The sequence below is a fragment of the Hippocampus zosterae genome, chromosome 7, assembly GCF_025434085.1.
Source record: "Hippocampus zosterae strain Florida chromosome 7, ASM2543408v3, whole genome shotgun sequence".
In the NCBI taxonomy this organism is placed as follows: Eukaryota; Metazoa; Chordata; class Actinopteri; order Syngnathiformes; family Syngnathidae; genus Hippocampus; species Hippocampus zosterae.
The window spans coordinates 7,661,769-7,947,185 of NC_067457.1; the positions used below are offsets into that span (position 1 = coordinate 7,661,769).

A 285,417-nucleotide genomic window follows, 5' to 3' on the forward strand; every position below is an offset into this window, starting at 1 on the left:
GATCTGGGCTGTCATTGTTGGGTTCCTGCTCATTGATGACGTGTCGCCATTTACATTTGAAAAAGTCGTTTCTTGAAAATATATGTCTGGTTATTCAGTTGAGTGTGCCGTACTCTCCATACTGACCCTCGGCTGTCAAATATTCGCTGCTTTATGTGCTATGATTTTCGCTGTCACTTTCCCACTGGTCCGTGTCTTTGGATGATGTAGCGAGAGGTCTCTGTTGGATTGCGCTGAAACTCAGGCCAGCAAAAAAAAAAAAAAAAAAGTGAAAGAACCTTTCTATCTATGTTTCTATGTGGATATACAGTTACTGGTAAAAACAAAACAAAAAAAAACATTCAAGAAATGGGAATTGTAAATGCTTTTTTAAAAATGATTTTTTTAAATGTGGAATTTCAGAGCGCTATGATTAAATGTCATCTCATCACTCTGTCTCGATAAAGGTTTAATGAACCCTAAAATGACACATCGCAATTTCAATTCAATTTGCCTCACCTATTTATGCCGTGCTTCGAGTTAACGATGCTATCAACTGATTTGTGTTTTGAATGTTTCAATCTGAAGTCACATTTTCATTTTCAAGATTCATCCGTTTTAATTAAAGGCTACGTTGAAGTCTGCGCTAAAGAAATGCGGTAATCTTCCTTTGGTGTGGTTGATTTTTTTTTTTTTTTTTTTTGTCCGTGTCTGCCAGTCTGCATTAGCACATGCGCACGCTTGGCAGGAATTGCCAACATCCCCCTACAAGTCTGTCAGTAGGTGGTTTAGCAGGCCTGTGACAACACAAAACAACTGCTTCTTCCCCCTCCTCCTTTTTTTTCCCCACAGTCAGAGAATTAGACAATGACACTGACATATTTAGTTTAATTTTTTTTCAGCAGTTGAGAATGAGGTTTTCGCCATTAATCAAAGCATGATCAGATTTGTATTTCATAACTCTGTTATGTAAAAAAAAAGACATTGTCACTGTTCAACCCACATACGTCTTTTTTCCAGAGCATGGCATAAATGCATGTGCGTCTAGAATATTGTACTGTAATTATTCTGAGTGAATCCGGCCTTTATGAAGATTTGAAAAAAAAAGATGCATTGTAATCTTCCGGAGTTGAATCATGGTGGGGAATATTTATTGCTTTCGATTCGCACTCATGTGCAAAATGATGAGTGCATAAAATCAGCTTGCTTGCGGCTTTTATGTACAGCCAATAAGGAGCGCATATCATCTTGTAGCATGCATATAAATGAGTCCAACACCTTAAAACGCATTTATTTGGGTGCTCCGCGAATCTATGTGTCAAACCCGTAACTGCACCGAATTTAGAACTTGATTACGCCGCCAAGCGTAAATGTGCACCTCATCCATTCGTTTGGTCTCATAGAGAAGATTGTTTTTTTTTCTGAACTTGTAATTAAAACATAATCATGCTTTCTAGTGACATTCGTTCATTCATTCATTCATCTTCCGAGCCGCTTGATCCTCACTAGGGTTGCGGGGGGTGCTGGAGCCTATCCCAGCCGTCTTCGGGCAGTAGGCGGGGGACACCCTGAATGAGAAAAGCTATTATGCTTTGACTGTCTGCGGCAGCGTGTTTAACTCTTTCATGCTGCGATAATGATAACATGATGAGTTGCCGACTGTAGTAACCGAAGTCCCTGAAAGGGTTAAAAGTTGTTTATAAAACTGTTTGAATGCCATTATGAGCCATTCAGAGCTCCAGACAGACACAAAAGATAACTAATAGGCCCCGCCCATTCAGTCCTGTACTACGATGAGTTGAAACACAACAACCAATCCTGCATTGGTTGTTGTGTAACATGCAGAAAAGTGGTGAAGATTGCATGACTGTCTCTGTCCTATGTGTTGTCTTGTGTTATTTTTGTTATTTTGACTTCAAAATGGCGCCGCGAGAGTGGCTGCCTTTCCAGCAGCTCCTATTCTTTTGTTGTTCTACTTCTTCCTTTCATAACTTTGCTGGTGTGAATCTGGAATTTCTCCATTGCGAGACTAATAAAGGTTTTCTTAATCTTAATTAAGCATCTCCAGTTGGTCCAGAATGCTGCTGCTCCTCTCCTCTTGAAGTCTACAGAAAGCACTTATCTGGACTAGAGAATGCCGACTGCATGGAGCCAGCTGGAGACGCAGAAGATTATACAGTATCTTCAATTCAGAAAATGGTCACTCTCTTCCAGTAGTAAAAAGTCATCACTCACAAGTGTGTCGCAGACCTGCGATCAATAAGAATCCCAATACGGACCAACACATCACGCTGCTCCCTCAGCACTGCAACAGGTTTAATATTAGACTTCTCTCAGAGAGATAAGGGACTTTGAAACGAGACGTACCCATTGAGAATGACTAATCTAATCGGAGTTTGTGTGTGTGTGTGTGTGTGTGTGTGTGTGTGAACAAGAGCAAGCGAGATTTGCATTATCAGAGTATTCAAGCATTCCAATCTAAAAAGGCTTTCGCCAGCCTAAAATTATGTTGGTGCACATTGCCATGGCGACAGATGTGCGTGTGTGTGTGTGTGTGTGTTTGCGTGCGCATGAGAAGTAGTTATTATCCACGTTATTATCCATAGTTAAATTATCCACGCCTTTCTGCATCTGTACATTCCTAAACAAACTCTCTTGTGTCACTGGCGATCGATGAACTGTATTCTGTACGTCTTCAGCGACGTAATGACCGTGTGGTACATCAAAATCAGAACTATCTTTTCAGTCTGGACACAAAGGGTGAATCAACAAATCAATTTTGGGTTTTTTTGGGGGGGGTGAGGGTATTTCAATTATCGGACTTTTGTAATTTGACCATTTGCTGCATATATGTACCGTCTCTCCAACCTCTTGGCTGCGGTGGCATGTAACTTCGTGTTGGATCGAACAAATATAGAGTATATTCATAATTCATAATTGGACAAATACAACAAAAGAGTCTGTGTGCGCGTGAGGTCAGCCGGTCTTTTTGTCCCTCATTAAAACTAGTGCCGTCACGGTCGTCTTTGCTTCTGTGTCCTTTCTTGCGTTTTCTTTAACTCGCAATGTTTACACAGTCACTTATGTTCTTGTCTGTGTAGATAATGTCAAGACAGATGCTGTCTAGACAGCAGAAAGCTTGAGAGTGGTTATCGGTCGTTCAGTGACAACAAACGAGAACTGTTGGAGCAGTGAAAATTGCCGTCTGTCTTTCAAAGGAGAAAAAAAAAAACGACACAAAAAACAGCACTTAATGTTACCTGAAGACTGTATCATTCCCACAGTTTGAGAATTCACTTTGACATAATGCACTTCAGAATCATCCTTAGTGATCCATGTCAAGTTAAGAAAAAGAACCGATCCCAAAACCAAACGTGAGATGGCCACTTTACTCCTCAAATGATACCAAAAAAATCCTGCTCCTACTCACTCGGAGCTCAAGCGTTTACCACCAGACTGCTGACAAAAGCTAGACTGGTTTCCCCAGAAAATACTGTCGAGTCACTGATCGATCCAAATTTTTGAAAATGCCGATACCAGATCACTATCGATACCGTAGTTTCAGCTTAATCCGTGTATGCGATGCCGCAGTTTTGTCAAACAGGTGACGTACTTCAGAATCAGAATCAGAATCATCTGACTTGCTACTTCTGTCTCACACCCATGCAGGCAAATTGCCCCAACCAATCGTTGGTAAGCCATTTCAGAGTAATATGTTTGAAACGATTAAAGGGCCGTTATGATTTAAACCATATAAAGAAGTCAGCAGTTGATTCAACTATTTTTTTTCAGTTATTATCATGAGGGGTTTGGTCACAAGAAAATAATCTTAGAATATATCTCTTATTTATTTCATATGAGAATAAAACATTTTGGTAGACATTTTAGAAAGGATCATGTGAGGTGACATGTTTGAGCTGCTTTCGCTGGGTCACATAAAATGATGCGGCAGGCCAGATCTGGCCCCCGGGCCTCAGGTTTGAAACAGAGTAGTGTTTTGGGATGATCGTGTATTTATGGTTTGAGATTAATCTAACCAATTATACCCATTTTGAGGAGGGTGTCAATGACTTTAATTTTTTTTAATTTTTATTGTCCATTTGAAGATTTTTGAAGACTTTTCTGGTGGTGTTCTTAACTCCAACAAAAAGTGGGTGTTGAATATGCATCACAGGTCTCAGGGTGGCAACAGTTGAGAAGCACTGTACTTGACCTTTGGTAATATTCAAAATGAACAGAACCCCATCTTTGTTTCTGTTTTCTGAATATTCAGTGCAAATTTGAGGAAGATTGGTGAGCGCTGCTGTCCAACACTGACAAGAAACCTCCGTAGACCGAGGCCAAATCCTATTATGTTCTCCCGTAGCTTCTCGGGGACTCCAACTACTAAACTCGAAGACATACTATCGTATTCGAACTACAGAAATGGCCAGAGAATAACTTTCTGCAATTGTCGTGACGATGAGGATTCCGAACGAGGTTCATGCCCGGGAGCGGTTTAGAAGAAAGACGAGCGCATTCTCCAAATGAGACCCAAATATCACATAAGCCTGTTGTGATGGCTCTTGTTGCAATCTCTAACGCCTCATTTCAAATCACACCAACGATCCGGTTCTATATTAAGGTCGAGCATATGGAGGCAGCGGGAGTAGAATGAGGTCCCTCATTATCAGTGGATCTGACTGCACTTTTACCCCGACTCCTGGCAAAGCTCATTAAAAGTGGCCAACAATGAAAGCTTGTTCCGCCCCCCTCCGTTACACCAAACCAGTACTCGCAGATTCCACTGTCAGAGTTCCTCCTCGCGTGTTGCTCCAGTTACAACGCAAGCTCACTCTCCCACTTACAGGGGCCACATACTCATCTCCTGATATCGGTGTATATCGATAGTATATTTGTATTTTATATACCGTACGGTGCATGACGTGGCATGACATCTGTCATTCACCATACACAAACTGGCACTTGAATACACTCGGGCTGCATGATATTGCAACCTACGAGATTGTTGTAGAATATTGCATTATCGGTATTCGAGGGACAGCGGTTACTACAGTGGACAGCTTGTCATGTTATAAGTTTACAGTGTGCATGAAAGGGTTAGCTTTTTGCTAAATAAATCACATTTTTTATTGCTGAATGATTTTATTTTCATGCAGCAAAATAAGCAGGCTGGGTGTATTCTTAGCTTATTAATTGGACTAACCTTTATATTATTGTATGTATGCATGTTATTTTGTATTCGTAATTCCACTATACTGTTTAAATCAGGGTTTTTTTCCAAATAAATTTTTGCCACGTTTTAGTTACCGTTTCCCTTGAAGGGCCGTTATGATGGAAACCATATGAAGAAGTCAAGAATAACACTTTATTCAACTTTTATTAAAGTGATTGTCATGAGGGGGTTGGCAACAAGAAAATGCTTACGATATGTATTTTATTTATTACATGTGAGGATTTTACATTTTGGCGCAGATTTTAGCAAGCATCATGGAAGTTGATTTGCTTTTGCGGTCCACATAAAGCGATGTGATGGGCCAGATCTGGCCCCCAGGCTTTGAGTTGGACACCAGTGGTTTAAATCAAGCTGAGTTGAGTTTATAGTGTTTGCCTATTGAATGGCGATGTGCGTTCAACCACAACATCTAACAGTCAGGGTGCATGTGGTCTGCTTGGCATTTTACAAAGCCATTCACTAAATGTTCTTGTTCTCGTAATTCTTATTGAGGCTGGTTATTCATTTAAAAAAAAAAGCCAAAGAAAAAGTCATCATGTTGAGCCTTTGATGTCTGCTGAACTGAGGTCTCATGCTGCAGGCTTAGCAGGATCTGGAACCTCTCGCTACTTCGCTGCACTGATCCGATGACAATTCAGCGAGGTGAGGTTCATGCCTGGTGAGGGACTGACTTTCGAATCCAATTTCCACATGTGTGAGTGTGGCAGCCTGACATTGAAAACTGCAGGGTGGAAAAAAATAACATCAGCATTCTTCTCGTATTTGGCCATGAGGACCATTACATTGCCTGCAGTGATGAGATGTCTTTATTTATTCAGTATGCTACTCATTAAATTACGAAGTGGTGAGCATAAAAAAAAAAAAAGAATTTTAATTAGCCAGCCCTTACGGGTGGACAGTACCAGGCGGTTTGAAGCAGATATTTAAATTATGACGAAGGTCTTTTGTTTATTTATTTATTTGAATTCAGATCACATTTCAATTACCATTTTTACGGAGCGACGTAGCCTACGTCATTTCTTCCGCGTTTGGATTTTATTTGGAGCAAAATCTTACAATCAATAGGAGCAGGATAGAACGGGAACCTGCAATGTGGTTATTTATTTTGTGTGATTATTATTATTTTTTTTTAGCTGCAGTTTGATGCAATTTTCAGTGCATCAAAATATGTGTCAAATCTGACAAACAATAGGTAAAAAAAACAAAAAAACAAATGATGCATCGAAGTTTATTACATGCTATATGTATGTATGTATATCTATCTATCCATCTATCCATCCATCCATCCATCCATCCATATAAAATTATAATTTTCTGTGGTTGACCGGTTAGTACGTTGGGCTCGCAGTGCAGATGTACAGGGTTCGAATCCAGCGGCCCCATCCTCGCTGTGTGCCTGCGTGGGTTTTCTCCGGGTACTCCAGTTTCCTCCCACATTCTAAAACCACGAATGGCAAGTTAATGGCACACTCTAAATCGTATCAAGGTGTGAGCTCAGATGGTTGTTCATGTATGTGTGCCCTGCGATTAGTTTGCAACCAGTTCAGGGTCCAAAGACAGTTGGGGTTGGCTCTAGCACGCCCCGCGACCATTGTCAGGATAAGCGGATCAGAAAATGGATGGATGAAGCCAATTTGGTGTTTGCCGGAGGTTGGTGCATGTTATTTACGTTGTAATTGCCTCCATCCAGCCTCAGCCCATATTGATTAGGCACAGTGATCCACATTGTAGTGGAGTCAAAGCAGACAGCTGGAGACACTGTTGAGCAAAAAAAAAGAAAAAAAAAACATCAAACCCCCCACCACCACCCAGCCGCTCCCGGAAAGTAGGATATGATGCAAATAGAAAGGACTTAAATATTTTACAAATGGGGTCAAATACTGTCCCATTTAGACATTTGACCAAGCTAAAAATACCCTAGATGCCATTCCTGAAATTTGACGACTTTTCCTCAAGTGAACCATAACACACAGAAATTAAAATGTTTTTGAAAAGTAATTATTTTGTGCATATTATGAGTCAAATTACACCCTTGTCTAGTAAAATGGATTTTAAGCTGATTGGTGTGTGTGAACTCAAGCAAAAATGTGAGAATGGTGTAAACGGCAAAATTGTGCCATCGGTGTGTGTACATTTTCAATGCGACAATGTTCCAGAACTGTCTGTCTTGACACATTTGCACATCTTTCCCAAAAAACATGCCCATGTTTGTCATTGATGGGTCATGGAGGAGCAATCTTGAAAAGAGCATAAGAATCAATCGCAGAATGCCTTCACGCACGCCATTTTGAACGGATTAAACCTTCTTCCGCATCTATCGGTTAAGGCTCCGCAACGGTGTAGTTGATCTTTTTAGCATCCACTAAAAACTTCAATTTAGAGCATGAAAGATAAACAGACAGGCAAAAATTCACGCAAAACTTTTGAAGTGATTCACCATTTGGACCATTCACAATGCCTGACAAAAAAAAAAAAGATTTGTCACATCCAAAAAGTGTGATGAGAGAGAAGCATCAGCCAATTGTTACGGTGTGCAGCAATGACCCAGAAGCAAGAAAATGCAGAATTGAAAGGAGTTTTGTCATGCATGACACAGCATGACTCCTTCTTGTGACTGCGTGATGGTTTAGTTAATTTAGCAGACGCGTTGCTTCTGTTAGTCGATCAGCTTGGGGCAAATATCAAATTTGCCCTTGATTTTGCATGCGCTAACCTAGATTCTTTATTAATATAGGATGGAAAATGATCATTTTGGGATGGTTAATGAGAGATGAAAGAGACCTTATCTTCAGTTTCTATTTCTCATGAACGCGCAAACTTCCATGTTTGTTTGTATTTACATTTGAAGAGTTTAAGCAGAGCGATATTCCCCGGGCGTCCCTCTTCCATCTCTTCTCCCCTAATCTCCGCCGACTCCCAAGTGAGATAACGGAACTTACCGACATTTAAATATCCCGACTCCTCGCCTAGAATATCAATTAGCCTCCGAGACGATGCTCGTAACTTTTCTCCCTATCGTCGCTCTCCCGCTGCGCTCGTCGCTCCTGCGCCCCGAATGTGTCACACTTCATGCGACCCGCGTTTTTCCCCGAGTTAAAGACCCGAAGGCGAGCCATTATCGTTTTCCAGGCACATGCGCACCTCAAATCAGATGACCGACGCCTTGCCTTTTGAATGTGTATATTAAGATGGTAATCTTTCAGTCTCCAAGATCCTCGCCGCTCGCGCGTGGAAAAATAAGTTGAGCGGCATGCCGAGAGTTGAATTTCTAGGTGAAAATGTTGAGAAATTTTCCTTTTTGCTTTGAGGAACAAGCAGTCTGGAAAGGGTTGCATCAATCTGCATACATCAGCGAATGTAACCACGAGCTCGCCGCAATAAAGCCAATCGTCCTCTTTGTCAAGACGCTCTGTCAACTCACCGTTCTCTGGCCTGGCAAGAATGTAAAATTATTACATTATTCATTCTATTTATTATGGTGTCGATTGAACCGCGATGGAGCCACATTGTGTTTTTCATCTTCCGCACACTGAGACGCTCTCACATATGCTAATTCCAAAGAAACACTTAGACGGTTATTCTTCCCCTGATAGATTTATGCAGTCAATTCAAACACAGTGGGAATTAGTGAAGCCCCTGCAGCAAATCATTTCACAACTTAGCAAAAATGAGTCCAATATATGAAATTCCACTTCGCGACTCCAGAATCTTTGGACTTGGTTTCGAGCTTCGGAAGAGCCGTAGAGAGAGCAGAAAGAGGCAAAATGAAGGCCAATCGAATGCGAAAGAGACAAAGCAGTCGCAGCGGTGATGAGAGAGGTGATTACTATGCCGCCTGAAGATATGCGGCATACGGTCGGCAATGGAGCAACTTCTCTTGGATGAAAATGACAGATATGTTTGGAATGTACAGTGGCGCTGTCACTGGCAAATTTGCATGCCCCAGCAGTTAAAGTCATCCCGGGTCATCCTTTGCCGTGTTATGCAGAGGAGCACGTTAGCCCCAAAAGAATCTCATTGCGAATGAGACTGGCCTGTGCAAAATCTTTGTTTTTAAAAAAATATATATGACACGTTTTATCGCCGTGGCAGACATTTGGAGATGGCGGCATGAAATATTTTCTTATTCTTGGTCATAGCAGAAGATAATTGAGAAGCGCCACCCTCAGGCTAGGCTATTTCCTGGCAGCCTGAAACGTAGTGCGCTCTGAGATTTTGTTTGTATTCACCGGTGCCAATATTTTCCTAGCCCATCATGTTTTTCCACATTCTGTCAAGGCCTTCTTTCGGATAAAGCGTGGACGTCAGGCAGTTTCGGGGCATGTTTGTGGCCCCACAGTGTTCAATCAAGCAACCCTGCTTGAACCGGCTCCAGAGTCGGTCGGCAACAGCGCTGGAGTGGAAAGGGACGGCATGTTTGATAACATGAGTTTTCTGTCAATAAATTAATAACTATGACATCCCTGATACCAAAACATTGCAAAACAGCCTGTTATTCGCATCCGCGCTGCATAGTGTGCTCCCATTGCCAGAAAATTCTCTCCCTCCGTCTCAGACTCTCGGAGTCCCCCCCCCCCCCCCCCCCACCCTCCTTCTCTCCCGCTTCTGCTTTCTCACGTTAAGTGTGAGGTGGTGCAGGGAAATACCATCCTTGATCCCACTCTGGACCAAGTTTTGATAGGCCATATTACATATTCTCTTAAGTTTACAGGTTTAGTCATCCAAGCCCAGTTGAACTCCTGTTTTCTCATCTGCAACGCCCTGGCAAGCGTTTTGACCGATTGAAAATCTGGCCAGGCATCAACAGTAATCACAGTCATGTATTGCCCACGGTGGCCCGGAACTGGACTGCCGCTGCCGACGGGACCTTAGCGTCAATTTAGCCGCGGAACACGTTGTGCTTGAGGGGACCGGGGACCCTCTCCAGATTCCAGCTCATCCGCGACTCTGTAAATGAAACGGTCAGGTGTCCCGTTACGTTTGTCCACTTTGCGTCCGCTTTTATTTCATATGTGAGTTATGCTGCGGTTGGGAATCTCCCTCGGTATGTTTATTTTTGATGAGCTTGCTTCCAGCTGAAGCTTCCCCATGCTGCAGTCAACCGGCATCCATACAAGGCAGACACGGACAGAATAACAAAACGTGAACTCAAATCTTTTTCGTTTCATACAATTCGCCATCCAGCCCCTGTGTTTTTTTTTGTTGTTGTCCCATCCTTCCTTCCTCTTCTCGCATTCTTTTTCACTCCTTACCAAGTCACCGCTCTCTCATCCATCCATCCGTCCTCCCCTCCCTCGCCCTTCTATCTACAGTAGTTGCCTTGGTAACAATACAAAGAGATTTTCTCCACAGCGCTGTCACCGTGGCAACGGTTGGCTTTCCTCCAGGCGTTTTTTTTATTTTTTTGGGGGGGGATGTGCACCGCCTTTCGGTCCACTCCAGCCTGCTGCTGGTGGCCGCTGTGCGGTCAAGGCCGCGGATGCCACTCTTAAGTACAACTGCTTCAGAAAAGATTCAGACACTCCAACGTGATGTCCATCGTTGTCGAAGAGTATCTTAACTTAAAATGCTCCATTGCTTCGTTTCAAGCCTTCGGCTGCAGCGGTTATCAAAGAATCAACTGGCATGCTTTGATCAATTGTTTTCTTTTGCTATTTCACCCTGCACAAACCAATTGAAAATCACGGATGCAATTTAAGGAGAAAAAAAACTGCTTGCAGTCAAAAGTGCGCGTTGACTGTTGTTTTTCATCTTCCCACGCGTACTGGTGATTTTTGATCTGCTTTAGTAAAAGCAGACCGTTTTAAGTCCCATTTTTCCGTCTTAGTTGATGGTTTAAAACATCACGTCACACATAAACTCTTTAAGTTGTCATTTTAAATTGACCTCGGTAAACACGTTGGGAAAATGTAAATTATTTTCAATAACATGTCACATCATCATAAGAGAAAATAAATATATACAGTATATAATACCAGCAAATATTGATTGGTGTCAAAATCAAGGCCCGGGGGCCAGATCTGGCCCGTCACACCATTTTATATGGCCCGCGAAAGCAAATCAAGCATTTCAAGTTCAATGATGCTTGCTAAAGTCTGAACCAAATGTTCAAATTGTCATATGTAATTCACAATAACAGTCATTATTCTTGCCGTCTGGTTTTAAAGCTAGTTATTCATCAATTTGTTGTAATAAGTGGATGGGATTAACAAAATTCGTAACGGCCCTCCAAGGAAAACCGTAACTACAATGTGGCTCGGGACAAAAACGAGTTTGACACTCCTCATCTTGATGATGATTTGGAGATTTAAAAAAAAAAAGGGGCGGGGGGTCTGAGACCCCATCAAGAGCTCTCGTAATTGCTTGCCACACCCTTGCTGGTGCAACACTGATACTGGGGAAAGATCACAGCGGCAACATGGGATGTGACATTTTCATTGATGATGACAGCGTGTGAAATCCACTCCAGCAGTGGGATTGTATTTTGCATTTTGATAGGATTTTCTGGGAGCCAAAGGCCAAAATTGGGCACAGGTCCATTGTTTACACACGTAAAATTATAGTTTTGTCTCCAGTATTGGGTGATCTTTGCTTCATAGAAAATCTCTGTTCGAAAACAAAATATCAGCAAGAAGAGATGCCATTACTCTGGAATATGCAATTTTTACTTCAGAAACGGAAGCATTCATATAAAAAAAATTATATTCATAGCCGATGCTGTTCCACTCCAGCCCCTTAGGTGGTGCTACTTTTTTAATCTTTTTTTGGGGGGCTTAGTAAATATAATTCAGTAGCTTCTGTGTAATACTGCACAATCTGAGAAAATGGAGACGAGATCTGTTGCCTCTTCATGTTGGAATCAAATGAAAGATGGGTTTAAAATAAATCAGCTGGAGGATTCAAGTGAGCATCCCCCCCCCCCCCCCCCCCCATTTCTTGGTGAGAGTACGAAAGCCTAATTTCACCAAGATAATGTGTTTTTGCTCCTGTTTGTGACCATTTTTGACACTGCACGAGTCCAAAGTCACATTGACTTTTCAACCGTGAAATACTTCCTCTTCCTCAAGGAATGTTTTCTCCTCTGTCTCATCAAGTGACCTTTTCCACTGATTTGCCTGGTTACTCAGCAGCAGGTGGTCGACTGTCGACCGACCACAGATTATGAAGGCCATGTTATTTGGATCGAGAGGCAGTGCTGACTGTAATGTTTATCAACGTCCCATTGTTCCTTTCCCGATATTTTGCTTTTCGCTACGTTAGGTTGAACGTTGTGAGTTAGCACATTTGTTCCACTGCATTTATGTCGTTTCGATCCATTGCGACAGAATGAATTGATAAATATGAGACTTAACATCAGTTGTGTTCACTACTGTTTTGACAGCTGGTATATGAGTGTTTACGTTTACCGTAGTGTAGCGTGTATGTATGTGTGTGTGTGTGTGTGTGCACGTGTGTGCGGTCCTTTTAAATTAGTTTGGCCCGTTAGTGATCTGTTTCCTGTTCGAGAGGACGAAGGGAGACCTGCTGATGAACCATCTGGCATCCAGGTGGATCTCAGCCTTGGTTTCTCTGTTTGCATGTGTGTGTTTATCCATCTGTTATGAAGTTAGTCTTCACTCTTGCCCCCGAGGCAGCTTCCCGACCCCTGAAGGCAACACACTTATCTCCCCTCATACAGATGACCCTGTTCAGCGGGAAGTAACAAATCTCTCTTTTGTCATTGGCCATCACTTGTGTCCCAGCACGGGTCCCCAACCTCTGGGCCGTGGCCACAGAGAAAGCAGCTCATATATGTCCATTTTTAGAATGGTCTGGCAAATCCACAGAGATTTTTTTTCTGGGTAATTTTTTTTGGGGGGGGGGGTGGCAATTGGATTTGGGCATGACTGTCCAGTAGTCGATTGGTTAGCGCGTCAGCCTCACAGTGCAGAGGTGCAGGGTTTGATTCTGACTCCGGCTTTTCTGTGTGGAGTATGCATGTTCTCCCCGCATCTACTGTATCTATCTACTGTATCCTATATATTTATTTAATGCTGCTTGTTCTCAATAGTGTCAGAGCTTACAGTGGCTGAGGGGTGTGGACCACCATGGACTGGCCGTCAACGAATCCTCGTTTTTAGGTTTAAAATTTCAATACAGTGTAAGAAAACGGAGCATTGTTTTGCTTCAATATTAGATTTTGCACATGACTTTTTCTCACTCTAGATAAAAAGTACCTTCAATGTTTCATTCACTTTTTTTTCTTATAACTCTGAGAGCCTTCTTTGTGTGTGTGCCTGTTTTTCCTTGTCTAATTTGAAATCAGCAAATTCCTCTTTCAGCAATGGCCTGATTTTCAGTGACTGTTCTTTAAAAAAATGGTTTTCCATTTTATGACATTCGTTATAGTACAGTTAACTTACCCTTATTCTGTAGACATCTTGACTCATATTGCTTTTCTCATCTTTTATCCATTCGTGTGTAAGTCCCATTTCAGTATTAAATAGTTGTTTGCGCAAGATTTGGGATCCAAAACGGCAACGTGGGCTGTAACACAAATGAGCAGAACTTGCAAATAAAACTAAATTGCTCTGTGGAATAAATAAAAGTGCGATCCAAACAGGATGAGGAATAAGACCGTATATTCCGACTTTTAGAAATAAGCGCTCCTTTGGATGTGCGGTTCAAACAAACTGTGGTATGAGACGACAAAGTGTGTCCCCGCGTCACTGTGAAGGTTTCCCTCTTGGCTGTACATCACTTTTCCTTCACAGATAAGAAGCGTCTGACTCCTCCTCGTCTGGAGCTACTACGGAAATGGTTCATTTTTGCAAATCCTGATATGGGGGCTCTGGGCCATGAAAATATCACGTGGTGTGTGTGTGTGTGAGAAGTCGGGTGCCATCTCACTTTAAAATTCATGTGCGGCGCTGTTAAATGTAATTCCTCAGCAGTCATGGAAATATTTTGCTGTTTTACGATTGCAGGATGAAATGATTAACTTGGAGGAGGAGGGGCATGCCACACATACACACATCGTCGGTCCACAATATTACAACCACTTGCACAAGCTCATGAGATGTCGGACAAGTGATGTTGGCGAGATGTCACAACTCTATCGGCTCTAAAGATGTCAGTTATGAAAACGTGAACCCAAAGTAGATTATCAGGCGATATACCGTATTGGCCCGAATATAAGACGGCCCTGATTATAAGACAACCTCCTCTTTTTCAAGACTCAAGTTTGAAAAAAAGACTTTTCGAACACCAAATAAATTTTTTATACAGAAAATAATTACAGTACAGACACAAATGACTATAACAATATATTTGAAAGGAAAAAGTATGTTATTTTGCCTCATTCAAATCTTAATATCTGAACATTTAAATATGTAAGCTCAAGTGCAATCACATTCGTAAATGAATGGCTTCTCGTTTTTGAAATGTAAATGACATAACTTCTCCTCAGCTGCCGGTTAACCTGGCCGATCTTCGACCCACGTTTCTCCATTTTCTGTAATCCGCTCTTATTTTCTTCTCTTTTCTTTCTTAGAAAGCTTTGTGTCGATTTCAGTCTTGTGTATTATTTCCTCATTGCCAAAAGTACCGGCAATGTGAGTAAATGGCATCAATGCACAATGTGCAAATGCATGTGTCCATGGTGATACTTTTCTTGGCCCTGAAGGTACAATTGGAGTACAGTTAAAAGATCGCTTTTAGTACGGTATTTTCTTCCTCTCTCTCTCTCTCTCTCTCCTCTCTTTTTCTTTTTTTTTAATACCTTGCACGGTTCACTTCAAGGTAAGAGTAAAACAATTTATAACCAAAACAGTGGCTGCAATTCAGCATGCCGGGGATGTTCTCGGTTAGGTTCAAAGATAGTTCAACTCTCGCTGGCTTTTGGATTTTCTCGCATGGCGCAAAGCAACTCGAAAAAAAATGTGAGAGAGGAGCTGCACTTCAAGTATTGGTACACATCCAATGTCGTATTCAACGTTTTGCTCTGTCGTGTCCAATTTAGAAGGGCATTGCGCAATATATTTGTCAAAGGCTGTACCTGAATTAAATACAACAAGATTTGCAAATATAATGACAGATTCACCTCAAGATATTCTACTAATCGTTATGTAATTACTTTGAGGAAGAGTCCCGTGACAATGCAGAAAATTGGAAGGATCTAAAGGGGAGTACACGCACGCAAACCGATAATCAGGCCTAATCCACTCCTGCCTGTCGTTTTCCGCTGCGAGTCAGAACTCCTTCAAAACATGTTCGATATTTCTGATCAAAGCGAATCCTCGTGTAATCAACACCAAGGTTGGCAGAGACATGAACTTGGGAATTGCGACATGAAACGGAATGAGTGCCAATTAGGAATCGCACCATTGCCTCGCGCAGACAGAGCCGCAACTGGTTGTGTTGAGTGTTCGTATAGATCCAGTTACCGACCAATTAGATTTACATTCGGCCAAAGGCCAAGTTTTAATTAATTACTTCGGTTACTTTCAAAAATAAACATTCAAATAAGATGTGCATAAATACATTTGTATATGTGATGGGCCGTGTTGGTGTGATGCAGTGCAGTTCGTCTGCACTCCAGAAAAAGTGTTTTGTTTTCCTGATTCGGCTCTATTTCTGTGAATCAGATAAATCTCGTGCGACATAAGTGCAGTCCGCTCAGACCAGTTGTGAGTAAATTTGCAGACAAGCGCATGCCAGCAAAATTTGAGAGAGGGAGGGCTGCGCTGCTGTGAGAGTGGTGACGGCCAAATTCAATCATGGCCAATCGAAACTGCTGCACTCATCGTCTTTGAATGCAGCGTGCTAGTCGCGCATTCGATTCTCGACATGGCAAGTTGGAGACGCCCCCCTGCCCCCCCACCCATGTCTCTGGTGAAGGTGTAAAGGCAAAGAAACAAACTTCTCTTTCTCCTTTCTTCTTTCTACATACATTCTTGCTGCTGGAGGCTGTAAATTTCCCCAGTGTGGGACGAATAAAGGATATCTTATCTTATTTATCTTAAATAGGCAAATAGAAATGATTTTTGAAGAAGTCATCTTTTTATTGCCACGTAAGAAAGTCGGATATAGAACAATAATAATATATTGTTAGATGACAAATCAACAACAAAAAGAACCAAAAATATCCCCTCAAACCCAAACAAAGGAAAACAAAACAAACAAACAAACAAATAAAAAAAGTTCATTCTTAGCAACACTATGGTAATATATTTTGTGACTAAACACCTGCTATGTCTTTTTCTAACAATAGTCGAGTTGTACCAAAATACATCTTTCTCATAACTTCATTTCACAGAATTCAAAGTCAGTAAATGGTAAGAGGACAACAGGGCATCACGGTGCGTATTCGAAGCTACTGTGCAAACAATAGCGGGAGATGGGCTTCTACCATAGAAAATATGCTCGACTAGCCACGTGGAAATGCAGTTTCAAGGGCATTTGTATTCATATACACATATGCATAAATACCACAAAATGTCTGGACATAAAAAATATATATATCAAATTGAATCTTGTATATCTTTGTTTCGAGTACAAGGTGAGCACGCAAAATGAGCCAATCACTTTGTTCTTGGGGAAAAAAAAAAAGATTAGCTTGCTAGTGGATCGTAATCGTCCCACAAATAGCTTATCGATTCCGCTGCAGTCAAGGGAAATCCCTCGTCTCTGGAAAAGGCAGTGGGGGTGGGGGGGTCAATAACTGGTGGGGTTTTTTTTTTGGGAGGGCGGGCAGCTCTACTGCATATACTCACAGAAATTAAACGTAGGATTTTTGTTAGCCGACAATCTGTGTGAAGAACATCGCAGGAGCAAACCCCGCCCCCCCCCCCACAAAATCTTTAGTTATTTTTTTTTTTTTGTCGTGTGCTAAAGCTAAAAGTGAAAACAATTCGCATACTGTACAGACGGATGCTATACAAATTTGTAAACATTGTTGAGAGCTCGCCCCCGCGCACCTCCCCTCCACCTGATGTTATGGGGGTGGGGAAGTATTTCATTTTTGATCATAAAATAAGATCTGCTTACTAACGTTGTTTGAGCCCTTAGGAGTCACCACTGTCCAGACTTTATAATTTGCTTTCTATCATAAAACTGCTGCTGTTTTTTTTTTTTTTTTTAATGGGTGATTATGTGAGCGGGGATGAGAGAGGGGGGTTCCTCTTCACTTGGAAATGAATATATACAGACTACAAACAAGTTGAATTACAAAGGAATAAGGGGAATAAGAGTAAAGGAATAAAGCAAAATCTAAAATAAATATGGAAACGTTGCTATTCTGAAGTGTCAGAATTTTATGATAAAACTGATTTGAATTCAGATTTGAAATTTGTGAGAGCAAATCCAATTATCGTGAATTACAATAAATTGTGAAATTATAATATGAGGTGAAAAAAAAGGAATATCCAAAAAAATTATGAGATTCTATGAGAGGAAATAATCACAACGTTACAACAATGAAGCATTATTATTTCTTTGAAAAAATAAGACGATTTTCATGACGTTTACTTTTCACTCGGATAATTTTCGCTACGTTTTTGTGTTCAGCGTGGTCCTTACACTTTTTTTTTTTCAATAACGTCTATGATTGATGGTGCTGCATTGGTGCACCTCACGCATGTCAACAGTCATGCCAGATTCTCAAATTTCCTTCTGGAGCCGAGTGTCTTTGCACCTTCAGCAATATCAATTATTCAACGCTTCCTCCCTATGGAGGGAGGAGTTGACACCGTGTCCCTTTTTCAGTCTTGTGTTGCCGCCGTGGAGTTGCGGCACGGCCTCTTGTCAGTATGAACGTTTTGGTGGTTCAAGATCACAATGAGAGCTCCGACCCGCCACCCCCCCTCACCCCCAAACACAAAGTTTCCCTTTCTACTGGACAAATTGAAGATCCATAGTGTGGATGTTTCGCACTGTGGGTTTTCTCCTGCTCCACACAGAAACAAAGCTCGTTTCAGCGTGACGTGTCTGATGGGAATTGTGTTTTATGTATTTTAAGAAGATTTTAAGAAGAAAGTTGTACTGCAAGAGCGTTTTTTTTTTTTTTTTGGTAATCTCTGAATAAATCCTGCCCCAACACCGAGTGACACGGCCAAACGCAACTCAACTGAACAAATCAAGAAATAAATGCAGTCGCATGCAGCTTGTTTGTTCTTTGTCTCATCATGATTGACCGCCCGCCCGTTTGCAGTGACAGTGATGGTTAATACCGACTACTCCTGGTAAGCAGATTGCGTCGTAAACCTGTGTCCTTTCATGCCTGTTTTTTTTTTGTCTGACCGACTGTCTGTTTTTCCAAAATCCCCCCTGAACCTTTTCATCTGTAGCTATGACCCTCTGAACTGTGACACGTCAGCGCAAACAATTCCAGCCGTCAATTGTTTTCTTTTTTTTCTTCTTTTTTTCTTCTTCTCATAGTAAAAGATGTATTCTTTTATTTATTTATGTTTCAATCATTTGCTTCCACCGCTCTTCCCGCTTCACTCATACTCAAGTGGCCGCTTCTGCCAAACTGAATGAGCTTTCACGGTGAAGCAACGGAAGTTGGCAAGCGGATACATATTTCCACATTTCTGGCGAGCCGGATTAGGTTTGGTCACATCAAAAACAAACATTGGCCTTCTGTTATGTTATTTCTCACAAAATCCTGAAGAGAAAAATCTGAGACGCTACAGAAAATGAGATGAAAATGACTCCTGTTAGTCAAAGGTAGGAGATTGCCAGCTGTAAAAGTCTCATGTGGATTTTGTAAACTGTTACACAAAGGTTTGGGCTTGTGCTAATTTTGACATTTGAGTGTTCTGCTTTTGTGCGCATGTGTGATAAATATCCAAACTTGTCATGTATTATAGTAAACCATGCACGACCAGCACACCTATAATTTTAAAGTTAGTGTGTTATAGTTGAAGTGTTTTGATTACGGGGTCGAGATGATATTGGTGGATATTGAAAGCAAATAGGGCTCCATCATTCCCCCCAAAAAATGCAAATGGCTAAGAGAGGCACTCAAATGATCTAACCTATTTTTTTCTTCCAGTCATGGTTTTTATTTTTGTGTTTGGGTCAAATAACCCAGATAGGATCCCCTGAATGATCCTATCCAAGTAGAATGTAAAGTTTTATGTGGAGTACAAGTGACGAAATCAAACTGAGTTTTCTCAATCATTCCACAAAATAAATTTAAAATAACCCCCAACTATTTCCTGACTAATTATCTTGACTTTTTGTCCAGCTAAAGTATGGAGTTAGGAATATTTTATTTTGAAAGGGAGTGTTATAGTATCTCTTGAAATCGTTCAGAGGATACTGCAAAATTATGTCCAGTCCGAGTTTAGTGAAGGCCTCATTCTGACCACTTTGAATAAACTTGGTACTACATTCCACTTGAGATTTAATTCAATATGTAACAAAGATATACAGATCACATAAGCAAACAAACGAAACAAAGCAGTAAAGGAGTTCTAAAAGCCAAATGACTGACATTTCTACAGTATGCTCGCTGTTGACCCCGGTCTTATACCTTCATGTGTTTGTGAATACTTGTATCTGCACTTAAGTGTGATTATGGAAGAAAGATGCTGCAGCAGCATCCAAATAACTGCTTTGACTGTCCCACCTCTGGGCTAGCCGTCCGCATGCAGATGAGGGCTGAACGGCAACCTACTCCGTGAACCCAACGTGATCTGAGCTGGAGCTTTGTTTGAGAAGGGTGACCTTCAGCTGTGAAGCTTACGAAGAGGCTTCTAAATGGCCTCAATACAAAACCTGCTCTGAATACAGTCCAAAGCCCACAGCCCTTTCTCACGTCAGTTCTGAACCCGTCGAGAGATTCTCGTGGTGAGACACTGGAATGTTGTTGAATTCAACCGTGTTTGTGTAACAGACATTGTGACACTCGTAACTTGGCAACGGTCCGAGCGCCGTCATTGGATCCCTTATATTGCTTCCTTGGCAGGATTCCGTTTACTGCGCAAGGCTTGTTTAGCAAGTTGTAAGATCCAACTTGAAAGATACGCTTCATTGTTACTGTTACGGTTGCTGATGTCACCAACTTAACCACTTAACGTTTGACAGACATCAGCCGTCCATTCAGAGATCTCGGGAATGGACTCTTTATATGGAAAAAGTGACCGACCGGACGTGATGTCACTATCTCATCACAAACGTGTAGAAATCTTTTACCAGAACCAACAACCTTTAGCTTCATTACACAAACAAACAGACCCGCAGCTTTTGGCCAACTCTGGTGTCGGTGTCTCTTCTTGGAAATTACTTTCACATGCATTCTTTACACTTGGTTCTCATATCCTTGCTCACACAGTCACTTCTGTCTTGCTGTTGGTCACAAAGTAGGGCTGTGTGGGGAGGAAATGTTGGCTGTGGCTGTGGCCTCTGGTACCGTGGAGCTGGTTGGGCTCCAGCACCGTACACTGAGGCCTCTTGTGCCCGTAGGTCTTCCTTCGGCCCACTGTCTCTGTCCCATCCCAGCCCCTTAACCCCATACCCACTGGATGCCCAGACGAGATGGTATTAGAACTGTACCCCAACGGTCGACCCATTGTTGCAAAGCTGGATCCGATGGGGGTCTCGGCGACCCTGGATATTCCGAGGGATGTGCCCCCTGGCATAGTACCCCCCATGTGTGCCAAGGAGGTAGTCCCCAGTCCTAGAGGCTTGCTACTGTGGCTGTGAAGGTGAGTGAGGGCACTGTGGGAGCCGTGGGTGACGTGGCCGTGGTTGCTCTTAGGTTTCTGGCCATTTGGCTTTAACGACGTGACTCCAACGCTGCGTCGGTCTGTTGGGAGGGTTGACACGGAGGAGATTCTGGGCATCTCGGTAACATAGGTTGCCACCGGCTCTGGGGTCAGTGGCCCCAATGAGGTCATCTGAGTCATGGAAGTCATCGGGGCAAGGGAGGTCATGGGCGTCATTGCAGTCATGGGTGTCATTGATGTCATAGTAGTCATGGAGGTTATATGGTTCATGGAGTGGGAAGCCATGGGGTTCGAAGCAATCTGGTTGGTGGTCATCGATGACATGCTGGCCATGGACGGTCGGGAATTGCCCATGGGTTGGAGCGGAAGACCGCCTTTTGTCGATAGCTCCACCATCAGCTTGCGCTTGTTGTACAGATCACCATTGTATTTGGCGGCTGTCGGGAGATGGAGACAAAACAATCGGACAAATTAGGGATACTCTCTTACTCCATCAAAAGTTGAAAAGTTTTTAAAATTTATTTTATTGTATGAATTTTAATTCAGTTAATTGTACACAGCACAAAACAGTTTGTAAAATAGTCATTCATTCGCAGCACCATATATCCTAATTAGTCGCTAATATAGCTTGGTGCCATGTTTACTGAACAAGTCACTAGTTAACCTTCACATCTGTAAACTAGACTACACACACTCACACACACACACACACACACACACACACACACACACTGCTATGCCAAATAGAATACAGTAGCCGTCAATTCTGATAGAATGAAACCATATTGCTTCTACCCAATAGTATGAAGTTGCTGGATGATCTTTTGATGGCAATGAAATACACGTTGGAGAACGAGTGGATCAGGAGCTGCCGCAGACATGGTTGCTCATTGGCGAGCAACATACACAGGGCAACCCTCAAATTAATTTGTGCTGCTTTGTGTGCATGATCAAAAATGTGTTGTTTTGGTCTGAAGTCTCAGCGGTTTAATTTCCCAATGCTGGCATACTCCCCTCGCGTTTGAGAGAAAATGCGCCACAAGCATCAGCAGGGCTTAGAGTGGAAGCACAGATCCTTCCTCGGGCAGATCAACTGAGCTTCCACCTTCTGGCGTGTTAAAAATGCTCGGCACGGCGTTGGTTTTTAATGCCACCTGTAAGACGTGTCCAATTTCTAACTGTAAAGCACTCCTCATCCCGGAAGGTCTCTGTACATACTGTATGTATCTGCCTTAAGTATGCTCTTTGCGGACAGTGTGCACCTTGTTTGTTGGTTCAGGTCGGGCCCTTGAAGATTTTTGCAATGCATTATGGCATTGTTTTTCTTTGTGTCCTCCTCATTGTCAAATGTCTTAATGTTTTCCGGCTAGTAAGTATACATACACATAATACATCTTGTCGGCCCCATCGTGGACTTACCACATTGCCATAAAAGTTAAATATAGTTCCAGTATATTTCTCCAAACTAAACAAATGAGTCTAGCCACACACAAATCCAAGGCCCTAGCCAATATTTGAACACAGAACGTTTGACCGTTAAACAGACAGGCTTCGAGGTTTCAATAAAATGAATTTTAGGATCGTCCCAACATTTTTTTAATATATATTTCGGGGTGAAGAACAATGCACAATGAGGTATTTTTGCACAGACAAGAAAATATCATCACACGGCACAGGAAGCTTTGCTCTCATTTACCACCGTAGTTATTGCGTCTCGCTGAAAATGTTCGCTATAATTTTCACTTTGCTATTCTTTACAGTATTTGCAATGGACTCATAACGAGTGCATTCTGACTTTGGGTTAAATTGCGACCATAGGAAGTGTGTGGCAACCAGGTGGCTATTACATTTTAGTTTATTTCCACGTAAAAGCTGCATCTGTGCAAGTTCACTTTTGCTAACAATACAAGAGAGGGCTTTTTTTCGCTCTTAATTTTTGCCAGTAAATAATGCATGAGTCTTACTGAGAACAATCGTGTGAACGCAGAAGGCGGGCAAGTACAAAGTAGAAGTCATAAAGTTTTTGGCGCCGATCCAAATGAGGATTAAGTCTGTTTCGGTATTATGAGTTAGCGCGTCTTATCAGTATGAAATGTTTTCTATCGCATCCACGTTCGCAAGTGCAGTCATTACTCTTCCGCCCTTGTTGCCTCCGTACCCTTGGAGATAAAGTTAACCCACTCGGCGAGTTTGCACGACGACTGCAGCTATAAATCGACTTTATCACGGTGAGAGTAGAGAAGAGACAAGCGAGCGGCCCTGTGAAGCGATGGAGAGGTTAGCGGGTGAGAATCGGGAAATGGGGCTGGGGGCAGTGTCTCACTCTCACCCGCTGAGACGCTGCTCGAACGGCTGCCCGTAGGGGGATCAAACTTGCTCAGGCGACAGGTGAATCAATTGGGCAGCAGTCAGCGCAACGGTGCACACATCCAGGGGTGTACATGACAGGAAACAGAATATGTCGCCGTTACGCACAGCGGGTACTACATGCCTCTGTCCATAAAAGGTCAGTGTCGTGCTGAGACTCAAAAAAATATGCATTAGGGAGGGGCAAAAAAAAAAAAAAAAAGAAAATAACCCCACTGTAGACATAAGCGTTGATCATTTGAAAAATGACAGCTGCAAGCAGCGATAAATGGTTATTCGCACCACCGCTTTCATGGCCAATTCCCCAAAATGATCATCCAACTCGTATGCCATGCTCGGCCAAATGGAGAAAACATTTGGCAATGTTGCGCCATCCATTTGTAAAGGATACCTGCTTCGGATTGGCACTCGTTTTGGATGAGCTGTGGAATGAGCCCGAACGGCCGATTTCCTGTTCGGTTCTCACCATGGATCCTGTTTACGAGTCCTGTCACGATAGAATTACACATCTACCGGTAATTTTTTTTATTTATTTTTTTTGTCAAACTGGCTGTTATTCTGAGCTGACTTTCCAATTGGTAAAAGTGTACCGCTGCAAAACATTGTATCCTTATTAAATCTGAAGAAAGGAAAGAAATATAGGTCAACTTACGACAAAAAAAACTTTAAAAACACGTTCCCCACTGGAATCACACCGCACACTCTCGTACAGCCTGCCCTACTATTTCAGAAGGCCTTCTTCCTAGAAACATGTGCAGTTGACCTGGTTTTTATTTTCTTTTTTTGAGGGGGGGGGGGATTTTTGTCCGGATTTCACTCTTCACGTTCTAAATAAATATTTTGAATTTGCTGACTGGCATTACAAGTTATCCGATAATTTAACATGGTGTCATCTGGTTTGCAATGCAACCCATGGTCGTCATAGTCTCTCACTAGGTCCCCTTTAAAAACAAAAAACAAAAAAACAAAAAAACCACACGTCTGTCAATCACCAAGCATAGCTTTACTGTCGTGACATCTTCTCATGCTGTTGCATAAACTAGTTCCTTGTGCACCATTTGTAACCTCGGGGACATCCTGTAATATTTTGTCTTGCTCTTGTTTGTTGGAATTGTTTCCCCTCATGTAGTCATGTGTGTGTTAATTATCATCCTATCAAGAACCCTCCACATCGAGAGGAGCCAGATGAGGTGGCTTGGGCATCTGATTCGGATGCCTCCTGAACGCCTCCCTGGTGAGGTGTTCCGGGCATGTCCCACCGGGAGGAGACCCCGAGGAAGACCCAGGACACGCTGGAGAGACTATGTCACCCAGCTGGCCTGGGAACGCCTCGGGATCCCCCGGGGAGAGCTGGAAGAAGTAGCTAGGGAGAGGGAAGTCTGGGCTTCCCTGCTAAAGCTGTTGCCCCCGCGACCCGGCCCCGGATAAGCGGTAGAAGATGGATGGATGGATGGATGGATGGATGGATGGATGGATGGATGGATCAAGAACCCTCTGAGATCCTGCCCTTTTGAATATCGGGCTTGGGCCATGGAACAGCGATGGCTTTCTTGTCGTCGAGTAATTAGCCCCACAGGAAGCATTAGTGGACATTATATCTGGAGAGAGGAAAAAAAAAAAGACTTCCATTTGTGACACTATGTTAATCCTATTTTGATTAGGAAAACGCCAAGGAGAATTGTAGCGCATCTGGACTAAACAAATGCTCATACGTTTAATTACAGCCGATTCGCTCTATGGAGAATGTAAAAAAAAAAATAATAATAATCTGACATTGCACTACGAGTCGGTGTGTAAGGCTTGATGGGCTTGAAGGCAGCCGGTCGAGCGAATGCATCAAGATTTGAAACTACATAATTGGTGATTAGTACTGGCAGGGGGCACCTTACTCGATCAAGCCAGTTACCTTTTGTAGTTCAGTGTGTGTGTGTGTGTGTGTGTGTGTGTGCGCGCCTGTGCCTGTGTGTTTTTTACTAAGCCTGATGCTGTTCAGGATTCAATGAAACAGCCTTATATAGATACACAGGGGGAGGAAGTGAGATGACTATTGATTGACAAGAGTGTTGCTGAGAAGCTGTACAACTGGCGAAATGGCAGAAACAATTCAAGAAATTTTGAGTGTTTTGCTGGGGGGGGGGGTGATCTTAAAAATTGATGCTTTTCTTGAGGAGAGAACAAGCATTGACAATACCAGAGGTAAATAAGAGTCCGTCATTTCGCTCAACCAGTGACATCTCGTAGATGTCTCGTAGAAACAGACATGAACCACTATAAGGAAGCAAGGCTGGAGATTAGCTGCCTGATGATTCTTCAAGCGGTGATACGGATCATGATGGATTGAAGGGTGGGTTCGGCAGTGGATTGGAGATGGTGGGGGTAACGGAAAAGGGTGGGGGGGAGAAAGAGAGAAAGAGAAAAGCAGGGGAAGAAAGATTAGGTAAGAGAAGATTCAAGGGGAAAGGGTGCGATGCAGATGATAAAGCTAATATACTGAAAAGGAGACGAAGGAATGGTGGGTGGTAAAGGGCAGTTGGGAAAGGTGAGAGGAAATGAAAGTTACAAGGAGAGAGTAATAATGCAGTGGGAGGGGCTCGAATTTGCAGGACTGTTTGCTTTTACGCTTTTACAGAGTGCTTGACGGAGCAGTTAACATAAAACAACAAAATAATACGACAGAACTCGTAACATAAGACCACTATTTCCGCATACGCCTTGTTGTTTGAAGCAGTAAGCTAAATAGGAAAAGTCACATCACACAAGTGGCAAATCTAAGGCCATATTGTCAAACAAACTCAAATCGAGTACATTTTGCTCACTCCAACCAGTTCCAAAAGTGTCAGATAATACATTGTAAGACATCATTATTTCTAATGGAACAACGGCTCAGGCTTCTTAATGCTACTTAAAGCCATTGCCTCACTTTCAAGATAAGTGAGCGATTAGAATAAGAATAAGGCTGAAAAGCGGTCAAACCAGGTGAGGGGATGAGAGTGGGAGAAAAGGTGAGAGAGAGCGAGACGGAGCAGTCGGTGGAAGGTGGGGAAAGTCGGAAAGATCTGAATGTCAAAAGGGATAAAAGATCTGCTTGACGGCGTATGAAAACTTCTGATTTTATCTGATCTGAATTTATGTCAGGTTGCAGTCAAACATTTGCTGTTTGAATGAATCCCCGTCAGTGGAAGGTTTCGACTGGACTTCAGTCTCACATATTCCAAATGTTTGCTTACTTGTTGATCACTATTTATTTTAAGAGTGACACTGTGTATGAGCTGAATAAAGTGTTGTTGCGCCAAGTAGCACCAACAAACTTTCAAACAAAGGCAAATTCATAACATGTGCCGGGCAAACAGAATTTGAATCCGCTATCAATTGGTATGCTGGCGTCGTGAATTTGGTGGCACGTGTGAAGCTGTCACACAGCTTGATAAACAGCCTCTTTCTGTCTTACAGCGTGTCAGCTTTGGTGCCACAATCAATAACATCTGTCATAATCTGTGCGCGAGTCTGCTACATCTTGTTCACGTTTGTTCCCCGCTCGCCCACCCCTGGCTATCGGGGTCGGGATCCCGAACCATATCGGAATCTTGATTGAAACGGTAACACGGGCATTTTTTTTTTTCAAAGACAACATCTGTCCGTTCTATCAAAGATTGCCAACCAGGGATTCAGTATGACAGATGATGATCTCGTAGCAAACATCTTGGAGGACCGTTAACACTACAGCAATGATGTTGCTTGATAAAATCAAGACAAAACAAACCTTTGGCATGATAAAAAGGAAAAAAAAAGGTGTTGCAGTGATTGTCACTCACCCACAGCCTTCAGGGAGGCATATTTGTTGAAATCCTTGTTTTGCTGCTGCATGTGTAGTTGCTGTAGCTGCTGTTGCTGCTGTTGTTGTTGTTGTTGCTGCTGCTGCTGTTGCTGTTGTTGCTGTTGCTGCTGCTGCTGATGTTCGTAGACATGAGCCAACTGGCCGAGGGCGGGATACGGGTGCTGTTGGACCACGTTTGAAACAGGCCCCATGTTGTTGATCTGAGCACCCTCTGTGGACCAAGGACACAATAATAAACATTAGCTTCGCATTAGCTTGGTACGATAGGTTGAGTGCACATCAAATGTGATTTCTTAGTCATTTGCCACAAATACATTGACAGCAGAGTGGAAATTGAAATTTCCCCTCATCACTCAAATTTGAAACGGTCAGTAATGCTTGAAAATGTGTAGAGCACGGGTGTCAAACTCAAGGCCCGGGGGCCAGATCTGGCCCGCCACATCATTTTAGGTGGCCCGCGAAAGCACATCAAACATGTCAACTTCCATGATGCGTGCTAAAATCTCAACCAAAATGTAAAATTCTCCTATGTAATAAATAAGACATATTGTAAGTATTTTCTTGTGTCCAAACCCCGTCATACAGTAACTTCAATAATAGTTGAATAAACCATTATTATTAATTTTTTTTTAAAGTGGTTTCAGTCATAACCGCCCTCCAAGGGAAACGGTAACTAAAATGTGGCCAGACGGCAAAAATGAGTTTGACACCAGTTTTTGGTGTAGAGTCTTAAATCTCAACCTAGCTTGCATGTTTTTTTGTCAGATAAGAGAAAACCCACACAGGAAGACCAGCGATTTAAATTTTGAACCTTGGAACTGCGAGGCAGCATCGCAACCACGATACTTACTGGGTTGCATTTATTTCAATTAATTATTTTCTTTTCTGGTATGCAAGTTAGCTCGGAACCATGAACTATTAATAGCAAGGAACCATCGCAGTCGAGTAATTGCCAGAATAAGTTTACGCTGCGCATGCAAATACAATTGTGCCTAGCCATGGCTTACCTCTTACAAGCGTGCTAGGAGAAGGAAAGTTTAAGATAAACACAAGCCATACCGACACTAATTGTTAAGTGGGCACAAGCACAGAAAATCATTTTTTGTATTTATTCCCCTGTTTTTCTATTTTGGGGGGGGGGTTGTTGTCTGACAGCATGCGAGCCAACAATATTGATCATCTCCGCCTTTTTCCTCCATTGTGCAAGACGACGCATTGTTGAGCCGTGAGAAAAGATCTCCAAAACACGCGCGCACACACATTCGCCCACAATATGTTGTGAGTTTCTGTTAATTATGGGAATGAAAATTCATGCTTTGATTTTTTTTTTTCTGGATGTGATTAAATATTGACACGCAGACTTAAGAACGTGTGCCATTTGGGGTGTTTTTGGGCAGGTGGGATGGGGAAGGAAGTTCAAAGCCCTACTTCTGAAGCATTTAATTGAATTTGTCATACGTTAACATGGACTGCAGCCTTGTTTGGGGTCAAGCAACTCCTTTACTTTTCACATGAGTTCAAATGGGCAGCAGTGGGCGAAACCTTTTTCTTAGCACATTATGGATTTTATCAAGCTGAAGTGCCCCTTACTAAAATTCCATACCCTATCAGAGCTCATGTGCATCTCCTTGCTTAGCCTTATTTTCAGGCTCTCCACCATCAGCTGATTTGAATCCTTGAAGGTCAACGCAATGGCAGCAAAAAAATTCAAATTGAATTCAACAAATTGAAGATTTTTTTGTTTTTTCTAAAATCTTTTACTAAATCTTTTAGTTGTGTCAACTGCACGTTTATTCTTTTTTTAATCCAAATATCACTACATGTAGATACAGTAAATGCCGCATGCATCCTACAATAGCCCCTTTTGTTATCATTTCCTTAATAAGCAATGCCATTTCTATTTAAATGTTTAAATACAGGCGGCCCGGTAGTCCAGTGGTTAGCACGTCGGCTTCACAGTGCAGAGATACCGGGTTCGATTCTAGCTCCGGCCTCCCTGTGTGGAGTTTGCATGTTCTCCCCGGGCTTGCGTGGGTTTTCTCGGGGTGCTCCGGTTTCCTCCCACATTCCAAAAAACATGCGTGGCAGGCTGATTGAACACTCTAAATTGTCCCTAGGTGCGAGTGAGAGTGGTTGTTCGTTTCTGTGTGCCCTGCGATTGGCTGGCAACCGATTCAGGGTGTCCCCCGCCTACTGCCCGAAGACAGCTGGGATAGGCTCCAGCGACCCTAGTGAGGATCAAGCGGCTCGGAAGATGAATGAATGAATGAATGTTTAAATACATCCCAGATACTGGAGAGAACAATGTAATATATATATAAATATATATATAGGATTTTTTTTCTTTAGCCATTAAATACAAAAGTCACGTAGAGCTCTGTTTTTCCATGTTAACAATGCCCTGGAAACAAGATTAAAATGGCAAAAACAGGAGCGCCGATATCATCATCATCATCATCATCTCAGTCTAGTAGCGCAAGCTCGCTTTGAGCCGAAATGTTAGTGGGTGCCTTGTGGCAGTGGACTAATTTGCATCAGGTCCAGAGCAAGCCAACATTAAGCAGGTCGCAGAGTTCAGAGCATTCCGGATAGCCTTATACCTACCATGAATAATCAGCCTGTCACAGCGAGCAGCCTAATAATCTCGTATTTTATTAGGAGCCATGTTATCTCACAGTGCCTATTTTTGTTCTCTGACCTTTTTGCTTTTTATTGTGTTGTGGACCAATTGCAATTACACAGCAGCACAAACGAAAGAGCTCCACCGTGTAAGAAACGCAAAAACATAACGAAGTCAGCCTCCTATGGCGCATGAAATGGAATACTTGGTTAATTTGCTTGAAAAATGCTCGTGTGTGGCAAGTGATCATTTGGATTTGTGCTGTTTGCTTCCACTTTATTATTCTCTCTGTCGGGCTGACAAAGGCGGTGCACAGATAACCCAAATAAAATACAAAAGTAAGGCAAATTCAGGAGTATGTCATACACTGATAGCAATTTTAGCCATGTTTAATAGCTTTGGAGGCCAACAAAACGTCTTATTTTATTCATATCATCCAAAAACGTTGACAGCAAAAAGTTTTATAAAGTCACATTTTACAGTTGTTAGAAAATATGTTGTTCCCTTTACTTTGTAAAAGTGTGGCTTGAGGGGTTGGAAGAGGAAAGACTTGTTAACCGAACCACACAGGCTGCCGACACAATTTATTTCCGCAAAAGCTTGTAGGGGACTGGCTCGTATTAAATGGTGGAGAAGGTGAATTTGTCAGTGAGGGATGAAATTCAACATACTGGTCTGAATTTGGATTACCGTGTTAGCTTTCAATTAACCAAAATTAGTAGGGCGATGCTCGTCAAACATCAGTGCTTTGGCTTTATTTTCTTTTTACGGTGCTCGGTGCGATTTACTGTCGTTGTTTTTCATTTATTGTTTGTTGTTGAACGAATTATTTTTTGCTCTTTGCAAACAGTGGGGATTGTTTTAAAGTGCACGATAAATATAGTTGAGTTGGGTCGTTCAAAGCGATCAATATTCATTTGAATCATTTGTTCCTCAGTCCAAACCGAAATAGTCACCATCATAGGAGATACCATGAACTAGTGGCATGTAAAAAAAAAATTGAAACATCACACACACAGCTTCATGTCTCATTTAAATAAAGTAATTAATAAATAAATATGCTCCGGTTTCCTCCCACATTCCAAGAACATGCGTGGCAGGCTGATTGAACACTCTAAATTGTCCCTAGGTGTGAGTGTGAGTGTGAATGGTTGTTCGTTTCTGTGTGCCCTGCGATTGGCTGGCAACCGATTCAGGGTGTCCCCCGCCTACTGCCCGAAGACAGCTGGGATAGGCTCCAGCACCCCCCGCGACCCTAGTGAGGATCAAGCGGCTCGGAAGATGAATGAATGAATGAATGAATAAATAACACTACATTCATACGGCAGCTAGAATGTAGCTTGCATGCACTGCACTCAGCACTCGTAATCCTTAGCAGCACCAAAGGTTTCATGACCCGTGTGTCATGTATGAATCAAACAAAATAGAACCAGTTGAAGAACACACACATTTTCATTTCTGCTCGGTCAGCCACACAGTTTTTTGGCGATCATCTTCAACTACTGTGGGGAAAAAGTACAGTAGGTGGCTTTCATCTTAACTCCCTGTCGTTCTTTTCGGGAACCCCCCCCCCCCACACACAATAAACGGAAGAAAAAGCAGAAATAATCCTTTGATACATGCTGAAAGGAGGTGTGCTGACAGCACATTGGATGGCAGTTTCAACTCCCAATAATTGTTTCGGTCAGCAGTATTAAGTGAAGACTTTGAGGGAAACTGAGAATAAGAATATTCACCGGAAGTTACTTGATGTGAGCCGACTGCGCGAAGGTTCCAATAGCACAGTGGTTAAAAAGTGAGATACACGAGGCTTATCTGTCGCGTAAATCAACTTCATAGGAGGGCTTCATTATAAGTGTTTGATTTTTGAGGGTCTACATATTTATGTAATATATATGTGCGCATACAGTGGAACCAATTAGCACTACAATTAGCACTGCAGTTTTCTGACCATTACTTTCCCGATCAGCCGGACGAAGATCTACTCTCGCTCTCAAGTGGATGACACTGTCTGAAACACTAAGTCAAAGGCAAACGCGAGGAAGAGCAGTATTGAGTTTTGTTGGCGGCACGGATTAGCCCCAGCGATAACCAATACAAATTTAAATTGTCCACAGGTTGGTAATGTGGGGCTAGGTGTGTTTGGCAATGTGGTCAAATGTAAATAGCTTTACAGTTACTGACAATTGTAATTTGTGATGAAATATGGACTCGACAAGTGTAAAAGTTTCTATTGTCTTTCTCAGGGCTCCGCTTTGGCAAATGGAAGCTGTTTGTCTGCCTCATTCAATCCCTTTGCGGCACATCTGGTCATCATGGTGATTAAATCTCAACTTGTAACTGGCCCAGGACAGTCACTCGCATCACAGAGTACAGGCCCTCCAAAACAGGCTGAGTGAAAATGTGCTGTATTCAACATTCGTGGGGTATTTGACCCCAAAGAAGAAAAAAAAGCTCATTCACTCCCAAAGACGTTTTTAAACGTCTTTTCAGACTTGTTCCAGAATTGGCTTGTATTGAATGAGTTAATAAGTTACATAATGGTGACAACTGGGCGTCACGATTCCTTAATTCTTCTAATATACAATAATTATATTTTTCCATCTGACTATATTTCTTTTGTGTGTCCTGGAACAGATTGTGTTTGACCTTTGCGGTTCCATGATGTTATGTTAAAGAAATGAATAGACTTGCATTCCTTCAACGTTTGTGTTGCGTCTGTAGAAGGAATATAAAGGAAATGACATTCACAAATTGGCGCAGGGACGTCAAGAGAAAGCACAGGCACTGTATAGACTATATGTAGGAGGGCTTCTGCCTCATACTTGGCCTGGCTCCATTGCTACTGGCGGTACAGTGTAATTCCTCCGTTTTTTATTTATTTTTTATTCGGAACTGAAAAATTGCAAGCAGCTGACTCATCTATTATTCCCTCTCTTTCTGCACTCGGCAAATACATAAACCCTCTTCTTTTCCTCATCTGCAAAACTGCTTCTCTGTCATTACTCGAGCCTCTTCATCTCTCGGCTCTGCTCTTTTGTCATGGCAACAATATTTATTTTTTTTTCCGCGTGTAGTAGTTCGCATTGTCGTGCAGTCACCCACGCCCACATATCAACAGGCAGGGAGGCAGGCAAGCTGGCCCGGACTGTACTGAGAAATTCATTGTTATGCAACCTATGTTCGTTGGGTTGCCAGTTAGTCCGTTCATCCCCCCTCCAGCTCGGCTTTACATACTTGCATGTTACCTCTCAGCCTATTGTAGCTTCAATTCTGCCAAGCTTTGTCAGACATTGTCCAAAAAAAAGTTGAACTGAGATGCCGCTCTTGTTTTGGTCGAAAAGCAATTTTACGAGTCATCTCACTGAGCAGAATATTTTGAGGGTGAATAGATGTTGACACAAAAGTCTGCACAGACGATGAAAAGCTGTGTAAATAGTGACTTTTGTACAATTGTCCTCACCTGCTGCTTGTCGTGAAGACAGCACTGTAAGTAAACGGCTTGTTGACCCTGAGTTTCTTTTTCCTTTTCTTTCTCTAAAGCGAATCCAAATCATTCAGTTCGGGTTGCGGGGTTCACGGTGTATGCCCTTGTGCTGAGGAGTGTGTGTGTGTGGTTCCTTCTGCATCTTTCGTCACACTTAAACAGTAAGCAGGTTATGTGAGAGCCTGAGAAAGGAGAGAGTCAAGTAGCTCTTATTCGGCCCGCTGTCTGGTTATCTGTTCAGTACACGAGATGCCTTGCATCTTTCTGTCTCTTGCTCTAGTGGACCTCATCCTTTTGCTCCATATCTTGCCTCTGCAGCATGAGGACGTTTCAGATCACATAAGAGTGAAGCGAGGCCTCCCTATAAGACACTCGCAGGATTTTTCCATGCGTGGCTATTTGCTAGTAGAGGGAAAAATAGTTTTTGATTCCTTGTGATAAAAATAAGATGCTGAAATGGGGCCATTTGAATTTTTTGGGGGGGGAGCGGTCACAGCGGTGATCTCAATCTCCTGCACGGACTCCATCGAGTCAGTTTCTACTTCCATCATGTCAAAGACTCCTCTTGTGTGCTGCATTGAAATGGAATGAGTGAAGATGCTTTCATTACATACAAAGCTAGTTGGCTGTGTTCACGCCCACAACGGCGCAAACCGCCTGTTTGTGAAGGCTACGCATCTGCGTCAAACGTGGATACCGATGTTTTGTGCACAAATGAGTGCACATGTACGGTTCGTAAATGAGGGCCATTGTGAGCATGGTCCTCTATCAGGGGCAACATCAGTGACCTAGCTAACAAAATTTCCGCTAACAGACCCCAAAATTCTGTTGAAAGTTTTCCAAAAAGATAGTATAGCTATGTCTATGTGTACAGTGATTTTATTCCTGCCATGTATAATGTTATTTAGTATCACAGCCAACCACTTTCTGAATAGTCTGGAGCGTGATATTTTTTTTCCCATCTCGGAATGATGCAAGATGGTTTTACAAGGCAATACACAAAAATGAAAAATTGTCGTATTCGTTTGTAACTGATGTATCTAAGTTACAATCTTGGTGTGTGTGGCTCATATGAAGTTCCTGTCGACAACTCGGGTTTGCCTCATACAGTTTAGGATCCTCTTATGAGAGCCATTCAACAATCTTTTGCTGACTGACCGGATAGAGGCGTTGGACGCTCAATTTCAGTCAAATTATCATTATGACTACCCCACTTTTGATGAAAGGAGTTTACTTTCTAGTGACAAAAATGAATTCAGAGACCTAATTTGAGAAGCAAATCGAACTTTCAGAATGATCTTCTTATATCAAAGGCATGTCATTGGCACAAGCTTTCATTTGTGCCCAGAAGCAACGCCTTGAGAACTTGAGGGTACAGGGGCCCCCTGAATAATTCATGAGATGCAACTCAGCCCAAGGCCCGCTGTTCTTAAATTCATTGGACAACACTGTCTGTTCCACGGAACATGCCAGATTCTGCACCTAATATACGGGCCTATTTTTCAAACACTGCTCATCTCATTATCATCACCATATGTCACTCGCTTTGGCTTCGCTCATTAACGCGCCACTGTGCTCCAATTTAAGGAAATGCAAAATGAGATACATTGAAATGTGCTTTTTCAGGAGCCAACGACACCACGTCTTTGACTAATCCTCCTGAGTCTGCCATTAAACACACAGGACTGAGATGAGAGGAGAAGGAATCTTGAAAAGTCTGTCATGGGAAATGTCTTGGCGACGTGACAACAGAGAGAGTGGCTGTTAAACACCTAATTGTTCTTTCCTGAGCATTTCAAAGCACAATGGCCTCAATCCTTTTGTGATTGGACCCAGATGTCCTCACGTCCTCATTTTTAAACACCATCGATTACGATTGTACCGCCCCGATTGTTTCTATTATCTTGTCACCATCCGTTGCATTGACTGGATTTTCACAGCATGTTTTTAAGCCCGGCAGCAGAATCAACAGTAAGAAAACTCCCTGACATTTATAAAACATGAAAGCGCGGTGTAAGGCAAAAAAAAAATAATCAAAAATCACTAATCGAGGTGAAAAATGTTGCGATAGGAACTTTTGCTGTCCTGTGAGACACCAACATCCCTTCAACGTAGCCTCGTATTTTTAGCATATTCCAGTTTTCCTTTTCACACAGCACACTGCAGTACCCTTTTTTTAAAAATCTGCATTCCCCCCTTCTCAAGCCACAACAGATGGGGGCAACCATTTGTAGCGACATCATCATGTGTCATTTCAACTCATCTCACACTCATGTTAATTGCAAAATGAATCCAATTTGTGGCATGCGTCGTGCTTGAGTGATAGGACGAAACCCACATGTGAAGGGCAGTCAAGCAATAAACGGGCCGAGGAAAAGTCAAGACCGGGTAAGTGTGGACTAACGGTCATTTTATATTGAAATGACATCATCGACAGCATCAAATTGAACTCATTCACTCCCAAACACGTTTTTAAACGTCTTTTTAGACTTGGTCCAGAATCGACTGGTACTGAATGAGTTAATCAATAAAGGAATGCGCTCACGTTGATAAATAAACGGTGTGACACAAACACCATATTGGCTACGGTTGCCGTTATCGTTCTATATATTCACCCGATCTACTAAGGTGACGGCGTATATTGTTCAGAGTCAACACAGAGCACAAGAAAAAAAAAAGAAGGAACTGCGCCCTCGAACGCACGTGACAAAAGCTTCTCTTAGTCATCATGATGATGGAGCACCACTCAATGAAAGAGAACATCACAATAACATCATCGAGGTCTTTTTTGTGCGTCTCAACGATCTTCTGTCTCATTCACACAAAGAAGACTTAATTAGCTTTGAAATATTGCCCGACTTTATGTAAAAAAAAAAAAAAAAAAAGAAAGCAAAATGGGTCTCCTCCGTTCTTCTTTCCCCTCCCACATTGACAGGATGCTAACACCGCATCGTGCTGTCATTCATTAGTACCTTCGCCTAATGGATCGGTCGGGCTTCCCCATCCGATGTGATGAGTCAGCAGCGGGAGCGCTGCTGCTCCGTCAGCTGAGGATGACAGCTTGCTTGAGACAAAGCGACACAGACGAAGAGTGTCAGGTAGGAAGCAAGGCAATGGGAAGACGGCCATGATAAAAGGAGTCTGCACGGTGGGGCTGACATCTCTGACAAGACGTCAACGGTTGCGACCCACTTAGCACCGGCGGACAAGACGTGATGCTTTTTCACTTGACTGGCACTGGTGTTATTAGCACTCATAGCAAATGTGAGAAGATCATAAACGGTGGCGTGTTGCGGGACCTAATCATCGACGGTGGGGAAGCAGATGGCGGCCGTCGTGCACCGGCCATAATCATTGATTGGGGGGAAGACTGTGATCCCTGTAGGGGTGGATGAACCCTGAAATAGACCAGCCTTTCCGGAATCTCCCAAAACTCACTCTGGTGACCACACCCTTGTCTCCACTACACAAAAAGATTTTTTTCTGTTTATTTTCGATAGCGCTCGTCTTCTTTAGGGTCGCAGGTGAGCTGGACTCTATCCAAGCAGACTTTGCGGCAGAAGCCGAGGTAGACTCTGGACTGGTTGCCAGGTCATATGAATGGATGTAATAAGTTTACATTAATTAAATCGGATTTTAGTGGAATGTAGTCGGAATTGAGAAACTCTCCAAAAGCGATACAAAGACAAAGCAAATCATTTTGTCCATAGTCATAACAGTGGCTCTCGTCTCTCTTCAACTGGCACTTGTTGCCAATCCTTCAATGGATGGCACGGAGTGAGCAGCCCAGACCAGAGTTGGCCGTTCCAAGCTTTTTTTTTGTATTGTTTCATTTAGCAAAGACAAAACGCTTGCCAGTCATCCCATTCACCGGAGACTGCCGTGTTTTTGTTGCCATTTAGATTAGTTTTGTTGGCTTCTGCAGGTGTGTGTGCGCGTGTGTGTCTTGTTTGGAGCTAACCTGCGCTACATTGTGCTTACCCACACATATGTCTTGGCACTTTCAATAATATCGCATATTTCGCCTTTTGTCTCATTCCGTCTCGTTGACAGTTTGTTGTACCTGGTCGTGTTGTTCCGGTTTATCTTGTCATGCTTTTGTTTGACCTTTTTTGTCTCATGAATGTTTATCCATGTACCAAACCCATCGCATTATTAAATCATGTTTTTTTTTAACTCTCCTTCACATTGAGCAATGAGACCGAGTCCTACCTCTCGTATTGATCTGAACTTAAACCAAAAATAATTTTTGATTTTTGTATCTTTATTCAAAGCACATATTCTATTCCTGAAAAAAGAAGTCACTATATCCAAGTTGTTGTTAGTTTTTTTTTCCGACGTAAACTCAACTGATTTGCTTCTTATTTAATCCGGCTGCCTCCGCGGGAACAAAGTAGACAGACTGAAGGCAGAATGCTGATAGTATTTAATTACCTGCAGCCATCCCACTGCAGTATTTTATAATCTGCTCCTCTGGCTCTGCTGAAGTGAATCTTTGTCTAGGAGCTTTAGTTTGCTGCACCTGTTCTTCACGTTGAATGCTTGGCAGGTGTGTGTATGTTGGAACTCAGCTGTGCGGGACTTTTCCCAGACTCCAAAGACAAAGATGGGGGCAGAATTCAGAGTCTCCCAAACCACACTCACAAACCGCCTGCCAAGCAAAAGCAGCAGCAGCAGTGGCGAGTGGATAAGAAAACCATTGTGCTAATTGGTGAATTTAAGTGACGACTGTTGTTTGCCATCCAAACAGCATTATATCAAACAAATTATTCCTAAACTGCAATTAACAGTTTTGGGGAACAGCGAAAAGTTAGTTTCATGCATGCAAAGCGACTATAAACTATAACAGTACTCAATAAAACACAAAACACCGCGATGCTAACAGCTCAGTGCTCTGGTCGTTAGCACGTCTGCTTCACAGTTCTGAGCTTGTATCTTTTTCTTTTCTGATGGACTTTGCCTGTTCTCCCCGTGCTTGAGTGGAATTTTAGCACTTTATAAAAAACATGCATATTCGCTTAAATCAGTGGTTTTGAATTATTTTTTTACAGAAAAGATTTAAGGTGCATCTGAAATTCAAAAATTACATTTAATCCTTAATTTAACTCTAAATATTTTTTGACTGACCATGTCAAACCATACGAATACTGAAAAATAAAATTTCATAAAATCAATAATTAATAATGCATTCAAACTAATCACCAACATCATCTCAGGAGAACAATATTTTTAAAAAAAAATTTTAACCAGCAAAACAAAAATATGTAAAAGTATTTGTGCTTATTTTTTAATCAAAGATGTCTGGATTAATGGCTACAATGAGCACGTTTTGCAATGCACAGCTTTTCGAAGCGATATACATATATATGCTACATACGCCTCTCTTATTTCTTCCCTTAGAATGCTTCCTGCGCAAACTCTGCCAATTAGAGCGCCACTGCCCCCTAATGTAGTGGAGGTGACACTGCACGTTATTTTAGGACCAAAAAATAAATTAAAAAGCATGTTCCCCTAGGTCAAACACGCCCCCCTTGACGGCGCCCCACTATTTGAGAAACACTGACTTAAATGAAGACTACTTAATGAACGTGAGTATGAATGTTTATCCACGTGCCCTGCGGTTAGCTAGCAGTCGGTCCAATCAGTCAGCTGGGCTAGGCTCTGGCTCACCCATTAACCCCCAATGAGAACAAGTGCTATTGAGTAGTCGGATTTACATGAGTCAGTGGGATGATGACATTAAACTCCTTTATCTGCGGTTTTAACCAGATTGTACATTAACCACACCACCCCAAATTTTCAAGGACATGCACTATGACTACCTTACTGCTACGTTCTGCCTCTCTCATGCCTTCTCACAATATGCTTTTCTCATATCAGCAAATGGCAGGCCCACATAGGGCTTATCTATATAAATTATTTATTTGAGTACATGTTTATCCTGCGTGGTGTATTCCTTTAATCGTTATCCTCGGTATGTATCTCGCTGCATGATTGCCTTCTTGGCCAGCTGTAAATGGAAGGTCAGTGTGCCTTTACTGCACCATTGAAGCACACAAGAGTTTATTGGCTACCTTTCCCCTGCTTCTCCCAGCTCATGAACGATGTACAATTTGGAGGAATCTTATTTCATGAACCTGACAGAGGCCCAGAGGGACTCCTCCTCACTAAGAGATACAGATTATCCCCATGATGAATACCACACTCCACTGCGCGCGCCTGTCTGTTCCGGCCGCAAACACACATCGGTGACGTTCTATTATTAGCGACGTAAACTAAACATGGCATGTATTGATGGACCTCGATGTAGTAAACGTCTTGGGCAAGACATCCAGACTCCCTTAGCGAGATGAGGCTAAAATGGAGAGCAGAGTGGCAAAAACTAGGTTACTGAAGCAAGGAAGGCTGCCTCACTTGATTTGTGGGCAGGAGAACACAAGCACTGGTAGGAGGTACAGTGGACAGTGTGTGAGTGTGCATCGTCCTGTTCCATTTGGAAATGTCTTTGTGCGAAAGACTATGACTGCAAGAGTAAACATTACAAATATTGGCACCGTCTACTTTACTCGAGTTGTTTTTGTTTTTTGGAGGGTTTTTTTTTTTACTCCTTTGTGTGGGTTAGCCCATTTGTGCAGGAGCTTAGCGCAGCTTTCTGTGTAAATACCTTTCTTTGTACCCGTTACAGAATGCTTTGTCACATAACACGTGCATTCAAATTCTTGCAAGGGAAATGGTCCTTCAGAGTGTTAATGTAAATCCTAAATACGGTACAGTTCGGTTCAGGTCGCCAACGTACGACTTGGAGTGGGACGAGCTTGATTTGCTTTTACATTTTGAAAATATATGAAGGCTTGGAGATCACCCTGTAATGGATTCATCATCTTGGGACAAATGTTATTATAGTCAATGAAAAGTAAAATTGAAAAACCATTTTTTTAACAAAATAAAATATCAACAAAAATGATTTGAAATGAGCAGAAACTACACTTATATCAAACTAATTAAAGGTATAATTATGCTGAAAATATTTTTCTTTTTCTCAATGTCGAAAGTGAGCTTTCGGAGTTGATTGTAAACATGTTTATGTTTGTATATCTATAGCTACAGAAGAGCCAAAAAGTTATTTGAACATTGTAGTATTCTCTTTATTTTACTACACAATACTTAACGACCTTTTTTCCCCTTGCACTCGACAAAAACTCCATGTATTTCAAAAATAAATAAATACATAAAACAAGATTATATTTTTAAGAAATAAGAATAAAAATTAACCACTTGTACTAAAAAAAAATTCTGTAATCAATTAAATAAAAATTAAGTATAAGGCAAATTTCACAAAGCCAGGTGGCCACCCAAAAAATGTTCTTTGTCAAAGGTTGCAAAAAAAATTTGCATTGGTGCCTTTCATGAAGCTGTTGAAAGATACTGTGGGACAAGTGGTGCTGTTAGATATTTTTCACAGAGGATAAAGAATATATGCCTGTCAGTATTTTATCGCCTGTCGGATATCTTATTATTATTATTATTATGTGATGCTGCACTGTTTGTGTTAAAGTATCCATTGCTTTAAGCGCTACAATACCATTGCGTAGATGCTATTTGTTCTTGTAAAGCAAGCAAACTTCATGGCGAAGTTGTGTGATTGTTTTAAATACACAACATGTAATTCTCTCTGTTTTATCTGTAGTTTGAATATAAACTTCAACTGGGAGCAGAATGGCAGAACTTGAAGTATCTTTTTTTGCAGAATTGTTTATTTTCTGCGACGTGAGTTCAGTTCAATGCCGCAAAACTAGTATCTAATATTTTTGCCAATGTCAAAGCCAAAAACTGGCCAAGTAAAGGCTTGCATCTGGAAAACTTGGCAAGTAGGTTCTGTAGATTGCAAAATTGAGTTCTCCATACAGTTTTGACCGACAAATTACGCACGTAAAACTGCAGTTGGGACCCGAATGTACTGTAAAGGTGCAAAATGTGACATATTGAATCCTTTTGAGCCGCTTCACAACTTTTGATGTATGAACCACACCTCAAATATGTGGATTACACTGGTTGGTACGGTTAGGATGAGGAGCCAAGAAGTCGAATTGCACAAATCAGTTATTTTGGTACCTGTCACAACCAATGGCGTTTGAAATTTGAATAATTGACCCATATGTGATGCACTACATACAGTATTTCGGCACCACAAAGAGAGTGCCACAGAAGAGTGTCAATTATGCGGTCATGGACCAATACTGAAAAGGATAAGTGGTAGAAAATGGATGCATGACAACTTAAGCCATTAGAAGCACACGAAAAAAAAATTGCCTGCACTAAGAAGCTGAACCAAGGTGTAGTGCTTGGTGGAAACTGCAACAGTTGTGTCATGGCAACAAGGAAAGCGAAACGGACAAAGATGCCCCCATCTGCTCGATGAATGCTGCAGTGCAGCGAGGCAAACGTGCAGGGGATGGCTCCTCTGCAACAAGGTGGGGGGGTTAGAGGGGAGTGGGTCACTCGGAAATCACATTTGGGTAACCCCCCCCAAACCCCTTCCATCCAACCATCCGCCCATTCATTGCCACGAGGCCTGACTGCAGTGCCAAATAAATAAATAAAATCCCTCGCAAACTAGCCTCGAGCCTTGAGCGAGAGAAGCACAGGAGGGGACGTTACACTTACGAAGAACCACAAATTGCTCTCGGTATACGAAATGTGAAATGTACTACTTGTTTCCATCTGAATGTCTCATGATAGGCCTGTTTGTTGCTTTTGCCGCTACGAACGACAGTAAACTGCATGGGGAAAAGACGTGTATAGTACTGTATTTGATATTGATTATTTTTCTTTTCATTGGCTTTCCAATATAATATCGACGCACTTTTCAGTCCAATTTTCTGTCGGAAGCTAAGCGATAACCGGCCGGGGTAACAAGATTTGCAAGTTCTCACAAGGGTATACAGAATATGCATACGATGTTGACAGTAAGATTATGCACACTTTGTTTACCACGCAAGCAATATATACAGTATAAATAATATATGTGCCCTGCGGCGCCCGTGTTGAAGACCCCCACTCCCCCCCCCCAGGAATTCTAGACCCACGCATGTCTTCCCAAATGAACGATACAAACAAAATACTAAAAACATAATTATGATATGTTTCTGGATTATGTGCTAAGTAGTAAAATCCCCCTTATTGCCATGGAAATTACATCACAGTTGCCAGGGCTCAGGTAACGACCAATCACGGCTCATCTTTGGAAAACAGGTGAGCCGTGACTGAAAATTACTTGAACACCGAGTAACTGTGAAGTCATTTTCAATCAAGAGAAAGTGGCAAAATGGCAGTCCCCTGAGATGGCTAAAAACGGGTGGATTTTGCTGCTTGACTCATGTTCCACAAACACAATATGAATCAGAATGTCAAGTTTAGACTCGTGGACAGGCACATCAAACTTTCCCTTTAACTCATTCACTCCCAAAGACGTTTTGAAACGTCTTTTGTGACTTGGTCTAGAATTGGCTGGTACTGAATGAGTTAACAACTGTCAGTTGGCTAAATAAAATGCTTCAAGCATGTATGACATAGGTCTCCAATATCAATGCGTGAGGAAGCCGGACTACCACACAAGTACAGAGAACAAACAAATTCCACACAGGAAGGCGACGGAGCCGAGATTCAAACCCCAAAGCTCAGAACTCTGACGCAGACGTGCTAACCGGGAAGCACAATTCAACTTTGTTGCTCGTTCGCCTAATTATCAACAAAATTGTCCATGTTAATGCTACGTTCTTCACAGTATCTGCGGCTGACGGCTACTTGAAAATATATAATTAATTCAATTACGATGCCACTAGCTGAAATTCCAAATCACGATCTATGCATGAAAACTTTCAGATTTTGTTTATATATCGGGCAAAACTATCAAACGGTAGTTGTGCTTTTTTTTTCCCTCAAGAGAAGAAGATAACCGTGTTGTTTTTTATTTTCGAAACGCAGCCTGAACTGGCATGAAAAGCATTCGGGTTTAGAAACCAGTAGATATTGTGGGTCAGAGGAAGCAGTCATACATAAATCAAATCTCTCGGCGCTGCACTGAATTATGTATCATTTATACCTTTAAACTGTTGATCTTAGGACAGAGCGTAGCCAGTGGAACGATGTACATGACATGAAAAGAGGACGGATGACAAAGACGGCAAAATATATTGGAATTGAAATGTAACCTCTGCTTGTTTTGGTGCGCTGATGATTCAAATCAATCCAAACATGCAGCCCAACAAGCAGGCTGGCATAGCCGAATAAAATCAAAATTTGTTGCTGGTTAGAACATGAGAGGAGGCGGGCAGAGGCTTTTTATCTTTGAGCCTGATAACTCTTCCATTGTCATAGTTTTGCTCTGTCAATCATTTTGCTTGCTTGCCTCTTCGGCGGTGAACCTGTTATGTTCACATTTGGTTTTCCTGGTTCTTTGTCGCCAGTGATTTTTTTTTTTTTGAGAAATCAATATTTCTGTTTCGTAATTTGTCTGCGTTTGTGGGATCCGCACACCATCCGGTTCGTTTCCGAATCTTGTCACCCATGGATGTGATCTACTCAGATTCAGCTCCTACTACTGCTGTTTGTGAACATTAAGTTTAAATTTTCCAAGCATATTAATATTTATTATCGAACGATTCACATTGGAGCACACCTGCTCATTTACATGTTCCCATGCGTGCGCTACGGGGCTACGAGTGGACAAAACCACTGCAAGGCGGCATCCAGATCTGCTGATTATGATGAAACAGCTGTGGCCATGTTTGGAGAGGATGCTGTGCAAACTGGGAGGAGAATGTCAAACTCTCTACATCTGAAATTGAAATGAATTACTCGACATGTTTCCCCTGTCATTAATTTTGGTGAAGACGACACGGGTGGGATGGAGGTCGGGCATGTTTGCCAAACAGTTGGGATTTTTCAAAGTTTGAATCACTACTCTGGCCTTTCTGCGGGGGGCATTTTGCATATTCTCCCCATGCTTGTGTATTCCTCCCTCCATAAACATGCACTGGGTTGGGTGCAAAGTTATAGTTAATGAAACAGCTAACATGAAAGTTTTTTTTTATTATTAACCTCAGTGACCTTGTTTTAGAAACGGACGTGAAAGCTTTGACACTCTATCAAAGCTACAAGTTTAAAAGCAAGTCGAAGTCGGATTCCAATCCAGTTTGATGCAACATGCTTCCTAATTTCATTTACAGGTCCAAGCATCAATTTCTTTTTTTTCCTCCATTCTTTGTATTCAGTTTGCTTTATCTTGAGCTGTCTGCTGTTTAAAAAAATCACCTGTTCAGCTGCCTTCTGCCAAGCCCGATAGCATAATAATGCAGTCGTGGGGGGGGGGGGGGCGTAAAGGTGGCGGAGAAGGATCAGATTATCCCTTCATTCATTCTCCAAGATTCCTGAGGGACTGTGATCCAATCGTATCCTGCTGCTGAAGTTGACAGAGACATCCAAAGGTGCATCTCCCTTGTGATGCCTTTCATGCTTCTCTAGAATTCTTGTTTCTGCGCTTAGTGCCGCACTCCCCTTTTTATTGCCTTATATTTTCCGACGCAACCATTGCCAAGGGTAACACTGTAGGCATCTGTATGCATGCAGAACTGCGATGATCTGGCTCGGTTTTTTATCATACTGATAGGGCGTTTCTAATTGACAGGATTACAACTATGTGGGAGGGGCAAAGTATTATAATGTATGATGCAACTCTGTTCTACTTTGCTGCAATGTTATACGATGCATTTGGTCATTTGGTCTTAAATCGCATTAGATGTGCAGGTGCGCGTCATGTTGTGACCAGACCAGAGAATTTTCTTCGTCATGCTCGTTGAGTCCTTCGGGTGGCTTTTGGAGAACTCCAGGCGAGTTGCCATATTCCTTTTTACTAACGAGTGGCTTTTGTCCGGCCACTTTACTATACAGGCCTTGTTGGTGGAGTGCCAAAAATATTGTTGTCCTTCTGCAAGGCTCTCCTCTCTCTGCTAAGGAGCGCTGAAGCTCTGACAGAGTGACCATCGGGTCCATGACTGAGGACCTTCGACCCCAATTGCTCAATTCAGATGGGCGGGCAGCTCAAGGAAGAGTCAGGCTGGTTCGAAACTCCTTCCATTTACGGATGACGGGAGCCGCCATGCTCATTGGAAGCTTGAAAGTAGCAGAAATGGTTGTTCTGGTGGTTCTTGCTGAAGCACTGTATAGACTGCACACTCTATAAATCAGGGGTCCCCAAACTTTTTCCTGTGAGGGCCACATAACTTTTCCCTTTTCTGATGGGGGGCCGGTGTCAGTTTCTAACAGAAAAAGTGTGACGATCGTAGGGGAGCTTAAAAAAATTTGTTTTCCAGAAATCCACACATAACCAAATAACCCTTTCCAGGTTCTTTACAGAACGTGTAACCGTGTTCGACTAATTGATCTGAGACACAACTAAAACACTGAAACATTCTAGGGTGTGTAAATAACTTTGTGACCTTGATTTCAACCCTATTTGCGTCATGGGTCATTTTGACCTGAAGACCACCTTTGTACTTTTTTTTGTACAGCTTCCATGGAAATGTGAATATAAACATTCCAATTTTTCTGCAGTTGGGGCCAATCTAAGAAAAGTCATAAAATTTCAAGTTAAAAACTGTCATTTAGGTTTTTTTTTGGGGCGTTTTTAACACAGTGACGAGTCATTTTGACCCGAGGACAACAGGAGGGTTAGAGGGCCGGGCCAAATGTGCTGACGGGCCGTATCCGGCCCGCGGGCCGTAGTTTGGGGACCAACGCTATAAATAGTGGTTCAGACTCTCAATATCAGCGACATTTGTTCCTTAGGCTCTTTGTCGTGATATTGAAGTGGATTGTGGCTGTAAGGTCCTTAAAACCGTCCTTAAAAACAGTCCTTAAAAACAATGCTTCCAAAGCAGTCTATTAAATATCCTGGTCTAAATTCCTTCTTCAGAATTTCGGCTTTTTATTGTGTTCACAGCTTGGAGAGTATACAGCTTCACTGCATTGTAAGCGTGTTGCATTTATTCAGATAACTCGTTTATTTGAGTGCAAATGAGGGGTGTGGGGTGGGGGGGGGGGGTTCATCTCGAAACAATAACACAAGGTAGAAAGCACAACTGATTTTGACGCTTGAGAGAAATAAATCCTGAGGAGGAAAAAAAACAAACCGCAGTTGGGCGAGAGCTGAAGCAAGATGAGAGCTGCAATCGCAACAATAAAAAAAGCAAAACTGCGCCATTTCGGTGAAGTGTTCCAGGTTGCTAATCTGCAGACGGGAGTTAAGATCTATCAGAACGAAAAGCCCGGCATCATGACGCATTTCCACCAGCCACATGTCCCCCTAGCCGCGGGCCAGCACCCAGCAGGGCTGGAGGTGGTGGTTGTGCTGTCCATATGTATGCAAGAGAGCAGCAGGGTGAGCTCGAGAGGGGCGCCAGCGTGGCCCCTTCCTCCTCCGGGGCTGAGCCAGGCCATACTGACGCCTGTGGGCAAGAAAGGGGGTGGGTGGCGCCTCCTCTCCAAAGACTGCGGTGCAATGAACGTGACATGCTGACAGGGGAGAAGGTTCACAAATGCGCCCTCAGCATGAGCTTTCCCAGCCTGTGAGTTTTAAAACGCTGGTGGCAACAAGCAGATCCGGGCATATCTGCTGCTTGCCCCCAGGCTGCGGGCATCTTAATTGGAGTGCATCACATTGGGGGTTGCGCCATCGGTTTAATAGGGCTATATTATGGAAAATTTACTTTTTTAATTGTTTGCATCCAAATAGTTGGGACTCCGGTGTGTCTGTACACCCATAAAGTGAGAAATGACACAACCAATTAAATGTGAGCAGCCGATTTTCTTTGAACTGCTCTGAATTGTGATATCACAGATGTCACGTCGCGTGCTCGCCAGCAGGTGGCGGGTTCTCCCGCCACCTGTTCGGCACACCTGCCCGTTATTTCGGGCTGATTACGTGCCTTTATTAGGCGACTCCGGCAGTCATCTCACTGCCGGAGAATTCCTTACCGTGCCATTGTTCGCTATTTGCTATTCTCGTCGTTCGACCATTTCTCGCTGCCCTATTGCCTTACGGCCCCAATTCTTCGCGTACTTCATATTGTCATCTAATTGTTATCTCGGTAGTTCCTCGCCCTTTATCGTTTCGCGAGCGTTTTCGGTTATCTTCCATATTCTTTCCTGGTTCTTATTTGACCAGCGCTTTCTGTTACCGTTTTCCCTGTTCGGGCTCCTTTTGTTATTTATTAAAATCCCTTTGTTCACACAAGATCTTTTCGTTGTCTGCTTCTCCGGGGATCCACCTCGTCTTTTTTTCTGTTGTGCACGAGGCGATTTCTCATCGCCTCGGGCTCAACGTGACAGAATTCTCCGGCCACCATGGATCCCGCAGACGCCGAAAAGATCTTGTCCGCTCTTGCTCGACAAGAGCGGCAAGTGAGTCAGCACCGCCAAGCCCTTACGGAACTCAACGGCGCGGTCTCCATGCTGGCTCATCGGTTCGATGATCTCGAACCTCGCCTTATTCGGGTGGAGGAACGAAGACCACCTTCCGGGCTTCGTCCTACCACCCCGGAGGCTCCCTCCTCGTACCCTCCTATGTCGAGGGAGCCCTCGCTTCCACACCCCCCTCGCTACGGGGGTGAACACGGGCAGTGTGGACACTTCCTACACAATTGCTCGCTAATATTTGACCAACAGCCGTCCGCCTACGCTACTGACGCCGCCAAGGTGGCCTATATCATGAGTCTCTTGACAGGTCCGGCGGCATCGTGGGCAATCGCGACCAGCGACGCAAAGCCGAATCTCCGCACCTCCTATCCGGATTTCGTGGCAGCCTTCCGTCGGGTGTTCCACCATCCCGTGCGGGGCAGAGAGGCGGAGGGGCGGCTGCTCGACCTGCAGCAGGGAAGGCGTTCGGTCGCTGACTACTCCATCGAGTTCCGGATCCTGGCCGCGCAGAGCGGTTACGACGATCGGGTCCTGTGTGGACTGTTTCGCCGTGGCCTGAACTCATTACTCAAGGACGAGCTGGCGACCCGCGACCACAGCACCGATTTGGAGGAGCTGATCGACCTCGCCCTCCTTATGGACAATCGCCTGAGGGAGCGAGGCCGGGAGCGTGGAGGTGATCGGTATCCGTCCCGCCGCACCACGTACCGTGAGGAACATCGTGGGTTCGGTGATCACTCCCGGGACGAGCCGATGCAGCTGGGCGGCAAGGACGGTGGTGCGGAGGAAGAAAGGCGCCCTCATCGCGACCGTGCTACAACTAGCGGCGACCAACCATCCCCCCGCGCCGCAACCAGCCATCCGGGATCGTCCTTCCACGCTCCTCCCGAGTACTGTGAGTCACGGCCCCGCGCGTCGCCCCCCGAGTCTAGGCGAGTCGATAAGCGACCAGGACATCCTAATAGACTCGAGCTCGAGGCGGAGGTATTCGGCGAGTCCCGGTCAAGACGGGTTCGGGCCCTGGTGGATTCGGGAGCCGATGATTGTTTAATGGACACTAATCTCGCGTCCGAACTGGGGTGCTTTTTAGAGGAGTTGGTTGTGGCGAAGCGGGTGCGTGATCTGGATGGGCGCCTCCTGGCGGTGGTAACGCATCGAACGGAGCCGTTAAAGCTTTCATTATCCGGGAATCATATTGAGCATCGTCGTTTTTATGTTATGCGGTCCCGGAACGCCCCGATCATCCTCGGTTTACCCTGGCTCCAGACGCATAACCCGGTGATCTCATGGGCGCGCCCCGCGATCGATAGCTGGAGCCCTTATTGTTACCAGCACTGCCTGCGGTCAGCCGTCGGGAGGCACGAACGCGTCACGCCCCCCGAGGAGATCTGCCTTGACGGAGTGCCGGAGTGCTATCGGGACCTTGGGGAGGTCTTTAGCGAGGATCGCGCGCGCTCCTTGCCCCCACACCGCCCCTACGATTGCGCGATAGACCTGCAGGCGGGCGCTCCGTTGCCAACCTCGCGTCTGTATCAGGTATCCCATCCCGAGCGTGAGGCGTTAACGGAGTATATTAACAGCTCGCTCGCTGCAGGTCTCATCAGACCATCACGCTCACCGTTAGGGGCGGGTTTCTTCTTCGTAGGGAAGAAGGATAAGTCCCTACGACCCTGCGTAGACTATCGTGGACTAAATGAAATTACAATTAAAAATAGATACCCGCTACCCTTGTTGGACTCCGCCTTCGCCCCATTGCAATCAGCCACCATCTTCTCAAAATTAGACTTACGCAGCGCGTACCACTTGGTTCGCATCCGAGAGGGCGACGAGTGGAAAACCGCGTTTAAGACCCCCCTGGGCCATTTCGAATATCTCGTCATGCCTTTTGGCCTCACAAACGCACCTGCCGTCTTCCAGAACCTCATTAATGACGTGCTCCGGGACATGATCAACATCTTCTGTTTTGTTTATCTTGACGACATTTTAATTTTTTCTCGTTCTCTGCATGAGCACCAGCAACATGTTCGGCTGGTGCTACAACGTTTGCTCGAGAACCGGCTCTTCGTCAAGGCAGAAAAGTGTGAGTTCCATGTTCCCGTCATCTCCTTCCTGGGGTTCATTATAGAACAGGGCAAGCTACGGGCGGACCCCATTAAGACGCGTGCGGTCACTGAATGGCCGGTCCCGTCCAACCGTAAGGAGCTGCAGCGCTTCTTGGGGTTCGCCAACTTCTATAGGCGTTTCATCCGTGGTTACAGCCAGATGGCGCTTCCCCTAACCCGCCTTACCTCGGTCAAAATCCCTTTTAAGTGGGACCCTGCCGCGGATGCGGCGTTCGCGCGTCTTAAGGCGGCGTTCACTAGTCCCCCGGTGTTGCAACATCCTGACCCTGACCGCCCTTTCGTCGTAGAGGTGGACGCCTCGGATTCAGGGGTGGGTGCGGTGCTGTCCCAACGCTCCCCAGTCGACCAGAAGCTGCACCCCTGCGCCTTCTTCTCCCGTCGACTCAGTGCCGCCGAGTCGAACTACGACGTGGGCAACCGGGAACTGTTGGCTGTGGTCACCGCATTGCAGGAGTGGCGGCACTGGCTCGAGGGGGCTAAGGAACCGTTTACCGTATACACAGACCATAAGAACCTCGCCTACCTCCGCTCCGCGAAGAGACTTAACGCCCGTCAGGCCCGGTGGGCCCTCTTCCTCACCAGGTTCGACTTCGTTCTCACCTACTCCCCCGGTTCCAAGAACACTAAGCCTGACGCCCTTTCCCGGCTCCACGAACCTGCGGGGAGGGACCGTTCCCCGGAGACCATCCTCCCGACCCAGTGCATAGTGGGGGCCGTCCAGTGGGAGATTGAGCAGCGGATCCTGTCCGCCCTGGTGGGGGTGCAGGTGCCGGCGGGGTGCCCAGCAGGGAAGCTGTTCGTGCCTCCTGCCCTCCGTTCGGAGGTCCTGCAGTGGGGACACGCATCCAAGGTGGCGTGTCATCCCGGGGTGAACCGGACTGTGCAGCTCGTCGCCCAGCGTTTCTGGTGGCCGGAGCTCCGCCGCGACACGACGGAGTTCGTCAAGGCCTGCACCTCCTGCGCCTGCGGCAAGTCGTCGCATCAGCCCCCGGCGGGACTGCTCCAACCGCTGCCCATTCCTCCTCGCCCGTGGTCTCACATCGCGGTGGACTTCGTCACGGGCCTACCGCCTTCCCGGGGCCGGACGGTCGTGCTCACGATCGTGGACCGCTTCTCCAAGGCCGCTCACTTTGTGCCCTTGTCCAGGTTGCCGTCGGCGCTGGAGACCGCCAACCTCCTCATCCAGCACGTCTTCCGTCTCCACGGCATTCCGGCGGACATCGTATCGGATCGGGGGCCCCAGTTTGTGTCCCGCGTCTGGAAGCGGTTCTGCCGGTCCCTCGGAGCTACGGCCAGCCTGACCTCGGGATACCACCCTCAGTCCAATGGGCAGGCTGAGCGCGCCAACCAGGATCTGGGGGCGGCCCTCCGCTGTGTCTGTCTCCACCGTCCGGCATCCTGGGCCGACCACCTGCCCTGGGTGGAATACGCCCACAACACTCTCGTCTCCTCCGCTACAGGCAGGTCGCCGTTCATGACGGCCTACGGCTACCAGCCACCGCTGTTCCCGTCCCAGGAGGGGCTGGTGGAGGTCCCTTCCGTGCAGCGCCACCTTAAGCGGGCCCATCACGTGTGGAGGGAGGCCCGGGCTGCGTTGTCCCGCACAGCGTCCCGGAACCAGCGGATCGCTGATCGTCGTCGGCGCCCGGCGCCCTCATATGCGGTGGGAGAGAAGGTGTGGCTGGCTACGAGGGATCTTCGCCTGGCCGGCTCGTCTGCCAAACTGGGGCCCCGATTCGCTGGCCCGTTCGAGGTCGAGGCCGTCATCAGCCCCGTCGCGGTCAGGCTCCGGCTGCCGGCCTCCATGAAGGTCCACCCCGTGTTCCACGTCTCCCTGCTCAAGCCTGTGTCTTCCAGCGCCTTGGCGCCCCCTCCCGCTCCGCCGCCGCCCCCGCGGGTGGTCGACGGGGACCCGGTGTACACGGTTCGTGCTATCCTGGACTCTCGGCGCAGGGGCAAGGGCTTCCAGTACCTGGTCGACTGGGAGGGCTACGGGCCGGAGGAGCGGCAATGGGTGCCTCGCTCCTGGATCCTTGACCCGTCCCTTCTGCGCGACTTCCACGCTGCTCATCCGTCCAAACCGGGTAGTCCGCCGGGAGGCGTCCGTTGAGGGGGGGGTACTGTCACGTCGCGTGCTCGCCAGCAGGTGGCGGGTTCTCCCGCCACCTGTTCGGCACACCTGCCCGTTATTTCGGGCTGATTACGTGCCTTTATTAGGCGACTCCGGCAGTCATCTCACTGCCGGAGAATTCCTTACCGTGCCATTGTTCGCTATTTGCTATTCTCGTCGTTCGACCATTTCTCGCTGCCCTATTGCCTTACGGCCCCAATTCTTCGCGTACTTCATATTGTCATCTAATTGTTATCTCGGTAGTTCCTCGCCCTTTATCGTTTCGCGAGCGTTTTCGGTTATCTTCCATATTCTTTCCTGGTTCTTATTTGACCAGCGCTTTCTGTTACCGTTTTCCCTGTTCGGGCTCCTTTTGTTATTTATTAAAATCCCTTTGTTCACACAAGATCTTTTCGTTGTCTGCTTCTCCGGGGATCCACCTCGTCTTTTTTTCTGTTGTGCACGAGGCGATTTCTCATCGCCTCGGGCTCAACGTGACAACAGATGGGCTATTTATTTATTTATGTATTTATCTATTTTCATCCATCGTACCACCATGACACGGTTAGTCCAGAATTCTCGTTTGTTTTTGATGCAGACGACAATTGATGTTTTGCATTTGGCTGATTTATCCCCAAAAAGAAAAAAAGAAGTAAAAATGCACACTTTCGCCCTCCCCTTCACTCATCACAAGTTCGATTCTTTTTGTCATTCGCGAACAGCGCTGCAACGCACCCCGGGTTGTCGCAGTGATAACGTGTCATAATACAGCAGATACAGACAGAGCATTGGAACCATTAGAATAACAGAGCTGTAATAGACGCAGATTACACAGGATTTACCACGGCACAATACAGCCATATGCTAGGGGAGCCCGTGTGTACTAACAATGCGAAAGGAGCTTCGCCTACACGGCATCATGCTCGACAGTCAGCACTATGATTGTTCACAGGAACATTTTCGTTTGAATAATAAAGCCACACATTTGCCCACATTCAACTGGGCAAACGCATCCTTGCGTCACAAAAAAATAAATAAATAAAACTCCACTCCAAGCTGTGTCTTCAGCCACGATGTTTTGGTTAATAATTGGGTTTGCGCTTGACTTACTGTGACAGAAAAGTGTCAAAATATTTGCCACTCTCATTATGTCAGAGCATTAAAAAGTGTAGCAGTTAATTGCCAACCAGTGGTGATAACCACCTGTTTCAACATACAGATGGGAATTCCTTTCAGACGATTCCATGACGGATCGGCTGCGCGGCATACAATAGATAGTCCTATGGTGCTACAATTTATGGAAATAAGGGGAAGAGATAAGGAGAGATGGATGCAATTTAGCTCTGTGCACTCGAGATTTGACTGGAGTGCACCACGGGTCACGTTCCTGGCATTTGCATGCGACGGGCGTTCGCTTGAGAAGTACTAAGCACATTAGAGTGTACATACTTGGACACATCAACACACTCCCGTACGTAATTACCTGTCAAATGCTACGTAAGATGTGACTTTCTTACAGTAAATAACATAATTAATATTCATACTGAAAGAATGGGGATGGTGGAAGCCACGAGCGACTGGTGGTTTTCCTTTTTTTTTTTTTTTTTTTTTTCCACGACACGAGGTCAGCAGCGTATCTGAAGTTCCCCCATCGTTCTCATTCATCATGAAGTGGCTTCATAATATCGACTGACAAACGAATTCAACTCGATTCTGTGAATGGTCCTTTTACGGACGTGACACTCCGGTCACGCGATTGAGCAACAATTGCGCAGCTGCACGAGTTCTTCATTTAAACCTGCACGAGGTTAAAACAACGATGTAAATGAGATAAATCAATAAATCAATTGTATCAAACAGAGGAATTCCTCTTTCTATGGTGATGCTTATCTCATTCACTCCCAAAGACGTTTTGAAACGTCTTTTCAGACTTGGTCTAGAATTGGCTGGTACCGAATGAGTTATTTGGGTCATTCAACCAAATTTGTGCCATTTGTGTCCCACAATTACATGAAAATACATTTTACATACAAGTGTCCTGCACGTTGCTATGTCTTGTGTTTAAAGTTAACATCGGTATCGGCAAACAATTCAAACCAAAGAATCGGACTTGGCGCCTCACAAACGTTGCCTTAGGTCGATAACATGTCAAACTTTTATCTGTATGGTAACATTGCATTCAGGGGGTTCATGTTTGACCTGATAAATTACGCTGACGTTCACTCAAATCAACCGAACTAGACTTTCAGGGTGAGATGACTGCAAGCCTCGATCTTCACGTAAAAACAGTTCAAATCCACTCCTCTACCAGACTCCTATTATTTCTCATCATTTGCTCAAACTACAATTCCTTCTCATTTCACAAGTTCCCGTCACAGTCTCATTGCGTCGGCGGCTTCTTGTCCACGCTCCCTCTGTGCCTAAATTGAGTGGATTTTTGTCAAGATGATGGCTGTGCGGCACCTTGGTCCTCATAAACAGGCATCTAATGGGGTCTTGGGGATGCTGAGGGGCCTCACATTTAGATAATTAGGCAGGGAGAGGGTGCGGGAAAGAGGCCCTGGAGAAAAAGACGAGGCACTGCTGAACAGTGTGACGCACTGCCTTGTTACGTTGTGTCTTGCTTTTGCCTGGTACTCTTCTTAAAAGGTAATTTATCTTATAACTTTGTCGATTTATTTTATTTTTTTGTCAGGTAGTCGCACACAATAAAATCACTTGGATCCAGGTCCAATCAGACCATACATCAAGTCATGTACTGTATAGTGTGATTGAGTAAATTCAACACCCCCACTTCTTTTTTTTGCATCGGAATCATTGAGTCTCTGTCATAAATCGTTTTATCTATTTGTTAGAAGTCAGTCCTGCACCTTTGCACTAACAGTGGGGCTAATTTGCATATTAACGACCCCAACACCAGGTTTCTTGACCGACGACCCTGTCTGGAAACACTATAATTAATTAATTATAAGCCAAAGAGTAAGCAGAGCAGAGTAAGCATTTTTTTATTCATTCATTCATTCATCTTCCGAGCCACTTGATCCTCACTAGGGTCACGGTGGGTGCTGGAGCCTATCCCAGCTGTCTTCGGGCAGTAGGCTGGGGACACCCTGAATCGGTTGCCAGCCAATCGCAGGGCACACAGAAACGAACAACCATTCACACTCACACTCACACTCACACCTAGAGACAATTTAGAGTGTTTAATCAGCCTGCCACGCATGTTTTTGGAATGTGGGAGGAAACCGGAGCACCCGGAGAAAACCCACACAGGCCCGGGGAGAACATGCAAACTCCACACAGGGAGGCCGGAGCTGGAATCGAACCCGGTACCTCTGCACTGTGAAGCCGACGTGCTATTTATTTATTTATTTATTTATTTATTTTTCCTTTGATGCGAAGTTCAAGTTTCTTGAAACTGCCACGTAATTAATTAGTCTGTGAAACTGTCAACATGCTGGGATCTATATTGGGTTTGGTGATGCGTCCATGTGCCACATAGGCGCAGCGTGGTGTATAAAATTCTTGATCTTTGGGGTGTTTTGATGGAAGCACTGTTCTGAATTGTAAAAAAAATAATAATTTTGACTGAACCCTTTCAGTTTATCATGTTATCAGGTTACGGGGTGCATGAAAGGATTACTAGTGTACTTTGGTTGCTTATAGTTTTTCCTTGCTATTTTTTGAAGCTGAGCTTCAAGCAGACAGCGCGACAGTGCAGGCACATCATAGATAGCGTGGTCCTGCGGAGTTATGTTCCTTTTCACAGTCTCTCTTCGCCTCTGTATTTTCAGCCTACCCTGTGAGTCGGATCTGTAACTGAGGCGCTCGCTTCCGCTCTGACACTCTGCAATCTGATGCGAAGCAGTGAAGGCTCCAGTGACAGCGGGGACACAAAGGTCAGCTTCCTTTTTTTTCCTTTTTTTTTTTTTTTTTTTTTAAATAGGGAACACCAAGCTTCTTTTTGATAGGTCCGCTCGGTGCATGAAAAGAAAAAGGTAGCACACGCCATAAAAGTGCTCAGACGCAAGGCGCAGATGAAATATTTTGCAGACGAGGCCTTTTTTTTCTTCACGCCTGTGAAATCTCACAAGCAATTACCTATTAAAATGTTATCTTTCCCTCCCCCTCCCCATCTCGGAATGTTTAGGAAAAGATTATAACTGCTGGGGGAAGATAATTAAGACCGCAAATGGGGGAAATTGTATTTTGAATACAGTGCAGCGTGTGCATGCGGCGATCTCTTTTGTCTTATTAAAGCTAACTGCGCACCTGAAGCTCTAATGTGAGCGCCCCGATCTCAGATACATCACTGTCAATATTGATTCGAGTGCGGGAAAATCGCTGCGATGATTCATTCATACTAATGTACAATTAACCTGTTAATTAAATCCGACTGGGATGCATTGCTGTCTTAACCGCTCACCGTAAAGCGCATTTGCAGTAGTATATTGCGCCTGTACGGTTATGCTCATAAGTTGACATCCCTGAGGGGAATGTAAACATATCAACATTGTGCAAGATTTCACTGTGGCCCATGAGGTGTCGATTTTTGACGCTTTTCTTGGACACGTTCTAGCAGTAACTTTTTCGGCGGTTGGGCCAATATTCCCCCCCCCCCACCCCCACCCGTTTTTCAAAAGCATGCATGTTAGCATCATCAAAGACTGAAATTGTTTATGGGTGCCGCAAGATCTCAGTTATTTCTTACCCATGACAATTTGACATTTCGATATGGATTTCAGCAAGAATCATGACAGCTGACACACATGATTTGCTCCCGCGGGCCGAATAAAGTCACATGGGGGGGCTGGATCTGGCCTCCGGGCCTTGACTTTAACACCTGTGCTTTAGAGGTTCCACTATACTGGCGTTTCACTTGGAGATGAGATCTGATGATTGTTTTGAGTGCAAATAGACCATTTGAAATGTATCCTCTATTGAGTTGAAATTTCCCAAAGGAGGGGGGCCAGCGGGGGTCCTGTGCATTCACACCTAAGTCCTCAATTGTAAAAGGAAAAAGCCTTCACAGAGCTTCAGAGATGGCTGCTGCCACCAGTGTGGGTGTTTGCCACTAAGATCTTTTTTACTCCACATATTATGCTGTTCCCCTCTCCCCCATTCCCACTTCCGCTCTCTCCCCGAGCCCCCCCCCCATCTTTTTTTTTTGTCTCTTCAGCTCTTTGACGCTGAAAATGAAGCGCTGCAGGATTTTGAGCCTTTGAGGATTCCAACCGACGTTATTGGGTATTGAGACAAAGTCAGGCAGCCAGTCCGTCCAGCTGGGGATATCAAAACAAGAAACTTGTTCATTTTCAGAAGGCTGCCAGAGCCCCCGCAAAATGCGCAAGAGTGCCCGAAATCACAAATACCTCCGGCCATTGCTCGTACTGATGAATATTGTGCATCTCCCTTTTTCTTGTTAACATGTAATCGTAGTTAAAAGTAATCACAGAACCAGCCAAAGCATGATTGTTAGCAGTTCTGAGTCCCCATTGACGAATGAATGAATGATCATCAGAGATCTATTCACAGAAAGAAAAAGAAATTGCATTCGTTGACTGACGTGCACAAAAGGAATTACTTCCCCGAACGAGGACGGCAGCGAGTTGCCAGAGCAGGTCCATTGATGTCAGTAATCAGGTAATCATGCCATAAGCTTTGATCAATATATGCGCTCAGAATAGATTTTACAGCACAAACTTGTGCTATATGGGGAACAAATCCCCTTTGTGCAGCGCAGGCGAGCGGCCCATTTAACCTTAGCACTTATCTTTACATTGCAATTACCAACCCTCCATTATCCTCTTCCCTTCTCTTTGCATTCACGCTGACACCGTCGTGCCCCTTTTCAGTCTATGCATCATCTTATCATCATTTGAAACAAGAAAATATGTGTCTATATCCGGCAAAATCCATACCTAATTCCTCTCCAAGCCAGCTTCCTCTCTCTGCCCCCGTAATGAATAGTCACTCATGCCAACGGAAGATGCCCTGAACCAATCCGGCTGCCTGTCTTCTACGGAGGCTTCTTTTTTTTTTTTTCCTGATCACAGAGGTTAATAACAGTCCACATGATTACCCACAAGCTCGAGGATTAGAGTGTTCATAGAGTGTCGATTCCGCACTCCAAATAGTAATCGCCATTTCACAGTATCGTCCACTCAGGTGATAGGCCATTCCACTATCTCAGCTCCCACTGTGAGGACCAAAAATAAAAAAAAATAAAAAAAGATGCCCACTCGCAAAGAGCAAAAGACCGCCAGTGTATTTGTTCATTTATTTAGGGTCGTTTCATAGCAACGATTTAACTAATAGCAACCGATTTTTTTTTTGGTAATTTTTTTTTATTTTTGGGCCCAAGCGATGTACACTACTGTCCTTACCAAGTTATTTTTTGGAATGCCTATTTTGATACAGCCATTTCTTACACTGAAAAGAACATGATGTTTAAAAAAATGTTCATTTTAATATAGCTGTTTGAAATAAAAAATAAGGACACAATTAACTCATTCATTCCCAAAGACGTTTTTAAACGTCTTTTCAGACTTGGCTGGTACTGAACGAGTTAATGATACTGACAGCAGTCGGTGCTCGGACAAGCCCCTAAAAGAACTGTGATGGCTTGTAGAACATTAAGGAAATGTAACAGCAAGACATAATGAACACTAATCGTATCACTAAGTGGAAGTTGTCGGGCGAACATGAAGAATTGTTGTAAGTTGCTGTTTTAATGACTTCCAGCTACTTTGAAGTCGTTGGACTGCTGCATACTAATAGTGCATCATCAAATCCGTTCATATTTGCGTGTTCATTTTGTTTGATCTCGGATGTTAAAACACAATGAGGCTCGGTGGAATAGTAGCCCGTGGGATATGCCCCCCCCCCAAAAAATGGATGGCGTTCAGATGCTCTATGTGAACAACCACCCTTGAAACTCCCAGCCGGTACACCGTTTCCCCCTCTCAGAGCCGCACACCCACTTTCCTTATTCCAATGACATCATGTGGTTTTAATGCATAATGTGATCAGTACAAAAATAAATCCAACAAGTATGCGGTAGATAGAAACGCGCAGTGGGGGTTAAAAAAGCATCACATGAGCGCGTTTCACCATCAAAACATTCACATTCAAGGCTGCACTAAATGAGACCCCCTTTAGCCCCCCAACAAACTTACGAAGGTTCGCACCCCTGGAAACATAGTGCTTGGAATGCATGCCAAGGGTCTCCTCTCCCCGGAACGGCTCACCTGGGCACCCGCCTTGCAGCACACTGGCCACCGCCCTGTTGGAAGGATATTTTTAAAAAAATGTGATAGAACCATGCAGCATTATTTCAGCTTTTCGTGCACGTTCATTTCGGTGTCTGGTCATCCTATTTGTTATTAATGAGCGTTTGGATTCATACTTTTATATACGGTAGCACTTGCTTAGTACAGGATGTGTTCAAATCCCCCCATGGATGTGTTTTTATGTGTGTAATTTGATTATTCGGCTGAAATTGCACGAGGCCTATACGAAATAGCATCTTTCTACGCGATTGACACAACTACTTAGTTCAAATTCATTCCCCCCCCCCCCCCCCCCCCCCCTCCAACACATCGCACATGCTACGGTTAAGCTCCAATGAGAGCATTGGCGGAAATGGAGCGCGATGCTAAGACTCGGGTGAAAGAAACCGCCCCCGCCTGTTGACAGGAGCGTGGCTCACGTAATGTTATGCCACAGCGCGGTTGATGCATCAAGCTTGGGAGAAAGGAAACAGTTTTGTTTGGGATTTTGTGTGCAAAAAGGGCCACTGATTTCACGTAGATTAATTAAAATTAGCAAGTTTGAACAAAAAAAAGGGGGGGCGTTTTATTTTTGGCCACTACGAGAAGGAATTAGCATTCAACAATTACCTGGACATGTTCTCTCTCTGTGGACGATGCGCCTTTTCAAGACCCAATTTGGTGAAAATTCCCACGAGCGCCATAATAGCCACAACTCCACATATGATGTAAACAATTAAGTTCGTCTTGTCTTTGGCGCTGTCGTGCATCTTGTTCATTTTTTTATACGGGGTCTGGCCGGTTTTCATCCACAATGGGGTGTCGTAGTTTTTACAGGTGCTCTGATCCAGTCGAGAATGTTTGTAGGAGCAGCAAAAGCGGAAGCCACAGGTGCCGCAGCAGTATAAATAATTGCCCGTTTTGCAAATAAACGGAGGGTCCCACTGTCCCATCACGTCGTAGTAGCCTCGACATTTGTCCTCCGTGTGGGGGGTCTCCTCGGATACGATCTCCTCCTCGGTGGAGCCGTTGGAGGTGGCGATCATCACGAAGCCCCCGAGCAAACCCGGCTCCCCGTCCGCCTTACACACCAGAGCGGTAACTTTGAGCAGCAAGAAGCCGAGGAGAAAGGAATCGCCTCTCATGATCGTTTACCTCCTCCGTTCAACTTCAAGCTGAAACGCCGAGACTCGAAGACGGGAGGCGGTCATGAAACAGTCCAGAAACATACAACCAAACAGCAACGCGCCTTCGTCCGAGCTGATGAACATCTTAACTAACATCATCTATAAAGCACGCGAGATTCAAAAAGCACAGGTTGCTCAGTGTGTGTGTTCTCAGTAAGATGCTTTTTTTTTTTTTAATCAGCCCCTCCTCCCGAAGTGCGCTGCTGCGCTTTACGCATCCATCGGCGCGCTCTTACGCACCACTGAGAAGGAGAGCGCAGTGAGAAATGCGGTGGGAGAGCCTGGTGCGCTAAAGAGAGGACGAGGAAAACAAGGGGGGAGGGAGGGGGAGAAAGAAAGAGAGAGAGAGAGAGAGGGAGAGAGATGGAGTCAACGTTATCAATACAACTTTACTGTCAAATGTGCAGTATGTGCAACATATAACGCAGATGAAGTTTCTTCCCTCTCAAAAGACAAAATTATGATTATTATGAAATCATGTGAGTAAAAAAAAAGAAGACATCGACAATCCACTTTACTATATGTTGGGTCTTGAGACAAGGAATGCTTTGAGAGTTCTGTTTTTTTTTCCCAGCAAATTTTAATCTTAGATGGCTACAAGTATCCCTAAACGTATTTTTGACGCCAAATTCAAAAATGGCATGACTGGTTTTTAAAGCACATCATATTTTGGAGATATTTTCAAGTTTTGTTTTGAAATTTGACATGTATTATAATCAGAATTGTTCATGTACTAGCGAAATAAGGGCAGAATCAGGGCAACAAAAAAAATAATTCTAGAACGGTTTATTTGTATCGCTGATTGAAAAAAAAATAGGACAAAATTGTTCAACAGCAATAAGTAATAATAAGAATTGTTTTGTAGCTTATACGACTTAACTCATTCACTAACCAGCAAATTCTGGACCAAGTCTGAAAAGACGTATAAAAACGTCATTGGGAGGGAATGACTTTTGTTTTGAAATTTAACATGTATTCTAATCAGAATTGTTCATGTACTAGCGAAATAAGGGCAGAATCAGGGCAACAAAAAAATTCTAGAACGGTTTATTTGTGTCGCTGATTGAAAAAAAAATAGGACAAAATTGTTGAACAGCAATAAGTAATAATAAGAATTGTTTTGTAGCTCATATGACTTAACTCATTCACTAACCAGCAAATTCTGGACCAAGTCTGAAAAGACGTATAAAAACGTCTTTGGGAGGGAATGAGTTAAGTGCAATGTATGAAAATGGGTAAAGACCGCCCTTGTATGGCCAGTTCACATTTCTCAACTCGGCTCATTTGTTCTTTTCCTTTAGGGGAGAAAATCTGTTTGGAAAAAAGTTGAGACAAAATCTTCAATGGAAGCCTTTGGGAACCCAGTTTTGTGCAGGGTCAAACCGTCGCCATGATAACACCTTGAATAACAATCAGGATGATGATTTAGCATTTGATCAAATTCGTGTTTCTTCTAAAATGCAACTTAAGTGATTACATGGTTAAAGTCGACACTCACAAGTTCCCATGCACGCACATACACAAGAGTAAAAAAAAAACAACTTATAGCAAGCTTCAGAGGACCAAGAATGTGCCCAAATACAGCACAATACCGCATGGTCCCAAAATACTTCAGAGTTTCTGCAAAAATAAATCAAAGCACTTTATTCCTTAAACTCATCTGAAGTCGGCAGATGATGCAAAGGTTTCACTTCATTAGACGTCATCAGACATTTTTCCTGAGTTGAGCGGCCATGTTGCAACCGCAAAAGTGAGCTGGTAGTTGAATATCGACGGTCTTGTGTATGTCACAATCACGTCAAATTCAAATCCACTCATTTTGCAGACTTTTGCATTTCAAAGTCTCTTACAAGCAAACAAACTTGTCGCTCTGATGACCACTCCAGATGACAGACAGAAGAGAACGTGGTCTTTATTGCTGGAATCAGAAATCACACAGGCATGATCACATTTACCACTTTCTCTTAGCTACCATTAAAAAAAAACACTGAAATGTGTTCAAACAGAGTAGGGCACACTTGTCGGCGACGTCTGAGGTAGTCTTTGCGCTCTGTCGAACTGGTCCAGCCTTTGCGTGGCACAGTGATCTCATAACTCTGCAACTGCAGCCTGTGAAGGGTGCAGACCCTGAATTGAGACATGGCAACAGAGACAGACAACCGTTCACACTCTCAGTGAGTGGGAACTGCACTCACACCGCCCGCACAAAATTCGGGCAAGTGAACCATGACACCATCAGAGACTTGCCACTGCATCTATTTTAATCTTCAACAGGCAAGGACCCAAAGTTGGTCACTTCAGCAAATAAACGGACCATGCCCATAATTGATCACCGCTTGTCCGGAGTGTTGCCCGCATCCATCACGTGGAGTTAAAATATTAGAAGTATAGCTTTATTCAACTTTAGATGGTATCTAAAAGTCTCAGGATAGTAGATTGGTCAACACATGGGGGGCAGTGTATTTTTGTGTATATGTCAGGGCTATAATAGTGCTGGATTTATCATTGCAGCTCGCTCTTATTTAGACTTCACTTTTAGTTTTTTTTTTTGTTCATTATGCATTACCGCTGTGAAAAATCAAATAAAAAATCATCTATGCTGCATGTCATACATAAAGCATATTTGACAATAAAGATGACCTTGGAGTTGAAAGTGAAAGTGAGCGCGCTCGGGCTCCTAGATGACCCTGGACAAAATGATCAGTACAGAAAATGTATTGCTAGATGGATCAGGCAAGCCATTTTTTTGGATCCCCTGATTTCGAACAAGCTCTCTCCATGGTGCTGAAACTCCCTAATCTCTGTCCAAAGTGCTTGCATTTCAAACGTCGAGTGGACAAGATTCAATTCGTCCATCCATCCATTCATGATCCGAGCCACTTAATTATTACAGTGTTAGTGTTCGTCAACTGTACAGTCTGTCCTTCATAAACGCACAGTATGCAGGAAGTTGCACATGTACCAAATACCAGATGGCCATTACCATCACTTGCACAAACGATTGAGAGCTAAGGATATAAATTCTCTTCCTGCAAAGGGAATAATGATTATGATTATAAAACAGAAACTCTTGCGATTGAATAGAACCAATAAAATCTACGTTGTGTAATGAAATGAAAGTAAAGCTGCAAGTGAAGGCCACACAGCTGACAAAACAGGCATTGTAATCGATCACCGATAGTCACCCAGGTTAGCTTCAGCCCCAGCCGGACAACCACCGTGACAGGAGGCTGGCTTGGCAAATAACACCGGATTGGAACAATTCTAAAATCAAATGGCTGGGGCGGAGGAGATCTTTCTCCGGGCAAAACATCGGACATTCACTGGACTCAGTGAAGGTACTCTGTTTACGTTAGCAATCTTAGCACCGGTTACGAAACTTGGAGGCTAACGATTTAGCTCTCGTTCCATTATACTGAGTTGAGGTCGCCTGTTGCGTAAAACACTAACTATCGTCGAACTTCCAATAGAGTAATTTATCATTCGACGGGTGTTTTGTGTTTAATCTTACTTTTTATATATTTCAAACTGAGACGTGACTCGCAACTGTTATGAGAAAAAGGAACTGAAACTGAAATGTTTCAGTGCAGCCATTCTTAAATTTAAAAAATGGGACAATCAAACGGAATATCTATCAAAGCTGTCCAAACTACTTGTATGTTAATTCAGACATACAATTTCAGTTTCGGAACTTGCTGGTAGAAGGACGTGCAAAGTAATCTCAAGAATTTACCAATGCTGAAGTTTTGTGCTTCAATCTCAAATGAAGATGATATTCATTTTCGAGTTCAGCGTCTGCCATATGGGACGATTCTGAACGATTTGAAGATGTGTACAGCTTATCAAGTGAGCTTTACAGTCGCCTCGGAGTCTCTCTGTGTGTGTGTGTGTGTGTTTTAATCTTCCTCTTTGTCGGTAAAATATAGTTCATATATCCGACTACAGAGAGAGCCATTGTTCTATAAATTGCGCCCGGAGCAACAAAAGGCTTGCAAGATTAATTTGAGATCCCCATGCAGCTCTATAAAAGAAATGTGCTCACATGTAGAGCGCAAAAGCTTCTGCATATGCTTCTCTGTATGATTTGAATACGCTGCTGTGTGAAGGGAAGCAAATGTAGACTCCATTGTCTTGAAATGTTTTAAAATTAAAATTGGGCTTGTGGTGCAAAATGTTTACTACGATGATAGTTATATGAGGAAACCTACATACAATGCAAACTTCATAACTTTAAGGATGACTTTGTGCCTTAACAGAGAGAGAGTGCATTTTTCCCCACAATCAAAATCTGAATATGTTTCGAAACCGCTTTTGTCAACAGCACCCGAAGGATCAGGAATGATGGCACCCTTTACATAGCCAATTTAAAAATTGTTCTGGATTTTCGCCTACTCAGTTTCACACTTGGTTGGTGGGCAGGCACTTTGATGACTCAACTATTGAACACAAAGCTATAAAAAAGGCAACTTTCCATACCGTAATACAGTACTGCATGTCCTCTTTAAGTACAAGTTCTTCTGTTCACATGTTCATATTTTTCAACCCCAAACAAAGATAAAAGAAAATTGTGCGCCCACTGGCTCGAATGACCTCTAATGAGCAATGAAATATTTGGGGTTACACTGACATTTTTTTCCATGACATGATGGTCATCAAAATGTGTTTTCACTTCAGTTTCTAAAATGTCAATTGCACGAAAGGGGAAGGAGGTGCCTTTGTTAGGCTTGTTCTTGTCCGTTTCCTCCAGAAGCTAGACAGACTTTTGTCACTTGGTCGTATTCCATCAAATTCCTCCAAATTTGACTGAATTATCACTGTTTTATTCAGAAGTGAGATACATGGAGAGCATGTTAAACGAAAAGGACAGTCTAGGACCCCTAATGAGTGAGGGGATCTGTTCAGCATGCAGATGCTTCACAGTGGCAGCAGTCTGTCGCTCCAGGTACATGACATGAAATGAAATGAATGAAGGAAGGAGAGAGTCGTTCTGGACACGCTCACGTTTACCTGCAGCTTTTGTGTCTGCATGCTAGAATATAGTGTGCAATGTTTTGTGGAAGTGGTATTAAATCATTCTCACAGTTGCCTTATAGGAAATTCAAGCATTTATTTATTGTAGTTTTAACCAGAAGCCTTGAATAACAAATTAAAAAAAAAGATTATTAGGTTTTGCGTTTAATTTGTTTTGCTCCCAAAACATGTCTTCATTTTTATTTCATTGACATTTTTTTCCTTTGTAGATATCGAGCATGAGTGGATGGGCCCATTCTACTTCATCCAGGCTGCAGACCCCCAGCTTGGCCTGATGAAGGCATGGCGAGAGGGCGACTGCAAAGGTGGAGGAGATGAATGGACTGAGGAAGTTGAGCTCACCAAACAAGCGGTGGAAGCCATGAACCAGTTGCGTCCTCGGCCAAGGTTTATGGTGCTGTGCGGTGACTTGGTCCATGCCATGCCAGGTAAAAACAGCCCCTTCAGGATATACCCAACCTGCTTTAGGGTTGGAAGATTAACTCATGAGTTAACTCATTCATGAGTTAATGAGAATTGAAATCCTGTGTTTGATTTTGGCATCTCTCCCATCTTTAAAATGTGATAATTGAAGAAATACGTTGAATGTGTAGGACGGTGCACCGTGTTTTAAAGTTCCCAATTTTGTGAAAGTACCCTGAATGCACCATGTTGCTTGTACAAATAAGCGTGTAGCGCATCTAATTCTGTCGCCCCTTCACGGGCTTTAACCCTGGAGAACCCACGGGGTCAAATTTGGCCCCTATAAATTCTGCTACTCAAAAGCTACCCTTAAATCCCAAAGGGTCCAATTTGGCCCTAATCCTAAATTAGGAATAAAGCATTAAATATTTGGAAAAACATATCTTTTGGTGTTCAGTGAACATATAGCAGTCATGTAATGTAAAATTCATAATTTTCCAAAGAAGAAAATGATTCTTGGGTTCTCTAGGGTTAAGCAGTTTAATGGCACAAGAAGAGAACACCACCACTTGTTACAACTGTCAACAAAGTTGAGATTGATTAATTTGAATCTTAAAAAAAATAACGACATTGTCGTTGTGGAGTGTTGTGTGTGTAAAGTTGAGTAAAAAAAATAATTGATTCCATTTTGGAATGAAGCTATGAAATAAAATGTGGAAAAACTGAACCGCTGTGAATACTTTCCAGAAGTGCTGCAGGGGATTGATAGTTAAAAAAAAACACAAAAAAAACTTTATTTATAGTTTGAACAGTGAATATGCCACAAACTGATACAAAAACAGTTAATCATTTCAAGATCATCTGACAATACTATTTTGGAACCGCCCCCATCTCCCAAAAAAAAAAGCCGATTAACCGTTTAAATGCCAGCCGTTTTCCAAAAAGAAAACTTCTTGAGTGCCAGTTAATTTTGCATATCCTGACTGGTCTTTGGAGGGTCACAGAATATTGTTTCACAACTATGTAAACATAGACACGGCCGAATTAAAGATTACTCTTCATTACACACACAAAGAAAAAAAAAGTTCCTACTTTGTATGTCAATCGGAATATGTCGCCTCTGTAGATTGGACATGTGAGGATTCTAAAGATACTCGAAGAATACATCCTCATATTAACAGCAATACGCCGAGGCGAAAAATCCTTCAAGGTGGATGTGAAGACGTCTGGATAGTAAAAAAGTGATGCTAGTATCAATAGAGTAGCTGGCAATTACTGGTCTCATTTTGGACGACTTGATGTCAACTCGCAGATGCCAGCGGTGTAAATTTAAATTCTGGGTAGTCCTTTAGTCTGAGCAAACGATCCTCAAGCGGCCCCAAGAGCATCATCCGGGAACTCCGGCGGCCACACTAAACGCAGCACCTATTTCATAGCGCTTGAAATGACTCCGCCAAATTGCCCAGAGCGGTTAACTATTTCAAAACACAAGCTGTGCTTTCACTGATCTGCTTTCCCATTTTGTCATTTTTTTTTGTTTCATGTGTTTTGTGTTGTCGGCCTGCTTGACATCAAGCGGTTTCCAAAATAATAAGGTCAACCGGTTAATTTGAAATTCTGTCAAGTCTTTCATACCAGTAATGGTAACAAGCAGGGCTGTTTCGAGGAGAAATTGTTTTGCGGAGAGTGATAGCCTCTTGGGCCTTATTAAAAGATAAGCCATACATATATGCACTCTTATGTACAGTATTAGTGCATGGATTCGTGTTATTGCGAGGCTCTCTCGCTTGCATTGTTCCGATGAAATTAACTGATCTGTGTTTAGGCGACGCGATGGTTCAGTGATGTGAGATATTCCATGCCAGAGAAGGTTCCAGCCTGAGCCTGCTCTGTTTCCCCAGCCAGTCTGTAAACAACATCCTCCCTCATGACAGCAGCTGATATTTATCTATGAAAAAGCACAGCCCTCCCGGCTATCCTCTGGAAGCTTTGGTTTCTATTCTGAATAAGATTTCGTATTATTTTGTATCCAGCTGAACATTCAATTTGTCATGAGACTGTCTATATCATAAATGTTCCACTACAGTAATTCCTCGTTTATCGCGGTTAATGGGGACCAAAACCACCCGCGATAAACGAAAATCCGCGAAGTAGCGACCAATTAACTTATACAGGTAAAAAAAAAAAGTTTTTAAAAAAAAGTTTGCAAACAGTCCGAGAATCTGCAAAAGAACAGCGAGTCACATAGAGCAAACATACAGTACTGTACTACATGTATATGAAAAAAAAACTGTTGTTGTTGTTTTAATTTTTTTTTTTTTTTTTTTAATGAATGTTAGAAAAAATCCGCGATGCACAGAATCCGCGATAAACGAACCACGAAATAGCGAGGGATCACTGTAATAAGGTAAGCTCAAATTCGGCCGTTTACCAGGTGTCCAATTTGATGATCAAACCGAGCCAAGAAGCTGCTTCAAACCACCGTCAACCGTCTTTTTCCACCCTGCTAAAGTCATTAAAAAAATATATAATAGGTTTAGGAACTGTGTGTTCGACAAACAACAACAACAACAAAAAGCCACAAGCTATCCACCACTGCAAACCTCCTTTGCATAATAATGAGAGCCCAAGCACAAGGTGCCTATCTGGCCCTGAGTCGTGGACACAAAAAATAAGTCGAGAGGCGAATCCGTCTGTCTCTCTCACCCTCTCTGCATGTACTGTCATTTCTTTTATTTTGACCTGAAAGTTAGGCAATCTATTCGCATTTTAATATCCTATATACATGAAATCGTTCGTCAACTGCTCATAGTCCCTCAGCATTATACGAGTACCGTATTTTCCGGATTATAAATGGCGGTTTTGTTTGTTTTTTTTTTCCATAGTTTGGCTGGGGGGTGCGACTTCTACTCGACTTCTACTCTGGAGCGACTTTTGTGTAAAATGATTAACACATCATATCATTTCACGTTATTTTCACATTAAACCACAAGAGGATGCTCTATGCCTGAGTTGATACTTTCCCCATTGGCGGATTAATACCAACTAACAATGACTTTGACATACAAAATTTCCCCACAAAATGCGACTTATACTCCAGTGCGTTTTATGGGTTTTTTTCTTCTGTGTTATGCATTTTATGGGTGGTGCAATTTATACTCAGGGGCGACTTGTAGTCCAGGAAATATGGCAGTTCCAAACAGTATAATAGCAGGAGGTTTTTATTGTTGATGGCTGTCTGACCGTGCTTTAGTTCCCCTGAAACTATTTGCATTGCAGACTGAATGGGTGGTGGCCAGGGGACGCGAGCTGTCAGCCACCGTTGTGACTGCCGCTTGCCTTTCTGGTGACAGGAAATTGGCAACTGTATTCCTGTTCTCACATATTTCCCTCTGTATATCTCCTTTGGCTCAATCTGACATCTTCACTTCTGTCTTCAATCTTGAGTAAACAGCTGCTAGCTCATCCCTTATTTTGACGTCTGTCATTTAATGGCAGAAACATTCCTTTGGGATACCCTGCTTCTCATCTGTCTTTTCTGTGTATCCAAAGGATCGAGTGGAGGCCATGTGATGACGTCCTCTCTCCAATGTTATTGACCCAACCGAAATTAGAATGTCACTTGTGCAATTAGACTGTTAACGCAAATGAAAAAAAACAAGGTGGTAGTGACACAGACCAGTTTCTGAATTCTGCAGTGTCCGCTGTATCATCTACAAGGCAGTGGTGCAAGGAACTCATTCACTCCCAAAGACGTTTTTAAAAGTCTTTTCAGACTTGGTCTAGAATTGGCTGGTCTAACATTTGAAGAGGTCCGCTTGCAAGGGACATTTCAGGGTAAAGGTTCAGACCTTGAGGTCTATTCTCTATCCCAGCTGACTTGGGGCAAGAGACCAGCTATACACTGGACCGGTACAGTGGGGAGAAGCATCTGAGTGTTGTCGCAGGGCATGTGTGGAAAGCTCATGAAAGTGAAGTACTGATTACCTTGGGTCCTCTCGTTTAAACTGAAATTGTATCGAATGAATGCAGTTGAAGGAAGATATTATGCATCCTCCAAAAGTGCTGAGACGGAATGTCACACGAGTGCAGTACAATAGAAAGTCTTTATAAATCTCGCAATGTGGAAATTCTGTATTTCAGTGTCAAGTCTGGGTCTGTTTAATTGAACACAAAACACTTTCTCAATTTCTCAACTTTTCACTTCCTGTATGTGTTTGAGATGGGTCAGAACCTTTAAATAGTGAAGGTCTTAAAGGCTTTGAGACTTTGGGTTGGTTTTAGGGAAGTGGCTGTTGCATGTTATCTAATTGGATCATCCCAAACGGTTTGCAAGCGAGCTGAGCCGCTACTCCCGCTTTCAAACTGATTAAAAGAATCCATGTACAGATTTAAGAGCTCAGGTTTAAGTAGATTTGAGAGAGTGGAAGGAAACTATGGTTCATGTAACATTAATATAATCATCAAATCGAAACGCTTCGGCTTAATTCGCATCCAAGCTGCTACCTCGGTTGTTCTCCTCCTTCCACTGCAAGGATAGCTGCGAGAAACAGCCTGACCCTAACTTTTGTCTTCCGAACTGTGAAAGGAACTCATTATGACTGCTTGTATCTGTGTATTTGATTATTATTTTTTTTATGTCTTCAAAGCGCCATGGGTGAAGATGGGAATGTTGATCGACTGGTAGATCAAAAGCACAGATCCCTCTTCATCCTTACAGTCCAGTGAAGCCTTTGCATTACTGCTGATAATACAAGTTTGATCCTGCTCCCTCGGTTCTCACATCAACTTGACGCCACTCGCAAAAACTCACACTCGGAAGACTTTTTTTTTTTTTGCTTTCACAACATGCTGTATGCTATTGACAGCTCAAGATGAATTTTGGATGGCACCTAGTCGGCTTTTTTATATTGTGTTGAGAAACATTTCTCATGCCGACCTGTTAGCGCTGATTGTGGTGTTAGACCCAATGGCAGCGAAACCTCAAAAATGAATCTAAAATTGGAAAAATATAGAATTCCCCCAACATTTTACGCAATCTAAAAAAAGTCAGAGGTCAGAAAACTTATTCATTAAGTCACGAGGACATCAGCGGATCTCGTGAGACTGGTGCTAACTCAAGAGGCATATACCTGATGTTACGTGAAGTAACATCTATATTTTAGAATATCTTGGAGGTCCTTTGGACCTGGACAGTTATCTCCAAAGTATCTGTTGTTGTTGTTCAACCTGCCTGCCAGGTGAATCAGGGTGTCTCAAATTTAGATTAATGGACTCCTGAATGAGGGTGAATCATAGCTGGTCACGTTAATTCACTGCTGTACTTGAGGTAGACAGCCGGAGGTGTGAGGAAACAGAAGGCACTGCAGCTTCTTAAAAAAAACCCATCTGGCGTGCGGATTTAATGGATGTCGATTCACTTTCGCTGTCCCAGAGAACCTTCAGAGTAGCTTGATATCACCGTCGAAAGCCAGCACTGCTTCACGCTTAGTGTACTTCTTAGCACACCGTTAAAAAACAAACAAACACCTGTTGGATGGGAAAAAAAAACACAACTGAGCTGCTCTTTTTGAGAAATTGACACTGTCAATCAAAAACTACCGTATTTTCCGCACTATAAGGCACTTCGGAGTATAAGGCGCACCTTCAATGAATGGCCTATTAAAAAAAAACAACAACATATAAGGCGCAGAGAACAGACGCTACAATAGTGGCTGCCGTTGCATTGTGCATCCACTAGATAGAGCTATGCTAAAGGGAATACAATACAGCCTTTTTTTTTAATAGAGCCCTATCTGCGGTTGCATTATATCCACTAGATGGAGCTATGCTCAAGGGAATACAATACAATACAGCTTTATTTCCATAGAGCCTTCACAACCGCTGCAGCTGCAACGAAGCGCTTTCCAGAACATTGAAAATTCTACTTCCATTGATCTTTTATTGATCCATAAATGAGGTGCACTGGATTATAAGGCACACTGTCGACTTTTGAGAAAATGGAATGCTTTTAGGTGCACCTTTTTGTGCGGAAACTACGGTATAGACCAGGGATGTCAAACTCAATTTTGTTGCGGGCCACATTGTATTTGGGGTGTACCTTGGAGGGCCGTTATGAATTTTAGGAAACCATCTAAATGTTTAATACCCTCTAAATCAGTGGTCACCAACATGGTGCCCGCGGGCACCAGGTAGCCCGTGAAGACCACTTGAGTAGCCCGCCAGTGCCTGGACATTGTGATTTGCTAGTAGAAATTATGATTTAAAAATGCAAACATTGGCAGTACTGTGAGACATTTCGAAACACGATCAAAGTCTGACAATTTAAATCATCAAGTATTAAAAATAACACATCCTCATATTATTGAAGGTATTTTGGACAAATATGTTATTTCAGACGTGTATCAATTTGGTAGCCCTTCACACAATCGGTACACATGAAGTTGCTCTCACCCTCAAAAATGTTGGTGACACCTGCTCTAAATAGTACATACACAGCACACAACAAATTGATGAATAACTATTTTTAAAATCAGAAGTCAAAAATAATTACTGTTATTGTGGATTACATATCACAATTTCAAATTTTGATTACAGACTTTAACAAGTATCACGGAACTTGACATGCTTGGTTTGCATTCGCGGGCCGCATAAAATGATGTGGCGGGCCGGATCTGGCCCCCAGGCCGTGACTTTGACACCTGTGCTGTAGACAATATCTTGGATCACTTTCTAAAGAAGGAATTCAACTCTTAAAGGTAAACACTGAGAAGAGCAAACGTGGACGGCGCTATGTCTGGATGTGAGGAAGATGCCAATAATTACAGGTTGCATTGGAAAAATATTATTTTCCTGTGTAGTCAATACATCACCATGGTATGCTGACTCAAAGTGAATATGTTGATTTGCTCTGCTTAAAATCCAAATGTGTGTCACGGTGTGGTTATTACGGAGCTAACAGGTGCAACACTCGCCTCAGCGTTTCGAGTGATAGCTCCCGCATTTTACCCTATCTGCCACTGCCGCTTCATGAGTGTGACTGCCTCTGCTCTCTGGCTGGAATTATATAGCAGTGGCTAGATTATGTGATGGCGAAATGATAAATCCGCAAAGTTAGGATGTGAGTCGGTCTGTCAGCGAGACAGAAAACCAACCTGAGAGGATTTGGTACGAGACCCATGGCTGGCATCCTCAACTCTTAATTTGAAGAAGCAGAAATTTTGAACTCATAACATCACTTCATCTTGTTTTACAAACGACCCATTTGCTCAACAGTGAGATTTCCGAGCCCAATTTTTGAGGAGTCTTTTCATGGCCACAGATGGCTCAGCTCTTCTTCTCATGCCGCGTAAACACCATTGGCTCTGCGTCACATAGTGCAGGTAAATTCATTATTTTGCTCGAAATTAGCCATCAGTATGGAGCCAAAGAAAGGGAAAATATAGATACTGCTAGCCAAAAACATCCACCACATCCTACAGTGCAATATAGATGGTTCTTGTCCACATCCAGCTCAGCTTGAAGATCTTGATTTCCTTCCGCACCCCACATGCGCCATCTGGCCCAGCGATCATTATAGGTCACAGTGGAACCAAACACAAACAAACCCTATCATCTGCAAAGAGCGCAGTTGCAGCCCTCCAACTAAAAACCCTCCAGCGTTTTTTTTTAATGGATTCCCAGCGAATTGCCTGCATTGAGCACTTTGGCCCCCTTCAGCCCTGCCATCATCATCATCCCTCCAGAATTTCTGTGCTCATGTAACTGCAACCATGACATCATCTACGTTCACAAATGTATACACTCGTTGAGCACCAAGTCTCAATATTTTTTTGCATGGAGGACTCATCGTTCTGCATCTTTATGTGGGTACTCACATTCACACAATCTGTTAGTTTGATTGAAGACTCTTAATGATCCATAGGTAGGAATGTATCTATTTTCCGCACTATAAGGCGGAAGGCATTCAATTTTCTCAAAATCCGACAGTGCGTCTTATAACGCGGCACGCCTTATACACGGATCAATATTCTGATTTCTTGGATGTAGTATTTAAATGTTTTGTAAAGCGCTTTGTTACAGCTGCCAGAGTTGTGAAAGCCCTCTGTAAATAAAGCTGGATTGTATTGTATTGTATTGTATTCCCTTTAGTATAGCTCCATCTAGTTGATGCATAGCGCAACCACACCCACCTTTGTTACTTCTTGACTATGCACCTTATAATGCGGTGCGCCGCATATATGAAAAGAGAAAAAAAATAGGAAGTCTTTGAAGTTGGGTCTTATACTCCGAAGCGCCTTATAGTGCGGAAAATACGGTAGCTGGACAATAGTAAGTCCACTACATACAAGGCCCGTTCTCACAAAGCTATAACTCTTTTTTTTTCTTCTTTTTCTTAAGTCTTATGGCGACCTAAATAAATGGATGCATTTTGTTAATCATTCAAGAAAATGTGTAAAACACACCGTCTTTTTCAACGCTCACAAAAAAACAACCAAAAAAAGAAACCCTGCACTCTGCTCAGCTCAGAAAACCTATTATAGACCTCTCCACCCCACGGCAGACCTTGTGCTGTTATACATATTAAGTTTTAATGCATAGAAATTGGATTTTATGGGGTAATGTGGGTAGCTCACAAAAAAGAAGTCTAGATCTCTTTCCAAGGTTCACTTTTAGTGGAGTGCATTAAGTTGGAGTAAAACATAGCCTTGTCTGTCTTGATAAAGACACTGACCAAACACCAAGCTACAAACTCCATTCAGTCCAGGTTTACCAAGGTTACCGTGGAAATCTTTCATGAAAATGAATCACGCCACGTTTGGCTTTAGCAACCACGGTGACGTATCATCGCGTTGTGCAGGCCAGTTAATCAATCCTGAAGCCTCCATCCCTAGCGTCAAATAGTTCTTTCCCCGCGAGTCAACTCTTATACTGGGAAGGTTTTTTTTTAGAATGTTGTCACGTTTGTCGTTCACACAAGCCATTTATTTCATATGCAGGAGCCCCTTTCAGGGAGGATCAAGAGCGAGATCTCAAGACGGCATTGAAGGGGACGGACCCTTCTATCCCACTCGTGTTCGTCAGTGGCAACCATGACCTCGGAAACACTCCTACCCCCAGAACAGTTGAGCAGTACTGCAGGGAATGGGGTGATGACTATTTCAGCTTCTGGGTAAGCAATTGCAACTCATATCATTTTAGTCAGCATATTTTGTACAGGTGCGGTCAAAATGATTTCACACCCATTTTTTTTTTAAATTGCATGTTTCATTTAAAAAACTGACCACTTGCAAATTACTGATGGTGAGTTATGTTAGGGATTGTCTATTTTGTTCCAACTCGATTTTGGAAATGTAAATTTCAAATGGATGTTGAATAATTTCGGCGGAATTTATTTTTGATACAGTACATCGACAGTGAATCCTGAGGTTGTCATAGTTCTAATTTGATCTACTCAATGTACTGTTTTTTTTAAGACCACACTGCGCTTTATCATGTCGCATCTATGCCACTATCACCAGTTCCTGATTTTAGATTATAATTTGTGCTATTTTTGTCGCCTTTGGGGTTAATGAAGGCTTCATTTCGGTTTGACACTCAGTGGAAATTGTTAATTGTGCTTGCGCGGAAAAGTAATGAGCTGTCTGCACTTGTACCTCTCCACTGTTGCGCTATCAAAATGCAGATTAGCCGACATCATCAACGTGACATTTAAATGTCTATCAATTTGTTCGTCCGTTGCTCGCCGGCGATTCGAACTGATGGTTCTAAGGTGATTGAATGAGCGGTTTTTGAGAAAAATGAAACGCGGGAAAAAATGGATAGCGCACGTTTGGAATTGGAATTTGGTGTTTTGGTTTGCGCTGCGCAACAAAATGTGGAAACGTCTGGCAGCGTTTTAGACTACCGGTATTTGATATTTTCTGGTGTTAAAATGTTTTTTCAATGGATCTAATCATTTAATTGACTGTTCGGAACTGGGTTAAAAAAGTTTTGGGTTTGTCATCATAATTCATTCATTGTGACTTTTTTTTCTAAACTGTTACTTTTAATTAGTTTTTACTGCAAGTTTATTCGTTATAAAAATTCTGATAGTGTTTCATTTTAATGCCGTTTTTAATTAGTTTTGGTATTAGTTTTATTTTATTTTAACAGATGGACTATTTGTTCCGTGCCAAAAGGTCACAAAGTATTGTGGACGAAAGGATAGTCGACTGACTCCAATTCTCAAACTGTTCGACCTTCCTTCTTTCATCCAGATGGACAGCAATGTCGAAATAACTACCATAAAATGAAATAAATGAATAAAAAGATGAAAATGATTTTTTTTTGCTTTAATTATTGGTAGGTTTAGTTAGTTTTATATACATAAGAAAAAAATTCGGCTTTAGCTTGAGTTGTTTCATGACTTTTTGTAAACTACATTAACCTTGGTGATCAATTGACTTCTCGCGTCTTGTGGAAAAGAGGTGGCGTTGATTCAGTCCGCCCGCAGCCACAAAAGTTTAAGAGCAGGAATAAATGAAGCTTTGCTGTGAACACTGGGTGAATCATTTTATTGTTTCTGTTGTCTCAGGTGGGCGGAGTCCTCTTCCTAGTTCTGAACTCCCAGTTGTTCTACGACGCTTCGGCCTGCCCTCAGTTGAAGGAGGCTCAAGAAACGTGGCTGGATGAGCAGCTGAACAAAGTCTCATCTCCCACAGTAAAATCGCACCAGCCGCCGCTTATTCATTGCGACCGAATAAAATTGACAATAGAATCACCATAAGTTTGTCTCCCCCCCCGTTCAGGCACCCAAACACATCGTAGTGTTCCAGCACATTCCCTTGTACATAAAGAAGCCCGATGAGGAAGATGACTACTTTAACCTCCAGAAGGAAGTCAGACAAAACCTGATGGACCGATTTAAGAGAGCTGGTAGGACTTTTTCCTTTATCTCGAACTCTGCTCATGGTCATTAGGGCTGAGTTATAAATCATTTTTATTAATTTTTTGAGTTGGTCAGGATGATTTTTTTAATGTAAATTTAAGTACATTTTTTAAAATTGTGTTTGTTTATTTATTTATTTTGTGGCTATCGTAGTTCAAAGCGCATGTCCACCGACGTGCTTTGCTAATGGCACGTCTGCGGACAAAAGGAGCTACATGACAAATCAATGTCAAGTAGCTCCTTGGCAAGTTGGTTGTAATGTTCAACGACTTACCGTAATATCCGCACTAAAAGGTGCACCGAAAAACCTTAACGAGTCAATGTTATAACTTGCTGTTGGTTCAGTGACCTGTGTCGCTGCTTTATTAAATAAGTTTTACTGATATCTGATCGTTCTGTATGTGTTTCCTTGAGCAGAGCTCCATCTAGTGGATGCATTGTAAATTGCGTCTTATAAAGCGGTGCGCCCAATGTAAGAAAAAAAATTACAAAATAGGCCATTCATTGAAGGTGCACCTCATAATCCAGTGCACCCTTTAGTGTGGAAAATACGGTAGTATATATCTAATATATATATATTTTAAACCAATGCAGTGGATCTGGGTGCCTTTTTGTGGTGAAACAGTTTTGCCGTGCAAATGCAAAGTCAGTGTTTCTCAGTTTGATTTTCGGGGCCATATTGCGCCTGGCCTCTCACGGTGTCGTCAGGAAACTTCATTGAGAATGATTTTATCGTTTTGTTCTTTAGCTTCCAGGTGCCTGCTAAAATTACGCAGCTAAGTCTTCCTGTAAACCACTGCTTCATTCAGTAAAAAAAAAAAAATATATATATATATATATACTTTAAAGATGATTTTAGACATCTATATGGTGGTTTAAAATTTGTCTTAATACTTTGTAGCGTTTTAGCTTTGTCAGCCCATCATATCTAAACTGTAACGTACTTAAGATTCCTTGCTCAGAGGAATCATACACAGCTTAAACCATACAAGAGGATTATTTCAGTACGGCCACAATTGATTTAAATAATGGCTTTCTAATAGTCATTCCTCCTTCAAATTCTTTTTTTTTTGAACTTATAACACTCAAGGACAGCAAGTCCCTGACGTGGCACACATACACACACTTGCTCGTCACACAATTGGGCCAATTTGACACGGCTGATTGACAGGGGCCTCTTATACAGACACACGCACTTTCTCAATCATTCATCAAGGTGACTGTTGGAAAGAGTATTAATGAAATTACCCATCCATTATGTCCGCATGTATTTAACCATGTTACCCCATTTTGGTTGGATGACTCCTCTCTCTCGCATTACATCTCTTTCGAACAAACTGTCGTTTACGATTCAAAAGGCAACAGTCATTTGCATCCGCAAAAACACTGGCAATGACTGTCAATGCACCGCAGATGTTAAATGCGTCTTTTGTCATGCACACCGATCCTGACAGCAGTTGTACATTCATACTGCATGCAGGGCATATACTGTCGGACATGTAATACTTCGCCGCAGTACTTATCGTGATAAATAATGATTACTGTACAAGTATGCACATATACTTACAGTCGCCGTAAATGGGCAAGTATGCATTTTCTATCTGTGTTTTAGGGGAGAAATGGATGTTTTTGCATCTTTTGTTTACTCACATCCTCTGATTGTTTTCTGTCGTGGCACCGCGAGGTTAAGTGAAATATTTGATTGGATTTATTGTTGTGACATCCGGTAAACACCATCACATATTCCTGAAGATAAATGATAATAGCTTTTGTGCAATTGCTGCGCAAAAGTAATCAAGTCCCATCGGCACTTTACTGCACCGTATGTGTGATGTTGACATGTTAGTGTGCTGACACACAAAAAAACAAAAACAAAAACAAACAAAAAACACCGCGGTGGCAGTCATAGCAAGCAGTTCTTGGCAGCAGGCAACGCTCGCTTCATGGCGCATCACTGCCACCGGCTGTTGTTCTCCTTCCACTGCAAGGAAACCAATGTGGGTTGATGGTGACTGGCGATTGTCTCGTGAGGTGCCGCCATTTAGCGGATGAGGACGCAGAGTTTGATCGTATCATGAGACCATAATGTGATGATTAGGACTCTTTTTGCAGTCATGGGCAGTATCTCAAAAGAGATCAGGACTATCTAACTCAACGTAAACAACTCTATAACAATCTAAAGAATAAAATCTTCAGGACGGATCTAAATTAGCTCATTCACTCCCAAAGACGGTTTTAAACGTCTTTTCAGACTTGGTGTAGAATTGGCTGGTACTGAATGAGTTAGAAGTCTTCCTGTAAAAGTTCAAATCCTTCATGCAGCAAATAGTTCCCAGAAAACCGAATGATCAATCTGTATTTTTAATTAATCTCTGTTATCTCTCCTAAGATCCCTCAATGAAGAATCAAAACAAAAATCGATCTCTCTTTGTGTCGCAAGTTGTTCATATTTCCATGCTTGATGAATTTTTTGGGGGCGAATCTATATATTTGATCTCGGCAACCACAGCCGCACATCGAAAGACTGCACAGCACCAATTAGTCTTTGTCTGGCTCGTCGGAAGTGAGCGCTTACACCATGGGACCGTTGACTGCATTCCAGCTCATTTTAATGATACACCGCTTCTGCGTTATCACCCCCTGTTGGGCTCGTAAAGCATCGCGCAGTCCCTTTTCTTAATTGCACAAGCACCTACTGGGGGAGAGGGCGACGTAATTTGTATGATATTAAATTTGGCTTTTCCTTTTGCGGCGCTTCATGGCCATGTGCTCCTTTGTAAACTTTGAATCATTCCAGACGGATCGGACGGTTACGTCTTGAAAGTGTGAGGTTAGAGTTGGCGTCAACCGCCAATTTTGTTGTGTCGGCGTCATTCCTGACTTGATCGAATGACCCCAAAGGAAGCGTTCCTTTGTTCCATAGGGCGCTTTCGATGCTGCTGCATCGCTATCGCACCTGTAATCATTGTAAATAAGGCTCCCCCAGGCTTTACTGTTGTTCCACTAAAACCTCTCAGTGCAACGCGTGCAGTTTTAGCCGTGTGCGGTTTTGTTGCCGCAAGCAGAAGTAGTAGGACGTGCGCAAAAGTTTACTGTCATATTTGTCGAGTAGGTTTGATCCACTTCTCTTTGATGAGTACTGAAACCCCCGTGGCTGGGGAGCAACGCGTCTTTTTCAAGAGGCAAATTGAGTAGCGGGAATCCCACTAGTGCTCTCAGCCGCTCATCTCGCCGTACAGTAGAGTAGACGGAGGAGTGTAATTAGATTTCTATGCCCTCCACTACCCCACCTTTCACTTCCTCCTCTGAGAGTTTCGACTCCTCCTCAGGAATATTTCCATCATCCGAAGCAAGGGCAACGTGGTTTCGATACAAAAAGACTGACAAGACGAGTAAAACCGGAACAAGGGCGCGGGGCAACTCAGTCGTCGGGATTCCCAAATATAACTCGTGGCTATAGAGCAGGACGTATCTTAGCCAATTAGTGGCCAAGATAAGGCATGTTCTGTTCTGCCCGCGTCTGTTTCGCTTCCTTTGTCGCTCATTCTTTTCTCACTGGGTGTCGTTATCAGCGCGGGTCTCGCACTTTTCAAAAGGGGATGGCACATTTATCACCCAGCAGGGATTTGATAAGAGGCCACAGCTAAGCCTTTAACCCCATTGTTTTAATGATGAGGCTGAACAATGTTTTTTTTTTTGCCATAGAGTATCTCGGAGCGCATCAATTCGCGTGCCCTCATGCTTCTAGCAACAGTTGAGATTAGCGATGATGAAGCCCTGAGCCTGTGGGCCAATAAATGAAATGGCTGTCCGATTAAATTGCTGTCCCTTTACCTGACATCATTTTGAAAATGTGTCTAAAAGTGGATCCAATTAGCGTTCCCACTGCAAATATCGAACAGCTCAAATTGTTAATGGGAAAACGAAGGACGTGGTTGCGCTAGAAGACCATGTGCCACTCAATTTCGTGCCCTCGATACATTTAGAAGTCAATGGTAGATCATAATGCGCTACATATACTCAGTTCCGTTGACGAAAGTTGATGAATTGTACTTGTCGGAATATTTCCACTGCCGCATACTTCATAGTACTTACTTTGGAAGAAATGCTGCTTTTGGAATGGCTCACGTGTGCCGTCTGTTTATTTGACAGAATGGACCAATTAGCACATTTTCCACATTATGAGGCACACCTAAAAGCATTCAATTTTCTCAAAAGCGACTTTTAATCCGATACACCTTTTGTATGGATCAATAGTCTCATTTCTTGGATGTAGTATTTTAAATGTTCTGTGACAGCTGCAGCGGTTGTGAAAGCATTCTATAAATAAAGCTGTATTGTATACCCTTTAGTGTAACTCCATCTAGTGGATGTATAACGCAACTACAGTCACAATTGTAGCTTCTATACCAGGGGTGCCCAAACTTTTAGGATCGAAGATCTACTTTTCGATCAACTAACCTCACGGGATCTACCCTTACCGGCGCGCGCACGCACACACACACACACAAATTTAAGATTTACCTGCTTTATTTTATTTTTTAAATATATTTTTTTGTGAAAATGAGACTGATTACTGTGCAGTGTATATTAACACAACAAATATATTACTAACATGTACAAAGACACACAAATGGTTGTTTGGTTTTTTTCTTCTCGACACTCCTCGGATCTACTGGTACCGGTAGATCAGGATCTTCCTAATGGGCACCCCTGTTCTATACTATGCGCCCTATAATGCGGTGCGCCCGATCTATGAAAACGGTATTAAAATAGGCGGTTCATTGAAACTGCGCCTTGTAGTGCGGAAAATACGGTAAGTGACAAAACCGGGTGCAATTTTTGTTAGGCAGCATTTTTTATTTACTGAATGTATAAGTATTAAAATAACTTGGAATCTAACTTACTTTTTAAAGCAAATAATCAGTAAAGTAATAAAGTTACTTTTTTTTCAGAGTCAATGTGGCAACATGTGCACCAGTTACTGAGGATTTTTTTTTTAATGAATCCTCAATAAAGAAAATTATAAATTAGCTACGGTAATAGTTTTAATTAATAACGTTACATTTTATTATGTGCCCAGGGTAAGTGAAGTGTAATTTTGCATAAATTAATGAATCAATTCAAATCATAGTTATCAGGTGCCGGTATGATTTTATGAATGTTGTTAGTTATGCCTTTTTAAGAGTCCCACAACATCCATTTTGTAGAAGAAAAAAAAAAACTTGGATCACTTAGTAAATTGAGGAGCATTCATGACCATATTCCAAATGGCCCAAAGGTATCTACACCATACAGACTTTTTTTGTGGGTGTTTTGTGTGTAACCGGAGGACATACAGTCGGGAACGGACGCTCGGTGCTGACTGATGGGCGGCGGTGATTTATGGCAGGCTGCGGCTGGAAGATGCCTCGGCGCCGCGACATCATTTTGCATCCCTCTGTCATGCAAATAACAAAACAGCATTTCAGATTTCTAATCATTGCACCGCACTTTGATGACAATGGCTCCTTCGTAGGAGGAGGGCAGCGCTATGGCTTTTTCTGTAATAACTCACAAGGCGGCTTGTTTGGTTGTGTGAAACTCAGCGCGCAATTAGCAAATCCCATTTTGTCGCTGGCAAATCAGTGACCATCAGATGAAAGGGAGAGGCATTAAATAGGAAGTATCAAACATAATTAGATGCATGAAGGTTGTTTCTTTTGTGTTTGCGTGCGTCTTCCTTTAATCTCGCCTCTCATTTGGAAGCCATTGTCAGAGAGGAAAGAGTGTTTCCGATTGTTAAAACTCATTCAGTCTGTAAAGACGTTTAAAAACGTCTTTGGGAGCGAATGAGTTAAACAGACTCAGCAATTGTGCTATACAATCAACCTGACACGTAACAACAGTCATTGGGAAAAGTACATTTTAATATTTGAAATGTAGTTTGCGCTCATTTATGTGAAATGTCTCAACCATCTGAGAATTCGATGTGGCTGCATGTAGTTCCCTCCTCTCTCCCTTCGCTTTCTGTATGTTTTCGGTATTCTGGCTGCTTACTCTGGACTTTTTTTTCCTTCTTCTACGCCCCTGAATGCACTAACACCCCCAAACCCACCCCCGCGCGAGTTAAAGCAAAGGCCACTCACCACGTAGGAGTCGTTATCATCAAAGAAAAAAATAAAGCACAAAAGACGCGGGACTGTTTTGTGGCTTACAGGTAAATATGATTTCCACAGAGACCCAGACAAGATGAGGAATTCTTAACACAGCATGTGCATGCTTTCATTCGGGTAGCTCAGTAAGAAAAAAAAATGTTCCGGATACACATACTTGCATCGTCGCCCTGTAGCAAGAACCATACACAGGGTACGGTTTTATGGCGTATTTCATATCACTTAATTGTTTTTTGGGGGAGGGGTTTCATGGTATCGTCAGTTAACAAGAGCAATTTTTAACTGACTGCACCGCAGGGCGGTTTCATAGGAGTGCACAAAAATCGCCGTATGCCGTTTATGCTGGGGCGGAGTAAAATGAGTTGTTTCATATTGTCTCTTTGTCAAATCAAGGTTAGTTTCCGCGAAGGGGGCCGGCCGTCATTAACCTCGAGGCAGCGGCAACCTACAGCAAAGCCTCAAAGGCCGCCCGTTGTGCGACTTGCAATCCTGCCGTGGATGAAAGCAGCCTATGTAGCTTTTTCAGAGTGACTGCAAATTCCAGAGCACTCATCAACTCAATGATAAAAAGTGAAGTGGAAAGTCGACTCGAAACGAAAATGATGTCTTTGGCCCAGGTTGCATGAACACAAGCCCGCTCTCGACTGAGTGCCATTCTAGTTTTGAATTAGCTTTTGTTATGCTTGCTAGGGCTGAGCAGTTTTACCTCCCTCCTGACGATAGAAATATTATGTGCAGTGCAAATCAAATAATGTAAATCAAATCCCTGCGGTGCCTCGTGTCCTGTATAAAGTCTACCTTGAATTGTGTGCGCCTTCGTGCGATGGTTTGAAGATGATTTGTCAGCAGAAAACATCGATACATGCGCACGCTTACACACACCCACAAGCTTTCTTTGTTGGCATGATGAACCCGAGAGTCGTTTGCAGTTTCGCGCGACTTCCGGGTGACATGAATGGCATATGAAGAAATTTGAGACTGACAACAATAAGAAAATGGGAGATTTCGCTGAACCGCACTTTATCATATGGGGGCTAATTAAAACATTCATTCATTCATTCATCTTCCGTACCGCTTGATCCTCACTAGGGTCGCGGGGGTGCCTATCCCAGCCGTCTCCGGGCAGTAGGCGGGGGACACCCTGAATCGGTTGCCATCTAATCGCAGGGCACACATAGACGAACAACCATCCACGCACACACTCACCCCTAGGGACAATTTTCAGAGTGTTCAATCAGCCTTCCACGCATGTTTTTGGAATGTGGGAGGAAACTGGAGCACCCGGAGAAAACCCACGCAGGCCCGGGGAGAACATGCAAATTCCACACAGGGAGGCCGGAGCTGGAATCGAACCCGATACCTCTGCACTGTGAAGCCGACGCGCTAACCACTGGACTACCGGGCCGCCTAATTAAAACTTTTTTTTTTTAAACAACACTTGTTTGTGAACTATAAAACAATGTTGGAGTATGCAGAACCTAGCATTCCGGATGCTTTGACTATTTGCAATATTTATACTTCATAATATTCTCTGGAGTGTAGTTTGAACATTTGACTGGTAAATTGTGAACCTAGGTTTGACTGTCTCATTCTCAACGGCACTTTGAAACCGTAATTCGTGCCTTTGTCACATCTTGGCTGGATTACCGCCATGCGGGTCAGACAATCCTCCATTAAGCGTCTCCAGTTGCTCCAAAATGCTGCTGCTCACCTCTTGACTGGTACTCGTAAGAGGGAGCACATAATTCTTACTCTGGCATCCTTTCACTGGCTACGCATTGTTTTTTTAATCTTTTCTGTTGCTGGTACCTTTTTTTTTGGAATGACCTCCTGCTGAGCATTTGGCAAGGCCCCTCATTGCCCACGTTTAAAACTCATTTTTATTATTTGGCTTTTGACTCAGCATGAGACTTAATTTTTAGTTGGACCGTTTTCGTGCTTTCTACTGTCTCCAGTTCTTTTATTATTTACTGATAGATGGATTATTTTTGCTCCGTGTACAGCACTTGGTATACAGCGGTGGTTCTTTTAAAGTGCTCAACAAATACAGTCGAGTTTTCTCAATACAGGCTTTGTTGTTGGTACGTTGTGGCTGATTCAGTATTTTAATGGTCCATCATCTGCGCTTCGTCTGGCAAGATTCATATAAATTAGGTCACCTTTATATTCGGGGCTGTTTGATTATGCAGAGTGGCGGACATGATGATTCAGAGCAATTTCATCATGCTGATGCGAGAGTGTCAGCAGTCGTTGCACAAGGGGGAGATCCCTGGTCTTTATTTTCGGGACAGGTCATGCAGTAGACTGACAGGTGGTCCTCATTTTTGGCTTTTTTTTTTTGGTGTTATCATTTCATATGTAGATTTTCAATCAAGTTGTTTTGAAACCCGTTTATCTCATTTCTACAACACGTGTCCTCATTCGGGTAGTGGGTGAACGAACGGATCCTTGATTTAATGAAAATCCACATTGACCACTCCGGGCAATTTAGTCTTTGAATGAAACTCGAATTTCAGAAGCAAGAGCAGACACGCTATGTGCCAGTATTTTTTATTCGTTTCATTTATTTTTGCGAAAAATAATTCGATGTGTTCGTTTGGGGCAAATCCGAGCTCACCAAATTCATTCTTGTCTTGAAAGCACTTTAGACAGCAATCATTCCTTTTCAGTATTCATAAAATGTACGTACTTGTCCCTGCAGAACACCAGGGGGAAAAAAAAATTATACACAAAAAAAAAATGTGAGCCCTTTGTTCAAAGTAGTTTGTTGCACACATAATTTCGCGCGGTCAGTGATTACACCGCGGTGACACGGCGCCGCCGCTGCAGGGTCTGAGCCAACCTGCGTGGCTCCGATGAGAATGTTGTTTGTAATTGAAAATAAATTGAACGCCAACCCCCCACGCCCCCGCCCCCCTGCCTAATGCGTGTCTCTGTTTTGTTAGAATATTTAAGTGGCAGCACTGGGCGATCTGTTCGTTTGTAACTTTCTTCCCCTCCCTCCCGCTTTCTTTTCTTTTAGTAGTGATTAATAATTGCGCCCAATGCTGAGAGAGCTTCAAGTCAACATCACTAACCAAAGTAATAAAGCAGCAGGGTGTCGTTTTAAGCACACTTTGTACTTCGAAGTGAGCTATTTCAATCTCCACAATGTAGCATTGAGTCACCCAGCGTTGGCTTATTTTGGGCAGTTGTGCTCTGAGGTGTTAATATTTTTTTTTCAATCCCCCCCCCACTGTCATTTGGATGGCTCGCGGACATCAAGGTCGGACGTGATTTTAATCAAACAGCACTGTGAAAACCTAGACCTGTTTCCACCTTTCTCGCTCCAGGGGTGAAGGCGGTCTTCTCCGGCCACTATCATCGGAATGCAGGCGGATGCCACGGCGGCCTCGATATGGTCGTGAGTTCGGCCATCGGCTGCCAGCTAGGCGAGGACGCCCACGGCGTCAGGGTGGTGGTGGTGACGGCCGACCGCGTGGTCCATCGATATCACAGCCTGGAGCGGATGCGAACGGGGGGGATGGATGAGGATCTCCAGAAGCTCCTGCAGTCATGATGGTCTACCAAGTCTCTTCATTTTTTTTTCTCTAATGAAATGCAAGAACATGAATCTTACCCTATTCACAGTTTCATTCTATTGCAGCTGAATGTCTAATGCAATTTAATTCAGGACTTGGGGTCATTTTCCGATTTGCTCGGATTTAGAAGATTTGGTAATAATAATCATTTCAATGATAAAACTGTCATGATTATCCAGGCATCCATTTGCAAAATACGCTTATCCTCACGAGGGTTGCGGGCATGCTGGAGCCCACCCCAGATATCTTTGGGCAGTAGGCGGGGGTACACAGAGAAACACTTGTACACACCAAATTTAATGCATTACTAGTTTTGAAATCAGTCAACTGCAAGAGTCAATTATTGTTCAAATGAGTGTAAGCAGGGTAACAAAATTGCTGCAAAATATCATTTATTATACATGACAATTTGACATTCGATACAGATTTTAGCAAGGATCATGCAAATTGACACATGATTTTCTTTTGGAGGGCCACAATAAATGACGTGGTGGGCCGGATCTGGCCCCTGGGCCTTAACTTTGACACCTGTGATTTAGAGTGTTCCATTAACCTGCCGTGCATTTTCTTGGAATTCTGGGAGAAAACCCACGCAGGCACAAGGAGAGCATGCAAACTCCACACAGCAAGTAAAAATATCGCGATGACCCGCCCGGGATTGAACTACCAACCTCTGTGTCTGGAAACTTCAAACAAGTAAATTGTACACAGTGAAAACAACAGTTTGACAGCCATTTTTTTTTCTTTGCAGGGATTTTTTTTTTGTTCAGTATGAACACGTTACAACATAAACACACACATTGAACAATGTTTTGGCAATGTGAAGTGCAGCTACAATGAACATGGTTGCGCAGCTTTTGAAGCGAAGCTCTTGATGTCAATCATTTTCATGCGCAAAGCCAATTTGAAAGTCACGTGAATGTCAACCAATGCGACTGAGGTGACATTCCAAAGAAATAGAATTATCGTTGCAATGATGCCCCCTAGGGGTTAAGAACGGGATTGAGATGTTTTTTTTTTAATTGTGCACGATTATTAAGATGTAAGAAAACCTTTATTAGTCTCGCAATGGAGAAATTCCAGATTCACCGCAGCAAAGTTATGAAAGGAAGAAGTAGAACAACAAAAAAATAGGAGCTGCTGGAAAGGCAGCCACTCTGAAGTCAAAATAACAAAAATAACACAAGACAACACATAGGACAGAGACAGTCGTGCAATCTTCACCACTTTTCTGCATACACTTGATAACTTGAGATGCTATTACACATGATTCAAATGTTTAGCACGTATATAATACTCATATATGCTTGAAGAGTGATCGTACAAAAAGCAGGAACCATTTGATTTCATCCTTTCTTTTTTAATCTTCTCTATTGGGAACAAAAAAAAGTAAGCTTTCTTCTTTTCCAGTCCCCATGAAGGATTTAGAAGAGTTTGTTTGTTTCCCACTGATCTGTACTAATCTTTCACGTCTTCTTCCCGCATTCTGAGCAAATAATCCCTCCCAAATTCATTTGTTTTCCCACGGTGAGGATTACATTTCTTATATTTTAGGGCAAGATTGGGAAAACAGACTCAAATTTGACACTTTGCACCTCACCTCTCCACTTTGTATATTCACTTTTTCAGGGGCCGCCGTTACTACAGTGGACAGTTTTAAACTTTGAACAGTTTTTAACTGTCCACTGTAGTAACCGTTGATCATGCTATCAGGTTACGGGTGCATGAAAGTGTGAAAAGAATCAAATTTTGGTTGATCGAAACACTTCGTTTAGCTCGCGCGTCATATGACGCTCGCGGAGTCAAAGCTGAAATCCATCTTGCCGCGTTGAAGTCCCACCGGATACGACTGTGCTGAAACAAAACAAAAACAAAAAATGCGCTTTTTGTTTGTGAGACCCAAATATTTCGCTTCAATTATGCGTGCGGAAGGGCTCACGCAATCACCCAGACGTGCTGCGATAGTTGTCATGGCAACCTTTTCAAGCAACACATCGTGTGTGTCTTGGAGAAACAACCAGAAAAGAGTGTACTTTGCCTTATTTGTGTCCAGCCACTGTCAGCTTTGTTTGGTGATATTTTTTCCATCAGCATCACTCTGACCTGATTTCAAAACTGATGCTTTCTGTCTCTTCCCTTCCAAAAATGTCAGCAGGTGAAGGGGGGGCATAATAAGCATGACGTGTGGAAGACTATCTCCTTCATTTCTAGCCTTATATACTTTCCTCATAGCCAAGCATAAATGGCTTCACCCGGTGTCGCAGTGGCTGCCACGCATTTGAAAACGTCTAATTGTAACAAATGACCATACAACACCCTGTGACCTGATCTGTGATATTTTTATAATAAATGTTTATTTTAATGTGATTGCTGCTGCGCACAGTCATTTTATGCACAACATACCGTATTTAGAAATTGTTCAACAATGATACTCACTTAGTTTTAGAATCTCATTTGTACCTGTTGCCAGAAAGCGAAGCATGGAGAGTCTCTGTTGCTGAAATGCAAGGGATGGAGTCAGTGAATGAAGCAATCCATCATTGCCAACAGCTTGTCAAAATATCGACTCTTCTTATTCTCGACTGTTCCCTCGCGTTTGTGGCTTTTACCTTGACAACCGCACCATGTTTTTGTGGTTCATTAAATAATCGCTTGCAGCACATCTGTAGAGGTGCCCCGTCTCACGCTTGGTTTTCAGACAGTAGTCGCCAACTGTAATTTGATTCCTTATTACTAGTAGAGCTTGGAAAAATGTTCAGACGAATTTATTTTTTGCTCAGTATGTTGACTTCGACATTGGCCTGAAGAAAGACACCTCACATGCATTTCTTTATGCATTTTATGAAAATGGCTTCAAGCTCAAAGAACACAACTCTTCGGTCCGAATGCAATGTTTGATAGGATCATCCAAACCATCCAATCAGTTTTTATTTATTTATTTATTTAATTTTTCAGTATTCTTGTCACAATTTATCTGTGGCCTTTCCAGAACACGCAAGCATGGCTGGCTCTGATAGCTTCGCCTCCTCGATTCTGTTCCCCAAATGGTTGGCCACCATGACAACGTGTCCATGTTCTCCCAAGTCACTTTATCCATTTATTTTGTAGCTTTTTCCAGACAGACACAAAAGTCCACTTGGAGCGGATGCACTTGAAGTCCAAACAATACGTATCGTGCAAGATCGATGCTAATCCTGAGATTTAAATGAAACGTTGAAATCGATGGTGCTATAAAAGACGCCCCGCCAAAAATGTTGCTTTTATGTCTTCAAAATAATATTAAGGCCAAATGTTCTTTTTCTTTTGTGACTGCCAGTTAAATGGCCTCAAAAACAAACAAAAAAACCCCAGCTGCTTTTGGTACATGCTCATAATAAGCCACTTGGCCTTTGCTCTCCGTGCCAGTCGATCGGAATACGCTTTCTGTGGCTGATGAGAGCTAGAAGGTGTTTATCGATCCCGTTGCCGTGTTTCCTGCCGCTCCAACACAGACGAACATCCAGTCTAGGCACCTTTATCAGCAATTCACTGAAGGAAAACAACATAGGGGAGCTTTTAGCTGCTGCCAGAGTGTATAAGTGCGACCCCCCTGTCCACCCCCCTCTCACAAGAGTGCACAATTCAAGTGAGGCGAGCGAACTGGAGGGCAAAGGACGCTTTTTTGAAGGCTTATGTGAGCCCACCAAATCATCAGGGGACAAACCCCAAGTGTTTGGTTTTCTTCATGAAAGCCAGAGACATGGTTCTTGTGATGTGAATCAAGCGCAAACGGAGTGCCGGATATTCTCGGCTCCGTGCGGCTGATCCGAGCTTTCGGGGCCAAGTATTCATACGAGGCTCATCACTTTTTCCATCAAAGGCTGTTTGATTCCATGTGTCGTGACGCTCCTTTTGTTTGAATAGAGAGTCGATTTCACAACACAAATCTTCTGCTGAAGCTTGGGGAAGGGCGACAATCCCTTTAAAAGATCTACCTGTGGTCTAAATGATTTACGGTTAATTTGAGGGGATTGTGCCGCAAATCATTTTCTATACTTTTAACGCCTTCTCACTGACAGTAAATCTCTGTGGTGTTTATGTAAGTCCTTGTGCTTCTCCTTGCAATTCGTTTGCTTCAAAAAGAATGGTGTGCTTGATTCACGTCACTGACAAACAGAGCGATGGCTTGATCTGGCAATCCTATCTTTTCATTTTATCATCGTTCAGGATTCAGCCCTCCGATTTCTACATATGCAACACTGAATATAAACATCTTTCAAAAGTCAACGTAGGAATGCAAATCAAATAAAACTGATGTTTTTTGAAATGACCATTTTAATTTGTTTGACTGTCTGCTGCATGTGCCTCATGAACAGATCTGCTCCACAAAATGCCAAGTGTAGTTTGACGAAATGCCGTCTTTGTGGCATTTTCACTATATTCGGCGGCACTTGATTTGAGTCGCACCCCCCTTTGCTCATCGCCGCGGCAACGAACGCCAGACTCCGCTAGCCTTAACGTGCTAATCACTGCCCTTAAGATATTCATTCCAATACAAAAGGAATTTCCGAACAATTGAGAAAATGAATACGACAAGCATGGGCGCACATAATCACGCTCGGTTGGCCCCTTGTACTGCCGCTGAGTCATTTATCCACGCGGGTGTTGAATGCAAGATGGACATCCAAATGATCAGGGTGGCAGCGGGCCTGCTGACAGTGGGGAGCCATCTTGGCCTCACCTCCATCAATGTGCCCTCTGGGCTTGCGGCCAGCTGGACGGACTCGGGACAAGTGGTGGGAAATCAGTTCCAAAGTGGCATGTTAAGCGTTTTGATGATGGGGTGGGGTTTGTGGGGGTCAATTATTCAAAGGATTTGGTGCAGCTGTACTTGCGTAAGCCTAGAAAATACAATCCTTTGTCAAATTGCCAACTAAATTAGAGTTTAACATCCCATAGTTAATTTCTGGAAGAAGACATCTGGCCAGAGCTTGATTTAAGTACATACTCTCGAGGAAATTAAAAAAAAAGAAAGAAAAACACAAGAAATGCACTCGTTAATTTGAAATGATGCCTCAAGATTCCCCTCGTTTCTTTACGGCCATGCTTGCATTCCTGCGACATGTTGACATCCAATTTTAATCCGTTTTTGTAATTAGCCAGGCACCACCAAAAATAGAGGCAGAGTGGTTTAAAGAGGGAAAATCCAATCAAACATGCTTCTTATGCCACAGTCGCTGATGGAGTGGACGCTGAGCGCATAGAAACAATTACCCTTTTTCACACACACACACACACACACACACACTGTCAAGTATACACAAACATGCAATCGGAGCACGTACTCGATCAGACACACACACACACACACACGCGTGCTGACATCACAATGCTAATTAATGCACATATCTTTTCCCACACAGGACGTCCTCGGCTTTCATCCCACCCTCAATTAGATTGAACCCCCAACTGTGCTGTTAGTGTTTTGGATTAGGCGGAATTATGAAGGAATTCAAGCGTTTGAAATCCTGCCTTGCCTTTGACCTACTGCATCAAGCGTTTGACAGCTATCTGGCTTTAAGAGGAAGAAATGTGGGTTTGGGTACCTTTGTGCACAGGGGTTTGTGTTTATACATGCGCGTGTCGTTGCTAAACCATTCTTTTCGACATGCAGTTACGATGTGACGTCGCGACCTTACGTCCCACTCCTGAACTCCTTTTCTTTTTCAACTCCACTGAGCGTAATATGGGTCAAACCAAGAGCAAAAGATTCTTCAAATACTTCTTTGGCACAACCTTTTCAAAACTGACAGCAAAGAACTTGAGCGTGATTAATCACATGAAACAAAGATGAAATTTGATTTGTCTTTGTTGTGATTAAGGCACGAGTACAATAAAAAAAAATTAAGCGAATTTTGTGCGGTTTGTTTTGATGTGAACGTCAGACTTGCGATACAAAAGGGAATGCGTTGGATATGCTTTCAGTACCTCCCAAAAAAGATTTTTAAAAAAAACTTGGTATCACTGCGATTGGCTGGCAACCGATTCAGGGTGTCCCCCGCCTACTGCCCGAAGACAGCTGGGATAGGCTCCAGCACCCCCCGCGACCCTAGTGAGGATCAAGCGGCTCGGAAGATGAATGAATGAATGAACTTGGTATCACGGATAGCTTTCACTGTCCGGTCTTGTAGTCTTCGGAATGGAGATACCAGCAAATAACCACTAGAGGGAGCCTCGCTATCATCAATTGACCGAATGACCTGGCATTCGTTTTTATTGAAACAGAGTTTTTTGACAGTCTTTCGCTGTTCCTGTCAGTGTCACATGACCCTTAAGTTCGATTGCTGCGGTGTCAAGTCATGAGGAGACCAACGGGATGTCAATGTGACACTTTTGTCCACAGGCGTGACCGATGTGCAACTCTCTCCTCAAGACTTAAGTCTTTTAAAAGTTTTCCACTGTAGTGACCACGACGCATGAAAGGCTTTTTGAGAGTTGAGGATCGACTTACTCATAAAAGGCAAAGACTCCCATTGAAGTTGAACAGTTTATTGTACAGAAGAGCAACCGCTACAATTGAAAAGCATTTTTACCAGTCAATGTCTGTCTCACTGGGACAAAAACTATAAGTGCCACGTACTCTCCAACCTTATTATCACACTCATCTAGCCAAATTTTGAAATGACATTGAAGCGTGCCAAGTTAATAATATACGCACACGCACACACACGCGTGAAGGTAGCTAGTGTGAGAAAAAGGGCATTCCCGTTGATTGCACGCAACAACACTGCTTCCTACTGGGCTAAGAAGGGATCTCAAAGTCATGATAAATCCACACCACATAAAAAACACGTGAACATTGCTAATGGATTTGGGGACCTGAAACACGCGTGAAAATGACATATTTGTGGATATTATCAACACATATTTTTTATAATTTATTTCATCGTTTGTGAAATTCACAAATGTGTTTTCGGAAAACAAGTGAAAACAAAAATCACGGATTCATTCGTGTGAATAGTTTTGAGACAAATCTATGCCCAAATGTGGACAAACTGTGGACATCCGCAGTTTGACCACATCCGCCGTGGTGTGGAAAACATACAAAACAACATTCAAGTCAAACGCTTTCCTTGAGTGACTTTTGATTGACAGGCTCCTTGTGGGCGTGCTCGCTCATCGGCCAACTCGATTGATAGTTTTTTAGATTACTTCCAGTGACCTAATGAGTAACAATTCACAAATTTGAGGACTAGCGTGTCGTTATTATGCTCTTAAATTGTCTACATAAATACATTTGCAGATAAAAGACAGTCAGTTTAAAATGTTAAAATTCCTCACTGAAAACACAGGTTGTATTCAGCGGAAAAACTTGCCCATTGAACCAGATGTAGTACCGTTCATCCTCTTCTTGTTGGATTCGCATACCTGTCAATTTTTCGGAGCGCCAACCTGTATAAACTACCAAAAAATCCCTATAAAGAGCAAAAAAGGACGAATAAAGGATATCTTATCTTATAAGATACCAAAGCATTTTATATGTCAAAATAACGGCAGACCCCCCCCCCACCCACCCACGAAATTGTCAATATTTATTGTAGATCTCCATAATACAATGTCTGGTTAATGTCTAATCATCATTCTACCTGGTGGCTTTACTGTGTTCAGAGTTGTATTCCTGCGTTACTTTTTTCATCAACTCCAAATTATTTGGAGTTAGTGGAAAAAAACCCCGGAAATTTTCAGAATCCGTATGATTTGTGCGATACGGCCATATACGTAAGATTCACCACAAAATCCGTATGAATTATGGCTAAACCGTATGAGTTGACAGGTATGGATTCGATCTCCTCGGTACATATCGCCCCCAACGGTCCAAGAAGCCACAAAGGCATTTGGCAAGTAATCAATCAAATTTACAATATTGGCCACGTATGCAAAAACACAAAAGGAATTCTCTTTCGCAGTTACAACCCCTCCAGAGGAACATTAAACATAACAACAATGACTAACATGGAGTGGAAAACTTGGTGGTTCACCACCATCTTAGATTTTATTCTCTGATATCTTCGATGTGAAAATTAAAACATTAGCTACTGACGTTATTTACATGAGATGAACAAAGGAATCCAGAAAGTTGTTTTTTCCCCCGGTGGACTGTACTTGTAAAGTTGAGAGTCACTTCAGTCGAAGGTTTGTCATTCTTATTCTGCATCATCACACCAGTAGACGGCGCCCTTACTTTCCGTTCAGACCTTTTGCTGTGTTGGCTTTTTTTTGTTTTAAGCGTCATGTGACCGGAAGTAAAGCGTCAACACTAGTTTGCGGTCGATTTTGACAATGCTTCTCCCCGCTCTTAGCTGACATTGGAAAACGAAATCGGGTTTATCGTTTCCCCTTGACAATGGCGGGCCCTCTGCTGGAGTTTGAGACTGAAATGTTTCTGAGCCTGTTCAGCTGTGACGGGCTACTCGTGGTGGCGGAGGGGATGGGAATAGACCGCATCCTGATGCAGTTCATGCGGGTGTACTCGGAACAAGGCAGCCTGGTTCTACTACTTAACACTACCACACCCGAGCAGGTATTATATATTATAAAATATATAACAATACCCGTTGTGATACCTTTTGCACCTACGATTTTTATTTTTTCAGAAAATGTTGTAGTTCCAATTTTGCAGTGTCTTGCATCGTGTCCACACGATACAACCTATAAAACCCGACAAAACAGCAAAAGGTGTTCCCAGACCTTTGCTATAACATTGCGGAGTGATTACTCCCCGTTTCATCCATCATTTCTGTTTTTTTCAGACTTTATAAATCTCCAATGATCCAAATCCTTGGTTGACTTAATACTGACAAATTAAAGACTAGATACAAAGTACAGATATTTTGTGGGGAGTAAAGTAAAACAAAAATCACCAGAAAAATAAATACACATATAAAATACAATTACAGTACTTGAAAAATTTCAAGTTTAGCAACAAAGTACTATTAACCAACAAACTATTTGTACTTTGTATCTTCTGACCGCTGTCAAACGCGATGTATTTTCACATTTTAGGAGTATTTCACGGAGCAGTTGCGGGTGGACGGTGTGACCCACTTGCCCAGGACGGTGACCGGTGAGTTCCAAGGCACCGAGCGGTACAACGTGTACACCGAGGGAGGGGTGCTGTTTGTCACCAGCAGGATCCTCGTGGTCGACTTTCTTACCGACCGCATACCTGCCCATCTTATAACAGGTGGGTTTACTTACTTTTGAGGCAAGTGGCTTCGCTACAAGTGTCAGCAGTGGAATGTAATTAGATGTTCTCTTTCCGATATCTCTTGTCAGGCATCCTGGTGTACCGTGCTCACAAAATAATCCAATCGTGTCAGGAAGCGTTCATCCTGCGACTTTTCCGACAGAAGAACAAGACCGGCTTCATTAAAGCCTTCACGGACAAACCCGCAGCCTTTTCCTCAGGTTTTTGCCAGGTGGAGCGTGTGATGAGGAACCTCTTTGTCAAGAAACTCTACCTTTGGCCCAGGTGAGTAGCTTATCCGACCTCACAATCATCTGCCTCTGAAGTCAGACAAAATTTCAGAAGGCGAATTTAGGTTATGCGGGACACATGTCACATCTCAGAAATGTAATCTTATTTGATTTTTGAAAATCGTTTGCTCTCTATGCTTCACTCAACAGGTTCCAAGCGTCAGTAAACACAGCCCTAGACAGACACAAGCCCGATGTGGTGGAGCTCCATGTGTCACTGACGCCTTTCATGAGGGCCATCCAGAGTTCTATCCTGGACATCATGGGCGCCTGTCTGAAGGAGCTGAAACGTTACAATCCCACCTTGGAGGTGGAGGATCTCTCGTTGGAGAACACACTTAGCAATGCCTTCGATAAGGTGGATACAATCTTTTTCACTTTTGGACAATGTCAATTCACCATCCATCAATCATCTGATGCCAAAGTGTATTTTTCCTGTTCTGCTTTGTCATCCAGACCATCCGCCATTACCTTGACCCCTTGTGGCACCAGCTGGGATCAAAGACCAAAGCGCTGGTCCAGGACCTGAAGGCTCTGAGGGTTCTGCTGCTCTACCTGACCCAATACGACTGTGTCACATTCCTCAATCTGCTCGAGTCCCTCCGCTCCAGCCAAAAGAACTTCGGCTCCAACTCAGGTGACATGCTGGCCTCGTGTGTGCTGTGATTAACGGCAGCCGTAAATGTAATTTCCATGCAGTATTCAATCACTGGCCCATTAGTGGCGGATCATAAATCACTTTTTTTCCCCGTTTTTTAGTAGCAATGATATTAATAATCGTTCACTTCAGGCTGGCTCTTCTTGGACTCCACTACGTCCATGTTTGTGAACGCCAGGTCCAGAGTCTACCACATCCCGGAAAATAAGAAGAAACTTAAAGCAGGGGTCGAAGGAGAGAAAAAACAGATTCCCTCCGTCTCAGGTGACATTGAAGAGAGCTCTGAAAATTCGAATGGATGACAGTTGGGTCTTAATTGATATGATGGCCTGTGTGTGTGTGTGTTTGTGTGTGTGTGTGTGTGTGTGCGTGTGTGCGCTTGTGTGTGTGTGTTTGTTTCAGAGGTGAAGCGAGTACTGGTGCTGGAGAAGAGCCCAAAGTGGGAGGCTCTGACTGAGGTCCTGCAGGAGATTGAGAAGGAGAACAAGAACTCTCAGCATGAACCAGGTTCGAATTGTCATCCTGACGAACGTTTAACCAAATGTACGATACAATTTCCGGGGCAGCACAGTGGACTTCCTACCCACCCATTAAGTGTGTCATTAAACAAGGAACTCAATATTTATCGACCTATTCATAAAAATGTGTCTTTGAGCTAGCTATTCTGGACTCCCAGTTTTGGGTGAATTCAGCGTGAATCTTGCAGCATTTGCAGTCTTGACGAAGCGGATGAACATCTCCTGCCTGGAAGGAAATCTCTGATCCTCCAGAAGTGTTTACTAAAAGTCACTAGATTAGTTCCTCATCGCTGGGGGAAAAAAAAAGACTTGGAACCTCAAAATGCATATGTCTGCATGAAAACATCGATGGCGGGAACCGCTTTATTCTAACAGTGTACATACAGGACTTTGTATTTTAATCTATCGAATCGCATTATCACGCGACTCCAAATTGCTTCATTTTATCCGGATCTTCAGGTCGCGTGCTGATCTGCGCCAGCGATGACAGGACGTGCGCTCAACTGCAGCAGTACATCCGGCATGGCGCAGAGTGGCTCCTGAACAGACTGTACGCCCGCACCATCGGCAAACAACACCAGTTCGCCGCCTCTGCTATTGAGTGGGCGAAACCTAAAAAGGACAAGGGTCTCCTCAAAGGCGGGTCCAAGGGAAAAGGCCGCGGGAAAGCGAAAGAGATGAAAAAAAAGACAACCAAGGCGAAAAGCGGATCCCCTCTGACCCTGACTCAGATGGTCGGCAAAGAGCAGACTTTTGAAACGGCGGTCATGGGCAGCAGTGAGGATGAGGATGACTTTGTCGACGAAGACAAGATGGCGGAGGAAGACGCTCTGAACCTGGATTTGTCGTCTGACGCTTACTATGCGGTTCTGAAGGAGCCCCTGATGGTCATTCACCCCCTGAGGGGCTGTACGGACCCTCACAGCCTTACGCGGGTCCTCCACGAAGTGGAGCCCACGTTTGTGGTGCTTTATGACGCTGAAGTCAGCTTCGTGCGACAGCTGGAAATCTACAAAGCCTGTCGACCCGGCAAGCCGCTCAGGTGCGTCTGCAGCTTATTACCGCTTCCAAGGAAGGCATGTTCATTTTTTTGTTGTTTTTTTTTTTTACGTGCAACATTCATGTTTACGGTTATCATTGTATCCAGGGCAAGACCTCTTATTTTTCTTTCAGTCAATATTCAAAATGCTCTCTTATGTTTGTATTTATGGCCATAATCTATACCAGGGGTGAGCAATTATTTTCCCGGGGGGCGGGGGGGGCAAATGAGAAGCAGAAAATATTGTGGCGGGCCGAGCCAAAAGTTAGAAATAGAAATAAAAGATAAAGACACATTGTCTTTGTATGCCAGTAATAATGTAACATTCTCCTCCACTATCACACTCGGCACCGGTTCTCCTCAAGGATGTGTACTGAGCCCATTTTATTTGTTTCAAAAGTGATCAATGCTTTTCTCATGGTTTTTCTCGCCTCGATAGGGTGTACTTCCTCATCTATGGCGGCTCAACTGAGGAGCAGAAATACCTGACCGGGCTGTCGAAGGAGAAGAAAGCCTTTGAGCATCTCATTAGGTCCGAATCGTCTCACTGGCGTGAACGAGCATTCACGTTCGGTTGATTTGCATTTGGCGAATTTGGTGTAAAATAGCCAACTGGTTGTTTTGTGACTGTGCAGGGAAAAGGCGACTATGGTCATCCCAGAGGAGAGGGAGGGCCGAGAAGACACCAATTTGGACCTTGTTAGAAATTTAGAGCCCGCTAATGCCACCACCAACACTCGCAAAGCTGGCAAGTTTTATTTTGGTTTACATTTGAGTCCAAGTTGACACAACAACAGCCGAGTAATTTCGGTAACAATGTTCTGACAGTGGGCTGGAAAAACGGTCATGGTTTCTGATGGTATTTGACTCATCCGATTTGTGTCCGTTTTAGGAGGCCAAGAGCAGCCCGAAGAGCCCTCGCGAGTCATCGTCGATATGCGTGAGTTCCGCAGTGAGCTCCCCTCTCTGCTCCACCGCCGTGGCCTCGACATCGAGCCCGTCACTTTGGAAGTCGGCGACTACATCCTGACGCCGGATATTTGTGTGGAGCGCAAGAGTGTCAGCGATCTGATTGGCTCGTTGCAGAGCGGTCGCCTCTACACCCAGTGCCTCGCTATGAACCGCTATTACAGGAAACCCGTTTTGCTCATCGAGTTTGACCCGGCGAAGCCTTTTTCACTCATGGCCCGCTCCGACTTCCGCCGCGAGATCTCGTGCAACGACGTTTCTTCCAAACTCACCTTGCTCACGTTGCATTTCCCGCGTCTCCGCATCCTCTGGTGCCCCTCGCCACACTCCACGGGCGAGCTTTTTCTGGAGCTGAAGAAAGGTAGAAAAGAACCGGACGCCGCAGCGGCTCAAGCGGTCACGGCCGAATCGGAGACCGTGGCCGAATCGACAGAGCTCTACAATGCCGGGCCGTACGACTTCTTGCTCAAGATGCCGGGAGTAAACACGAAAAACTTTCGAGCTCTCATAAGAAATGCTGACAGCTTAGCAGATCTCGCCAAACTGAGCCAGGACAAGCTCACAAAAATACTCGAGAATGCCCACAATGCCAAATTGCTCTATGAGTTTTTGCACAATGTTGCAGATGTTCAAGCTCCAGCACAGAGAAGCAAATAAGATCAATATAGATTTTTTTTTAAACTAGATTTTTCAAAAAATAATGGAAAGTATTGTTGTGCGATTTTATTGAATAAACCGAAGTATTGAGCTGTTGAATACATTTTAAAGCTCTTGAAAACCATGGAAAAAATAAATATAGATATTTTTGGTAACATTAGCTCTGTTTCATCTTTTATTGTAAAATAATCTTGTACGAAATTTACCGTCGAGAGCAAAATACTTGTGTGTTTTGTATTTCCATCCATCTCTTTACAGCTTATCCTCATTCGGAAGAGCTGGCGCCGATCGCAGCTGACTTTGAGGAAGGCAGACCCTGGGCCCGTGTTACCTGAAGTAAGCAACTGTCTCTTTTTATTTAATGCAACGACAGAGTAAATGCAAATGAGCTGGTTCGGTTTTCATTCTTTATTTACACGCGAGTCAGCAGTCACTACTGTATTACGTAACACGACAACACTGCCGTTGTCACTTGGAGACGAAAGTGAGATACTGTACTGTATTCCGAACGTATGTCCAGTGTCGGTGTTGACCAGCAAGGGAAACGTTGGCGACGCCCCACGACTACCGACGACCTCCTGCTCTTGCGACCACGCCCACCTCCCCACCCCCTTCCCGTCCGGCTGCGTCATGACGTCACCCTGCATCAGCACCCACGGAGCAGTCGCAGCCATTTTACTCGGCCAAATAAACTTCAGTCTCATTGCCGGAGGGCAGCAAAACATCACAGAGGACAAGCCTCTTGTCACCAACGAATCTATCACCATGACCGCCAAGTCGGATACTTCGGACTTTCTGGTGTTGCCCATTTGGTAAGTTCCGTTCACCATGGCGGCGTCTTGTTTTTAGCATGTTAGCTCGTTGGAACGCTAGCCCAAAAATGCAAAGCGAGCGAGACACGCTCATCGAGAAAGCCACGTAACTATTGCAAGGGTTTACACCTTAAAAGCGTTGATGCACAGTGAGAATCGGCCGTTGTTTTTCTCATCAGTGTTAAAAACGACGAAACAACGGAGGAGTGTTTATAGTGTTTGATACTATGGGGAACTCACCTGTCAGATTGAAAGTGTCTGCTGCGCCCCACACCCACCGGCCTTCTCCTCCACTAAAACATCGTGACCAAAGGAATGTCATTCACAATATCACACGAATATCATGAAGTTATTGCCATTAGTCTACTTAGGAGTTCATATGCTTGCAACGAATCTCTTCAATTGGCTTGCGCTCACAATCTAAAAGGTCTAAAAAAAAAACACATGATGTATGCTCTGCCATCCCGCTGCCTGTCATCATATGTCGTTTGCAACGATAAATCAATTCACCCAGTATGTAAAGTTGGATAATTTCCCATGGCACACCTGGTCCCAGCTCAGTAGTTGGGAATCATGACTTTACCTCGACAAACGGCACCACTGGCCTCATTTATTCATAATACAGTATGTCATATCCAAATATGAGTCATATCATTAGGTACACCTACACTAGCTTCACGGAAAAAAAGCATATTCCTCATGATTGTGATTCGTGTTTGTGTAGTCTTTAAAACTGTTACTCCTGTAAATGGGTTGTGATCATTAATCTAGACTTGATAAAGCCCGATGTTTTGTTAACTGCTTTTGCATTGGATACCGTTAAGTGTAATATGCGCAGACCAAAAGCGATGTGGCTTGTGCTTGGAATTTTCTACAAAACATGTCATGATTACTCTACATGCCCCTAAAATCTTTGAAAACACGTATGATTTTTTACTCTATTTTTCTCTCTCACTGATTGAGTTTTTTAGGGCAAGTAACACCATTTGAAATGTCACAGTAATTTTGAGGCGTGGACTTCAGGAAAACGGCAGAATTTCTCGCCCCACGAGTTTCGAAGTATATATTTTTAACTGAAACATGTCAGCCAGTTGGAGAAGGGCTTCGCTGCATCGCAGATGAAACGGGAGAGCCGAGACGATATGTTGAGAAATCCATCATTACGAAATTAGGAAGCGACATGAAATTTGCGTTGTTGCCAGACAACAAACAGCAAACTGGTTGTGTTGGATGTTGGAAATGTCTCCCTAATCATTAAAATGACAATGAAAACAGTTAACAACCACATTGTAGTTGCCATATTGATAAGGTCGAGCCAGGCTCCTTGCTTTTGTTTTTTTCTTCTTTCTTTTTGTTTGTACTTTACAGCAGTCTGGATCCTCTTTAGAACTATTCAGAATTTCATAGTTGAGTTGTTGGTACTACTACAGACATCTGTTTGGGTTTTGTTTTCGGGGGAGAGGGGGCATGAGTCACGCTTGGTGTAATGGTTCACTTGACTAACTCCTCTGCATGTGTTCTATTCCGACTAATTGATGGTGTGAATCTAAATTTCAAAGGCTGTGCCTCGGTACATTCTCTGTGGTTGATTGCTAACCATTCCAATATGAAGTCGCACCTTCAGTTCCCTGTGACCGTGAATAGTTAAGCCCTTATGGATGGATGAAAGTGACTACAATGTGATCGAAGTCGTGCAAATGAGAGACAAAACCAAGTCTGTCTTCGCCGCATGATCTTATCACGCTCTTAATTGATCTGTAGAAGGGAAGTGATGCCTCGGCAAATCTAGACACTGAGTCATGCACGCCGTCAGGATGTAGCGGCCACGTGTTGAAAAGTGCGCATCACCTTCCACATGCGTGCGCATGGGTGGATGGCAAAGCCATCATCCCTGCCCGTGTTTTGATTCCAGCCGCCAAGTGAAGTGATGACTGAACAGAAAGTTCGTTCAAATACCTCAAATGTTGACGCCTCGATTCCCATCACTCCCCAGCATTGAGGTGGAACCTTTAATTTAGTGGCACGTTGCGTATATGCTCTGTAGCACTGGTGTCAAACTCTAAGCCAGGGGGCCAGATCTGGCCTGCTGCCTCATTCTATGTGGCCCCCCGCCGAAAGAAAATAATTTGTGTGAACTTGTTCGATCCCTGCTAAAAATGTGTGAAATTGTCATCTGTAATAAATTACATTGAGATTTTGCAATAATTTTGTTACCCCTACAAGTAATCATGCTGCGATAATGCGATTAAACATGTTTGTGTTGTGTCTGAGGGAAGACCTAACTCAAAAATGGCCCGCGACAAAAATGAGTTTGACACCCCTGCTTTATAGAGACCATAAAAGAAATATACAATAATTTTTGGAGGGGTCTTACTTTTTACCTATATGCTTTAAACACAACACCCAATGAAATAAATCAATGTACAGTATTTGAACATGCAATAAAAAATGCATAGACAACTCTCTGTATTCTAGATGTCTTCCATCCGTGAGAATCTGATATTTTAAGAGGTGGAGCCGAGTGGAGTGACACGTGACGTGGCAAACTTGGAGGAGGTTGGACAGTTGTGTGTTTGTGTCAATACCGATTTGAATACATTTTTCGACATTCACATAAAAAAGGAAAACAAAGGATAATTCGGTAATTGTGGCCCATTCAAAACAGATATTCATCCTTTTCTGGGGGTAAAATATCTACGGAAAATAATGCAAAATAATTGAACTCGCTTGTTTTGTGACAAGACTGTTCCGTTCTGTGCTGCAGGATTTGGTTCGACCAGTCTTTGAACCTATTTTGCCGAGCCAATTTGAAATGATTGACACATTGGTGCTTCTTTAGTCAACGAGTCAGCGGCAGTGTCGAAAGTTAACCAGTGATGTCATGTGAAAACAATAAAATCTTGATGACAAGTTGCAACAGATTCATTTCACGTTCCCATCGCACCAACAATTTAATCCTTGTTGACGCATTGGAATCTTTGTGATTGATGGCACCCGAACGGAGCTATCTCGAGATTCCCTCACTCCGCAAATGTGTGATGCCGATTCCCAAATGCTTCGGAATCAGGTCATGGTTTTTTTTTATTGTTGTTGTTTTTGTTTTTGTCGTTGGGCCATTCCTTAGCTACCATTTCCAGCGCGCAAAGCCAGCCAGGAAGGAAGCGGCAGCACACGTGCGAGGGAGTCTGTGAGAAAAGAGCAGGCCGCGGCGAAATGAGTCCCAACTTCCAAGTGATGACATCACCGCTCGGCTTATCTCTGGATGAAAGCAAACGTTTTTCTTGGACCAGATCGAGTCTATTTGGGGCCCTTGAACAGCAAACTCTCAGGGAATCTGGCACGGAGGGATGATCGTACTCGCGCGACGATGTGCACGTGAATTTAGTACCGGTACCTATTAATATATGATAAAATACAATCCACTATCGTTTGCAAGAGGATCTGTGATCTTATTTATAAAACATGTACAGCGTAGAGTTGGCAGACGTGAGTTTTGAACTTCTTTTTACCGCTTACTCCATCGGGTTCACTCTTTCATGCTGGCCCAATGGTTAATGTTTTATTTTCGTTGTTTACGGACCGCATGTTTAAAATGAACTTTGAATCGATGACTTCGTCCTTAGCAACAAAGTGTCATTTGCCATTTGTTTTCTTCTAACTTTCTGTTTTGGACGGAGGCCACATCACTATTACAGTTGGTGCCACGTTAGCGTTTAAACGAAGACATCTGTTAAGTGCAAGTTGTGTGTGCGCGCGGACCCACGCGCAAGCTTGCACTTGGGTTGTAATTTATCGGTGGAAATTGACGCAACCGTTGCTATTTGTAATAACGAACCCTTTCGACCTCCTCTTGTCGTCGCACCAAGACTGTGGGGTCAGTGAACTTTTTGTTCCGCGAATCATGGTAAAACAACACATGTATTTGGTTTGTTCAAAATAGATGTCCAAAACGTTGCAAAATACTGGATGGTGTTGTTTTCATTAAGGATGGAAAATTACTAGTATTGTGTTTATTTAAAAATATATACAGTATATAAATAAAAATTCCAGTCATCACTCTCATAGGTGAATGAAATCATTTTGGAGTCAGTCGATTGGATGGAATGAATTATTCATTCAATGCATCGAAAGAACAGCATGAGTTATGGGAAGTTGAGTTGCAGCCATGTTTTTGTGCAACTTCTGTGGCTAGTGTTGTTGTCCAGTATAGTTGATTTCGGTCATGTCACTCAAAACAAATGCGCATACATTTGACACTGCCTGTGTAGTTGGAATGTTTACTCTTCACCGGCATGTGTCAGTCATGACAACTATGTGTCCCTTTCTCTCTTTTGCATTCTCTCACAGAGTGAGTTTGTTTTGTGGGGGGTTTCCTCTAGCCATTTTTCCATTTCTAACACCAAAACCATGCCCCTTTCCGTTGATATTTCATAGCTGTCACTTATAGAATCAAATGTTTTAGTTAAAGTCAGTTTTTTTTTTGTTTAGTATTTTTTTTCTACGCGACCAACATGAGTCTGTGGTCAGCTGGGAATACCGCATAGAAACGTCTGCTTGGACAAAGGCATTAAACGGTAACGTAAATTTCAGTTGTGCATCTCAAATCAAATGTTTCGTAACCAAGCACATTTGCGGAAAAGCTCTTTGAGTGGTTTGTGTGTGTGTGTGTGTGTGTCCCGATCATCGATTTTGTATTCCGAGAGTCTCTTCACCCAGACGGCTGTGTGGCTCTCGTGTTCAGTTCCGTCGAGCCACAGCCTTTGTCCCAAAGCGAGCTTCCCTTTGTCATTCCCCACATCCTCGCTTCATTCAGACACCTTGAAGTGGTGGTACTCATCCTGCATTCGATTGAAGCTTCTTTCAACAGAGATATAAACACGTATATCATAAATCCTTGAACTAAGAAGGGCCATTTATATAAATCTTGAAATGCAAATCTGGTATCTGTCGTGATAAACACCTTGGAGGGGGGGGGGGTCTTCCCTCCCCCCTCCGCCCATCAGGTGTGTCACCACGGCCTGACGTTACTGACAAGGGAAAGAAGCCAAAGACTTTTAGAGTCTCCTTCTCTTCCGGTCCTCTTCTACTTGACTCATTCAGTACCAGCCAATTCTGGACCAAGTCTGAAAAGACGTTTAAAAACGTCTTTGGGAGTGAATGAGTTAAGGTAGGCACTTACAGTCATAACAGCAATAATATGCTTATTAAAAATAAAAGCGCATTAAAAATAAAAATAGAAGCTCATTAAAAATAAAAGCGCATCATTACATACTCACCGCATAAATCTTGTCATCCAGAAACACAATCTTCCATTAAGGTTGATAACTTTATACTTTGGCATGTGCGAAGTCTGTGAAACTGACACCGCAACCAAGTAAACTTTACTCTTACCATTACTTGTGTTACTTGTTGGCTGTAAATGGACAACAACCTTTTGCTGGTCCCCTTGAGGGGAAACACAATGTTATATTGAGCATGGGACAGTCTTGGTCTGAGCTGTAACCATACTTGCACAAAATGTCACTGAGGGGGCTGCATCCCAAAAAAAAAACCAAACCCAGCCATTGGGAGACTGAAGCATGGGAACCCAGCTGGCACCTCCCCAATTTCTTGTTCCAATATTCATATTTTGGTCTGTAGCAGAACATGGAACCAGCCAAATGCCAGTTACCAGGCCAAGTCATCACGCGGCTGCCAAAGTCTGTAAAAGCTCTCACTGTTGCATTTGAAGTGCACTAGTCATATTCTACAGCAGAAGCACGGTGAGGATGCTGTCATTCCAAATCTTCGAAATCCAATTTCCAGAATGAGGAGTAAAATTGCTTTTGTGTCATTTTGGTGGGTTTTTTTTCCAACTTTCACAATAGATTTACAAATACCTTTTCGTGTTTCGTTTGTTTGCCATTGGACATGTTGCTTATTTCATAATGCCATCTAGAGTAGTCATATGTTAGAGCTTGTTTGGACAATAGCTCCAAAATATGAGGTTACTCAGCACCTAAAAAATGCTACTCATGCACCTTTTAACCACCTTCGAACTGAATTTACAATACTGACACCAGACAGACCACATTTTCCGTTTGTGAAATTGATTCTTGAAACACGGCAAATTCAGGATTGTTGTTACCATTGAAAGGGGTCCAAATCTCCTACGACTCAATTTTATCAAATAGCATAGTAGTCTAAGTAACACATAATCCTTGTATTGCTTTGGCCTTGGCATAAAAACATCACACAGTGTCGCAATATTTTAGGTGATTAACGGAATCGGATTCCAAAAAACGGCAAATGCCGACCCGTGAATATGTCGGAGCTTACAGCCTTAATTTACCGTATTTTCCGCAGTATAAGGTGCTTCGGATTACAAACCGCATCTTCAGTGAATGGCCTGCTGTTTTCATGTATAGGGCGCACTGCATAATTAGGCGTATAGAATAGATGCTACTATAGTGGCTGCGGTTACATTGCGCATCCACCAGATGTAGCTATGCTAAAGGAATACAATATAACACAGCTGCAGAAAGTGTAGAAAATACCGTACTTTTTTTTTTTAGCTGACAGAAGGGGTACCAGCTATGGTCTGCTGCTGCTGCCAAGTTTTGCTTTGTTTGAGTTACTTTGTCTTTTCATCAAATTGAGAAATCAACATATCCACCCAGGTTCCGAAGCTACTCACGCAGTCTTTTTCTCTTTTTGTTGTTGTTTGGAAGCATTACCTAGCAGCAACCTTCAATTTCAATCATGAGCCCGTGTTTTGACCACCTATTTCAGTTTCTCGCTTGTATTCTCGTGGTACTTTGGGACCTACGGGAAGACTTGACAGCGTCCATGTGAACGTAACCAACAGTAACATCAAGATGGTCCCGAGGAGTAAGAGGTCTTGGAGGTCCTGGAATGGAACGATGTTTGCAAAGGCACTGCTAGATAAATAAATGGCATGCATGTTTTAAGCAAACAGGCTGTCATCTACTTATTAAGTCCCCGTTGGGAAGCTTAACCCTTTCAGGGACTGCGGTTACAACAGTGGACAGTTTATCATGTTATCAGGTTACAGCGTGCAGGAAATGGTTTGTTTTGCAACCCAAAATGTCTTATTCTTTCCCCTTATCCTTGGCTTCTCACAGGTAGCAACCCCACTTGGCCCGAAAGACGGTGACCTATCATACATACTTGCTGCTTGCCCCGGACACTCTCGGACATCCTCGATTTCTCTCCTGAAGGCAGGATGGAGCCGCAGGCTTCCCGGGAGCTTCTCGGGGCAGATGGGATGTGTTTGCTGGTGCCAAGTCCCCAGAGTGAAGCAGTGACGCATGAGATGGAGGAGTTGTCACTGCAGCCCACCCAGAATCTGCCGCCGCTCAATGAACGCAAAAACGGTGAGTTGACTAACCGACTTTGTCTACGTATGGACGGAATCATGAAGTGGGCCAATAAGTTGAAAGACTGCAGGCAAAAATTGAGAGTCGATGATGCAAAGCCCAAGCTTGCATCTCAATCAACACGTGTTTATCAAGGGAATGCAACGTTTTAATGTCGGAAAAATCTGTGTGGGAGCCGATGTCATATATGGTTGCTGAGGTCTGCAGGAGAGCTCGGTGAAATTTGGCTGTGGAAAAGTTCATGTGGAATGTCAACGGTCGTCATGGCCACTCATCATCTGGGCTTTTGTTTCCCCTCTAGTGAGAACACGCGCACTTCATACTTTCCAGCCTATTATCCATCGCGAAGCATTTGGGCAACCACAGAGCCCCTTTTAAAATATTGCCTTAAACATTAAAATTGAGATCGCATCAGTTGCACTGAGCATGCGGTTGCAGGAAGTGGGAGGGGGAGATGAGGTGCTCCTCTGAGCAGAGTACACAGTCCCTCTGGGTTTGTTTTGGCAAAGATTGAGGCCGTGTTAATTTGACTCACACACTCTTGGAGATTAAAATTAATATCTGCTTTGTTTTGTGCATTTGCTGTGCTATTTACAACCAGTCACCCTAAATAGAAAATCCCTTCACAATTCATTCGAAGGCACAACCTGCCACTTGTTATTGTTTTTGTCTGCATCAACGGCTCATCCAGCCCCGGTTGCGGCACAGCTCGTCACGTGTTTGTCGAGGTGAGGTGAGCAGGCCTTTTCATTTGAAGTGTCTGTGAATCACCCAAACCAAATGCGACCCTGCGTGCCATGCTTAATTGCAGTCACAATGGCCTATTATTTGCGGTCGAAATATCCCCTGCAGCGCATTGATGCAGGGGTCTGTATTTTTACGCAGACGCGGTTGCAAGGCAAAAGAAAAAAAAGAGAGAGAGCTTGTGTGTGTGGTTGAGAATTTCTCCATTGCGAGACTAATAAAGGATTTCTTATCGTTTCACATAAGTTAGCATGACAGTCAAGGTGACGCCAGTGTTAGCAAACTGGATCGAACACAATGATTTCAACGGGTCCCGTTCTCGCTGTAGCACACACCCCGTCGGGCTGCTCCCAACCGCTGTTGTATTCTGCTAAAAATACACGCCCTATCTATTTCTGACGTAGGGCTCCTTAGACTTCACCAAGCTGAGCAGATCAAGCTGTGCAGGAAGCGTCCCATTTAATTTTCAACTTTAGGCAGAAAAAAATCAGTTGCGGGCCTTTTTCTACTATAAGCACCAAGAAAAATGTAAGCCTATAAAAACTATAGACAGTTTTTTTTTGGATATGTATAATTTATTCTTTTTTCAAAAGCAGGAATTCACTTTGAGTGTTCCACCAAAAAGACGATATTAAAACTACATATTGTAGCGATGGTGTGACCGCACACTTCCCAGCATGCTTTGCAGCGCGCCTCGTAATAGCTCTTTATAATGCTTTGTGTGAGTGTGTCTGTGATGTCTTTGACAATTCCAGAAAAATGAATTTTCCAGATTTAGGGACTGATGGACACTATTGTCAGTTTCGTCCTACCGCCCAGGACCACAGTATCATGTTGGTTCGTGTCAGTTTGACTGCTGTCTCTTTGAGGTGTGTGGCCTTATTTTTTTATTTCCAATTATTTGTGTGTTTTATTTTCCCAGTCTTGCAGTTGAGACTTCAACAAAGACGAACTCGGGAGCAGTTGGTGGATCAGGGCATCATGCCACGTGAGTAATGGCACTTGTCAGTTGCGCATCACTCTATGGCGTATGTGTCGGCGTGGGAGCTTACCCGATACTGTCAACTCTTCTAGTTTGCGTGTTTGGTGGGGGCTCATGGTTAAGCGGAGAATGTTTAACCCAAATGTGTTTTGTTTAGCCCTGAAAAGCCCGGCTGCGTTCCATGGGCAGATTCGCAGCTTGGAGAGAGCCAGGGTATGAAAATCAATTGAGACTCACCCCCCCCCCCCCCTCCAAAAAAAAAAAAAAGAAGAAGAAGTGTATCGAGTATTTTCAAATCAGGAGTTTGTTTTCTGTTGGTGTGACTTCTCAGACTGAAAATTTTCTGAAGCATAAGATCCGCAGTCGTCCAGAGAGATCAGAACTGGTCAGGATGCACATTTTACAAGGCAAGTATAGTTTCCATTTTGTATTTATGTTTGGTAGTCTCATTCCTCACCTCCCCTTTCCATGACAAAATGTCTCCCCTGATCTCCATAAATACACATTTGATAGTAAATAGATGCCCCCCCCCCCCCTAAAATATATTTCCGCATTTTGATGGATGTATACTTGACGAGTGATGCATTATCCTCAGAGACTGGAGCCGAGCCGTCACTCCAGGCCACCCAAATGAAGCTGAAAAGAGCCCGGCTGGCGGACAACCTGAATGAGAAAATAGCCCAAAGACCCGGTCCCATGGAGCTGGTTGAGAAGAACATCTTGCCTGTGGATTCGAACCTTAAAGAGGCCATCATAGGTGAGACAGGAAATAGTGGCAAATAGCATAGGTGGGGCTAATATTTATAACATAACTCAACAGATAACTGGAACTATGCTGCTCGGTGACACTTGTCTCGTCCTGGTTTCATGTTAATAGGTCAGGTGAACTATCCCAAGGTCATGGATGAGGACAGCAGTGAAGCCTTGTCCCCGGAGCAGCCCGCCAGCCAAGAGTCTCAGAGCTCTATGCCCTCACCCGGGGACATCAAATCCCCAGAAATTCCCTCGCCGGCCCCACCTCCTTCAGGCCCCCCCGTATTGAAGGTCAGATCGATAAATAGCAATGTCGCTGTCAGACCAAAAAAGTCCCAACGTTGAAAATGAATCTGTACTTTTATCAAATTCATCAGTCCCCCCTAGCTGCCACACAATCCACTACAGACTCGATGAGGGTGGTCACTACTAATGAGCAGACTACAAGCCGCCCGGTCATTTCTCACGCTCAACCAGTCACTACAAGCACTCCCTGCAAGCCTGGCCCAACATTGGTGAAGGTAAGTATCATCAAGTTTGCTTCACCGCTTGTGTTTTGAGCTGATTCAGCACAATTTGACATTTGGGAAACCTCCCCTACCGCCCCACAGCAAAGCCAGCACAAACTGCCTTCTGAGAAGATTCGCAGTAAGAAAAGCAAAGACGCCAAGCCAAGAGTGAAAAAGCTGAAGTACCACCAGTACGTTCCACCGGACCAGAAACAGGAGCCCAGCGAGGCCCCAATGGACTCCTCCTATGCCCGACTTCTACAGCAACAACAGCTGTTCCTCCAACTGCAGATACTCAGCCAGCAACAGCAACACTACAACTATCAAACTATATTACCAGCCCCACTCAAGTATGTTTATGAAATAAGCAACAACAACAACAAAAATCACAAACACTTTGTATCACTCTGTCACGGGCTAGACTATAATCCTCCGGTTTTCATAAGTGTCAAAACTGCTCCACTTCCTTCAAAGAGTCTTTTAAGCTTTTATTTCTGCGGCAGGAATATTTATGACTGTCAGGGGATGGCTACACAGCTGCTTTTCGCATTAGTGTCTAAAAATGGAGCGATTGATGAGAAACCGGGTTCTGATTTTTTTGGGGGGAGGGGTTCAACTGCTCTCGTTTTTCTGTGTTTTATCCTATTTCAATATTTCAAATTGTAATGTTTGCTCTGATATCAATAGCTGTTATTTTTTCCATCTCCTGTAGACCGGTGGCAGAAGGCCAAAGCAGCAACGCCGGCGGTATACCGGCCTCCATTGTGGTTTCTTTACCCACTGCACCTCCACTGCCCACTATGCCCTTAGCCCGACAGAACAACTCACTATCGAGCCGCAAGCCCGGAGTCTTGCCTGCAAACCTGGAGGAGATGAAGGTACTTGGATGAATTTTGAACTGCATGAAGCGACTACCCGGGAACGCGCCACTTGGAGAGCGTGCCAAGGACATTTGAAATCCTGTTCTCGTTACAGCTGGGGCTGATATCAAAGTAAGCTGGATAAAGACAGGAAGCTGTGTAGCTACGGCGGATACTGCCGAATCTTTTTCGATTTGGTTATTGTAGGTGGCAATGGTAGATTATATAGGACACATTGGACCAGGGTTCAAATCTAGTCATGAACGGTCCACAGACAAGACACTTCTCGCTGTATGCTATTTCCCTGACTCTACTCATCCCAATTTCGGGTAAAAACACGCAGTTTGCGTGAGGAAACAGGTGTAAAACAAAATCTGTGTCAAATATCATCGCTGTGGCGTTGACGAGGAAAAACACATTTCCTGGCTGTTATATCAACTTTTTACCCTTAGAGGGTGCTAATAGACTGAAACAATCAGGAGTCGTCGCAGTACAGTACAACTGAGTTTTATTGTAGCCCGCAAATGTATGTGTGAATGGCGTAACATGAAACTTGACTGCAAAATATTTGGCTTGACCAAGATGCAGGTTAGCACCAGACTGGTTTTCAATCGCAAGACACATCCAAACACGCAACACAGTCTTCATTTAACCTTTAATGAGTGTTTTGAGAAATTGGACGCATGGATGGCTCTCATTGTTTTTCCGGGTATCGAGATTAGAAAGATGAGAAATAAATTAAGAACATCCAAAGGATGCTAATACCGTCAGCCCATTTATATTTCCCTCTTACTCCTCATGATTTCTGTTCTAGGTAGCCGAACTCAAACTGGAGCTCAAGCTGCGCGGCCTCCCCGTCTCAGGAACTAAAACCGATCTGATCGAAAGGCTGAAGCCCTTCCAAGATCTACCCAGCTCCACAGCTCCCGCCACTTGTCCCACACCCGTTCCTACCACTCTGACCGCCATCCCCATGGAGACTACCACGACCAGCCCCGCCGTTGTCCATCCACCCATGAAGGGAGCTTCTGAGAACATGAGCGCCACACCCCCAGTGTCCCCTGTCCCTACTGATCCATTCACCCTCCACCAGGATGCCGGCATGTCCGAAGTTCAACCCGAAATGCAGTTGGCGTATTCTGGCTCAAGAGGGCCCGGATCCTCGCCTCTCTCTGATTTGAGAGTACCTGAGAAGGACAGGAGGCTTCATGAGAAGCAGCGACAGATTGAAGAGTTGATGAGGAAGCTTGAGCAGGAGCAGAAGTTGGTGGAGGAGCTCAAGATGCAGCTGGAGGTAGAGAAGAGAAGTCAGAGCAGCTGTACCACCAACGTTCCATCACTAGCTTCCAAGCTCACCACTGTTTCATGTTCAATTAGCCCCGTTTCAACAATCCTGAACGCCAACGCTGTAAAACCAGAGAAAACGGTCTTGACAAACTGCTCTCCAGTTTCCTTTCCGAGCTCGATGCTGGGCTCCCAGACTCTCACATCCCCACAGCAAACTACGGTCAAATTGGAGGACGTGACTCTTTCTTCTGGAAAGCCAATTCAGCTTCAACCCCAAACTCGGCTTCTCACCCAAAACAAGGACCAAGTAAGCACTAGCCCACAGCTCCTCTACCATTCCCAGAGAAGTCCCAAACTTAAGACCCAGCCGCAGTCCCAACCTACCACCCCCAATCTGCAGCAGTTCTTCATCAGCCATCCCGCGGGGATGTCCCAGGTGCTCGGTCAACCGCAGACCTTGTTAACCACATCTGGACAGACTCCGACTCTGCTGACGACAAGTGGCCAGACTGGAACTCAGATCCTGCTCCCTGTGTCACTGCCCAACAATGCCACCGCCATCCAGCTGCCAAGCGCCACTGTCAGCCTGCAGGTAAGGCCACAATGGCCGTTTGTTTTGGAAGCCCCGATCTAATTTTGCGTTCCTTTCCTCACGAGTCACTCCAGCAAACTAAACATGTTTTTTCTCGTGATCTCAGCCTGTCCTTCAGGCTACTGTCTCAAATCCGGGCCTCGTCCAGACCTCCATTCCTCAGCCTCGGAGCACCAAAATGGAAACGTCCCCGAAGCAGCAGTTGGCCAACCACAACTCATTGCTGCAGGTTCGCCACGCCACACAACAAGATGCAAGACAAGTATTGCAGAGACATTTTTTTCTCCCTCCCATCTTGTGTCAGTTGAAATTTACAGGTCAAATTCTGCGAGACTCGAAATGCTGTTCTTAATGATACTTGCAGACTTTGACATTGCGCAATAATACGACTGACGCGGAGAAGCATCCTAGGCCTGAGATAAATCCTCAGTGTTTCCTGGGGAGCTCCCCAGACAGAAGGGCCTCTCCTCGGACTTCTCCCAACCACGTCTCGAATGGGCCACTGAATAAGGTAACTCCAGTTGTCTGACTTTTGTGCGCTCCCTGGAAGCCCTTGTTTATTATTTAAGTACCTAAACATGAAGGACCTTCATAACTTTATGGCATTAGAGGAAACCTGGCGGTTAGGATAGAGCCCTGCCCCTGGTGAATCCCCCCCCCCTCTCCCTCCCCCCAAAAAAGCCTTACAACACTGCTTTCAATGATTTCACAAAATTCAGTGGACATAGCACGGTGTCAAAATTTGTGTGTGACTCTTTGACTTGTGTCGTTTTCATTCTTAGCATTATGGGATTACGGCGATAATTCAGTTTGTTTTTCCTTTTTCAAGCCTTCCTCTCCGCAGCCGACCTTCATCCTCCAGCCTGCGTCTCTTCTTTCCCAGCCTCCCAAGACACGGGAGCCTCCTCGCTATGAGGACGCTGTCAAACAGAGCCGCAACCTGCATGTCAACAACGCGTCACAGGTTAGCCCCCCTCCACCTCCCCCTCCGTAAACAGACACACGCACACTATTCACACCATGCTTGAGAGATTAAACCACTGTCAAGCCCCCTCCTCCCCCCAAACACACAGACAAAAATAAACATACTGTATCTGTCTTTGCAGGTTGCCATGGCGACCAGTCAGCAGATGGATGACTTGTTTGACATTCTCATACAGAGTGGAGGTAAGAGGGCAGTTAGGGCGTATTCACACCAGAAAAGCCCTTTCGCCCACTTGTTTGTTTGCGACCAAAAACGGACGGACTTCTCCCCCGAATAACATGATATAACATTGCCGAAAACACACGTCCAATGTTTGTGCACTGTATTAAAAGAATTGAAATGACTCGACAAATCTAACATTGGCTGAAAACGTTTATGTTCAGAATCTCAGTCGTTAACGTGTGTGAAATGTGCGCTTGTATGCTTTGCTTCCTCACACCCTGGACTTGAGGTGCTTCCCTCCATTGAGTCAAGCGACACCCTTGCTCACAACATACGCAATTACACTTTCTAAAAAACTTTCTTTGCCGTTAACCTTTATAATCATTTTATCCAATACGGTGCTGTCCCCCCCCCCCCAAACGTAACTGGAAAATGCCATCTTGGTTCATGATGTTTTCTGCTCTCCCCTGTGCCCCATTTGACCACCCTTTAGAAATCACTCCATTCATCCAGCATGACCCTCCACTGTCTCTCAACAAGACTCACCCAGTCACAGCCAACATCACCACCCTTCCAGTCAACACCGTCCTCTCCAGGCACCCTCCCCAGATCCAGGTGGCCCCCCCTCCAACCTTGAGTCCGGCCATCGACCCCAGCCTGGCCAACCTCTGCTCGCTGGCCACCGATAACCAGCTCGAGGCCTTCCTGGAGAGGACGCTGGCCGACGCGCCGGCGGCCTCCGACCCTCGCACCCGGGGCTTGATGGAGGAGCTGCAGGCGCAGCTGATGGACCATCAGCCCTACTCGCCCATGGACACATCCGACCTGTCCTTCTGCGACCCCTCCTCTCCCCCTACCTCGCTCAATATCGGCCTCCCTGACCCGACACTAGACAACATGGAATGGCTGGACCTCACCATGCCACCGGTTCCCGGTGGGGCACTCACGCCGCTCGGGATCCCGACGGATTTCCTGGACACGCATGACCTGCAACTGCACTGGGACTGAGGAGTGAAGACGAGAAGAGCGAGGGTTGAGTAGCAAAGAGCCAACTGGAAGAAAGAGGGATGAATAGGAGAGCATTCACGAAACACAGCCACTGTACAGGCAGTGCACTGATTTGCACAGCTTTCATTGATGATGTCACTTGTATGGCGATTGGAGGGGGAGGGGTAAAGAAGGGATAACGATTGTTTGGAGCAGCAAAAAAGAGGTGGAACCAAAGGAATTCTAGTAGCAAGGACTTTTTGTATGTACAGGTTGTCCGCAATCTCCAGGCCTGGCTCATGTCCAGTGGTACTGACGGATGCTGTTCAAAAATGAGGTCGTTCTAACACAAGGAGAAGTAAAATTGGATGATACTGACCACTCCACTCCCTTCCATTACTTCAAGCTGTGGGAAGGATCAGGCCGATCCATCCCATCCTGTATGTTTGTCCATTTATCAAATGTGACTTGTTACACTGTCATGGCGCTGACGAACCGATTGAAGTGGACGCAGGACTCTATGGAGAGCCGATTGAGCTAATACCCCCCCCCCCCCAACCCCACCCCTGATAACCAGTTTAACCCTTTCATGCGCCAGGAATGACAAGCTGATAACATGATAGGCTGTCCACTGTCGTAACCGCTGCCCCTGAAATGGTTAAGGTCAATCCAGCACACCATTTTATTTATTTTTTCCCCTCCCAATAAATGATCAAAAGGCTTTCCATAAGGATGCTCCTGTGACCACGTGGGAGCTATGCACTAAAGAGGCACCTTGTCGGTCGCCTCAAAATTACGCTTCAAAACTACGCTAATGTGAACTCTACATATCACCAGTTGTCCGAAAACGATTTTACAAGACGAGATTTCTTATCGGGTCTTTTTGTTTTGAATGTATTCTGCAACGATGATGAATTAAGATTTTGTTTTTTTTTTGGGCACATAACGCCGGCAGCTTTTGTGACGAACAAATAGGGAAAGGGAACAAACAATGACACGCTTCCAGTCGGTGTGGCTGAAGATGCATCAGTGTTCAGAGACGTTGACTTCCGTATCTTAACTGTCCTGCAGTATCATTACACTTTGTGAGTGTGTGTGTGTGTGTGTGTCAGGAGTATGAATACTGTGGTATCTCTAAAGTTGACCTCAGTGATGGTGGTTGACTTCTGAATTATTTCCATTTTAAAACCACTTTCCCATTGGACACGTTAGCAATTGGATTCGCTTGTCCCTGAGTCCAAACTTAAATTATCGTGACAGGAGTGTTAAAAAAAAAAAAGACAATATATATGTTGATATATTATTAGCTTTTTCTCCTCCCACAAGCTTTTAAACGTGACAAAAAAATGATCACCTGTTCCCACATCTCACACACAGTTCTGTAAATGCAGTCAGGGACAAACCACGCTTGCTTCAACACCAAAATATTCGACCAAAATATATAATTTCCTCTGATAGCTTAATGCTAATTTAGGATCTGAAATGCCATAAATGGGCTTATGGATTAGCATTGATGTTTTGTAATTGTAAACCTTCAAACAATTGCTAGTTGAACACGCTGGGCAGCAACAGACAAGACAACATTTGTGTTCATGTGCCTAAGAGGAGATTCTCTTCACATTTCGGGCTTACAACTTTGCTGTGGGCTTTTGTAATTATTAATGTGACTTATAATTGTCCTGTTTTATTATTGTACCGTCGTCATCCCACTTTGGTCATCACCCGCACTCTTCTGTGGTGTCATTCCGCAAATGCCAAAGACAAATCAACACCTTTTTTTTTTTAATGCATAAATGCTGATCACAATTGTCAGATTCTTTTTTTTTTAACTTGAGGTTCCGCTGCACAAAACAATGAGACCGAGCTGGTCAGGAAGAACAAACGGTTGTAAAGTCGCGCCGCTGTGGCGTGTGCCAGTGAGTTGCATGCGCTTTGTGCGTCGTCTTTTCCGTCTCCCGTGTGCATGACCGTTCTCGAAGTATTGTTGCGAGAACAAAATGTGCTACCATGATCAAATCGATGAGTCAAGTAACAAAAGGCTTCCAACAACTGTTTTCTTGACTGTTTAGGGTGCAAACATGTCCTGAAACCCTGAGAGGTGCCAGCAAAGAGGGCTCTGAAACCTTGTCTGCGTCATATCTCAAATTTGAGCATCTCTTGTCCACGTTTTCACTTCACGCTTAGTTTTCAACTTAAATGCTAGAAATGGTGTATCGGGCTTGATTTATACTCCCGAATTTCGGTTTAATTTTTTTTTACTGTATATTTCCATCTCTTTCAAAAACGCATATCGGATAAGGCTGACGGATCAAAACGAATCGTGCCACTTGAGTCTTCAAATCGGAGTTTGTCATTTGTCCCAAACAGTGCAAATACATTTTATGGCCTAAGGACACAAATCAGAATGGCGTATTTCATGTCAGTACTGTAGCGGCACAGTGACGCAGTGTATGTGCACAAAAGCCAACAATACCTGAGCCAAACTCTAAACTTTCAAAACCCGTTTGTCCAACATCTGTGCACCAACAAAATATTAAGTTGTAGAGAGTTTTGTATAGATATGTAAAAGTAAGCTCTGTATTGTCAAGCCAACTTTTTCTTTTGTTTCCACATTGCTGAGTGTTAGTGTTAAATCATTTTGATATGTTTATTTTTTTTTTCTTTCTATGTTCTGTCATTTCGGATATCTGCCGCAGTCACGCAGGCGATCCGAGTGTCACTGGCCAGTTGAGGACAGCTCATACTGTAGTGATTACGGCTGCTCCTTTTCTCGATGTACTGTAATGTTAATGCAGATTTTCGTATTAACACACTCAGAATGACTTCAGATCAAAACTCTTGTCAAACCGCCCCCTCTTGTAGACTGCGAGGTTTATCGCCATGGTAAAGTTTGGAAATTTTCACGGTGTAGTGACAATATTCTGCGCGCGGGAAAATGAAGCACAAGTGAGCTTCTGGCCCTTCTGCAGCCGATCCCTTGATTGAAGCTTCCAGTCGTCCTTCTCCCATTGCCTTTTGTTGTTCGTATGCCATACGTTTTGCACATGATGTACATATTTCTATACAGTAGATGTAATGCATATTTTTATACGTGTGACATCCACGGGCTCTCTCTATTTTGTAAATACTACAAAAAAGGTTGTATGCCTTTTATGTGACAATAAAAATTTGGTGTACTACGAACGGTTCATTATCATCTCAGAGGTTGCCTTTGACTACCGGTAACTGTTTTTTGACTTAACATTGTACCGGAAATGCTTCACAAAAACAAACAAGATATCCTATTTAAAAGACAAAATAACCACCAGTCATAGAATCATGAGTCATATAACTCGAATAACATCGTCATAAAAGGAGTGACTTCGAGTTCGCACCTTGAGTCACTCATGTGTCGTTTAGATTTTACACCAGATGCTTTTCCTGATGCAATCCACCAGTCTTTAATCCGGGCTTGGTTCTGATAGTGGATGGAATCGTGTAGAGGGCTTGCCAAGAGACTGGGTTCGAGGCTGCCGTTTGCCATGATCGCAATCCAAAATCAACTTTCTGTTACTCACTCTGCAGATTGGATCATAATATTAGAAATATATTGGTCGAGCTCTCCCTCTCTTTGAGAGATTCATTGTGTGTCTCTCTCTCAGAGAGAGAGTGATCGATAGAGATAAGTCAGCTCTCAGACTGCTCTGATCTGAAATTGCTAACTGTGTCTCAAGAACAAATGGCAATGACCTGTGGGATTCCACAGGGGTCAATTCCGGATCCCCAATATTGTTCAACGTGTACATGCTTGCTTTAGGTCAGCTGAAAGGCAGCTATGAAGCGCAACCTTGTTGGCCACATTTAGAGTCATTCTGTCACTGCATTGAGTGTATTAGTGTGTTGGATAAATAACTTTCTCCAGCTAAACTCAGACAAAACTAAAATCATAGTCTGTTGGGTAACAGAGCAACAAAGAGAAAGTTTTATCAGTCACCTTGGGACTCTCAGTAAAACTTAATACCGGTAATCAAATTAGCAACCTAGCAGCAACATTCGACTGATACTTGAATATTAACAGCCACATTAAATCGACAACAGTGACCGCTCCTTTTTTACCATCTAACAACATTGCCCAAATCAAAATAATGGTTTGCAAACCTGACTTAAAAGGTAAAATAACAGTTACAGTAAAGTTTTTGTTTCATTGGAGGGTGAGCGGTGGACTTCACGCAACAAATTGTAGCATCCGCCATGTGCCTGTTCTTAGTCTTGAGTATAATTCAATATATCAGCCTTACAAGCAAGCTGATAATTGTCCTAAAACAAGACAGTGACTTCATTCATAAGTCCAGAAAGAAGTCCTAAAAGTCTTTAAAACCAACGTCGTCCTTCATACTTAAGAACAAAGTGCCCACGAGATTAGGAAAATGCATGCTTTCCTATAATTTGCTAACGACTTCCTAAAGACCGCAATGAACTAGTCAAATCCTGGTCAAGATGACTTCATCCCGATGTCCTTTCCTGTTTCCAGTGTTTTCCAAACAAACTGCTCATTTCCTCACGCCTCCTTGTGGTGGTCATTGCTAAAAATGATGCGGGTGTGTTGGAACGTGTTCAGTGAGGTTTTTATCTTCAGAACAAACCAGGCCCTCGCTTCCTAATAATTCATTGTTTGTCTGTGCCAGGGGTAAAGTTATTGCGCAAGCAGTTAACCTACTAGACCACCCACGCCAAACAATGATGGGGTCCCTAGCGCGAGCGCTCTTCAGGACCCCGTCCAAGGAGTCCAGGAAGAGGTGAGTACTCAGAAATACGGTTTGGTGCCCAAATAAACAGGCAGAACCCGTCCCGCCACCTGATGGCGGAGGAAGGCAACCCCCTCTTCCACCGGGGTGTACCTCAGCCACTGAGCCACATGGCAACAAGTATACCCACGCCTGCTCAGAACCTCCCTCTTTGGGCAACTCCAGAGCAGAACAGTGTCCACCACAGGTACCAGAGGCCCAGCAATGTGTCGTAATGAGCGTGACGATATGTCGTCAGAACTTCTGAACCTTGTACACCAGATCAGGCTCCTTCCCGGCCAGAGAAATGACATTGCACGTCCTGAGAGCCAGCTCTGCCTCCACCTAGCTCTCTGCTCACCGGACCTCTTTAGCCGCTCCCACAGGTGCGGGCCCATGGAAATTGAACTCCAAATTCATTCATCATCGGATGTCTACGAATCGTATTTTGTCTGATCGTTCACCTGGGATCTTTTCTCCATGGGTGCCCCTGCCAGGGTCACAAAGTCCCACACAACTCGGCTCCAAGGGGACACACCAACCTCCCCCTACCACGACAAGGTGATAGCTCAGGGAGGGGAGGGGTGTGTGTGTGTGGGGGGGGGGGTATTTTTATTTCTGTCTAATGTCAAAAACAATATGTCAGTGTTAACACTATCATTACATGTTCACACCTCATGAAGCCTTGTCTTGTGACCTCGTTGGGATACCTTTGTCTTTTGACGCCGTGCGACGCTTTGATGGTGACATGCTTAAAGCTTTGTGTTGCCTTGTTCCTATGGTGCTTGCGGTTTGTCGGGTCACTGTCATCATGGTGATGTCACGAACAAAGAAACTGCAGGAATCTTCCTGCTTTAGTTTGAAATTGCACATATTTCTCCACTCCCCAGATGAAAAAGCTAACGTGTGTGTTTTGTGACCACTAGATGTCATCATGGCGCACGAAAAAAGCCGCAGATGAGGCCTTAGCTGTCCTCACCTTACATGGATGACATCACCAATCCTGCAGTGGAACCACATCAATCCATCCATCATCCATTTGTCCTTGCATGTATGTATTAACCTCAATTTAGTTTCCAGTCACCGATGCTATCACGGTTCACTCGCTATGACTTTCATGCTTTTGCCGTTTTTGGATTCCAACTGACCGTGTCAATATGAGTGTGAATGGTTGTTAGCGATGGATTTGGTTCCAGCTCCCTAAAAGTGGTGCAGAAAATGGGATTGGAATATATTCTCAACCGTTTCCTCCATGCAGTTTGCTTTTGCAGTTCGACCCAGTTTCTCACTTAGGTGTGAGATATGTGCTAAGATCAAATAACGATAAAACATGCGTGTGTGCCACCTGTCGGGGTATTAGTCACACAGAGGGGCTCGAAACAACCCGTCTAACGCGCCTAATGACTTTGACTATTCAGCAGCAAATGTTCCCTCTCGGCTTGCGTTCCCTAAAAGTTAACATTTCCAAATGCATCGCAAGCTGGGAAACGTGAGTCTTGGGTATATTTCCGCAATCAAATGAGAATGCAAATACAAGGGGATGAATCTGAAATTGTAATCAAGATATTAGAATTCTCTGAAGAAACGAAGATAAAAGCCAAATGTAAACATCATCTTTGTCACGCCATTCATTGTGCGTAGGATGTAAATTGGATTGAACGCGTACGGATGGAGATGATTCGTTTTGAAATGATCAAAGTAATGCTTGTAGAATTTGCGGGTGTGGGTAAAATGTCATCTTTTAAAAGGATTGAAATTTTGGAAAAGATCTGGACTTGTAAGAGGAGACCGAGAACATCTTTTCCAAAAATGAGATGAAAGCCAAATGTAAAAACAACTGCACTGTTTACAGACTTTTAAATGTTATTAAAACTGCTGGGTCCACAGTTATATAAGTTTTGGATTTTTCTATTATAGTTTTTAATTTTGTTTAGATTTTTTTTTAATTCAGTTGGTTTTATTTCATTTTATAAATGTATAACATACATTTAATTTTAAGATAAGATAAAATATCCTTTATTCGTCCCACACTGGGGAAATTTCCAGCCTCCAGCAGCAAGAATGTATGGAGAAAGAAGAAATGCTTCATTTTCATTTTAGTTTACTAGTTTCATTATTAGAGGTTTTTATTTATTTATTTATCCATCCATCTATTTATTTATTTTTAATAAATTGGGTGTTTGTCAAGTGCAAGTGAGGGGGGTAGGAAAAAAGGTCTCCAGCTTTTGGATGATGTTGTGTAAACAAAAAATTTTTTGCATGGACTTACCGAAATACAATACCGTGATAAATTAATTCAACATGAACTCGAAAAGCTCACGTATGTTAACAAAAACGAATTATTTATCAACGTAATATGTCGCTTCAGTTACATTTTTTTTAAACATTATTTTCTATTTTATTTTGGTCACGAATATGTTTTTATCAATTTTAGTTATGTTTTTTTCTTTTTTTGCGAACATTAATATCCTTAGTTTGGACTGAGCCAATGAATTATTTTAACTGTGGAGGAAATACAGTTTAAATAAGGGTTTTGTTTTGTTTTGTTTTTTTTGTTTGTTTTTTCAGAATAATGAAAATGGATTTGTCTTGGGGAAAAAAAGGGCTCTTTATCAGAATGGATCTTGACATTTGTTCCAACAGCAATTGGATATGTCTCGAGCTTAGCCAGAATGTGTTCCTTTGTTATTGCTTCCGACTGCCATGATGTCACAGGGAGCCACCCACGGTGGAAAGGTTAACCAGATTAGGCTCCATTGCAGCTCCTGTACTTACTACTTGGTGGAAATATGACCACAATAAAGGTAATTGCAAGGAAACGGTGATTTTAAAATTGGCCTCTTTTAACACCAGGGAAAAAAAAGGCATCTATTTGGATTTAATCAAGTGGGTGGTATATTTGTGCCACGGCATCCATGAGAGTGAAGGCAACTTTTTGGACAGGCGATGCAGTTTTCTGATGACTCTTGTCCTTCACAAACTCCGCTTGATTGTTTTTTTTTTTAATTCAAATTGTGGTGTGAGTGGAGGGAGGCGGGGAGTGTTTCACTCAATACTTTTTGCTGCTTTTGTAAATCTTATGCCTCCTGCTGACTTCTTGGTCAGCTTGACCATACGAAGTCGATCCTGATCTCAATATTTTTTTTAATCTATTTAAAGGTGATCGCAAAAATCTTTCATACAGTATTCTGATTAATTTTGTGCAGCCCGGTGGACGACTTTTTAGCACATTCGCCTCTCAGTGCAGAGGTGTTGCGTTCGATGGCCTTCCTTTGTGGAGGTTCCATGTTTTTCCCGGACCTTGTGAGGATAAGTGAATCGGAAAATGGATTATGATTAATTTTGTGTTTGTGGAATATGAATTAAGCAGTGAAATCCACCCATTTTTTTTAAATCCATCTCAGGGGGTAGCCATTTTGCCCCTTGTTGTCCAATGAAAACGACATCCCAGTTGTTCAGGCTTTGGTCACAACAAATCATGGCTCTCGCATTAAAAAAAATTTGGGGGGGCGGGGAGGGTTTGGTCATGTGACATTCACAAGCTGAGCCGATCAAGTGTCAGTTGAAAGTGATCTTTCTAAAGGCATCATTTTTAATGCAGCCATTGTCGTGAATGTCAGTTGTAGTTCATTGGAGTCCATTTGGCTCTCGCAAGTCGACGTTGAAATGAAATCAAATGCAGTCGATCATCAAGGTAAACGTTTAGAGTGGGGCAATAAACTAGAAATGACACATAGCCGTGGCAACCAGATAAGCAGACAGATAATTAGCAGTTTGCTCATTTTGGAGGCCGTCGAAGCCACCAAGACGCTGTTACATAATGTCCATCCAAAGGCCTACGAAAGGAAGTGGCTCTTTGAGCCTCACGCTATCGTGAATGCGGTCGATGTAGGTCAATCCCTGATTAGCCGAGCGTACAGTAGAAGAGTAGCCGTGGATTATTTGCCCTCCATCGTGACGCCATTCGGTTGTGGCTCAGACCGGCCGTTGCGTCATTACCTGGCTTTGTGGGTTTTACTGTGTGTCCTAGTCGCAAATCGTGACATCATGCCGGCTTCAAGCTGCTTTTACACTTCACATCTAGTTAGTGATGTCATTGATTGAAAACAGGGGTCTACGTAGATGCCGGTGTGTTTGATAGGATAGTGTTGTGACTACTTCCTGTGCAGCAGCTCGCCTTTGGGAGGAACAAGAAAAGGGAATCTGATTCGCCATCATGAGCTTGCTAGAGGAAGCAATGATGTCATCAAACGGAGACTCTTTGTCTTATTTATTTTGGGATTGATTGACAGCTGTGATCATTGCGCCACTCGAGTTGCGGGAAGGGGGGGCGGTGAAAACAGGACAAGCGAGAGGATGTCGGGCACCGTGCCAGCATGCGGGATCAGCACTATGAAAGACCGCATGTGCATCACATGCGCACGTTATCTTTGCTGCACCACAAGTCACGCTCGCACATCTGTCCGCGTGGCACACTCGACTTCTTTTTTCTTTTTTTAACGGACACAAAATATCATTGTGGAAAATCCGGTAGTTGCGGAAATCGGCATTAAATGGGAATTGGGCACTTGGACCGACAATGTAAAGCCAATCTTGGGAAATGATGATGTAACTGGTAGAGGACGGAAATATGTAACTTACTTTAACTCATTCACTCCCAAAGACGGTTTTAAACGTCTTTTCAGACTTGGCCCAGAATTGGCTGGTACTGAATGAGTTAATATGGGTCAGTCGCAATCAAGTTTACAGGCCACTACAAGGCAATAAACAAACAAGCTACTGCATGGCGGGTCCAATCATGACAACGTTGTATTATACACCGGCAGGGACACTGAATTAATTTACCCCGTCACTGTTTATATATGATATGGGTGGTTGTACAATATGGATGTACACTAATGGTCTATTTCATGGGAAGTGTTCATTTCATGTCGTGTACAACCAATGTCTCCGCTCGCTCTCAAATCGCCAAAGTTCCCCCCCCCCCTGCGGGAATCATGAATGTTTTATCGTGGCTGCGGGCGTCGATCTGCCTCACAGGGAAGGGGGAGACATCAGTGCAGAAAAATGTGTTTGATGCAAAGCAGACTTGCTATAAGTGCACACTGAGTCACATCTAAGAAGTCATATTTTGGAAATGGGCCACTGTTCCACTCGGATCGAAAAGAACAGCTGCCGTCACGGACTGAGAGCGTGTGAGAATGTTTGTGGTGGCGATAGCCTGCAGTGTAACAAGCTGCTCATTTACCTGTAAAATGTCTTATCGGACGCTTTTGTGCGGCTTCACTTTTGGGAAAACCTAATTTGACGCATTCCGATCTCCCCCTTGTCAGGTGAGGGAGGTGCAGTTACTTTGGATAGGCCGAGCTGGCTGCGTTTCTGTTACTGCCCATTGAAGGGAAGCCATTTTTTATTGGGGACACAAACAATTCCAAGCCGACTGAGTGATGGTATTTAGTACAGGTCCTACCTTGAATTGAGTGATCTGATTTTGGTATTTTCAGTGTACGAGCTATCACTTGGCAGATTTTTTTGGCAGCAATCTTAACAGCAAGCAGCAGATAATGAACAATTCTTCTTCAAAAAAAAAACAACAACAAAAAACGGGCCAACTGCTTGCTTCATAGCTAAGAAAAAAAATGAGTTACACATTGTACATTAAAAAAATAGGACACACACACAAACTGCCTCTCAAACGTCTGCTAGTTCAACACATAATTGGAAATGCCATAGGCAAGAAAATACAGCTTTGCATATTGCTAATATTGCATTCATATCCCGATTCAGTGATTAAAAAAAAAAAAGAAATAGCAGCTGACAGTTTGTTTGTTTTTTGTCGTGAACCACAACTTCTAATTAAGCAAATTGTTTTGGAGCAAAAAACTTGTTCACATAAATGTCAAACTTTTATTTATTTATTTTTTCCAGCTCAAAATGTAGGCCCGACAAATCCAAATTTCATGCAACTTTTACGCAACATATATTTGACCACAAACAGTAGCAACACATTCAGATTCGACAGTACTCACATGCATACGTTCTTTATCCTCGATGAAAACCGCCCGGGACTGCAGCTGAGTGTCTACGGCGCCTTGTGTTTTTTCACCGATTGTACGTGTTACTATGTATACTGCAAAAAATAAAACATTTTGTGTTGCACTAATACGAATAACTACTTTTTTTTGTAGAGAGAGATTTTCTGAAACCAAATTTTCCCCACTTTCAATACAGCCAAAGGGTCTACATGCAACCATATTGAACATTCTTTTGGCTATTTTGGCCGCCGACCACCGGAAAAATAACAATATAAAAACAAACTCGGCCCGCCACAAAACCCTTTTATCCCTTCACAATCAGGATAATACTGCATGTAGCATTTTTCCTCCCTGTATGTATAAAAGTATATATATATATATATATATATATATATCAGCCCCCCCCCCCCCCAGAAAAAAAAACATTCGGGACACTTAATGGTCCACACAATTCTCTGCCTTTCAAGTGAAAATGGCCCATGTCCCCTCCATAGGCCGAACAGTTGCTCTTCTTTCAAAGCGTGACTTGAACCAGTTTCCGATAAAACGCCGCTATGGCAACGCACATGCTAATCTACAGTTTGCAGGCTAGCTGTCCCTCCTTGGCTTAAATCACACTGAAAACGCGCACAGCGGTTACCTCAACGGATTGTTTGGGTGCTGCTCGTTTTTTTTTTTTTTTGGGGGGTGGGGGGGGACCGCACCGATTTGGATGAGTTGGAATCATGTGACAGTACATCATTTTACTCCTACCATTCAGCTGTTTAACAGGAAATGTCACTTCCTCAGTGGGCTCTGTGTGTGTGTGTGTGTGTGTGAGTGTGTGAGACAGACCACAATTAACCTGCAACAATGGGCTGTGTGCCATTCCAGCCACTCTTGTGTCCGAGATCCTGAGTGGAACACAAAGCCGGCTTTTCTTTCTGCTGTCGCTGTTGTATCAGTGCTGCCTGACTGCATGCATTAGCACCAGCCTCAGCAAACACACACACGAGCAGTGAGAAAGTGCAGTAGCGTTGGGACTATTGCAGTCATTTTTAGCAGCCATAAACCAGACAGGCAGCATCAAGATTTGTGATGTTTATTACAATTGTGAAGTATTACAGGACACTTGCCCATTTGCAACACACAACAGAATGCTCCGTTATGTCTGTCATAATGTAAAGCTTTTTTTTTGTTTTGTTTTTTTTAATGTTGCTAAACATTTGGGAGGTTGAGTTCTGTTACAGAGCCTTGGTGGGTAAAAATAATGATGGCGTGTACTTCATGTGTAAATTCTGATCTTATTTTTCAGTGTTTGCCAGATGTTTTGCGAACTGATGATCATGTGGCCCCAAAAAAATAATGTCACAATAAATCTGCTCCTCAGCTAAGCTTCAGAAGTCAATAGTAAGGGAAGGATCACGGGACGCAATCGAAATTGACGAGGAGCCAACGTCGCCCCCGACGCCCCCGTTCTACTAGCTTGGTGAGTTCCAATTTTTTCCCAACTACTTAGAATCGCGTCTGCATGAGGAAAACCTTTTGTCGCGGTGTAACGAATAATGGATTCATTCTACAAATCGTCAATCATCAAATGAATCCTGAATTATTTTGAAAAATTGATTTATTATGTAGACCTTGTTCAATTCAAAATGAACATATTTTATATCAAATGTGTGTGTATGTATACATATATAAAAATTCATCATTCTGAGGCATTATTTGCCAACAGTTTGACCTCAGGAGGCTTTTCACAGCCTCTTCGTTAGAATGTTTCAAGTTACGAAACTTAACAGGAAAATATTGCCTCGTTACCAAAAACATTTCAAAATACGAAAGGAAAAAATAAAGTATGCTGCTACTCGCAAGTCCGGGGTTCCTGAACGCAACATACTCATAGCTGCTTTGCCATTGGCTATTACCGAGCATCATCCTGACATCACATTGGCTAAGAGGGACCTTTTCCAAATGTGTTTATGCGTGTAGATACATATGTGTGTTTGTGCAGCGTCCTCATCATTCACCAATTCGTCAGTTTTTATGCTTGATAAAACATTCGTCTGAATTTTGGGGGGCTTGGAACGGATTAGGGCATTTACATAGAAAACGCGTCTCAACTTCCAAAATGTTCAAGTTCAGAAATTTCTTGCAGAACCAATTCATTTCATAAGTAGAGGTACCACTGTGTACTCACGTGATGTCCATTCGTCTTCCTGTTTGTGTTGCCGTTGTCGACAAACGGACTTTGAATCCACAGCAACTAATAACATTGACAAATCGGCTCACGATCTCATCATCAAATTTCCATAGATGGGGGAGTGGTGTGAAAGTCAGTTTAGGACATGGAGGATTGGATTTAGCGTGCTTGTGCTAATGTGTTGGATACTTGTGGGCAGCTGGTGTTTTGTGTTTACATCTTTGAGGAGCCGACGATTCAAGGACACTTGCTTCACAGCTGAACTCGTTCCTTTTTTCTGGGATAGGGGGGACATTAAAAGCAACGTTTTTTTTAATAGGTTGACAAACAATATTTATTTAGGTTCACAAAAATGATAAGTTAATTATCAGGTAGTCCACAAATATTGTGGGAATGGTCTCATACAGTCATACAAAGTGGGGGAAGTGGACGTACATGACAAACCATTTCTGAACAGGCCAACCCAGAAAAACACTCGAGATTTAAACCAAATAAAGTTATGAAGCATGGCCAAGATGAACCGAACAGACACTTTGATCAAAAATAATACCAAGGAGTAGGAGAATATTTTTTCATTCGATCCATCATAGCCCGAATCTTGAACTTAAAAAAACTACCAGATAGATAAAATATTGTTTATCTTAAAAAAAAAAAACTAAAAATAACAAAACCAGGGCCCCAGACCCTGCATGTAATATATTGCCATAAATCAGGGTCACCCCTGAGCTGTCCCTTGTGCAAACCCACCCCCCACCCTCTCCTCCCCCTTAGGTCATCGGCGGGCCGGCAACTGATTCCACATGTCCATGTTGTAAAATTCGCATCTTGTCTTTTTGGAGTCTGGAATTTCAAATTAGCATTAGGGCCACACAAAAAAAGAAAATACGTTGTAAAATGATGAGAACACCAGGAAGAAAATTAAGAAAATGTCATCACAGTTTGACCAAATCATTTTTGTCTTATGAGAGACTTGAAAGACAACAGCCATTTTTGGGGGGCGAGAACCGTTCTTAACCTTGCGCAAGATTGAATGTTGTATTTTGAAAAAAATTAACGCACGAATAATAGTCACGTTCCAAGAATAGTTGTCTTCTTTCGAAAAACTTTTTTTGGGGGGGGATCCTTTAATTGTTCCATAAAATTGTCTTTGAATATCACAACTATCTTTTTTTTCATGACCATGCCTCAATCTCTGGGACCTTTTGATTTTTTTCGTGTGGCCCAAATATGTCGTCATATCAACCAACTGGATGTTTTTTCTCGAAATGAGATGATCCAACTTAAATTAGTGGTCATTGTTAGCTTTGGAAAGCCCACGTCATTTTGCTATTAAAGATGTTACTGATAAGTGATACAAAATGTTTACAAAGAGTCACAAAAAAAATGGAGTCGTCACATTCCCCCCTCCCCCCTACCAGTTTAGCTACTTTCGCAGAACCGCCTCCCAGATAATAAAACTATCATCGTTACAAACAATATTATATTTAACCACTCGTGATGTTTGTTTTTTTTTTTTTTTTATCTGTGTACAACTCAATCTTTAAAAGTATACAGTTGTAGACTTCGGTTGAAAAAAAAAATTGCCGTTGGGTTTGCGGATAAACGAGCATGAACCAAAAAAGTGGCTTCTGCATTTAAGGGCGGGGTCCAAAAAAAAAAAAAAAAAGCCCCGAAATTGTTACGAACATGTCCCGTGTCATCAGGGCAAACAGTTGGTTTAAGAAGAAGAATCCCTGATTGGCTAAAAGAAGTCAGGTGACCACCAGGTGAGGTAAGAGGCCCCGCCTTGACAATGGCGATGACAATATGGAGGTGTTTCCTTGAACGCATGTGTATTTGTGTGTGTGTGTGTTTACATACATTTATATAGATTTCTGCGTACGTGTCCCCGACCAGAGCTGAACTCTGGAACGAAAACGCGACGCGCACACGCATCTACCCGTGCGTGTCGCTTCAGTCACTTTTAAACACTGCATCGCAAGTTTCCTCTCGTCATGCAGCACAGACAGTTGCAGAAACACAAGACTAAGGGAACGGGGAGTTGGGGGTGGGGGGGGGGGGCATAACGCAAATAAAAAGTGTTGAGAAAGAAGGTTCTGAAAAAAAAATTACAAAATTTGCTGCCTTGAATGTCCTTGAACAAGAATCCTTGGACGCGACGATTGATTTTCATTTTTTTCCAGGTTCCGATATTTCTCTTGTCATTTTAAGTAAGAAAAACTAAAAGATTTCACATACTCTCTTATTACTATACGTGTGCGTATCTTGTTTTTTTTTCTGCTTTCGTATTTGCATTGGTTTTCTCCTTCTTGAAATTGTTCACCCAAAGTTTTTCTTGGTTTGCATCTTTCCACGTGCGTCCGTCCGTCTTGCCACATTTTATTTGTTGTTGTTTTGGAAGGGGTGGGGTGGGAAAAAAAAGAGAAAATCCTTTCCGCGCGGTAGCGGGCAGGTGGGGGCGTGGCGATTCATCTCTCCGCCTCCATTGCTACGCTCGCCTTTTGCTCGGCGCTCGCGTGGGGGTTGACGCCCGTTGGCCAGGCGGGGCAGGGCTGTGTGGGAGGCTGCCCTTGAGTCCAGAGTCCCTGCGAGGGCGGCGGCGCGTTGGGCACATTGGGTGATACTCCCCAGCCGCCGACTTGCGGGGGCGAGGTGGCCGCCGACGCCGCCATGGGGCTGCCGCTGTTGAAGCTCTCGGACGCCTTGAGCCGGGAGAACATGGTCAGGGCGTCCGGGAAGTTTGGGGGTGTCGCTGGTGTGTTGGCTGGTGTGCACATCTGAGGGCGAGGAAGGAAAACCGAGGATTAGTGCGCTTCCAAAACTGAATGTAGACATTTTTGACCATGATGAGCCGGTGTTGGGTTAGCTCACAGATCTTAACGTCGGCCCTTTAACTCATTCAGTACCAGCCAATTCTAGACCAATTCTGAAAAGACGTTTAAAAACGTCTTTGGGAGTGAATGAGTTGGAAAAAAATGACAAAATACAGTGGTACCTCTACTTACGAATGTTTCTTTATACGACATTTTAAAGTTACGAAACGCCTCAACAGGAAAATACTGCCTCATGTTACGAAATAAATTTCAAGATATAAAAGGCAAAAATACAGTATGGGGTGCAACTCGCAGCTCAGAGTTTCCTGAATGCAACATACTTCTAGCTGCTCTGCCATTGGCTACTACCGAGCATCATTCTGGCATCCCATTGGCTAAGAGGGATCTCTACCAAGTGTGTCGATGTGTGTTGATAGATAGTTTGGTGTCGATGCAGCATCCTCGTCTTTCACCCCTTTGGGCCTTGAGGCCTTAAGAGTGTTTTACGTACTGTAAATGTAAATCACCCAGAAAAAGTGTTCACCAGTCGGGCGATCGCTCACTATGCTGATGTTTGTTTGCCTTGGACATTTTCGAAGGATTGTTAAAAACAACAAAAGCAAACGTCCTTGGATCAGTTCTTTTTTACAAGACGCCAGGCAAAAACCTCTTCTGAGAGAGAACATGAACTAAAGAGGGCAAAAAATGACGAGGACACAGTTTGCAATAATCTAATTGGAACATGTATTTGTTACATATTTTGATGCATTTTTATGCTTTAGAAAACATTTGCCTGAATTTTGGGGGGGGCTTAGAACGGATTAGGGCATTTACAAAAAAAAACGCGTCTCTACTTACAACATTTTCTAGTTAAGAAATTTCTTCCGTAACCAATCAATTTCCCAAATGGATGTACCACTGTACTGACATTTCAAATCCAAATGAAAAAAAAAAATAAATGTTCCAAATTAATTCAGTATGTACTTTCTGGCCGGGTTGTCTTTTCTGTCCTCACTCCGAGCAGACACCAAAATAACCTTTTTGTTTCGTGCCAGCGGCCTTGCTTTTGTGCTGCCAGGCAACCCACCCAAAGCGCGCACACTAAACACACGCAAGTCATGCCTGTACCAAAAACAGCAACCAAGCGCCTCGAAAGCTTTTCAGCCACTCCCTCAACAAATACACACGCGCGCACGACTCCATGGCCGGCTTCCTCCCAAGTTGTTTGTGACGGAGGAAACAACAACTTGCTGTATTCCAGCGGGAGGCAAAGGTGGAGTCACATTTACGAGGTGCGCAACCAAAAGTCTTAGACAAAGCTAGCGAGTCAATCAGGCTGCAAAAAAGGGAAGTTACATTGAAGCCCCTTTTATTAAACACTTTAGACCAGCGGTCCCCAACCTTTTTTGCCCCACGGTCCGGTTTAATGTCAGACAATATTTTCAGGGAACATCCTTACAACAAAATAATATGATATGACCTGCATGAAAAGTGTGGTATTTTCGAAACATAATAATAAACACGAATAATAACACGGGGACCGTCCCATCTGTCCGTAACGCTCGCTGGTCGCTACGGTAATGTTTAAACGTGCCTTCAAAATAAGAGTGGGCTTAGTGTGTGGGGAATCTCCCGTTGAGATAAATCCGTATTTTAAGTCGGACTCCTGATGCTGTCTATTAACTCATTCACTCCCAAAGACGTTTTTCTTTTCAGACTTGTTCTAAAATTGCCTGGTACTGAATGACTTAAATGTAGCCTTCTTTTTCTTGAAAGTCGTAGGCTCCTCTTCTGTCTCCTGGCTGGGCCTTTTCCCCCCCTTCCCAAAGGCGTTTTTTTTTTCCTCGTTTTGCTAGCTCCCGGGTTTCATTTTCGCGTTGACCTATCACCTATGACCGACCTGCGTCAAGAGTGACATACTGTAGACAGATGTAACAGAAAATCCGGTAATCTTTTCAAAATAAAACCACTTTTGGATTCTGAAATGAATAAAATAGAAGTACTGGTACCAAATGGCCCACGGACCAGTACCAGCCCACAGCCCGGGGGTTGGGAACCACGGCTTTAGACCAAAGTATATAAAGGCCACAACGTTGCTGGACTCGTCCGACTACCAACAATTAGGTGTTAGAAAACAGGATTATCATTCGATGCCGCAGGCCTCGGCTTGACAAAAAAAAAAGCAGAATAACATTCAACCTTAGGAGGGATGGGTAGGTATAAAGTGAACCAGCGTGCCCCCTAAAAGTGCTTCTTGACTATTGTAGGTTCTCCGTGTGGCATGCTGTTATGTAAATCGAGTATGTCCGCGGTGCACTCCTGACAGGAAGTGCTGGCTCATGTCTTTGAGGCCGTTTTCCTGCGATGAAGCGACACCCTCGAAAGTGCTCGTGACCTTGACTCCTTTTTTTTTCTGATTGCGCAACGGTGCCGGCACCGGCTAATATCTAGATTTGTTTATCTTCACAGTGTGTCAATGGGATTCGTGTGGGCGACTGAGAATGAGGCCTTCTTTATCCTTGAATAGAAAATGAATGAAGGAGGGAGGGGGGTGGGGGGTACAACCTGACACTTGTCCTCTCAGGTTATCTGCCGAGACCTCTGACTCATCCATAAACAGATGCGGTCGCCTCGTTCAAAGCGGGACCACACAGTTGCAGTTTACACATTTAGCTTCTGGTTTTGAGACTCCAAAAAAAAAAAAAAAAAAAACGCTGAAAGGAATGACGATGAACTTTGAGGGCAGGGGAAATAAAATGAATCATTTTCTTTTCAATCTGGACTGAAGTGGCACTGAAAACAAATGTTGGGACACTTACTTGGCCGCTAGACTTCACTAAAATAGAGGAAAATACGCTCGTCGGTTAGTTACAAAAGCATCGCAGCACGTGCATGGTGTCGTATTTCACAAACGCCATTTTTACCGGAATACCGTGTTTGGACTAGAGAGGGGGCTTTTTTTCTTCATTGGAACATTCCAAATAGTCGGAGTGATCCTAATTACTTTGAAATTTTAAAAAAAAACTGACTATAGAAGCATTACTCACGGGACTGAGGTTGTGGATACTTTTTTTCCCCTTCCCATGTGCAGTTTAAAAACAATGCTCCATTTGTAGCATAAAGGTCACTTCAGTACCAGAATGTATACTGTCAACAGATCAAGGATGCCCGTTTACAAAGAGAAGTTGTTTACTCGCAGCTGTAGCAAGGAAATGGTCACCATAACTGAATTATCAATAGTCAGGACGTTATTTTTGAATTATGTGTGCCGTTGGGAGCAATCCAACGCTTGTTTTCACGACGGCCGATTGTGCTTTGTGTGTCTTTGAAGCAATAAAGATCATGGGGAGTTCAGTACACGGCAGCAACCAATCAAGGGGAGCAATTAATTCAGCCAACACCAGTGCAGCAGCCGTAAATATCGGCAGAAAAATGAATGGAGTTACCGTATTTTCTGCACTATAAAGCACTTTGGTGTTTCAGCCGCATCTTCAATGAAGTACCTATTTTAAAACTATTTTTCGAGCTAGGGTGCACAGCATTAAAAGGCGCATAGAATAGAATCGACATGGTGGCTGCAGTTGCGTTATGCATCCACTAGATGGAGCTACGCTAAAGAAATACAATACAATACAATACAATACAGCTTTTATTTACATCGAGCTTTCACTGCCGCAACAGAGCCCTTTACAGAACATTTAAAAAATACCGCGTCCAGGAAATCAGGATATTGATCCATGTAAAAGTTGCATCGAATTATTAGGCGCGCTGTCTGCTTTTGAGAAAATGGAATGGTTTTAGGTGCTTTCAGGGAGTTGTATTTTTGATTTATTTTTATTTCAAATGAGTTTGCTTGTGCATTTGCGGGTGAGAGCGCTGACCTTAGAAACTGAGCTCAAGTGACAGAAACAAAGCGGTTAATACTTAACTTGATGTTTACTACTGGCTGGCAATGAATATAAACGACCAGTTAGTCAAAAACTGATTATGATAGTTGACATATTTTTTTCCCCCAGTGATTGAAGCCATTGCTTCAAATGTTAATTCCAACTTGTAGTGAAAACGCTACTAAGTATGAGCTAAGCGGTGTCAAGGAGGAATTGAAGTTCAGAATGGTCTAGCCGTCTGCTTTTACACATGGAAAAGACCAGGGGGATAACAGAGAAAGACTTGGGAGACTGTGTTCAAAACACAGCCAACAGAGAAGCGTTACCATGGGGACGACTGTTGTGAGGAAAGAGCACAGATCTTCTGTTGACAGGACGAGGCTCTGTGGTCACAGCGGCCCCGGCGGCTCATTTTGCGAGTCAGTTTTCCGGCATGGGGAACGCGTGGCTGATGGTCAGCAGCCGCCCCAAACACGCCGGCCTGCGGTGAGCCTCGACACACCGAAACACTCCACCGTTTGTGGGTGAACGTGTGCAAACAGATCAGATGGCCGTTATTTACAGCCTCACCAAACACATTCCTGGCAAATGCCAGGAGTGTGCGAGACTGAAAGGGAGAAGTGGGGGGAAGGGGGGGGGGGGGGCAAAGGGGGGTTCTCTCATTTTACATGTTACGTTATGTTATCCTCTGTGATGCTACAGACATGGGAGTTTAAATAGATGCCGTCATATAGAAAGAGTACTGTGGAAATACTGTAGCAAGGCCTCCAAACTTCAGTAAAGACGTTGAAGCCTGGGCGCAAATGGGTCTTCCAAATGGATAATGACCAAAACATAATGCCAAACTGGTTGCAACATGGCTTAAGAATAACAAAGTCAATGTTCTGGACCACCGTAAAGCCCTTATCTCAATCCTATTAAAAAGTCAAAGGCAGACCTGAAAAGGCATGCGCGAGCAAAGTGGCCTACAAACTTGCCTCGTTTACTTGCAGGTCTGTCAGGAGGAATGGGCCACCTTGAAAGAATATCCAAAACGTTTGCCCTAAGTCCAAAACTTTTCACCCAAGTCCCGTAGTCTAAAGGAAATCTGTAGTCTAAAGGGGTTTGGCGCAAGTCTGCGACAAGTTCTACACAGATTGATTCAACAGAAGCAGACTAGCACTTTCATGACACTTTGTTTTTCCTTTCTCTCTTAACTCATTCAGTACCAGCCAATTCTGGACCAAGTCTGAAAAGACGTTTAAAAACGTCTTTGGGAGTGAATGAGTTAAATAAGAGTCCTGGATGTCCAAAAAAAATTCATGTTTGTTCCCAAAATTAGACCACCGGGTGATGCTGAAGTAACCGTCCCCTCCACTTGTCAACCATGACCTTTCACCCCTTCCACCTCAACTTCAAGCAGCTGAAATCCCTCTCACGGGCAAATATATCCGTTGATCATTAGCAAGTCCAACTCGTGTTTTTGTATGCTTCTGTCAAATGTACAGTGAAACAACATGAGGAAGACGGAAAGGCATTAGGAGGCCGCAACAGGAAGAAGATAGCAGAACTGGAACTAAATGGAGCATTTGTTGCTCTCTGCATCACGCCTTACAATGGCAAGTTAACTTCCATTGCTTGATCATACGTAAAAAATTAAAATGCTTTGGCTTGGTAAAAGACGGGCTACGGAAACTGGGCCAAAGGTCATCATGAGCGAGAGCAGCTGCAAAGAAAACACACGGTATAGACTGCCAAGAGAAGCACTATTTGTCACTGAACAGGTCTAGGGGCAATAGACGCCGCCCCCCCACCCTCCCACACCCCCAATCATTTTTGCTCTACTCCGCAAACTTAAATGTACACAGGGCAGAACAAATAGCAGGATGAGAAAACAGCTTAGGGGTTATGAACGTGATCCAGGGAAGCAGGAAAAGGATGAACTAAAACTTGTGGAGGTGAAGTGACCAGGAATAGTAAGATTAGCTAGCCTATGTTGAAATCTCATGCGACGAGCCGGCTTTCAAGCAACTGCCTCAAATGAGGAAACGTTGTAAACACTTTCAGGGTTTGAAACGATTCGCCTAGCCCCGTATTTTCAGCACAAAATCCTCCCACTAAGAAGTGCGAGTTGAAAAGCCTTTGTGCGAGTGGTTAGAGTTCTGGGAAGCTATTCTCCGGGAAACTTGCTGGGCAATATGCTGGAACGAGCAGAGCACTGCCCTCGCTAGCGCCTTCAGATGTGGCCAACTGCCTGGCATGGATACCTCTGCACATCTATGGAATTGTCATTCAGGATTCTAATGTGACCTCATTCTGCGCTATTGTCTGCAATAACCTTGATGGTGGTAGACGTACACAGCGGGCCTTAGGAAGCTCCGACCAAATACCTGCCACTGGCGTACTATTAGGCCACTTAGCTATGCACATTGGCGAAAACAGCTTCCTTTATTCGCTCCCTGTCGGAAAACACAACTCTCTTATTATATGTGACGTCTCGGCGAGTGACGACAGATGGACAGTGTTTCAGACTCACAGGAAAGAGCAGACAGTCGACGCGGTTCCATCATGATTTATGAATGGCGTATCACATCCGCGGGCGTCTGCAAGGGCGCAGGATCGAGTGCGGGTCTCGAATCCCCCAAGATGAAAAAGTTCAAATGAGAAAGGTTGTGGTTGACACACACCCAAATGCCGAGACCAAATTTTTTGGGGCAGCTACACAAACCAGGCATCCTAAGAGAGGCTTGCTCTGTCGCTGTCAAGAAACTGCACATTGACCTTAATAAAATGTGCTGCATTCACCTTCCGTGTGATGGCGGTGATAACCAGCAATTACGACACAATAAAGTTCCAGAAACGGTTTGTTCCCGGCATTTGTCACACAGTGTGGAGGTACTCATCCCCATCTAACTGGATGCAACCAAGGATTACTTCACATGTAGCACATTTGTATTATCTCAGCATCGTAGGGTGTTCTCATTGTGTTTAGTGAAGATGATGGTTCGCTTTTTTTTTCTTTGACCCATGATAAGAAAATGCGTTGCCAGTCCTGACTTGATTAACAAGAAACCACATGAGGCCCTCGTCACATTTTCTTAAAAAGCCATAACTGCGGCAGGATTAAAGTGGGCTTTGTCACTGTCAGTTTCTCGGCTGAGTCACATGATTGGGAGGTTGTTGGGGGGGGGGGGGGGGTCACATGTTCCCGGACAGCTGTGGAAGTCATCCAGCTGGGACACTTCCTCATTTCTAGTCACATCTAGATTCGCTAAGTTCATTGAGAACATGCTATCATGGAAACACTGATGATGCTGTGACATATTTTGGGAAGAACTGCTGCTTCCAAGTGCTGTTCAAAGCGGGGCTCCGTGGTCGCTGGGCTTCCACAGGAGCCGCTCTCAGCCCCTGCTTTGCTCGCTCTCGTCCTTAGTCCTGCCTTAGCTTGGACAAAGGAAATAGGATGAGCAATGAGCTACCAACCAATTTATTATTATTATTATATTTTTTATGATTTCTCTTTGCTGATACCAAAACATGAAACTAGTACCGTATTTTCCGCACGATAAGGCACTCCGGAGTATAAGGCGCACCTTCATTGAATCGCCTATTTTAAAACTATTTCATATATAGGGCGCACCGCATTATAAGGCTCATGGAATAGAAGCTACCGTAGAGGCCGAGGTTGTATTATGCACGCCACTCTAAAGGAAATACAATACAGCTTTATTTATATAGTGCGTTCACAATCACAACAGCTGTAACAAAGCGCTTTACAGAACATTTAAAATGCTACATTGAAGAAATCAGAATATTGATCCATATGTAAGGCGCATTGGATTATAAGGCGCACTGTCGGCCTTTGAGAAAATGCGCGAAAATATGGTACTGCATTCTCCACGACTGTCTTCGCATGGCTCTCCAAAATTCTCTGGCCCCGTTCTCCTCGCGCTGACTCTCTTGTTCGACGAGTGCAGGGGTGGGCAACCCGCGGCTCGTGAGCCGCATGCGGCAGCGGCTCTTTGGCTGGTTTAATGCGGCTCCCGGGCTTTCACACGACAATTGTCGAAAAGGCCTCGGCGATGGCGCTGCCATTAAAACAACAGCGCTTAATACGTAGAACGTACTACGTCAGCCTAGCACCAATCCCGTGACTTGATTGACATAGAGGGCATCCAATCAGATGACTGAACCACCACTCATGCGCAGACAACGGCGCTCAGTGCTAAGTGCTAAGCTAGTCAGTGAATTACCTGTTTTTAAGGCATGGGTGCTCAATACGTCGATCGCAATCGACCGGCTCTTAGTCTCTGACTGGTTGGCCACCCCTGGACTAGTGTATATATCTGCCATTACGACTAGTTATTCAGTTATATTTATGTACACCCGGATGGCCAAACGCTGAAACATGTTTTCTTCCCTTTACAAGCCATCGCCAGATGCCACTCACAATAATGCAAAGAAACTACAGAGATAAAATCCACCTTTTTCCTTGGCTTTGAACGCGTTTATTTTTGGGCTCCCATGTCACACTGCTGGGCCATACTTTCTGAGAAGGCATCTGAGGCCATTGTATCACATTATTTCGGTTCACAATCATGAAAGCCCTGCGGGGGAAAGCATAACGACAACGCGGCCCATAATAAGACTGACTTTGACACCCCCCGATGTGGTGTATATCCTCACCCAGGGCTGAATATAAAATGTATTGATGGGTGGATTTGTAAATAAACAAGACATGACGAAGCAAAAGTGCTGTTAGATTTTGTTGGCACAGTATCAATACCGAAAGTGAAACACTGGCTATATCAGTAAGAAAAAAAAACAACATTCTTGACAGCAAGTCTTTGCAGATGATGGTAGCTCTTGAACATGGCGTGCCCAAGCGCACACAGTCATAGTCAGGGAGAAAAAAAAATAAAGGCGATGATGGCAAGAGATTGAGCAAGTTAAATCATTTCATTCCTGGTTCTACTTGTTCAGATGTGTGTGTGTGTGCGTGTGCGTGTGTGTGTGTGTGTGCAAAGTGCGCTGGTGAAGCGGAATGTGAAGGCTATTCTATCTTTTGGTAGAATCCACATCACAAAAAAATGCATATATGACTGTATTTGAAAGGGCACATCCATTCAATTAAAAACTATAGCAGGATAGATTTTCCTTTCACTAATTCAGAACCAGGAAAATCAATATCTGACCTTCAAAGGTCCCCCCCCCTCCACTGGCTTGTCATAACAGGGAAAGGGAAAGAAAACTTAATTTGTCATAGTGAACGTGTGTCTCATACCTACTTTTGTTCTACTGGTCAAACAGCCTTAGCATTAGCATCAAGCTAAAAGCATAGGGATAGGCAGAGGAACTGATTCATCAAACATTCCTCTGACAATACGCGCGACAAATATGCTATGACCGGCTCTAATTTTCTGTTTTCACCGCCCGTTTTGAACTCTAGATTCGAGTCACCGATTCGTGCTTGCCTCCCTGGTTACATTTTTGCGACCAATCAGAGATTGGTGTCTTTTTTTTTTTTAATAAGGTATTTTGGGATCTTGCGTGCATGAAAAAGTGCTTTCGTTACTGCTATTGACAAGTTTTTGATGATTTTGTATTTTAAATTGTGATTTTATTCCTTTTACGAATATCGTGACCAATAATTGATCATTTTAGTCACAAAATAAAAAATACAAATACTTTTTACTATCAGTTCTTCATGCATGTATTTTTTAAACATTGCTATTTTTTTGTGCAGGAACACGACTGAACGAACCGTAATTGGAATTGAGGCTTGCGCGAAAGAGGTGTTTCGGCTGGTCCGCCAAAATTATGAGACCATTAAGCAGGTGAAGCAAAATTGCCGTAGCAACAACTGAGACACGATTGTCGTTATCACTCATCAGTTAACTGACTACATTTGAATCTTTTCTTTCAAGGTGACATTGCAACCTCTTTCCACTTCACCCTGTAGCCTGATCGGGTGACAAGCTGTCCACTGTAGTAGCCGCTGCCCATCAAAGGGTTAAATGCTCGTCAAACTAGCATTAGACTGTAGCGAGGGACAATTTAGACAGAGCACTGAAGCGGACTGAATTTAATCTTTATAGCGATGAAAATTGCGGCCGGAATAATCGCATGAAAGCTGGCCGCGCCACCCTACCGTACTATAAAATGTTCAACCTCAAAAGGCGTGAATGTAAAGCACAAGTGGGAAGAAAGGCGTGCATGTTGGCATAAGTCAAAAAGAGAACAAGAATTTGCGGTTACGCAAGAACGCGCCTCTAAACACAACGCCACACGCATTCGGGAGGTGTTTCCGACGTCTGCAGCGATGAGCTGCACTAGAGAATGACAAAGCGGGGAATAAAAAGCTCTTTATGGATTAAATTGAGGATTATGACACTCCTATTGAGACTAGGACGAGGGGCAGGACTTTTTTTTTTGTGATAAAAACATTATGAAGTGGCTGTAAAAATCTCAATTAAGGCAAAAGGTGCTGCCGTTACTCCAAAGTAAAACAAACCAGCAATTAGACAACCAAAGACCGAATGATTGAAATTGAACTTTAAATATAAAATACTTGTCAAATGGAATTTCGATGCTTCAAATCCTTATTGGCAACAGAATCCTCGACCCGCTTCGTGAGCCGTCCAGGAAACACGTCAACTTGTTTCGTGACGAAGACCAAAACTTCTCATAATCGCTCTTGAAGCTCTGGAACAGTAGACATGCTACTTTAACCAACCCCCCCCTCAAAAAAACCCCGTTGTGCTTCTTCCAAGCACAACGTTTTTTTAAATACAATGGACGATACACTCATCAGTAAATGAAAAAAAAATAGATAACAAACAGCACTCCGTTAATTGCATCATTGCTGTCACAAAATTACAATATATCAGATTGATGTCATCTTGATTCACCTTCCGCAATAGATATCGAAATTAGGCATGAACTGCAAAACAAAAATTAACACAAAGGACTTGCTGAAATTTGATGTACGAGCAAACTTCCAATTACGGCACCGCTTGAGTAGACAACCAGTCACATTCGTATTCACAACTAAAAACGACCGTTTAGACTTCTCTATTCCGGTAGTGGGCTCGTCGGTGCGTCAGTCATAATTCCATCATAATTTCATCCGTAAATCTGCAAAGCTGTTTCGATGTTGTCTTTGACATTTCACTTCTTAATGTAATCCCACTTGAATCTTAAATTGGACATTTGAGGTGGTAGAAGTCATTCAGCCTCGCGGCAATGACGTGATGTCACCTTTAATAGACGTCCCCATTTAAAGAGATCGAGGAGCGTTGCCTAATATCCCCGAAATATTTCTCCCTCCTACCGCCTTGCTACTCGATATGAAATTGCTACTTGAGATGAGATGATGAAATGAGCGGGAGCATGTTGACTTGCATAAACACTGCGCCACGTCACATCCGCTTTGTCTGGCCACGTCACGGATGCCTTGCGTTCACGGTAGAACACGCGTTTTGTTTTTTTGTAATCTGAACGAGGACAAAAAAAGATCGGATTTAACAAAATCCAAATTGGTCATCACACCCTCTACCGTGAGTGTAGACGAACACCCCATTTTTGGGGAATTTGGGAAAGAACCGCTGTACCAGGACAAAAGCCAATTAGAGCTGCAAGCCTGCAACCAGCGCTTAGTTAATCAATTAATCTGTTAATTCCCTTTTTAAAGTCTAATCTTTTTATAAAAAATAATTTTTAAAAAAAAGAGGGCATTGTTTTTAATGACTTGATTATAACTCAGTTCCGGATTATGCCTTGGTCCATAAAACACATTTTGATTCTCTCCTCTTTCATCTATAATTGCTTCAAACAACAAAGTGCAGGCAGGAAAAGTGGTTTAGATTGCATAACTGTCTTGTGTCGTCTTTGTGTTGTGTTGTATTATTTTATTTTATGTTAACTGTTCTATAAAGCGCTTAGTTACAGCTGCAGCTGTTGTGAAAGCGCTATATAAATAAATGTGTATTGTATAAAATAGCAGACAAAAATGTAAATCAGTTTTCCAAAGGTAAAAAGCGGATGTGCCAACCGCTCATCCACCACTGTTACGCACATGCACAATGAAAACACTCACAAGGAGCATGGAAATGACACATTGTACTTAACACGGAGTTAGGCGCCAAAAAGAGTTGGAGTTCGAGCTCACTTGGCCATGACCTTTAAAGGCGCACTTCAACACCGTAATACAATTGTATGCGCTTCACTTTTGCCTTAATTACACTTCAACATTGCCTTTAGGTATATAAAGCCAATTTTCTTCGGTCATGATTTGAATGGGACTCATAAGACAGGGAAGTGTGAGTGTTTCTGTAGCTCAGACGACTTCCACTTTCCCCCACAATGGTGTATCCCCACCCGCCCCCCAAGGTTGCCGATGTGTCATGTGAGGGGGAGTAGCAACAAGCATATGAGATGAATACAAGCACAGTGGGACGATTGAGATAGGCACTGCCCCTCTTCCAGGAAACTGTGTGTGTGTGTTTTCCGCTCCGGACTAAAACAAATTTCCTAATTTAAAAAATAAAATATATAGATATATATTTTTTAAGTGATTTAACAGTTGCTTCTTTTTTCCTCCCTGGAGGCCTTGTGTGTCGTGGCTGCGCCCGTGCGTGTGTCTGTGTGTCTGTGTGTGTGCTTACAGTATTTCTGAAAGCGCACAACATGGCCGACATGTGCTTTGTTATTGTTAGTAACACACCAACTCTCCCAGCCTGTGAGGGTCGTGATCGCCCTTCATGCAACGCGGGACACCATTCAATACTTAGGTAGATTGTTTGAACTACAAAGAAAAAAAGAAATAAGTTTCAAAGAGATATTTCACCCCAAACTCACCATTTGATGATGATGATGGCCATATGGGATATTTGTTTCTTGGAAAAAGGCACTGAGGGCAGTCTAAAAAAAGAAAAAGAAAACAAAAATTTGATTGCATTTTCTTTCTTTTGTTGTGAACGGAGAGCGAAGTAACAGCCACGGGCAAACCTGGCTTGTTTCGCAATAGGACAGGCATGCGGCAACACAAATGCATGTCCGGGTTTGCTATTCGTTGGTAGACAACAGCGTGACTGTTTATTACAGAATTGTGCACACATGAACAGCGCTGTAGTGGGAAGGATTATACAGTTTAATCTCGAGTGAAGTCTAATTGGATATACTCAGGGAGTGGGTTTCGCAATCGTGTTACATTTTTAATCGATGTCTCCAATGACTATAGAGCGTTCGATTGTTACAGTGATTTTTTTTAAAAAGCGCGTTTGGTGAAATGCAGCGGGAGGGGGGGGGGGGGTTGGCGAGCCACACGGGGCTTGCTAGCCGCACGTAGCAAACATAAACAGTCGCCGCGTGCCGACATCATTTTCTTTCCCCCCCTTACCTCGAACTGCCAATGTGCCGCCTGCAGGAGCTGCTTCGCCTGGTCTGCCGCACATCCCGCCGTCAGGACGAACTGGTTAATCATGACTTGATGTTTAAGTTCATCCATTTTCGACGAAGCCCGTGTCCTAAGTCAAAAGCAGACTTCCGACCGTGTTCCTTCGTTTCTTCACTCGAGTTGTATTCCGTCTTCTTCCCGTTCAGTCGTCCACCATTACAGCCGGCTTGCCAAACACAAATATTTACTGTAGGAGCGGTGTGGGCAGAGCCTTTGCGTGATTGACAGCACATTTTAGCCAATCAAGTACGTGCAATGCGCATGGGAAATGTAGGCGAAAACAGGAGGGTCTCGTATCACGCGTGTCTTTCACTCGTCTGTGGTCGCCGTGTTTGGATTACTCATGATATATGAAAATAAAACTTGAACGAAAAATCCGTATTTCAAACAGTAACTTAAAAACGCAGTAAAATCCACGCAGTAACTGCAAATGACTTTATCGGCGTTGTCGGTCACTGTTTGTTTTGGACTACAACCCCCACGAGGACCCGCTTTGTTTGTAAAGCACCAGGAAGGTTGACTTTTGTGAATGACGGCCACTCTCGTCCAATTCCACCACTCGCAGCGCCGCTCTCTTGCCAAATATGGTAAACAAATCCACCAACGCCAATTACATCGCTCCGAGTTAATTTAGGGACAACCGATCGCCATGCGTACAGAAAGCGGCTTTTATGTGTTACACTGTTCCCCCAGAATCTGCATGTTTGAGTTCTGTATATGTTTTCTGCACTCCCAATTGCTTTATATTGACGATAAATACAACGTCAGCAGGTACAAATGTGCATTTATGTTGAACTAATCTGGCACAAAACATCTGGGTGGTGTTCAAAGCAGGTCAGTTAAATTATGTTAACGTAGCATAAGTAATTGGAAAGAAATTGCATTCAAAGTTGTTTTTGAGCAAAGGAAAATCGGTGACGCGTGACTTGTGCAATACGACATTAACAACGTCAAGCACACCAACAACAGGATGCGGTAACTGAGCGGCATTAGGATTACGTAATTCCCGCAATATTACTTCCTTTGTTAAACTGCAGATGTTCAAAATGTGTGTACTAAGGGATTGTAGTCAGAGAAATGTCAGATTCTGATTAAAAGATTGAATTTTCGTACTAACTGCGAGATACAAAGCAACCCCACATCGTAATGATTGCACCTTTTTGACATTTTAAACGCTCTTTTATCAATGGAAGGTTTGTAGGAAGCAATACAATAAAAAAACAGGAGTTGGCAATGACGACCCCTGGCGGTCAAGTGAATATTACAATCTCTTTCATAACCTTGAGCATAAAAAGGTACAGTAAATACAAATTAGGAACATGGTTGGTTTGCGATAGAGTAACGTTCAGACGACAGCCTCGTCCTTATACATAAATCGCAACGGCCACGATACAAACAAATCAACTACCCTGTATTTACGCGGGGGCGGGGGTTGGTCATCCTTTAGTTACAATGTACACCCTGAATTCCCAAAGGCACTGTAACGTCAATACGTTTTATTGGTGTGCAAATATTCCCAATAAAAATAGTTGCAAAGCTTGAAAATTATTCATTCATTCATTCATCTTCCTAACCGCTTGATCCTCACTAGGGTCGCGGGGGGTGCTGGAGCCTATCCCAGCTGTCTCCGGGCAGTAGGCGGGGGACACCCTGAATCGGTTGCCAGCCAATCGCAGGGCACACAGAGACGAACAACCATTCGCACTCACACTCACAGCTAGGGACAATTTAGAGTGTTCAATCAGCCTGCCATGCATATTTTTGGAATGTGGGAGGAAACCGGAGCACCCGGAGAAAACCCACGCAGGCCCGGGGAGAACATGCAAACTCCACACAGGGAGGCCGGAGCTGGAATCGAACCCGGTACCTCTGCACTGTGAAGCCGACGTGCTAACCACTGGACTACCGGGCCGCCCTGCTTGAAAATTAATGACACTTTAAAATCTCCTTCATAACGGTATGCATATACGTGCCCGCCATTGCTTTCAGCCTGTGTGCTAACTGTTAAACTGTTGTATTAGTCTTCAGCACGGCGGTTAAGTCCCCAGTCAGAAGTATGTCTTGAGTTTCAAAATTCGAATTTCGGCTTGCTGTGCAAAGTTTGCATGTGTTCTTTCGTGCTTGCATTGGTTTCCTCTTGGTGGGCTTCGCCATTGCTTCCTCCCATTCCCCAAACATCCATGTTGGTTCAAGGAAGACTCTAAATTGTTCATAGTGAATGTGAGTGTGGGTGGTTGTTTGTCTGCGCTGAATCATGAATATGCTCACTTCCCTTTCCCCAAGTCAGTTGAGCTAGTCTTCAATTCACTACTAATGAGGACATGTATTAAAGAAATTTGAATGGATGTATAAGGCATGTTCAAGCCTGTGCTCATTGAATATTTTAATTGATCACTATGTTATTGTATCAAGTAATTCACTGATCCTTTTTTAAACACTGAATAAAGTTCACTGATATTTGCCATGCCGGTGTGAAGAGCCCTCATCAAGCACCTTTTTCCTTACATATAGATGCGTTGTGGCCAGTACTGTATGCATGTGTGCTCACTGCTCAGTTCCTGGTACGGGTAGACTAGAGGACAGTGAGAAGCTGGGCAACAATAGGAGCAGCTGTTCAAACATTTGCATGTCTCACCAAGCAAGGCCTTTGTTCACCGGGGACTTGAATAAACCCGGAAACACTGCTAAAATCAGGCTTCCTTGACGGGAGGCAACAGCTGGCTTGACATCCACTTCCATTCATGCACATTCTTTGAGTGTCATTGCATTGACTTGTCTACAAGTGAAAGAAAAAGTTTGTCCGGCAAATACCCCCTCAAATCCTTATGTGTTTATATTCTGGTTTGAAGAAGAGAAAACATCTTATTTTGAAGATAACTCACTCAAATACAGTACTGTGGGGGGGGGGGGGGCACGTGTTGGGTATTTGGGGTTGTGATGCAGCATATATCCGCTAGGTGGAAGTGTTTCCTTGCAAATCAGAAAGACGCGCCAGGTCACAGAATAGAGTAGAATAGAAATTGTTTAAACCCGGTTTTCAGCTTTGCATATTCCAAAAGAAATAGATAGTAACATAGAAAACGTATGTTAATAAACGTATAGGTATAAAAAGGCGATATATAGATAGGCTTTTATGCTTAAATGTTAACACTGAAGCTATAGGTTGTACATTTATCAAGATGTACACACGTGCAATAGTTAACCCACCATTGTTCCAACGTGCAACCAACTTTATTTTTTCCTTTAATTTAAACAGCATTGTAAAGTCTCGAAAGAGTTCTGTATATCACATTAGCTCATTACCGTCTCTCATAATCGCTGGTGAATGCTGTATCAGGTTTCTGTTGAGGGGCTCCTCGGTTTACGCGTTTCCCGACACAGGCGGTTACGACGTTACGAACGGAGCGAAGTGAACGACTGCTGTTGTTTGCCATCTGCGTCGGAACATGAAGTCATTTGCGGACTATTTTTCATTTGCTTAAACTTGAGCCTATACGTTTTGAATACAGACATTAATTGTAATTATGGCTTCGCAACTTTGTTGGCAAATATATGTTTTCCTTTGGTGGGGAGAGGGAGGGTGCGCTTTGCTACCTTACCAAATTGTTCCGTTTTTCAAAGTAAAATTAAAAGGTTCGTACATTTTAGCGTCTGTTTTTTTTTAATTAGAAACTAGCTATTCTACTTTTGCCACCTCAACGAACACCACCACCAGTGTAACAAAAGAACATCATTAAGTGATTCACTTCTCGTCATTCGCAGGTGGGTACCTGCCCAACTTAAACGCTCAAAATGCAGTTTGTAATCACCAGTCAGGGGTTCTTTGTATTCCTACGCGTGTTAAAGTATCTTATAGCGGGACGTGTGGCGCGCAAGAGGCACACAGGTCAAATTTCAGTTGGTTTAAAGGTGGGAGGTGAAATGGAAATAGACTTATTTGAAAAGAGGCAGAGGGAAGGAGAGAAAGGGGCAAGGCCAAGCAACCAATCAGAATTCCCTCCACTCACTTAAAGGGACGGTGGGCAGTCTTTCCCTCGGTTCTACGCGCATCTTGTTGTACTTCCTCCTCGGCATCTCGCGTCTTGGCTCGACAGCAGTTAAACAGTATTGACTCAAAAGCTCAACCAGAGTCGACATGGAAGTGATCTAAGTGGCTCCCCCCCCCCACCCCCTTTTTTTCTTTTCATTCTGGTTCTACATGCGCTGCGGGAGAGACCCAACCAAGACCTCCTCCTGCCCGATGCACTTGTTGCGCACCGACCTGATGCGCCACTTGTGTCCTTGAAGAAGCAGGACGCGCTGCAACAGGTGCACGCACTGCATCATCTTCTGCAAAAAAAAACAACTCAAAGGTAACATTACGGACTACAGTAATTGGATGATTTTACAGGAATTGGATGATCTTTAATTCGTTTTAACGAGATTTTATTTAGGTTTCAATGCTGTTGTTTGTCAATATTAATGTTTGCATCGTGCTTCTGTCCTGTGATTATATTAATGTGTTCATTTTGCATGTGGTTACTTTCAGGATAAGACGCAAGTTTAGATGTCAATCTGTTGATTATTCGGCACAAAACCAGGATGCCGGTTCTGACGAGCCCAGACGACGCAAACAAGTTTAAGGAGAAATGGTTGCCGGTGTACCCGGATGATCAGGTCATCGCATCCGACTCGCCCCCTCTTGATGATAGCCTCACCAGCCTCCACTGGCTCCAGAATTTTTCCATCGTGAGCGCCGACCCGGAGCGCCCCAGCGGGGCCGCGGCGCAGGGCTGCTGCTCCTCCTCCTCCTCCTTCCCCTCCTCCCATCAGCATCTTTTTCTCAAACGCTTTCCCAGAGGGGGCACCGACTCCCCCTCCAGTCCACCCGCCGGGGACACGGCCGCCACCGGAATGCCTCTTTACCTCGGCAGCCCGGTCACTTCCGGGAGTGACTCCACTTTGGCTCCACGCTTCTCCACTTTCGCGCATCTCGGCAGCGCGTACCAGTCGATCCCGATCCAAGCCACTCCACCGGCGGAGGTCGACTACAAGACGAACCCAAAAGTCAAACCGCCGTATTCCTACGCCTCGCTTATCTGCATGGCCATGGAGGCCAGCAAACAACCCAAAGTGACTTTATCCACCATCTACAACTGGATCACGGAGAATTTCTGCTACTACAGACACGCGGAACCCAGCTGGCAGGTAACCAAGGACAGATAGCCTACCTTCTATATTATTGATCAGTCAGATAAGCGAGTGTGTGAGCGATGGAAGAGGAATTGACTCTCGTGCCACGATCAGGCATCGTACGAATAATGTTTGTCTTTATTATGACTTGCTTCTCCATTCCAAAATATGCATGTGAGCTTAATTGAAAGCTTTTATTGACTAGTAACCTGTCGAAATTGGATTATGCCTCTTGCCCAAAGTCAGTTGCCCCAGTTTACCGACGACCCGAAGGAGGCTGAGTGCAATAGAAAATGCAATGAATGTTCTTAACTCATTCAGGACCAGCCAATTCTGGACTAGGTCTGAAAAGACGTTTAAAAACGTCTTTGGGAGTGAAGGAGTTAACTCTAGGGTCCATGCCAGTGCTCAATTGAATACAACAACCGTGATGTCTTATCCGAGATTTGTGGTGCTAGTTGGAATCACGTGACCAATATCTGTCTGTGGATGGCACCATAGCGGCCAATAGTGGCCAATTCTGGAACTGCCGATTTAAACAGCTACTCTCGATGAGGCGTTATAAGTGGACTGGACACTATTTTATTTCTGTTGATTCCTGAGTTGCTCCAGGTTTGTTAATTCGAGGTTGTAAAAAAATCAAAAATCAAATACTTGAAACTTGAAATTTCGAAATATAGCTACGATGAACCGTTAATGTTTATAATAGCGTCGATATGATCCCAAGACAGATGATTTCAGTCCTATGGGCGAAATTATCCCAGAATGGTTTGCGTTCCACCTCACTACTCTTCCACCGCAACTCAAATGTTCCTTCTCTTTCTCGCAGAACTCGATCCGCCACAACCTGTCCCTGAACAAGTGTTTCAAGAAGGTCCCCAGACAGAAAGACGAACCTGGTAAAGGAGGCTTCTGGCAGATCGATCCTCAGTATGCTGATATGTTTGTCAACGGCATCTTCAAACGTAGAAGGATGTCTGCAAACAGCTACAATAGCGCGAGTGCTCACAGACAAAACAAATTGGTTCCAAGCAGCCACAGCACCCAGAACAGCTGCCCTTATCAAAATGGCAAGGATATAGGCAGTAAGAGGAAGAACAACAGCAAGGCAATAAGTGAGACCGAGTCCCCTCTTTTGGCAACGGAGGCCCCACAAGCAGACCTCCTGAGGGGGGATTTTGACCTAACGTCCATTTTTGATGACGTCCTGAGCGGGAACTGTAGCACCTTTGAGGATTTGGACCTGAACACAGCGCTGAATTCGCTAGGCTGCGAAATGGAGGTTACCATGCAAGGGAGGCAGCAGTCGAGCGGGCTGGGGCACTGGTGCGGCGCGGGGGACCTCGTGGAACCGACCCAGCACCTGAACCACTCCCAGTCATCCTACGCCTACCTGGACATGAGTGTCGCCTCGGCCGTCGACATGGCGGAGGTGCACGCACCGCCGCAGCATCCGCAGCAGCTGGACGGACAAGATCAGCTCCTGCAGAGTCAAAATCTGCTTCAGAATTTCGATGAGGCCTCCTCGCTGTTCCAGGAGCAGCCGGAGGAGGTGGTGTCCTGGGAGGAGATCAAGGAGGAGGTGCAGGCCATTCCACTGACTCTGGATCAGAGCTTTGGCCTGTATGAGGGCTTCTTTATGGAGATGCAACCATGGGAACGGGTCGAGGCCTATCTGTGATCATTGACTTCCAGTTCCATTTCTATGCGACGGAAGCCCGATTTCCAGTCCAAGGATCAAGCTTTTATTGTCTTTGTATTCAAACACAATAACATCACACATGTTGACTTTTACTCAGCTTCCCCCCAAAGTAGGGAAAGACTAATAATCGTTTAGCAGCAATCTTGTGGTCTATCCCACAGTAGAACATGAAGCAGCTTTGATTTGAATGTTGCTAACTGATGAACCAGGGTGAAAGTTTGAATGCAGTAAAGTTTTTCAAGAAGCTGTACGGAAGGATATGAAGTGCGGTGTGTTTCATTGAACTGAAATGGACTGCAGCCATTTTTTTTTAACTACATCTGAAGACTGACTGGCAGGACCCAACCATCCAATACTCGAAAAGCACTCTGTACGACTGAGCACTGTCATAGAAGTGAGAAAACACCAGGATTCTATTTTTTTGCTACATTAGCATTCAACTGGCTTTCCTTTTATAAACTAACAATGCAGCGTAAAACATGTGAAATGCCGATGCTGTGCGATGATGAAAGATGCAGATAACTTTAAAATGTATAGTCGAAATTAGCAGTCAAGTCACCTCTGGTGTTTCTATATAATATATTCACTGCAGTATATAACAAAACAGGAACGTTCTACACTGAAAAGGGGTGCAGATGTCAAATGGATTACCTTGTTTGTCAGTCAAACATTATGCACTTTGATCGGCAGCAGCTCCAGATGTCAATATTCGTGATGTTACGATTGATTTTTTTTCCCTATTATTCAGTCAATGTTAGATGTACTGATCACAATGCAACTCTGAGGGCCTGATTTACTAAGATTCCCAAAAGAAACGGGCGTTGAATTGTCTGTTCGCTCTCACAGCTGACGTGCACTGTTGCGGGTGTGTTCTGCATGATTTGCTAAGATTGGGTTCTTGTACTAAGATTTGAATTGGTATCGTTAGCGGAAGGAGCATGACTGAGTTACAGAAAATCAATTTTGCTCTTATAATGTGGAGGAAGCCCACAATTGCGCAAAAGCAAGTTCTTTGAAATTGCATGTGTATGTATTTAGCCAAACATTAGCATTGCATCTAAAACTTGGGCCGGCACATGTAAAACCACGCTTGGAAAGCTCAGCATCAATTGTCACAGTGCACTGAAATGACCCACGCGCACAAAAATGCTGGGATCAAATGAGTTTTGGCATGACTCCTTCTTGTGACTAAGCCCAAGTCCCAACTCTTTAATCACCCAGAAGTTGCAAAATCGCATTGCTGAATTGTCGATAGGTCACGATAATTTTTGTTGGCATTTCAAAGATGTTTATGCGAGTGAAAATATTCTCCCCCGCCACCTCTCATTTTGCTTCATGCACCTTTCAGACACGCTATTTAAAGATAATCAGCCAGCGCAATTCATCTCGGGATTGAAAAAAAAATCACTAATGCGCCGATGAATCAATTTGCATTTACTCATCCAAGAAAATGCTAAATGCATTCTGTGGCCATTTACCACATTTGGCAGATGCAGTCCTGGTTGTGCCTGGTTAGTAGATCAGTTCCCATATCTGTTTGTGCGTGCAATCAATTTTTCGCCTGTTTTTGCATGCACAAAGTAGTAAATCTTTGCCGAATCGTCCTTGCAATAATGTATCTGGCAAAAAAAAAAAAGTTGTTTCCTTTGGCTGTATATAAATGTTCTCTGAATTACAGTTGCATAGACTTTGCATTTGTTGATTATATTGCGCCAAATTCTTTTGATAAAAAAAATATGCAGGTCTTTCTCTGTTGATTAATAATTCTTGTCACTGGGTGATAATTTTTCGTTACTTTTTAAAATCTTTTTCGAAATAATTTGGGGTTGTCTTCTGAATTCTTAATCACATCATTTTAAACGTAGGAGAATATTAATGCTTTTGAATTGCGATCAACAGAGTAGTAATAGAACCAACTCAAAAAAGCCAGTTTGAATTGATGTATGGTATGGATAGATTATTTTCTTCTTAAATATTCTGTTATTTCCTTTGTACTTTTTTTAAAAAAAGCTGTTTGAACATGCAACCATGCTTCGATGTATGGTGTCAATTAAAGAATGATAATTCAACAGTGCCCTCGCCATCCATTTTCTATTACAGCATCATCTTCATTTGGGTCAGAGCCTTTCCCAGATGATTTTTGGCATTGTCATTCGTTCATGTGACCCCAAAAATGCAATGATGTGAACGATATGCACCTGTAAAATGACACGCGTGCACAAAACCCAATGTTATGTGACGCCATGTTTACGGAATACACTAAGCTCTGGTGTGTGTGTGTGTGTGGGGGGGGGGATCATCTCATTTCTCTATTTGCAAATTGCTATAGGTCCTCACTCCTCTGTTCACATGCTTCACGCCTTTCACCAGAAATGTTGAAGAGACTGAGTGGAGCAAGGCGTGGTGTGGTAAAAATATTTTAGTGAAATAAGATGACGCACCCTCAGTCTCATTTCATGCAGACGTCTAGTAAAGATAGCGTCACATCTTTGATGCGCGGAACAAAGGATCCACCTGCATGACCTAATGATGTCACAAAAAATAATACACTTGATTTTGTTTCAAGTGTGATTGATTGAAAGTCACATTTCAAATGTAACTCATTCACTCCCAAATACATTTTTAAACGTCTTTTCAGACTTGGTCCAGAATTGGCTGGTACTGAATGAGTTAAAACTGTTAGTCCTTACAATGTTGCAGATGCAAGGACAATCGTGAGTAGTCTTTTGTGTGACTTGTCTCGAAAGGCACGGCTTTACTCGTGGCTGCACGGTGAGCTTGAGTCCTTTTAAATAATGCATTATTAATATCAAATTAGATTCAAACTTTATGAAGTGTGCTTCGCTATTCAGGAGACCAACTAAGCGCTTCACATTATGGTCAGTAATGATGGTAATTATCCATTTCCATTTTGTTGAGGATGACGAAGAAAGTTGAAATGGCTTTATTATTTTCTTGCCCGTCATTTTGTCTTGTGTCGATCAGGGCGACCTGTAATGGATCATTCCTGTCGGAAAAGCTCTTCCAAAGCGACCACCTCTTCCCAAGCTACATTAGATGAAAATGCGCTTTTCCACCTCAAATCTCTTTTTAATTGAAATTGTTGGCTGGCTCACAGCTCCCGGTGGCGGCAGGTCATGTGTGGAGATCTCCGGGAATGGGTGGAATAACTCGGATTCCTTGAAACTGCAACCTTGAAACAACAGTCAGATTCAAGTTCTCAGCGTGAGCGTGTGCAATGACCAGCTGATGGAGAAACCGATACTCTTGACAGCTCATTCCATGCGAGAACAACATCATGATCGAGACGAGAGGCTAAAAAAGGTCAAACGTTCACCCCCCTGCCCCCACCCTGATTTTCACCGCCTGCGTCACGTGCGGTGCCGTTTCATTACACACCCGCGATATTTGTGGAGCGCCGCAGGTTTCATTGTCTGCACCCCTGCTGATGTGTGTGCTGCCCACTGAGTGTGTGTGTGTGTGTGTGTGTGTACTCGGTGGCTGCGGGAGCCCCGTGGTGGCCCAGATAACACTATCTCTGTGGAGCCAGAGCCCTGTGGTTCTATTCACAAGGCCATTGGATGAGAGGCCGGGACTGCCCAGCACGCGGACTTTGCGAAAAAAAAAAAAGACAGAAACAAGCCGGGCCATCACTGCTTGCTTTTAATGGCTTATAACCTCCTCCCTGGTGCCCATGAGGGAGGCTGCGGACCAATCCGCGTGTGTGTGTGTGCGTGTGTGTATGTGTGTGTATTAGACACAGGTGGGAAAACGCAAAAAGAGAGCAGAAGATGGAATATGTGATCGTTTATTGCCATCATGGCACCCTCTGGGCCGAGCCTGATTAGTCTCCCATCAACAGGGTCAGCCAGCTCTGCAAAAGAAGCGCGCCTCTCAATGTGACATGTTGACAGAGACTTCAATTCCCTATTTATTGGGGATAGCCAAAGAGCTATTCAAGGGGAGGAGCAGATAAGACGCATGATGGGGGTCCCACTCTAATTAGACCCCCTTCTCGTGGGGACAAAAACAAGAAGTGCTGGTGAGAAAATGTCCAAAGTCTGTTTTATAGCCTTGGCGTGTCCTCTGAGCGCTCGTGATTACGAGCAGACATGTTAGATGGCAGATAAATGACATTTCCTAAATGGCGCGTAAACCCATAAAATCCCATGTCTTTTTCATTCGTCACAAAACGAACATTGCGGGTAACCTTAACCTCTTTGAACCAGTGGTAAATTGTCATCCAGCTCTGGTTTCCAAGCTCTCATCACATATTGATAAAGGAAAAGACTGGAATGACATTCAACAGTCGGGGCCCATCCATTCATCCCCCTCCCTGTTCTGGGAGAGGATGGGGCATTTCGCCAGGAAACACAATTTCAAAGTCTGTTTCAAAGCTTTTGTTTATGCATGTCATGCTAATGAGTGTGAGCAAGTATTGGACAAACGGATTCCATAATGTTACATTGGTTGCTCAAAATTAAGTAAAAAGATGAGGCGAATCTAACCAGTCATTTGAATTCATGCTTTTTTGATCATTGCGAATGCATTTACAAGCTCCACTGGGTAAATAATAATCATCATAATAATAATACTAATAAACTGTAATCTACAGATACAGTATACTCATTATACAACTTCCCTCAAGTTGCCTTGAGGAAATTCATGGAAATTTGATCAGCAGCAATGTCATGTTTCTGTTTTGGTATGGAGTATGATTATAAATCAAGCCCGCAATTGTCATGTCTGCCTGTTTTGTTTTGTCTTGTTTTCAGCCCCGGCTGGAGTGAAGGGCGGTTCCCTCCAGCAGGTGCACCTGTTTCGCGTTTACCAATCAAGCCGACTGCCAAACTGCTCAGTTTCTTTCTGCCATGTTTGGATTGTTGTTCTTTACCTCTCGGGACTCTCCATAGTCGCTCTCGTCATTTGAAAAATTCTAGTTTGTAAGTAATTTAAATTTTTTTTCTTAATGCTCTAGATCAGGGGTGCCCATTAGGTAGATCCTGATCTACCGGTAGATCTAAGACAGGTCACAAGTAGTTCCGAGGAGTGTCGAGGAGAAAAAAAACAACCAACCATTTGTGTGTCTTTCTACATGTTCATAATGTATATTTTTGTGTTAATGTACACTGCACCCTAATCATCTTATCAGTCTCATTTTCACCCAAAAAATATTTAAAAATAAAATAAAGCAGGTAAATCTTGAATTTACGGTGGCGCGTGATTACGTCACCGGAAGTTGTTAATTCTCAGCAGTTGCAGCTTGTGATCAGAACTGTTGCGCTCCATCTTTTATCGTCATTATTCTCATTCGGAGTTTGCTTCGTGTACAATTCACCGAGGGCACGAGCAAAGAATGGGAATCTAGGTGGGCTCAGGGAAGCACTTTAAAACGGTACGATAGTTAACAGGCTGCAAAAATGCGTCGCATGCCTCAGTCTCAGGCTGTTTCTCATCAGGTCGTGCGCGTGTGCGTGTGTGTGTGCGCGTGCGCGCGCGTGTGTGAGTGTGGGCGCGCGTGCGCGTGTGTGTGTGTGTGTGCGTGCGTGCGTGTGTGTGTGTGTGTGTGTGCATGTGTGTGTGTGTGTGGGCGCGCGTTCGTGTGTTTGTGTGCGCGCTCGCCGGTAAGGGTAGATCCCGGGAGGTTAGTTGATCGAAAAGTAGATCTTCGATCCAAAAAGTTTGAGCACCCCTGCTCTAGATCTTTGGCTTCGTGATATTGGCCTTTTGGCATTTTGTTTGTTTATTCTTAGTGTTCTCTAGTACCTTGCCTTTTGCGAGCGCTTTTGCTGACGCATTGTTTCTCCTGACCCCTTGTAAATAAGGTTTTTTGTTGTTGTTGTTGTTGTTGTCATACTTTGTCTGAGCTTGAATTTGTCAAATCCAGAATCATTATTTGGTTCAGTCCAGAACCTGCCATTAATCAGTTATTCATTTGGGTGTCTTATAATCATCTGTGTAATCTGCTGTTCCAGGTAACACATTTACTGTAATCCTCCATGTATTCTGCTTTCTGTATTTCTAATTTAATTATCATAGATGCAAAGCAGCGACTTTTTTTTTGCAATACACTTAACAATTTTTATTTTTTTGGTGCTTTTCATCTTTCAGACTTTATTCAACTCTATTTTGAAAGACTATTGCATGGCTGAATATAGTATCTACTTGTAATAAGATTATTTAGAGAAATGGTTATGCAATATTTGTGGGAAATGCATTTACGTAGTAGGATGTATTTATTTATTTTTTTTCCCACTGTTTCCTTTTAGGTTGGGTGAAATGAGGACTCGCACTCCATATCAGTTGGCGGCGGTAATGCACCGTTGAGTTGTCTGCCAACCGCCATGACGAAACCAAAATAAGGCCAAAGGAGATGAAAGGTAGGCGCTGATTCAAGTTGACTTTTTGAAACGGGGACAAAATATGCACACGCTCATGTTGACTGACAACAAGAAGCAGCTAATTGAAATGAGGAGTAGCTCTCGACAGACGAAAGGGTATAGCGTATAGAGACCTTCGAGAGTGAAGGAGAGTTCGGAATTTCAATTTCTGTGTTTCCACTTTGGCAATTAACCCAAACAAAATCCCTCCAGATTTAGTTTCAGGTTTGATGTGCAAATTTGATTCAGTCGGTGCTCAAATTGTATGCGACCCAAATGAAGTTTCATCATTGGTACATGTTTTGTGATGATGTAAATAAAAGTTTTTTGGATGCATTTTGTCTTGTATTGCTTCGAAAGCCTTTTCCATAAAATTGCCTTAAGTGTTTGTCTTGCTTCTTATGAAAATGGTCCTATGTCACTCAAGCTGTCTTTGCTATTAATGCCACTGGTGGCTGCCTAAAAAAAAAAAAATCCACAATAGCAGACAGCAAAAGAAAGTGCAGTATTTTGGAGGTCTGTCCAAATTGGTGAAAGTGACAAACTTGACATTTTCACTTCTTGTCAGTGGCAGGTGTGCCAATACATACCCCTGGAATGTTTCCAAGGAATTCCAGGGCAGTCTTGTGCTAAACCTGAGCATGTAATTCACGCATATTGCGAAATCGGCTTCCTTTGACAATGAACAGCAACCGTTGTGTTGTGCATGTGGGGTGGGGGGGGGGGGTATTGGCAAGTCTTGTGTTGGCAAGATGACGGTTGTCATGTATCATCATCATCACTGCTATACGGTGTTTTAATTTCACCATGACGCTGACGATATCATCTTTGGCTTTTGAATGGAATCAAATCACGGTTTGACATTGCTTCTCATTGGAATTCCCTTGATTTGATTTTTTTTTTAATTAGGTCTCCCGTAGGAGAAACTTGTCATTAATACAATATATTGGGATTTTTCTTGCCTCCAAAACAATTTTACATAACGCAATATGAAAAGACAGAAATCATTCAAATCCTGGGCCCCGCCCGCCCCCACTTTTAACTTTTATATAAATCATTGAAATGAATTCAATTTCAATGGTATTAATCCATTTCTACCTTGGAAATATAACATTTGAATGATCAAAAATGCTTTTTGCTGTAAAATGTTCATTATCAAGGTCAACTTTTTCAAATACCGGTTGTGTGATTAAGCATCTTTTTCTTTTATTAGTGATGTCATTTTAGCCACATTGTACTGAGCGGTCAGGACAGAGAAACACGGGAAAGGGGGGGGGCGAAGTTCGGTGTGACTTTGGAGTTGTATTTTTCCTCAGAAAATATATGTGAGAAAGTGATTAGCACGTCGCCATTCCCCGTTTGAATCTCGGGTTTGGTTTTTCTGCATAGTTTACACTTCTCCAGCGACTCTGGTCTTCACACATTAAAAAAAAACAAAACATGCACGTTAGGTTCATTGATTAGTCTAAATTGTTCTTAGGTGTGAATATGCATGATGAGTGGTTTTCTCCACAGAATTCACCCTGTGACTGGCTAACAACCAATCAAGGGTTTTATGCTGTCTCTTACCCAAAGTCAGCTGGGACAAACTCCAGATCACCTTCAACCCTAATTATGCTAAGTGCTATAGAAAATGGTTCGCTGGCTCCAATCTTAATTGAAAGGGCAGTAAAAAAAAAAAATAAAATAATTTAAGGCACATCTATGTTGTATGTGTGTGTCTGAGGGGCGTGGCCTAGTGAGTAATGTCAGGAACATGTCGGGGTTCGTCTTGTGTCTGGACGTGGCTTACTGTAGTTATTTTAATGTAAAATTCCACTTGAAAATGAAGTAGGGGTGGAGGCGGGGGTTGGGGGGGGGGGAACAACACCTTAAGAGTGTCTTCATTTACTTCCTGGCAGTTACACTTGATACAATTGTTATAAGATTAAGCCCTAAATTCCCTTTAGTTCCCAAGCATCACTTGAACTTAAAATGTACGACAACTTTCCACATCAGCAGCCCAGATTCTCGTATTTGGATACCAAGTCATCAGATTATAAAGTTTTGTGTACGTTTCAGAATATATGGGTCATTATGGCATGTTTTGGCATCCACCAATTGGCGAATGAAAGGCATTCCTGTCCCGTGTTTTTGGTCTCTGTGGTCGCTGGGAGGAGGGTTGGGGGGCGGGGGGGGGGGGGCACAGCTGCCAAACACACAGACGGAGATACAATTGCACGTTGCCTTTTGAGGTAGAACAAACCGACAAAGGCTCGTGCCCACAGCAAGTGGATGAAGCCCCACAGGGCAATGTGTCCGAAGGGTGAGAATGTCAAAAGAGAGCCAGGCCACTCCCACAGCGTCGGTATCGATGCCAGGCAGTAGAGAAAAAAAAATACTTGAGTATCTTTCAACTGGAGCCATAAGGTTCCTGGTGTGAGTTCTTAGGATTCAAGCAGGTCTAGTTTTACTGGAAAGTGGAATCTCAGAAGTCTGACATAATCTGTTCTGGGATGCTTGTTGACCTTTAATTGGTTCAGATTACGAATCCATTTTTTTCCCCATGGAAACAAGAAGATAAACTTTCCATGTGGCTGTGCCTCAAAAGTTAAGATTTTGTACTCAACGTGGATTGGATCTCATCTCCTCGCAGTTATTCATGCTTTTGCCAAGTGGAACAAAATCAAACATTTATCTTACAATACAATACAATACAATACATGCTGATTTATATAGCGCTTTCACAACAGCGGCAGCTGTAACAAAGCGCTTTACAAAACAGTTAACATAAAGTAAAATAATATAACATAAAACACGGACAGTCGTGCAGTCCTAACCACTTTTCCGTCACACGCTTTGGTGTTTGAAGCGGTTTGAGATGAAAGAGGAGAGAATCAAAGCGTCCTTTAACCAGTGGATCAGAGACGTCATGCTCAAAATGTGCACACGTCGGCTACAAGCTGTGTTTCAAAGTCAACAAGAAGCTGTAGCATCCATTGATGAAAAAAGAGATTGGTTCACTTCTCCTGTCCCATGGAAATCCATTTCAATTCCAAGCGGCGACTCACGGTTCCAAATACGCATCGGCGCTCAATAAGCCATCAGTCTGATTTCCAAACCTACCACAAGGCCACGAATGAAAGACCTGCCAAGTAAAGGATTTTTGCGAACAACTTTCAACAAAAGATGTTTGAACTAAACCGGCGAATGTGTGGGTGTGTGTGTGTGTGTGAGAGAGAGTGACAAAAATCTATCCATCCATTATGGTTGTGCAGGTGTGTATCCTTCCACCCCCATGTATTATCCAAGACCTCTTTAAGTCACTGGATTGCCACCCCCTCACCCGTCCTTCACACACACACACACACACACACACACACACTGTTCTTCCATTCTTTTCTCAATGTCTGCACACTGCTAAGGGCTCTTATTTGATTAGCTGTGATTTGCTTTGTGAAGCACTGAAGCATTTGGCTCACCAGGGGAGCTATCTACTATGCGCGTGCACACACACACACACACACACACTTGACAGCCATGTACTGTAGTCGGGTGGCTTCACCCCCACTCCGAAAAACACATAAAGACAGGATTTATGCAGGTATGGATTTATGAATTCTAATCCAGCTCTCCATTCAGATAGGCCAACCCCCAATAGTGTGTGCGCAAGACTTCACGACGGGCACGCAATGATGCGCGAGCTCATCTCATCGAGCAGTTGCTTTACCAAACCACGACTCGCAACCGCACCTGCTCGGCGGTCATGACGTGACCTCACTCTCCTATCGGGGAGTCACCTCTAATTACGCCGACACCTTATCTGCCAAGTCTTGATCATTCTAACCACGCACCTTTCAATAATGAATGTGTGTGCCGAGTGCATGAAAATGAGACCCAGACACCTCCTGATTCACTTCGGCGATTGGTGACTGTTTATTTATTATGCCATACCAAGAAAAGAGGGTCATATTTGTGCTTTAAAGTAATTTCCATTCAATTTAATAATTTCAAGACTATCTGGCCCCAACAACCCAGACACAAGGCGATGATGTCCTTAAGCAGGACACAAATGCTTTAGTAGACGCATACCTTTGACATTGACTTTGTGATTTTACAGCGTCTACTACAGTGAAATGCAGAGGTCAAATTTAGTGGGTGGTTTTTAAACTTTTTTTTATTTTTATTTTTTAATGTACATGACAAAGGCGGTCCAGTGATTCCCGCATCTCTCACAGTGCAGAGGTCATAGGTTCGATCCCGGCTCCGGCCTTCCTCTGTGGACTTTGCATGTTCTCCCTGGGCCTGCGTGGGTTTTCTCCGGGTATTCCGGTTTCCTCCCACATTCCAAAAACATGAATGGCAGGTTGATGGAACACTTTTAAATTGTCCCCAGGTGTGAGTGTGGCTGGCAACCGGTTCAGGGTGTCCCCTGCCGACTGCCCAAAGTTGGCTGGGATAGGCTCCAGTACCCACTCCGCCTCGCGGCCCTTTTGTGAGGATGAAGCAGATCGAAAAATGAACGGATGGATGAAAAATAAAGATGATTCCGTTTTATTCTCGGCAAGTAGTAGCTAGCGCTCCAGTTAGACAGACGGACACCGCTTGTCAATTTTCATTCTTGTCTGCTCTTACGTCCTTGTGATCTTGTGAAACGTCGTCAGTTGCGGCCCGAGTCTTGATCCAGTTGAAAGTGCGCATAAGCTCTTGAGGTGTAGAAACGGTGAGATGGATCAATCAATAGATACTAACGAGATAGATGGTAGATGGTAAGAAAACTACCAAACCAGCTAGCTAGCCGGGCGGATAGACACGATGTGGGGAAGAACTCAAATTACAAAGAACCAACCCCGCAAGAAAATCCAAACTCCATCCTAAAATTCAAACCCGCTGCCTCTCAACTGGAAGACAAAATCTGCTCACCATAACTTCTATTCCACCTTTTTACGCTTTCATTTTTGTTCTTGTTGAAGACTCGTACCTCCTTTTGTTCATGCGTGAATTCTCATTTCTCACCCACGCCTCCTTCTGATGACAACCAGAAATTTCTCCTCGCTTGGTTTTCTTGTTCTCACCCACACTAAGCCCTACCCAGCATCCAACCTCCCCCACAAGGGGTTAATTAAAACTGATTGGGTCTACTGAGACCACACCTGCCTCTGACAGGTAAGACATCAGTTGTGTGTGTGTGTGTGTGTGTGTGTGTGTGTGTGTGTGTGTGTGTGACTCTAAGCTGTAGGTGCTTAGCACACTCCCTTGCACGAGTGCACGCTGTGCTCCGCTGCTCACAATTCAAAGCAGTCCAATTAGAACACAATGATAGCGATCAGTTTTTATGTCTGACGCTTTAATGCATATTCCCTGTTAGGGTTTTTTTTTTGGGCGTTTCACTTTGCATTTGCATGCAATTTGTGTCTGTGGATACATATGCATTACGTGGTGAGTGTGCCGTGTCCCCGCTTGTCAGAGAGCCACTTCAGGGCCTCATGCTTGATGGCTGATTAGACTCTGCCTGCTGGAACCAATCGCCGCTTCGCCTGAGCTTCATGCCTGCCTGTCTGTCTGTCAGGCCGAGAGCCAGGAGGAGGAGGAGGAGGCACATAGTGACCTTATCTTGCAATCAACTTTACCAGTTTTGCTGTATGTGATACAAAAAAACATTTTTAAAAAATCATTACACATATCTGATGGCAAAACACGTCAGAGAACAGCAAATATATGAATGAAACTCATTTTTAAAAAAAAGTTGACCCACAGCTATGCTGTGGTTGTACGGGTGTGTTTATGCACGTGATTTCTGGCAACTGAGGTGTTTGTATGTAGATGCAAGAGCTATGTTGTGTAACAGCAGCTAGCAGGGGAGAAGTGCCACACGCACACATATGCATACATTCATACACACACACCATACACACACAGCAAGCCTGGCAAGGAGTACAGTCAAATTAGCCACTGGAGAACAAAGCGATCAGATGCCTCCGCCGGGAAAATGTGAAGGGGAAAAAACGCAATAGAAGGGTAAGAAAGAAAAAGCAAACTGAGCGTATGACCTTAAACACCTCAAGACAAAACATAATTAACAATCAATGCTGTGGCGGTAGATAAGAAACAGAAAAGAATTGTATGCGATGATGCAAGTGCATTCCAGCAATCCCATATTATTGTTTGTTGTTGAGTTCGTGTGTGTGTGTACGTTTAAATGTAAGCAGGTTCGCACGCGTTTATGTTCCTTTCAGGTTTTGGTTGTGTTTTCATTGTTTCTCTGCTAGCTGATGTGTTGGTTAGTTTTCAATTTTTACTGCGGCCGTTTTAGGCGTGTCGTAACGAACAAAATATGTGAAACGAGTCAACGTGCAACCACCTTAAAAATAATGTCAAAGTAATCGGCAATGTAACAACTGTAACACATATTTGGGCTCAAAATAATATAAAGCAAAAAGACAATTTACCAAGAAAATCAGTCCTAAATTTGGGCACTTGTAAGTTACTTCATAGCAGGGGTGTCAAACTCATTTTATGCCACAGGCAACTTTACAATTACCGTTTCCCTTGATGACGTTTTATTCAACTCCTGTATTGTTTGTGATGAGCGGTTTGGTAACAAGAAAATGCGTACAATATGTCACTGATTCATTACATATGAAAATATGAAATTTTGGTACACATTTTAGCAAGTGTCATGCAAGTTGTCATCTTTGATTTTGTTTTCATGGGCCACTTAAAATGATGAGGCGGGCCACATCTGCCCCCCGGGCCTTGAGTTTGACACCTGTGCTTTTTAGCTTTGGAGCACCTAGTCAAGAAAATGTGCCATTTTTGATGTTAGCAAAATCCAAATCTACAAATAGAGCTAATGAAAATTCAAACCACGCCTTGCTTATGCTTTTGTTCATTGTTTTCGAAGTGATATTGAAATGAAGCGATTGCTCGCCGGAGCAGTAAAATGCAAATGTGAGTCCGTTTCTTGGCGAAGGTGTCAGAAATCGGTTTAGGCCCCAGCGTTTTCCCTTTCAGATTTAAGAGTCACAATAAAAGTGAAGAAGAGAAGAGCCATTTTACTATTTCACTCCCGCGGTGCCAGTTTACGCGTTCCTGGCCAATCTCTATTGAGGGCCGGCTGATGTGGGCAGACGTAGGCTTTTGCGCCGTCCTCTCCCAACATTCCTCTGTTTGTCTACACCTCCTTTAAGGACATGTAGTCTGGCCATTGTTCATTTGTGTGCCGAGCTGGTTGGCATGGCCCGGGCAAAAAAAAAAAAAAAAAGGGCCGCGCGGGCAGAATGCTAACTCACTTTGATTGTTAAGCGTTTGCATTGCATCTGCAGCTGTACGTCTGCTGTGGGCTGTCATGCCGAAGATCACACAAGTTAAGACATTAAACTGGTGGAAACGTCCAGAAAAGGCATTCTTTTTCTGCCTCTATTGTTGTCTCGCTTTTGGAAGCCAGTAATCTACATTTAACTGTTGAAAGAAGTGGACATAAAAGGAGCAATGACAAATAAACCCTCACAAGATTGACGTCATTCGGCTTTATTAGAGAATACTGGCAGAAGTTTTGTCTCCTACTGTGAGGGGTTATGTTGCGTAAATGGTGGTTCTAATTTTACTTGGTGAGAAGCTGACTGGAGATTGCGTGTGCGCATGCTGCTTAATGTTGTTGCTGAGCAAAAAAAGTAAAATAAAAAATTATACTGATCACAAGTGCACAGTGCAATTCTCAAAGGGTAGACATGATTTTAATGATGTCATCGGGAATGTGAAATGGCTTATGGGTAACATCACAGCATTTGAGTAAGCAATATCTTTCTGCAATGCGAAGGCACCTTGGGAGGAGAGGAGTTATTTTGTTACTATTGGTAGCTTTGAGTCTGATCGAATGGCCATGACGCACGTGCTTGTGGGCAGCGGGGTGTTCCTCAAAGGTCAATCCTTTGACCCCTTTTGTTCCATCTGTACATTATATGTTACCCTTGGGTCAAATGCTTCAGAATGGCAATGTTGACTATCGTGGCTATGTCGATGATCCGCAGCTCTTTCTCGAAAAAAAACAGCAGTTCCATTAAAGTGTCATGCCACCGTCTTTCAAGCAAATAAACGAGATGTACCGTACAAGTATATATATTTCGTAAAATGATGAATGTGCGTGAAGTTCCACTCTCGCTGACCTGATTTGTCAGTTTGATGTTGGTGCTCTAAGTGCACAATATTTTTTTTGGGGGGGGGGGGGGGGGGCGATTCACAACATTTCATGTTTACCATTTCCTGTCAGCAAACAAAGGAAGAACCTGCGAGTTCCAATTCCTCAGCTCCACCCCTTCTGTACTTCCCTGTGATTAGGATCAGAGCTCATGGGTGGAGGGTGAGGGGCGTGAAATCATTTGTGGTTGTAATTATGGGCTCCCCTCTCCAAAGTAATCATGAGCTATTAAACACCATCGCTCGGCTCAGCCCCCCAACAATGCCAGTTAACATCTCTGCTCCTCCGGGAGGCTGTGAAGAAGAGGCCAACTACCCACAAACTACAATTGGCACTCAGGTGTGTGCACGCTGCATGACAATAGCGTGTGCACAGCCAGCGAGCACAAAAAAACAGTTCAGCACATCGGTGTACCCTCTGCTCGAATAATACGTACGTGCATGTGTGGAGGTTTCACGTGCTTTCTTCTTTTTTGATGTAAAGACGAAATTCAATAGCTCCAACACTGAGACAAAGGGGTTTCGGCCGTCCACTTATCTTGCAGTCGTACCACCTTAAAATTAGTTTCACTCACTCTGCTACGAGACCAGACATTCTGCGTTAAATGTTTTACCAAGTCAGAGTGCAAGGATTTCAGTGCCCTTTGTCGACATGTAGTCTTCCGATGGTTTGGGGGTTGCGTTTCAGTTTTAAATCTGGCCTTTCGGTGCATGTTCATACAGTCATTGGGCAGTCTTCATGTCAATCATTCGTACTGTACACAGCAGTAAATAGTCTTCCACGGTCTTGTGTTTCTCCCACTCGCGCTAAAATACTCAGTCATTATTTTCGGGCCAAATGTGGAAGAGATTGAATTCAGATAATTTGGGAAAATCGGAAATACGTTATCGTGGATTGAATGAGTCACAATGTATGGAAGTTGCCATTCCAATCTCATCGACTTCATAAGGCCAAGTCATCTTACCCAAGTGTGTGAAAATAACAGGTAGAGGAATTTAACACCTCTAAGAATGGAGAAATGCTAATGAAATGCTCTTTTGATCAGCGACGCGTGCCGGCGAGGCAACTTTTAAAACCTGCAAGAATGACCGTCGCACTGAGGTAGCAGGAAGTAAGCAAACAGACAAGGATGTGGAAAAGGCGGTTGAGCAAGAGGGAAGAACGAGGAGTATTCCTTGTCTTTCTTCCCTCCTCTGCTCTGTCTTTTCCCTCCCTTTTTGCCCATTCACTGATGTGTGTGTGTGTTGGTGTGGGTGTACACACTCTCTTCGACACACTTGAATCTTTTACTGATTACCTCACACACGTCACGTCTTTCTGAAGGGCTTTTAACAGTGGAGGATTATCAGGCGGACAGAAGCTTTTTTAACCCTTTGTTTGTCCTCCCCCCCACTCTAGACAGACACAACAATTGCTTTGTGTGTCCATAAACGGACACAAATAGCTATTTTGCTCACGGTAAATAGATACAGATCAAATGCAGCTTCGATGGTTGTGGTTTTGCTAATGTCTCCGTTGTTTGGAGTTGCTTTACAAATAATCCAGCTATCTATTTTCAACACCTCGGGAGTTGCTGGAGACCATCTCAGCTGACTTCGGCTTTTTTTTTGTTTTTAACTCATTCACTCCCAAAGACGTTTTTAAACGTCTTTTCAGACTTGGTCTAGACTTGGCTGGTACTGAATGATTTAAGCATCCTACTAGCTGGAAGTCGCTTTGATTGGCGCTGAATGGCATTGGCCGTGTTCATGCTCACAATCTGGAAAATGTACATGTCGGTTTAAGCGCAGTTATGAAAATACCAACCCGGGGTCTAACACGCCTCTGCGCAGATTTTAGCCCTGTCCGCTTCCCTTGAATGTGAAGAGTCAAAAATTGATTACATTGCGATTTTAATTATCCCCCACTAGAGGCAACCTTGGCTTTTTGACGACATGAAACCTTAGCTGCCATCTTGAAGGTAAGGTAACAAAGAAATGGAGCGTGCGATGATGCGTTTTGGTGTTTGTTGTCGTGATGTTGACTGCATCATTAAGCATTTATATAACGCTCCAGCTTGTCATTTTAACGAAGATGCACAACGAATGAGATTCACTTATGCAGTTTAAATCGGTGACGTTAGAATTCACTGTGCCCCCCACACCCCCACAACAGTTAATCGCAAGGCTTTTGCATTGGAATCATTTACCAAATTAATGCTGCACGTAGCAATGAGCCTTCAGCTAAGGGTCAATGCAGGTATTTTCCCGAAAGTGTCCATTTTAGGTATGTCATGATAATAATACGATGAGCTGCAATTAAAAAAAAAAAAGTGAATTGAGGTCCCTCATCCTGGTGCTTGTTCACATACGCGCCATCTCTGAGGTGGTCGGGTGCTGCCCTCTATATCCCCGCCTTGTGTTTTCCTCAGTTTTACGTGTGTGTGTGTGTCCTGCCCATCCTCTTCCATTCAAGCCTCGGTTTACCATAACAATAGCTGCCTGCCGAGAAACTCGCCCACATATAGCTCCGACCACCGCAGACCACTGCCACGGGCCCATTCACTACTGCGACCCACCCCGTCTAATAAAAGACCTGGCAGGCCGGCTCGGCATCGTACTTGTTGTGTCTGTGTCGGTTGCGCTACTTACCGAGGACGTAGAACTGTTGGGTTTATATACTGGGGGTCAACAAGGAGCGGTTTTATGCACCCATTATGTTTGAGTTTCAATCTGGGAGGACAGGAAAACGGTTTAGGACTAATTGTTTTGAGTGTGATTTGAAAGGAGGGGTAAAGGAAATGATGAATGACCATTTTATTTGAAGATCACACCTGATAGAACGCATGCACTGTTCGGCGTGTTGCTTTCGTCGCGTTTGCCCTCCACGTTTAGAACTCGACAGATGCATGATTTCTACCCCCGCTATTCGAGTCTGTATTTCTGCGAGAACGCGAACAAGCGCCGTCACTTTGAACACGAAGGCCGCTCAAATCGTTGACGCGTCACAATGTATCAGTTTGACGGTCAGAATTGAATAGCGGTAACGCCCAGGGAATGACTTATGTATTGATGTGAGTACATTGATTGGATGCTTCGAACTTAAAAATGATCTTTTCTATTCCTCCACACTTTTGAAAGGTCAAGAATGATGATATAATTTTGGAATAATATTTCGAGCCAAAACCATCCCTCATCAACAATCTGGGTCTAATGTATGAAATCACTATGAGGAAATGAAGGCTGACTAACGCAAGTTCTCCAAATAAAACTTGCTTGCTTCAATCGGTTTCTTTTACAGAGTGAAAGGTCAGTGTAAAATTTTGCGGGTGATCAATATCGCAGAAAGTTGCGGCTATCCCCTACTTGACCCAAATATTTTCATAATTTAGTTCCTCCGTGCAGGTAAATTTGGTGCACTTTACAAAGACAATACTCCAAAATGAAAACCAGTCCAGGATGGAGTCTGCCGAAATCTTCTCGGATAGGCTCCAGCTCAACAACTGACCCTGACCAAGATAAGCGGCCGGATGAAACTGAGACGAATGGCAATCAGGTTCTGAATTTGTACCCTCCTACAGATAATTGCCACCCCCACCCCCAAAAAGGCGACAAACACTACAACAAAATGTCACCCTCTTTCCCCTGGTTAATGACTGGAGATCAAACAAGTTAGCGGGGCCGATTGCAGCCTCTTTGGCATTAACCGCACATGATTGGCCTCGTCTCAAGAGCAGCTTTCTCCTAAAATCAGTCATTTTTGTTGTGGGGTATTCACAAGGTTTTGGTTTGATTGGAGAGGAGTGTGTACTTGTGTGTGTGTGTGTGTGTGTGTGTGGGTGTGTGTGCATGCCTTAGACCTTGGGAGGGCATGATCGTATACAAGTCCAAACTTGCCCCGGCGATGCCACAAAAGCCTGTCAGTAAATGAAAGATGACGGCGGCACGAAGGAGGATGTTCGCAGCCGATTCCTACAAGGGCAAACATACGCCCAAAGGGTCACACAAATGCCGTGATACGCGATCCAGCCCCAATTATTGGCTTTTTTTTGTGTTTTTTTAATGATGATTATCATTTGTCAGTCCATTAAACAGAGACGTGACGGAACAAAGAGCGAGGAGCTTATCTAGAGGAAGAGTAGCATCCAACTATTATTGACGCAGGTGACCAATGGTCAAAGGCGAGTTGAAGATAAACCCGCCGACAAGATTCAGCTTGGCGCTGATTCCGCGTGTGTGTTCCTCCTGCGTCTTATTAGATCGACAAGTTGAGTGTTTGCGGCTATCTGCTGATATGCAACCGAATTTTTTTTTTTGCCTTAATCCCTTTTAACCATATTGACAAACTGTCGCATGAGTGGTCATCTATTGGTGGCGTTGGGGTCGCATGTGGAATTTTCCGCTGGTTTCGCCCAGTTACACACAATATTGTGTCGTGTTTCTTTCGGACATTTTCTAGATGCTATCGTCAATAGAGGCTAACGCCACAGACAGCGTACATAATGTCCGTTTCACCCTCGGAAAGTCTGCCATGTGTACTTAAAGGGTCAACGCTTTCGGCGTCTTTTCAACCAGCTGGTAATCCGGCAGCAAAACTAAAGCGGTGACCTTTTGTCGGTGTGTCCTCAACTTTGTGTCACACAAGCTCGGGCAAGTCCGGGCTAGCGTTGTACAATGATTAGCCCTCCTTGTTTTATGCTGGACAACAATGGAAAGCTTCCTTGGCATCCCTGTTGACCCAACGTTGACCAGCTGGAACGTAGCGAAACCTAACGGTGTAATCAAAGTTTTCATTTCAAGACAATGGGACAATGCAAGGTGTGAGAGAGATGGGCAAGAACTCCTTGTGTGGTGTCTTATTTTTTTTTTAATACATAATACAAACTACTCATCTTTTTGGCTGAAAGTGGAAGCTTCATTTGATACGTCTAATTGCTGCTATAGTGGTACCGCTCCTGATAATAATAGAGAAACTAAACGATGGTGAAAATGACTTTCTGCTTTGCGGCTCACTCAATTTCTTACCCCCCCCCCCCCCTCCCCCCTTTATGTTCCCTCTTACCTAGAGATCATCATTGGAACATATTGTACTTGTGCATTAGTAAAAATGCATTTAATAGCGGTGAAAAAATAATTTGCACGATATTTCGAGGCAAGAATCCAAAGCGCGGCATCGCAATTTGACCTCTGATACCGTGACAACGTACGTAAGGATTGCGTCACTTCGACAGTCATACCGTTTGTCTTGAAGCTAAAACGGTTGAAAATCACACCTTGTTAAATGTTAAATAATAAATAATAATTTAACACTTGTTTAATCACATCTGTAAAATGTTGAACTCATTTAGTACCAGCCAAGTTTGAAAAGACGTTTAAAAACGTCTTTGGGAGTAAATGAGTTAAATGGCGTTTATGTGGATTAAAAAAAAAAAAAATTAACGATGCATTCATTGATTACGTAAGTCTGACAAATGTGGATATGGAAATTCTGGTCCCAATTTGTTTTTTTTTGTTCCCCTGAAGTACTTTCTATGCTTTTCTGCCTTTCTAACAGTGGGATTTTTGATTCGTTCCTTTTCTATGTGGCACATTTGTGAGACCAGAATGTCATTTGACTTAGAGAGTGTTGCAACTAATACAGAGAGCGGAGAAAAGAGACATACAGATGTACAGTAGAAGCGTTTGGGAACTGCGAAGGGGAATTCGGGGAGAGACTGATCGCTAATGAGGTCGATGTGTGTCTGTGATTGGATGCGTGTGTGGAGGAGGAGGAGAAAAGTGTGTAAAGTGAGTAAGTGGAGGCGGAGAAGGTCTTGATGATGGCTGCGGGACACATGGCATACGTTATAGGACACATCCTCTTGGCATGACAGGGAAAAGTGTGTGGGTGTGTGTGTGTGTGTTAGTAACATTTACCATGACGCCACATAGATTTTCATACAGACTTGGACCTGCAGTGTGTTTCCCTATGCATGTTATGAAGCAGGTAGAACTTCTGTTATTTTATTTATTTTTTCCATTCCTGGTGGTGTCCAGGACCATGTGGTAGCCGGGCATAGGTGGGATGTTCCGACAGGTGCATAGCAGGGCTGTTTTGCCCCTCCTCCACCCTCTCTCTCTTTCTCTCTCTCTCTCACTCACACACACACACACACACACACACACACTAGAATCAGTACCCGGGCCATCAGGTGAAGGAGGCCAATGAAAAGGGGGAGGTGTGTGTGTATGTGTGTGTGTAGACTAGCTACAATCATGACAGAGGGTCTGTCAGAGGCCACCTGTTGGCCAGCTGACAGGGTCCCATTTCAGGGTCAACTTTCAATTTTCTGTTTCTCTTGCATGAATTCTCATATGGACTCCCCCCCCCCAACATTTTAAGAAAACGAAGGGAAAATTATATTGAGGAGGGGGGGGGGGGTGCAGTGTCTCGTGGCGTCTTGTTTGATGCTGATCAATGGCTCGGAGATAGCACCCTCTTGATGTGGTATTACCATCACTATAGGAGCCGTGATGGAGCTAGAGGGTCTGCAGGTGGGGGTGGAGATGAGGATTGGGTTGGGGATGGGGGCAGCCGAGACCCCAATTGAGGACTGAGTGATGAAAGTAAGGAGCCTGTGCAGTGGACAGGAGGAGGGGATGTGACTTAGTTGAGGAGATAATTTCTCATGTCTGTGGGGGCTGAAAATGAAGTTGGGGGAGGGAGGGGGGGGTTGATTTAAACAATGTCCGTCGATAGTTTTTCTGCCGCAGGTTTACGTGTGCGAGGTTTAGTCATCTGGTGGGAGCTGCTGACGCATTTTTTTAAAATGTATTAATTTTTTTACCACTGTCCTGCCACGCTCAGCCACATCACTTGATGTGCGGCCTAAGGGGGGGCGGGGAGGGGCGTGGGGATTACTCCTGCTCTCCACTCCACTGGGAGACTTTGCAGATATACTCCTCAAACAACCACATGAAGTGAAATGTCAAACGTTTGGACAATCAATAACAGTGGCGAGACGGAAGCAAAGGTCTCCATCATTCCATTTTTTTTTATGTGCGGGCAATGGAAGAAGAAAAAAATAAATAATTTCAAGTATCGCTAATTGAGTTTGGATCCCTTAAGAGGAAATATGCGGCTTTCCTGAGCAGGATGATGATGTTGCCGATGCTTGTGATGCAAATTAGAGCTTTGTGTGTTTATGCTGCTCAGCCTCTCACTGGCACTCTTTGGCCCAAGTACACCCTTAAACAGACTCATTTACGGACAAGACTTAATGAATGCAAGCAAGTGTGTTGTGTGTGTGTGTGCGTGCGTGACCTGACAATAGCGTGTGCTCACACAAAGCCAGCGACATGACGAGCAGCGAGCACCGAGGGCACCAATGAGAGTTCAGCACATCAGTGTGCCCTCTGCTTAAATAATTCAAACCATGCATGTTGTGAATGATACATGGGACAAAGATACGTTTGGTCTTTCGTTGCCATCTAGCGGCCATGTTTTGATACTGCAGGTAGTCCAAAGAATAAGAAAATGAACAAGAAAACCTTTTTCGTCTCACAATGGAGAAATTTACAATTTACAGCAGCAAAGATGTCAAAGGAAAAAAAGTATAGGAGCTGCTGTAAAGGCATCCACTCTCGCGGCGCAATCTTGAAGTCATAAAAACAAATGGAGATGGTCCTCATGGTCATCTGCCGAGGCTCGAACCCACCACAACTCCTACAAAGAAAAAGATGGAGGGAGCATGCAGCTAATCAAGGACTTGGGAATAAAACCCACGCGCTCAAACAAGGGCCCCCCCTACACACACTCTTGTGAAGTCAACGCGACATCTCTGAATTTCCGAGCCAACCCACACTTTACCTTTTCAAGTTATTGATTGCCATCTGTCTTGGGTTTTAAAAGGTCGAACTGCATCTTTGTTTACTCCTTCCTGTTCTCTTGATTGATCTTGTTGATTTCACTTCTTCAGATCGGCATGGGTGTGATTTGCACGGTTGTTCCGCGTAGTAGGTTTGAGTTGAATATCTGACGGGGCAAGCTATCTCAAAACTTCTGCCTTTTGACCAAACTGAAAAACGTCAGGTTTCTGTCAGAGAAGGAGTAATAGAACAACATACACCATTTTTGTGGTTGTAGTTTGCAAAGGTGTCGAACTTTTAATGCTGAAACATTACACAACACGCACTCTCACGACTGCATTCATGTTTCTAACATCCGGCCCAGATGTGATCTGGAGTGTACTTAGTACCGTACCGTGTGGGCGGGGAAATAACGTAAGCTACGAATGTTTAGTTTTTCGACCTTCGAAGAAACCTAAGCACATTTCTGGAGTCATTTTGGAAAGGCGACTGAATCGACTCAATTTGACTTGACGTTATTAGTCTGTGAGCCAGTTTTGTTCACAAAATGTCATTTCCTTCCAGGTGCTGTTTGTACACACTCCTAAGCATCACCGTCCAATCAGAGGTTATGAGCCCAACGCTGCAGGCGTGTCATGTGAGCCGTGCGGATTACATCCTCTAATCTGCCCGTCATGATAAACCAACCGTAAAAAAAAAAGAGACGATGGAGTAACAAATGGATGGATGGATGTTGAACATAAGAAGAGGCGAATCCCAAGACTCAACCAAAGCAACGAGTGTCAAGTAAGTATTATCACGCTGCAATGCGTGCTTGCTTTTTTTTTTTAATCTTGTGCATTTAAGAGCACCGCTGTCGCGGTTTAAGCGAAAGGATGTGGTTGCAGGTTGTTGTTGTTACACTTTTCCATGTGAATGCACTTCTAATGACACGATGCGTTTTCCCTGTAAAATGCAAATAAAGGTAGGTAGACAAAACTGTGGAGTAATGTAGGTTGTAAAGTGACTTCTGCAAAGTGACTGTTACTTTTTTTGTAAATACGTTTTAAAATATTCATTTAGAATCAAACTAAATGTACTCTTGCAATTTACTCCTTAGAGTGTACAAGGCGATGAGGGATAACCATGAGCAATTTATTCCGCGCGGTTTAGTAACATAAGGCAAGTGGGGCACATTTGATGTACAGGACAATTGAGAGTGCTTGACTTGAAATATTAAAAGCATGACGGAGAGAGGTACAAAATATTCAGAAATTGCAACCCAAAAAAAGCATCATAAAACGTGTAAAATTATTTGAAAGCTAGCATGCAAATTGAGATTAGAACAAGAGAATGCTGCAGGGTGCCACTCAAATTTCTTCCTCCAAAACTGTCACATGATTATAGCTTATTTCAAAACTTTTATTTTGACATCTGCATACATTTTTATGCTAACTTGCCGGTGAGTGATTTAACTTCACCTTACTTGACAAATTCTTTAGTCTTCATCATAATCGTTATTCTTTTATGTCCAATTATGACAGTTTCACTTTCATTTTTCTGATAGGGCAGTTATCTAGCATACCGTTAATCTTCACCTGAAGCAGGAATACTTTTAATGCATGCTTTGTTTTCCCAGCTGTCCCCGATTGGTGGCGCTGGGTAGCATGGCCGAGCCAGGCATGAGGAAGAAGCCACCCTGGCCCGAACTGGACGTCCCAGTCATCCAGCTGACGTCTGATGACACGCCCATACAAAAGGAGGTAAATGCAAAAAGTTGGCAGCCAAGTGCTACTTTTTTTTTTCTTTTTTTTTTTTAAGACAGGGCTACGGCCTGACTAAATAAAGCTCTTCTTTAAACGTCAAAAATACAGAGGTGTGGTGCCAAGTCACTCCACTTACGAGCTTTTAAATAAAAGCACTGTCATTCCGCTAATTTTTGTTTTATTTTGCTCTGACACGCAGACTTGGTGGCAGTGAACTTAGTTCACTTCAAAATAAGCAACACATGGGCAAAGAGTGAAAAATTATTCGAAAAAAGCTGTTTGATCTCCACTCCCAGTTGAAGTTAAACGTCAAAAACCAGATAGCTAAGCCTTTCCGTTCCCTAGCTTGATGCGAACACTCCTAGAATGTTGTGGTGCCATCACCCTTTCATCAATGTCCTAAACACAAACGGTGCAGCATCACGCGTCAAGAGAAAACCGTACTCTCAATCATATATTCTTTATCCTCCGTGAAGAACAACTAATAGTAATGCAGAATTTGCAGTCTTGAAGCCAGATTTGAATGTAGACTTCTTTTACTCCTCACCCCCACCCCCTCACCCCCCACCAGGATGACTTGGCCAAGATGTACTATTGCCAAAAAGGACACCAGTTTGAGGTTGTATTTTTTTATTTAATTTTTTTCATGTACAATCAACAATGTACGTACTTACCCGGTCACTTGATGAGAACAGACATGTCGAGGGGCTTGTGGTTGCAGAGGTTTTAGGTCTGCTGTCAGGTCATCCATTTTTAAAATGCATAAAAATGTAAACTCTATCTTTAAACTTATCTCAAAGGACACCGTTGTCATTCTTTGGCAACAAAATGCCACAAGATGGCACCGAAATACTTTTAGCTTAATCGAGAATACTGTATCTGGGGAGACAAGATTACAAATGAGAGTTTCTAAAATGCTGTAGATCAAGATCGCAAATAGATTCCTTAGAGATAAGGTGAGAAGCTGGGTCATCCGGGAGGGGCTCAGATTTGAGCCGCTTCTCCTCCACATCGAGAGGAGCCAGATGAGGTGGCTCGGGCATTTGATTAGGATGCCTCCTGAATGCCTTCTTGGTGAGGTGTTCCGGGCACGTCCCACCGGCAGAAGGCCCCGGGGACAACCCAGGACACGCTGGAGAGACTATTGTTACCAAGCTGGCTTGGGAACGCCTCAGGAGAAGTGGCTGGGGAGAGGGAAGTCTGGGTTTCACTGCTAAAGCTGCTGCCCCCGTGACCCGACCCCAGATAAGCGGTAGAAAATGGATGGATGGCAAACAGAGGAGGGAAAACACAGAGGGTACTAACATTGAACAAACTACAGGTAGTAACTCTGGTAATTGTGTGTTGCAGCTACTAAAACGCCAGCGCAGTGTCAGCGTGCCAGGAGCAAACCCCCAGGTTTACCTGGCTGCCTTAGAAACATCCAAAAACTACCTCAGACCCCAGATGGAGAGAGCACCCTGCTTCACGTCATCCAAGAGGTTCGATGCACACGCATAAACAGAACCGAACAAGCTCTACTTTCCCTTTATTTTATTCACTCCTGTTCACTAATAAATTCTGCAATGTTTTTAACTCCCTATATATTTTTTTTTCATGCTGCTATTACTCCGCTCTCTCACTCTGATTCTCATTCTACCCCCCTCCCCCCCTCGCTCTTCTCTGGCAACGAGGCAGTGAGAAAAAAGTGCACTTTGAGCGAGTCAACACAATCCCCCCTAAAGGCCGACGGTGCCCCACGAGGGTGTCCGCTGTCCGAAGGCAGTCCTGCATCCCCAAAATATTGACTCGACGACGTTCGTCCATACCCAAACAGATAATCAGGTACAGAAATCTGTTGATCTCAGAAACTAAACAACTCTAAACTCTAATCTAGAATTTTTTAAACATTTATTTTAAAATAAATCTGAAAGTCTCTAGCAAATTGTTTACATTGCGGACGTGTTTGTGATTGTGCATATGCGTATATGCCCGAGTGTGTGCTTGTGTGTGTCATGTCCAGGCAAGACACGGTCCCCACCCTCCTCCTTTTCTCCTCCCTGCAAGTGTGTGTCATTCCGCTCTCTCTCTCTCGCTCTTTCTCTCCGTTTCTCTCTCCTTTTTATCTGGCCATGTTCTGGTATGTTAGCATCAAAACTCATGTTCGCACACATGTGCGCTATAAGACACTGAGACCTCATTCACAAGTGGTGGGGGGAGGGGGGGTGCCAAAGAGTGGAGGCCCATTGACTTTGACGAGGAAAAGACACGCCGGTCTTGTTTTCCCAGGAAGTTTGATTCTTTTTGGGTGAAGAGTTGGAGGCGTGCCACCCACTGACACTTTGACACACTCTTTCATGCACATTGAGACAGAAAGCTCTGTGGTCGTGCGCTGCTGACACGAGGGTCAGAGCGTTTAGGATCATTGTGGACCGAAGGAGTGCGTCCAGCTGCTTGACATCTGGAACTTCTTCATCTCATTGTTGAGGCCAGTTTTTATTTTATTTTTTTTTGGGGGGGGGGTCAAACTTTTGATTGAATGAAGATGACCGTGGATGTTGAACAGAGTCTGGACATGTGGTGATTATCCCCCCGCCACCCCTGGAAGGAAGGTAGCGCTAATCCGGATATCAGGACACCCCCCCCCCCCCCCCCTGTGGATTAGATCAGTTTGGATTCATTGGCTCTGGCTTGAAGTCGTTTTTCAGGCAGTGTGTTAGCCACGTTGGGAATGGAGGTGACATAGCTCCATATTCACTGCCCCGCTCAGGTATGAGCCGTAGTCAGGACCCTTATTGGGGCTCTGTCAACAGGTGAGTCACTTTTGGGAAGCCATTTGACGGCAATGGGGCTCGGTTTCCAAAAAAAAAGTGACAACGTAAATGTGAGTGTGAATGGTTGTCGGTCTCCAGCATATGCCGTGATTGGTGACCAATCGTGGGTGATGTCTTCCTTTCGGTCAAAATGAGCCGGGAAAGACTCAGAAAATGTTACCGTTTTTTAAAGCCATATTTTTTTCAGATATTTCAAATAAATTATATCACTTCAGTGTATTTTGTGCTCTACATTTGCAAATCATGAATGCACTTTTTTTTTAAAATAATGAAGCCTCGTGTTAATATTACTCAAGTTATTGCTAATACAGTATGTCTGCTTGTATGAGCTACAACATTTGCACAGAATGTTAAGCTAACCGCGTGACTAAAAAGTTATAAGTTCAGGGATTTTCTTTTTATTTATTTATTTTTAAGAATAGTAGCGAACTACTTTCGATATGCAAAATCGAAACGCTTTGTACCCGCTTACCTGTGCACTTGTTCTGTGTGCACCGAGCCATGTCCAACCTTTCGGGCCACTGTTCTGTTTTTTTTTTAAGAATTATTTTTTCTCTATATTTGAGTCATACATTTCACTCTTCAGAGTTGGCATGTTTCATCATGCCATGTCATGCTTGTGGCTCCCCACGGCAACGTTCAGCAATCAAATGAAAGTGAACACCAATAGTTTTAAGACGGAGTCATCGGATGTCCTTATATTTTAAACTGCCCTTTGCACGTGTGTGTGTGTGTATTCTTGTTCTGCTGCTGGTGCCAGCCCCAGCCAGAGGACATGAAAACGTGCGTCGTCCATTTTGGATAACTTGTAAGTGAATGTAACGTGTACTTGTTGATGCTTGTGTGCATACCTGCTCATCTGAACACCCACAAGCAAATTTAATCCATTCTAATAACCATTCCATTCATATACAAAGGAGTGCGTTTTGGTTTTTGGAATTAATATGCCGCATGATGGTATTCTGGATTTTTGGGGAATCCATGTGGATAAGCTTTGTCAGAACAACAAGCGCCGCGCTTTGATTTGAAAAGGCTCCTCCATCTGGCATCCTTCATGGCTGCGTGTTTATGACTGAGTGTACTTCTCTGTAAACATTTCACCGCCATGGCCTCACAGTCAAGAGATACACAGTATATTGCAATCTTTCTTTTTTTTCGTGATTAAAATCGCTTCACTAAGTCTGGCTGTGATCGATCGTCCAAAAACGGAAGCAATATTTCTGGAGGTGTCAAATGTAATGAAAAGCTGACATGGACAAGTTATCTGAGGCTAATGCTGTGAGCTCACGCTAAACTGTACATTCTCCCAAAATCAATCCAGTTTAATCCATACGCCTCGTTGGAAATCAAGTTTCTTTGAACTGACGTCTCGTTTTTCCAGAGGTACGGCAGACTGGTTCGGTGTAAGCAAAGACGGCGAGAGCAGCCAGCGATGGAGGAGGAAGAGCCTGCAGCATTGCAGTCATCTCTACGGTGGGCTAAAGGCTCAGGTGATGAGGGGCATGGAGCTGACCAGCCAAGACAACCTCTCCCTGGCCAGCACTGAGACCCCTCCACCCCTTTATCTCACGCCACACCACCCTAGTCACCATCACAATGGCATGCAGAGGGTAGGCCACGGTCCGAGCCTTTTTTTGTTTTTTTTTTTTTAATAACTGCTTCGGTTGATGGGTGTTGAAGGCACATGAGTCGGAAGCACAACAGACATCACCTTAGTTGTTATTTCAACTGCTTATTTTGAAATCTGCAATTTCCGTCATGTCATAATGATCTAAAAGCACAGAGTTTGACGAATGCGTAAACGTACGGGTTTTTAGTTGCAAGGCATAGCTCAGTCCATTTTTCGCTTTCATTTGTGAAAAATAAATTGACTTACAAGTGAGTTTTTTTTTTCCTGACCACGGGTCTTTAGAAAGTGAGTCATGAGAAGAATTATGATGACTGTCAATTTGAAATGTCAAAGCAAAGCCAAGGTTTTGCTTCAAATACTTTAGAGCCACTTAGTTTAACAGTAAAACTGAATCCGACACAGAGAATTTCACAAAAGCACTTAACTCTGGCTTAGAAATGTTCACTGCTGTAATGCTAACATGTCTTACGAAATAGCCATAGGCTAGTGAAACTGGCATCTATATTGCAGTAGTAATATTTAAAAAAGAAAAAAAAAGATAATGGAATAAAAACGGTGTAGTAGCACTTATAGCGCACAATATTCACAGGCTCTACAAAAAAAACGACCTGTTACATTGCATTATATCGGCATTTTTGTGACATTGTTCTTCATGACCAGCGCCATGTGTACCTTTTCGTATTTATTTTAAAGTTCTTGTCTTTCCTTTTAATTATCTTGGCTCTCTGAGGTCGACGGATCTCGTGGTTCCAAATACTAAAAGGAAGCCGAAAAGAGGCCTTTTCAGTGGCCGTGCCAACATTATAGAACAATGGTTGATCACAAAGTAACATTGTAATCAATATAACCTTACCTGAGTGTTGACTTGGGATATCGAAGTAAATCCATCTTGTGTGCATGCAGATTGTGGACCCCCTTGCTCGTGGTCGCGCCTTCCGTACGGTGGAAGAGGTAGATGGCTTCGGCGCGCCGCCGACTCACACCAACGCCTGCACGGCTTCGCTATGCTCCTTTTCCAGCTCCCGCTCGGCCCTCAGCATGTTGCCACGGCGACGCAAACGGGAGTCGGTTGCCGTCATGAGCCTCAAAGCTGCCTCGGCGTTGATGAAGGTGACTTGCAAAATACACTTCAGTAAAGTGAAAACTAGCATTTTTGTTTTCAAGGATAACTTACTTTAAAAAAAAGCTTTTTTTCACCATCTCAACACAGGCACAGACTCAAATGTGCGCACGCACATTGAACAAAATAATATTTGTGTGCACAGGGCCGTGCATTAGGTGAAAGCGGCGCAGGACGGTACCGCAAGCGGAGTTTCCTGCCCTCTAGTTTCTTTGAAGATGACACGCTGGACTTCCCCGATTATCTGGACACGTCTTTCTTCACTGGGGTGAGCAGTGTCCCACCCACAGACAGAAAAAAAATGCGTCCTCATTAGGAAAACTGTCAGAAAGTGAGACTTGTGTTGTGTACTTCAGGAGGGTCTACCGGATGAGCTTTCCACCTATGCGGATGAAGTTTTCGAGACGGCATCGGAGGCCGCGCACCGTCAATCGGATGAGGGCGAGCTCACCGGAAGTGCGCTGGATAGGAACGAACTGGAGAGAAGTCACCTGATGCTGTGAGTTTATTGTAAATTGTATTTTAGATTCGGACAAGGTGCAATAAGTGAGATTACAATGTCAGCTGGGAACTCTGCGTGGAATAAGAAATAGAGAAAATAGAATGTCGATGAACGGATGCCTCTCTTATTTGCAGGCCATTAGAGCGAGGATGGCGCAAAGCAAAAGACGGATCACTCGTCCAACCCAAGGCGCGCGTAAATCAAGAAGTGGTGGGTCGGCAGCGTGGGCAAAGGATCCCCTTGCCCGTCGAGAAGCTGTTCACCCGAGAGCAGAAGAGGCCTTACGGGCTCGGCATGGTCGGCCGTCTCACCAACCGAACATACCGAAAGCGCATCGACAGCTTTGTCAAGAGACAGATTGAAGACATGGACGATCACAGGTAGGAAATTTTTGTTTTCTGGAGGCTTAGGGTAGCACTCAAACTGTGTATTTGAAGTAGAAATATGGACCGTATTTTTACAACCGTACGGCGCACCGTATTGAAAGGCGTAGGGTCGGTCACGGGTGATGTTTCTGTGTTCCTGGCATTGCTGGACGCAGGCATGTTAAAAGCTAGCTTAAAAGATATGATAGCATGCGCGCAGGCGTATGTTTTTAAAAAGACAGCGGGAGTAAAACTGAGTGTGGTTGTACTTAAAGTATGATTGATGTACTCAAGTTATTTAAATTTTTAAAAAATTGATCAGTCGTCATCCTCAGCTAGGCAATGTCACAATCAAAAATGTCAGGTTCACGTCATTGTCAGAATCGGCCATTTTGACAAGAGGTTAAGTTACATATGTTTTCAAATGTAGGTCGTAAAAGTAAAAAGTTGTCAGAAAACAGGAAAGTCTCGTTACCTACTAGTATTTGTACTTCACCTCCCACCGTTGGTGTGTTTGGCTGATCTTCTCCCGCTGTTGTCATCACCAGGCCTTTCTTCAGCTACTGGATCACATTCGTCCATCTACTCGTCACCATCTTGGCTGTCAGCATCCACGGCATCGCTCCAGTGGGCTTTTCCCAACATGAAACTGTGGATTCTGTAAGTAACCCGTTGCTGCGTTCATTGTCCCCAGTATTTCATTGAGGATAAAAGAAGAAATGCCACTTTTTCAAAACACACTTTTTTTTTTTTAGGTGTTAAGGAACAAAGGTGTGTACGAAAATGTGAAATTTGTGCAACAACAAAATTTCTGGATTGGTCCAAGCTCAGTGAGTCCTTGCAATATTTTCAAACTATTAAGTAAAAGCCGGAAGGTTGAATGTTGAAAGACAAAGACGCAAAACCGCTTGGTTAAAATTAACTCAAGTTCTGTGAAATAGCTAACCTAGCGCTGTCAATGCAGAAATGTCATACTTGTGGTGGGAAAAAAAAGTATAAGTGGTAGTAGAAAGTAATCGTAGCAGTTGTGGTTTGCTGATTCCTTGATATATATTTGCATAGACAACGTTTTATTTCTTTTAATGACACATAGGCATTAATATGAAAATGAAAATCATTTTTTTGGATCTCAGAAATTATGGAGCAGCAACCAAGAACAAATGATTATTAAGAATATTACATTTTTTAAAAATTGTACAATTTACAACAGCATGCATTCAATTGTTGAAATTTATTATTATCCCCCCCCCCTCTCTCCCTGCAAGGAGAAGCTGATCCATCTGGGAGCCAAATTTTCCCCTTGCATGCGTCAAGATCGAGAGATTCACAAACTAGTGCAGGAGAAGAGGGACAAAGAGAGAGAGTCGGGCTGCTGCGTGAGGAACGATCGCTCGGGGTGTTTGCAGACTTTGCAAGAGGAATGCTCGGTCAGTTTAGAAATATCTGACTGAAAAAGTTTGTCAATATATTTACCTGTATTGACTGCTACTTCATATTGTTTCTTCGCTTCTAGACCACCTTGGCATTGTGGGTCAAGTGGCCGCAGCACCCCAGCGCTCCTTCTTTGAATGGTAAATTACGTCAATATGGTGCTGTTTGCCATCAGGATCCCAGGTAAAATTAAATTGGTGTGTATGTAATTCGATACCGCGTCATGTTTTAGCCTGGGAACAAGTCGCTGAAGTGTTTCACCCGCCCCCACCCTGGGTTATTTGCAGAATTTGTCAGGAGCCTGCCTCTATTTCGCCTCATGAGTGGCCTGAAGACATCACCAAGTGGCCGGTGAGTAAAAAAATGACTATGCAGAATCATTTACAAAAAAAAGCATTCCATCCACCAATCCATTGCCTCCTGTTCAACAGCCAAATCCAGCCAATACAGTCAATTTTTTAAACGCCCAATAAAAATATTACGACCACCTCAAATATTCATTGAAAATGTAACGGCATTTATTTCTTCAAATCGAATACGATTGCAAGCCACTGTAACATTATCCAGTTTTTTCACATTAACACTGCACTTGAATAAAAGATCAATAAGAATAATTTACACACTAGGATGACGTAAAAATTGTACCTAAATAGACCAACAGCTCTGAAAGATTAAATGCAAATGTATTGTCCTGATGATGTTAAACTCATTCACTCCCAAAGACGTTTTTAAACGTCTTTTCAGACTTGAAATGAATGAATGAGTTAAGTGAAACCGAACAGTGAGGACATATATTTTGCATACCACTCGAAGGAGCCCACGTTCCCTGACTACAATATATTTGTAATCTACTTTTGTGTGCGTGTGTGTGTGTGTGTGACCTGCAGATTTGCACGCGGTACAGTTTTGTGAACCACACCAATCTTCCCCACATAGATTGTGCCATCACAGGCCGGCCCTGCTGCATCGGAACTAAAGGGCGGTAAGGATCCAATGTCACCGAACTTTACAATTCCAGCTTGGACAAAGCTTTTTAATCTGAATTTAGGGAGGAAAAAAAATAATTGTCTGCATTATTTTTGTTTTGTTTGTTGTCTTATGTGCTGTTGTAAAAAATGGTTCTGACTTCATGAGGTCATTTTGACAGCATGCCATGCGTGGCCTGCTATCAATGTGAAGTGCATAAGGTGCAGCCGTAGTAAATATTTTAGTCTTTTGTACATTTAAAAAAAAAATCCTGCGGTTGGCGAGCGACCGCGCCAAGTCAGCTGGGCCAGGCTCCAGCACGATCGCAACCCGAGTGAGGATTAGTAATGTCAGATGGCAGGATGGATGGATATATTTCCATCTTTAGAAATATTTCTTTTTGGAAACTTGCATTTACACGTCTTGTTATTTTTGTACTGTATACAACATCAATATTCCAAATGAAATATCCTGACTAAATCACGACTATTTACATACTCTTTAATATGTGCTGTATTATGTTTTGTAGATGTGAAATCACTTCCAGAGAATACTGTGACTTCATGCACGGCTACTTCCATGAAGAAGCCACTCTCTGTTCACAGGTAGACGACACGCATGCATACACTAATATTTCTGCCAGCAGCCGGAATGTTTCTTCGAATTGCGTCTTAAAGCGGCAACGTTATTTAATTTGAACCTAAAATTACTCTTTGAATGCGTGCGCTGGCTTCCTACAGTAGTAGATTTGTGACCTTTGTTTCCATGGTAACACGAGCTCAGACAGTTTTAATTGATTATTTTATTTATATATGTGCCTGTATATATATATTTTAAATTAAAACAGATGGGTTTTGGTAATACTGTACAGCGATCCCTCGCTGCTTCGCAGTTTCAGTGCATCACAGATTTTTCAAAAGTACAGTATTCATAAAAATAAATAAACAGCGAACATGCAGCAAAAGGTCCAGCAAGTTAAATAGAGTAACATATACAGTACTGCATGTATATTTTATATTTACTGTAATTTATTTAGACACCATCCTAACTGATACATCTTATACATGTACATAGCATTAAGTAATAATTACAATAAACATTTACTTCTACATGCATTGCCTGTATATCATTAAATTTATCCTCATAAATATTATATACCGTATACTCATACACATGTACATATACATGTGGGGGAGGGGGGTGCCTGGTTTACCTACTTAGTGGATTTTCCTCTTTCACGGGGGTCTCGGTCTCCATTAACCGCGATAAGTGCGGGATCACTGTATATGTTCATTTAAAAAAATGACCACTGAGTGTCTGTGTTCTTTTATTAACCCATATGTCAGAGTTTAGGCATATTTTAGAAAGCCATTTGAGCCTTTATTGGATATCCTCGATCTCAATCTTAGGTTTCATGTGACGAGCACCCTCTTGGTCATCACTAATTGGACATATTTTTAATTAATGGCCATCAACGTAATTGGACGATTGCATGTTACTAGTGCATTAGTTTACAACTGCATTATATATGAGTAGAAGGTAGTCGTTGTCAAGAAATACGTTACTAGGATGATTTGCTGAATTGTGTCATTGTTCTCCATTGCGAGACTAATAAATGTTTTCTTATAAATGGACCTTAAGCTTGTATGGCTTTCCATATACTGTATGTACAATGCAGTATGACGTGGTTATTGCATGTCAGTCATTCTTTCTCCGCTAGGTGGCGTGCATGGATGACGTATGTGGCCTCCTGCCTTTTCTCAACCCTGAGGTCCCAGATCAGTTTTCCCGACTGTGGCTGTCCCTCTTCCTTCACGCTGGGTGACCTTCCCTCTTTATTAGTTCATCTTTTAACAAGCGTAACTCTTTGAAATAGTGTGTGAGAGACCATTTCGTCGTATCTGCGGGAGCGGATCCTGAGTTGTTTTCCCTAACAGCCCCTCATAGAGCACTCTGCTGTGTTAATTGCTGGGATGAGGATTTGAGCCAGAACGTTCGCTACAGTTAAAAATATTGCTAATTTAATTGAAACCATTTTCTAAAAAGGAGCAACCAGGGACCCAGTCGGGGGTGTCGCCACGAGTGACTCGCATATGTTTGCCAAAGTGCTGATTTTGAATGCCCTTCACTCAAGCATTTTGAAAAGTGTGCTTCAATTGCAGATTCGGTTGCCAGACAAAGTATGTGAACCCTTTGGAGTGATCTGGATTACTTGATAGATGGGTCATAAAATGTCTTCTAATCTTCATTTAAGTCACAGCAATAGAAAAAACAGTCTGCTTGAACGAATAACACACAAATATGTTCTACTGTTTTTTTGTTTTATTTTTGGCAGCCATTTTAAGTTATTAGTTTGCATCACATTTTAGTAATAACTAAATATCCTAAATTCAACGTTGCTATTTCTGAATCGTTTTTGCCATCTGTCTGCAGGATTCTTCACTGCCTGGTGTCAGCGTTGTTCCAAATGACAGTGCTTCGAGATCTGGAAAAGCTAGCTGGCTGGCTGCGGATCTCCATCATCTACATGCTTAGTGGCATCACAGGCAACCTGGCGTCGGCTATTTTTCTGCCTTACAGAGCGGAGGTACAGAACATATGTGATCGAACCCCAAAACGTGGTACAATCAGCATTAGTGATGTATACCAGCTGTCATTGGGCAGTAGGCAGGGGACACCCTGAACCGGTTGCCAGCCAATTGCAGGGCACACGTTGACAAACAAGCATTCGGGCTCGCAGTCACACTTAGGGACAATTTAAAGTGTTCCATTAACTTGTCAGGCATGTTTTTGGAATGTGGAAGGAAACATGAATACCCGGAGAAAACCCACACGGGCGCAGGGAGGCCAGAATCGAATCATGCATCATGAATCATGCTGTGAGGTGGACGTGCAAACTCGTGCTGACTAAAATGTGCAACATTAAAATACAAAATAATGTCAAACATTAGAATGAAATTTGTAGCTATGTACCTAACATCTTATTTAAACAATTTTTAAAAATTCAGTTCAGTTGTATTTAACTTAAATACCGTAAATGTGCTTTCTAGTACACCAAAAGGTAGACTACACATCTACTTAAAAATGGATCTGGGTCCAGATGATTTTTTTCTGTGTTGGCCACCTGACGAAATAAAACTGAATAAGTTCAATGCACCATTTTTTTTTTCAGCATAATATAACTATCGCTTTCGTTTAGGTCGGTCCTGCGGGCAGCCAGTTTGGCATCCTGGCGTGTCTCTTTGTGGAGCTTTTTCAGAGCTGGCAGATCCTTGAGCGACCATGGCGGGCGTTTGGAAAGCTCTTTGCCATCTCCGTATTTTTCTTCTCCTTCGGTTTGCTGCCTTGGATCGATAATTTTGCCCACGTCTGCGGTTTTGTTTCGGGATTCTTCTTATCCTTTGCCTTCTTACCATACATCAGGTCGGTTTGGCTTTTGCATTGATAGACAAACTTTCTGATAAAAATAAATCCATCAATAAATGTACATTACATTTCTCTGCCGTTTCAGTTTTGGGCGCTCAGACATGTACCGCAAGAGGGTCCAGATCTGTGTATTCCTGCTGGTTTTCGTAGCTCTGCTCTCCTCCCTGGCCGTCCTCTTCTACGTTTACCCCGTGAAGTGCGACTGGTGCGAATACCTCACTTGTATCCCCATCACGGACAAGTTCTGTGAGAAGTATGACTTGAACGCAAACCTCCTTTGACTCATGTCGGCTGCTTTGGACGCACCGCGGGTTCGTGGGGACACGGGATGTGCCGCGGCGTTTGAAATGAAGAGATTCAAGTGCAAAATCTTTGCGAGACATTTTTGTAAGGTACTGTCTCGCATGAAAAAACAAAATTCAACCCAAAGGCTTTGAAGCACTTTGTTAAAATGATATAATTAACGTAACTGTTTTAACCGATGACTCAAATATTTTTTCATTTTATTTGTACTCAGTGCTTGCTTGTCATGCGCAGTTTGAATCACGATGATCCAAAAAAAGCACGCAATTGCACAAGTATTGAAGACAGACATATATGAACATTGTAAATGATGACTTTTTGCACAGATTTTTCAATAAAAAAAGTATATTTCAGTATAGAGAACCATGTAAAATATTCTTCCGCAAAAGTAGTGAAACAAACATACCATCACCTCTCCAATGTGAAAGTGATTCAACAGCACCCCTTTGTGGCGACATTTAGTATTACAACCTCCCCCCTGACCTGAAGGGTTTTTTTTCTCCCCCAGGTTGAGGACGTAAATCCAGTTCCAGAAAGAAAAAAAAAACTCTTCCACAGGTTGGCTTAAGCCACAGGTGCCTCTACTGATTCCAGTTTCCTGGGTGATCGTACCAGTTCGCTCAAGCCAAACTGTGGCTTTTTTTTTTTTTACTCTCTGGACCTGCATTTGCTCCTGTTGATTTTTTTTACCAATTTGTCTCATTACGGGATGTCTTCTCTATTTCTAAACACTTAAAATGCCTTATCCTTCGTGCACAATTTTGTCTCACTAGGAATCTATTGACTTGAACATTAAAGGTCAAATATGAAGGTCTTAGGCTCAATGAGCACAGCTCAGCAAATATTGGCACCCGAAAGCCCTGACTCACCGCATAAACGCCGTGTGAAAATTTGATAAAGTCAATGGCTTACGAATGTGCGCTCATTAACGTCAGGTCATGAGAGCCCGGAGCAGTATCAGAGGCCGACTGTGCGTCTCACACCCATTGGTCCCCCCCCCCCCCCCCCCCCCCTGTGCAGCTTCTGCAGATAGCAAGTCCAAAAAAATTGTATCTTCAAAAACCTGCACTGCAAAAAAAAATGTTACTCAGCACTATTCCGGCATTCTGTGTCTTATGTGAGAAATTACAATACAGTATTACTGTGTGAATGGCTTCCTGTCGACACTGTCCACAGTATCTAAAAAGTCTACACACCCCTGATCAAATGCCAGGATCTTTTTTTGTTTTTTTAATGGAATGAAACAAGACCTAGAAAAATATACATTTGCTTAAAATTATACACCATTCCAAAAAATTACACCATTCATATGACCTGTTAATCATTACAACTCAACAAGACTTTTTTTGGGAGGGGTGGGGGGTGGGGTCATTCTTGTCAAAAAAAAAAAAACTGAAGTGTTGAGTGTGCACGCTGGCATCTGGGATATGACTGCATTCAGAATTAACCAAGCTTAATTGAATTGATGGTAAACGGGAGTTCGCACACGATTGCCTCTTTTTGAACGCCAAATCAAATTTTAAATGTTCTGGTAGGCTTTTTTCTGACAGTTTCGAATTTTTTTTCCCACATGTTCAACCAATTGTTTGAAAGTTTGTCCTATTTACATTTTTTGTTTGTTTTGTTTCTAACTTCCTCCAACTAGTTAATTCTTCTGAAAGCAGAGTCCCTGCCAAAGTGACCCATGAACTGGACATGAACCTTGTGGAGGGTAGAGATGCCAAACTATTAGGAAAACTCCACTCCAGCTGCAGTATTTTTGTTTTAATCACAGTATGGAAGACACGTGCAAATGATGCGCATCAGGCAGAAGATAGCGAGGAGGCATGCAGCCCACACCCAAATGTTGTTCTCTGATAACAGGCGAGGGAAAACACCCCCACTACCGCGTACTCTTTACCACTACTCCTAGTTTACTTCGGAAAGAAGGAAATAATTCTCTTGATGATATCTTTTACTTTGTGTTGTGATAAAACGGTTTATGACCTTTTTTGTTTTGTTTGATTGTTTTTTTGGGGGTGGGGAGTTTGAATCTCTTTTTGTTGTTGAGCTGTGGACCACTTTTTTTTTAAACCCCCCTCATGTGCAGTAGCTCGCAATGCTGTCTAAGAAGGAGAAAGAGCTGCTTGAAAATGTATGGGGGCAACTGACTCCTGCGGCTGAATACATTGGAGCAGATGCGCTTCTTCGGTAGGTTCAAACCTTATCCAAAATCCGAGAGCAACAAAATTTGTGTCGTACAATATTGTAAATAGAACAGTGATGATGTTGACATTGTGTGACAGTGATATGACATCATGGTTTTGGTGTGTTTTGACGCTCATGAGAATAATCAAACTCTCGTCTAGACTGACTTTTAAAAACGAAAGCCATTCTAAACTGACCTTGAAAAGCACCGAATGTTAGCTGCAAGAATTTTAGACTCTCATTCATCGTAGGCTACTAGTAACGCGGGGTTGTGAACTAGGGAACAGTTTTCCCTCACTATAGCATGTAGTTGTCCACTTGTATGCCAAAGTTGTCTTATTAACAAGGACAAAGAGTGTAGGCATCCTTGACCTTAATTTTAAGAACCCACGTCTATTGGTGCAGGAAGTGTGAGTCAATTTTCTTGAATTTAATCAAAATTCAGGCAGACTGCACTCTGCATTGATGTGCAGTGGATGTCATCGTATTCTATTCAGAAGTATGAAAATAGCGTGCATTGAAACGTCTGAATCACTGCAGAAATCAATTCAGACACACAGACACGTACGATGTGGGTGGGGGCGATCTCCAGGTGTCCGCTTCGCAGATCTATGACTATTCGAGCGAAATTTATGTCATTCATCCATGGAGGTCTGCTTGCAGTTCCTTCTAAACATACTTTGCTTTCCTCGACCTGCCGCAGGACACGCAATTTATTTCATTTATTCTCCTGCCATGTCAAGGATGAGTTGCTTTAGTCGGTGGTCAATGAAGATGGCCTTTATTTAAAATGCACCACGCCGCACCTATTTCATGGCTGTGCAAAAAAATACCAACACTTGGTCTAACCCACCCCAGCACAGATTTACACTGCGCATCCTTGAACGTTTGCCCATTGATTTTTGTGTCTCATGTGATTCTCAGAATGTTTACGGCCTTTCCCGGGAGCAAGACGTACTTTTCCCACCTAGACATCAGTCCGGGCTCCACTCACCTCTTCACCCACGGGAAGAAAATCGTTCTAGCCATAGCCGAGGGAGCCCAAAACATCAGCAGGCTGACGGAAACTCTGGCGTCGCTGCAGTTGTTGCATGCCTACCTGCTTCGGATAGACCCGTCAAACTTCAAGGTATCTGCACCAATTTGAATGCGCATGGGTTATGATGTTATAAAGATGGCCGCCATTTCACTCTAAGCGTCTGAGGGGCAGCCTGGTGGTCGACTGGGTTGCGCGTCGGCCTCACAGTGCAGAGGTGCAGGTTTCGATTCCAGCTCCTGTGTGGAGTTTGCATATTATCCCCGTGGGTTTTCTGCGGGTACTCCGGTTTCTTCCCACATTCCAAAAACATGCATGGCAGGTTCCTGGAACCCTCTAAATTGTCTTAAGGTTTGATTGTGAGCGCGAATGGTTGGTCGTCAATGTATGCAAACGGTTCAGGGTGTCCCCCGCCTACTGCCCGAAAACACCCGTGCCGCTTGTGAGGATAAGCAGTTTGGGTATGACCACAATTACCTTGAACATAAGAAAAAAAACCCTTGACTTATTTAACAATCTTTAATTTTTGTGTATTGGGTAGCTAACCTCAAAGTGTCAGTTTTGTTTAAAAAAAAAAATTAATAAACTTTAGTTTTAAAATGTTAAATCCTTGAGATAATATTGATGATTAGTCTTCCTTTCATTTAAGGCATTTAAAAAAAAAATAGTAAGCAAGTCAAGCCTGAAAATAATAAACATCATCGTAGAACATAAAATTAACCAGAGCAGTTTGGAATGAGTCGGTGAGTTTTTATTCATGATCTACGCGATGTTTTCCCTTTCTCCTGCAGCATTTCTCCCAGTGTATGCTTGTGGCCTTGGCTGTACACATGGGCGAAGACTTTACGGAGGTCTTGCACGGCGCAATGGACAAATTCTTGTCGGCTTTCGCAGCGGTGCTCGCTGAGAAATACCGATGAGACTCCACCGACTTACAGTATGCAGACCATTTCATGTACAGTATTTATGGATGTATTTGTTGTAATAAAACGTGGAAATCACACGACGTGATGTACTTGACACTCTGAAGTCGGGGTACTGTATCTCTCGAAACAGGATGAGATGGGCGGGTACACATTTTAATTATATTATCAGAAACATATATTGCAGAGTGAGCAGCGTTTATTTCGGTGCAGGGTGCAACACGCCTTCAAACGTCGCACGCGTCAAATCATTTTGAAAGACTGTTTTTGTGCTTAGGTGGTGCTGATTGTTTTTTTTTGGGGGGGGGAGGCATTTATTTGTTCAAGTGGGCGACATAGAAATGCACACTGGACTTCCTTAACTCATTCAGTCCCAGCCAATTCTGGACCAAGTCTGAAAAGACGTTTAAAAACGTCTTTGGGAGTGAATAAGTTAATTGTGTCATATATCCGATACCTTGCCTGGCATATTTTGCGGAGCACAATCATAGGTGCCCCGAAAGCCAATGACATAAATGGCATGCTTGTTTTTTTTTAAATCTAGGTATTTTCTGTCTTTTACTTTTGCTTCCGTTCAAAAACATAGCTGTACTTTCTACTCCTGATTTTGTCAAATCACAGGCAGTGTTTCAGTTTTATGCTGCTGAAATCCGGAACGATGACAGTGTTCAAATGCAGGCTGAAAACAGTTTAACATTTAGCGATGTACAGTACATGACAATCCAAGACCAATAAATACGATCTGCACCCCTCGATTTCAGTGAGTGTAATGGATTCTCTGTTTTATGAAATTATTTTACTTGCCCCATAATTCCAGCCGCTGTACTTTGAATTGCCTTGCCTACAAATGGTGCTCTACGAATAAACACGCCTTGCCTTGATGTTGCTCGTGAATCCGTTCTCTTGTGCCAGTTGAAAAAATAAATATCGCTAGCTTCCGGCGCGGAAAATAATTCTTCATCTTATCTGAAAATCATGTGCAGGAAATTTGTTTTTTTTTTTTTCCCCCCTCCAGTTGTTAAATTATTAGCTACTTGAAGTCGGTTAACAACATGAGCCAAGGTAGAAAAACGCATCATTTTGGATTGAACAATACCAATAAATATACAGGTATAAATAAATAAAATCCTTTGAATTCATTTTATATCCATTTATAATACACTAGCTGGTGCGCCGCCCTCCGGGCGGCTCATCAGCTAGTTCCTGCGGAAGGCTGGTAAGGCGGGCCTTCGGCCCACAAAAGTGTTGTTGCTTGGTTCAACTTTTTGTTCATCTTCATTGCTTATCGCGAAAATAAAGAGATGTTTAGCTCTACTAAATAACTAACAATTTTATTGCAATGCTTGTGGGTAGACAACATTTTTTCGCTAAGATGCCCGCGCGATCGTAGTGAGCCACTGCCTGAGCAGCGCAGTGGCGCGGTGAAGTAGGTACGTTTTGAAAAGGGACAGACGGAAGGACAGACCGCGTCCGGGACGACGCGCAATATATATATAGATAGATAGAAGGTACAGTGGATCATACCTCCAAAATAATCACTTTTCAGAAGACTCCCCAAACGTCATTTAATCATTAACATTGCATCATCAGTGGCCAAACAGTGGGACAGTTGAATGAAAAAAATAATTTCCCAAAATTGTCACTGGAGGTTTCAGGCCAGATGCCAGTGACACAGCGTATGAAATGAAGCTTAAACATCTCACCCAGTCGTCTTTTGCAACTCCTGAAGACATTTTGTGTCAAGCAAAAATACTTTGTTGGACGTTTTATATTTCGGTAGGTGTCACCTGCTGTAGAGCAACCGTCCTTGTGTGTGTGTGTGTGTTTTTTTCCCCTCTCTCTTTCCCCAGGGGGTCATAATTTGAAGACGTGGATGACATCAAGAAGATCATCCCGGAGGAATCCTCCCAAGAATATATCAAATCATGTTAAAGAAGGCCAAGTAAGTGAGATTTAAGGAGAGTGACTTGTATTTGGCATATGAAATTTATGTTTGGTGGCACCGGTTCTGGAATTTTTATGACACACCTTGTTGGACTAAGAATGTTGCTTTGGGTGAAACACATCGTTAAGGCTTTGGGACACTTGAAAGATATTAAAAATAACGCTTGTTTTAGGCTTATCTGTCTTCAGGGCAATTAGTTGTTCTCTTCCTCAAGATACCCAAAAGTTTTTTTTTTCAGCAGGGTTTGTGTGGACTTCATTTTCTGTTCTTTCTACTCGTTGTTCTCTTTGATAAAAGAAAAAGGGTTGATTCTCACAAGGGAAAGCATAAAAGCAAAATCACCCACCCCAAATTTGTAGAACAGACTTTATCTGTTATATTTGGGATCTAACTTGCTCATCTTGGAAGGAGGGACAAGTAAAATTCAAAATTCCATTTTTAGGGGGGCAATTCGGTATTAAAACAAATATTTCGGGGTCACTTTTACTCTCGCTACATTTTGTCTGAAGGCTACTCGGTGACAATGTGCACATTTTTATGTCCTTTTTACAATATGCGCCCCGAAACTGGCTGGCGACCAGTTCCGGGCGTAGTCCGCCTTTCATCCAAAGTCATTCATTCTGACCTTGAATGGAATAAATGTGATGGGGGGGGGGGGGGGGGGGGGGGGGGGGAGATCAGTTCCAACTCAATTTTTTTAACTCTTTCATGCCCCCTGTAACATGATAACCTTAATTCATTTTTTATTATTCTCACGCTCGGTCATTTGCTCTTCGACACTCGTTGAGCCGTGACATTAAAAAAAAAAAAACAGTTCCATCGATTTGCTTTAGTGAGTTTTTATTTCGTTTTGGAGAAGGTAAACATATGAAATCACATATGGAATCCCCATTTCGAGTGGCTGAGGTTTAGTAGTACTGCCTTCCCAGAGCGTACACAACCACGGACAAGAACTTCTGCCAGGCGGCCTGAATGTCTGGGTTGAAGCTACTTCCCATTTTGGCGGCAATGACGATGGTCAAACAGTCAGCCAGCAACTATGCAGGGAGGATACAAATAAAACAATTGAATTGAGATTTAGGATTGTGATTAAATCGTTTTTGAGGAGTTGGCAAACTGGAAAAAAAAAAGATGCTATTCTTTACCTTGAAGTTATCGGGATCCACGTGCAGCTTCTCAGAGTGCAGCTTGCTCAGCTCGGAGTAGGTTTCCTTGATGTTGTCCATGTTCTTCAGAGCCCGGTCCAGACCGTGCAGGACCTTGGCGCCGTGTTCGGCAATCTGGGGGTTGTTCTTGATGGCTTCCGCATTGTAGAGGTTGCCGAAGGCGCCAAAGTATCTCTGGGTCCAGGGGTAAACGATCAGACATCTGCAAGACCAAGGAAAAAAAAGCGATCAGTTCAAGAAAGGGGCTAGGCAATGTCGTTTAAATTACAAATACAATCGAGTCCCCGGTTGTACCTGGTCAGAGCCTTGGGGCCGTCATCCTCGTAGATCAGGCCGCTCATGATGTTGGCGATGGCAGTGCGCTCTTGGTCGGTCCACACAACCATGTTGCCGCTTGTTTTTGTTTGGTTCAGGCTTGGAGAGAAAAAGCTGAATAGAGTTGAGAGCGTCGAGGCGGTCTATTTAAATGTCTCCGGGGGTCTCCTCCCCGCCCTGAAGGAGAAGCCGCTACGATAGGCTGGAGATGGAAAGCGTCTGATAGAACCTTCGAGAACTTTCTAGATGTTTCCACACAGACTTTTTTTCAGACATAAAATGCATATTAAAAAAAAATCATTTAGACGAAATCAAAGTCATCATAAAGCTGCAGGAAAAAAACAACACATTTAAAGTGTTCTTGTCGATGTGTGGATTTGAGGACTAATAACTTATTATGACACCACTATGACCATAATTTGTTTTAGATTCCATCCGGTATCATTAAGCGCTGTAAGGCGCACTCTTTCACTTTCATTGTGGCCTAAAAAAAATCTTTTTTTTAAAAAAATGTATTTAATTTACGGGAATTAATAGGTACTCGGAAATGAATTAAGCAGAACGTCCGCACTCAATTAAACATTTTTTTTCTGTTCAAGAATGCAAGTCACTCATAGAACACATAACCCCCCCCCCAAAAAAAACTTGCAATACCATTATGAGTATCATAATCGTTTTTACATCATAAATCAACATTCATGATATTTCAACATCACAAATCTAATTTTGCATGAAACATCTCATTTACTGGGGTATTAACCATGACGGAAGCAAAATAATTTGGATCGTTCCCAAATCTGTTTTTATGTGGACGGAGTGGTCTGACGAATTTGTTCAGCTTCGATATGTTTTTGATTGATTTCCATTTGAAAACAAAAGTCTAATATTCTACATTTTATGAATGTGATCCACTTCCCATTAATGTAATCTGAAATTATAGCTTGTATTGACGTGTCGTGTCAGTGCAAACAGTTGAAAACATCAAAATAACATTTTATCCACGCAGCTTTTCTGCTCTGTTCTTCGTATCATTGCAACAATCTGACAATGTTATCTTATTTACAAAAATTGATCTGATTCTTATACAAATGGCAATTGCGTCTCCAGCCGCCTATTTCACTAAATATTCAAACTTGTCTTTGGGCTTTTCATGTTTGAGTGTTATCTCAAGGAACCACACCGGTGTTATCTTGAGGAGCGCCCTCTCCTCCGCCCACTAATCCACTGCCAAAATTCACATATGTTTTGTGACAAAGATACCACAAGGTTGTGAGCAGGATCAGTATTTTTTAACTTTTACTGCAAATTTAAAAAGTATGTGAAGCAAGAAAAACAGGGTAGAATAGAATAAGCCGTAACTAGTTTGGCAATGGGGAAATTCTGGTTTTATCGCAAACGAGAAGACCTTAACAGCACACTATACTATCTGTGTATCTGTCTTGTATTTTGTGTATTTTTTTTTTACAATTGTTCTGTTTGTTATATGAACAGAACATTTAACTGCATACCATGTGTGTCTGTGTGTGTATGTATATATATATACATATATATATATATCAGGAACAGTAGACACTGGCATTTTTACGTCCCAACTATACATGACTCAACAATTCTGTAGTCAGCCATGCCCTTCCAAAAGTATTGGAACAGTGAGGCCGATTTCTTCATTTTTAATGTATATTTAAAATATTTCGGGTGGGCCGGTAACACAGTGGTTAGTGCATCAACCTCACAGCCTTGAGGTACAGGGTTCAATTCCAGCTCTGGCCTTCCTGTGTGGAGTTTGCATACTCTTCCTGTGCCTGTGTGGTTTTTTTTTCCGGGTACTCCAGTTTCCTCTCACATTCCAGAAACATGCATGGCAGGTTAATGGAACGCTCTAAATTGTCCCCAGGTGATTTGTGGTTGCTCGTCTGCGTGCCCTGCAATTGGCCGGCGACCTGTTCAGGGTGTACCCCGCCAACTTGATGGCTGGGACAAGCTCCAGTATTTATATATAGGTAGGTAGGTATATCAGTAGGGTGTGGTTTGAGTTACAGTCAGGGGGGCAGTTAATTTACACTGTGATGCAAGATCCCCACTGCTGATTTTACATTACTGGCAACGCCATTTGATCAGTCTTGCCCCCCTGAAAACATAAATAAAATATTGACAAAAATATGTGCGATACTGTAGATACGTCCTGATATCACTGTCGATTTTTCATCCAGTGTCCACTTCAACGAAGTAGTGTATTTTTTTCCTATTGTGATGAGGGGCACCAGGTTACAACCTGCGCATTAATCCGGTCTTGTTTGCACTTCTGAATCATTCCGCAAATGTCACATGCACACTTTTGAATGAACAACTGCAATAGAGGGTAAATAGATCGAATTAAAACGAGAAAAGGGCGAAGCCAGAGGAAAGCGATGCAGTGTTTAGAGCACACTTGCGCCCTCTGCTGACCAAGTAGTGGAAACATCCAGTTCATCGTATGATCTTAAAGTCTTTCCAACACATATAAATCGGCGGTCGGCGGTATGAGGGGCGTTGACATTGGGTGCTGTCACCCTAAGCGTGACAGCTCCATAACAACCTCGATGTGAGGTTGAGCCTGGAGGTGCACACTGCCAGAGCACTCATGAGACATTTCGACAGCTCTCCGCTGAATGGAGACTCGCAAACTGACTGGCCTTTTCCTGGCCCTGCTTTTTGATATTCATATTGTACTACTGAGCAAAGCAGGGAGAAAAAAGCATTTATTCTGATGGATGCCCATGGAGATTCATCTTTGCACAAGCCAGGTACAAAGACGCTTCAAATTTCGAAAATTCCAATGTCTCAAATATCGCAATTCACCCCCCCCCCCCAATCAAAAAACACTGCAGTTTTGTGCACTTTGCACAAACTCACAAGACTTGAGCATCCCTCATTAATGACTTGCGTGATGTCCAATGTGAGCATTCGCAGCCACCGCGAGCCGCTAAATCGACTGCCGAGTTACAATCCGCTGCCCAGCCAGCATGGGTTTTTAAAGACGGACATTTTCACAAATTTAATGTTGAACTCGGCGCACAATAACGTGGGCAGGAATCTCAGCGTGAAGGGATTATTCACATTGTTTCCTATGGGAGGGAAATCGATACATTACGGAGGTCGAGCAGCAGACCGGAAAGGATTCTATCAAAGATGGCGGAATACAATTCAAGTTTTGCGATTCAGAAAAGCAAAGAGGTGGGGAGACTGCGAAGAAGCGCAACGGCAGATGCTCGATCTGAGGTCCAGCGGTACCTGACAGAGGGGAATACTATTGGAGGAACCAACACACTACTTTTCCCAACCTCTCCCACCTCTTAAGGGAGTTCCTCTGTACGGCGGCGTCATCAGTACCATGTGAGCGGGTGTTCTCCACAGTGGGGGAAATAGCATACAAGGAAAGCAACAGACTCAATTTCCAAACACCGGAGCAACGTATTTTTCTGAATAAAGATTTTTGAAGACAAAATCATTTATGTCAATTCTATGGGTCACACTGTCATCAAATCGGTCAGTTCAGTCTGTCACGTGGGTTGTCTGCAGGGACGTTGAAAGTCCAGCAGGAGTCAGGATCCACACGGTGCATCATTGGGTCAACACGCTTCATGCCACCCCAATGACCCCATATACCCATCACGATAACTAGGCACGTCGTTGGAGTTTTCCATGATCTTGCGGACAGGCGTGCGGCGCAGCGGGTGGACGAGGACGAGCGGAGGCTGTCGAAGGTGAGAAAGAAGTCGTATTTTACGCCATGTTAATCTCTTTGGGGCCGAAAGTCGAGCAATTTCCGGGGTAAGCCAAATCAGTCACCCTGGCGGGTCAACAGGTGGCGCTCGTGTGCAAAACACCGTGGAACAAGCAGCGGTAGAAGAAGGTTGGCCCGGATTGGCCGACGTGACGTCAGGCTAGCAAATGAATTAGAGTCAGGTGTGCGGGAGGGATTTAATCGAGCGCGGTGCACAGCTGCGGCAAGATGGCGACCGAGCGAGGACACGAGTGAGCACACGAGCAAATGTTTGTCGCTTGTCGTCCTTTCTCACGATGTCCTTTTGTTTGTTGCCCGATTTGCAGCGTAGGAGGTTGGACTGCCGGACGCCACGACCCGTTCGCCTTTCCCTTGATGTAGTGCATTGTGCTCTTCGTTTCTCTTGCCGCGTTTTCAACTTTTTGGGGGTTTGTTTTAAAGCTGGCCAGCTTTTTTTTTTTTTTTTTTTTTTTTTTAATTGTTGCAAATGACAAAACCGATGTCTTTGTGCTTGGGAATTGAACAATGAAAGGTTTTGGTGTGTTTGTTTGAACGTTTTCTCTCAGGTGATACGCACTTATTTCTCCGATTCATGTCTGGTTTGATTAAGTTTACTGTCTTGGTCAAAAATGTTTGGGGTTTTTTTCCCCCTTCAGCCAATATGAGGAAGCCCAATTGCATGTCTAACCCCCCACCCTCCTTTTGCAGGTTATTCACCAATTCGCTGTTCTATAAACGTGAATATTACAGATTCACGATTTGAATCGTTTTACGAATGCACATTTTCAGCCCTTTCTGCTCCAAACACAGCCCAAAGTACGTCTTTATTCGTCCACTTGCGGGCTGCGAGAGGCATCAAGATCCATGAGGCGTGAGTAAGGGAACCAACGGTTTGAGTCGTGAAACCTGCAGAACCTGAATGTTTTCCATTTTTTGTTTTTTTTGCAGTGTGAAGTCGCTATTTGGGACAGGATGCGCCAGCAAATTCATCCGCGGGCTGCCTGAAAATGCTGAACAGGAGCGGCCAGAGTATTAAGCTTTGCGGCATGCCTCGTGGGTTGTCAATGTCTGATGGGAACGGTGGCGCCGGTGCGTTTGGAACCGACGGTGGAACCCGTGTCTTTGTGGGAACTCGAGTGCTCTTTGGCAAGGCGTGTTGGAGATGGTCAGCTAGTTGTTTGTGTAGTGGCTTGTCTGGATCCAGAGCAACTTTATGGTGTTTGTCAGTTGGGATGCTGCTTTGTGGGCGACGGTGTAGGCAGGCTTGTTTTGCTGGACGAAGGAAGGGTTGAAATGTCATCAAACCCACGGCCAATGAATGCGTGAATAGCGTCAGTCTAACAATGCCCCCCCCCCCCTCTTCCAGAGCTCTGGCATGGATGTGATCTGGAAGAGGGACCACTTGCTCTCGTCGAAGGGGCTCCAAGGTGAAGGTGGCTACTGAGGCGACTTGCGTCTGCATGAAAAATGATGAGGCATGTGACCATTTTTATTCCCCCCCGCAGCGTTCCCAAACGAGAGAGGCAGAGGCCAAGGCACTGGGAGAGTGAAATGCCAAACCCACAGGGGAAAAGTATGTCGTAGTACCGCTCGGGGTGTTTGTCGCCGCCGCTCTCACTAACTCACTCATTAATGCGAATGCATGATGGGGATTTGGGACTGAGCCTGTTGCGGTCAACGCAGTCAGACTAACGACCAATTCAATTTAAAAAAAAAAAAAATGATTCAGCACCTTTGGTATTTTTGTCAATGACATGTACAAAACGATCAACTAGTTGCACAAATCTGTCGGTCGTCGGCGCAGCACGTGAACAGCGGTTGTAGCTTCCGTTCGGTCTGACGGCGGTGGCAGCAGCAGGTTTGTTGGAGACGGCGGTGGCAGCAGGGGGCTTGTTGGAGACGAAGGCGAGGAGGACTGTGGCCCGACCCTTCTCAAGCAGCGACGCGTCGGTTGGGCATTGGATTTTGGGGAGTGGGAAAACTCGGGTCTTTCCGTTTGTCTTTATTCTTGAACCAAAGTGAGAAGGGTTGTCAAATGGTCTACTTTAAGCATTGGGGAGGGTGTATGTGTAACGTGTAGAATGATTTTGAGAAGATGCCATGACTCGAATAAACGTATTGGGGGGCGCTGGTGATGTTTCTGCCTGGGGCAGTTGGGCTCTTGTACAATTTTATTTGCTGTGAATACAGTACCGTCCCCCCCACCCCGTTGTCAATCATGCTTCACGGTTTGAAGTTTGATGGTCACAATTGGTTGTTACTTTTATGATAAAAACGTGTTGCCTCATGATTCAATTGGCTGCATCTGACCAAAACAAAAAAGTACTCTTCCTGTAATGCATGCACTTGAGGCAAAATCCGCAGCTTTGTATTCCTTTTGAACTTCAAATAACTTGAGTTTCTGCGCCGATGAATGAAAATATACCTTCCACTTTAAATATTTACTCCCAGTATTTGCTGTCGGCGGGTGGCCCGGTGAAAGAGGAAGCGGTTCGTGTCTCGACCTCACGGTGCAGGGTTGCGGGCTCTGACTCCGCCTCAGGCCCCCTCGTGGCCGCGTGGATTTCCTCCGGGTACAACGCTTTCGTCCCACATCCTCCCAAATGCACGGGAGGTGAATCGAACTCTCCGAATTGTCCCGAACGCGGAATGACGCTAAGAAGAAAGTCCGTTCGTTTACACGTAGAAAAGAACGCCAGGCTAATTTTCTCATGACGTTTATTTAGGGTTAGTGTCACACGTTGTCAGAGTATTAATTGGTTAGGGTTAGTGGCACACGTGGTTAATTAGTTAGGGTTAGTGACAAGCATAGGACAAAAAACATTGGTTAGTGCGGTACAGTACAGTGAACACAAATGATTTTTCCCTTGCCAGATTCGAACCCTGGATCTCAGGTGATCGAACCCTTTCGGCCAGCGGTGACTTGCGGGTACCCGCCGCTCCTCGTACATTCATCCTCAAGAATCGCGCGTATATATATATATAAGGGCAGCTATTGGCCGAGCTTGACAGGTCTGCAAAAGGAATTGACTTTCCCAGTTGCAACTTGTCCAGAGGATCATAAACACAACGACAAAGACCAACATGATGAGACACCACCTGGTAAAGGTACCCAGAGATTTAGATTTTTTAGGTGGGACTGTACTTGGAAAGTTGAGAGCCACTTCGGTCGAAGGTTCGTCATTCCTATTAGTCACCAGTAGACGGCGCCATTGCGTTTCATTAAGACCTTGTCAACACCGTCGACGACGGGCGCGAGCCTCTTGTGAGTTTGCGGTCGAATTTGACAATGATTCTGACTGTTGTTAGCTGACATTGGAAATCGAAATCCATTAGACCATGCAAGGTCATTGAACAAACATTTCAGGTAGCTAATATTTGAGTTTCTACATACATTCTTGCTGCTGGAGGCTGTAAATTTCCCCATTGTGGGACAAATAAAGGATATCTTATAATTCATTCGCCTTCACATTGACGTTCTCTGTTTTATATGTAAAAGAGAAAGACATTAATGTCAGTCTATAGCCAAATACGACTCTGAGTCCTACCTGGTGAACTGGAGTTGGAGCCCAGGTGTTGGCACTAACCACTTTTTCCTTCACGTTGACGTTCTTTGTTATATATATGTAGAAGCGTCAGGTGTTACTGTCAGTCTATAGTTGAATTGTATCCGACTATCTGTCCCACCTGGTGGACTTAAGTTCTATAAGATAAGATAAGATATCCTTTATTCGTCCCACACCGGGCGGCTCATCAGGTAGTTCCTGCGGAAGGCTGGTAAGGTGGGCATTCGGCCCACAAAAGTGTTGTTGCTTGGTTCAACTTTTTGTTCATCTTCATTGCTTATCGCGAAAATAAAGAGATGTTTAGCTCTACTAAATAACTAACAATTTTATTGCAATGCTTGTGGGTAGACAACATTTTTTCGCTAAGATGCCCGCGCGATCGTAGTGAGCCACCGCCTGAGCGGCGCAGTGAAGTAGGTACGTTTTGAAAAGGGACAGGCGGAAGGACAGACCGCGTGCGGGACAACGCGCAATATACAGTATATATAGATACATTCTTTATTTATCTACATGTATATATAATATTTATATATTTGTGTACGGATCGTTTTGGTATAATTAAACTGAACTTGTTTGCTTTTTACCATCATTCAAATTTGTCACCATTGAACGTGCCTTTTCTTTCATTCAGCACCCACTGCCGAGACGAGGATTTGAACGTCGTCAAATCGCACCGTCGTGTCCTTTGCCACTGGGCCACGCCGGCTCCCGGCTGCTGTACACTTTTATTCTCGGCAAGTCAAAGCCAGAGCCCCGAGGCGCGGGCCGTCCGATTTTTGAGGATGTATGGAGAAGGGAGCGCAGTCGGTGGTAGGTCACCGCTGGCCGAGAGGGTTCACCGCGGGTTCGTTCACCTGAGATCCAGGGTTCGAATCTCGGCAGGGGAAATGTATTTGTATTCAATGTAATGTACCGCATTAACCATTGAATTCTGTCCGATGCTCGTTACTTTCACAGCTTAGCTGTTGCACTGAATTTTATTTTATTTTTTTGTGAGACAAATAGTTATTGAGAACAAATCATTTAACTTTGCTCATCTATCTATGCCAGCAAATAATAGTGACAGAAAAATAACAAATTCTCTCCTGTTCGATGGCAAAAAGTATTAAATTAAGTATGAATGTGAAGGTATTTTATTCAGAGGAAAAAAAAAAGTCATCTGATAATTTGATACATTTTGCCCGGGGAAACGTTGGGATGTAATCGATTGAAAAGACTTACAAGCTTACAAAATACTGCGCAGTGTCACTCACGAAATTCATTTCATTTTAGATACTTTTGCTTTTCTTTTTGGTTTCGTAGACCTGACACATTTCTTGGACATTTTGAGCAGTACACTTGCATGTTTCTTGTCAGCGGGCCTGGTTTTCTTGTGCTGTAACAAAGAGGAGCAAGAGGGAGAAAATATTTTGAAATAAAAGTCAATGTCGGAAAACTTATTTGACAAAATGTACGATTTTTGCGGTTGCGTGCAACACGGACCTGCACTTTCAGCTTTTTGCCCTTGGTCTTTATGGGGACCAGTTGGGGAATTTCCTCATCCTCGCCATCGTCGTCCTCTTCCTCCTCTACCTTCCTTTTCTTAACATTCTTTTCCTTTGCGGGGGTTTGTTTTGTGTCCTCAGGAGTTTCTTCAGCAGCGGACTCCTGAAATGCAACATGCACAAGGTGGTTGGTTACACCACTGCTTTTTTTGGGAAGACATGCGAGCTCAAATCTGTTCTCGCCTTCTCTGCCTCTGTGGCTTTGGGCTTCATGAGGTGGCTCAGGCCTGAAGTGTAGATGGGGAGGGCCACAGACCTGTCACTCTTCACGTGGATAATCTTCAGCACTGGTCCCGCCTACGCAAAAACAGCACAGGCATTTAGACAAAAGGAATGCTCGTTAAATGATGACTGAATGATACTGGGCGGCCCGGTAGTCCAGTGGTTAGCACGTCGGCTTCACAGTGCAGAGGTACCGGGTTCGATTCCAGCTCCGGCCTCCCTGTGTGGAGTTTGCATGTTCTCCCCGGGCCTGCGTGGGTTTTCTCCGGGTGCTCCGGTTTCCTCCCATATTCCAAAAACATGCGTGGGAGGCTGATTGAACACTCTAAATTGTCCCTAGGTGTGAGTGTGAGTGCGAATGGTTGTTCGTTTCTGTGTGCCCTGCGATTGGCTGGCAACCGATTCAGGGTGTCCCCCGCCTACTGCCCGAAGACGGCTGGGATAGGCTCCAGCACCCCCCGCGACCCTAGTGAGGATCAAGCGGCTCGGAAGATGAATGAACGAATGAATGAATGATACTGTCCCCCCCCCCCCCCCCAAAAAAAGGAACTCCGCTTTCGTTGATGCCATGAATGAAATTATGGCATTCATGAACAAACAATGTGGACATTGTCGCTGAATAAAACGGCTGCACTCACCATGCGTATTTTTCCCGCCACAGTTTGAACGGCTGCCTCAATGTTTTCCGTCAATTCATCAGCAGTCATGCCGCTGTGGCCCACACGCGCCATGCTGAAAAACACATCAGTGATAACGTCTGGTCCCAAAATACAAATTGTGGCCACTTTACGATTACATGCCAGCGAGGGTTGAGCTTTGCATGCATCAACGCAGTAGAGGTAGACTCCACTTTTTGGTTAGAGGCATTGAATTGGGCAAGCAAACACATTTGAAACCCACCAGCAGGAGCCCTTGTTGTTGATTTTCACACTGGTACCCTGGACCACTTTTTGGATGACTTGAGCCAGATGTTTGCTTTGCAGGTTCACAGCAAGTGGCTCCCTAGAAAACAAGGTAAAGCGGTCAGCACGTATCCTTAACCATTTCGTCCCTTGAACTGTTTTAAATTGGAGGAAAATACGGTCTGAAAAATGTTCAAATCTGACCTTTTCTTGTCATAGAAGTGTTTCCCGAGTTGGGAAGGCAGACGGCGACGAATGCGGTCATCGGCGAGAAACATGTTGAAGTTCCCCAGTAGGCGGCGTTTGGCCTCAAAAGGTTTGTACTCCGTCTTCAGGACCTTGAATGGGATTATCTGACAAAGATGGAGTGACACGGTCATTAGTGCTGGCCTCGTCTGATCCAGTATGACTTTGGCAACCGATGATGTTTACCTCAGTGACATTAGCGACTCCCCTCTCTTCCATCAATTTCTTATAAAATCTCACGGTTTGCTCCGTGGTCATTTGGGGCTCATCTCGAGTGAAAAGGCATACTTCCTCTGAGCTTGTGCGTTCGGCATGAGGCAATGGACTGATGACCAGACAACAACAGAGCACTATTAACGCTTCATTACAATGTGAGGTTTAAAAAAAGTGAGAGAAAAAACGATGGAAACTTTACAACACGCAAGCTGTGTCGTTGCATATTCATCGTGTAACGTAAAATACAACACGATTAAAAATCCACTTACATCCGAATGGTCTGCGCCTCCCTCGGGATCTTCCATAAGGTGAAGAGTATGCTGATATTTTGAGACTCGTTCTTGAAAAGTTTTTTCCCGGTCGACTTGCTTTTGAGGAATGCCTGCAGGGCTTGAACTGCCTTATTCACCTGCGGGAAAATATTATTTGGTTTCATGTGGTCAGGGAAGAATTATTCGAGGCCTGCATTGAACAAGTCAAGACTTCACTCGTGGGTTAGCTTCACATCTAACAAATACACCAAGGTACGGCGTTGCGGTCACTACTGGTCAATCCGAATGAAAAACCGATGTAAGTGTTTCAGTTTAAAAAAATAAAAACAAAGCGTTTTACCTGTGACCGGTCCAGTTCAACTCGTCGTTTGTCGTCCATGTTGCCTTCACGTGTTCCAGACACGCGCGCATGCGTACTAGTTGATCACAGACGACGTGGACTGCAACGTCACTTGGTGTAAATGAAAACTTTATTTATACGCCTTTTTTTACAGGTTTCCTTCGGTTTATGATTGAATCTAATTTGTAAGGCGGCGACATGACGCGCTCTGAGTTAGTTTTTTTTATCAATAAATTTGATTTAAAAAATATATAATTTAATTCAACGTGGAAACTGTCACGAGGAAAATTTAACAACTAACAAGATAAAAGGTCAGCATAGGATATACAGTACCTTGAATTCAGTTAAAAAAAAAACAAATTTTCACTCAAGCGTCATGATTCATTTATTTTTTCATGTGGCTTTGTTATGCAACAGTTGCATGTTTGTTCGTCCTTGATTTTTCGGAGCAGTGTGAGTGAGGCTAAACAAACTGATGGCACGGCAACATCTAACAAATAAAATGTCCAAGGGACTTCTCTCATTTTTTTTTTTAAATTGGAATTGCACTCATCGAATTTGAATTGTATGATCTTGTTGTTGGTTTTCATAGGGAACAAAATCATCCTGTATTTTTGTTTTTTCCAGACTCAGTAACACTGCATTCACCTCCGTAGTAAAAACGATTGGTATGGCCAGCTGGCAGCGTTTTCAGCCATGTACTGTCGCTACATTAGTGTTATTGCAGAGCTCTCAATATGAGAACACTGGACACTCACACTCTCTCACTGTCGATTGTTCATCATAAAAACTGATCCAGTCTTGTTATTTTCATTTGACGCAATTAATTCCCCTCTTCGCTCCGTTGTTGGAAGTTCTTCTCTTTAGCATAGTTTAGCATAAAGAAAAGAGTCGCTGTTGTGGTTGGCCCGAGCAGCAGTCCTCTTCTGGTTACAAGCAGCATTAGACAACTTGGATTTCTGTTGCATTTAGTCCTTGTCCGGCACCAGCTTCAGCACTTTTCCGATGGCGATGGTTTTGCCTGGTTGGTGGAAAAATAGGTCTCAGAAATAACAATTTGAAAAAGCACAAAGATAAACTTCCAGAGTGGCGTGTCCTTACCTTCATCACGTAGCGTGAATCGCCCCATTTGAGGAAAGTCCTTGAAAGTCTCCATGCAGATGACTCCCGCTGCCCGGAACCTGGCGATACAAACCTGGTCCTGCTTCACGAAGCGCGGACGTGTTTTACTTTTCTCTCCCGTCTTCTTGTCCACCATACAAATTAAGGCCTGCAATCAGGATGCAAATCAAACCAAGATGTTGAGAAACTCACAGGAAAACATTGTGTGTAAACAAACGGCCGATGTTCAGCTTTAGTGTCGTTTGTTGGCGTCTACTTCTTGACGTTATGGATCAACTTTGCCTTTCTCACTACTGCCACCGTCAGGCTAAACGATGCATAACAGAGGGGGCAGCACAATATGTTTTAATATGCACGGCTGTAAGTGCCCTCAATAGGTTGTTTTTTTACAGTCAGAAAACAAAATAGAATAAATATATTTTTTAAATGCTTCAGTTGGGGAGGCTGGGCTGCAACTTACTGAGATTTGCACCTCTTCGATGCAGGTATGGAGGTGAAGAACTGCATTGTAACCGGGACAAATGATTGATTTGTGCTCAATGATGACAATCTGAAATATGAGAGGAGAGATCATTTGCAATTGAAATGACAATCGTGTAGCTGATCAAATTCAAAAAGGGTTGCTGGGCAACCCATTCAGGATTTCTTCTTGCATTTTACTTCATTATGTACTGCTCGTCACCTCAAAACGATGCATGTTGGGAGTGTCATAAACCGATGTATGTCACCTGAGCGTCAAAGGTGCGGCCGGTGTGGCAAAGGTTGTCGGGGCTGCACAAGATGAAACCGGGAAGGATCTCCTCTTCCTCGATGCCCTTGAGCCTCATCTTCAGGTTCTCCCCGGGAGCTGCGTCATCAGTCTCCACCTCATCGCTTAGGAGGCTCAGTACTTCCACTATGTGCTGAAAATACATTTGTTTCCACACAAATAACATGAGACAACCTGATTTTATTCAATCCTATTTTGCCTGCACTCACATTATTATTTGGCAACTTAAAATGTTGCATGTCATATTTACAAATATCAAACATCTGACCTTGACGACCATGAATACCCATATAATGCGCAAGACAGAACGCCCCCCCCCCCGACAGAATTTCACTCTCACAGAAGTCCTTTTAGGAAACATTTTTTCCATACAATTCGACAAGAACAAAAAGACATCTCACCCTGTTTGGCATCATGACCAACTGCTGGGCTTTGCTAATGGTTCCGGATTCCAGCTTCCCGAGAATGACTGTACCCATGTCCTAAAACAATCACATGCACACAACATACAACCGTAAGACAGTTTTTCGATGATGCTCAAAACAAGTCACGTCTATGACGCAACCTTCAAACCAGAGGCCATTGACTGCTGCGCCGTTATCTATTCAACTTGGACAATGAAGATGACGACATCGCAGAGAAAAGACAATACATGTGACTACCCTAATATTTTTGGACCTGATTTTTGCTGTGCTTATTTATTTTGGGCATCAACACTCTTCTCACTTTTTTGTTACTTTGTGCTGATTCTACTTGTGCTTAGTGGACTACGTAAAGGTTGTCTCTTGTATTTGTCAATGCAAGATGTGGATCTTGATAATCATTAGTTTGGGGGAAAAAAAATCACAAAGCAGAGTCACAGTATAAATCACAGACGTCATGATTGTGCAATCAGAGGACTGAGGAATATAGCTATTATAGGAACAGCATTCACACACATAAATTCCAATCCTTTGTGTGTTTGTGCTCGCGTTTTCTTTTGGAGGAGGAAATTGTGTCATTTTTGGCCTCACCTTAACTGGAAACAATCTGACCCATGTTCAAACTTCTTTCACCAGCTCACCTTGTACTTATCTACGATGGGGAGTCTGACCGGCCCGTTGATGGATCTGGTGAAGTTTGGCAAACTATCCAAGTGGGGAATAAATGGCAAACCCCTGGTACAGAACAAAAAAAAAAAAACAAAACAAAAAAATCAAAGTGGTTCTTTCAAACACATTTCCGTTTTCCAGTGAGAGAGAAAAAAGTTTGAATAACTGCAGCCATCACGCCAACAGTCCCACTTACGTGTACCAGGGACATTCAGGTACGGGTTCCTTGAGGTTGGCACCTGTGAGTCCGGAGCAAGGCATAAAGTAGATGTCCTTTTTGGGGTTGAAGCCAACCTTCTTGAGAAATGGCACCAGCTTCTCCTTACACTCTTCATACCTGCAAGTATAGAGGAAACGTCTAAAGAGCCAGCACAAATGTTTCTTTCCGAAAGTCTCAACTGAACATCTCCACTCACATTCATACACTTCACGTCAATGAACCCAATATCGATGTTTGCACAATGTGGGAGGAACTGTGGTGCTAAGCTAACCACAAGCCCACCTCTGTATTGAGAAGTCACGAGTCAAATTTGAACGAGAGCAGCAATCGCACCCACACCACGTTCACCTATCGAGACTCCAGTTGACAGTGGGGTCGTCCATCTTGTTGACCAGGACAATGAGATGTTTGACGCCTGCCGTTTTAGCCAGCATGGCGTGCTCCCGAGTCTGTCCGCCTTTTTCAAAACCCGTCTCAAACTCGCCCTTTCTCGCCGAGATGACCTGACAAAGACCGGGAAGAAATCGGTTGTTAGAAAACAAAAAAAAACAAAAAGCATGCAAGGCGTAACAATACGCCATCTTCCAAAAGCTACCTCAATAACAGCCATGTTTACATTTCTTTTTATTTCTTCATTTCATATTTACAGGCTAAAGGTGTTTTTCACACAAATATTATTCAACTCTGACTTTACTCATGTATAAGCATAGATAGTGATTTTTGAAACTATGACACATTCTGGCTTACATACAGATATGGCTTATGTTGTTACTATAGCAACAGAGCTCCAGTGTAAATTTACGAGTGATGTACTGTTTTACTTTATAAGTGACATCACTGGGTTTCAGTAAGATATATTTTTATAAAGTTTGTGTTGGTGGGGCGGGGGGGACAAAACACAAACATATTTTACGCAGCGGTTAATACTACCATTGGCATCCTTTAAGTGTAAAAGACAAACTGACCACAGGAAGTGGACAAAGCTGCGCTAGCATCCATGCATGAAAATGTACACATCTGATAAAAACGACTTGTCAGAGTTATACCCGAACAAGTTTCTATTAAAGAAGAACTCGACTCAGGGAAGCAGCCGACGGGAGTACGATTTCCCAGAGCGAACGACGGCAGTTGTTCCGCAATCACAAAACATGACATCATTCTGTTCGGAGATTGAAGTCAACCTCACCAGGACAGCCAGATCGGCTTGTGACGCTCCTCCGATCATGTTGGGGACAAAGCTCTTGTGTCCAGGGGCATCCAGGATTGTGAAGTGTTTTTTCTCCGTCTCAAAATATGCCCTTCCCACCTCCACAGTCTTTCCTTTGTCTCGCTCCTCCTGGTTTGTGTCCAGAGCCCACGACAGGTACCTGCAGCCACGAGAATAGTCACTCAAGGTAAATTATCACCGCTGTCGTGCTGAAATCCCGTGTGTCCAAAAATACAAAATTGAATGTTTTCAAAGATGGATACTACTGGTCTGCCTGCCCCTTATCTTACCATGTGGCATAATTGTCCTATATAATAAAAGTCTGGATGTTTTTTTTCCCCTGACAGATGACACGTGAAAATTGTAACGTTAGTTACAATTTTGTGAAAACAGATCCTCGTAATGCTTTGTTGCAGAAGTGAGGTCGGTAGTTGGGAGGTAAGTCCGTATGTTCACCTCATACTTAAGGTGTTAGTCACTTAATTGTATTTATTGTGTTAGGTGTGACGCAAAGAGCTTTAAAAAGTCATTTGGGAGGATGCCTTTTACACACGCGGTGGCTTTTGTGACATACTAAAGACTTTGTTTGGCCGCGAGCTTCCCCTGAGCACAGATTGTCATCGTGAAAGCTGCTGCTAGGATTGTCTCGTTTTAATCAATGACAGGGAAATAAATCGGCAAATGTTGACCTTCTTTGCGGGTAGGGGATCAAATTAGCGATGAAGGGGAGGCTCGTTGAAATTAATGGAGGATGAGTGAGCAAAAAGACAAACAAAGGGGATGTAACAGTTGATATTTGTATAATTTAAGTACCGGTATTTGGATTTACTCCCAATATTTCACGACTCACTTGTGGAGTCATTTAAGTGAAATTTAGGCATCTGTGCTATTTGAGTTGTTTCAAAAATGTAAATACAGCATTAGTAGACTGCGTGCCAATAAAGATGTAGATGAAGTTGATCCATTAAAACACATTCATATAACAATCGGCATTAAATCAGATTTGGACACTTTGAAAATAGAACCCAAGCAGTGCTCACCATGTCTCTCTGTTTTTTTCTTTTGCTTCTCTTTCATATTTTTCCAAAGTTCGTTTTTCCACCATTCCAGTTAAATACCTAAGAGACACACACACACACACAAATATCAACTCGGAATTATCTTACATAATGTGTAATTAAATATCCTGTTGGCTACTACTGCAGGACAGACACTCAGAGAGAGAAAAACATTCAACTCCATGCTGGAATGGATAGCGTGCAGCAAGTGCGAACTGCAGTTTTGCTTTTGTACACAGGTCAAATGTGGAAGATAATTTCGCAATGTTTACTCACATGATTTGCCCACCAATAGTTGATTTTCCAGCATCTGAAGATCAAATAAAAATGATGGTTATCATATTAAACTGTGGTTTTGCAGTCATCATACACCAATGACGATGCCGCGAAGGTTACGCACCCACGTGACCAATGAAGACAACATTCACATGTTCTTTCTTGGGCGCATCTGGCGTTAAAGGCGCCACTTTAGGCATAGGGATCTCCTCCTCTTCCTCTTCCATGATCATCTCATCCTCCTGGCTGTCAGCGTAGGGCGGACAATCCCCCGTCGCGGCCGGGTCCTCCTGTCCGCCGCCGCCCCCGCCTCCGCCCGGCTCGTCGTTCAACTCCCACGTCTCGTCGTCGGCTGCCATGTCTGCCTCTGAGCTGCCGTTCTCAACTGGAGCTGTGAACAAACAAGTCACTGGCTGATTCTGGGACCAACTTTTCTCAAAACTGTTACGTTCTAGTTTTGGTTTGAAATGGAACTCTTCTGACAAACATTGTATGTGAACCATTTGCCTTGGTTCAATAAAGGGTGGGTCTAGTTAATGTAAATCCTCGATGGGCATGAGAATGTCCCCATACTTTGCCCACCTGTGATATAACCAACTGATGTTTAATCTGCTGGGTACAAATTGTCAAAAGTGAAAATCCAAAGTGAGAAACTTGGTCGTGCACCTTAAGCCAATGAAAAGTCTATGTCGGGAAGTGGAGCAGTGAGGTTGCATCATAACATTCACACAAGGCAATGTCTTGTGGTTGCCCAATGCCAGCAATCCAAATAAGGCTCACTATGTGAAACTTGAACAGAGCCCCCTGGCACTCCTGATGAGTTTGACGTTTCAAACATGACTGCGAGAAAATGGGCGCACCCCGGTACTTGACCCGCACACCTCCTGCGTTCACATCACGCGGTTTTGTAACCTGACGACAATCATATTTAGTCGTTATAGTTCATTCATTGTGCCTGCATCGCGACTGTCTGTGCCACCTCTCCATGCTGCTACCAACTGGATCAGGGGTACCTTAAAGTGGAGGAAAAACAAAACTTCTTGAAACGATTATTGATATTAATCGCATAATGCTGGCCACGTTTCAGAAAGTGTGGGAGTAATCACAGTCATGAATGAGCTGTAACCGGTGACGACACGGAGTCGACGTGTTGCAAGTGAGCCACGAGAAACGGGCTAACTCTAGCTGCGTTAGCAAGATAGTTAGCAAGTTAGGCTAAGTTACAAACTGCTTTCTAGCTTTAGTGTTACCTTACCGTCGGAAGGAGGCATTCCGGCAGCGCTGCTTTGAAGGGAGGTAGGCACGAACGCCGGGGCGTTGAGGTTGGGGACAAACGGCTTGGCGTTGACGTTGAGTGCGGCGAAGGCGCACGGGAGAGCCGCCGAGGTGGCCGGGGCCTCGGCGTCTTCTTCCAGCTCCCACGAATCCGGAGCTGTGTCTCTCGGGTCCATCTCTCCTTTTTTTAAGAGAGTTGAGCAATAACCTTTGCCGGTTGAGCTGGGAGATGTTTTGTTGTTCTACTAAAAAAACGCGGTTAGTTACGAGTAGGTTTAAACACTTGACAGCGCTGTTGGTGAACTTCCCATTGCTATGCTGCTTTGACAGGCATATGGAGCGCGCAGCTGACGAGGAGTTACGTTTAGTCGATGTAAGTCTTGTGGCTACCGCTAGAGGTCACCACCGGTCCTCTGCTGGTCGTGATGTCCGGTTTACGACGGAACTCAGCGCCGTACGGCGGTTACGTAACCCGAATGCGTATGTAGGTCGAGTCAAATTGTGTCACATTGAAGACTATCTCAGTTTTATTGTGTAAAATCATTGACAAGGTGACAGATTGAATAAATACACTGGAACATGGAACAAAATTATGAAGTAGTCGTCAAAAATAAATTTTGGAACAGCTAACTTTGCAAACGATGAAATATTTATCTGTTTGTCCAGGGGTGGGAAATTATTTTTTTGCATAGGGCCACATGAGAACCAGAAAATATTATGGAGGGCCGGATCAAAAGGGTGAACTAAGTTCGACATAATATTAATTGGATTTCTTTATTTAAAGGCAGTATTTAGCATTTTTGGCACGTTTTTCAGACTTTAAGAGTACATTATTCCATCGTATCGAACGGGATTTGCTTGATTTGGCGCTACTGCGGGCTTCCGTACCGCCTCCCCGTTACTCCCTATGCTCTGCAACTTCAAGTAACTGTGCCACCTGGCGTTGAAATGCCATTACAAACTATGCAGATTAAAATATACGGTAGCAGCGATAGCATCCACACTCCTATGAAAGAAACGCAGTGCCGGTTCAGACCTTCAGAGATTTTTTTCAGCCTGGAGAGCATCTGGGCCAGTTTCTGCCGCCTCTCTGCCAATTGACCTGGGCCTGGGAAGTAATCTCTGAACAGAGCCACGATGGTGTCAATAATCTAAAGAGCACACATATGAGAAACCTCAACTGGATGAATCACATCATGAAAATTTAAAGCCCAGCACTCATAGTTGCTCCTCACCAAAAGCTTGAAGGCCCCTCTTTCCTCATAAAATTTGGCTGCCACAAAGCCCAATAGCTCTATCTGATGTTCACCTGAAGGAAGAGCAAAAAAAGGACTCCTGTTACTATCAACAAGAGGCATCGAAAATCAGTGTACAGTATCAGAAAATCCCTTAAACGTGGGCCTTATCACTCACTAGTTCGCCTCATGCAGCAGAACCCCCAAAGTTGAGCACCACAAAAGTGGCCGATTATTTGGAGCTCAGACTGTCATGAAAGGGAGATATCTGTAAATCTATTACTTGTCCCTTGATGTGAATGTGAGGATGAATTCTTGCCTTTATGTGCCCATGGAAGGATGTAATCTTGTAATACAGACTGACATTGTTTGCAAATTTTTCCAAAATTCGATCAAAGTAATTAATTCAAATACCCATTCGTCATGGACAACATTTATATTTTGATGTATATTCTTACTCGTACAGGCTTGAGGATGTAGAACATTAAGGACGGCATCGTGGTCCATATTAAACCTCGCAGCAATGTCTCTCACTCTATTGGGGCAACTGCAATCGACATTCATTAAGGGCAATTGAAAAAAAAAAGAGAGGGAAGCAAAAAACACAAAATGTGAACAAAATTGTCAAGGCAACACCCAGCAAGCAGAGCCTCATTAAGATCTCAGAAGCTTCCAAGACATGTTTATTTCCTTTCAACAAAAATGTAATAATGTCAACACATGACTCAGACCAGCATACATATCTTACTCTTACATGCGGAGGAATGATTCAGATCATGGAAGCCATTTCAGAACACAGACAGCTTACTCGGTGTGTAACCTTTAACTGCCCCTTCCTTCACTTTAGCCCATTTTCCTCATTTCCCTTAACACTCAAGTCAGGATGAAAAACGCATTTATACATATATTAAAAAAAAAGATGGAAGCAGTGCTCCTGAAAATCAGTCTCTGCATGTTGTTGGAGGAAGGAGAGACAGTGAAACACATATGTGAAGACCTGTGTGAAGCTTAGGCCTTTTTAAAAATTTGTTTGTTGCAGCAGTTCTTTGCATTTCTGCACAGTCTCTATGTCTCCCCTTGCGGCCACAAGCCCAGCATTATTGTGACAGCACATCCAAGCTTGAAGTGGGCAACGCATGGTCCTCAGATCTTTCCCGGGGCTGAAGGCATCATGCCTGGCATCCCACCAGAGATTCCGGTGTTGGGCCCCAACAAGATCTAAGGAGAAAAATGTTACATGTTAATCGGGTACCATCCATTTCGGTTAGACTCTTAAAAAAAACATGAGGTGGTAACAACATATGGATTTTATTCATGGGTCCCCAAAATGTGGCATACTGAATTAGTTAGCAGTACTTCATTGGTGCCACCAGATGGGGTTATTTTTCTTACCAATTGTCACACGCACAATCACACCGTTTTGGGGGTGGGAGTCTGCCTTGTGCAAATGCCAGGAACCAATTTCATGACCATGACAACCGGAAGGTCGACCAAGCGAATGAATGCTCAGTTTTGCCAATTTAGCAGGTTTGCCACCATATTTAGCAACATCTCTGACAACTAGTCCAAATTAAAAGGTATGATTATGTTATTGAAGCTTTCTAGAGACTGTGAGACTTCCTCCTCGCGGTTTAGGAAGACATTGGTGTCCACACCGCAAATGAATAGAGCATGCGTAAAGCCACTGCCGGCTAACTTAACCATATACACTCCACTTCCCCATCACGCAAGTGCCCATACTGATTCCAATGTATTTTCACTCAAGGCGACAACATTTTATTATGGGGAAGAAAAGCAGATGGCTTTCACACATATTTACACATTTTCAGCTCTGGGTAACGATTAAAATAATCCCATATATTGTCATGTTTAAATGGTTGTTTGCGATGTACAAATCACCTGTCTCTGCTGCTGTAACTGCTGCTGCTCCAGCTGTAGCCGCTCTGTTTCAAACACCACAGGCAACACCAGGATCATGAAGGAAGTTGTTCCCACCCAGAGGGCCGAGCGAGAAAAACTTGAATAGAGCATGATGGAAAGCATCAGAACCCATGGCATTTGAACGTGAAAAAAAATGAACAATGATGCAAGGATAAACCCGACGACTGTCGATGGGCTTGACTACAAAAATGGAAGCAAATATACCTGTAAAACTTCTTGGCCAGTGAGACCGAACACTGTGCTGAGAACTCAGCAGCTGTGCGGACGGTGTCAGGAAACATCTCTGTCAGGCCCCACAACCTCTCTACCAGGGTCTCATCAAGCTGAAAGAAAAACACACCCAACAGAGTCACATATTACCTCACCCAAGTCTTATTTCCGTTTTATTTGATGTGTAACAAAATATCCTAAAATACTCATTAATTGGACTTCACTTGGCCCAAGAATGATTGCTGTCGATTCTTCATTCATTTAACTAAGCCTCAGACGGATAATGGCAAGTAGAAAAATTGTGTGCTCTCCCATTAGATGGCAATTAACGTGTTCATCCTCTTTCCATGACATTTTAATCGGTGGTGTGACGTAGGGTTTTTTGGTCATTAAGAAATATCGTTTATGCCTTGGTTGAGTAAAGTTTAGGAACGTAGCTTAGTCTGATTCTCAAGAAGTGAGCTAGCTACTTAGCTTGACTGCAGAGTTACTCCTGCTTTAGATCAAAACTCCAAACAAATAAATGCAACTTTGTTTCATAAATAAGTTAAACATGAAACAGAGTGATTGGGAACCCACATCATCGTCATCGTCGTCGTCGATTTCGTCCTCAGGTGGCCGGGTAGCCACCGGGCCCGCAGCCGGGGAAAGCTCCTCGATTCCGGCCATGTGTTCGCTCTTCTGTCACGCTACAAAAATGTCTCGTCGGTCAAGCAGCGCGCAATGCAACCGAGCTCGACAAACAACACAACGATGTCGATTGTTCAATAACAAATTGTAACAGCTAATGCTACAACTAATGCTAGCAAACGTGCATCTATGAGACTCTGAGGTCACCTGTGGAACGCATGCGTGTGTGCACGTCATTTTCGCTGACGTCAGCTGACAAGGTCATTTGGTACGTCGGCCAAATAAAGCAGCGCTCTCTAGCGTCTGGGTGACTTAATGCAACCACTGATGATGTTTTGAACTGACCAAAAATAACTTGTTTTCGCTAAACCAGTTCCCTTATGGAACATCGGCTGTGCATGGATCCAAAACACGTTAAAGCATTTAGCTCTATCCTGAGTGTAAACAGTACCCTGACCAAGGTACACGGTGTGAATATGTCGCATTGTACTCAATAGGAACACATTTTTAGACAAAGTATACAGTATAATAGTATCTTAGGCCGTGTCGACCCAATACGGTTACGACACTCTTTGATGTTTAACTACACGATACTCCACACTGAGAATTTAAACATGATCATTAAAGTCATGTAATACATGTTCCATTAATGTAGCCATTTCCCCTAAAATTGTTTGTTTAAAATAGATTTGTTGTTGTGTTCTTAGAACATTTGTTAAAATTAACACGATGAAAGCGTGAGTAAAAATAAAACATTATGTACTGTGCATATCTATTTTACTAAGCTTTTGTCATCATGTCATCATTTCAAACGTGGTTCTAAACTAAACAATAAAGTGTTTATTTTACCATTGCTATATTTTAGTTTATTTTAAAAATATTTTGTAATTAATATTTAAGGATCCTATTTATTATTGATGCATTAATTTTATTTCATGAATTGTTCATTTTAATTAGATTTTTTTTAACATAAAAAATATACAAATAAAATAATGCGCGTTTTTTTACTAATATTGGAAAATGTATTATTCAAAACCAATGAAAACATGAGTACAATAAAGCATTCTTGTTTTCGCATTCATTTCATTTTAAAATAAGTTAAATCAACAATATGAAATTTATCTCTCATATCCTATTTCAATATTTAGAAATAAATGTTTTTCAAATAATTACTCGCGCCAAATCAATGAACCGATTGTTTGAATTAAACTAAAAATAGAATAAAAAACGACCTTTTAGTTAATTTTAGGGGGGAAACGAATGACCTGGTTTATCTCTCTGTCTGTTTGAAAAATTTCAAAAGTTTGCAAAGCGTGGCACGACTCCTTGACATGACCAAAACGATAACAAGCTGTAAAATATGAACTTGACAAAGTTACGCAACATTTACTTAACCTCTCACACTTGTCTGATGTTGAAAGCATGTTTGACTTTTCTACGTTCACGTAAATAGCCAGTGTTTTTATTCCTGTTTTTAAGAGGGATGCAGGGATTCCTTGTTTACATCCTCGCAGAGTACGCGGAGGGGCGGACGTAACTCCGCCCTCATTCTTTGACCCTGACGTCATTGTCGCTTGTTTTTTTTCTTCTCTTTTTTTATGAATGAAAGAATCCCACCTCAGAGAGCAGCGAAGTCATTCCGGGAAAAGGCGGACTGACATTTTGTCGCTTCGAGGCAGTGGTGAAATTGTCACATTTCAGAACTACGCAGCCACTGAATAGTTTTTTTGCGAGTCGATCCCAACAAGAACTTAACCCCGGAGGAAGCGTAATCATCGGGAATTCGCTAAACAACCCAAGGACAAGTGAGTGGGCAGCTGTTTACTTTAATCTTTCGTAGCCGACACCACTGATGCTAAAGATGCTAATAGCTCGAATTACTAGCACGTTCAAAACAGCGTGGGTGATGTATATTCTCTGTCGCTAATAATAATATTAAATCGCGCTATTAGCCGAACAATTTGGATTTCGTAATGGGTGTAATTACTCGCTTCAGCATATGTAATAACATCACCGTTTTACAGTCATGCTAAAATGGATGTCGAATACATCTCCTCTGGCTGTTTACTACCCTAAACTGGCCAGCTCGTCTGCCATACAGAAGGAAGTGGAAATGAAAATATTTTCTATTGAATCGTTTATATACGAGGCATTGCTAGCGTTTTAAAATAGTGTCGCTGTTGCGTGGCGACGTTGCGTTCGCTTGTTGCTCTCGGGTTCGGTAAACTTACATGTAAAACCTAACAGCTCTCTTCTTAGGTGGTATTTTTAGCCGAGCATATGCGCGGATATCCCGTAGTCTTGTGACAAATATAGCAACGGATCACGGTCTAGTTTTGCTTGGATTGTTGACTGGTCGAGGCCGGTTTAGCTTTTAGCGGGGCGATTGGTGTATTGCTGAATCACCATGACTTTACGAAACGACAGTTTACAGTCCACACCGGCTGTTGGGACGCCTTATGCGGTTGCGGCCACTTCATGCCCCACGCTTTTCGGGAAATTCCAGCAACTGTATGCAAAATTACAGAGCGTTGCGGGTTTCATATTATAAACAGTAGTCGTTCCTTATGTTGGAAGCCCACACGTGCTCTGAGCTCGTCCACCGTTGAGGGAAATGGCCTTAAGCCGAATTGACTGAATTTCTGCCTCCAAGTAGTGTTCGCTAATGTACTTGGAATGTGGTGTAAAACGACACCAAACGCCAGCAGGTTAGTTCAGGTAAACACCAAATGAGCGACGAGATCTTTCATAAAGAAAGAAAGAAAATGAAAGTGAATAAAAGAATCAAATAAATCATTATCATACTTGCTGGAGAAAGTACAGGGTGTCCATTCAGACCTTTCACAATGTGATTCATTACAAAAGCAAACGAATAGTGTAGAATAAACCGAGACAGACACTGCCCTTGTCTCTATAAATTTCTTGTGCACTGCATGAATTATGTAGATTGGATGTCTTCTATATTTAATCCTGTAGTTTCGCAGCGTTTACATACCAAATTAGGTTTGGTGGCCTTTACTTGAGCCTTTTAGATTTCATGTCCATCCGAACCTATTGGATTGCCAGGAACACACAAATGTAATATGATTAAAAACTTATAATGATAATCGCTGAGTATATTGAATCCGTACAACAAGGTGCGTCAGAAAAGTTCAGGATATTTCAATTCCAAAACTACAACTACCGCACTCTTCAAGCCTTCTGTCCCTAATGCCCTCCTGGGGAGATCTGCCGCAGCTCCGTTCTCACGGGCCTCATGATGTCATTAACATTTTCAAAACGGACACCATTGAAGACCTCCTGTATCTTAAAAAACAAGGGGGGCTGGGGGGTCAGACACAGTGTGGGCGAGTGGGGAGATTACTGCAGCACGGTGATTTTCCTTTCTGCCAGGAACTGTCAGATGCTCGGGGCATTGTGAGCAGCCACGAGGCACAATCCCAGAATTTTTCTGACACACCTTGTTGAACAAATCTAATTGAGATACCTCATCGCGTACTTTATGAGGATCGAAGTGCTTACTGAGGTGAAATAACGGAAGGTCAACATCAAGGAAGTGTGCGCTGACAATTCTTTCACACGAAGCACACTTCCTTCTCTGCTCAACATGAGAGAGAAAAAAAATTAACCGCCTCACACAATGAAAGGTATTGTCGCCATGCCGCAGACACTGTTGTGTCGCCATGCTGCAGACACCGTTGCCACTATAGGCCTGCGTGCTTTTTCTAGCCCCGGCATAAAACCCCTCGTTAAAGTCATCGTGACAGTGACCCGACATAACCAGCAAGCCGACCCCCACCCGAAAACAACTGACCTTAAGAGGAATGTAGGAAGTCACACACGGCCTGTGTGGACTTAATGTTAGATAAGACGATAACGTTTCTAAATAGAGCTGCTCAAAGACGCCGCGAGGTTAAACAAACCCTTCTGCTAATGTAAGCATGAGTTCCATGTTACCCAAATGCCCATACTTAGTTTGAGTTTGGCTTATTCTATTTTGGTTAACGCAACAAAGTGGTAGCATTTGTCCCGTCATCATTCGGAAATATTTGTGGTGTGAAATCTGTCAAGACTGTACTAATTTTCATTTTGTTTAATAAGTCTTAAATGACTCTGTGGTTTAATGTTTGATTTCACACTTCTTATAGCGGTGCGTTGAGTTTAATTTGATCTGTCATTTTCTTCTGGAAAAAAAAACAACAGTATTGTACAATACACACTTTTTGCATCACGATTTCGTGCTGCAGTGATCACTGCAATTATGCCACAAGAGGGCAGCATAATACAGACATAAATAATTCACTTCGGAGTTTTACACCTAATTGACTCGGTAAGCTGCATTTCGTTTTGCAGAGGATAAAGAATATAGCCCGAGAATTTTTTTTATATTGTCTGTCTACATGTGTTGCCGCACCATTTGTGCTCAAATATCTGTTGCCTAAAGCGTCTTAACTTCCGCAACACTGGTGTTAGTGTCGTGAGCCAGTTTGTGTCATTTTGCATTATGCATTAGCAATTAGCATTAGACCGTTTGGGTCGCGGCTAAGCTGGAGAATTCCAGCTGACTCTGGCGTAGGAGCAGAGGAGACACCAAACTGGATACCAGCCAATCATAGTGCACAAATCGAAAAGCAAAACAATTAATCGTCACATTCACTCTTTTTAAGAGTCTTCGGGGGGGTGGGGGGGGGGGAGCTCACATGATTCCCGGACGTCAGAATGCTGAGGCAGACGTGCCAAATACTCGTGCCACCATAATGCTCTGCAAACACATGGCCCATAAAGGAATAAAGATCAGTTGGCAGAGAAGCAAGGATGTCAAGTCATCTACGATTAAACACAGCGCACTGTTGGGATTACAATATACAACCAAAATGTTTTCCTTGGAAATGTATTCATTTATTCTCAACAGTTTTGCATTTTTCTTTCTCAATCTCTTGACATATATATTTGTCAGCACACTTACGTGCTGTTGATGTCGTGTTTTGTAAGGGCTACGCAATTGTGGTGTTAAGTGCAAGAAAAAATCATTTTCATCCTGATGTTGAATTGAAACGTACCACAGCGAAATCACATTTTACTGCAGCGGCAGGCGCCAAGCGTACGCTTTTGGACAGTTGGTAGTGTGTTGACAGGAGGAAGTGTTGCTTAGGACACCTGCTTTGAGCAAGCAAAAGGCCAAAAAGCCATGGTAACTTCCCCCTTGCCGCACTAAACAGCCAACAAAGGGGCCTGTCACTTTCTCACACACACGCGCGCACACACACACACACCCTCTGATATCAAACCACGGAATTAGACAAGAGCGCGCGTGGAGGGAGGAATGAGAGCTGTGCGCCTTTCTTCTCCTTTTCTCTGACTTGCATGACCGGCGATCTTGTGAGCGGACGTAAATGTCAGGCTAGATATGAACCAAAACGGCGTGATGCTCTGACTCGCATGTGATCACTTACTTAAAAACAGAAAACAAACACAAAAAAAACCCCCTCCACTCATTCACACGCGCACACACACACATTTTTTTCTGAATGCTGTTTGTTTCTTCTCAGAGAATCTGTGCTGACTGGTTCTTGGGGGCGGGGGGGTAACCCGAGGAGAGTGGGATCATGACGACAGAAAGAAACAGCAAAGCCCTGAAGGTAACACGCGCAAGCATGAAACGGTTTGAGCGCATTCTATTTTGATTTTACCCCCCCTCCCCAACCAAATGCAAAATCAGGGATTTTGAGTAAGGCCGACCAATCTGGATTTTTTTTAAAGTCCGGTGCCGATTCAGATAATTGGCAGAAATACAATTTCGACAACCTGTTAATGGTCCGATCGATTTAAAAAGTATAGAAAGTGAATAATTTCCTTTTGCGTCAACTTCACTCTTGTACACGTCTGAATTGCGGGGAAAGCATTTGACCGTTTTCCAATATTTTGTCTTTCTTGTATTTGTTTAACTTTAAATAGAGAGAAAAATCAGATGAATGATTGAGAATTTTTTTGGGGTGGGGGTGCGCTAGGGTGTTGAATGTTAATTATCTTTGTCTAATGATGTAATGTGTTAACGTGTAAAAAAAAGGGACAATATGGGGGCAATTTTACAAAAGCTATTTATGAAACCTTACTGTTGGTGCGCACATTGCAGTGCTTTGAACTCTGGAAACTGCGAACAAAATCTCTTTTCAAAAATCAGCCGAATAAACAATAAAAACAATTGAATCCTTCAGCACAATACAGTAAAACCCGTTAGTGATGGTGATACTTTCCAGACCAGCACAATAATTGAAAAACTGCAGTAGAGACCATTTCAAAATGTTTCTACCTATTTTACAAAATACTCCCTTTAAACACATTCAAACCAATTAAAACACAACTCCATTGTAAACTTCAAATGCGGAAAAAAACCCCCAAAATATTGTGCCAAGGTCACCTTGGTTCAAGATTTGGACCCACCTAAGAGTAAGAACTATCAATCATGAAGAGTTAACACGACTAATAAACGGGTAACCAGATTATCAGTAAAGCTGTTGCAAGCGTGTTAGGAAAACAAGCCGACATTCATTATTTTTTTTTTAGTGTGTCAGGTGTGTGTGTGTTTTTTTTCACCCACTTGCATTTTCTGTCGTCATCCTTCCACTCATTCAGGTGAAGCAGGAATGTGGTGAGAACGTACCCTTCCTGTCAGACAGCGAACTCATGTCGCTGTCAGTGCGGGAGCTCAACCTGCATTTGCGGGGCATGTCCCGCGAGGAGATCCAGAAGCTGAAGCAGCGCAGACGCACCTTGAAAAACCGGGGCTATGCCGCCAGCTGCCGGGTCAAGCGAGTGTCCCAGCGCGAAGCTCTGGAACAGCAGAAGATGGAGCTCCAGAGGGAAGTGGACCGGTTGGGGGCCGAGAACGCCGGCATGAGGAAAGAGCTGGAGGGCCTGGGCGCTCGCCTGGCCGCGCTGCAGAGGTTCGCTAGGGGCCTGGAAGCCGGCGGGGGCAACCTGTTGGCCACCGCGCCGCGCCTAAACACTGCCTCTGTCATCACCATCGTCAAGAGTCCGGCGCAGGCTCCGCCGCAGAGGGACCACGAATCTCCCTAGGCTCTATAAACTTACTGATGGGTCTTGAGACATACACACACGTACGTAGACATCCGCAAACATACACAAGAACAATATTGGTAGGATGAGACAAAAAAAAAAGAAAAAACATCAGTGCTGTACCCACATGCAGGAGTTATCATGGTGCGACATCATGAAGGACCAGTCGAGCTTCTTTCTCAGTTGAAGTGCTTGCTACCTAGTAATTGGCGAACATTCACTTTTTTTTGCGTGGTTAGAATGTACAGTACTGTGCAAAAGTCTGAAGCCGATCACCCTCGCCCTTCAATGACATTCCCTACCACCAGGGGTCGCCAACCTTTTTGAAAGAGTTATTTCTTGGGTATTGATCATCACAAAGGGCTCCCAGTTTGATACGCACTTCTGAAATCTCAAATTACACCGGTCATTTTAGTCCAAGATGACTTTTTGTCTTGTAGTGTATTTTTGATGCTGATTTCAAATGTATCTTTACTTTTTTCAGGTTTTTGAAATATTTTGATATTTTGTTTTTAAGCTTGACCTAGAAATTAACGACAATTCGAGACAGAAGTACATCAATATAAAAGATTTTATTTCACAAAACAAAATTCAAAAATTAATTTTTTTACATTTTCAAACAATTTGTATAATATTCCTCGAAAATCACAATGTCCCAATCATTGGTTGGCTTTTTGGCGTCACGCAGTGACCCCTGCATGACACTCTTTTTGACAGGGTAGAATATTACAGAGGAAAGTAGTACAATGAACATACAAAAATCTGTGTTTTGGGGTTTCCATATTCCATTTTTAACTTAAAAAAAAAAATCACAGAATTGTGATTTGGCCGAAACTGGCTTTGGTGGGATACTGGCGCTGAAGTGACCTTTACTGCTATTGTGAGGCATCTATTGCGGGTGGTGTCAAATACTTGCAGATGTTCGCTATTTTACTCCTGTAAATGGAAAACGTAATTCTTTGAACCATGTTTCAATCAACCGCTAAATTACAATGCAACTAGATGGTATTGATGTTACTACTAAATCCTGCACTGCGTAGCCGACGTGCTAACCAGTCGACCGCCGTCCCGCCCAACCCCCTTTAATCCCAATTTTGACAAATGAAAATTGAAACAAGGGCATTATGGCAATGCCGAAAACAAGACTTTTCCATAGTACTGTACACCGGTCAAACTAACTGAAGCCAAGCGTTGCTGACTGTTAGCAGCTCAAGCACAATCCGACCGTCACCGGTGCTGTTTTAATGCGACCGAAAGGGCGAAGCTTCCTCCGCTTCTGCTTTTTGGGAACGTGACCAAAAATAAAACAAAAAGAAAAAAAAGCCACCAAAACTTTGCAGTTAAGCCCCCACCCTCGTGGTTCTACAAACTTCTGCATTCCAGGTTATTTTTGTTTTCTTTTACTGCTACCCTTAATGGCAAAACAGGGTCGTGGGGAGGCTTATATGTCCCGTAACATGTATTCAAAGCAGAATATATTTACAATTGTCGCTGGGTTGATTTTTTTTTTTTTGGAACTCCTGCTTGAGGATGACTCGATGTTCAGGGTTTGTACACCGACACAGTGCCTTCAGTGCGTGTGGGAGGTATCAAACCAAAACTGCTGACCGTCCATCACACTTTTTTTTTCTGTCTTAGCTATACTAGCATACGACGTACTCGCCCGATAGTTCCGACCGTGCAGTAACGATTCTACTACGCGTTTGCAGTGTGGCTCGCCCGCCGCCGGTGGGACCGGCTGAAAGCCCCCCCTCGGGCGAACGAGGACTGCTCGACTCCCCAACACACTGTTGGTCTTTTTGTTTAGCTCAAAACACGGCGACTCACTCCGCCCACATTCCTCTTTACGTGTTCTTATTTGTAATGTTTGTATGTGCCGTCAATACGCCAATGTTGAGTGACATTTATCAGAGATATATTCTATATTTTATTTGTATTTAAAAGTAGATATTTTGACAAGACAAGCTAACTGAGTGCTGTGACGTCATGTATGTTTTCAGTACTTCCATAGTTTCGGGGGGGGGGGTGGTGATATTTTCATGTCTAATTGTATTGTGTGACAACGATTCCTACTTCACGAAATGTTTAATTATTAGCGATGTAGAAATATGCTCAAAGCCATTGGACATGTTGCTGTGTGATGATTCGTGCACGTGTGTTTTTTGCCATATTTGTACTGGATTGCCATAGTGGATTCTTGGAGGGATTATTATTATTTTTTTTACTTTGGTGTGTTATTCATGTGGAAAAATGCGAAAGGCTGAGCTGAAAGAGAGAGGAAGAGAAATGAGGAAGGGAGAGATCGGGAGATGGACGAATGATGGAAAAAGAAAGTGATAAAGAAAAGATGGGGAAAACTGAGTGGTGAAGCGTGTTCACTTGAAAAACCTGCATAGAGATGAGTTAATACAATTTTATCGGCGGACGTCATGACACAATTAGATTCGTGTTGAAAAATAATTCAAATATACGAAGCTTATATTTAGTTCTATGAATATGTGTGGTTATTCCCCAAAAAAGCATTTATTATCTGTATGTCTCACCTCTTGTCAAATTGTGCTGGACGTTTTGTGATACTTGCAAAACAAAAATGGTCTTTGTATTTATTGTACTTTTTCTATTGTGAAAATTGAAGTACATCATCTATTTTATATATTAATTATAATAAATGTTGTACATATTGTACATAAAACCGTGTGGTTTTCTGGTTGCTGACCGAGAAGTGAAGGAAGAGGTTTGACGCAACGGATGTGTTGTGTGTAGATAAGGCTGGGGTTAGATGGAGGTCGGTTAAGACCGTTATTTAAATGAAAAAAAACATGTTCACTGGACACTTCTTTTGGTGCATCGACACATTTTAGTAAGGTCCACCCACATCCCTGCCAAGTCATGGAAGACTGGATTAATACATGAGGAGGATTTGAGGCCTTGTGGGATCAATCAGGGCGGCACGGTGGCATGTCGGAGGTAACCCATCGAAAACCCATGCAGGCATGGGGAGAACACGTATGTATCTTTCTGATTTCAAGAGCTGGATGAAGTGGCTGGGGGAGAAAAAATACGAGCCTTCATTGCCTAAGCTGCGACTTCTGCGACTTGACCCTGGAAAAGGGGAAGAAAATGGATTGATGAGTGTTCGTGTTCGTACCCATGTCAAATACACTTATTACCCAGTCAACATTAGTCATCATTTAAAAGAAATAGGCCGGCATTGCTCTTCTTGTAACAGATAAGTCGAAAAAAGAAAAATGCCACATGATGTCTTAAGGCCTGACCTACTGGTTTCAATTTCCTGGTGATAAACACAAAGTTTGCGGAGTGCCTCGACAGGTGAGATGAATTAACGTATCCGTGATATGACAAGAATCTGATTCAAGTGAGCTGCAGACTCCTTGTGTGGGTTTTGGGTCTATATATGGAATCTGTACGGCTCCCCCTGGTGTAAGTATGCGATATTGCACCCACCGGGAAAGTTACTGAGTCATACGGGCACTGTGCGCTAGTTTCACTTTGGTCGTAGTTTCTCCACCAAAAAAAAGTCTCTTTGGACTCTGAGTCAGCTTTCCTTTGGAAATAAGCGTGTTAATGCACAAAAGTGAACTAAATTGAACTATTGCATTCAGGACGAATGTAACGTTTCAAAGATGGAGATTTCAACGTAGGGTAACGCTCGTGGTTTGACTCATCACAGCAATCAAGACTAAACTTACACTTAATAATTTGTAGGGCACGCCGAGACATTTTAGAATCTATAAAATATTTTAAAGCAACAATCGTCTGTGGTCAGCACGTTTCTCCTTGAACTGGAATTAAATGGTAAATGGCTGCCCTCTGCTGGCCTTTCATGGTCCTGCAAAAATGTCTCAAGTACCTCCATTTTCACAGTAACTCTATTTGCAGCTTTCATGTATTATTGTATGTTTTTATATGTTCATGCTATCATTCTGATGCAACACCCCAAAAAACGCGGACTATTACAAGATAATAGACGACTGTATTTGTATCTCCAGCCGGAAGAAAACGTTTGTGAAGCCTTTGAAATGACCTGGATTTCTGGATAAACTGGCAATAACACGTGAGATGATCTTGGGCTCAGTCACAGTCATTTGTTCTTTCACCTTAACAGATAATCTCCACCGAAATTGCCTCATCCCTTTCAAATTCAAATTGTTGTTCACATATATAATAATCAAATGGTGAGGCACATACAATGTATACCGATATGTAATAATATGACTGATAACATTTATATGGTGTTCACAATCTGTGGAAACCAAAACTCCGATGCAGCCCATAATAAAAATTGGTTTGTAACCTCTGGCCAAGGCTAATAACTCCTCCAAGTGCTCATTATTGCTGTCCAATCAATTTATCGAGATTGGAGACGCTGTTTAAATCTGCCTGGCCCCAATTTAAAAATACACATCAGTTTCCAAGTTTCTATTCTCAAGGAACATTGTGAACCATACTTCATCCAAAAGAGCTCTCAGATACCTCTAGTTAAGAATCGTTAACTTCCATGCTGCTGGAATGAGTCACAAAAATCGCTCACAAAGCTTTGATGTTCATCAATCCGTGTGGTAAAAAAAGAGATTGTCAGCACTGTTGCTATTCTCCCAAGGAGTAGCCATCCGGTCAAAATGACTGTAAGGGCACAATGCGGAATGCTCAATGAGGTGAGGAAAAAAATAAAATCTGAGACTGTGAGCTGAAGACCCAGCGACACCTCTGACACATGCCAAGTAAAACATTCGACAAATGGATGCGATCGGAGGACCTCACAAAGTAAGCCGTTTTTGAATTTTTTTTTTTTAAATCCTTTGTAAAATGACCTTGTATCAAGTATCTAGTACAACTTTATTGTCAAAGATGACATTTCCTCCCAGTACCAGCCAATTCTAGACCAAGTCAGAAAAGACGTTCAAAGACGTCTTTGGGAGTGAATGAGTTCAACAGACAAGAGGAGCCGCCATAAAATGACAAAATAATACAACACATAAAACAGACAGTTGTGCCATCTTAACCACTTTTCCTCCTTTGTGTACTTCAAGTATTGCACTCTCTTCTTACAGTAATGGTGACGATGCCTTTTAAATAACTGGACACAAGGTATGAATAATTAGCTGTCCCATTTAGTACTGAGCCATGAATAAATTTGAACATACTCTATTCATGTTGCGTTTGAGTTTTCCCCAACGGCATATCAGCAAACTTTGCTTCCAGTCAAATGAGAAGGAAAAAAAATTAAAAAAAAAAACACAGCCAACCTCAAATTCAATCATTGTTCCCATTGTTGCCGCCGCGTCAAGTCAATCGGTGTCATGTTCGGGTTGACCAACGCGGGTGTGCGCTTGTGTGTTGGCTGCGGTCGGGGGATGGCCGTCTGCTAGGACACGCGAGGTGTGGAAGAAATTCTAAACCCGCGCAGGCCGCCTGCCAGCCAGTTTGTGACACCTCTGACATCCGTGTTGACTTATTCATTCTTCTGATCTTCAGCGTTATGAATTAATAATATACGGCTGACGCTCGCCACTATGTGAAGCCTCACAAATACTTTTTTTTCGGGGGGGGGGGGGGGTGTATGGGACTCGTTAGTTTATAGAGGGCAAAAAGAGTCATCCGACTTTTTATGGGTGTTGTCGCGAGCGTCACTGTTTGCCAACCAAGTGAAAGCTCTCATGTTGGATGGTATTGTTACAGTTAAAGGGAACGATTATTTTCGTTTAAATATAAGCCACACTGTCAACAAGGTGTGTCCACTTGAACATGGCAACCACCTGCTCCACATATTTCACGTAAAGATTACAACCATGTGTGCCCCCCCCCCCCCCAAAAAATAAATTCTCAACCTTGGACTTTGGCGTTTTATGCCTTTATGATCATCGATAGCATTTGGCTGCTTCCAGACATCCACTCTTGCAAAATGAGAGCACTCCTTCCTCCATTCACAAATGAACCCAGTTCGACTGGTTTCGAACTGGGGCGACCATTACTCCGATTTCACAACCTCAAAATCCCCCGCAGGAAAACAGAAGAAGGAGTGAACGGGAAATCACCATACTCGTAAATAGTAAACTGATCATCATGACGAGGATACATGGGAAGTTAAGTCACGTTGAAGGCCGTTTTGAATTTGAAGACACCAATGAGTTTTGGGTTCGCTTTCTGGTCTAAGTAACCTTAAAAATACTTTTCACCGGGCTCGGAGATTCTGCATTGGTACCACCAGGTTTTTAAGATACCAGATGATCCAGATGGCTGATGAAAAGGACAAAAAAATAATAAATCTCATAAAGCGAAGTGAAGGAAATGGGTCAAGACGTCTCCAGGAAGACGCGAAGAAAAAAAAAAGGCCAAGATAAAGGGTAGTAAACCATCCTAAAGGACTATCATTTGTGCATAGACAAATTTCAGCGCTTCCCCAGTTGACTTTTACAACTGGAAATAGCTTAAAGAAAAAAAAAACTCAAAGAAAAGGAAAAAAAATTGATGGCAGCATTTTTTGTATTCGGTGCATCGACAACAAAAGGGAGACTGAATGGAGAAAACTGATCCTTCAACAATTCAAAAGTAATCCAGGATCAAATTTGCAGCGTGAAGGCGACGTTTACAAACACCAACAAACGGTCAACCGCTGGTAAACTTTATTCCTTGAAAAATATTTGACATTTTGTTTTTCCCCCCAAAAAATTTGTACATAAAAAAATAGGAATTTGCTATTTACATAGGAAAGATGTTCTTCTGTGCGCAGCCTTTCTGCCTCGAGTCGGGCTTGTCCCTGATTAAGAAATCTTGGGGAAAAAAAACAGTAAAAAAAAAGTGACACCAGTTCTTTTTAGCTCAATGTTTTCAGTCTTTCGAACGTTTTTGAAAAGCAGCGCCCTTTCATCATTCATGGGAACCCGATCTGCGAAGAAAAGGAGAGGTATCGTCAATGGCAGTGCGCGGGACATTATATATTTCATGGCTTCAATTCAGAAATCATTTTACCCGACAAATAAGACACAACTCACTGTGAACCGTCATTTAAATAATTAGATCATTATGTTGCCCCGCCCCCCCAAAAAAATCATTTCAACTGTCACAGGTCAATGCGTTTCTTCCTCAAACTCGGTAAAGGTCACGCTTTTGCCCTGCAGACTGGTCATGGTTAATGCAATGCGTAAAAGTCATATAGAAGATGTAAATATCATGGTCAAGAACAATTGTGTGTTTTTTTTTTTTCAGTTTCACAATTCAGGTCAGGTCCGTTTCTGCGGGACAAACAAAGTTTCAAATAAAGCCTTTCATAATCTGCTCTTGCTGCAACATTTGGGTGTGGCTAATCCTGCAAAATGTCAATTTGAGGATGAGTGATTTTTTTGACCCAAACTAATTGAATGATGTCCGGTTTATGCAGAGGGGGCAGTCACAGGTTTACACTTGAATCCTCTTAAGCACAGGTGTCAAACCCAAGGCCCGGGGCCAGATCTGGCCCACCACATTATTTTGTGCGGCCCGCGAAAGCAAATCAACTTTCATGATGCTTGCTAAAATTTCAACCAAAATGTCAAATTTGCATTTGTAATTAATAAGAGTGACACTAAGTATTTTCTTGTGACCAAACTCCTTATTAGAGTAACTTAAACAGGAGGTGAATAAACAGTTATTCTTGACTTTTTTATATGCTTTCAGTCACACCCCCCCTCCAAGTGAAACTGTAATTAAAATCCCCGACAAAAATGAGTTTGACACCCCTGCTCTAAAGGCACAGATAGGATTTTTTTTTTCTTCTCCAGTAAAAGTATTTTTCTCCAAAATCTATTCCAGCATTGGTCAATTGTTTCGAGGCGGTTCCAAAGTCATGCCGGCAGACATGCAAATTTGAACTCTCCACTTCAATGCGAACACGTGGAGTCATTTCAAATGTCAGATGAATAATGAAGGAATCTGTTCTTGAGTCAAGCTCTGCGGGAAAATTCTACACAGGGAAAACACCCGAGCGAAGCAGCAAAACAAAGACATTTCATAAATAAGCCGGCGCCTTGTGTTGTCCCCCCACCCCACCGAAAAAAAAAATAAGGGAAGAAACACATTGGCATTCAGGGTGCGGTGTTTGTTCCTCTGGCTGCACCATTTCACACAGCGCATATCTCATGATCATAAGAACTCGGCGAAGGCACATTCAAATTTACTAACTGGAACTAGTGTGTGAAGCGAATGCGCACAAGGCATACTTATGAGGGAGGGGACCTGATGTTTATTTTCTTCCCTGTCTCCTTACCACCATTCATCCTGTGGATCAATAAAAAAAACAAAACAAAAAAACAAAACAAAACGCTGAGCTCCATTAAAATGTAATTGCACCTTTTTGAGCCAAAGGCTGGCTGGGTTTCCACCCGATTAAAACGTGTATGTGAAGGTGACGAGAACCAGTCCGTCTCATATATATGAATGTGGAGACAGTGTTAAAGTAATTTGAAGTTGGAAAAGTACAATTAAAAAGCCAATTTACCGTGTATGCTAGATATATATGAGATAAGATAAGATATCCTTTATTCGTCCCACACTGGGGAAATTTACAGCCTCCAGCAGCAAGAATGTATGTAGAAAGAAGAAAGAAGAAAGAGAAAAAAACAACAAACATCTTTCAATTAATGCAATATGAACACAAACTGGATAAATCGCAGTACTATTTACAATTTTCCTTCACATCATTTAATTATTATTATTATGATTGTTATTTTTTATTCATCAGCCTGACAGCAGTCGGTAGTTATCTCAGATATAAGTTATCTGGTCAGGTTCTAAGAGTAGTGGCACAACCGTGACAGGGTAGGCCAAGGGTAAAAATGGCAGCCGCTTTCCAGGGTGCATGGGCTTCGATGCAAGTGCCATTTAAATCACCGACAATAAAGCGAGTCACTTCACGATCATGTTTGGTCACAAGCGGCATAAGACTTAAATTGGCGGCAGTGACAAGAGAGGTTGAAAGCAAGGGGGCGTGTTCACGTCTTCCGTTTGGAATTGTTTGTTTGGGTCCACACATTGATGGTTTTTGCATGTCGGACATGTTTTTAAAAGGTATGCTTGGATAATTTGCAAAATGATGCGACTGTGTCGTGAGACAAAGCAGGTTCAAGAAGCGAGTTGACTCAAAAACAAAAAGTTTATATCCATAGGCTTGCTTTCATTTTAAGAGTCCTAAAATGGATGCGATCGATCAGATTAATCGCTGATGCTTTTTAAAAAATTTTTTTGTTGTTGTTGCTTTTTCATCGTTTTCAAATCCGGCAAATCAGACATTGTAACTTTTTAAAAAATATTTGACACAGCTCATAAACCATACAAGACACACTGCTGATACTCAAACAACCAGACTGCATTTCAATAGATGGTAATTTTATGACACTAAATCAGCGGTCAATGAAGTAGATTTAAAACATGTCAGGTTTTCTATTAAGTCTATCCCAAAAAAAAAAAATATTGTGTAGAGATTATTGTGGTTTTAAGCGGCCAACTGCACAGTGACAATTAACACAAGTGAGTTCCTTAGTCACTTGAGACACGAACATGGTCGACAGATTCAGTCACGAGTAACACTGATTAATAATGACTACTTTAATTAACAGTCTGACGCGGGTTTAAATTAATTAAGCCCCCCCTCCCCTAAACCTGCTGTATTGTAACCTGTATTGTACTGCAAGTCTGTTTTCATTCATTAGCAAATTTGCCAACTGAACAGCTATAAAACTGATTTTGACAGTGGATTTTTTTTCCCGCAGCATAATACAATGGCGATCTTAAATATTTTAGTGGGTCGAATTTAATATTTTACTGCGGTCGTTTTATACATCTACTAATGAGGATAAGCGTCATAGAAAATGGAAGTACACATTCTTGATTTGCCCCTGGTCATAAAATTGCAAAACACAAATCGTTTAAGAATTTACACACAGATTTAAAAAAAGAAAAGCATAAAATGCAGTCAATGTGCCTTTGAGAGGCGGGGCCCAGCATGTCTGCCTGGGTTGGCAGCTTCAGGAGTGTGCTCATAATGTTTGACGGTTCTTCTAAAGGCATTATAATCAAACCCATATGAAGAGCAAGGGGCGCAAATGTGGAAATGGCAATACTGTATTAAAAAACTTAATACACACCTTCTGCAGCCAGAGCGATTTCTCCGATTTGTTCTCCACATGGTGCAGATTGACATCAGAGTTCTTCAACGCACCCAACTCCACGTTTTTCTCATCTGGGTTGCACTCAGTCCCCGCATCAAAGCCCTTGTTGTCGTGACCGGTTGTCAATTCCCAAGTAGTCCGAGAGGGCTCATGACGAGGCGCGGTTGCGTTCATCTCTTTGCCAAAAGTCTTCTTCTCCTGCAGAGACTTCTTGGCGCTTCTGGATAGCCTCTCAGACAGCTTCCTCGCCCAATTTGTAAAAGTGATGTCCAGGGAACCTCTCCTGTGATGATCCGCGTACAATCGTACGTTGCCAGTGTACCACAATACCCACCACACCAAACTGAGGAAAATGACAAGCGAGCCCGTGTAGATGAGAAAATCTCCGTAAAATCGTCCGTCCACGTTGAGATTGCCGAAAATCCCCACCAGAAGTACAACCAGACCGGCGGCATCAAAAATGATGGCGAGGAAAAACACCGGCGCGCAGTTGCCCACGCAGGTGGCAGGCATCGCGGCGGAGGGCCAGATGCTGGCCCGTGTAACGGCACTCAACTCTTGAACGTGTTTTTCAGGAGGTACAGGTCGCTGGTTTCGCACCTGCTCTGTGTTCCGTTCACCTGCGAGCAAGCCCCGCCTTCATTTTTACGTCAGCAAGCAGCGTGCTCCGAGACCCTTTTTTCAGTGTGCTGCGTTCAGGGACATTATGTGAAATCAAACTTCAAACGATCAGCAAACACGCCTGTAAATTTGGCGTTTGTCAAATTTCCATTGTCCAATGCAGGAATGAAACAGGTAATTAGGCAGCCCCATGTACAACGTATGCTTACCAAATCTCTCATGAAAAAAAAGACGGAACAAAACCATCACAATAATGCATTGTTTTGATTTACACGATCAGAATGTAGACTAGAAGAAAAATCTGTTTACGTTATTTGTTTGCGGCGGTGTACAAACTCTCAGTCTGACATCTGACAAAACCAAGTGTTTTTGTAAAACTAGATTTTTTTTCATCTGCATATTGTACAAGTGGCATTTGTGTTGTTGTCAGAATGAAAAAAAACCCTCTTCAATTAAAATTAACAACTCAGTCAGACCTCAGTAAGTCAGAAGATATAACAAGTAAGTCATCTTCACTGTCATATTTCAAATCCAATTTATGAACCATAAATGGCCCTGCGAATTGCTCTCCATAAATATCCCTAAGTGGCCTTTTGCTTTGTGCAGTTCTTTGTTATTCAGATGCTCTCTCCCAACCCCACTGCTGAAAACTCAGTGCATCCGCATTTAGTGTATCGGGTATCCAGAAACTGGGACGTGTCAACTAAGGTAGAAAACAATCCCTTGATTGACCTGCTTTTCAAGTCAAATTTCAACTGTACCGAGGGATGTAAAAAAAGAAAATAAGTAAATGTTATGTTACTAAGATCTACTATACCATCCTGAATACGACATACAATATATTTAACACATACATACATTCAAGAAGGCGGTTGATTGGCGTGAATGTATGGCGAAAAGGTTCATTTCAACGCTTTAAGGCAACTTTCTGAAGTATTGTAACTTTGAAATGAAGAGAATGCAGATCCACTGGAAAAATAACCCGACATTAACTACTGTACATGAAAAAGGTAATTACAGAATACTGACACGCAATACATGCTGGGTCTATGTTGTGATGATTGATACATGTCGAGATTTCAGAATAACTTTACAAGTTACATCTTATTTTTCATGCAATAGACTATCTGTGTATTCTCATTTAGTCGCTAGAGGGCGCCAGTCATCTTTAAAACAGTTATATGGAGGCTGTGTTCAGAAAACAGTCTGCACTATTTCAACCACATTCACTGAAATGTTCTTTAAGATAAGATAAGATAAGATAAGATCAGATAAGATACGATAAGATATCCATTATTTGTCCCGCAATGGGGACATTTACAGTCAGAGTTCAGAAAGGAAAACACTGGGTAGAGAGAGGGAAAAAATATATTGGGATACAATCAATGAAAACATAATTCACTGAGGAGAGGGAAAGTGTTGTATTTAGATTGACAAATTTTGGATTTGGAAATCCACGAAAGTAGGACAGACAATCACGGGAGAGAAATCAAAATTAAGCAAAAATTACCTTTCGTGGTTTAGCTAGCAAGAACAAAACATTTGATGATGGATTGCAGAGGCTAATGTTCTAATTCTGCAATAACAGCCTGCAGCACACCGATTTTTATCTGATCGACCTTCTACAGACAGACCCAGTACACTGTGAAAAATATGATTTGCTATTTCCCATAAAGTACTGGGTAAATTGAAAGAAACTTCTTGATGTTCGGACTGTTCCGAAAACGCGTGGGACGGATTTATGAAGCTCCCCTTCCAAAAAAAAGTGCTAAAATTGCATGCTCACATTAACAAATTGCTATCGCTGTTATTAGACGTGTGACATGTGATCTACTAAGATCATGCCTTTAAGGGCCTGATTTTTAAGACCACAAATAACGGGCCGGGTCTGGGCCTTGGGTCTTATCCTTGAGGATTTTGGCTAGGTGTGTTCCGGTCCCCGCATGCCATTAGGGATTGCCGACTTTCAAGGTCCTTGGGGGGCTTCCTTAGCTTTGTACTTTGCTACACTGCGGAGAAGTTAGCTGAATGACTTAGCCCGATACATCAAATAAAGTTTGAGGCGATCGAATTGGAAGTGCGAGTGGAAGAGGCAAGCAAATGTCTTACTGGGTTCACAGAAAATAAATCTCAGGTGGGGGTTGGGGGGGGATGATTTTTCAAAATTTGTGACCCCCCCCCCCACCTTAAAAATAAATAAATAAATAAATAAATAAATGCATCGGTCCCCTCTGTCCCTGACACTTTTACAGCCACTCCAACAGTTCAAATCCCTTTAAATGCCGAAGCAGGTATTTTTTTTCCTTTCCGAGAGGAAGGAAAAATGAAACGGAAAGTCAAAACAACTTAATACTTTGACCGGTCCTCCTCTAAGAGTTCTGAGATAAGCGGCCACAGTTGTTACCGCACAATTTTGATTGACTAGCTTCGCTAAAGGATGTGGCTGCTTCAGGCTAATCTCCGAGTGCTCCAGGTTGAGTTGGTTTATCTTGAGCATGCAAGGGATTTCAATAATGTATGCCGATAAACCCCAAGTTATTATGGGACTCTTTCCTCTTCCTGCTATGGGTCACTTGGTATATTTCGGTCATAGCACTTTTGCCCCAAATTTTCTTATATCATAATGATCGAATTTCTGCTTTGGGTCACGTTGAAAATTCCATAAGAATGCAAACTTCAGACTGTAGATTTGATCTCAAGAAGCATTGATCAAAAAGTGCAGTGATATTATATCGAGACCTGGTCAGGGATGCATTGTGGGATCACAAAGAATATCCGCGTTTCTGGGGGATTGGACAAAGGCACAGAATCAATTAGAAAGGCCACAGTATGTTTTGCGCAACCACACTTAATCTTTACCAGAAAGCGCCGCAATCGGAGAGTGAAGTTATCTCGATCAGATCGTGCAAGTAAAGGAGCGCGGAACTGCATACTGTAAAATAATTGAGAGCTGCGAGGTAATTGAGGACATAGATCAATAATATCTGGGGGGTTGTTCTCATTACAGCGATAGCGAGACGCTTCCGGAAGTTATTGCTCAACCATGATGAATCTGAAGAGAAAAGCAGCGAGAGGAGCGAGGAGGAGAAAAGGGGGAGTAATGAGATCGAAAAAGTCGAACAAACGAGACACCCCCCCGTCTATCTCATCACAAACCCGTATCAAAACCTCTCCGTGCGGCAGGTGGTTCGGCCGCTTCACATTTCAAATAATGTCAGATCTCCGTGCTTTGAAATGAGGGGCTCATTCTAGGGGTGGTGGTGGTGGGGGGGATCGGGGGGGGGGCTGACGGCTTGCCATGCAGTGATTTCCCCGAGGATTGGGATTCCCGACACGCATGGGCGTCTGCGAGTGTTTAAACAGTCAACCCCCCCACCCAAACCGCCCATCCAACCTCACAAACTGCACCCATCTCCCTATTATTGCCGCTTCTATCCTCCCACGCTTCATTTCAGTTCCCATTGCCTGTAAGTGATGTATAAAAGGGACCGGCGCAACTTCTAAAAGCGTTTATGGAACTTGTTGGATAAGTCATTTCATTAAATGTTTACCCTGTCTTAGTAGAGGAGGGGAGAGAGAAGTGTGTGTGTGTGTGTGTGTTGGGGAATCTATTGAAACTCGGGTTTCAATTTTGAGATGCCACCCAGGGCAAAAACAGGAAGGCTGCAGTTCCTCTGATAGAGGAGCGTATTTTAAGGGAACACCGTTTTTTTTCCTCTCGATGTTATCCTTGAGGCTCTGAGAATGGAGAGTCTCTTCGTGGCAGCTAAGTCACACAGACATTTTTTCCGAGCGGATTTTTTTTTCTTCCATGATTTCGAACAACTTGCCTTCACTCACATTCCATCCCAATGAAATGTATTCCATTAGTTAGCACCCTGCAACCTGAAAAAATAAGCTGTCCAATGTCAGAACCGCTGTTCCTGAAATTCATCCGTCCATTCATTTTCCGATCTGCTTATCCTCACAAGGGTCATGGGTGAGGGGGGGTGGAGCCTACCCTTGCCGTCTCCGGGCAGTAGGCGGGGGACACCCTGAACCGGTTGCCAGCCAATCGCAGGCCACACAGAGACGATGGACAACCATCCGCGCTCACACCTAGGGAATATTTAGAGTGTTCCATCAACCTGCCACGCATGTTTTTGGAATGTGGGAGGAAACCGGAGTACCCGGAGAAAACCCACGCAGGCCTGGGGAGAACACTTATGTCTGTGAAGACTTATGCACATTAAAAAAGAGCAGGAAAATCATCCACAATGGTTGCAAAGCACCGAAGATCAAGTTGTAAGTTGGCAGAACTCCAAACTGTTTTTGATTCATGAAACACCTCTCGAAGTGCCATATAATTAAATTATACATACTTCTACAATTAATGATCTCTTCCCTGGTGAGATCATTTTAAAGGAATTTTTTAAAAACGATAAACATAAATATAACATGCATGCGGCGGCCCGGTGGTCCAGTGGTTAGCGGCGTGGTGGGCAAACTACGGCCCGCGGGCCAAATCCGACCCGTTTGTCTTTTTAATCCGGCCCGCCGAAGGTTGGTACACAATTAAGGTTTGATGTCAATGACTGCATTCATTTCATTTGGACTTGTAATGACAGGAATTTCAACGCCAGGTGGCACAGTTACTTGAAGTTGCAGAGCATTGGGAGGAAGGGGGAGACGGTACGGGAGCCCGCAGTAGCGCCAAGTCAAGCAAATCCCGTTCGATACGACGGAATAATGTACTCTTAAAGTCTGAAAAACGTGCCAAAAAATGCAAAATACTGCTGTTTAAATAAAGAAATCAATTTAATATTATGTCGTATTTAGTTCACCCTTTTGATCCGGACCTCCATAATATTTTGTGGTTCTCATGTGGCCCTATGCAAAAAATAATTGCCCACCCCTGGGTTAGCGCCTTGAAGTCAGAGTGCAGAGGTTCAATTCCAGCTCCAGCCTTCCTGTGTGGGGCTTGCATGGTCTACCCGGGCCTGCGTTGGTTTTCTCCGGGTACTCCAGTTTCCTCCCACATTCCAAAAACATGCATGGCAGGTTGAACACTCTAAATTGTCCCAAGATGTGAGTGTAAGCGCGGATGGTTGTTCGTCTATGTGTGCCCTGCGATTAGCTGGCAACCAGTTCAGGGTGTCCCCCGCCTACTGCCCGAAGACAGCTGGGATAAGCTCCAGCTCCCCCCGCGACCCTTGTGAGGATAAACGAATCAGAAAATGAATGAATGACTAACATGCATGCGAAATGCTAATTTGTCGCCACAAAATCCAAATTGGTGGCCATGCTATTTGCTGACCGAAACCCTCACGGCCCAAAATTATTTCGTTTGCAGATAATAACATGTTTCTGGCAACAAATCTCTGCCTTTTGTGCTTGTACGAGTAAGTCGAGGACATCGACAACCACGTTCTTTGCCGAGTGCCCACGACTGATTGCCGAAACGGCAGCTTGCCAAAATTGCAGTATAACTAACCCAATTGGTGCCCACAATTCAACCTTGGCCGAGGTCTGTGCTTTCCTGAGAACTATATTTTATTTTGGATTCTTTGCATGGGGGCTTCTCTCTTTGTCGTCCAGGGAGATCTGTTCTCCAATTACAGTTTTGGCTGTTATAGCTTTGAGAGTTGAAGTACGTGCTTCACTTTGAACGCAGCCGAAGAATCAGGATTGGAATGTCGTGAATGCTTATGAAAGCTCTCCCCCTCAAATGCCATTTTCCTCTCTGAGTGGATATTGTCTTCACCCTGGTCATTAAAATCAGACAGTGTGTGAAGGGGGAGGGATTAAATGGAGGGATGGATGGAGGCACAAGGGAAGGTGGCTGAAAAGAGACTTGTGTCTTATGGCCCAACTGTCCTCTGCAAGGTCGCCCACACAGCGATCGGCTCGTTTGTGAGGAGAACAGGAATGTGGCAGATGAAAAAGCATGTTATGAGGTCTATGTTACCAAAATCTAGAGGCATTTGGTTCACGATATTTTCTCTGAAGCTCTCTAAGGACAATTACATCAACAAAATCTCATGAGTGTGCACGGGAGTTCTTTTTTTGTTTGAGAGAGTCTTTTTTTTCATATAACTTTCATCTGAAACATTTGATATGTACAGTATGTCAATGTGTGTTCAAACTCAATGCTGTGTGGGCTGTCCCTGATGATAATAGAGCAGATGGCTGTCACACCCACTCTCAAATTGTCTTGCATTATTAGTGGTCTGAAAATAGGTAAGACACCCGTTCAATAATGGCTACACTTAAAGAGGTCAGCAATGCAATTTGGGGTTTGCTAGTAGCATAAAAAAATTCAGTTAAAAAAAAAGTACTCTAGACATTTAAAAAAAAAAATATATATATATATTTTAAAATATATATAAATAAAATATATAATATATAAAATATATATACCCCGCGACCCTAGTGAGGATCAAGCGGCTCGGAAGATGAATGAATGAATGAAAATATATATAATACATAATAAAATATAATATATATATAATATAAAATAATATATATAATTAAAAAAAATATATATTTTTTTTGCAGATGTGTTCGAGTATTTACGGTTTAATCTCTTTTACAGATGTGGTGGACAATAGATTGCGAACAGACCCAAACTCAACTAAAATGCTCGGTGAAAAATAATCGGAAAAAAAAAAGTGCTATGGTAATGTCCATGCAAGCATACACATTATGTTGTCATCAAATCCACCCATTAATCAGACAACTGGGAAATTAAATGTTGACACGGCACCATCAGCAACTGGTGGCTCGGTTTCTTCTTTGAGGAACCAAATGCAATCAAAATTCTTGGCAAATCAACGATATCCATTGGGTCTGACTCCAGATAAGCAATTTAATGAAGATTATGTCGCATTTTCTTTGGGGGGGGGGTCTTGCTGCCAACACAAAATAAGCTTTTTGCCAAATGTGTAACTGTTTTGAGTGTTATTTTCAATATTATGACCAAGAATGGGTAGCATAGTTGCACAAAACTTAATATGAGGCTGGTTTCATCACCCTATTCTGGTCACGTGCAAAGTATCCAGTGGAGAAGAATTGATTCTGCGAAATTAATGAGACATGGCTGTCTTGGCAATCGAGTTCCAAAGTGATTGCTCCGAGGTTTTTTCCGTAAGGTACTCATTTGAAAAATGAAATGGCTCCTTACATATAGGACAATGACCTGATTCCGAGAGCATATTTTAACAACACAATATGACCACTGCGTCGGAATATAAATCAGGCCTCCTCCAAGTCTCCACGATGCCCCCGGTTGCCTCGCCGCTATTCATTTACGTTCCCCCCCATTAGTAATCCAATTGAGCACACGGGCTTCTGCCATTGACGTACATGATCATTTCTTAATCGCGTTAAGCTTTTCAACTCAAGCTATTGTTTGTTTGACATTGTCCAGAAAAACGTGATCTTGGAGGACAAAGGAATGACACTTGGGCAAAAAAAAAGATTGATGAAGGGGAAATCAACAGCTAACTGGGTTACTTTCTACCTAAGCGTCCAATTGCGACGGGTGCTTAATTCTCATCATTCAGCAGCTGTTTCCTGCATGTTGAATGTCGGATGGGAAGTACCGTAAAAGACATTGCTCACTCGTAGGGCAGTAAGTCAATCTATTACAAGCTCCTTATGGTTGTGACAGAATGATCTCTCCCCCCACCCCCCACCGCCCCCCAAAAAGTGAACCTCTCTACCAACTGAGATAAAAATCTATAAAGTGCACAACTGCAGCTAAAGATAAGGAAGGATCTCATTCTTTTCACTTCTTTTCTACAAAGCTCACGGTATATATCCCCCCCCCCCCCCCCCATTCTACTATTAGTCGCGATTGCTCGCTTTCTTTCACTATACCGCATTGAAGGAGCACTTTTCCACTCTGTAAAAGCCCAACAGCAACAGTATCACCCTCCCGCTATCACTTTTGATGATGTCACAGCTTTAGCGGTCCAGTAATGATGAAAGATACCTCATGAAATGGTTGCTAAGCAATTCGCCATTCAGGTACCGCAACGTGATGGCTCGATCAGCCAACAATTTCGAGGAAAAAAAAAAGCAGAATACCGTGAAACATTCTTGTTTCTTCAGGTTTTGGCACGTTTGCGAAATTAGTGTACTGAAAGAATCATTGGGGCTAACTTGGATTAGCGCTGCCTGTGTAAAATACTTAAGATTGACACATTGCGGCAAAGAACAAGTATAAAAATATTAAATTATCATTAAGATATCTAAAAAAAAAATCATGTCATACATCTATGAAGGGCTACCCAGTTCAGGAAAAAAATCAATTTGAAGATACTGATCATGTTAATGATTTCTCACAATAATTATTAACAGAGGGTGGTTCCAGTGGTTAGCTCGTCAGACTTCTTTAAAAACCTTCTTCAACATTTTTTTTTTAACTCTCAGGTGGCACACTTTGAATATATGAATGGGGACAAAAAACAAATCATCTCTCCCTTAGTCATTACTACAAAAGTCACTGCGGCAAGACAAACTGCTTACTTCCTCTTCTTTTATTTACTTTTGTGGTTTTACTCACCCGGAAAGATTAAGGCCTTTCATACCTGTCTGAAATTCTTTCAGGACCGTGCAGTTGCCTCGGACTCAAAGCACTGTTTGTAGGCTGCTCGCAGTTTTGATGAAGCAACTCACACCGTTATGGGATTTTGCTCAATTTCATTTCTGACCCCAGAACAAAACAAGCTTTATTAGATTAGCGACTTATAGTAGCTGTTCGGGGAGTGCATTCCTGAACTCATCAAAGGCAGTTTTGCTAGTTTTACGACAATTCTCAGTCGTTTGTTCGCGTGGGGCACCGTTTTCAACATCAAGGAGCTATTCCGTTGCGAAAGCTACTGTCTTGATTACGAAGTGACAGTGTGACCGCTTTGACAGATGCTACATTTCCCCAGGCAGGTATAAACCTTAAATGCTTCTCTTCCGTTTGACGTTGCTGGTGCCTGGGCTAGACGGTGCCTGCGAATCAGTGGTGGAGCTCCTGTTCCCATGCCAGATGTTCAGCACAATTCTGAGGACGTGACCAGGTAGCCTACATCCCGAAGTTAACACAACAGTCGCTAGCTACCTAAACTCATTAGCGCAACATAGGCAGCATTCAGCAATACCACAAAAAGCTCCTGTTCCCATGCGAGATGTTCAGCACAATTCTGAGGACGCGACCAGGTATGCCTACATCCCGAAGTTAACACAACAGTCGCTAGCTAGCTAAACTCATTAGCGCAATATAGGCAGCATTCAGCAGACAGCAATACCGTAAAAAGCTCCTGTTCCCATGCCAGATGTTCAGCACAATTCTGAGGACGCGACCGGGTAGCCTACATCCCGAAGTTAACACAACAGTCGCTAGCTAGCTAAACTCATTAGCGCAACATAGGCAGCATTCAGCAAACAGCAATACCACAAAAAGCTCCTGTTCCCATGCCAGATGTTCAGCATTTCCATCTTTCAGATCATCAACATGAATGTTTATATCAGCCACTAAAAACAGCATTGTCAAAATCAAAACATACAATCGAATCTCTGTATTGGATTTCGGAGGTCTGTAAATCGTTACACATGTTGCTCGTTTGGAATATTGGGACTGAAGAGCAACATATTCAAAAGAGTCAAACCTCCCATCGGATATTTTCTTGCATTGACAAGACAACCAAATCTCTTCTTTTGTTTCTTTGGGGGTTTTTTTTATACTTTGCCATCCCCACAAGCATCAATAAACCCCAGACGTGTTTTCAAACCCTGCATTTTCTTTGACTCTCTCCAACACAAGCTGTATCATTACCTTCACAAAGCCACAAAAATGCAATCACTCTCTTACATCAGACGTCACCACTACAACTGAACACATGATAGTCCCACACCCCAAACAAATAAATAAAAATATTAACCATTTCAGGGACTGAGGCCAATACAGTGGAAAGCCTATCACGGTATCAGGTTACAGGTTGTCATTGTTGGTGCATGAAAGGGCTGACAGAACACTTTTAAGAGAGTTGGACTAGTCTCATATTAAATTGCATGGAAAAATATATTAAGTGTAGTTTTCATATCTGTAAACAGAAGCCTTTATCGTAAACATATAGTCAACTAAAGACAGTTTTTTTCTGGCTGTACTCCCGGAAAACTATTGATTTTCGATGTCCTATCTACGACTGGGATTTCTGTGGCACTTGCGTGCATCTATTTTGCTCCCTGGGGATCAGATAAGACAAAAGAATGAAGTGCCTGGTGGTCCGACTCATTCATTTAACCGTTGCAACACCTACGTACACCCCCCACCACGAGCTCACCAGCTCAGATTGACCACCACAAGAAAAAAAGCACACTAGATGGCGGTGTTTATTTCTTGAAGAGAGCATCTTGTGTACATAAAGCTTGAACATTTAGAGATTGATGTTTACCACACCCCATTTAATAAAAGCAAACATTATTATTTGAAATTCTGCTAAATTCTACTCTCTAACATATTGTATGTCAACAGAGATTGACCCCCCCCCCCCCCCCCAGTGGACACACATTTTCAAACAGTTTTCTTATACTTCTGAGAAAAAAAAAAATTCTGCGATGCCCATGGTAAACTCAGAGCACCAACTTTAATGGTCTACAACAATGTTGGTGGAATCAGACCGGAACTATTTTCTAATGTGTTAGTGCGAGTGTGAAATTACAGATTTGTCTGCGTTCTATGGACAGACTTCATCAAGGTAGTTAGCTTTCAACTTCACAGTTGGGATGGCCTTCTTTCATTTTTTTTTTTGATAACCTTATCTTTGTAAAGTCTATTCCCTTCAACTTAACTTCAAAAATGACACCTTGCAACATTAACAGATGCATGCAAATCACGCCGACAGTGGAAGGCTCGGCTATAGGGCGATCACAATGCTTTCCAGATTGCCGATTAGCCTTCAATTTTTACTTTTTTTTTCAGTTTAAGAGTCAAATTCAATAATGGATGAATCCGTTCCAGGGTCAAACTGCCAAAACCTGTGTTCATGTTCAAGAAATATTTCCTACTCCGCATAAATACTCAATGCAGTTAACTTCCCAGTGTGCAATCCTGTTATTCTCTTCTTTCGTTGGTCACTGAATTCACTGATGACACTTGCATGATGTCACACCGGATACATGTTTGAAATTATTTATACTACTATTTTCGGCGGCCATCCTTGCTGGTCTTTTTTTATGGGGGCGGAAAAACTTGGAGGTATTTATTCTGTTAGATATCCACACTGTTTTTCCATAACTACGGGGCTGGAATGCAGAACAGTTCGCTGAAATAGAGACCAACTAAATATTTCTTTGGCTGATCATTTTTCACGAATGGGATGGCAGACACTCTGGAAACCCAACAATTTGTACACAAGCAATTCAAGCTGAGCCTTGTGTTGGATTTTGCCCGTCAGCCAGATTTGAAGGATCATCATATATCCTGTGAGAAGTTATAAAACGCAACGCATGCCCCATTTATTGACTTCCATCAGTGGAAGCCATTGGATCACCGTCCTGATACCGATCAAAGTAAATGGATCGACTTGAGTGGCACGCATTGGGCGAGCCTAATGGGATTCTGATGTGTGAGCGTTGGTGGATGGCAGGTGGGGTTGACACGGATCCTGGGGAGACCTCATTATACTCTTCCCGCCATCCCTGGGTAAGACAGGGAGCCTCGCATCTTTACAATGTCCTTGACTCCCCTTGTCACTGCTGCCACTTAACACACATACAGACTCTTTGAGAGATTATACATTAAATTAATCGATTGGGGGAGGGGGTGGGGGGGGGGGAGCGACATTAGTCACACCGTTGTCCTCCGAGCCTGATTGGGCTTGGCCCGAAGCACAATGTGACTAAAACATAAATGCCCAAGTCCTCCAAATATATGATATCTGTTCTTTTCTTTTCCTTTGCCCGTCACGGCATTCCGTCATCATTACGTTGGCCGCTAAATTCCTGCGTTCATGAAACAATTGTCAGATGAGGTGACATTCTGCAGTGGAAAACGACAATGTTTGTCGACATCAGGAATCCATCCACCCATTATCTAAATCGCTCATACCATATGTTTTATTTAATTACAGCCAATATAACTCAAGGGGGGGACTTCAACTCAGCATATTGCTGTTTATTTTGTGTTGCACATCTCACTGAGAATAAGCTCACACACATTCAAGGAGGTCTACAAAATGAGAGGCGTGCAAACCGCACTGTATCACTTGATGGTGCCTTGCTCAAGGACACCTTAACATTGCTCTAACAACTGGATGCCAACTTCCAAGAAGAGTTATACTGTCACATAGAATCCTCCAACTGTTTTACAAACGACAGAATAGACAGTGACGAATGACACGGTTATTCATTTATTTTACTTTCCTGCCAAACAAAGTGATCGAGAATATCAAAGGGTAAGTCCCGTATTTTCCGGACTATAAATTGTTCCAGAGGATAAGTCGCACCAGCCATAATATGCATCTTCTTCTTAAGTCACATTTTTAAAATAAAAATAAAATGTCTGGTATGTTCACATAACATATTAAGTTATTCAGATAACTATAGCATAAAGAACATGCTAACAAGTTCACCAAACCACCAGTGTCACTCCAAATCCAGTGCAATCTTCACCCTCTGTGTCACTTTTAAAGAAGATGGAGGTGTAAAGTATCAACACAGGCCTAGAGCACCCTCTTGTGGTTCAATGTGAAAATAACATGTGAAATGATACGATGTGTTTAACATTCATTCATTCATTCATCTTTCTAACCGCTTGATCCTCACTAGGGTCGCGGGGGGTGCTGGAGCCTATCCCAGCTGTCTCTGGGCAGTAGGCGGGGGACACCCTGAATCGGTTGCCAGCCAATCGCAGGGCACACAGAGACGAACAACCATTAGCACTCACACTCACACCTAGGGACAATTTAGAGTGTTCAATCAGCCTGCCATGCATATTTTTGAATGTGGGAGGAAACCGGAGCCCCCGGAGAAAACCCACGCAGGCCCGGGGAGAACATGCAAACTCCACACAGGGAGGCCGGAGCTGGAATCGAACCCGGTACCTCTGCACTGTGAAGCCGACGTGTTACCACTGGACTACCGGGCCCGTGTTTAACATTTCAACCCATAAATCGCAACCCCGGCCAAACTATGAAAAAATCTGCGATTTATAATCTGGAAAAATACAGGAAGTACTTTATTTTATTTGGTGTTATTCTGGTGACACGGTGAAGCAGGTGTTTATCACATCTGTTTTATAGTCAAAAACATGCCGAATGTAACTGATATGTGTTGGAGACTGGACAGTCCCAGAATTGTTTATGTTATTTATGCATTATTTTCGCTTTTGCTTATGTAAGCAAAGTTATCGTTAATTTACGCTTTTCGGGGGCGGTCTTTGAACGCCTCTCGAGTTGAACGACAGAAGAGCAGGCACGGAGTCGGGGAGAGACGCGCCTGTATTTGTTGAGACTGTTAAAAGCATTAATAAAGTGTACATTTAAAAAACAACAACACTACAGCTCTACTTTTTTTCGGAGCTGCAACATATGTTCTTACGCCAGAAACCAGTCAAGACTGACTCAGGAGCAGCACGCTGGTTGTCGTCAAGCAGTGCACCCTTTCCGTCCTATTTTCCGTGACATAAATTGCAATGGATTCCACACCACTGTAAGAACGCTAAACACTCAATGAATTTTTGAGGGCTATTATGCACATCAACTATTAAAAAAAATATTGTGAAAGTAGCACTTTCCAAAATTGCCCTTCCCTGCCATTGACGACTGTAATAACGTCAGGTTTGGACGAGCAAATAAAGACTGACATGCACCCGCTTTGTATCTAAAACTGATGTGACAGGATGCGTTCAAATGGTTCGATTCAATTTTACAAGCGATATCTTAGCAGCCTTAAAATTCGAATAGCACAGTAAAATTTGGGAGGAGGCCATGATGAAATAAATCTCGTCAGGTATTGGGGACGGGAAAAGAAACCCATTCAGAGCCGCAGGCAGGTAGTTATCATGACAACAGTGAGGAGACGGCGCATTTCACCTTTGCCATGTTGCGCTCGGCTGACTGGCGTGGGCGTGGCATCTCATTCGGCTTTGTCTGACCTCACATCAGATCTGCTTAGACGGCTGTCACCTCATTCAGAAATGAGGCGCTGCTCTCATGCCCTCTCCGTATGGCTACAGGGTGTAATCAGCAGCAGAGTTATACGTATGAGTAATACATTCGAAAGAGGCAATGCGGCGCGGGGGTAGCAGGAGTGGTGGTGAAAAAGCTGAAGAGGACGCTATATTGTCTCGTTGAACCACAAGCTTGCCCTTCATCTAAGTACAGAACCGCAGAGTACAATTGAACCAACCTTTAAACTCGGATCTGAGGTCAGCGTTCTCTCTAACTGGCTGAGTTCAGAGGTGGCTAATGTGTGTGGTTTAAAAAAAAAAAAAACGATCTTTGACATACAATGTGATGAGCTGATGAAAAAAAATATATTGTTCTTGCTGATGAGATCCGGCTGAATGGCCGTTTGACCCATATTTGTGGGGATAGTTTGCCTACAATAACAAGATGACTAAGAAATATGCAATAAGGAATATAACTGGACGAAAAGATGACATGACACATAACATTACGATATCAAAAGTATGCAGGTTAAGAAAAAAAAGAGGTAGATACAACAAAGGTCATGTCAAATAAAATCATATTTATAGTAGCATGATATTTTTTAAGGACAAAATTCAGCTGAGTTTTACATGGAGCTCAATTTATTGGGTATATGTGAATAATTTAAAATGGAGGTGCATATGAAATATCCTCATTGGGACGCTTGACGTTTGTGTTCAACTCAAATGGTTTGAGGAAACTCAAACGCAATAACTAATAAATTAAAAATTTCAAATAATTATTTGACTTGAGTAATGCCAGCCAGCCAATTGCAGGGCACACACAGACGAACAACCAATCCGCGCTCACACTCACACAGGGGCAGGTTAGAGTGTTCCATTAATTAATAAAATGTGGGAGGAAACCGGAGTACCCGGAGAAAACCCACGCAGGCCCGGGAAGAACGTGCTAAACTCCACACACGAAAGCCGGAACGGAACCTTGCGGCTCTGCACAGTGAATATTCCGACTCAAAATGAATCAGAGCAAAACCGTAAATGTTTTTTTTTCTCACTTCTATGACGTGTAGCGAGGTACTTCAAACGCATCACGATGACAACTCTTTCCATCACCTCTCCTTCGAACTTATTATTTCCCATCTTTTCATAAATGACAAAGACAAACCACAAATTGTGTCAACAATGCTCTGGAAAGAAGAGGGATGCACAACAGCATGAAAGAGGGAGAGGGGGGTGGGGGTGGGGGTGGCAAGCCAATTACAGGCCCTGATTTACTTCCAGGCCGCTTTATAGGTGGCTTAGCTTGCTGGTCAGGTTCCAGGTAATTCAGGGGATTGCATCCATTGCCATGTACTGCGGTTATCACGGCAATACCATCTCAGCCTCCACGAAAGCCCGCAGTGAGACAGGAATATTAATAAGCAGTCATGGTGTTCAAAGTCGGAGCCTGTAGGTTCCAACATGATCCACAGTGACACCTCTTCTCCACTTGGAGCCTCCCCCCACAACCCCCATTTCATGTTTCCTATTCTGCCGGCGAGTGCGGCAAGTTGAACACAAAGACGCCCCATAGCATGTTCCTTTTTATATCCCAGGTCTCAGATGTTTCTGGATGAAATGCTTTCAGACATACAGTAGCACACTTCAGCTCAATGCACTTTTGATTAATGTGCCGGCAAGTCGAAATCACTCATGTGAGGGACTGATTTTGTTCGAAGTGCTTAATTGTTGAGAGACGGTTGAATGCTTCCCTTTTGCAAAGCGCGACGACGGAGTTCTCTTCTTTCGTTTCGAGATCGGGTGTTAAACAAAAGGTGGTCCTGTTGGGACAATCTGGAGGCCCAACTGAGCTTTTTCCCAAATCAAAAGACTATTTCTATTGTTCCATCTTGATCTTTTTCACTTGGACACCTCATTTCCCTCCCCCCCTGAGTCTTCAATCACAAGCGTTTGGGTATGGCAGCATGCAGGATGAAGCTACTTTGTGGTGGAGAAAAGTGGATGGCTAATTCAATCAAACCTATTATTCAGGAGCCGGCGCCGTGTTATCAGCAGCGCCGCAAAGGCATTTTGATGCATTGCCTTCACACGTCGTCTCACCCCCACGCCCCCCACCCACCCTGCACATGAGCAAAATTCCAAGTTGTTGCGGTTTCGGGTTCCTCTCAGTCACTCGATAATGTAGTCCGACTCATTCAATTAATCTGTTCCAGTTGTTCTGTTCAAGGAGAACCAGAAAATACAAAGTGTGGCCGTGAGCTAAAATTCGGTTAGCTGTATCAATAGTTCAGCAAAATTAAAGACATTCGGAGCCTTTTTCCCTTATTGGATTTGCATCTGTGCAAAGTGAATGACCAACATGTACATGCAGTGTTATGAAAGGTGTGACTGCGTGTGTCTTTTGTCTTCAGGTTGAACCTGATAGAGTTACACGCTAAAAAAATAAATATAATTTCCGTCAGGAATGTTCCAGCTGGACTGCACATACACTAATGATGCATTGAAGTTCCACAAGACTATTGCACCTCAGAGTCAGAATTTTAATCACTCTTCTTCCTCAAGTCGGATCGCCAATTTGGCAAGGCAGATGAATCTTGCATAGAGTTCATCACGTTTCGAAGTCTGGGAGTCACCGGAAGCATGAAACTCATATTCTATGAACTACCATATTGGCCCGAATAAAAGACAGTGTTTTTTGCTTTGAAATAAGACTGAAAAAGGGGGGTCGTCTTATATTCGGGGTCTAGACGTGATACCCATTCATGACGCTAGATGGCGCCAGATACCATTGAAGCGAATGCTGAACTTGACTCCCCAGGCCAAAGTGAACCTATTCTATTAGACGGAGCCCTAACCGTGAAATAAAAAGAAATTTTACGTATGTACTGTACGTGTTGCACAGACACACGGTCAAAGACAAACGCTCAGCGGGCTACCACTGTGTTGGCACAAAGAAATCAAGTAAAACAAATACACCCTCCACTTCCACAACTGAGACGAAATTTATCGTATTATTTTCAGAAGATCACGCCGGTCACATTGTCAGCTAGTTTTTGCTAATCCATGCCAACAATGCAGTGCCACCACTTCAAAGTGCTTCTTTGCTCTGGAATTTTGCACCGCTAGCTGCTAATTTGCCTAATTTCCCACATGATGGGTCTACATACTGTACATTCATTTAATTAATTTTCCACCATATGTCCGCTTTAAACTACAAACAAGAGTTCTAACCCGTTGGCTCCCGTGTTTGCACGGAGCCAACGCTGCGTTATCTTGACATCATTTGGCTGCACTGAGAAATTAGCAACAAATTGCTAGCCGAGTGCACTAATCACGAGTGTCATTATAACGCCACACGTTGGCACTTTAGTTTGCAATTTTGTGTCTTAAAAGCAAGGCAGACCTAAAAGTGGGAGAGGGGGCGGCATTTCTGCGGACGTAAACAACTTCATAAAAAGCCGCAGCATCTGCGTCCTCGCCATGAATTTCACGCATTTGATTGATCACAGGTGCTAAAGCCAAATGTGAGCACACAATTTTCCCTCAGCAAAAAATTCTCATCACCCACGGTGACAAAAAAAAAAAAAAAACACCCACAAATGACATGCTTGGACGTAAACAAGCCGCTACTGGGGTTTACGAGCCTTATGGCGCAGAAAGCTGACGAGCCACCTGTTCGGTTACTCACGACCTCAGTCGGTAAGTTTACAATGCCGTACAAGTAGAGATGATCCATTACTAACGCTTTCATTGGTAGACATATAATATCCAAGTGCTCCAGTGTGAAGTTGTATTTGTGGATGCTAGGCGGAGCGTTGTTTGTTGTTGGGTGCTATAACAGCAGCAGTTACGTACACTGTTTTTTTTTTTTTTTTGGTCATGATATGACCAATTTCACTCTGTACATAATTTGTTGAATGAAATGACAGAGTTGTATGTAGAGATGGCATTGAATCTAGAGTTTCACGGTGCACAGGTACTTAAAAAAACAACAAAAAAAACGATGTACTGTATATATCAAATGTCTCTCAGGCTTAGTTCACCGTCCGAAATCCAGATAGCCCTGACAATCCATTTGATACAGAATTTCAATAATGTTTGTATTCAGCCTCTCTGACTCATCACTAGCTGTATGTATGTGGTTCTTATTTTCTCACGGGTCTTTTTCTACTCTCCCCCCTTGTTCAATACGATGGACAATGTGAATAAAAACAATCAGCAGTATAAACGAGACCTTCACAATGCCACGAGTAGGAAAAGCGAGGACGCTGGACAATTACTGAACGCAATACTGTACATGAAAATTGCTTTTGTTGGTATAAATGACATACGCAATGCGAGATAAATTGCTTTCTTTCATGCCGACAATGGCACAAAATCAAATGCCAGATTTTGATTTATTTTTTTAATGTGGCAAGCTGCACGAGTCTATAAAAATACCAATACCTACTCTAGCCCGCCCCTGTGCAGATTTAGAGCGTGCCTCGAGCCAGACTTGCACTCTTTTTTGTTTTTCTTCCCATTTCAGTTGTCAAATTATTTTTGGCATGACTAAATCCAAGCCACCTACTTCCCCCTTCTCCCACCATATGTCATTCCGTCAGTGGCAGGTATTTGGGAAGAATAACTACACCCACTTCTACCGCTACAAAATGCATTGAACTAGCAATCCATGCAAAAAACAAAACGAAAAAAAAAAACGGGTGCATCTTCCCTTCAGTGTGCGTTTGGTGGACTTTGCCAGTCCGTTAGCAAATGCTAGCCTACTAGCTGGCTCGCGTGCCAGTGGGTATGTCAACCAATTCACAACCGCCTCACTCCGTGCCAGCCAGAGACTAAGCTAGCTTGCTGGCGGGTAAGCTAAGGAGCAACATGCTTATCCAATATGTCACCACCTGCACATAATAGAAACACTCGAGAGAAAGTTACCTGTTTATTAAACAACATCATATGTTATTCAGACTGCAGATTACACTACAGATATCATCTGAGCCACACACACATATATGATTGACAGATGAAGGCTGAGCGTGGTATATTTTTATCTAATTCAGGGGACGAGCCCGCAGCGTCCGACAACGAGGAAGTCCGGCGACTGTATTTTTCACAAATTTGGAGCTGTCAAGCACATACTGTATTGCATGTGCTTGGCAATTTTCTTTTTTAACTCATTCAAATTTGGCAGACGTTTTTCGCAAACACCACCCTTCTTGGTGGTGTTTAAAATCCAAGATTGATTTTTTTTACTTTTAATGGGTGCTTATCATATTAAAATGATTATATATCAAGAAAATGAAACCAAAAAAAGATAGCACTCAAAATGTTTGAAAGGCAACTGTCTGACCCTCGAAAAATGTCATTTGAAAGTGGAAAGTAGTTTCAAAACGATAACAAATGGGAGGTCGTTGAGAGTCCCTGAATATTCAATCTCAGAGGTTCCAATGTATTATCAAGGTTCACAGCCCTCCTCCTTTGGGGTTATCAACATAATAACCACCCGCTCAGTGACTGCATGCAGCTTAAACAACTGCTTGTTTTCTACAACCTCTAATTACATTGTCACTCTTCCCTTTCTCTCTCGCCTCCTTTTTGTCTGTTCTTGATTTCATTATCTACTCTCCTTTTTCTCATTGTCACTCCGGTGCAACAAAGAGCAACACAGCTCTTGTGGAGGAAAACATTTCAATTTTGTTCGGCTTGACGAAGATGCCAGGCCACACTGAAAATTGCAATGTCATTAAAAAGCTCTATTTGTACTTGTCCGGTCACTTTTTCCTCTTCCCCAGGTTGTATAATAACAACAACAACAATCACAATAATAATAATGATTTCTGCAAAATACTCATAGGGGCCACTCCATTAGGAACAGCTGCACCATTGATCGAAAGATTAAGGCGGTACATTCACTTTGCATCTCTTTCGATGTGTGTCTCTGTGAAACTCAAAGCCAAGTTGAGGAGCTGAACATTGTCGGCTGTGCATCGTCGTGTTGGCGAGAGAAGAATCTCCTCGTCTTTAAAAAGTATAAACCTTTGATGCCATTTTGATCTCGAAAAGCACCAGCACTAAGACTTTGAAGATGACACAAACTTCCAGGTTATCGCTCATTTAATGACTGATAATGATTTTCCTGTCAGACGGCATCCAAGTAGCTTGGAAACGTCTTGACAGCGGAAAGTGTTACGCTACCCGACCTTTCCATTGGAAACGCATAAATGTGTTGCCTCGCAAATAGTTCATTAGTTCACGGTTGTCCAATTCAATCTAAATCAGTTGCGGCTGACCCAAATGAATTAATGGAATCACAGATTTTTCAGTGGTTTTTAGGTCATTTAAAAAAAAATAAACATGTCTCCAGAAAAATATCAGCAACATTCTTTTCGTCATGTCTTGCAGGACGAAAATACTGTATTGGCCCGAATATAAGACTGTGTTTTTTGCATTGAAATAAGACTGAAAAAGGGGGGGTCGTCTTATATTCGGGGTCTAGACGTTATGCCCATTCACGACGCTAGATGGCACCAGATATCATTGAAGCGAATGCTGAACTTCACTCCCCAGGCCAAAGTGAACCCCTGCCATGAAGAATAAAAATAAAAATAGCGGTAGCACGAAGAAGAAAAATTAAACATTGCGATAAGAAAGAAAAGAGAAGAAAATAATAGAAGAGATAACAGAAAATGGAGAAACATAGCGACAATGTGGAGAAAAGTGGGTCGAAGATCGGCCAGGTTAACCGGCAGCTGAGGAGCAGTTATGATGTAATTTACATTTCAAAAACCAGATGTCATTCATTTACGAATGTGATTGCACTTTAGTTTAATTATTTAAATGTTCAGATATTAAGATTTGAAATCAAAGCATAATTTGGGATTTTTGACACGACACTTTTCTATTGGACTATTTTGTCTGGAAAATATGCAAATAACATCGATACAAAAACACAGGTGGAAACAAATATGCTTAGCACATGGATGTAATCCATGTCATTTATCAGATGACATGGGGAAATAATCCCTGAGCCGTATAACACTCACTTGCCATGATATCGAGGTGGAGGACCACAGCTTACTCCGATGCGGTTTCATTGCTTTGCGGTGACGACAATGTCCCATCATAATCAGTCAGCTGTGTTGCCATTGCTCAAGTTCCATCAAGCAGAAATACTCCGTGTGTCGGCAGACTATCACAGCACCATAATCAGAAGTCCTCATTGAAAGCTCAAAGTGAAAACAGAGTCAGCGTGGAGACATCAACACTGCTAAACTGCCGAATTTCAACACTAATCCTTTTCCCCGTTTAATTGAATCTATAGTTCGAGTTGTTGAGCCCCAGTGCAAGGCCCCACATCGAAGGGTCCCTCAGTAGATCAAGGAGGGCGGTCCATTTGCAATGGGGGTCCGCTATCATTTAACAGAGATTGTCTGCACTGGCTTGATAACTGGATAAATCCCTAGAATCTATTTTCATGAATCTCTGATCCTCTTGCTGGGGATTCTGGTGAAGTACTAGCCACACGAGCATGTGCGCTTCTTGCTACAGTCACCAGTGAGTAACAACAAGGATTGGTGTAATCCTGGCATTGATGTGTTGGGACTGTCCAGGGCTAAAGGGAATAGGAGCAAAAAAATAAAAAAATAAAATAAATATATATATATATATATCTACCTCTATATATAGATATAGATATATATATATAAGCTTCAAGCTTCTTGGCCTCTGGTAGAGGACCCGAGCTGAATGAGGGACGGACACCACCCGAGGTGGGGTGAGACGATGATTTTTTTATATATAGTTTACGAGCCATATTTGTATGTAGCAGTTACAAACACACACACGCACACGCTCACACGATCATTAACCCTTTCGGAGACAGCAGTTACGATAGTGGACAGTTTACCATGATATCAGGATATATAAAAGGGTGGTTACATTTTGGTGACAATGAATGTTGCCATTGTAGGACAACGGTCACGAACACAAATAAGGACTGACATTGTTTAACATTACTCAATTTGGCAGACTGCACTGCGACCTACTGGGCATTACGGCGGACCAAGTGCGTTTTTTTGTTTGTTTGATTTTTTTTTTTTGCACGCCCCTGACAATGTGTTGACTGACAATAGACTGGATTTTTGACTTGGTAAAAGTAAGGTGTCACTGAAAAACGAGTACACAATTTTGCTTCTTGATTTAACCAAGCTTTGAAATAACAAATCTCATTCATTTTTTCAACCTGGTGGGTAAAGTGACTAAATTTCCACCTCCTATGTTCAAATTTTGCCCGTGAGATTTTTTTTCATTTTCTTCATGCCGCTATTTTCATAGACAGGCGCACATCCTATCAGTGTAAAAACCGGTGCATCCACATCTTCATGCCATGCCAAATCTAGTTCATAATGTTTGGAAATTTGGTCTGCTCTGCACCTCCCTTGGTGTTCGGGAGGACCGAGTGTCTTTTTTTATTACACGCCCCCAGCGCGCCTGACAATTTGGTGACAGAAAGGAGACTACAATTTAAACCGGCTAAAAGCTGGTCTAAATCCCGGCATGGCTGGTGTCACATGATTTTGGTGGAATTGCTAACACGATGAAATGTTTTTTTTTTTTTCAAATCTCTCGCAACTTTAACCCTCTGCGCATTAGCCGAGATGCGTCAAACGAACACTATTTTTTGAGGAAATATGGGCGCAGCTTATGCAAATTAGTGCACTGTATGTACAGGCTGTCATTTAGCATAAATTATGAACCATCAATATTCGCACACAAGTGAGAATTAAATGGCCCGGTACACGTATGTCGAGAATCTGACGATTTAAATGTACATGCTCAACTTGTGCGCAGAGTACGTATATTCCTATGCGTTTGTGAGGAAATGAAAGTCAATGTGAGCAAATGGTTGTTTGCATCTATGTGCTCTTTGATTGGCTGGCAACCAGTCTAGAGTGCAGCCTGTCTTTCGCCGGAAGTGTGTGATTTAATTTCTGACATCTCCGAGAAGCCCTGACTCAAATTTGAAAATGAGAATATTTGGAAATTCTTGTTTCAGTTTGAAATGGGAAAATAGCGAGAGCATCCTAAATTTATCCTGAAGTCACGAAAGAAAAGCGGGCATTTTTAAAGAAGTGGCATACCATTTGTCATTTACAGTCCTTGCTAGTGTGAGATACAAAAAACAAACAAAAAAAAAGCGAGTGATCTTATGTAAATTGTATGAGTCAGCATTGTAGCATTGCCAAATGGTTGTCGACTTGAAGGCAAAACTTAGTTGCGGTTCACTCATTAACTTTACATGAGCACGTTAGATGAGGAATTAGAAACCATTTGCTGCTCTACAAACTGCCCAAAAAGTCACACCTCCCCACTGTCCTACCTGAGGGATTACATTTTTTTTTTTACAGCAGTGATAAATACAAGTGTTCAGATGACTCACACAAAGTCCTTTAACAGCTTTATCAGAGTGGAAAAGCAACACAACAGCTTCTCGGCGATTTAAGTGTCTCTCTAGGGCTGGTGTACTTGTTTCTTTGAGTCATTGTAACCTGAAGCAAATCTTACAGAAAAGTGCATCACATGCAATAGTGGTCCTTAAGAAATATACTTTTGTTCTCAGACAATGTCAAAAGCCATCTTGTGAATTGCTACCCTGTACAAAAAAAAAAAAGAAACAAGAAAAGATAAAGCCCTGTGGCTGCATTGGACAGAAAGAAACACTAACACCGCACTTTAGTTGGGTACACATGTACCAAATTGTTAATGTCTTCAATGAAATTTATGGGCCACCCAAACAACAATTGTGAGTCTCCTTCCTCAAATCAGATGTCTCTTGAGCACCAGTCCTGTCTTTGAGAGGCAGTATGGTGTGCATCTGGACTGCTGCCCCACCAAAGGAAAATACAAAAAGAAGAAGAAATAGTTAGGCTAACTGTTAGCCAATCTGGTATTGACATTATGATACAGAATGATGGGCTAACTCAGGGGCGTCAAACTCATTTTAGTCGCGGGCCAATTTGGAATTACGTCTTCCCTCGGAGGGCTGTTATGACTGTGAAACCACAAAATTATTACTTGTGCACAGCAAATTAATAGATTGCTAGTTTCGGAATCAATTTGTTCAACTATTGTTTGAGTGAGTGGAAACAGGGTAACAAAGGTCTTAACAAATCTCAACGTTATTTATTACACTGGACAATTCGACATTTCGGTACAGATTTTCGCAAGTTGACATGTATGATTTGCTTTCACGGACCACATAAAATTACCTGGCGGGCCAGATCTGGCCCCCGAGCCTGGAGTTTAAAACGCCTGTGGGCTAACTGTTAGATAATGGGGTATTGACATTATGATTGCAAACTTTTCTGTCGTTTGTATTGTGGTGCATGTTTTGGGAGACATTCTACAACCACTCAACAAAACTAGTTTGTCTCCATCAACAGCGGAAGCATCGGGTTCCTTCCTTATCGGCAATAATTCCGTTTTCGGGTCAAAGTCACAAAGTCAATGGATCGACCGACCTTTGCGTTGAGCACACACATGCGAATTTGCAATTGTGAATATTGACCATGTCTAACATTTACGTTTGACTTTGATCGAGAGGATGGAATCAGGGTCGCGTATCCTGCTTTAGTAGTCAGTGGAAGGGAAATCATTGACGCTATAGCAAAGTAAGGCACCATGTTATGAATATTTATTGACTGCACCGCCCATCAATGTGAAAAGAGTCATAAAGCTGCCACCTACGACCGAAGCGGATGACATAACGAAGCACGATGACAACGTACGCGTGCCTGACACATGTCGGTAAACCATCGTGTGACTCACAATACAAATTGAGCCGAGCAGCGTCGGGCCGCTGCTTCAGCATGTTTGTGACATTGAATAGATCACAGCTGTCTGAAATGACATAGACAAGATCAAGACAGGGCAAGAACTTTACTGCTCATTGTTATTATTAGGTTTTAGATCAAGCTATGTCCCATACACTGAATTATTTGCAACCCTTCTCTCAGGCAAACGATCCCCGCTTTGGATGAACAGTTATCCATATATCACAATTTATTAGGTTCCTTCACCAAGATAGGTGACACAAGTAGGAAATTTGAGGAACCATTTGAGTTTTGGGCGAGCTATTGGATCATCCCGTGCTTGTCTGGATGGTTTAGTAAAGTGGCCTATACATGTATGACCGTCAGGGGTATCACCAACATAGCTGTGCTTCCACGGAAGCGAGGGCAAAGTCACTGCCATCGTCACTAAATAGGACTGAATGAGGATGCCCATTTTTTTCTGACCTTCCTATTCCAAAATCGTGTTTATCTGCATGCCAGGAGGTGGACTTTTTTTTAACTTCTGTGCACACATACTGTTTTATAGGCTCCACAGTGGGCGTACTGAGGGATACAAAACACAATAATGGATGTCAGCAAAACTGCTTTTCAAAGCGGGTTGTCAAACAATACTGACTAACGATGTGAAAGCCGTTTTTGGTTGCAAAATGTTTACCTCCAAACATCATGTATAATATATGCAATGTATCAATATAGAAAGGGCTTATTGAACACAGAGAATGGATGTATTACAAATTGAAGTGGATGCGGAAGGCAGTTTCAACGAGCATTATCTGAAATATTTGATGTATTTTGGCAGTGCATTATGTACTGTACGGTATGTGTCATTGGTGGCACCCTGAAAATGCCAATGACAGACGATGGAGATGTGAGGAATTTCTCAAGCAAAGGTGGTGAATTGCCAGCTTATATGTACAAAGCAATATAACGCGGTGTGACTGAGACAAATAAAAGGTGTGAAAGGATGATTTTTCTGCTTGGAGCTCCTGAGGTGGTGGGTGTGTGCGCGTCGTGTTTATGTCCACCCACCCCACCATCCCACCACCACCACCACCACCAGGGTTTTTGCAGAATGCAGCCCCATGAGAAGGTCTCTTGCTTTCATTTGGAATGGGGCTCCTTCTGTGGGATTTAGATCAGAGATGGCTGCAGAGTACATGGGTTTTGTTTTTTTTAGGTTTTTTAAAGCTTTTCTGTCTTCGTCCTCCCCAGGGTTATGCTGAAAGTCAACTCCCTCCCCGAAATTTCCTCATTATCTATAGCTGACCGCATTAGCGCCGTGCTAAGCATTGAGAGCCATCTGACCTTGCTGGTGAAGGAGTTTGAAGGCAGGAGATGACATCATCAGACGAGAACATGAGTGAAGCTTTTCTTAGGGTTCTCCGGGCAAAAAGAATTATACAAAGAATAGAGAACTATAATTGGCTCACTTTAATTTGCTCACTCTGACGCGAGGCAAAAGTGCACCATGTTCATTTTAGGTTCAGTTGAAATATAAAAGTCATTCGGCTACATTGTAAAATGGTATATTACACACACGCACATTATATATATATACACATATACACACATTATATATATATATCTATATCTATATATATCTATATATATATATATATATATATATATATCTATATATATATATATATACACACACACACACAAACACACATAAGAATGACACTGTCACAGTGGGATGTTTAGCCTGTCAGGCAGTCAAATGCTAATATCAACTCAACTCATATCAGATGTCTGGAGCGAACGTTGTCAGGAGTTGTTAGTTGCGCTTAAAAAAAAAAAAAAAGCAAGTCTAATTAAAAGCAGCTAACTGCATAATTTGAAGTCTCATTCTGCCCAGTAAATTTCATTGAATTAGTTTGTTTTTGCCCGTTTTGAATTTGCCTGTTTTTACACTCAATCGGTTAGCTAGCTAACTTTAGTTTGATAGCATACAAAGTGGTCAGAGTTGCTGGCGTTCAGGCATTCACTGTTGATCAAGCCACGCCGATTTAGTCAAGGGCGATAAAAGCACAATGACAAAAACAGTCGTGATACATGTAAAATGTATTTACATTTGGAAATGGTGCGCAAACAATTGAGGAAACTGAGCTAAGTATCAATGGTGTTATTTTGCCGAGTTCACGTTACCCTTTCAGGGACAGCGGCTACTACAGCGGACAACTTACTGTATGTTATCAGGTTACAGGGTGCAGGAAAGGGTTAAAGCTAAAATGGTGTAAATTTAAGTGGGGGGGGGCTTGGGAGGGGGGTTTCAAGACAGATCACATGTTAGCAATGTCAAAAACACCCCCACAATAGGTTCTTTTTAAAAAGTAGTTCGTTTGAAAACTTAATTTTCATTCTGACACATTCCTCAGCATCGAGTTTTCTCAGTAGGCCACTCTGACATGAGTAATCTCGCACTCTAGATGGGATGCAATCTATTCTCTCCAAGGGCTCTCTGTATAATACATCTAATTGGAGAGAGACCGGAAGGGGAATTCTCTCAGTGTGTTCTCCTTCCAGTCTCTCTCCATCTGCCCCTCCCTCTCTCCCTCTCTATCAATTATGGGATGAGAAAACGCACGACCAGGAGTAACGGGGAAACAAACGTGCCATGTCGCTACCAATCTCACGTTTAATGGTGACCATAATGAATAGTCTTGAAGAGAGCATAGTGGTTTGTTATAAAGTTGCCTATTAGTTGATGAAAGCAATTGATTTTGCAGTAGGGGCAAACAATTTGGATCGAAGAGCAAAACATGATGGATCCCCTTGGAAAGGCCTGATTTCTTCTCAAAATCCTGAATTCTTCTCTCAAAAGTAAATATGTGGCAGTCGGCATGTACTGTAGGTGCCATCAGAGAATACAAGTATTTGTGTCACTGCGTCCAGATAAGATTTGATCAACTTGAATGAAGCAACAGGCGTTGGAAACGAAAGAGAATTATACAAAACCATTTGCATGGATGGAGCAAAAAAAAAAAAAAGTGTTCAAATAATTTTATTATTTCATTTATTTTTTTTATTATTATTAATTTTTTTATGTGCATGACGGTGATGTGAAGATTTAAATTCTCGTCTAATAAATGTATCAAAATGAAAAAAATATGTGTACCGCGACTACTATTACTGCTTAATTTTATTGTTATTATTATTATTATTAACAATAATCTACAAAGTTGTTGGAGCGGTTTAAAAATGAATTCCACAGGGCAAACATCTTTCCCAAGGTTTTCATTCATTTCATTGTCCTTCCTGAAATTACTTGGAGATAAAAATATGCTTCCTGTCGTTCAAAACTGATTTTAAAAAAACCCCTCAAAACTCAAAACTAAAATCCCTCTCATGAATCATTTTGCGCCAAAATATTTGCAAACTATGAGCTGTACAGATGGATCCATACATCAATACAGATCTACTTCATTCAACCCGTTGGGAAATTCTCATAGGCTGACAACATTTTGCTTTTTTTTGCACAGCTCCTGAGACACGGTTGACTTAAAGCTGTTGGTCAAATATTAAATTGCGCATGGACAATCTGCTTTCGAGATTCCACTGTATCTTGTTTGCACTTTTGGTGCGGATGTCACGAGGACTAAACCTCCAGTGAGTATCTCCAAAACCTAATCAGCCCAGATGAGCCAAGCCCGAACGCCCAGATGGTTCTCACGTATACATACTGTATATAAAGCAAAAGAATGGGCGTTTCATTGGAAGGAAGGTTTCAGCCAAGAAATGGTGCCAAATATCTCCATCTGTTCCAATTTGAGGGGTGGAGAAAGAAGAGGATAAAACTAGTTTTGGCAACGCTTCCTTGGCCTAGTAGCAGCAGGATTTGCACCTATCCACTTGATAAATCGCATGTCCTTGAAACCTCGACATCCCAAACATGGTTCTTTAAGCTTTGCCCCTCGTCTGTAGAGATGCGCCGATAGACACAAGACAGGAAACGGGCCGCTGATAACCGGTGTTGAACGCAAAAGACGTGACAAATGCAAAATCGTGAAACACAAGCTGTACCGTCGCCGGCCAATATAATCGATCGAGGAGAGCAAGATAAATGCTATCGCTTTCAACGTGCAATCGTCATATCTGAACCTTGCTTCGAGTGCTGAAATTTGTTATTTCCCTCGGCGACGATTGGAAGTTGAGAGAAAACCCGAATTTCCCTGGTGGTTGCAACTGTAGCAATGCAAATTGTACATTCCTGGATAAAAAAGTCACAATGACGCACACATTGAGGACAGACTCCCAAAGACGTGTGTGAAAATTCTCCTTATTGTTGTTTTGATTCGTCATCGAATGCAGCAAGCTGAACATTTTCACACATCTGACAGAATACATGCAAGCATATCCCGAAACTGACTGCGCGCCTCAATCAAAGCCTCTTTTGACAAATGCGGGCCTTGCTTGTTAACCAGCCGGCGACATGGCACTTTTTAAAATACAAACTCTTTTTGAGGAGATTATTCCACCAAGAGATGGAAAAAAAACGAAAAAAAAACAAAGCAATGTTGAAAAAAAATAGTCGCACCCAAGCACAAGAGAATATGCTGTTGATTTAAATATGCATGACTTTCATGCCATCATACACATTTACTGTGTTTCAAGTGTGTGTGTGTGTGTGTGTGTGTGCATCAGTGACATGCAAGAAGCAACATCCTTGCATGAAAATGTCTGTTTTCATTTGATCTGCCCGTGTTTATTTACGCTGCATGTTGCCCGCGGTGGGTTGTTAGCTCAGATTGTTGATTGCCCTCAGAGACCCGGTTGCACCATTGCATTTCTTGCTAGTTCATCAAGCACTGAGTGGCTTTGCATTAAATTCTGGCTAAATTATGCTTGCTTTCATGGGCTGGCACGAAGGATACCCTGATGTTAAACAGATCCTCGTCTCAGCAGAAGTTCCAATGTGAAGTCTGTAAAATATATTCCCAAGCTCAGCACAACCTTTTACTTGTACTGTTTGAGAAAAAAAAAATAACTCGATACAAAAGTTTGATTGAAATATGTCTTAATGCCAAATCGGCCTGATTTTTTTCACTTGTCAATACGAAAAGTTCTATAGGTTTGTACCAAAAACTCCACTGACTTGGTCAACTAACCTCACCTTGGTCTCATTAGCTAGCATCCGCTAACAAATAACACGCTGAGGCATCATCTCATTAGTCCACAATAATTCAAATTTTAATAATCATGTTCATAATTTGTCCATTTTATACTGGCCGCCTTGAATCTCGGAAAAGGGAAGAAAAAAAAGCTTAATTTTGCCTTTAAACTTTTTTTTGTGCCTCTCCTGATATTCGCTAGCAGGAGCCATGTGGGCCTCGGCTCACACTTCGAAAACCGTCGCTGTATGCCATTGTGGTGAAATAATACGAGTCACCTTGCAAAATCTCAGTTCTGTTATTGAAAGCCAAAGTGAAATAAGCAAGGCTTGCTTGCCTTTCATACGACCGGCTAAAGCTCGGATTTGTCTGCCTTTTTTCTGTTACTGTCATTGTTAAGCGGCACTGACATGGAATTGGTGTGGGAGACATAAAGTCATCCCACAAATAAGCGGCTTTTGGAGGTAAAAGAGCCATAAAGGAGCGGCACTAGCTCATCTGTTTGGACTTGGGCTCTGGAACCGGAGAGTTGTGGTACAAGGGATTATAATAAGTACGATAAAAAAATAAATACAACAACAACAAAAAAACACATTCGAAATAAAATTTTAATAATAGTGGGTGAAACAGGGCCGGCTGAAACGAGAGTTGAGTAAAGGTAAGGACTGGGGGTGTGTTGAAAGCAATGTTCAGTGTGAATTCTTTTATAATCAAATTTATTGATAATTCTTCTAAATCGTTTTCTTTCAATTTTATCATAAAACCTAAAATGACTTGAAATGTTTCCGTTTCATAAGTCAACTGTTCAAATGCTTTTGAGTTCCTGAAAATGGAAGCACTTGGCATAAAATGACTCCGATGCCAAAATGGTAAATGCAACGTTTTTGTGAAGGTTCTGAAAGGCTACACTTGCATAAACGTTATGAGCGTTTCATTTCAAATTCCTTGTGGCATAAAGGCAAAATAATGCTCTCGCTAATTGCAATTTTACATTGAAGAGACCCAAGAAGCGTCCAACCCTATTATGATACGAAGACTGATCATCGGGGCCCATCAGCCATGAATAGCTTCAGTCAATGGCCGTATTTTCCGTACTATAAGGCGCTTCGGAGTCTCAGGTGCACCTTCAATGTATGGCCTATTGTAAAACTGTCTTCATATATCGGGCGCACCGCATTATGAGGCGCATAGATTAGTAGCTGCAATAGTGGCTGCGATTGCGTCATCCATCTAGATCCATCCAACTAGATGGAGCGACGCTAAAGGGAATACAATACAATACAATACAGCGTTTATTTAAGATAGAGCTTTCACAACTGCTGCAGCTGTCACAAAGCAATTTACAGAACATTTAAAATACTAGAAATCAGAATCTTAATCCATATATAAAACGCATCAGATTATAAGGTGCTCTGTTGCCTTTTGGGTAAATTGAATGCTTTCAGGTGCGCCTTATAGTGCGGAAAATACGATACTTTCTCATTCAAATGAATTATTTTCTCTTGATTTAATGATTGTCCCGATGCAAAATGTAATCCTTGACTGTAGATGCACATTGATTCATACGTACTCCCATCTCAATTAGAAGCGGAAATGTTGATCTTATCTGTGATTTCGGGAATCCCATTTTTATTGTGGGCATGCACCGGACGCGAGCAGACGCTTTGACCTCCGAGGCCACCATACTCGGTGCAATACCATGCTATAACGATACCTCATGCTGCCGTCGGAATGTGCAATTCCACTGCTTTGTGCTCCAACTGCGTTGCTCTGACCACTTTCTATTTGATTGATCGCGTTGCTTCTCTAATGTACGGTCAAAGGGGCGCAGGGACACCGAAGCCGCATTTTTCTTACACCTGCACTAAAAGATGGAACAATAAACCCTTGAGTCCACATGACGTCAAACGTGAAATTGCCCTTCTTTGTACGCCCCCATCAAATATAACGGTTGTCAAAGCCTCGCGTTGAACACGCTCAAAATCATGCCGCCTTTTATTGGGATTTAATTGAATTTGAAAAAACTGACTTTGACCTGCTGGTGACAGGATCATAAAAGAAAAAAAAATGCGGCGTATTTTGTTCCACTGCGCAAACGTCCAGATATACTGCAGCTGGGTTAAAAGTGCAGAACTAGAACTGACCAACCCTGCCGCGTTTCTCTTGGTGTCCCTCCTGACTCCTGTCTCCTTCTAGCGCACTCAGTCGGTTTTTATGCACTGTCTGCTGGAGGCAGATTTTCTTTTCATGCCTTAATGACTGATTCATCTTGAACTCCGACTTAAGTTCAGCAGCATGGAAAAGAAAAAGTGCTTACATCAATCAACAGTATTCAAAAAGGTCTTCACAACATCTCGAGAGTTGTGCAACCACATTGCAAGAAAAAAGGAAATTCGCCACACACTGTCATTTGGCAAACACAAGCTAAAAAAAACAAAATCGAATTAGATTTGAACCCCTTCAGGTACAGCGGTTACTACAGTGGACATATTATCATGTCATCAGGTTACAGGGCGCATGAAAGGGTTAATACTTCAGATGATGTTCTCTTTGAAATTGGTGTTTCCTCAATAAGATCTCGAGCATTAAATCTACATCTCCCTTCTTTTGATAACCCCAAAAGGGAATTACTATCTGTCCATATATCGGGAACCTGAAAATGTACCGGTACTCCGCGCGGCGCTTTCAGTTGATGGAATATCTGGCCAAGCTAGCGATAGGACTACGATGAGTTATGGAAGGAAACATGCCGAGCCAACGGCAGGGGCGAGGGTTGGAAAGATGCCACCGTGGAGAATCCTTCGAGGGATTACGAAACGGCGCTTAATAAAGAATGTGGGTAATTAGTTTCGGCCTCAGCAATTGCCAATTGTTATTTATATAATTTCCAACAAGCATCATTAACAGATGCAAATTCCCCTATAATCCATATGTCCGCGTGGCAGCCAATTTGTGAGCTCCTGCTGGCAGTTCTTCCTCCTGGTTTAATCACAGAGGAGTCAAAGTTGTCAGGTACGCAGCCGAGTTGTTGGAGTACGTCCTACGACTAAATAAACTTCACATTTAATGATGAATAACTCATGTTTATGCTGACACCCCCCCCCCACCCCGCCGTAACTCCCCCCCCCCCAATTCATCCGATGTGTCTTTATACCTAATTTATCTTCTTCCCAGCCACCCTCATTTTCCCTTGTTTGAGCCGACAAAGTTTATGATGCGTGGCTGAGAGACTTTCCATTAGTTCACCTGCCTGTAGATTTTTTTTCTTCCCCTCCACTCAGCAGCGAGCGTTTGTGTTCGGGAAAGACGTGAAGGATGCTTTTCCTCAATATTGCGCAGTGCCGGCCGGGTGTGTCAACGGAATGAACGTCACAGCGTATAAACTAAATCACGCTTTTCTATAATTCGACCTCTGCTTTGAACCGGTGTGGACAAAGAGATTAGAGGGACTGTTGTTGTTCACTTCGACACACAAACACCAAATAGAATCTTACCAAAATAGAATTCCTCTCTCATGAGAAATCATGAAAATTGAACGAATCCATTCCACAGGCACACTACAGTCATCATCTGACATTCAGATCATGTTTTCAGTCATATCCGATAACATTCCTAGCTGCCATGAGTGTAAAATGAGCCACAGTCCAGTAAATCCGCATTGTCATATTCCCTCTATGCCATCATCAGTACGCATTTTCCTACACTAAAAGGCGCACTGGATTTATGAGGCGCACCTTCAATGAATGGCCTAGTTTGTAATTTTTTTCATACAATGGGCGCTTCGCATTATGAGACGCAATCTACAATGGATCCACTAGATGGAGCTACACTCAAAGAAAAGCCAACGAAACGATCAGATGTCAGTAAAACGTATTAAACAAAGCAGCGATACAGTTCACGTAACCAACAGCAAGTTGTAACATTGACTCGTTCACGTTGAACTCTCTTGCCGCTGCTCTATTTCCGTGTTCAACTGCTTAACCCGATCGCCTTAAAGTTTGAACTCTACGTTGGCAGCATGTCTCGAGCAAGCAGCCATTTTGGGGTCGAAATATTACCGTAATGACCATACACAAGGCACATCGGATTTTAAGGCGCACTGTGAGCTTTTAAGACAATGGAAGGCTTTTAAGTGCAGAAAAAATGGTACCATTTTTTTTATCGTGGCATCTTCAAGAAAACTACACAACAAAAGCCAATAAAACAAACTAAAACTGGAGTCAACAAATGTGCAGGCATGAACATCATACTTGAGTCTGGGTCGGTCCATTAACATGTTAGACCAATTTTACAACACTATGGAAATGCTGTTTGAGAAGCAATGGCCTGATCCAAACGGTATTAAGGCCGTTATTGTCAAATAAAATCACAATATACTGCTATGTGAGACATCTAACTGCAATAAATTAGAGCCGAATTGGAAAATTACATTGCCCATGTCCATGTGGATCGTTTACAATCCGCGGGTGACCCCACAATCTAATAACTGAATTGCAACGCCATTTTTACTTTAATCATACTGGAATGAAAATTTCCAGAAGTGTAATTCACGGGGCCTTTATAATTTTGTAGACGTGCGCCCGGCAGTAAAAACTGGCGCATTTGCATTTTCGTGCCGGGGGCAAGTTTAGTTTCCCCGTGTTTGAGAATTCGGCAGACCACGACGCGCCTCAATGGGAGTTCCGTCGGACCGAGGGCGTTTTCCATGACACGACCCCTGCGCACCTGACAATTTGTTGATAGAAAGTAGACCCACACAAACATTTTTGCTGACGCAGAGCAGTTCATACATTTTTTACGGATGGGTCCATACATTTTTGCGTTACGGGCAACCGTCCACCGACGGGGCATTAGCAATCTGTTGTGAAACATACATTTTTTTTGGTCAAATATTTGCATTAAGTTAAGAATATGAATTCCAAAGCCTCTAATTATTATCAGTTTAAATATTGCCCCTCCACTGTTCTCAACATGTTAATGGGGATTTTTATATCCGAGTTTTATCCGGACAATCAATGGATTGTAAACTTCTGACCTTCCATCAGCGTAAATATTGTCCTGATACAAGATTGACTCACTACGCAAGATTTTACTTTGGCCTACTGCAAATCATTTGTTGGGAAGTTCAGGAGTCAGTTAGTGGTACACACAAAGAAGTACAAAAAACAGACAGATTTTCACAGAATTTTGTAATTTTCTTTCTTCCAATAAATCTTTGTGACTGTGCTACAGTTGGAATTAAACTGCCTCAATCGCAATGATGACTAATAATTAATTTAATTAATAAAAATTAACTAAAACTTTTAAAAATAGTTTTTATAATTTATTTTTTTTCCACTTTGTGGCTTCAGGCTCATCACTTATGAACCGCAACCATCAGCACCTCGTCTCACTTTCGAGGCGATCACAAGACAAGAGTTTGAAAGTGCGTGGTGATATTTTAAATGGAGCTTTCACACACTTTACACAAACTCGCCAAGCTTTTTGAGCCATAGGCCTGAGCATAACGGAATGCAAGGCACTCCACTGCTTTTTGTTCCTTCCTTCTCCTGGAAATGGATCATTGATACAGTTCCAAGCAAGTCATTTTCCCTATTCCACGAGCCGAGCAGATTCAGTGAAGCAGATCAGAGTTGACTCGATTCGACTAAGAGAAAGGTATAGCCCTGGATATGTCGGAGGGTGAGAATGTGCGGCACGCATGGTTTGCTTCTGTAATTTAAGGATCCTAACAGGAGAAGTGGTGCCGTATAGCTGAGCGATTCTATCCCTCATTATAAAATGTCTACTTGTCTCAGTCCATAGGCTCGGTGTTATTACGACCACTGTTGCCGGCAAAGGTTATGATACGGCTCTGCAATCTCTTCACACGGGGGAGTTTGCTTGGGAGCGGTATGAAATATTAGACAAGGCGTGTGTCATGTGAAGCGCATACTGCTACGTCTGTGTTGAAGTGGGCTTCGTTGGACACCGCGTGAGGGATGGATTAGAATTGAACGACGAAGAGCTGTTTCTGTCATTCCGCAAATAGCTCCTTCCATCATCTTGAATCATTTTCATGTTCTTCCTCGATCATTATTTTCCTCAATAAAGAATCCCATTTATTCAGACCACCATGCCAGGTGCATCTATCAAGTTACAGGTCCAACTCAATTACCCCATACCCGATTCTTTCAATCACTTTCCTCTGGGATCTGATCCAAGCTCAGGATATAGTTGACAGAGAGATACAGTGAGCAGATAACACATTCAGATAGTGTATTCCTGTGATAGGCGGCACAATGATCCCTGGGAGATTTGATTGACCGATCTCATGCTCTCGATATTGTCACTTTTTACTGCACGCGAACAACAATACCAGCGATAGAAGGGGGTAAAAGACATAAGGCGGGCAATTCGAGTGGCGTCACACGACTCCAGTCAGTGTTTAGTCGAGTCGCCAATTTTTAAGGACTTGCCATTTGCTTGGCGAGGACTTGGGAGGTGAAGATGCTGGATGTCCCGGCGTTGGTGTAGTAACAATCGTGGGCCCGGTCGGAGGTGTCCTGCCAAATTCTCTCCATTGCCTTTCGAGTACAACTTATGGTCGGGAATTCAACAGGCAATTCACAGGCAACATCGCTGGAAGGTAATCCTGCAGTCAGCATGCCAAGTGCAGACTCCCGGAAAACTTGCACCATCTGTGGCATTGTGCTGTTGTGATAGGAACGGACAGCCGAGCCAAACCAGGGCCATCATCATGCTTTACAATCCGTATTCTTTACACCAGATCTGATCCTGTCGATCGAAAAAGGTGGATATTTCGCATTTCACGCAAAAATCGCCGATCGACTGCGATGTCATCATTTGCGCAATCTATCAATGACGTCATTCATCGGTTCCGCAAAAAAAAACCCATCGCAACAAACACAACCTCCTCTGCTCCGAGGTCGCTCCGCGCTACCGTTGCGTATACGTGAGCTTGAAAGCTAAATCTATTTTTAGTCTCGTCTCGTGTCTTGTGTGCCGAAAGCCATTGCGCTGTGAGGCGGAAGTTCTACTTCCGCGGCCTCGACCATTCAATTACAAAGTAAAAGAGTTTGTGTCGTTCCTGTTTTTTTTTGACCGATAAAAAGTCCCCAAAACATTGTATTTACATCAAAACAAGAGCTAGTTACAGCGCGTGTGTTATTTATTTATGAGCCAAAAAAAAGCAGGCGTAGCTGCTAAGTGTCTGGATTTGTTTACAGCCGCTGAACCACGATCGCAATAGTTTTTAAAAAAAGCCCCTGCCAAGTGAAGGACTGGCGACATTCATGCATTTTTTCCCCTTCATTAATAATGTCCGAGAAGGAGATGTAAATTTTACATCTTATATTTAGAGGTTTTCTTTGAATCATTGTGGGGGGTTTCAATTATTTTTTTTCCAAACAATTTTTTTTGTTATGGTTGTTGTCGACTGTTGAACAAATACGCAATTTGTTTAAATGGATCTACTGCTCCGAATTTTCTCTACTTTTGCGTCGTCACCGAGCAATATTGTATGATTCGATAACATTTTTGAAATATATTATCGGCGAATAAATAAAAGGGCGAGAGGAGTCGCAAAACAGGAATCAAATGACGATACAGCGTGTAACATTTTAAGACGTCGTTGAAGGACGATTTCGAATTTAAGACCTTGGATATTCGTCTCTCAAAGAGAGATGCAATGATTGAACGCAACCCCCCCTTTCTACAGTACTTTTTCATCCCATTGATCCAGGTTTGACAAAGACGATGCCTTGAGGCTTACAAAGACTGCGGAACCGAGTGTTGCGAAGCCTCCGTTACATACTAATGAGCTTGATGTCAGACCTGGAAGAAAGTTGCCATCGCTGTTCTTTGTCTTTGGAATAGGAAAACGATTTTTCTATTATTCTCCGGGTTGTTTTCTCTTTTGAAAAATTGTTGATTATTTCGGATGACTTGATGCTTTTTATGTCCTTGACATTTTACTAACAGTAGCGATGTATCTGGGGACCAAAAGAAAAGCCTCTCTTGTCTCGTAGCCACAAACCATAACATAATGGTGGCCTGCTGTGCGGTCTGAAATGACAAAACCCTTATCGTACACGGCAAGTAAATCTTTTTGAGAAGGAGACATTTTTTTCTTTTTTTTTTTTGTTGACCAATTTACGTCATTCCCTGGTGCTCTTGTATGGTGTCTTTGGACTACTTTTGTCAAAATACCCAAAGGATCAAAAATAAGAGCATACATAAAAGCGCATATTTCTTGTCTTGCTGAAATAAGCCTGTTTTATATCCTGCTGCGCCAATGAGTCTCACATTTGTTACATTTATGACCTGTGGGTTGGATCTCGCCAGGCTAGCGTCTGCCTTCCGCCATGTGATTGTCGAGTCCCCAAGTGGCTAGCGGAGAGAGTTCCAGGTTTCAAATGCAGTTGAGCAGTGTAAATACCGAACCGAACAAAAGAAGGAGTAACTTCAGTGATAAAGAACAAAACTGAAGTTTGCATCGAGTGTAGATACTTTTCAATTCAGGTTAAAAAAAAAAAAAAAAACATGCTTGTATCCTCATCCCTTGGATGTAAGTCTTTTAAAGAATTTCCAGAATAAAATTTTCCAACACCTTTTTGTGTGCTGCTTTTTTTTATTAATTTTTGGGGGGCGGGGGGGGGGGTAATTTTACTAAACTATGTTTTATTTCTTGCCTTTGTTTTGACATGTCTTCAATTCTTGTGTTTGCAATGCCTTTGAGTCTTGTGTTTATTTTAACCACGTGAACTACCTTCGATATGGAATGCGCAAAATGAATAAAAATGCCTTGCCAAGTAGTAGTAATCAGCCGCACAACATGAGTTGGTTTCATCAAAAACACCAGTTTCTGACCAAAAAGTGAAAAAAACCTAAAAAGTATTTCTAGAGCACTTTTTAACAACAATTGGAGCTGTGACAATGAGCTGTACATAAGACTGAACATAAAACATAATCTCCAAGAAATATAATAATTATAATATCACAACGATAATAACTGTACAAGAGCTGCCTTCACGTTGGCATTTGGCATAGACGACGTCCAGAGCTGATTCGTTCAATTTTGTTCCACAGCCTACATGTGGCGTGAACTTGTTTGACGATGAGAACGAGGAACATGATTGAAGTCTCCAAAGACCAGCATGATGGCACCGGGGCGGTGAACTTGTAATCATGCAATCACAGCATGTGTGAGGCTACTCGCGTTAGCTGCCGGAGCTCAAGTTAAATGTAAACAAATGACTGGAGTTTTGCAGTTAGTTTGCCTGTTTGGGAGGAACACACATACAGAAGGAACGGTTCCTATCTATCCCGTTTAGTCCTCTCTCTCGCTGCACTTCACCTCATTTATATCCTTTTCCATGTCTCCTCCGGGATTCATTGATAGCCGACTGGACACTGGCTGGCACCATTTTGTGGCAAAGCTCCTCATGGATCTAACGTCATAGACACACAATATTCTCCGCTAAAAGATGATTGAGCATAACTCACAAAGAATAAAAGGTGAAAAGTGTAACTAAAGGAGAGGTTTAACGGAGCGGAACTGCTGCTATCCCCACAGTCTAGCAAAACGGGAGCCTACCTCCCAGCCAAGCAGGTGGTGTGCTGGATCGTGTGGGGAATCGTACAGGACAGACTGGATAACCTGGCTGAGCCGAGTCCTAGGCTTAGTCGGAGCCATAAACATCGGTTCCTCCGGGTGACGGCAATGCCCGTTTCCTTCCCGGCACAGCACAGGCTCATCTGTTGGGGGTCTCGCGGTGTGCTGAGATGATGTGACAGTCAGTCTTTTGACAGCAAATGGATCCAGCAGGTAACAGCGGCGTGTGCAGTCTCACTCTGTTACTTTTGTCCAACAAGCGTGACCCAAAATCTGTGAGTCTCATCTTTGGCTGCTTTACCTGAGAATTAAAGTTAGTCCTGAACACGCCTTGCCATCTCATCCACGCTGCGCCGCCAAAATGGAAGCCAACAGAAAATACGGCAACTGATAACTTCCATTGCTTTTGATCAAACAGTCCACTTCCAAAACAAGAATGAATCTCTGAGCTAGCATGACTTGCTACCATGACCCAGTGACACACAGGAGGCTCATAATGAACTCAATTTCAACTTGGAATATGTAGATGGCTGTTGATGTCGGGTGTAGGGGCGTAAAAACTTTCCACTGGTACCAAGTTCAAATAGCAAGAAAGAAAGTTGGAGCTAGCATCCGTGGCAATTGCGGCTAGCTTGGAACAGGCCATAAGACGAATGAACATGAAGCTCGACTAACAAGCAGGACAATCATGATACACGTTGTACAAAGTACAAAAGAAAGGGCTTATATGTGACTAGCAAGTAGGGAGAATAGCTATCAAGTTTGAACAAAGAGCGATGAAGATATACTGTAGTAGCGCGAGGAGAAATAGCTAGTAACAGTGTTCAATATTGCACAGAGACAATGCGACACGACAAACGTCAGAGACAAAAGAGCGTTTTGGTGTCCTTTTGGTGTAACTACAGAGTTCAAGACTTGGGGCTGGTTATAATAGCTCCCAGGTGTATGCATCCCTGATCAATTGCGTCTTGTGCCACTTAGGGGAAACAAAAGGAGGAAAAAAACACACACACACAGGAAAGAGCTAACTGACAACAACATTAAGTAACAGCTCATTTTGACATTGACAACAACATGTACCACTACAGTAGAAAGCATTAAATAGCTCTAAATGTAAATGTTTTCCATTGTGAGACAAATAAAGGTTTTCTTCTCTTATCTTAAACATAGTGCAGACAATTACAATGAGTTGGAAGTGCTTTATTCGATCTGTATCACTCTTTAATGAATGAGAATGACTAAACACTTCCATATGAATCTCTTTCGATTACAGCTTGTTAGTAAATACTGTTCATCACAGTTCTGTGATTGCGCAGTCTGCGGTGCTCGTATCTAAAATATCTTCCTTTAACATACTGTCAGTGGACACCATTAGTGAACCAATTTGCAGGATTAAGTCTTCCACTTAAATATTAGCCCTCCTCCTTGCCTTGTATATTAACCACCATTCCAAACAAGCTTTTCCCTTGAACAATTATCATTAACTCCATACCCAGCTCATCTTTCCTACAGCTTTTAAAACACTGCAGATCAGTGTAGTCTTTTGATTTGCAGAGAGTAGCGACATATAAACAAGTATAACAGATACGGTGTCTTGTACGGTGCTTGGGAATGTTTTACTATGTTAGTCACTCGGTGCTTAACAGTGTTATTACTCAATGGGTGTGTTCGTGACATTTCTTAGGCCGGGGATGGGCCACACTTATTCATCAGTGCTACTCGGGGGTGGGGGCACAGAAGACCACAAACTTCCAAACCAAATATATGACATAAATGTTAAATATGGACAAAATATGTCCATATGTGCAAGATAAGTGCTCTTAAGATATGTCAATTTTTCATAATATACAGTTCACAATGCATGAACAAAAGGTTCACTTTTCACATCAAAGGGTTTAATTTAGCAACTGCAACAATACTAATAGCTTTTTTGCCCCAAGAGCAAAGGGTTGTATTGCATAAAAATGACCATTCAAGGATGACACAAAACTGTTGAACTGCAAACCAACGTTAAGTGCAAGAACTTAGTTTCATTTTGTACATTTTTTCACAAAAATTAACTCATAGAAATTTGTAGTATTATTATTGAGGTCCTATTTTTGTCCCGCATGCCATTCCAAATTCGCAAAAATAATCAGGCCTACTCATGTTGTAATATAAGGCTGTGTAAGATCCGGTGCAAGCGCAACTATGTAATGTCTGCCATCTAGTGGTGAATGTTGATTTTACAACTTAAAACTATACAATGGAACACTGTTTGTTGTGCGTCCACCCCACCCCACCAACAGCGAGAATTTGGGTATAATTGACACCTAAATTGCATTGGGGAATCCTCCCCCCACCCACCCTCCATTTTTGTAACCCTCAAATATTCTCCCAAAAAACTGATTAACATCCATTATCCGAGCCGCTTATCCTCATTGAGGGTCGCGGGCGTGCTGGAGCCTATCCTAGCAGTCTTGGGGCAGTATCATGAGTTCATTGATACAGATTAAATGATTTAATCGCGCTGTATCCGAACTGAATATCTATATATCAATATTTTTGCGGTTTTGTCTTTATTTTTTTTCTTTGCTTCGACGTGCTTGCTTGCCTGGTGGTCTGAATGAAAACAAGGTCAATGGTAAGTTTCATACTTTTCATGTAAACGTAGCCAGTGGCTTGGGGCTCTCGGATCGAAATATCTATTGTTGCCCATGTTAAAAAATGATAAGATAGATCACGTACAGTAAGTGCATCTATTATAAGACCCACACCAATATTCAAATGAACCACTACCCCTGATGGATTTGCATCACCACCTCGGATGAATGCCATAAAGCTTTTCATGAAAGCTGTGCTTTTTAGGGGAGCCACAGGCACATTTCATTTACCACAGCAGTGAGATAGAAGCCAGCGATGAGAATTACAGTTTCTGAGGCAGAGTCACCATGTGCCTATGGCCCTGCACATATGGATGATGCAGAAATTGAGAGCCTGGAGTACTCATTAGGACCCTACAAACCATACCACACAGCTTTTTTGCTTTAGGCATGAGCTACAGTTTGTTTTCCCTTTGTCCACAATGTTGCTAAATTCATGTGATGGATTTTTCTGTGGCGAAAGCAGAACGTGTCTCGGGAGAGACACATGGATTCAAGGAACTCCGGGTAATGAGCTGGAAAACTAATACTGAACTAATGTTGACCACCGTTCCTTGAGCCAATGTGAGTGTGTCACGCTTGATAAATAACACGCGAGGCGCTATCTTCATTTTGTGGACGCTCCCCATGCTGACATTCACGTTTCTGAATTGCGCTGATCTGGTTTGATTAACTTAGGCCATTGTTATCCCAGCTTTTCAAATCTCACCGTGCACTGCCAAACACAAATGTCACCAAAAGTAAGAACACTCAAATAACGAGATAATTTTACTTGACTCACAAACGGACCTGCTCGCTGCCAAATCTGTCAGATATTCGGCAACTGCATTCTGCATTGAGACGGTTGAGCTTCGTCACACTATGATGGCAAAGTGAGGAAGAACATTTTACATTCGTTTCAGCAACGAAAATATCCATTTGAGACGTCAAAAAACAGAACCCACAGTAGCCACAATTTCTCTGAACATCTAAAATGAAGATTTATTTTGCTTTCTAGTTTTATTTTACATGCATGCCGCTCAAAACCGTTTCCTCATTCAAAGCGACATGTCAGCGTATCTGCCATATTAGATGTGTCCTTTGTATTCACCATAAAGTCTGCAAATAATATTTGTAAAACAGTTAAAATGAGATAATACTATCAAAAGCAATGCAAGTTCTTGGTTGATGATGCATCTCCAAGGACCAAGTTAATGAAGCAACAAATACTGTAGCTTCACTTTGCGACATTAATACGACTGCACTGTCGACATTCTCAATAAGGCTTTATGTATTTGTATTGTAAATATTGTCTCTGAGAATACTTGTCAGCGGTTGTCGCAAAGGGCGCCACTCAAGACTATTCACTTGGAGTGCAATGTGCATAGATCCAAATAGGTGGAGCAAAATAAATGCTGTCTGTTGGGTATTAATAATAGTTGCCCCCGGCCAAAGTGAGTGCAGATTTGATGGTTTGGATACTTCCAGAAGAGTGATAGGGCGTATATTGGTTGAAAGATCATGAGGCTGGAGCTGCCAGGCAAGAGTGCGAGAAAGACCTAAGGAAAGGTTAATGGGTGTGGTGAAGGAAGACAGGATGGCAAGTCATGGTGTCAGACAGGAAGATGCAAACGCTTAGGTGGAGAATGACTACGCAATGTGGCGACCCCTAATGGGACGAGCCCCCTCCCCCAAGAACCACTGATCAAAATCCATTTTCAAATCTGAGATTTCCCAACAAAATACATCCAATGAATTTTGCGCGCGCGTGTGTGTGTGTGTGCATGTGTGTGTGTGTGCGTGTGTGTGTGCGCGCGCATTTGTTTGTCACTGAAGAAAATTCCACAAGAATTATTTGGGGTCCCAACCTTCAAGCCGAATGAAAATACAAGTTCTCTAAAATGGATTTTTCCCCCACAACAAAGATAAGGTCAGCACGGGAAACAAGCTTTCATCATCTTTGGGAGGCAGAAAAGATCTGAAAGAGAAATGAAATGCTGGTTCTAAGTCCCATTAAAGTGGAAGAGGAGGAAGGGAATGGATGCATATCGGTATGACAGCCTCTTTGGAAAATTTACGTTGTCGTCTTTTCTCCATGTTGCTCTCCGTTTCATAGGAAAGAACACAGGGTTTGAAAAAAAAGGATGAAGTTTGCTGCACTCATTTAATATCTCATCTACAGAAAAGGCCTCTGGTTTGTGAAAAATGGGCTCTTATATGCAGCTGTGACCCACTCTGCCACATTCATACTTCAGATATGAGCACACATATGTCCACACGCCCACAATGTGCTAAAGCCTCAGTGAAGAGGAAAAACAGTGGCATCTGGAAAAGTCGTCCTCAGGGAAGCATTGACATGATTTGCGGGGGCGAACTGTGTTCCCCCTAGCTTTGGTAGTGCACCACTTTACTATGTGACTGCCTTGTGGTAACTGATGGCTGCACTTGTTATCAGAGAACTGCATAAACATACCTGTATGAAGAACTCACGAATGTACTTTACGGTACTGTATAATCTGACACGAGAGCAATTTATAAATAATGGTGCATAAATGTTTAACCATGGTTTAACCGTTTGCTCAAGACGATGAGGGAACATTATTCCCTCGAGTTCAGATGAGGATGAACTGGCAAATAAATGCATTATATATTGCATGTACCATATTTTCTGCATTATAAGGTGCACCTAAAAGCATTCGATTTTCTCATAATTTTTTTTATCATCCGATGTGCTTTATATATGGATCATATTCTGATTTATCGGACGTAATATTTTTAAAGTTCTGAAAAGCTCTTTGTTACAGCTGCAGCCGGTTGCGAAAGCTCTATAGAAATAAACCTATATTGTATTGTATTCCTTTTAGCATAGCGCCATCTAGTCTATGCATAACGCAACCGCAGCCACAATTGTGGCTTCTATTCTATGCGCCTCATAATGCAGTGCACCCTACATATGAAAATAGTTTAAATATAAGCCATTCATTGAAGTTGCGTCTTATACTCCCAATGCGCCTTATAGTGCGGAAAATACGGTAGTTTCATTTTCATTGTTACTTAGTGTGGGCGGCGCAGTGGGCAACTGGTGAGCACGTTCGCCTCACTCTATGGAGTTTGCATGTTCCGGACTTCCCGTGTGGTGTTTGCATGTTCTGCCCGTGCCTGCATGGGTTTTCTCCGGGTGCTCAATTTTCCACCCACATTCAAAAAACATGTGTTGTAGGTCAATTGATCACTTTAAAATTGGTGTGATTGTGAGTGGGACTGGTTGCTTGTCTGTGTGCCCAGCAATTGAGGCAATGCACCTTAAACGAAAAAAAAAATAAAGTAATTATAATTATCGATTGTGATGTGAGCAGCAATTGTGTCTAATTTAGTTCTGAATGTAAAAGAACTCCCGGTGCACTCAAAAGCCAATGCAATTAAATACAGCGTTATTCATAATGCAAAAGGAAAGACACTATCAGATGGTGAGTTTATCAAGTACCACCGGGATCAATTCAGCTGTCTGTTGAGACTGAAACACCAGATTCTGTACTTTAATCAAAGGAACAGTTGTCCAATTACATTTACAAGCTCTGACTTGAAATGAGGCAATCAGTTTTGGTATTGGCTGTTGTTTGAAAACATCGCAATTAAGTGGCAAAGGTGCAAGTCTTTGGAAGTTAGTGGATCCAAACAAGGGCTATAGACTACATCAGGCAGACCACCCGGACACATTTATATTACTTACTTCATTTAGCGGAGGAGCCGAAAATGAGGACGTCCAAAGACTTAGTAGCTATTGTACAACGTCACTGCTTCAGGAAATTTCTCAGATTTTGCCGTGAGGTCTGAGAGCAATATAAAGCCTCAGGCAGTGTCTCCATTCAACATTTTTTTCTTTTATAGTATTGCGGTCCTAGCAGAGTGTGACCGAAGATATTGGCGTGAAAGTTGAATTTAGTAAGAGCGAGTGTCATCTTGCGCTGTGCACTCAACTCCACGGAATTCTTACAAAAGGGGGAGCTGGCCGCATGATCAGCGGGTCAGGCTTTCAGCTCAGCGGTTGTGCGTACGACTTTCAACCTGCGGCAGAACTGGAATCGCTTCAGACGCATTAGGTTTGTTTATCAAAAATGGTGGTTTCCACCATTTATTTTATTCCATTGGTGAGTGTTTATTGTGTGCCAAGGTAAATTGGGTGAAAAAGAATACTCTGATTTACTTCGTCACCAAGTGAAAGGATTTTATCGCAGGCTGGAAAGAGATTGTGTAAAATATCAAATTAAAAAACGTTTAGAAAGTGTCATTTATGAATACAAATAACATTCTCCCTTGTGTTTCGTTGGGTTTTCCGAAAGTGTTATGTTGTCCTCTTTATGCCCTCTTCTCGATTCCATGTGCACTTTCACTGTTCTCTGCCTGCTGCAAACCATGTCAGTTGCTGAAAGCAACACGAAAAACATGATACAATTTGCCGACAGGGACAAAGAAACCCGAGGACTGAATCCAAGCAAATTGAGGAGACAATGAGGGACACATGGGCACGTGTGGGTACTAAAAAGCTAAATAAGGACACGATATGAACCACAACAAAAACAAAAACAAGGATCGGAACAACCATGATTTCATCATGGTGTTTGCCTGCTTTATATATTCTCAGCCCATAACATTACACTCATAATTATGTTTGCTGGAGAGCATGAGACATATCCACCTTTGCCCTAGACGTTACATAACTACCCTCCAGAATGCCATAATGTCCATTTCTGATGCTGTCAAATCGCTGCTGTAAATCTCTACGACTTCCAAATTCTGCGGGGATTGAAAAGTTCCTGCGGCTGGCCACGAAATATAGCTATTATGAAAACTGATGATTTCCATCCTACTTTGTAGTCCACGCTTGGACATGATGGTGACATCATGTTCTTCAAAAGCCATCATCCTCAAAGCAATACCTATCACACACGTTCTGAGGATAAGCACCACGACCGGAATTGCATGACAATGACACCAATACGATTTAAAGTCAAGTCCGTATTGATAAGTCGCTCATGACATCATGAATATTTTTTCAATACTGTAATTACAAAAACAAAAAAACTAAATGAGGGAATACTTAGCAGTCGTCTGCACTCACAGGCACAGCAAAATTTTGCATGAATTTTAATTTACCATCAACGTTACAACACCACGTGGATAGCTGGGAAAGCCAGGTAACGTTTGCGCAAATTGACCAAATGGGGGAACCTGTCCTCGTTTTTTGGCCCACCACATTTACAAATAATAATAATAATCATGCACCTTCATGATGTACAGTAGAATGATTCCCCGCTTTTGAGATTGCCATCCAAATATCCGGTTTGAGGATAACCCCTGCCATTAGTGGTTCTACCTCACAAACCAGAGGTAGAACTGGAAGTGCCTCTTCCTGAAGCCGAAAACATGCGATAAGAGACTAGTTAAAATGATGTGCTGAATGTCACCGTGGAGTGGTGAAGTCAACAAGTGATGCTTGAAGTAAAATACCGTATTTTCTGCACTACAAGGCGCTTCGAATTATAAGGTGCAATTTCAATAAATGGGCAATTTTAAAACTTTTTTTTTTATATGTAGGGTACAAGGGATTATAAGGCGCGTAGAATAGAAGCTACAATAGTTGTTGCAGTTGCGTTATGCATCCACGAGATGGTGCTACACTAAAGGGAATACAATACAAAAAATATTTATATTGAGCCTTAACAACCGCTGCAGCTGTCACAAAGATATGAGAACCGATCACAAAAACGCACATGAAATTATATAAATACAACTGGCATTACAAAATAATAAATGAAAGACAAACAATTGATACAACAAAAGGCCCAAAAACCTCGTGGGCTCACATCCACAAGGGGCTAAAAATCCTTAGAAGTATTGCTTTTTTCCTTCTTCCTTCATTGAGTCAGTCATTAACTATGCTTTTGGTATTATCTTTGTTTCATAATGGCTGTGCAGAGCTCACAAAGTAGTTGTCTGTTTCAGTGTGTTTTGGCACATGTCAATTGATGTCAGGCAGTACCCTTTTAGGTTACAACTGGTTCTTTGTTAATAATCACCACTAGATGGCATAGGAACACACTAACAGGGAAACAACTCAATGGAAAATATAAAGAGACTGTGTAACACCATATATAAGGCGCATCGGATTATAGGGCGCACTGTCGGCTTTTGAGAAAATTAAATGGACCTTATAGTGCAAAAAATAAATACAGTGTATTGATCAAGGGATAAACTATTTGTCCTTCTTGACCGTACACCCTTGTCTTTACATATAGTCACTCATTATGTTTTAGCAAAAAGACCAATCACTTACCACCATTACTGCGCCATTTCCATATAAAAATAAGACATTGTTAACATCAAATTCTTTGTCACATATCAAGAAGGATCAGCGACTCTTGTTCCGAAGAAATACGTGCCAATTACTTCATTAGTTTACCACTGTACGTTCAGGTCAGGTTTGTGGTTTCTTCAAAAACCTCTTAATGATGCTCACACATCAAACATGTTAAATTAGCTATTCATACGGAATGAAATGGTGAAGTGTGCATCTCAAGAGTGGGTACAATCCAAGAAAATGATCATAATCTGTCAATGATTGCACGGCATTGCGAGGGAACCTTTCAATCTCAATAAGTGTGTCAAATTTCAGGAGACTCTGATGCTACACATCAACAGCAAATCACTCTCTTCTACAAAGCGGCCGTGCACTACAGTAAGAATCATTCATAAGCGCGCTGTACTCAGAATATAGAACCTGATCAAAAGGCAACCGGGATCTTCAAACAGACTCATTCAGTTCCACGTCTGGCTGTAAATTTCAGACATTCTGGTGTCTCCTTACCAGTTCCACACAGAGGAAATGGGACTGGATTTCTGAATGAACAAGGCAGTTATGGAAAGTGATGACAAGTTGACAAGTACGATTACCCCCAGCCC

General features: G+C 43.0%; 15 protein-coding genes and 3 long non-coding RNA genes across 32 annotated transcripts; 10 read left to right on the forward strand and 8 right to left on the reverse strand.

The window, feature by feature from the left end:
• The first annotated feature begins 55,764 nt into the window (after positions 1-55,764).
• Positions 55,765-88,869, forward strand: cpped1 (calcineurin-like phosphoesterase domain containing 1). Of its 2 annotated transcripts, none has more exons than XM_052070539.1 (6): positions 55,765-55,844; positions 65,644-65,862; positions 74,836-75,008; positions 76,413-76,538; positions 76,627-76,753; positions 86,254-88,869. In XM_052070539.1, exons 2-6 carry the CDS (start codon positions 65,661-65,663, stop codon positions 86,478-86,480), a joined length of 855 nt encoding a protein of 284 aa, XP_051926499.1. In that variant the 5' UTR covers positions 55,765-55,844; positions 65,644-65,660; the 3' UTR covers positions 86,481-88,869. The 2 variants fall into 2 exon arrangements, with proteins under 2 accessions (XP_051926499.1, XP_051926498.1); XM_052070538.1 differs by lacking the exon at positions 55,765-55,844 and adding an exon at positions 63,476-63,741.
• Positions 59,843-60,705, reverse strand: shisa9a (shisa family member 9a). Its single transcript, XM_052070560.1, has one exon. The coding sequence runs from the start codon at positions 60,359-60,361 to the stop codon at positions 59,843-59,845; it is 519 nt and encodes a 172-aa protein (XP_051926520.1). The 5' UTR covers positions 60,362-60,705.
• A 5,232-nt stretch (positions 88,870-94,101) lies between the features above and the next one.
• On the forward strand, positions 94,102-100,019 carry ercc4 (excision repair cross-complementation group 4). Of its 2 annotated transcripts, none has more exons than XM_052070459.1 (11): positions 94,102-95,062; positions 95,545-95,725; positions 95,818-96,013; positions 96,169-96,376; positions 96,475-96,655; positions 96,809-96,940; positions 97,079-97,219; positions 97,654-98,236; positions 98,673-98,765; positions 98,869-98,981; positions 99,126-100,019. In XM_052070459.1, the coding sequence occupies exons 1-11, from the start codon at positions 94,886-94,888 to the stop codon at positions 99,857-99,859; spliced, it is 2,739 nt and encodes a 912-aa protein (XP_051926419.1). In that variant the 5' UTR covers positions 94,102-94,885; the 3' UTR covers positions 99,860-100,019. The 2 variants fall into 2 exon arrangements, with proteins under 2 accessions (XP_051926419.1, XP_051926421.1); XM_052070461.1 differs by having other exon boundaries at positions 94,104-95,062; positions 97,079-97,183.
• Positions 100,020-100,378: 359 nt separating this feature from the next.
• mrtfba (myocardin related transcription factor Ba) lies at positions 100,379-119,094 on the forward strand. Of its 2 annotated transcripts, none has more exons than XM_052070453.1 (16): positions 100,379-100,671; positions 107,796-108,047; positions 109,717-109,782; positions 109,934-109,989; positions 110,108-110,183; positions 110,372-110,533; positions 110,654-110,820; positions 110,907-111,050; positions 111,141-111,388; positions 111,751-111,916; positions 112,713-113,777; positions 113,884-114,039; positions 114,142-114,288; positions 114,607-114,741; positions 114,884-114,944; positions 115,418-119,094. In XM_052070453.1, the coding sequence occupies exons 2-16, from the start codon at positions 107,897-107,899 to the stop codon at positions 115,930-115,932; spliced, it is 3,315 nt and encodes a 1,104-aa protein (XP_051926413.1). In that variant the 5' UTR covers positions 100,379-100,671; positions 107,796-107,896; the 3' UTR covers positions 115,933-119,094. The 2 variants fall into 2 exon arrangements, with proteins under 2 accessions (XP_051926413.1, XP_051926414.1); XM_052070454.1 differs by having other exon boundaries at positions 113,884-114,006.
• Positions 119,095-119,513: 419 nt separating this feature from the next.
• On the forward strand, positions 119,514-121,341 carry LOC127603891 (uncharacterized). The gene is made up of 3 exons (XR_007963153.1): positions 119,514-120,882; positions 120,957-121,060; positions 121,172-121,341. It is a non-coding gene; the product is annotated as an uncharacterized LOC127603891 (long non-coding RNA).
• Positions 121,342-121,400: 59 nt separating this feature from the next.
• On the forward strand, positions 121,401-129,942 carry LOC127603887 (uncharacterized). Its single transcript, XR_007963149.1, has 2 exons — positions 121,401-121,725; positions 128,079-129,942. It is a non-coding gene; the product is annotated as an uncharacterized LOC127603887 (long non-coding RNA).
• A 62-nt stretch (positions 129,943-130,004) lies between these two features.
• Positions 130,005-145,221, reverse strand: ubald1a (UBA-like domain containing 1a). The gene is made up of 3 exons (XM_052070563.1): positions 144,968-145,221; positions 144,427-144,489; positions 130,005-131,665 (listed from the first exon to the last, which is right to left on the reverse strand). Exons 1-3 carry the CDS (start codon positions 145,073-145,075, stop codon positions 131,357-131,359), a joined length of 480 nt encoding a protein of 159 aa, XP_051926523.1. The 5' UTR covers positions 145,076-145,221; the 3' UTR covers positions 130,005-131,356.
• A 4,310-nt stretch (positions 145,222-149,531) lies between these two features.
• Positions 149,532-153,967, forward strand: foxj1b (forkhead box J1b). The gene is made up of 2 exons (XM_052070509.1): positions 149,532-150,211; positions 151,026-153,967. The coding sequence occupies exons 1-2, from the start codon at positions 149,606-149,608 to the stop codon at positions 151,875-151,877; spliced, it is 1,458 nt and encodes a 485-aa protein (XP_051926469.1). The 5' UTR covers positions 149,532-149,605; the 3' UTR covers positions 151,878-153,967.
• Positions 153,968-158,259: 4,292 nt separating this feature from the next.
• Positions 158,260-188,707, forward strand: rhbdf1b (rhomboid 5 homolog 1b (Drosophila)). Of its 8 annotated transcripts, none has more exons than XM_052069576.1 (22): positions 158,260-158,278; positions 174,845-175,066; positions 175,899-176,022; positions 176,597-176,644; positions 177,376-177,506; positions 177,703-177,849; positions 180,220-180,448; positions 181,372-181,578; positions 181,734-181,856; positions 181,945-182,087; positions 182,225-182,470; positions 183,004-183,115; positions 183,211-183,285; positions 183,721-183,882; positions 183,969-184,069; positions 184,174-184,237; positions 184,774-184,868; positions 185,382-185,457; positions 186,573-186,673; positions 187,286-187,439; positions 188,052-188,275; positions 188,364-188,707. In XM_052069576.1, the coding sequence occupies exons 2-22, from the start codon at positions 174,999-175,001 to the stop codon at positions 188,557-188,559; spliced, it is 2,826 nt and encodes a 941-aa protein (XP_051925536.1). In that variant the 5' UTR covers positions 158,260-158,278; positions 174,845-174,998; the 3' UTR covers positions 188,560-188,707. The 8 variants fall into 8 exon arrangements, with proteins under 8 accessions (XP_051925536.1, XP_051925535.1, XP_051925534.1 ...); XM_052069575.1 differs by lacking the exon at positions 158,260-158,278 and adding an exon at positions 164,172-164,275; XM_052069574.1 differs by lacking the exon at positions 158,260-158,278 and having other exon boundaries at positions 174,727-175,066.
• Positions 188,708-190,222: 1,515 nt separating this feature from the next.
• Positions 190,223-192,824, forward strand: zgc:163057 (Hemoglobin subunit alpha-D-like). Its single transcript, XM_052069969.1, has 3 exons — positions 190,223-190,771; positions 191,693-191,897; positions 192,596-192,824. The coding sequence occupies exons 1-3, from the start codon at positions 190,680-190,682 to the stop codon at positions 192,722-192,724; spliced, it is 426 nt and encodes a 141-aa protein (XP_051925929.1). The 5' UTR covers positions 190,223-190,679; the 3' UTR covers positions 192,725-192,824.
• A 2,671-nt stretch (positions 192,825-195,495) lies between these two features.
• LOC127604763 (hemoglobin subunit beta-1-like) lies at positions 195,496-196,308 on the reverse strand. Its single transcript, XM_052072033.1, has 3 exons — positions 196,133-196,308; positions 195,818-196,040; positions 195,496-195,709 (listed from the first exon to the last, which is right to left on the reverse strand). The coding sequence occupies exons 1-3, from the start codon at positions 196,222-196,224 to the stop codon at positions 195,581-195,583; spliced, it is 444 nt and encodes a 147-aa protein (XP_051927993.1). The 5' UTR covers positions 196,225-196,308; the 3' UTR covers positions 195,496-195,580.
• Positions 196,309-199,363: 3,055 nt separating this feature from the next.
• LOC127604768 (uncharacterized) lies at positions 199,364-200,429 on the forward strand. 2 transcript variants are annotated; one of them, XR_007963405.1, is made up of 3 exons: positions 199,364-199,411; positions 199,449-199,525; positions 199,712-200,429. It is a non-coding gene; the product is annotated as an uncharacterized LOC127604768 (long non-coding RNA). The 2 variants fall into 2 exon arrangements; XR_007963404.1 differs by having other exon boundaries at positions 199,370-199,525.
• A 4,168-nt stretch (positions 200,430-204,597) lies between these two features.
• Positions 204,598-207,342, reverse strand: rsl1d1 (ribosomal L1 domain containing 1). The gene is made up of 9 exons (XM_052072029.1): positions 207,225-207,342; positions 206,882-207,021; positions 206,583-206,721; positions 206,355-206,503; positions 206,149-206,250; positions 205,887-205,980; positions 205,210-205,323; positions 204,965-205,129; positions 204,598-204,857 (listed from the first exon to the last, which is right to left on the reverse strand). The coding sequence occupies exons 1-9, from the start codon at positions 207,261-207,263 to the stop codon at positions 204,741-204,743; spliced, it is 1,059 nt and encodes a 352-aa protein (XP_051927989.1). The 5' UTR covers positions 207,264-207,342; the 3' UTR covers positions 204,598-204,740.
• Positions 207,343-207,584: 242 nt separating this feature from the next.
• gspt1 (G1 to S phase transition 1) lies at positions 207,585-214,591 on the reverse strand. 2 transcript variants are annotated; one of them, XM_052072027.1, is made up of 14 exons: positions 214,223-214,368; positions 213,930-213,980; positions 213,092-213,357; positions 212,968-213,001; positions 212,674-212,751; positions 211,613-211,793; positions 210,775-210,929; positions 210,403-210,543; positions 210,179-210,272; positions 209,517-209,597; positions 209,075-209,248; positions 208,807-208,896; positions 208,326-208,494; positions 207,585-208,245 (listed from the first exon to the last, which is right to left on the reverse strand). In XM_052072027.1, the coding sequence occupies exons 3-14, from the start codon at positions 213,324-213,326 to the stop codon at positions 208,193-208,195; spliced, it is 1,485 nt and encodes a 494-aa protein (XP_051927987.1). In that variant the 5' UTR covers positions 213,327-213,357; positions 213,930-213,980; positions 214,223-214,368; the 3' UTR covers positions 207,585-208,192. The 2 variants fall into 2 exon arrangements, with proteins under 2 accessions (XP_051927987.1, XP_051927986.1); XM_052072026.1 differs by lacking the exon at positions 213,930-213,980 and having other exon boundaries at positions 213,092-213,358; positions 214,223-214,591.
• Positions 214,592-214,741: 150 nt separating this feature from the next.
• dmc1 (DNA meiotic recombinase 1) lies at positions 214,742-216,041 on the reverse strand. Its single transcript, XM_052072037.1, has 3 exons — positions 215,936-216,041; positions 215,478-215,551; positions 214,742-215,393 (listed from the first exon to the last, which is right to left on the reverse strand). The coding sequence occupies exons 1-3, from the start codon at positions 216,039-216,041 to the stop codon at positions 215,163-215,165; spliced, it is 411 nt and encodes a 136-aa protein (XP_051927997.1). The 3' UTR covers positions 214,742-215,162.
• Positions 216,042-216,127: 86 nt separating this feature from the next.
• Positions 216,128-221,168, reverse strand: tomm22 (translocase of outer mitochondrial membrane 22 homolog (yeast)). 2 transcript variants are annotated; one of them, XM_052072035.1, is made up of 5 exons: positions 220,490-221,168; positions 218,208-218,317; positions 217,623-217,741; positions 217,377-217,494; positions 216,128-216,695 (listed from the first exon to the last, which is right to left on the reverse strand). In XM_052072035.1, exons 2-5 carry the CDS (start codon positions 218,295-218,297, stop codon positions 216,621-216,623), a joined length of 402 nt encoding a protein of 133 aa, XP_051927995.1. In that variant the 5' UTR covers positions 218,298-218,317; positions 220,490-221,168; the 3' UTR covers positions 216,128-216,620. The 2 variants fall into 2 exon arrangements, with proteins under 2 accessions (XP_051927995.1, XP_051927994.1); XM_052072034.1 differs by lacking the exon at positions 220,490-221,168 and having other exon boundaries at positions 218,208-218,497.
• maff (v-maf avian musculoaponeurotic fibrosarcoma oncogene homolog F) lies at positions 219,823-228,027 on the forward strand. Of its 2 annotated transcripts, XM_052072031.1 has the most exons (3): positions 219,827-220,063; positions 223,808-223,897; positions 224,892-228,027. In XM_052072031.1, exons 2-3 carry the CDS (start codon positions 223,865-223,867, stop codon positions 225,333-225,335), a joined length of 477 nt encoding a protein of 158 aa, XP_051927991.1. In that variant the 5' UTR covers positions 219,827-220,063; positions 223,808-223,864; the 3' UTR covers positions 225,336-228,027. The 2 variants fall into 2 exon arrangements, with proteins under 2 accessions (XP_051927992.1, XP_051927991.1); XM_052072032.1 differs by lacking the exon at positions 223,808-223,897 and having other exon boundaries at positions 219,823-220,063.
• Positions 228,028-231,964: 3,937 nt separating this feature from the next.
• Positions 231,965-236,134, reverse strand: LOC127604761 (transmembrane protein 238-like). The gene is made up of 2 exons (XM_052072030.1): positions 235,473-236,134; positions 231,965-232,242 (listed from the first exon to the last, which is right to left on the reverse strand). Exons 1-2 carry the CDS (start codon positions 236,009-236,011, stop codon positions 232,224-232,226), a joined length of 558 nt encoding a protein of 185 aa, XP_051927990.1. The 5' UTR covers positions 236,012-236,134; the 3' UTR covers positions 231,965-232,223.
• Between the last annotated feature and the right edge of the window lie 49,283 nt (positions 236,135-285,417).

What these genes read in the sequence shown, in the direction of transcription:
- shisa9a (XM_052070560.1), bottom strand. Translation starts at nt 60,361, where the DNA reads ATGAGAGGCGATTCCTTTCTCCTCGGCTTCTTGCTGCTCAAAGTTACC.
- cpped1 (XM_052070538.1), top strand. Translation starts at nt 63,678, where the DNA reads ATGGCTGGGGCGGAGGAGATCTTTCTCCGGGCAAAACATCGGACATTC. An exon ending in ATTCACTGGACTCAGTGAAG is followed by an intron (nt 63,742 to 65,643) that starts GTACTCTGTTTA and finishes TTTCCTTTGTAG; the next exon opens with ATATCGAGCATGAGTGGATG. An exon ending in CTTGGTCCATGCCATGCCAG is followed by an intron (nt 65,863 to 74,835) that starts GTAAAAACAGCC and finishes TTTCATATGCAG; the next exon opens with GAGCCCCTTTCAGGGAGGAT.
- ercc4 (XM_052070459.1), top strand. Translation starts at nt 94,886, where the DNA reads ATGGCGGGCCCTCTGCTGGAGTTTGAGACTGAAATGTTTCTGAGCCTG. An exon ending in CGACCCGGCAAGCCGCTCAG is followed by an intron (nt 98,237 to 98,672) that starts GTGCGTCTGCAG and finishes TCGCCTCGATAG; the next exon opens with GGTGTACTTCCTCATCTATG. An exon ending in GCCTTTGAGCATCTCATTAG is followed by an intron (nt 98,766 to 98,868) that starts GTCCGAATCGTC and finishes GTGACTGTGCAG; the next exon opens with GGAAAAGGCGACTATGGTCA.
- mrtfba (XM_052070453.1), top strand. Translation starts at nt 107,897, where the DNA reads ATGGAGCCGCAGGCTTCCCGGGAGCTTCTCGGGGCAGATGGGATGTGT. An exon ending in CTGGCCCAACATTGGTGAAG is followed by an intron (nt 111,051 to 111,140) that starts GTAAGTATCATC and finishes ACCGCCCCACAG; the next exon opens with CAAAGCCAGCACAAACTGCC. An exon ending in CGAATGGGCCACTGAATAAG is followed by an intron (nt 114,289 to 114,606) that starts GTAACTCCAGTT and finishes TCCTTTTTCAAG; the next exon opens with CCTTCCTCTCCGCAGCCGAC.
- ubald1a (XM_052070563.1), bottom strand. Translation starts at nt 145,075, where the DNA reads ATGGATGAACTTAAACATCAAGTCATGATTAACCAGTTCGTCCTGACG. An exon ending in CGGCACATTGGCAGTTCGAG is followed by an intron (nt 144,490 to 144,967) that starts GTAAGGGGGGGA and finishes TTCTTTTTTTAG; the next exon opens with ACTGCCCTCAGTGCCTTTTT. An exon ending in GCCATCATCATCATCAAATG is followed by an intron (nt 131,666 to 144,426) that starts GTGAGTTTGGGG and finishes CCTCGCCCTCAG; the next exon opens with ATGTGCACACCAGCCAACAC.
- foxj1b (XM_052070509.1), top strand. Translation starts at nt 149,606, where the DNA reads ATGCCGGTTCTGACGAGCCCAGACGACGCAAACAAGTTTAAGGAGAAA. An exon ending in ACGCGGAACCCAGCTGGCAG is followed by an intron (nt 150,212 to 151,025) that starts GTAACCAAGGAC and finishes TCTTTCTCGCAG; the next exon opens with AACTCGATCCGCCACAACCT.
- rhbdf1b (XM_052069576.1), top strand. Translation starts at nt 174,999, where the DNA reads ATGGATGGATGGATGTTGAACATAAGAAGAGGCGAATCCCAAGACTCA. An exon ending in ACACGCCCATACAAAAGGAG is followed by an intron (nt 176,023 to 176,596) that starts GTAAATGCAAAA and finishes ACCCCCCACCAG; the next exon opens with GATGACTTGGCCAAGATGTA. An exon ending in GAGAGAAGTCACCTGATGCT is followed by an intron (nt 182,088 to 182,224) that starts GTGAGTTTATTG and finishes TCTTATTTGCAG; the next exon opens with GCCATTAGAGCGAGGATGGC.
- zgc:163057 (XM_052069969.1), top strand. Translation starts at nt 190,680, where the DNA reads ATGCTGTCTAAGAAGGAGAAAGAGCTGCTTGAAAATGTATGGGGGCAA. An exon ending in GGAGCAGATGCGCTTCTTCG is followed by an intron (nt 190,772 to 191,692) that starts GTAGGTTCAAAC and finishes TGTGATTCTCAG; the next exon opens with AATGTTTACGGCCTTTCCCG. An exon ending in TAGACCCGTCAAACTTCAAG is followed by an intron (nt 191,898 to 192,595) that starts GTATCTGCACCA and finishes TTTCTCCTGCAG; the next exon opens with CATTTCTCCCAGTGTATGCT.
- LOC127604763 (XM_052072033.1), bottom strand. Translation starts at nt 196,224, where the DNA reads ATGGTTGTGTGGACCGACCAAGAGCGCACTGCCATCGCCAACATCATG. An exon ending in GGCCCCAAGGCTCTGACCAG is followed by an intron (nt 196,041 to 196,132) that starts GTACAACCGGGG and finishes TTGGTCTTGCAG; the next exon opens with ATGTCTGATCGTTTACCCCT. An exon ending in TGGATCCCGATAACTTCAAG is followed by an intron (nt 195,710 to 195,817) that starts GTAAAGAATAGC and finishes CTCCCTGCATAG; the next exon opens with TTGCTGGCTGACTGTTTGAC.
- rsl1d1 (XM_052072029.1), bottom strand. Translation starts at nt 207,263, where the DNA reads ATGGACGACAAACGACGAGTTGAACTGGACCGGTCACAG. An exon ending in TTGAACTGGACCGGTCACAG is followed by an intron (nt 207,022 to 207,224) that starts GTAAAACGCTTT and finishes ATTTTCCCGCAG; the next exon opens with GTGAATAAGGCAGTTCAAGC. An exon ending in AAGCCACAGAGGCAGAGAAG is followed by an intron (nt 205,130 to 205,209) that starts GCGAGAACAGAT and finishes GTTGCATTTCAG; the next exon opens with GAGTCCGCTGCTGAAGAAAC.
- gspt1 (XM_052072026.1), bottom strand. Translation starts at nt 214,418, where the DNA reads ATGGACCCGAGAGACACAGCTCCGGATTCGTGGGAGCTGGAAGAAGAC. An exon ending in TGTCTTCATTGGTCACGTGG is followed by an intron (nt 213,002 to 213,091) that starts GTGCGTAACCTT and finishes TTTGATCTTCAG; the next exon opens with ATGCTGGAAAATCAACTATT. An exon ending in ACTATTGGTGGGCAAATCAT is followed by an intron (nt 212,752 to 212,967) that starts GTGAGTAAACAT and finishes TGTGTCTCTTAG; the next exon opens with GTATTTAACTGGAATGGTGG.
- dmc1 (XM_052072037.1), bottom strand. Translation starts at nt 216,041, where the DNA reads ATGAATGTCGATTGCAGTTGCCCCAATAGAGTGAGAGACATTGCTGCG. An exon ending in ACATCCTCAAGCCTGTACGA is followed by an intron (nt 215,552 to 215,935) that starts GTAAGAATATAC and finishes CTCTTCCTTCAG; the next exon opens with GTGAACATCAGATAGAGCTA. An exon ending in GAGGGGCCTTCAAGCTTTTG is followed by an intron (nt 215,394 to 215,477) that starts GTGAGGAGCAAC and finishes TGTGCTCTTTAG; the next exon opens with ATTATTGACACCATCGTGGC.
- tomm22 (XM_052072035.1), bottom strand. Translation starts at nt 218,297, where the DNA reads ATGGCCGGAATCGAGGAGCTTTCCCCGGCTGCGGGCCCGGTGGCTACC. An exon ending in CTGGCCAAGAAGTTTTACAG is followed by an intron (nt 217,495 to 217,622) that starts GTATATTTGCTT and finishes GCTCTATTCAAG; the next exon opens with TTTTTCTCGCTCGGCCCTCT. An exon ending in AGTTACAGCAGCAGAGACAG is followed by an intron (nt 216,696 to 217,376) that starts GTGATTTGTACA and finishes TTTTCTCCTTAG; the next exon opens with ATCTTGTTGGGGCCCAACAC.
- maff (XM_052072031.1), top strand. Translation starts at nt 223,865, where the DNA reads ATGACGACAGAAAGAAACAGCAAAGCCCTGAAG. An exon ending in GAAACAGCAAAGCCCTGAAG is followed by an intron (nt 223,898 to 224,891) that starts GTAACACGCGCA and finishes CCACTCATTCAG; the next exon opens with GTGAAGCAGGAATGTGGTGA.
- LOC127604761 (XM_052072030.1), bottom strand. Translation starts at nt 236,011, where the DNA reads ATGCCTGCCACCTGCGTGGGCAACTGCGCGCCGGTGTTTTTCCTCGCC.